General features: G+C 42.3%; 3 protein-coding genes and 1 long non-coding RNA gene across 20 annotated transcripts; 2 read left to right on the top strand and 2 right to left on the bottom strand.

Annotated features, from left to right (window-relative positions):
- Positions 1–18,596: 18,596 nt before the first annotated feature.
- GPRIN3 (GPRIN family member 3) lies at positions 18,597–49,499 on the top strand. Of its 5 annotated transcripts, none has more exons than XM_071555852.1 (2): positions 18,597–18,703; positions 45,796–49,499. In XM_071555852.1, the coding sequence occupies exon 2, from the start codon at positions 45,888–45,890 to the stop codon at positions 48,249–48,251; it is 2,364 nt and encodes a 787-aa protein (XP_071411953.1). In that variant the 5' UTR covers positions 18,597–18,703; positions 45,796–45,887; the 3' UTR covers positions 48,252–49,499. The 5 variants fall into 5 exon arrangements, 4 of the variants coding, with proteins under 4 accessions (XP_071411953.1, XP_071411952.1, XP_071411951.1 ...); XM_071555851.1 differs by having other exon boundaries at positions 18,597–18,728; XM_071555850.1 differs by lacking the exon at positions 18,597–18,703 and adding an exon at positions 18,785–18,939.
- A 20,498-nt stretch (positions 49,500–69,997) lies between these two features.
- Positions 69,998–216,854, top strand: FAM13A (family with sequence similarity 13 member A). Of its 9 annotated transcripts, none has more exons than XM_071555835.1 (23): positions 69,998–70,014; positions 90,541–90,730; positions 92,432–92,641; positions 102,560–102,740; positions 113,526–113,685; positions 141,147–141,319; positions 167,269–167,310; positions 177,244–177,288; positions 178,869–179,048; positions 181,889–182,075; positions 184,959–185,035; positions 185,737–185,779; positions 190,775–190,925; positions 198,491–198,704; positions 199,072–199,210; positions 200,285–200,366; positions 200,506–200,726; positions 202,063–202,146; positions 206,245–206,340; positions 207,889–207,972; positions 211,167–211,363; positions 212,065–212,166; positions 213,185–216,854. In XM_071555835.1, the coding sequence occupies exons 2-23, from the start codon at positions 90,574–90,576 to the stop codon at positions 213,309–213,311; spliced, it is 2,952 nt and encodes a 983-aa protein (XP_071411936.1). In that variant the 5' UTR covers positions 69,998–70,014; positions 90,541–90,573; the 3' UTR covers positions 213,312–216,854. The 9 variants fall into 9 exon arrangements, with proteins under 9 accessions (XP_071411936.1, XP_071411934.1, XP_071411937.1 ...); XM_071555833.1 differs by lacking the exon at positions 69,998–70,014 and adding an exon at positions 88,096–88,182; XM_071555834.1 differs by lacking the exon at positions 69,998–70,014 and adding an exon at positions 88,577–88,871.
- LOC139672190 (uncharacterized) lies at positions 86,665–88,063 on the bottom strand. 2 transcript variants are annotated; one of them, XR_011697876.1, is made up of 3 exons: positions 87,638–88,063; positions 87,151–87,219; positions 86,665–87,010 (listed from the first exon to the last, which is right to left on the bottom strand). It is a non-coding gene; the product is annotated as an uncharacterized lncRNA (long non-coding RNA). The 2 variants fall into 2 exon arrangements; XR_011697877.1 differs by lacking the exon at positions 87,151–87,219.
- Positions 216,855–219,119: 2,265 nt separating the features above from the next.
- HERC3 (HECT and RLD domain containing E3 ubiquitin protein ligase 3) lies at positions 219,120–267,560 on the bottom strand. Of its 4 annotated transcripts, none has more exons than XM_071555831.1 (25): positions 267,458–267,560; positions 262,704–262,961; positions 248,353–248,512; positions 246,846–246,922; positions 246,024–246,245; positions 243,628–243,719; positions 242,509–242,639; positions 241,737–241,897; positions 241,173–241,249; positions 240,298–240,422; positions 239,693–239,752; positions 237,321–237,432; positions 236,604–236,793; positions 234,779–234,942; positions 234,151–234,264; positions 232,866–232,889; positions 232,690–232,779; positions 230,764–230,934; positions 230,005–230,148; positions 228,556–228,722; positions 228,079–228,145; positions 226,243–226,325; positions 222,896–223,079; positions 222,031–222,133; positions 219,120–220,908 (listed from the first exon to the last, which is right to left on the bottom strand). In XM_071555831.1, the coding sequence occupies exons 2-25, from the start codon at positions 262,927–262,929 to the stop codon at positions 220,700–220,702; spliced, it is 3,153 nt and encodes a 1,050-aa protein (XP_071411932.1). In that variant the 5' UTR covers positions 262,930–262,961; positions 267,458–267,560; the 3' UTR covers positions 219,120–220,699. The 4 variants fall into 4 exon arrangements, with proteins under 4 accessions (XP_071411932.1, XP_071411930.1, XP_071411931.1 ...); XM_071555829.1 differs by lacking the exon at positions 267,458–267,560 and adding an exon at positions 267,383–267,452; XM_071555830.1 differs by lacking the exon at positions 267,458–267,560 and adding an exon at positions 267,099–267,171.
- Between the last annotated feature and the right edge of the window lie 2,189 nt (positions 267,561–269,749).

The following is a 269,749-nucleotide window of genomic DNA, read 5'->3' as shown; positions in this document are numbered from 1 at the left end:
CTGTTCAGCTGCTCTGTGACACGTTGTCATATTACCCATGCAGCAACAGAGAAAGGTTTCATTGGTAAAGCCTTGTGCAAATACGGAATGGAGAATGTTGTATGCTGAATGAGTTTACAATATCCATCACAAGTTATTCTCTCCAGAACTGTTTTCTATGTCCCCTCTTTTTTGTAAGTTTCATGCTTCATTAGTGACCACTGTGTGGTGAGATTCATGAAAATATTTCTTTAATCTTTTGAACCTTGAAAAAGGCATTCTTCCTTTTGCATTAAATCTTGGAGGATAAATGTCTTATTCCAAGAAGGGCAGGATTTATTCATAGAAACTGAAAGGCCCGCTTCTCGTTTCTGAAGCAGAACAGAGAAGCAATTGCTTTTCATATCAGCATTGAGAAGTGGTAGAGGAGTGCTGGGACCTTATCCATGGCTTAAGTACAGTTCTGTGACAGCTTAGGCCAGATTATGATCTGTAGGTTTCCTCATCCCACCCTTCCCTTGAGGTAGCAAAAGATCCCTATATGCTTGTTTGAAGAGCTGGTATAGATAAAATTAATCATTTGGAGAGTGGTATTTTTTGCCTGCATTAGCTCTCTGTTCCAGCTCTGGTGGAAGCAAGGGGTGTTCGTGCTGGTCTGGGGAAAGGCAGGAGGGTGCAGCTGTGGGGAGGAGGCAGGCACGACTGTGGCCACTGGAAACTACCCTGAAACTACACTCCTGCACATCCTTCTGGCAGTCCTCAAGCAAATATTGTATCTGTGGCCCCTCTGCTGAAGGATGAAGCCAAATGTCATGGAGCAAACTCCATCATAAATGGAGTAAATAACAACAGGATGACTGCATCCAAAGTGCTGTTGGAATGGACCTGGAACATCCTACCTGTCAGCCAGCCAAGTCTAGGAATTACTTGGCAGAGAGCTAGCTGTCAGTGGTAAAATAATGAAATACATGAAGGCACAATGCTCCAGTCTAGCAGGTTACATCAGCGTAGCCCCTGGACCCTCCAAGAGCTTGAGCTTTGCTACATCAGCATTAGTTCTCCAGAAAAAAATGTCGTTCAGCTGCATGCCCTCTATTGTATGAACCCTTTGGGTTGCATGACAATCAGAAAATCCATATAAAGGAAGAAAACCATCTTAGGTGGTTGCCTTTTTTCCCCTGTTGAATTCCCCTCTACACCTTTATTTCATGTGTCCAAAATGCCTGTCCTTGCTCCTGAATCACACAGGCAGGGAAAAGTCCTGGAGGATACAGGGCTAAGTCAAGCTAAGTCTGAGCCCAGTGGCTATAGATAGCAAGCTCATTGTTATCCTCTGTGGAAGTACAATTAAAATGAGTCAGTAAACAGCACATGCAGTATGAGAGAAAAATCCACACACTGCTGACTTACATGGAAAAGCAACATGTTGGTTACTCTACAAACACACTACATCTTTTTTGTATGAGAGACTTGAAATTAACTCCTTTGTCTCTATTCACTACATAATTTTCTTTAGCTTCTAAAGAGTTGGGAACTGAAAGCTGGCAGATCAAGCGCCAACATGTTAGAGGCTATGCTGTATTTTCTGGAAGTTTAAACATTTGAAAAACATATGGACTTGAATGTTGTTGAGAGACATTTCTAATGGCTAGGTTTTTCCAGAGGTTGGGGTACTGTTTTTGTTAGGAACTCGGTTGCGCTCTTTCTGGAATATTACAAAATTCCCAGTGAGTTTCAGAGAAGGAGCCGACTTAGTCTTATCTACCCTACCACAGGGTGCATTTGCATCTTTTTTTCCTTTAGTCATTCTTCCTTTAAACAAAGTTAGCCTGTGCCAAGCAGTTAAAGAACTTTGAAAAAAATTGAGCTTCAACTTTGGCCAGTGTTTCACAGGGCAGTATATCTAGCCTAATTCTATAAAGACTCATTGATCTTATAGGAGCATCCCCAATGTCAGGGATGTCTTTTTCTGTAGTGTTAAAGGTGCCAAGTCCTTTGCGAATTTTATGTCATGTATGCCATTTTCTTTGAAAACCAAAGTATAATGTTACTAAAGGCACTGCTTGAAATGTGTAGTTCCAAGACCTGTTCTCTGTCTTCCCTCAGTAGAAAACCAGTACAAGTGTAATAAACCAGAGAGGAGCAGAAGTACATCCTCAGAATTGATGTCTAGGAATTAAAATGGGAGCAAGGCATGATGGCTGAGTCACTCTGGAGGGCAGAGCTTGGCAAGCCCTTCCTGGTATCCTGCAACAGAGGGACATTTTCACACCCATGCACCAAATGCAGATATGCACCCAAGCCTGGAGGGGCAGAAATGGCAGGACCACCAAAAACACATCTGCAGCCTGTGAGAGGGGTGACCAACAGGGAGAAGGCATGTGGGGTCCTGGTTTTGGAGAGCAAGAATGCTGTTTGTCATGGCTATGTGCAGCCTGAGGGAAAGGCCTCCCCAACTGAGTGAGAAACCAAGTCTTTTAGAGAGAGGTTGGCCTTGCTGAGGAAGTCCAGCTGGAGGGTACTGGCTTGGCCCAGTTGTACATACCCAAGGGTAAAGGGTATGTATGTCAAGACCCTTGTCACCTAACCTAAGTCCTGTGGTGCTTCTTAACAGAGGTCATGCAACAGCATGAGGCAAACAGGCAAGGACAGAGCGCAAATTTGCCTGTGCCCTGCCACTCCAATGGCTCATATCTGTGACGATGAAGGGACTGTCCCTGGAGATAGCATGGCTAATTTCTGCGGTTCTGCAATACAACTGAACGCAGGAGGGAATATTGCTTTCATTTCTCTGGCCTCTTCTCATCAATCTTGGTAAATAAATAGTTTTTTCTCTTCAGCTCACTTTTAACGTACGTAAATGAGACTAAGAAGAATCTGCCTCTGACTGTGCTGAGTTCCTTCTCAGCAATGCCACTGAGATCAGAGAAGCATTACCAACCATTAGGCTAGAGTGAGAGCACAATGGGATCCAACTTTGATTACAGTTTTTAACAAAAAGTCTAAACTCTTTGATGGATTCTTTAATGCTTTTGGGATATTATTTTTTCTTCTTCTTCCCTATCCCTATTTCAAGAGAGTCATTGAGTGCATTGGTGATATCCAATTTATTCTTCTATTCGTGAGTAATATCCTCTGTTAGCAGTATAAATTGTACCCGTTGCCCTTGGCAGAATTCTCAACAATTCTCCTGCTGCCTATTGAAGCAGTTTCATAAATAGACACACTTCATTAATATACACGTTTTAGAAGACCAATTGAATTTTTCCAATATATCCCTTAGCAGCCATTGAATTATTTAGCTGCCGGTGGATGTGTGCAAGCTCATGGGCAGTGATGCTGAAGAATCACCAGTGGCTAAGAGAAAGTACAGGATGTGCTTTGCTTATGTGTTAGTTGAGATGCTTCTGAAGGCCACACTCCTGAGAAAACAGGCAAAATAGAAGTTCTTGTCAGCATCATCTTGCTGTGACAGTGACGCTTGTTTGTGGGCCAAAAAACTTGTCAAAATCATCTGATGAGAATACACTGGGACAGCAAAAGGTAACCCTAGGCAGAGAAAGAAAGCAATGGCCGAAGATCTTCTGCAAAGGATATAGATTGCACTATGACTTTTGATAGAAACCTTAGCAACCCAAGACTTCCTTGGAAGAATTCTGCAATGATGATACATACATTCAGTACTCATTTCACATGCAGGTAATTGGCATAACTAGAAGAAAATGCAGAGAATTGATAGAAGAGGGAAAAAGGTAACCAGTAAAGGGGAACAGTAAGAAAAATCCCAGCACTCAAGACAGGGACCTAGTTCAAAGATGAGCAAGTTAATCACTATTCCTACATTAACACTAGCATAGATGAATGCATGTCTGAGTCTGACAGGGATGAATTAAGAAGTTCATGACACAGACTTATCACTAACAGAAAAGAGCCACTTTAACAACTAAGAGCTCTTTAACTACTAAGCAGAAGGGCTCTTAGCATGATCCCATGTGGAGTCCCAACAAGTGTTTTAAAGGAACTAATAAATGGACTTATGACTTTTTCTGTTGCAAGTAAAGCAGGAATTAACTTCTTTTTTTTTCACCTCTTCATCTGCCTATTCCACTCCTTTACTACACCTTACTGTGTGTAGAATGAAGTTAATACAGAGAAACGTTTCCTCGATTGTCTGAGGCTTCAAAGATTTTCATTAACATCACAATGAGGACGGCTGTAAGAATCACATCTCTCAGACCTGAGAATGGCAATTCCTGTCGGGAAGAATGGGTCACAGGAAGAAGTAGCTTTCAGTCTCTCAATGAGGATTTTCAGGGCTCATTTAAAAAATCTCCTAGCAGCCTGCCATTTATTCTAGTGAGAAGGCTTTGGCTCGTTAAAAAAAAAAAAAAAAGATCGTTTGAGTCAGATGAACAGAATCAGAAGTGAGTTTTATTCACATGTGACTAGTTCATACTGCTCTTCAGCTAAGATCAATAATTTTTAGCATTTTTTCCTCTGGACAGTATGAATTCTTTGTATGCATATGCATAATAAACAATTGTTAATGTGTACAGGAAGATAACCCTATGGCCGTTAGTATCAATAGCAAATGCGCTCATCTTAGTGGAAATGATAAAAAGACTTACCAATGCTGACTGTCTTCATTAAATTACTAAAGTTATTGTTTATTTTTGTTTCTGTTAATGTTTGATGCTGTGCTGAACTCAAAACAAGTTACACGGGGGCAGTTTCTTCCAAAGGGCTTGCAAAGGATGAGGCCTTATTACTGACTGTATTGTCAAAATGGCTGTCCCCTACTTGTTACAGGCTGCTGCCTTTGAGTCCACTAGTACAAGGCATTTAAAGACTAGTCACAACCAAATGTTCTGTGCTGAAGAGCTGCTCTGCCAATGGTCAATATGACCCTTTCCAGAGAGGAGCAGAAAAATGTGATGTAACTGCACACTCTTACAAAACTGGGGACATTCCAGTGGAAAACAAATTCTGTGGTGACTCCTGAAACATGATATTGGTGTCTCCTGGGAGCAGGGTACTTCTGCATATACATGCAACTTAAAAGAAATTAGAGCTAATCTGCAAGGACTACAGCTGAAAATAACATTTACCACACACAAATCAATTTTTCAACTACACTGAAGATATTAGAAAATAATTCACTGCCTTAAATATTCTGTTTTGAATAGTAAGCCATTCTCTAGTAAATTTTAATGGCCACAAGCCTCTCAAACATCACAATATTCTGTGGAGTATATGGCTTGTATGGTAGTTATGTCAAAGACAAGTGAAAAACAGCAATCTGGCAGTTAATATACTATAGATTTATGAAGATTATTATAGTTTAACTTACATCTCTCAAACACATAAGGTTGTGTCACAGCTGAGTTTTTCTTTATGAGTCCCTTAACTACAAGAATGTTTTACAGAGAGCAACACAGTAAATCTTTTATTTTGGAAATGGATAGGTGATAAGAATGTCAATTCATATTTATGCTTTTTTCTCCTTGTAAAAAGGAAATGTGTTTTATACTTAGGCAAAGATTTGATCTAAAAAGACTCCTGTAAATTTAAATATTTTGTTATTTCGATGATATAAAAACATCATATTTTGCTGAAAGTGAGAAACATGCATTCTTTCAGTATTGCAGAGGTATAAAAAGGTAGCATTGAGTGTAAATTAATTAATAATTGTTTTTGAAAACTCAGGAATCTTTTCTGACTGATTTACATGTGTCTTCCCAAGATCCAGCCTGGCTCATTTCACTATCTTGTTCCCTGCTCGTTACAGCTTTTGATACCCAGCAAAAGGAGGGCAGTTTCACAACTACTTTGTGGCAGCCACCAGCTTCACAGGGCATCAACATCTGGCAATGTCACCCTGTGAGTCCTCAGGATGCTCCCTTAACTCAGAGCTTTCAGCTTCAGGCCATTATGACAGCTTTATGACTGCTGAGGATTGCTGTGTCTTGCCATACATTTTGGATCAGCTTTAAGGATTTCCCTTTTGCTAAAGGCAGATCTTGCCCACTATAAATTGCCAGAGATTCATTGATTTCAGTTTACTGATAGTGACTGTTTCTTAAAATATTAATCCCAGTTGGCCTCACTTTGATGAAGATGCTGGCTCAGAGCACTCTGGCAGGATAAACAGGTACAATTCACTCATTTAAATCCAATATGATTATAGCTCGGGGACTAAGCAACAAAAAAATGGGGAGGTCCAACTCTTTTGAAGCAACCAGTCACACAGCATGAAGATGTAGGTGTGGAAAACCTTAGCCTAGGTTATCTATTTCTCTGTGTGTGTCTGTGTGTTCATGTATATAACCACAGAAAGCATTGGCCTTTAACAGCTGAGAACTTTGCATGTTTTTTCATCTACTATATGGAAGCAATAGAGGAAAGAGAATTTTTATTTGTCGTACACTCTCACTACTTTTGCATCTTGTCCAGTGACCACATCCAGGATCTCACATCAGCAAAATCTGATGATGAGCCGGAAGGCAGGACTAGTCCCAGGCCTCTGATTTTGGAGTGATCCCAACAGGATGCCATAAAGAATAGCAACTGATTCATAAATGCTTGGCACAAATAGGAAAATATGGGAGGGTGAAAGGTGCCATCACATGAGGGTTGAGGTCATTCCCAATGGGAGCATAGGGAACTGTGATACAGTGGAGACCTGTCTTTGTGTTTAATAGTGCTGTCAATTTAAAGAGAGGATTTTGTGGCCATTCTAGAAGTAGGAGGCTGGCGGAATTGGCAACTGGATTTGGGTAAAGTCACTAGACTGTCCAGAGAGTTTTGTCAGGTGGAAAACAGTTCTGTGCTGCTATTTGACAACGGAACATGGTGACAATATGTATCCCATAATACTCAGCAGCTGCTTCATCAGAGCACAGCAGGACAGATTTTGACATGCTTGTTCTGCTGTCTTAGCAAATGGGTGACTTCCCTTTGTAAAACCCCAGGGCACAAGGCTGCTAGCAGAGCCACAGTAAGAAATCTGAAGATTTTCTCAATGTAAAACCCATGCCACTCGTAGTGCATTGCTTTTAACATTTCTATTTCCTGGGAGACAGTAGACATTAGCACCTTAGCATTCACAGGTAAGATCAGTCAACCTTTCACAGGAAGAATGAGGAAAACAAGCTGCTCTAGCGAGACAGAGATGCATGAGATCCTCGGCTTGAGCTGTCTGGCTTCTTCCATGTGTGCCTTGTGGGAAGCCCTAGAGAATCTGTCAAATGCTCCTATCCATTTAATGTCATTTTCTATATGATACAAGTTTCAAGTAGTTTGTATTTGCAAATATCAAACCTGCAGGTTTTGTAAAAAGTTGACTGACGACATGGCTACCGCTGATTTTTGTGCCTCTGGCTGTTTCACACAACACTAGCTCTGAAAAAGCAAACCTAGACTGAGTCTTCTGTCAGCTCTGGTGATCACAGTACTCAGGCATGTCCTACTACACTGCAAGCTTGGCAAAGAAGAAAAAAATTGCTGAAAACCTAACAGTCCTGTTTTACAGAGAGCTATCTCCTTTGCTCCACATAGCTCCCAATTCTGTTATACTTGACCAACTGTCCTGTTGTTGTAGTTTGGGATTATTATGTAAATTCTCTCCCCTGCCACTTAACTGCCCAGGCCAGCGGTTAACAAAAGAAGCAGTTAACTGTTGATGGCTCGGGTGGGGGCAGGTTTGTCTCTTTTGGTTGTTTTTTTTTTTGGATATTCTTCCCAGTCTTGGCTCAGCGGAACGCGGGAGTGGGGGCTCCAAGGAGGCAGGCTGCCCTGCTGGTTACTGCTGGGGTTTTCCTGGCTGTCTCGCCGCTGCCTACTCCGGACTACTTTTCGTGCCACGCTGCTGCTGCTGCCTGCCTTGGATTTGCTGCTGGTTGCTCGTACCTTTCTGCTTCTTGGACGGGGAACACAGGGGGAAGAGACTGAGTCCATCTGAAAGCCCACTGCTCCTCTGTCTCGCTGGAGAGGGACTGAAACTCACTCTGCAGCCAGCCGGGCTGTGACAAGGACACTTAAGTATAACCTTTTCTCCCGGAGGAAAACCTGCTGGGTTTTGTTGTTGTTTTTTTTTTTCTTTCTCTTGTGGTGTTGGGGAAGTGGGTTGCACTAATCTGTTTACATATATATATATATATATATATATATATATATCAGTTATCCTTCTTGTATTAAAATTCCTTTTCTTAAATTTGATAAAGAGTGGTGTGATTATCGTGGAGGAGGCCCCTCCCCTGCTTGTGGGTAAAACATTTTGGTTTTTTTTCCCCTCAAACCAAGACACCTGTAGAGAGAACCAAGACCCTAAGTGTTTGACTAACATCATGAGGGAGACCTATGATCACGCTCAACTGGATATAAAATAATGTCAGAATCCAGTGCCCTAACCACTGAACCACTTATGTCTTTGTCATATATATATATAAAAAAATCTTTCCCAAAGCACTTGAGCCAGCCTTAGTCATTTGTTAGCCTAGAACAGATTTATACTCAAAAGCACAATGAGACATTTGGAGTCCTGCAGCTCCAAAACACTCACATTTCCGTGCCAATTGAGAATATTCTGGTGACTAATCTCTAGACTGCAGTGAGGCCCACAAGTGCATCTTTAACCATTTTTTTTCTAAAACATGCAGCCTCTCAAATACTCATGTAAGTAATTTCTTTCTACTTTACAGGTTTGGTTGGTGGGGTTGCTTTTAATGCGCTGGTGGTTTAGTGTGAGCAAATGCCTTTCAATGTCTTTGGCTACACTACACATACAGCGTTTTAACGGTCTTTAGTTACACAGAGTAGCATTATATCTTCAGCTAAGAAAAATGGCAAATAACAGTAGTGAGGAAATAAATGAAAGACAGAGCCAAGCTTGTGTGTTCTAGACAGTGTATTTTCTAAAATATCACATCCTTCTGGAATCTGGAGGGTTTCACCACTATTAGTACCTCTACAATGTTTCCTGAGGCCAATATAACAAGATTTACATGTGGTGAGGTTTTGGTTTTGGAATAGTTTTTTTTATTGACAGGTATAACCTAGGAATTAACATTTTTTGCTTTTCTGTTACACCATGGCCAAAAAAGTGAAGTTGTCTGGTGAGCTATAATGTCTGACTTTATTTCACAAAGCCAACAGTGAAATGCTTTTTCTTCTGGTGCTGAAATATGCCTGAAATGCTTAACTTAACTTTCACAAAAAATAGTCTTACCTCTGCTATCTGCAGTAGAGAGATGTTATGATTCTTACTCCATCTGGTAAGCTACACTGTAAAGTGCATTTGTATTCATGGCCAGGTGAGAAGATTAACATCTGTTGACAAAAGCTTTGATACTGTCTTCAAAAGAAGAGGTCAGAGATACCTCATTCTACCAGTTCCAGAGGGAAAGGACAGAGGAACTGACTGGACTTGGGCACCTAAATGACATGTTGGGACAGAACTGGAAGAGGAGAGGTTATTTAAGCTTGGCCTGTGGAACTGGGAAGTTCTGTAATTTAGCCCTGATGTGTGATAAAAGGAAGATGGTACTCTGAGCATCTCATTTTGAGTTGCCTTGAATGTGATGACAGGCCTTACATATTGGAGAGAAGTGGCTTGCTTTTTCTTTTTCCATTGTTCCTCCAATCTTGAAACAGCAGTTTTTAAACTGAACTTTCACAGAAAGGAAAAACCCCACAGCACACACCAAACATCAGAGCTAACTTTTCACCTAGTAAATGGGTAGTTGGAGTACCAGGAAGTACAGGAAGGTTCACTGCTGGACTGCAACTAAGCTTCACAAATTGGCCCCAACATTCATTCATTCTTTCATTCAGACTGCCCAGGGCAGTGGTAGAGTCACCATCCCTGGAGGTATTTAAAAGACACGTAGATGTGGCACTTTGGGATACAGTTTAGTGGTGGGCTTGGCAGTGCTGGGTTAATGGTAGGACTTCATGATCTTAAATGTCTTGTCCAACTTAAATGATTCTATGATTCTTAGAAGAAATAGCAAGTCTTAGTGGTTTTTAAATTACTCACCTTCTAGAGCCAAGCTAAACTCACAGACCATCAGTTTCTTAATTCAGAATGCTCCTAATTAATCAAAGTTTCTGTCAAAAAGCAATGTGACATTAAATTCCCATCAGCTATAGATGGTAAAATACTTTTTTTCCATGCTGAAAATCATTCAGATATCAGTAGGCAAGATAATACAAAATGATTAGAATCAGTTTCAGCTACTTCTCCCTGCCCTTTTCCCTCGTTAACAGGATGCTGAAGATTTTTTAGCTCAAAGACAAGGTCAAGTTCTCCTGAAATTACATTCTGGGATGTTGACCTTAAAGGGGTAGTAAAACATTTGTTCATCTGCCATCTGTGACTTACTGCGTGATTTTTGCCTTGTCCACTGAAATCAGTAATCACCTAGAGACTTCAGTGTCAGTTGTGTTGAGCTCAAAGACAATTTTTGACAACATGTTCCTTTAGCGATTAGAAAAATACTTTCTTGCTCTGCAGCTGTGAGACAGGAATCTTCCAAATCTCCCCATAAATACTTGAACCAAAGATATGGTTTCTATGTATTCAGATAAATAGAGCAGCTATTGCCTGTTTCTGACACTAGTAATGTTACTAGAACTATGGCTGGGCAAGTGATCTAATAGATGTGTGAAAAGGCAACAATCTGTAAAGATTTGACTTCCTTATTTTAGATAAAACAACATAATAGGTAGATGACTGAGAGATAAATTAGGATGATAGATACAATGACACAAAGAATGCCCAAGAGGAAGTAAATCAGATACTTTTATACAGAACTCAGGACTAATGTATGCACAGGCAAATTCAAACATGATAACCACGGATGTTGTTTCAAAAAGCACAGTTGCATCACAGAGAGTTGGGACCATACATCAGCTGAATTCTGGTGAAAATCAGTGAATACATGCAGGAAACAGAAGCACCTGATTTTTATTTGATCAGCCATCTGGAATTACTGTAAGGCTTTCTCTTCCAATACGGTACTTACATGTTTAGAGATCACATTAACAAGTGGTTTCAATCCAGACTTTCTTTTGTTTTGGGGCATATGGTTCTGTACTGACCTATGGTATATATAGTTTTTCTTGGGGGTATTTTATATTCTTTAAATTTAAACAAGAGCCTTTGCGCTCATCCTCAGTTCTTTTTATCTCTACTCTCTATTGTTCATGGTACTTATGCTTCATGCTTACCTTTCCATAATTTATCTATTCACCTTGCAGTACCTATTACATTTGCTATTTATTTCATCTGCTGTATGAATCAGCATAAAAATCCAAGTAGTAGGGAAGGCAGCTGTGAGCCATAAACAGCTTTCTTTGGTAGTGGTCTGGGGAATGGTTCTTTTGATTACATGAGGAAAATTTTCTGTCTTGTGCAATGAAATGTGAAGGTATGAAAGCAGCTGTAGTAGCCCTGCCAAAGGATGTTCCCCTTTGGAATAACACTTTGCACGGCCAAGGAAGTAAGCCGAACTAGACTCATAATCAGAACAGTTTCTTGAACTCAGTGAAGCTGTACAAACTGTGAGACTGCCCCATATCACAGAACTGCATTGGAAGAGTCTTTCATTTACCTTCAGCATACATAACCACTCCTGAAAAAATACCTGACTGATTTTCCTTTTTTCTAAAATTCTAAAAACGTCAAAGGCTTTTGATATATACATAATTTAAGTAGAGACGGAGCTCTGAATCCAAAGACCCCATGTGTCTGACACTGCATTAGCTTAATTTATTGTTCACACTAGGCAGTGGTTGTCTGAGCAGACAGATTTTCCAGTCGTATTGTTTGACATCATTACAGTTGAATATGCACCAGAATACCATGTGGTGACTACGTAATAAATCAGCTCATTATGTCTATAATCATTATGATTATGTGCTGTTCCAGGTCTCAGTTTTGTTGACATAAAAGGAGGTAAACAGTATAAATTACTGACTCATCAAATCGTTTGTTTTAATTTGTTGAGAAGGGAGAAGGTTATTTTTCTGTGTGGCCTGTTCCACATGTAGAAACACAGTAATGAATACATAGAATATGCATTAAATGGGAACAGCAGCATGTGAAATTGATCATACCCATTTGTACTACATAGAGTCTAAGAGTGAAAACATGTCATAGCACATTGACCAAAGGTTCCCATCACAGCAAAGTAATCACAGAATAACACACTACTTAGAGGTTAGAAGGGATCTCAGAAGGTCATCTGGTCCAATCGCCCTGTTCAAGCAGGGCTACCTGGATCAAGTTGCCTGGGACTACATCCAAATGGCTTTGGAATACCTCCAAGAATGCAGACTCCACAGCCTCTCTGGGCACATGTGTCAGCACTTGGTCACCATCACAGCAAAGCTGCCTTCCAGATGGGCAGTCCCAGCATGTACCAATGCCTGGGGTCATCCCTCCCTGCACTTCCCCTTGCTAAAATACTTCAGCTTCCTGTGAACCCATATCTCCAGACCATTGAGGTCCCTCTGGGTGGCAGCACAACCCTCTGGTGTATCAGCCACTCTAGTTGATCTATGCCACCAGCAAAGATGCTGAGGGTGCACTCTGTGCCACCATCCAGATCAGGAACAAGGATGTTTAATAGTGCTCATCAGTGCTCATCCCTGTGATATACCACTAGAGACTGACCTACAATTAGACTTCTCACCACTGATCACCACCCTCTGGGCACATCTGTTCAGCCACTATTTAATCCAGCTCAATTTATCCAGCCCATATTTCATGTTCGCTATGAGGATCTTAGAGGAGTCAGTGTCAAAATCCTTCCTGAAATGTAGGTAGATGATAATCACGGTTCTCTCCTCATCTACCAAGCCAGACATTTCACCATAGAAGTTTATCAAGTTGGTCAAACACATCTTCCCCTCAGTGAAACCATGTTGGCTCTCCTGGCAACTGTCTGATCCATCATGTGAGGCCTCACCAGGGCTGAGCAGAGGTGCAGGATCACCTCTCATGATCTGCTGGCAATGCTCTTCCTAATGCAGCCCAGGGTACCCACCTGGGCACACAGCTGGCTCGTGGACAGCTTGCTGTCCAGCAGGACCCCCACCTCCTTCTCTGCAGAGCTGCTTTCCAGTAGGTCAGTCCCCAGCCTGGGCTGGTGCATGGGGTTATTCTTCCCCAGGTGCAAGACCCTGCAATTGCCTTTGTTGAACTTCAGACAATTCTTCTCCTCCCATCTCTCCCACCTGCCAAGGTCCTTCTGAAGGGCTGTACTGTCAGTCTAGGGTATCAGACACTCCTCCAAGCTTTGTGTCATCAGTGAATGTACTGAGGAGGCATCCCTCCCTTCATCCAAGTTATTGATGAACAACTTAAGACTGGACACACTATCAACCCTTAGGGAACACTGCCGGTTACAGGCCTCTGGCTAGACTCTGTGCCACCAATCACTACCTACTTGTCCTTGTTGCCATGATCATTCAAGGATAATTGAGAGTAACCTTGCAATGACATCAGCCAGGTCCCCTAGAAGCTGTGGGTGCATCCCATCAGGGCTTCTAGGCTTGTGTATGTCCAGTCCGCCTGTCTAACCTGAGCCTTGTCCACAATGCTATGTCTTACCTGCTACAAAGACCCCTAGTCTCAGGAATCTGAGATTTCTGAAGCCTGGTCTTGCTAATAAAGACTGAGGTGAGGAAGACATTTTTACCACCTTTTCAATGTCCTGTGTAAAGAGGTCCCTCATCTCATTCTGCAATGCGTCCACATTTTCCCGAGTCTTCCTTTTGTTACCTATGTATCCATAAGAGCCCTTCTTGTTGTCTTGGACAGATTAAATTCCAGTTGGGCTTTATCTTTCTTAACTTCATCCCTGGATGCTCTGACGATGTTACTCATCCTTGCTTCATCTCTCTGTATGCTTCCTTTTTGTCTGTAAGATTGTCCAGGAGCATCTTGTTCATTCATGCAGAAATTTTGCCTGACTTCCTCCTCATTGGGATAGACTGCTCCTGAGCTTGGAGGAGGTGATGCTTGACTATTAACCAGCTTTCTTGGGCCCCTCTTCCCTCCAGAGCTTTATTCTACGAGACTCTAGCAACCCGACCTTTGACAAGGCCAAAGTCTGGTCTCCTGACATCCAGGGTTGTGAGCTTGCTTTTTACCCTCCTGCTTCCCTTCAGGATCCCAAACTCCCCAACTCCACCATCTCATTGTCACTGCTGCCTTTGACTTTCACATCCTCATTGAGCCTCTCCTTGTTAGCAAGTATGAGTTCTACTGAGCATCTCTCCTCTTTGGCTTCTCTGTCACTTGAGTGAAGAAGTTGATGCACTCCAAGTGTCTTCAGGATTGCCTATGCCCTACAGTGCTGTTCCTCCTGTATATATTGGGGTGATTGAAGTTCCCCATGGGGACCTTCACAGCAGCCAGGAGCAAATGCTGTCAAGAGGTGCATGGCAAGGGTCAAAGACATTTTCACAATGCTGTAAAAATTCACTTCCTTACATATTTTTAACTGAAATTTGACATAGATGCTCTAGGTACAGCACCTAGCTTATGAATTCACAGGGTTTCAGAACCACCATGAAACAGAAAAACACCCCAAATATTGAATTCACTCACAATGGCATAGTATTTGTTCCATGCAGTTTTCTTTATATCCCTTTTATTAGTATTTTTATAAAGACCATAATGCTTAAAGGAAACATTCTTAAAGGAAATGTGACCAAGAAAACCTATTATTTCTAGCCATAAACTGTGTTATCAGTCCCAGTCTAATGATCCAGGAGGGTTATTACTGTGGTTAAACAGCGCATCCATTTGTGAGATGCCCAGTACAGCCCATTAGGTATGTGAGAGGTTAAGAGAGAGAGATGCTGTGTAACATGTGGAATGAATATTTACTCTGCTCTGCTGGTTATACGGAAAGAGCACAATCACAAAACACACACTTCAGGTCACCTTGTCTATAGTATAGTTTTCTTCCTTGATATATTTTCTCTAATGACACAGCTGTCAACTCTCATACCGGAGGACTTGCACCTTTTTTGCCTCAGCTCCTAGTCCCAAATAAACGTTCATCCAGTCATTCACTTGTTTTTCACATTAATGGGAGGTAAAGTTGTGTCTTCACAAAAGTATACATGCTAAATGACTGTATTCACAAATTTGCTCTTCATTACCCTTTTCCTCTCAATCTTAAACTTAACTGGGAAAAGTTATGCTTTATTTACTTTTTGAAGTATTCTTAACACCTTTTCCTAATGAAGACATGAAAGATGCTGCATTAAATAAAAAACTAAAACAAAATAAAGACAAAAAACCAACAATCAAAACAAACAAACAAAAAAATCTTCTACACAATTTAAATTTGGTACTACTGTCATCAAAACTCAAAATACCAAAATACGTTGAGATATATTGTGGAAGCAGTGCCATAACAACAGGCCTAATCCACACCAACTTAAATTTGCCTATTGCTACTGAAGTAAATAAAACTACACTAGTTCAGGCCAACCGCACATCTTCTCACTGTTATACCACTATTCATTTGAATAAGTCATCACCTCTATATTTTTCAGCCACAGCATTTACATTTATTTAGCCAGATAGTGATATTGTTTGAAGATGAGATTTTAAACTACTCTACAAGAAACATCAAAGACACTGCAGAAGTGTGGTTGTCATTCTGATAGTTAATTGTACTCTGGCAGCTCCTAGAAAATCCAGGCTCCTATTGCCCTGAGCTCTGGTCTAACACATATTGAAAGATGAACACTCTGCACTTAAATTTATGCTTTCACCTCAGTCAATACTAGCAAGTTAAAAAGGCTGAATTCTTTATTATTGTCAGTATTAAGACCTATGCACACAATTAATTTTAAGCATGTTTTGTAGACTTTATTTAAAGAGATATGTAAAGTACTTAAAGGTAAGCAACCATCTATGAGCTGCTCTCTGTATGAATGCTTTGTGCATTAAGATCTACAAAAAGTTAGCATAAATCAAATGCATATATTTGGAGATTGAAGCAGAAAAAAGGATGGGAAAACAGTAAACTGGTCATGACTCACAGGTGATTAAGTGAGTTAAAAACTCAAGAGAAATAATTCAGAGTAATCAAAATATCTGGTTTGCACTGATATGGTGACACATTGATGTGTTGAGATGTGATGACTTGTTTAGACTATCAAGATAGGAAAATTCAGAGCTCGTAACAGGGTTTAGAAAACCATTTAGAGGTCTTTAAAACCAATATTTCATGACATAGCAAATGAACTGTTTCATGCTAGATTGTTGCTCAGGGAAGATTGAAGGATGTCAGCAAAAAAACAGGTATGTGAGAACAGTTCATAAAAAAGTGGCCATGCCCTGAGTACACCACCTTAACTGATTTCTGCAATAATGAGTCCCTTTTAATATCTCCTCTCGGCTGGGCGTGGGAAAAAGGTTATTAGTTGAGCTGTATTTCAGTCATATTAGTGTCTTCTTTCCTCTTGGATTTCCCTGTTCATCAGATGATAACAAGTAGACCCAGTGCTGAGACATGACTGCTGAGGGGAGCATGGATTCTCAGTAATGCTGTATAGAGAGAAGAAAATTTTATCTGAACTCAGCAGGAAAACAGTTGGGCACAAGTTTTAAGGTGCATGGGCACGGAATGGCTTGGAGCAATTCCCATTTTTTTTGCCTCAGAAGGACAGTTGCTCCTTTCCCACAAGTTCTGGGACTGAGTCCTCCACAGGCTCTGAAAGTGCTTCACAGCCCTAAAATAATAACCCTAAACCAGCCCACAGAAAAGCTTCCCAGTCTTTCCAGCTGAATGTACATGATTCTTATTGATGTGAATTTCAAGGCTGGATTGTCAACTACCTCTCTTACAAGCACTTGAAAATCCTACCACGTTTTCATTTCAATTAATCTCAAAGTTGGTTTCCAAAGAAGAGGAAAGTATTATCTGTAAATACTTAAGTACCTGAAATTAGCAAATGGTTTCAGAGCTAAATAAGGTCTGCCTGGAAACAAGCCTGAATCTCACCTTTCTCTGGCAAGTTATTTCTTCCTGGGCAGGTAAAGGAATAGCTTTAACATTTTTCAGTGACAGACATCGGTGAAAAGATGCAGAAAGGAAAAGATGGCTGTAGGGTTTTAAAGCTACATTAAAGTACACCAGAAGCTTGGCTAGCTTGCAGAATTAATTGAGCTAACTGAATGCCAAGACTGATTTTATATCTTAGGCAAAGAGGGGTATTATTAACAAAAAGGGTCTCTCTTAACAATACAGATAAGGAATCTCATGTTTAGGAAAGTTTATGAAAACAACACTAACTGTTAATTGTTCCCTGCTGAGCAGCCCCTGAGGTCCCACAAAGTCCTTGTAGCAGCGAGGTCTGTAAGTAGTGATGGCAACCTCTTCATAAAAGTACAATTGGTGTGACAAAAGGAAATTACATCATCCAGCCTTTCTCCTTCTTTATCAAAAAAGGGGAAGTTACACTGTAGTCATGTCAATGGTAGCAGGATTAATTCTAGGAAGTTTGGCAATGTTGCTTTAAAAAATAGGTCATTTAGTAGAGTAATGAAAAGGAGTTGAACGCTGACTCTGCCAGCTTGACCTTGTATTCCTGATTCAGACATGAGCAGGATAAGGACCAGGCTCTATTTAGCCTTCCAGAGCAACAGAAAAAAACAGCAAGATTGTGAAGAGAACAACATAAAGAAGAGCTGGTGGGAAGCCTAGTACTGTAAATCTTCTCCTGATAGAGTCTCACACTCTCTTCACTCTGATTTCCTTCCAGTGAGGTTCCCTCACGCTTGAGGTGTTCAGGCTCTTAATAGTACTGCTGATTTGGTTTCGGGACATGTGAAAAAGTGGTTATTGTTGGTGAATATTGAAACTATCTCTTACATTTTCCATGGTTAAATAATTGTTCGAAAGCCATGCTCAGAAATGCTGTTACATAAGTATGTGCTGATCTTAGTGGCAACTGTTGGGCAAAAAATTACATATGCTGTGGTGAGATGTTTTTCATGATCACTTAACCTGTGAGTTGAAGAGATTTAGGATCAATAACTGAGTTAGAGGGTGTTTGGCAAATCAGTGAATAAAATCCAAGTCCATGCATATGGATCAAGGGAGTATGACCTATTGATATCTACGATGAGCAGAGATAAAAATGATTTCATTAGGTCCCTTAGTCAACTGTTCGTTTTTCCCTTCAACCTTTTCCATATTGCAACAGAATCCTCCTCAAAGCCTGTTCTATAGCTTTTTAAAATACTACTCTTATTTATGCCTAAAGGATGGCAGAAGAGTTAAAATCTTGCCAGTTGAAAACCTGTACTTGTCTTGACCCTCCAGGCACTGCAGAACCATTTCCTGTGATTGCAGCAAAGAGAGATAAAATTCCACTGTGGTGGGAATAAACCGAAATTAGATCAAAGATTTTCAGATAATTAGGATTTCCAAGCCAAAATATCTTTCACTGCTTGCATCTACATTTTTTTTCCCAGGCAAACAGGGGAGTGCTTCACACAGGAAGCCAAATTTGCCTATCAAAAACAACAATCCAAACTGGAAGCGTGACAAGAGCCGATGCGCGGCTGCACACGCTGCAATTCCCCATGCAAAGCTAGACCACCCGGCGGGCAGGGGGCTCGGGAGGTGCCTCGCTGGCGGCTGCGGACACGGACACACTTCCACCGCGGACACATGCCAGAGTGGCACAGGTGCACGGAATTGCTGGTTTGGGATGTGAGTGTCTAGCTCTTCTGCCGTGAAGCTGCTCAAGCTCGTAGTTTTGGTTTGGAAGCTGACGCGGCTGGTGGAGGTGGCACTGCCGAGCGCTGCCGGGGGCTGCCCAAGCCCCTGGTGCAGGGTAGGAGCCGGCAGCTCCCGCGCTATAAAAGCCAGGCGAGGCCGGGGGTGGGGCTGGCGTCAGCGGGAAATGTCTCCCCGGAGCCAGGTACGTGCCCGCGCCCTCCGCGTCTGACAGGGCTGGGGCGGGGTGCGGGTCCGAGCGCAGCCCGGGGGGCGCCGAGGTGCCGTCCCCGCAGCCGGGAGCGGGGCTGGCGGCGGGGGAATTGGGGCGCTCCCGCCTCCCCGGGCCGGGCTGAGCCGCAGCTGCCGCCCGCTCCCCGGGAGGCGGCGGCGGAGCCTGGCCGGGGCCGGGCTGCCTGAGCCTCTCGTCGTAGTGGGCACGAATCGCCTCCCTCCTGCGGAGCCCTCCTCCCTCCCTCCCGCCCTCCTGCCGCCGCCACACACCCCGAGGAAGGGCTTGTTTTCCTGCTCGGATGATGGATTTCTCCGCAAGGTCGTCCCTGCCCGCGGCGGCGGTGTGCCCGCGGCTCTCCGGGCGCCGCCATGGAGGTAAGGGGTGGGGGGACCGTGAGCACCTCCACACACACACGCACCAGCAAATGTGTGCGGCGCCGGAGAGGAGCGGGTGGGTGCGCGGGCAGGTGCCCGGGGCCAGGCGGGGGCTGCCCCGCCCCTCCCTGCCCTGCTCGGCGCCGGGTGCCGGGCGGACCGAGACGTGCCCGGGAAGGGCACTCCGAGGGGTCGGGTCGAGCCGTGCCCGGGGAGGGCACCCCGGGGGGCCGGGCGGTGCCCCGCTGCGCGGCGGGAGGGGCTGCGGCCGCCCCGCCGAGCGGGCACCGGCGGGTTGGGGGCGGCCGGGCCGGGCCAGCCCCGAGGGCGCCTCTCTTCTCTGCGGCGCTTGGAAATGGCTTTGGCTCCCGCGTGCTCTGAGAGCGCGGAAAACTTGAGGACAAAAAAAAAAAGAAACGATGAGGTGCCCTGCTCGGCCGGGACGTGGGGATGCGCGGCGTGGTCGCCACGGCAACGTGCCCGCCTTGTCGCAGCACGGAAGGTGCCCCGGAGGCCGCTGGGCAGCCCCGGCCCCCCGCCTTCCTCCTCCCCGTGCGGGGACACGGCGAGGGGATGTCCCCGAGGCCTTTCCCGGGGCGAGGTGCGGGGACACAGCGGCGCGGGGGTGATGGTGTGACCCCGGAGGGTGTCTGCGGAGCCCAGGGCTGCCCCAAGCGCGCTGTGCGGGTTTCGGGCCGAGAACGGCAGGACGGCCAGCTCGGGTGGCGAGCGGGGATGTGGCGGGGCAGGAGCATCGCGCCGTGAGCGCTGTCCGGGTGATGCCCCCGCGAGAGCCGCGCCAGGAGGGGCGGGGCGGCCGGGAACGACTCCCTCCCTTACGGACCTCTTTCTTAGCCCGCTGAAGGTGGTGACAAAACTGCTGATGATCTTGCCAGCTTTTGGTCTGTGGCTTGTGTTGTCCTCATTCAGCCTGTGTTTTGTGCCCCATACAGGCCTTGGCTTTGTTAAGGCTTCATTCCGTCATCCTTCTTTTTTCCGAAGGAAGATGACAGTGCTGGTGGTGGAGTTACTAGAGTCATAAGGAATTAATATGATCCCATAGTCTTAACTTCTTCCATAATATAAAGCACAGGCTATTCCCCAGTGATTCCAAGGTCTGGCCCACCAGCCTCTTTAAACACTCTTGATTTAATGACTTCCAACGATGGAAATTGACTACATTCCTGGATAATTGGCTCCAATGGTGAATCTCTTCGTTAAACATTTGCATGTCTTTTTTACTTTGAACTTCTCTGGCTTCATTTTCTAGCTAGTGGATCTTGTCTTGTCTGTCAGATTAAATAGCTATCTAGTTTCAGATCATCTCTCTGCTCAAGTGTTTAAGGGCAGTAATTAAATAGCTACTTAACGTTGTCTCTGATGAGATAAATAGACCTGACTCCTTTGGTCTCTCCCTGGAATGCAGATGCTCCCCAGGAGAAACATCTGGGCTGCTCTTCTCTGAGTCCCTGCCACTGTCCTCGCTGGCCACCGGCACTACACAGCGTGTTTCAGAGAGGCTCTTGTTAATGTCACGTGTGGAGATAATAACCTCGTGCTCAGTATTCCCTTGTCTATTCACCCAACGGTACAAACTTTTCTTTCCCACGACTACACGGTGGGAACTTTTGTTCTGTTAGTTACAGGCAGTGATCCCTGCATTTCTTTGCGACACAGGGTTTTCTCAGAAGCTGGTTGCCTGCCCTGTAAGGGGCACTTAAATTAAATCTTCTTGTATGTATAATTTTGGATCTGCCTGTATTAAAAGAGATTTTTACCTCTTCCTATCACTTCAAGCCCACGGAGGCTGCAGCTTGGGAATCAGAGGAGACCTCTGGTGTCTTCTAGAAGTCAAAAGAGTTCCTTTTCCTGGGAAAGTCTGTCTTGGTAGCATGTGCTCCAGATGACCTTAAAGTTATTTAAAGTTTACTGGAGAAGTTATACCTAGTAATATACAAACTGCAAACTGAGAGTGCCCACTACAGTGAATTCCTTTTGTAACTGCTTTTGTTTGGTTGTGCCTCCAAGTATTGGTGAGAGAGAAAGAGAACTGTAAATACCTCTACTAGGCATAATGTCTAGGCTGACACATACAGTTTAATTATGTTAAAGAGTTTTACTTGGTCTGAAATATGTTTAACCTTGGATTTATAGCTTCCTCTAGAAAGCACAGTGTCTGAAATATGGGCCAGGGGTTGGTGGGTTTGATAGGATAATGTCAGTTGTTCCAGTAGCTGAGATCTCAAATCTCAATGAAAGGTTGAGGCTGAATAGTCTGAAGGCACCTGCTGTGCGAGATAGTACAAAATAGAGTTCTTTGAAATGGTCTCTTTTGGTTTAGAGTTTTTTGTTTGTGGTGGGTGTGTTCATAACCTCCTTGACTTAGCCTGTCTTCAAGCTTAATGCACAGTGAGGGAGAGTGATGTAAGAAAGGTTCAAAAATTACAGAACTGTACATGCAGACCATCCCATAAAGCAAGGAGGATATGATGATTTGTGTGAGTATGGTCTGTTTACATGAATTAAGATAGCAGGTCTCAGCCCTTTAGAACAATCAAATTGTCTTCAAAATGCTAAAATTAAGAAAAGTACATTCTGATTGTGTAATGACTTAAATGTCAGGACAATGAGCATTCTTGAAATTTTATGAGGAGTTTTTTATTGCAAGTCCCTGGCAACATCTCTTCAGAAGATTTCAGTAAGTAGTGATGGACCTTTAAAAGGTTTGAAAAGTTATTAAAGAGCTCAGACACCACATCTGATTGAATAAGGTGACACTGAGGTTTAGAATTAGAATTATTAAGAATTTTCTACAGGCTGGTGTCAGCATTTTAAGAATTGTTTATCAATTGTTTATACAAATGTATAAATTTGTATATTTCAGTGTGAAATTTTGAAATGTTATTACTTGAGAAGTGTCTTTCCCTCACTCATTCAAACTCTGTTTCTATCCCCCAAACTGGGCTAATAATGTCTTGGGTTTTTTTTGACAGAGGCTTTCCCTTCTCAAGGTCGTGCCTTCTCTTCAGTTCCTTTTGCAATCAGAAGAGCAGTTTCTGAGTTATGATGACTGTCCAGGATCGGCCCAGCATTAAGAACAGTGGTTATTAATTAATCCTATAGGGCCAAGACAGACAGACAAAGGATAGTATATTTGAGTCTCAGACTTGCTGAAGACTGTCCAGAAAGTGCTAGGTTAGTTAGACAGATTTCTTTAGCAAAATATGTTGGCAGTAGTAAAATTTTTCAGATTTGGGTCCTCAGCTGTTACTGCCACCTTTATTTTTAGCAACATAAACCCCCTCTGTCAGATGCAGCCACAGCTAAGGAGAACAACATCCTGCCTCCAATTTGTGAAATCGTCATTGATGTAGGAGTACCAGCAAGCTGCTTCCAGTCTCACAGCTACAGAGCAACATTTCCTGACTTATGATTGTGCTTCTAGCAGCGCATCACTTCTTAATTTATAACTCCCACATTAAAGGCAGAGTTGGGATAGACGCTAAATCTGTTGCTTTTGCGGACTTAAGAGCAGTCTTGGATTAAAAGCTGACATTATCTAAGGATATGTAGCAACTTCATAGCTGATAAAACTTTCATAACTGCCATACAGTGTTAATGAACTGGTTCTGTTAGTGCAAAATTCCTTAAAATAATTGTATTGTTGGTGGCAGTATTTTCATATCATTGTGGCAGATTAGAAATGTAACAAAAGTCACGCAGGGTTGTTTCTGTATTAACCTTGGATATAAATTGGGTACCCTCATTGTAAGCCACAGTCCTGTGTGACAAGATACCCAAACTGATTGTGTATTTGGTCTTACACGTTGGATTATTTAGGTAAACATAACCTTTTTGAGAGAACAGAAGAAGAAAGATTAGTAATGTTGCTGGGGGAAACAAAGTTCTGGACATTCCGAATGAAATTAAATGACTGTCCAGTAGGAAAAGCTTTTAAGATTATAACTGCGTACAGTTTACTTTTGCAAATAGTAAGAATAGAAAAGGTCTAAGTATATCTGTTTTATTGCATACATGGACTTTGAACTCTGTAACAGTTCTATAGAAACAAAGACTGGTGCCGATTAAAAATCTATTTGCATTTGATCAGTTACTTATTAAGGCTGAGCAAGTTGTCTCTTGGGAGTGCACAGCTAAGAGTTCACATTTGCAAATGGGCAGCAGATCCTAAAGGGTAGAGGTGTCAGCATGTGCTGAGTAAGTAGGGAAAAAACACAATGCCAACACTTGCAACTCCATGCAGGATGTGGGGGAGACGGGAGAAGGGAAGGGTGGGCACCAAGGGACTGGAAACCAGCATAATACCATTTTGTCCCTATTTGTCCTCTGTCAACAGGGGACACATGTACCTGAGGGAAATAATTAAGTCAAGGGAAGAATGCCAACCATCACAAATATTACAATGAGTTGTGGTTGAAGGGTGCTACAGGTGTGTCCTCAGAGGACAGATTGAATTCTTTCCCCTGCCCCCCCATCTCTTAACTCCATGATCCTGTGTAACAAAACTTGGTGGCAGGTGTGGAAGTTATTGCCACAGCCAATACCAACCAGACATCCAGACAGATATGGTTAGATACTGAATGATCCAGAGAAAAGAGTCTATTATATCAGTGACCCATTACTTCTGTTGTTTATTGTATATATTATTCATTAGTAAAATGTGGTGCTAACAGTTGAGTTTGCTTGTTTCCTTGACTGTTTTCCTTGCCCACTCTGACAGCAGCTCTCTTAGAAGAAGAGGGAATTAATCATGGGGGAAACGAACAGACAACCTAGTGCTTTGTTAAACTGTTAGTATCTGTGCTCTCAGCATCTCTACATACTGTTAGTTTCAGTATCTAACATAGGGGAGACCAGCTCTGAGTCGAGACCAAAAGCTTGTATCACTTGGCAAATCATAACAATTCATTTTCCAAGCTGTTATATCACTATCCTCTAGCTTTGGAGAAGAAATACTCTGCTGAGGGAGTGGAGAAAAGGTTTTTTAGAAGAGTATCATAGGAAGAATGTATTCTGAGATATTTATCATCTCCCTCTCCATGCAACCCTCACAGTCACTACTAAGGAAGCAAACTCAACAAGGACAAAATAGATATAAAGCACATTGCACAGGAATCTTCACTGCAGTCTGGTGATGTTCTGATCTAGGAAGCAGCAGCATTGGTAAGTTTAAAATCAATCATACTGCCTATGGATTGATCATAGTTACATGGTAATAACACACACTGTCATTCGTGTGCCTATACATTAATGCACGTGCACAAATTGAGGGAAGAGCAGTTTCCTCAAGCATTGGCAGTCTGGTAAATTCTGGCAAGAGCTAATAAAGCCATGTCAGTGCTTCAGTTAGCTAAGCTGCAACTATATATTTGTTCAAGTAAAGCATTGATTAGGGCTGAAGTAACTAGTGTAGGAGAGGTTGCTTGAAGACCCTGCATCTAGAAGTATTCTTGTTGTCTGCAAAAAACATGTACCAAGCATAAGGTAGTGGCCTAGCTTTAAAAAGGTAGATCTTATCATTGTCCTTTTTTCTGACCTTTTTTTTCCTGCTAAATGGACAAGGTGTTTCTAAGAATTCTGACAAGTAATCCTTGTTTGTTTGAATTCTCTGTGACATCTGTATCTTGAGATTTTGCTGTAGCTCAGTGATGGTAATTAATATTGTCAGCTCTTCAAAATCATCATGCAATTACCACCAGTTGGCACTTCATCTTGAAAAAAAGGATGGCTTGCTATATGCACATGTGGCTTTCTTCTTATGGAGAAAGTTGAACAAATACTGACTGTTGTGATTAGAATCCCAGATTCTAGTAATGAAAGTATCTTTCCCAGTGATGCTAATGTGCAAACAAACAAAACCCTCAGTTTTTAAAAGTGAATTCAAAAAAGGAAAAAAAAGGTAAAATGAAAGAAGGAGCTGTGCAATTATTTTTACTACTCTTCATGCAAAAACCCCAACAAACTCAGATAGAGGGTGTGAACACTATACTACATTATGACTAATCTTAAAAAGATACTATAAAAAGCAGTGGCTTATCTCACATGATGACAGTGAAGAATTAATTTGGAAATTTTCCAGTGGCCCCAGGACCCCTTACATGCAAGACTATGCCTGCTGTTCCGTGCAATAATCACTAAAAAGCTGAGAAAATTAGTCAGGATGTTATTGTGGAAACAGTGGTAATTTCCAACACAGGATAACAAAGGATCTATGTTTACCTTAAATTTGACAAACAGAAGTCAATTCATTAACATTTATTTGGGGGAAAAAAATAACAATGTGGTGAGGCATAAGTTTTGGATGGATGTTTGGTTTTTTTTTCCTGGGTGAAACAGAGGAGGAAAAGAAGAGTAAACTGGTTACTAATCTGACTTCTATGGGTTTGGGAAGAGATGAGTGTGTGTTGGTAGCAAATAGAGCTGGCGTGTGGCTTCTCTGATCAGGGAAACGTGGTATCTGGCAGCTTTGGAGAGAGCCAGAGTCGTTTGACTGAAAGCCAACCTGACTGAAAGTGAGTTTTCTACTCACTAGCAGTCATTTGTCTTGGTAAAGAAACTATGAAACATTTTGAGGTCCTGGACTGGTGAAGGACTGGTGTTTTACCTCTGGTGTGCTGCCAGTGAGTTACTAGGTCAAAAAGTAGCATGTCTGCTGAGTGCTCAGTGAACAGTCCCTCCCCTTCCATAGGTCCCAGGACTGACTGCAGAGTTTTGCCAAAAACAGGGTCAAACAACAGAGTAAATCTGGAAAGTTGGTATAATCGACTAGATAAGACATCTTCTAGCAAACAGGATGATGTGGGCAAGGCACTTGCATTTTATCAAGCCCCTGTTTCCTTAGACCACTGGAGCTACAATTCAGAGCAGCTTTTAGGATGGCTTTTGTGCATAGAGAAATGGATTTGGTATCACCTGGTCCCCTTCAGAAAGTAGAGAGATGTACAAATCCTATAAATCTTCCCAGCTCGGCTCTCCTAGAAGCAGGCTGGCTGTTGGAGTTAGCTAGTCCTTTGTCTAGAAAACGTTGAAGGAGAATCACCCGTGAGTATTTAACCAACAAGGGTCACTTTCATTCATGCTACTCTCCTTCCTCTGAGTTTTGTCTTGAAGAACTTCACACATCTCAAAGATTAAGCTTCAGATGAATCATTGGGAAAATTAAGAAATATAATAAGCTTGCTGGGGAGTGTAGTAAGAGGTAGAAGTAATGTGATAAAATAATTGTCAGAAAGATGATAGTCTTGAGAAGAGCTGTATGGAAACAAGATGACAGAACTATTCTGCTCTGAAAGGCTGGTATTTCACAACTGTTTATAATACTGAAGCACACCACAGCATCTCCATATTTATTAAAAGAAATCTGGCCCTTGAGGTTAATATTTTGGGAATGTCTGTTAAAAACTGGTAAAGAGGTTATGAAGGTTCGCATGACTTTGAGAACCCAGATTTCCCCTCAGGTTAAACAGGAGCCTTACAAGATCTGCTGTTTCAGTCCTCTGTAGAAATAACATACCAGTTTCCATTCAGTCCATAGGGATAGGTATCCCAATTACAAATTCAGCTATGGTAGCATTTGACTATTCTTAGTTGCAGAACCAAAAGCATTTTTACAGAAAAGGTAAGTAGTATTTCAAAGAGTCATCTCAAGCCCATGACATAGCAGAATAAAGTGACCAGGCTTTTGGGTCCCTGCCTACTGTCCAGTTCTTCACATAAACCTGTTCAGGCCATAAGCACAAGCTTTAAGTAACTGCAAATATGCTTTCACCTACCTAGCCAAGATCTGATTAGACTTAGAAGGCCATACCTGCATGTGATGACTTCAGGTCAGGACTGTGCTGTTATGTCATGCCTGAGAACGTGGGGTTCATCAGCTAAATTCAGCCTGAAGTTTTGGCCATGTGCTGAAAATGCGTGAGGATGCACTGCAGACCAAGACTGAGGAATAAAAGCCGTTCATTCGTTTTGGAGCTTTCAAGTCAAACTTGCTCCATCAGGAGATGCAGAGAAAAGTTCTAACAAATGGGTATTACAAAAGGATTAGCTTCATTAATTTAGCTACTTGTGCTTCTGGCACTCAGGAATTAATCCAGCTTTTATTGATTGTTTGAGTCTCAATTAGCTTGATGGAAGGGGAAGGGACAAGCAGTTTCCTCCTGCATATAGCAGGCATAGAAACTAACAAGAGATGGTCTTCCCTCTGGTGATAAAAGGGGTCTTCATCTGTTCTCTGGGTTCAGTATACACATCAACTTAAAGGGAATGATTCAGACTTCAAGTCATGGGGCCACAGTGCAATAAAAGCTGATAATATTCTGTAAGACCTAGGAGCCTTCCCTCAGAAATGCTTTTCTATGAAATGGTCTACTTGAGAATTACTTCCAGCTGGACTGTGCTTGGCCATTATCACAGGAACATGTGCAGATGATACTGGGAAATAAGAGAACAGTATTTATCCAGTTCAAAGGATGCTCTTAATATGAGGGGCCTTGGGGGAATATTGCTTGAAAAACATATTACCATAATAAAATGACCTATTTAGAACTGCAGTTTTCCATGCTGGAGGGGACAGGAAGGTGGGAAGAGGCTTACCAAAGAGATGGACAAGCATACTCACACTTGCTCCCAATGAGAAGATACTGAATGTATTAAGATAGCACCCTATTTTGCTTTGGGGTTTTTTGGGGGGGTTGTGGTTTATTGGGTTATTTTTAGCTAGATCACTGCATGCAGGCCATTTGGACGTCTGCTGTATCCAGATTGACATGCCTGCAGAAATGTGAGCAGACCTTCCTGCCAGCAGCTAACTCAGACCTGTAGGTGACAGGGAGAGAGCCCACACAGCATCTGAGCCACTGCTCTCAAAAAGCCTTAGAAGAAAAATAACGTAAAAGGATGACAAACCTAGTAATAGTTTTGTTAAGTATCTACCAAGAAAACAATCTTCAATTACATTATGTTTCCAATACTGTGATCCCTAGTAGTGAGCTCTGTAAGACTCGTTATTTGCTGTTAGTCATCACTTCCATCTGTGTGGATGCTCCAAGACAAGCCATGTGGTTTTGTTCCTCCATGATCACAGCTGGCCTTCTGGTGACTAATGAATCCCACCTACTCAGCCTCAGTTTGTCTCATATTTGTCTGTTGAACCTTTCTTTTTTTTCAGTGTGATTTATAATCTCAATTTCAGCAATCAAATTAGTCTTTAATGACCACAAGTACAACTAGTTGGCAGTGAAAGCCACACCTGTTATTGTAAAAATCACATCAGACTCAGTAGCTAGCATGCTGCTCAGAAAAAGAAACTTAATTAGGTGGATGAAATTTGACCTTGAAGTTAAAGGCTGTAATTCCTTTGATGCAAACCCAATTAAGGGGCCTGCTCTAGTTTATATGAGGTATAAATTTGGCCTTTTACCAGAGATACCTAACTAGAGATATTAAATTAATGTGAAATTGTTCCAAACACCATAGTTGCCATTCTGACAGGAAGCCAAACATCATCCTTTCAGTCATCCTGTGTTAGCTGATTCATAGTGAATATAGGGCAGATGAGGTAGAGATGAATGGACAGAATACTCAGCTGTGGTTCTTCAGCCAGCCAGTAGCATGCACTTTGAAATCCTTGTCCTCTACAGGCTTTAGTGATGGTCCTGAAATACTACTTGAACAGAGCAGTGGTGCCACTCTAAACAGTGGATAATGAACTCTAGAGTTAAAATTTTGATTGTACCAGGACTTCTGAAAATCTGGAACGTGTCTCCAGTGTGCTTGATGCAGTGCTGTGCAGAAGTTTCCAAGCCCAAAGTGTTGGATGCAATGGTTTGTTGGAATAGCTTCCCATCATTGAATTTAAGAAAGACCAGAGTGGTAGAAAATTTGCAGAGAAAAAGACACTGAGTAGGTCTTGTCATGGCCTTTTTGGTTCTGTGTCTGGTTGCAGAAAGGAGTTTTCTCTTTGCTTCCTGCAGTCTTCCTGATGCTTCTTTGAACTTTTTTCTGACTGGGTTAATGGTTCAACATCTCATATCTTGAATGGAAACATGAGTGTAAAATAGTGCCTGTATTCTATCAGACCATATGATGGCTCTCACTTAGCTTTTGCACTGTGGAGTTAAAGGCATGGTTAAAGGTGGTTTGGGTTAGTCCCATTAGCTTAGTTTTGGAAAGTACTTTGAAGGAGAAATGTGAAAACATATTATCCCTTAAATTAATGCAGTATTTTTCCATCTCTCCCAGCTTGAAGGCTGCCTTTGTGTGTTGGCATGTGAAATTTCATCTGTGGGCTCCTGAGCTGACCTCTGTGACCAGAATTTAGCTGGGGGGATAAATCTCTTGTAGTTGCCTGGTCTTGATTTTAGCTGCTTCACTCTTGATGGTTGAAATGGTTAATTGGTTGTATACACTTCCTGACCAATTTGGCCTTTCTGGAGAGGGTTTCCAGTTTGTGACTGAAAAGAGAGCTGAAAATGGACTTTTCTCTTCATGCACACACACATTCGTTTTAGTTAGGTCTGTTTAGTCTATTTGTTTGCGTTTGTTTTTTTTTCCTTATTTTCCAATACACACAAAAATCTTTCTATATGATCTCAGAGCAGGTTTCTGAATAGTGTTTAGTCAACCATTAAAAGAAAGAGACGTAATAGATTACACACACAAAAAAAGAGGAAATGGGAGAAAAAGTATCCATCGGGGCTTAGAAAGACAGAACAATGCTTACAGTGTTTGAGTTGAGCATGTAGCAAGAGGTAGGAATATCATCAACACCACAAATATTTAAGCAGTGTTAAACCTGTCTTTCGAAAATTATGCTATACCATGGTGCAAAAGATTATTTTAAAACATCCATTTATGAAGAGTTTTCTGGCCTTGAGTTATATAAAGCTGTGAAATGGTCTGGCAAGGAGCACACAGTAAGAGACAGATGGGGAGTCAGTGCTGGAGGAGCATTCAAGCCTAGGTCCAGGAGGCAGAGGACCAGTAAATTTCTCTGTCACAGGAACCAACTAACCTACTTTGCCTTGCACATCCTCATTTTGTTTCCACAAAGAACAGGTCTCCCCTTCACCTCCCATATCTTCTCCTGCCTTAACTGGACAGAATTCACTCAGCCATTGTAGGGATCTCTCAGCCTCATAAATGGAATCAAGTCACTGAGTTCACATGGGGAAAGGTTGATGTTCCCAAGGTCAGCATTAACACTCTGGTTTTGTGGGAGAAACTGAGGCATGCTAACCTTGAAATCCAGCAGCTGAGCCATTTCACCTAGTTGCTGTCCAGGGGGCTAAAGAATTCCGTAGCCCAGCGAGCTAACATTGCAGTTTTTCCCTTAAAATAAAGGGCAAAGCCCCCCACACATGAGGGGGAAAAAGATGTGTTTCCTGTCCTCCTGTGCAAGAAAAAGGGTGAGAGATATGAAGTAATAGGGGAGTTTCCAGTCCATCTGCAGTGCTAACCAGACATCTGTCTCTCTCGAACCACCTCCCGTGGCAGTCTGTATTTGTACAGATGTTTTTATCCTGTTGACTTGGAGTACAACAAATGCAACAGTTTTCCTGTGGCTGCCCACACCTGTGGTTTAGGGTTGTTAATAAATAGATTAGGGAGCAGAGTGAAGAGAGCTGAGATTATGAAAAATCAAGCTATAGTAATTACCCGGACTGTGCTGACCAGCCGCTGAACAGGGATGAAGGTGCAGGCTTCTCACTTGGTGACAGACAAGTTTCTTGTAGTGTGGCCTGAGCATTTGATCATATGGTTATACAATGAATACCTGATAAATTGCTCTTAGTTTCCTGGCTCAGTAGCTTGGACTTAGTTGATCCTTTTAAATAATCTGCCTCTGTCCACATAGTTTTTGCTTTTGTTTTTGTCTGCCTCTGAGTCCCTTTGCTCAAGCATATGGGCTGCAGGTTTATAAGAAAGGTCTTTCACAACAAATTGCCAACCTTGCTCTCTGCAAGAGAAGCAGCTCACCTGTAAGAACAAGAAAAGACAATTAAGTAGAGTCACTGGCTCAGTATCTCATTGACTGCTGCCCTGTTCTGACTGGATGTCCTCTTCTCTCTTGACCTGTGTTCATACCCCATCTGGTCCTATGCCCAGGGCCTGAGTTTTCTGAAAAGCAAGAGCATTAACAGAGCCCTTCCAAAAGTGCTTGTTTCCTTGTATGGATACTTGCAGATCTGCAGTGGTTGCAAGTACTTTTCTTGGGTGGACAGCCTTCCTAGGTCTGTAACATCCTTCGCTTACTCAGCTTTAAGGTGGTGGTTTTGTGGGGTTTGGGTGTTTTCTTTGCAAATGCTAGCAGCAGCATATTCTGTACACTTGTTTGGTTTTCTGGTTTTTGCTTTAACAGAGGTACCAATCTGCTTTCTCTCTTTATAGATTAAGTACTTGCTTTATGGCTGTAATCTAGCAGGGGGAGACTCCCACTTGGGTATTTTTTTTGGCAGTGTTAGAGAGGTGGATGACTGATGCCAGATTGCTGTGTTAAGGATTACACAGCTTTTAGTAGTAGATGATGAGAGGTAGGTGTTCTGTAGTTAAATTTCTGGCATTAGACACTGTTGCATAGTTTTCTCTGTGATCTTCACCTATGTTAACTTCTAAGGAAGAGGCAGAAAATGTACCGGTTCCTACCTCTGTATCTTGCCTGCTTAAACGATGAATGTTTAGTATCTCTGCTCACATGTAGCATCCAGCAAAATGGCAGAGTATGTTAGAGCCTTCTGGCATTTCTTGGATAAGAACAGGAATAAAAGAAATTGTATTTTTAAAAGTATTGAGCAACTTTTGAATCCTGCTGGCTTTACTGGTATTTCTGATTATTCAGCACTTTAGAGCATCAAACTTCTTTGATTTCAGTGCCTAGTTTTAATTACCCAGATTAGGCTAGATGACTATCTTTATGTTAGCATATATCAAATTTTATATGTATGTGTATGTCTGCCTGCAATCACGTAAGTATGCATACTTTGTGGTAATATAGATTGTATCCATGAACAGGATGTCAATAAAAATAAATCAGGGTAAGAAGCCCACTATGCATTCACAGCTGTCAGATGACTGGTTGAAGTATCTAGTACTTATCTTCAAGAAGGTCCTACATGGAATTAAACCATCTTGTCTGGATTTTCATACTGGCTCGATGGTTGCCATGTGTTTTCTTGCTCTTTCAAGTACGTCTCTGTGCATGAGGCATTGATGTTCAGTGCGAATCCAGTAATTAAACCCTAAGCTGTGAATGATCCTTTTTCACGCCCTGCCAGTTTCCACTCCAGCTGACTTAGAAACAAGGACAAAGCTATCGCACAGCCCTGCTTGCTCACAGCTGTGCTCTATCAAGGTACAGCCTGACCTCAGCTTACTTCTAAGATTTGCAGGTTAAATATGCTGGCAGCTTGAGCAAAGGAGCTAAAACTGCTCCAAAGAGGAGCAAAGAGTGTAGCCTGATGAGAAGTGCTGAGCATTTTGTGATAAACTCAGTAATTCCTTGGGACTGCCAAATCTCTTTTTGAGTGCTTGGGAGCGTGTTTTGTTTGCTGTGTGTAGCTTGAGAAGCTGAAGGTGACCTGAAGGTATAGGTGCCACTGTGAGTGCCAGTCAAGCTGCCCATGGGGATGTCTGGTTTGGGCTTGGTCAGGTGGTCAAGGCAGCCAGCTTCAGTAATGCTGAGACTGTTAAACTCAGAAGTGATATATCTGATTTGAGCTGTCATTTTAATTAATGTTAATTATACTCATTAACTAATTTGGCAATCATCCTGAGGGACAGTGATTCAAGTCAAAGTTAATGTTTTTTACCAGTGCCTCCATCACAGTGTGAATTGCTTTGGTCACCTGATAAATGTGATAGTTGTATGGCCAGACTTAGCGAACAAAGATTTGGGAAGGGCTTTCCCCACGTGAGTGTGCCCTTCCAGCCTGCACAGTGGATTTTTTAGGTGAGGCACAGCGTGCGCAGAACTGGCCCCACCGTTTTAAGTCCTGAGTGTCCATTTGCCATGGCTGAGCGAGCTTGGGCAGTGACAGGGAAGTCCTCGGGACTGTCACAGCAACCGGTACTAACCGGAGCTGACCGTGCTGAGCATCTGAGATCTGACGGGATGGGATGGCAGGGAGGCATTGAACTGCCAGGGGACGGTCCCACTGAGACTCAAACTCAGGTCCTTGGGATTCAGAGTCCAGAGTGCTGTCCTTTACACCACCGGACTGCCCACGATAAATGTGAATATGCTTGTCTTAAATGCAGAAGAAATGAGGAGAAAGGTATGCCAAGCAATAGGCTCAGTGTAAACCTTGAACTCCAGCTCCCCTTGACAAGGGTGAGGATGTCACATTAGCCTGGTATAAGCCATCATGGGCTTGCAGAGTTCCAGGGTACAAACTAGAATGTACATTGGTATGGATAAGGCAGAGGTCCAGAGTATGGATACAGCTGTGCCATACTGGAACAGGCAGAGACTGGGATTACAACTCCAATAATTGACTCCCAGTACTATTACTGGCTTTGAAAGGGTTTACAGAACAAGACGTGCTGTGACTGTTTCCAGCATGTTTTATTGAACTAGTCTCCAGATTTTGCATTTATATCTCTTAAATATTGTGTGTCTTTGGAAAGTGTTTTTGGGTTTAGTTTGGTTCTGACACAGATGGGATTTCCCAGGCCTCCAACACTAAATAAGGATTTGTTTTAAGAGCACTGAGATTTTTACGAATTCAGATGGAGAGAATATAATTATTCTTAAGCCTGTGAAAATCGTATTTAAGACATAATGTAAAATGCTGCAGACAGCTGGGTACCTTGCCCCCCGTGCTGGGGCTGGAAGGATAGAAGCACAGTGAATCTATGGATAAAAATGCATGTTTTGAATAAGCCATTGTTAAGAAACAATTCTAACAGAGCGAGGATGGTTCCTGCAATTGTTAGTATGAGTGATTTTTATACCCCTGGGCTGCCTGCAAGGTCAACTCTGAAAAGCTATTGCCATCAGACACCTGTGGGATAGACTGCAAATAATGAGTTGTTCCTAAAATAAGCCATCATACAGCACAGCTGTTGGTGAGGTTTTTTTAACTTGGTGACTGAGTTGGTTTCTTCACCCGGAGGAAGCACTGCAGTCTCTCTGTTCAAGCACATCGAAGTGGTGGATGGAGAAGACTTAAGAACCTCTTGTCGTGAAGAACTCTGCCTATATATTGAATTTCAGGACTCTTAAGTTAGTCATGTAAAGTTTGAGTGATTGGTTTTTAGCACTACTGAGTTGGTGTCAGTGGCAGCACCTCCTTTTACTCAAGGCAAGAGCCAGAGCAGTAAGTTTCTCTCAATTTTACTTGATCAGATTACCCCAGGGGCAGTCGCTGTCATTTAGAAGGTTTTTCAGATGTGTCTTTCAACACCTTCTGTTACCTCTGGGTGGAAAACAAAAAAGACATGATTTATATGTTTATAGGTGTAGTATTTTACCACCATGTTCATATCTAGCATTGATCTTGATTAGAGTCAGGTGACTGAATGGAAGCACTCAAATGCCTGCAGTGCCTTGTACACCATTAGGCTATTTCATCATTTCTGGATATAAAGAACACTGGTGTCTGCAGTACATTACAAGTGTCGGTTTTCGTGGGTTTGTGAGGTGCCATTTAGGATGTGTCATCCTGTCCCTGCTCAATTAGCACATCCTGCTTTCCCCATGTCTCCGATGCAGTACTTCATCAGTTAAAAAATTAAGAAATGAGACACTGGTCTCTGGTTTCATCCAACTCCACGAGGGTCAACGTTCGACAAAATAAAGTGTATAGCCTGAAGTAAAAAAAAGGTGAGTCTGAGATGGCAACTTTCCATGTAATGGTCTCACTGAAGTCATATGGAAAGCTTAAGTGACTGAGGTGAGCAGGTTAGAGTCCTTAGCTGATCATATAGGTTTGAGTTATTGCCCTCAAAAGTGCATTTACCAGCATTGTAAAGATACCGCAGAATTGCTCCGATTTTATCCCTGAACACTGAATGCCTCCAACCTGCCGCCATTTGGTTTCCCTGCAGAGCCTCAATACATCAGACAAAATGTGGCCCAGCACTTGGTGCTTCCTCTCGTGTTTTTTTGAGAAGGTGTTTAGCAGAAGGCGTTTTACTAAGATTATTTTGTTCTTTTTGCTGCTCTTATTGTCAATGACAGCAGCAGAGCAAAGTGACAATGTGAAAAAACAGGAAGCAACTGCTGAGGTGGCAGCAGGAAGAAGGCAAGATATTTTTAACTGTTGGGTTTTTTGTTGTTTTTTTTTTTTTTTAAAGCCACAGTGGTAGCTGTTTCAGCTACCAGCCTTTATTCACATTAGTTATGTTTTCTGATAGCCAGGAGACAAGAGCAGACATGGTGAGATCATCATCACGCCTTTCTTAGGTTAATCACACGGTATGGCAAATTTCTGTTACAGTAATGACTGGTTAGGCACTGCATCCTTCTTCTCTAATTACATGCCATTTGGAGTAGTTCTTTTCTGTTAGGATAACGCCTGTAAATGACAATGGATATGTCCTTTTGCCAGGTGTCTGTTATGTAAAGATCTCCTTCCTTCCCTAGCACTGAGCCCAGCATCTTCATTAAAATAAAATTATATGTGAGGAGAACTTTAATATTTTTCAGACCGTGCCTGAGAGTTAAACATTAAGTTTTACTTTATGCAAAAGACATTGATCCTACTATCACCTCTTCCTAGGCAAAAATTCCTTACTTGCAAGGTTGGTTTTAAAACAAGAAGTGCTGCTACAGTACATTTCTTTGGGCACTGATAATATGGTTATTCAGCAGAAAATTAGGCCTAATTGTCTAGGGCGGCAGCACCTCTACTGGGGATGCTTCAGCTGTGAGATGAATGTGTGTTTTCAGTGCACTGGGAGAATGCTCTTAAGGAGGTCATAATGAAATTCAGGAAACTTCCTTCTGAGGACTTGAAAGCATGTTAGAAGTATATAACATCCTTTGTCCCTAGAGCCACCCTTTCCAAGACACACCTACTCAGCAGCATTATGTTTTCTTGACCACAGAAATGCAATTTTGGTCTTGGGCTAGCTTCCAATATATGGATATCCACGTGAATCTCATTGTCCTGGTTGTTGTTAGTTGGGGGTCATAGCAGAGAAAGAAAGAATTAGATGGGCACTAAGCCAGCATGATGCTTTCATCCCTAAAAACCATCACTCTGCTTTGTAATGAAGTCATGTTGGCATTGCTGTTCAGGAAAAAGGTATTTATTGTTGGCTACTGCTAAACTGCTCTCATGAAAAACAGGGCTTTTGTTTGTCAGCCATCAACATTCAAAAGCATTCAGCTGCATGATATCCATTAATGAAGGGCTAGATTTCACCATAGTTTTATCAGACAGAATGAAATAGCAGGACAGATGAGTGAAATTCCTGCTTGGTCAGTTACAAATCCTATTGCTGTCAACATCAAACATGAAAGTGGTGTTTGAAAGATCCATACGAGCCTCTTGTTTGCATCCCTCAAACACCACTTCTTGTTTTCACTCAATAGGAAGCTGAAGAAAAATAGTGTGGCAGTGAGCCATGTAAAATGGAGTCACCTGATGTGGACAGCAGGCTGCTGGTTTCCTCTGGTGTGCATGTGTCAGGAGTATGCATGCAGGCATTCTCCTGAAACATGGCTCACCCTTGAAGTCAGGCTGCGTTCCTTAAAAATGACTTCCAGTGTCAGATATTGAAATAAAAAAACCCTGTTGATAGATAGTGAGGCTAAACATAATATGCAATTTTTTTTTTTTAAAAGAGTAAAATAGATATCCCTGTGGGTTTTGCCCACACATCACGTCCCCTTTAGGATGGCTGAGGATATGGGGAAGGAATGTTGCTGTAGCTTATGCAGCTGTTAGAGCTGGTGGTTGGTTGGGTGTACTTGTTTGATTTTAGCTGTTTTCATAAAGCCGTTTATCCTTCTGTTTCACCTTGGAGGAGAAAGACTGACAGGCTCTTGGTGGTGTGCAGCAAGCCCAGTGTTCAGCAGGGACTTCTGCATATTTCCACACCTCACTGAAGAAAGCCTTTTTATCAGGTGCTGTAGCCCTGGGAGGAGGTGTGCAGAGAGAGTCTGTCTTTGCAGCTCCTGCTGCTGCCCGAGGCCCCTGTCTGCCAGCAGGGAGCGTGAGCTGAGTGGGGAAGTGAAGGGGCAGGATGGGGCAGGGAGTCAGAGGAGAGGATTGTATGGGGAGAAGAATGTGGAGATGATGCACATTCAGGCTGTCATCAAGGCCTCCTGTCCCATGCCTCCCCCTTCTGACCATGTGTGGGGCTCTTTTGAGAGATTCTGGAGACTGTGATTATATGAGTATCTGAGCTTCTCCTGAAAAAGGCTTTTAATCTGTGAGAAATAAGTGAACTTTGAAGGCTCAAAACTTCAGTGGCAACAGATGATGCCACAGTTCTTAATTTAAACCAGTATTTTCAATCTCCTTTCTAAATGTTGAATTCCAGCAATCTTCTCGATACTGTATTTTCTTCCACATCTAAATACTGTTTTTTTCATGCTTTAAAGTGTTGGAGCACAAGGCAACTCCATTTTCCTTCTGGAAACTTGAAAAAGATTTGCAAAACCAAGATGCACCCATAAATTTGTAATCACTTGGTCCTTACTCCCACACAAACAAGATGCTCTTGCAGCATGTGCCAGCCTTCTGCCTTGGGCTGTGGCCACAGCACAGTGACAGCCTCAGCAGAGCCAGCTCAGCTTTTGTGCTGGGGAGCCTTTGAGTGAAAGCCCCTGGTAGGACTGCAGTAGCTGTATGCATCAGGGTACAGAAAAGGGTAATGGGATCCCTTCCAGTACAGTGACTTGCTGACAGAGGTTAAAAGCAAACTGCATCCAGGAGTGATGTTTACGTGCATGCTGAAGAGTTATATCATGGTGTTGGTAACAATGCACAGGGTCCCACCAGGGCTCTGTGAACAGGGGCTGGAGCTGGATGTGGGGGTTGCTGCTTGTCTCCTGGCCAGGGTGAGATGGGTGCTGCCTACAGGGAACAGATGGGGACACAGGCTAGAACATCCAGTCTCGGAGCAGAGCTGTACTTCCTTTCTAGATGGACATCTTTCTAATTGTAGGGTAACTGCTAACAGGACAGTAGAACTGAATCATGCTTGATCACCACACAGTTTTTGTTCTGTGTGACTGCCTACTAAAAGCCAGTTGCAGATATTCTCACACATTTGTCCCTGAGTAAATGCTGAGGTACACACATGTCCTTGGGCCATTTTGAAGTGTCAGGGCAAGGTTCTACTCATCCCCCATGCTCAGTCTCTCAGCACCAACCTGCAGTCACACAGTCATGGGACTTGGACTGGTTTGCACCCTTTGGCCTGAAGCTGAAGCAGAGGTGTACCCCACATCTGGCTCAGCCCTGCTTGGGTGCATTCTTTGTATACCAGTCTAAAGCTGTTTAGGCCAGCACTGACTTCTGGCAATCCTGAGGTTATGCTAGGGATGGAGTGGCTGATCCTTGTTTCCAAACTGGAATAAGCACTGCAGTATCAAAATTATAGCTAGACAATCCCTTGTGCTTATTGCTGAGTGCCTGAGAGCACTTAAGAGAGATCCGGTTTTGGAGAGGTTCTTCTACAGCCTGCTGGACACTGCACTTTCTGGACTCTCAGGAATTAGGCAAGACTCTAGGGAGCACAGAAGGCATATATTTAAAGAGAACATGTAAGAGCTACCTGCAGAAACAAAGTTTACCAATACTTACCTGTATGCTGAAGTGAGAAAATACTGTAAATACTGGATTTTAAAATTTATTTAATATTAATCAGAAATACTTTTGCATCTAGTTGAGTAGACTGTGTCATTTAGAGTAAGGTTACTGTGGCCTCTTGACAGGGTGTACTTAATTTGCCAAAAGCTGAGAGAAATGAAGGAACGTGCAAAGCAGTTTGCTTTGAATTAGTCCCAGAGGCCACTGTACCATTTGGTAAGACTAGCTTTACCTATTTTTTCATCTGCTGGTTGTGGGCAGCAGGTGAAACTGAGCTTTGTGCTTCTAAAGAACATGGAGTTCCCATGCTCTGCACTCTGCAGAGTTAAAGCCTATAGCTGTCATAGAGATGCAAGGTTAGAGAAGTCAACAGCCAGAAAACCACTTTTCTTCAGCATGTACAAAATATTGCTAGGAAAATCTTCAGTAGCTGTCAGGCTGATTGGCAGCCCTATCTTTGTGGTAGAAAATGGCAGTGCATTTTGCCCTTGATTTTTCACATGATTTTCCTTGGTTTATTACCATTACAAAGCAAGGACAAGCATTTTCCCCTATTTTTCTTTTTGGTCTTACTTCCCATTTTTCCTTACAGCATTTCCATTTTTCATTGTGCCTTGACACCTTGTGAACAGACCTGCTGGGCAGTGTGGGTGGAGTGTCAGCATCCTGGAGGACGAGCTGTGAGGTCCAGCGAGGAGCCAGACTGCACCCTGGGAACCCTGGCTGGAGCTGGGTTTTCCTCAGGGCTGTGCATGTGGCTCAGCTGGTAGTTCCAGCTGATTTAGCATTGCGATGTCACACTTGATTCAAAAGTGCTTCTACTGCAGGTGCTGGGAAGGGTTTAGGAAGGGCTGTGGGGCTTTTTTGCTGGTATTTGCTTTAACATTCAAGTGAGTGGCCTAGACCTCCAGTGAGCAGGCTAGTATGAATGAAGGTCCCTTTCTCACAGGGCAGTGCATATGTGCATTGCACAGCATTTTGTATAGGCCACATACACTAAGGGGGTTGATAGATAGATGTGCATTTGTTTCCAAAGGTGACTAAAATGCGTCCATCCATTCAGAAAATCCTTAAACTCCTGATGGCCAGCAGCAGGAAGGCCATACGGAGGATCCCTGTCTGTGTGTGCTAGGGCTTCAGGCTGGGCAGAGCCTTCAAGTGGATATGATGTTTTTCTAAAGGAAGCTTTCCTACCCTGGAAAAGTAACTAGAAAAACTGAAGATTTTCAAATAACCCCACATACACTTAGAGTTAAAAAACTCAGAAATGAGGAATGTAATTTTTAATCTAGGGAAAAATAAAAATAAGCAGATAAGGGTTGCAGTGGCTCCTGAGCTGCATGAGATTGCCTGGGTCCTCTCCAGTCCTTGTGAAATTCTTCCTGTCACCCTTGGTGCCTGTCTGGATGCTCCTCACAGAGACTGCAGATCCCAGTTCCTTCTTGGCTTCCTCTCCAGCATTTGTGCCATGGCCCGCTGAGCTGAACTGTCTTCCCTTTTCCTTCTGGAGAGGTATGACTAACCTCACCAGCCATTTAAGGGAACGTAATTGTGAATGCACAAATAAGACACACAGTACATCACATCTTTCCCTGTTTTTGTCCTTGGGGCAGTTGTGATAGAGCCAAACAAGGGTTGGGGTGTGGTCAAACTGTTGAACAAGCCTGTAAGTCAAGCAAGTCTTGCTCCCAGATGCTGCAACAAATGTGTTCGATACCAGATGATGGACTCAGCTGATGAGCCCAGTAAGGTGTATTGTAGTTTAAGGCAGCAAAAAGGCACCCAGAAGCAATAGGAAAATGTAAATAGCAAAAAAGGGCAGATAACACCTTAGTGCACTAAAAGCAGTCTACCAATAGGCTGCTGTGCATCTGGGCTGAGTAAAGTCCTATGAATTCACTGGATAGGGAAGGAGTAAATAGGTATTTTGCACTATGTGCTGTGGTGTTACAGAAGTTCTGCTGAATTCTTCTGAGTCAGCTGAGGCCAGTCAAAAGCAAACCACTAAATACAATCATCCACTTTGCTTAGTGTCTGCACAGAGGGTGCTGCAGCCCTGAGGTGTTGAACTTGTTGCTTCTGCTGCTCACCTTCCTGTCTGCCTCTGGCACCGCTTTCTGCCATGTGTGCAGGTCTGACCTGCAATAACATGCAATAACAGGTGTAGAAGGGGCAGTGGGACTTTGGACACCTTCTTGAAATGCCAGCCATGTCTCTGGTGGGAACTGCATGTATGCAAGGTAGCTGTTGGCATCCCCTGTTGCCTTTTGCTTCCCTGTGATTGTAGTGTAATAATCTGTCTCCTGTAAGCATCCCAAAGCACACTGAAAGATGGAAGCTGTATGTCTTGTATCTTACCTCTTCAGGCAACTTCTTTCGTATTTTAATGAATATGTCCTTGGTTTTTGCTGCCCTTCATTTATATTGTCAGTCTTCGATCCCACAGAAAATTGTGAGACAATAATCCATGAAGCAAATTTTTCACAAATAAACAGAGTAACAAACACCCTTTGACACTAAAAAGAGAAAGTAATAGCATTTACAGAGAACAATAACTTAATGATGGGGGGAAAACCCCACTGGGCACAGAATTAGAAGGTTACACGTGCATTTGTATGTTTAAAATTTAAAGTAGTGCGCTTTGCATTCTGTATATGCAGTGGTCTAATACAAGTTTGGGTAAGCAATAGTCTTTTTCCTCAGATATCAAGAAACGAGAATGGAGACTGAATTCTCACTTCAGCAAATCTTTATTTCTGTCCTTTGCCCATGCGGTTCTGTAATGATTTTTGTGATGTTGAGAGATCGTAAAAGATTAGAACTGGTAAGAGCAAAAGTTCAGCTTTTCTGTTTGCAGAGACAAGGGTGAAGAGAGGGCTCCAGAAGAGGGGGGACAGGGGGAAGCTCAAGAAATGGGAAGCTGATGAGAATCCAGAGCTGGGGAAGGGATGCTTGACTAATTTGGGAGCTTCTTTGTAGTTGTTTTTATTTTTACAGTTGAGAGTAAGTGAAGATCTTGGCAGTCTGTGCTTTTTGCACATTTTCAGATTTTTTTGAGAGGGAAAGGGAGGCAGAATCTTATGTATGAAATTCCTGAAAATGTATTGGTTTGTATTATTAAACATGCAGACTTTCTCATAAGCAGCAAGAGGAAAAATTGTAGTGTTTAATTGGGGATTGGGTGTTACTGAAATAATTAGGAGTTTCTTCACATTGTCAGCATTGAGTCACCTGGAAACTCACTGAAGTTTGGAGGTTTGTGGGGGTTTTTACAGCACATAAAGACCTCCTCAGTCACAAGAGTCCATGAAGGTCTGCTGGCTGTGTGGGGACTCTGCTAGACCAGATAAGCCAAACGTCTTTGTCAGAGGTAGAAACCTTTTGTTGCAAAAGGTGCAGAATAATTCTTGGTTGAGATGAGAGTGACACAGGCAGGCTGATTTGGTCTGCAAGAATAAGGGGAAGGAGAACTGTGCTGGTGTAGCAAATTTGTTCTTATTACTAAAAATTGATTTTGACCTTTGAGGAGATACTGATTTCACCTCCTGATAAGAGAATATTTTGGATGATTGCTCCAGGTCTGGCATACAAAACTTGAAAAATTCATCAGTGATCTTGATTTGTTTTGACATGTTTTTTGGCCTGCTGTTGAGTTTTGTATTTCTGTTTCTCCTAGGTATTTGCTTGCAGGCAATGTTGCTTGTTTGAATCCTCACTGCCTTGGCAGTTGAACAGTGTTGCCCAAAGGTCCCAGCATTGTTCTTCATTCCTCTATAACGAGACTCAAATACTAAAACCAAGACAATAATCCTAAATGAGATTCTGATAATAAAAATCCCTTTCCAATTTTGTGATCTGTTGGGTTTACTTGTTGTTCTCTTTCATAAGTCTTACCTTTCTTTCTGATTTTTATTAATTCTTAAATAAGAATATTATCAAAAACAATGTGTTTATTTAAATAGACTTCTGCAGTGCCTTTGTCTCCTGTTATTAGGATGGCTTAGTGAAGAATCTAGAAAATAACTCCCATGACTTTGACAACAAAGTCTTTATGAAAACCTTATTCTCATAAACTAACGCCTTTTAAAGTCATTTCAGGCAGTAGAATCACCCATGTCCCCAACCCATCAAGGAAAATGTCTGGTCAGTGCTCTGTTGTCCTGCATCAGAGAATAGGTCCAGGTGGATTTTCTGGGGCAGAATTTCCTCTGTTGACATTATATGTTGAGGGCTCTCTAGCAGAATCTCTTTTAATTAGCACATGAGGCAGACATTTAAATGTGTGTTTCAGGTGATGCTGGGGAAGAGCCACTAAACAGATGGGGAGAATTCATGCAGGAGTTCAGACCAGAACTAATTAATTTAATTGAAAAATTAGGAATCATTCCCCTGTTGAGAGGGTATGGATTAAAGATAGTGCTGCAGTCTGCAGATTGCCTTGCACAGGTTTTGTATAGTGAAGAACCAAATAGATTTTCTCTGAAATCTTTATTTCTTCTGAAACTGCTGAGTAGTACATCTCATCCTAAAATATGGATTGGTTTTGTTCCATTATTTGTTTAATTGTTCTTAAATAAACTCTGGATCGAAAAAATAAAAGAAGCAAAAAAGATAATGTGACCTGCCCACTTATTTGGTTTGCACCAATATTTGGAAGAGGAAAGAAGAGGAAATTTAGACAAAAGGATGCCTGCCCAAAGCCATCTGCTTTTCTCCTTGCAGCCACTAGATGATTATAGTACAGCAACATAGAAGGGCTCTCCTTTCCTTCAGGACTATGTTGGCTATCTTTAAAGTTAGCAAAAAATAAGTAGAAGATGCCGTGTAGGCAGCCACAGACTTCCACTGGTTTGCAGTCTGATTTACATACATTCAGCACTTCTCAAAAAGTTTAGCCATCGTTAGCCTTCCTGAAAAGCCTTTGTGGGATGATGCAGGGCTGCTATGACATTGTAGCTAAGGAACTCATGATCCTTCGGGGGCAGTTTCTCAGGACTGGCTTAACTCAGCATGCTGTGTATATCTGTGGCTGGACAGAATCCAAAGAGACAGTATAAAAATAATAAATTATTAATATCTGGAAGGTGGAAGGTGTAATGAATAAGTAATAAGTTGGAGCACTTTTCTTAGAAAAATAGACTGGCTATATTTTTTAAATTTTCCTTTCACTGAGCATTTTTCTCCTGTTGCTCTTTCTAAGTATCCTAAGGTGCTGAAACTTACAATTAATTTTACATAAACTAAGGAAGTTACACTGCTGCCATTCAGGCTGAGAAAGACAAAGAGAGTAGAGGTGTTTTCTGGAAAGAGCTTTTGTTGATTTTGCTAGTGGGGAGGGAGGGTCTGGAACACCTCAGTGATTGCACAGCTGCTTCCAGGAGCATCTCCCTAATGATGTAGCAAAGGAGATGCTACTGTGCGGCTGCAGAGACGGGGACACGCAAACAGGTACAGTGATTTCCTGGTGTCATTCTTCTGGTTAACAAAACTAAATGTTCAGGATGTCTCCTAAGTCTCGCACTTGTGTTTTGCTGGCAGCAGTAGACAGTGAAAACTTTCTAGAAAAGCATGTGTAGTCTGCAGTTTAAAAGAAGATTGGGGTGAGATTTTATCACTGACCACCAGCACTCTGCTGACACTTGATAGGGATCCAGTCCTTGACCTCTAGCAGAGTCCAAGCTGGGCTAAAAGCCCTGTGGAAAGCCCAGCCAACAGGCACATTTAGAGTTTGCCTCCTGTTTTGAAGCGATGGTTTCGCTGCAGTCCTGGCAGGATTTCAGCCTGGATAACTCTGCTCCACTTGCTTAAAATCCCTCCCCCATGTGTCCCTGGGTATGGCATGGGTCCTTCCTGTTCTGCAGTGCTGCAGTGTTCCCCTTCCAGTTTCATACCACCTATTTGTAAATTGATTTCTAGATCACTTGTACCCCCATCTATTAATCAAGCTGGCTTCCTTGTAATTATTTCAAAGGATCTAAATGTGAAAGTGGTAGGTATGTGCACAGCCCTGGTGTTATTCTGTGCAGTAGCTTCTCTCGTTGTGTATCTGCATTACCTAGCAGGTTGTGATCCATCCATATTCCTTTTACCACTGAGGTTTGGATTCATTCATGTTAGTTTGAATTGCCCTCTTGCCACCTCTGACCCCGTCCTTGTTGGTACTGGAGCTAGGAGGGCTATTCTTGAGCAGAAGGGGGAACTGATGCTTATTGAAGGTGTGGGATCCACTCAGGTCTAGGGGTGGGAATCAGATCTGTTTTTTACATAAGCCCACCAGACAAGGTAGGACTTTTCTTTCCACAGGTGGCTTGCAAGAGAATATTATCACAGTGAGTTTATTTTGTGACCTTAAACTTCCACACAATGTCTGCACCTCTTCTTTCTCTTCAAATTTCTTTTCCTCTCTCCTGGCATGTCATTGTTTTTATTAATGTATGAACAGCAGAGCAGCTATTGTTGCATTGTCCCTAATATTTTTTTCTCCATCCAGACCTCAGAACTGGGAGATCCTTGAAATCTGAGTCTTTTTCGTGGCTTTAGACAGAATCGAGTCCTGCACTTTCCCCTTTGCCTGCAAGTATTTCTCTTCATACTGTAAAATCAATTTCTTCTGGGTACTTTTTCATAAATCTGACTGCTGCTAACACTGTGTTTGTTTTCATTAACAGATTAGCTTCACAGGAAGCCCATCACCGACAGCCTGCCCAGTGAGAAAACTCCAAGAAGAAGCTGAACACAAACAGCATCTCGGAGACAGTCCATGGGGACTGTACCAGATCCTCTGAGATCTGCCAAGCTGTCCTTGGTCTCAGCTTCTGCAGAGGAAGAGCACCTGGGAGACCTGCAGTCTGCTAAGCACCAGCCCCTACTACCCAGTGACCAGAGGACCAGCAATGGCTTCCAATGCACACCGTCCGGCTCAGCTGGAGTTTGCTTGTTCGACCTGAAGTGCACGGGTGCTGCCAGCACACAGAGGTGTGAGCAGTACCACAAGGACGATGAGAGCCGGCAGGAAGCCTTTCTTCCAGAGATAACCAGCACAGCTGCAGAGGGGCATCCTGCAGCCATAAAGCCTTCTGGTTGCTCTCAGGCAGAGGGCAGCTGTGCCCCAGCAGCGCCAGCCCTTGCTGCAGCAGGAGCCCTCTTGGCGGGGCGAGGGCCAGAGATGATGCCAGCCCCACAGAGCTCCCGGCAGTTCATGCAAGGTGGCCAGGCAAAAACGAGCTCCCTGACGCAGATAGATGACTCTGCCTTGAAACCTCAGGGGACTGATAATCAGCCAGCACTTGAGGTGTTGAGTTATTCTTCCCCGGTTGATCCTGTCGGAGATAATGAATCCTGTCACGTTTCTCAGGCAAACCTTCTGCAAAGTGGGGAAAAAGACAAGGGAGCAGAAAAAAATGGTTCCACAGCGTGTCAGGCAGCCTTGCCAGCAAGGCAAACCGAAGCTGACCTGGGAAGAGACCTACAGAGCAGTGTGGAGACAGAAAGCAGGCCTGATGACATGGCACAGTTGCATCCCACAGACAAAACTGAAGCAGTGCAGAGCAATGAGGCACCAGCCCAGTTTAGCCACAGGAGTCCAAGTCCTGTGCACAACAAGGACCTTAAGCCAGGAAGTACAGGATCCACCCAGCACTCCAAATTCAGAGAAACAGGTACAATGACGCTTCAGTCAGAGAGCAGCTCTTTGACTGAGGAAACTGTAAGTAGGACATGGCAAGATGCTGAGGTTCAGGCCGTGGCTGCGGTGGAGAGCAAATCAGCCTCCACCAGTCCCAGCATTCTTGTTGCCTTCTTAAAAGGGAATCCTCCTTCAGAGGAGAAGGAAGAACTGCACATAATTTACCAAGGAGATATGGGGCTAAGCCAGGCTGCACTTGCTGACAGTTTATCCCCACAACTGAAGTCCCCATGTTCTCCTGGTATCACATTAAAACCGACTGTTACGGCTGTGGCTGCTTCAGCCCAAACCCCACCTGTCAAACTGCCTGGGGTCCCATCTGACATGGTGTCTCCAGTGTCAGCAGATAACGCAAAAACTGTTGTCCCCTTCTCCCCTGCAGCCACTATTTCCCAAGGGACATCTGTGGGGAATGCTGAAAGGACCTGTGCAGCCCGTGATGGCAAGGATGCTGCTCAGCTGCCAGTGGATGCTCCAGTAACACCAAAGCCCATCCCAGGTGATTCTAGTAATCAAACTCCACCACAGTCTGGGACTGGCAGTGATGAACCAAACAACATTTTCCCTGATGCTGTCCCAGGAACCAAGAATAACACACAAGATCTCGTCCACGATGCAGGAAGCACCCCAGTACCTTTACTGTGTAGCACAGACAGTGAAGTCAAGCAGAAGGAGGTCCCGGGAAGCTCTGAGCAGAAGCCTGTGCAAAATAAGGATGCAAATCAAGGGGAAGCCCTTCCTTACCCATCTGCAGTAAAACCAAATGAAGAAAACTCGATGGTGCTTGATCCTAAAGGAAGGATGAATGTTAGCAGCCAGCCTGCCACTGTCCGTGTAAAGCTGTGCTTGGAGGATGTAGGTGAGGAGAGCAGAAGCCAGGGACACGTCAGCCAGTCTCAGACAGCCAGCAGCCCGAACTTGGAGGCAAGACTGACACCGGAGTTGAGCGGGAGTTCTCCAGTTCTTGCCAGTCCTGTGGCAGCATCGGCAGCTCACCAACAGCAAAGACCCCGGGCCAGGGAGTCCAGACAGGAGCTTCACACAGCAGCGATTTCTGCTTCAGCTCAGGCCTTGCCGAATCTGGGGGAAAACAAAAAGCAGCCCACACCAGCCATGGAGGCGAAAGTGCAGGTGAAGCAGTCCAAACACGTCAGGGATGTTGTTTGGGATGAGCAGGGAATGACATGGGAAGTTTACGGTGCTTCCCTCGATCCAGAATCCTTGGGAATTGCCATCCAGAATCACTTACAGAGACAAATACGGGAACACGAAAAACTGATTCAGGCCCAGAACAGTCAGACAAGGAAATCCATTTCCTCGGATACATCCTCAAATAAAAAACTGAAAGGGAGGCAGCACAATGTGTTCCAGTCCATGATGCAGAATTTTAGGCGTCCAAACTGCTGTGTCCGACCTGCTCCCTCTTCTGTGTTAGACTGATGTGGTTTGCAGGGTGCCTAGATACCTGTGGTGGTAGAGAGAATCCCTCTCCTCAAGTCTCCAGTCCTGCTGTTGGGTTGTGTTACTGGGGTTGTGATGCAGCAACAGTGGAAAATTATTCCCCTTTGTTTTCTGACTAGCCACATGCACCATCCTGCCATTTTTACTGTCACAGCTGGTGTATTTCCACATTATGCCCCCATCCCAACTGCTGTCAGATGAAGAGCTAGGCACTTAGCAAAAGCACAAATTTCAATTACCACCTTGCTGCAGGGAGAGCAGAACCTTCTGATAAAGCAGGAAGCAGAGAGATCATCAGAATTATTACAGGAAGTTTCTTGTGTGCATCAGGAGGTCTTACACAAAGGAGTGGACTGGGGGAAATGGAGGGAGGTTTAACTAAGGTTTAACAGCTATAAAGACCTAACACAAGACAGCTTTCCTGGTGTGTAAGTTACGTATGCTGAGGCAAGTCCATGAACGGGCTGTGGACATGGCTCGCTGAGCAGTCTCACTTCTGTAGATACTGTTTTCAGGTGAGCCCCAGGGAGGTCTTCCCCTCCTGTTGAAATGGAAAACCAGGCAAAGAGTGAGGATCAAGATTGAAGGACTATCTCTTTGGGAGAAGTTAAATCAATGGAATTGCGATGGCCAGAAGGGGAGGGGGAGAGGGGCTTTTTGTCCCCCACATCGGCCATGCTTAAGGTATAACCAGGTGAGGCACGGGAGAGCACGTTAGTATCTGTACCTGCATGCAGGAGGATGGTGCCCACCATCACGCTGTGATGCTCCTGCCAAGTCTTTCAAAAGCAGTGAGCCATTCTAGCTCCTCAGCTGGGGTGGGTGGCCTCTGCTCCCAGCCTCCCATGGCACTGAGAATCTCTCCTCTATATCACTCTTTAAAATGATACAGATCTTTCTTCTCTCTCCAGAGATGTTTTCTTGTACGAGCAGGCAGTCCTGTGCATTTGGGTCCATGTCTAGTGTGGGGTTTTTTCCTGTTAAGTCCTTAGCCAACTCTACTGTTTTTTTCAGTATTTTGGTGCTTTTCTTGCTGCCTTTCATAAAACAAATACCATTTATTTAGCCTATGTGTATTTTGTTTTACCTAACACTCTCTATATTATAAACCCTTATGCTGTTAACTTGAATTGCTTTACAGCAGTGCTGAAATCTTGAGACAATCTTTGCTGTATTTCTGAAGTTAGAAAAGTTATAGCAACTGCTAATAAAAAGTAGCTTAGCGACTGTTTCTCCAGAAGTGTGATATACAATACTGTCTCAAATGTATGTTGGTCATATTTCTCAACATAATATTTTTCAGCCCGGAAAATACATTTCCCACTAGTAGTTTTATTCTGTCCACTAGAGTTCATAATGGGAGGCTGGGGAACTCCTGCAGTTTGTAGAAAATTTAGTTATCAATCCTGCAAAGCACTGAGGACTTGGATACTGTAATCCTGCAGAGTACTGCAGTTAAATAGAAGTTTCTTTTATTCCATTAAAGATTTTTCATGAATCACAATGATAATTTTTTTTCAGTGTCTAGTACCACACACCTGGCTTACAACTTACTCTAAATCTTTCAGGTTTACACAGTGTAAATGAGTATTAATATTGTTTTTCTTTTTTTTTTCTGTGAAGTGAACCTGAGGTAGTCCCTTTTTATTTAGGAGGCCACATTTTTTAGTATATCAACTGACAAGCCTTCAAAGTGGCTGTTCTGGGGCAATTTTTCCCCAGCAGAAAAGTAAAATACTGTAATATACCATATTTTAACCCAATTCAATGAAAGGTGTTGCCCCTAGGCACAGTAATGAATTAACTTCTAGTTTTCCTCTGGTGTTTACCTGGGGGCTTTATGTCACATCTGTGTTTAATTTCTGTACGTTATTTCAAGTCCTGTCCCACTTGCGATGCTGAATTGCTAATTCTGAAACACCACATTAGAGAGTGTCTTCCCACCTCTGCCTGCCAGAGTACTGCTGTTTTTTCCATCCCCTTCCTTGCAGTGTCTGAGATGTGAGTTTCATGTGAAATTTTGTATGGGTAATATTGGCAGTATCATTAGGTCAGGTTAGTTGACAAGTTTAGTGTCTCTTCCCACATTGTCTGTGTCAGTACTGACAGGGTTCCCCAAGTTGTCTGTGGCTTTTGCTGTGTCCTGTCCAGGTCCAAGGCTTTGTGGTGCTCTTTTTGCCTCCCGTCTGCCCCTTCCCTCACTAGCTGTTGCCCAGCCTGTCCTGTTGTGAAACCGTGTCCCTTGGCTCAGCTCATGTCCCTCTCTGCTGTCCCCCTTCCTGTAGTGTTGTGAGCCAGCTTACTCTGAACTGTCCCTTTACAAATATCCTCAGTCTGAATATACAAATGGATTGTCATATTTTTTTCCGGAGGAGAATAAATGGCTATTGCATATTCCTCGATTTCCATGAACTTTATCCTTTAGCTTAAGCTTTGCGAAATATTTCTAGCATATGAGTGGCTTTGTTGAGACCAAACTGGGCTTAGCAATGAAGGAGCAGGCTGCTGGACCAGCACTGGAATTAACTCCTCTTTGTGAGGAATGGGAGATCTCCCCTGAGTCTCTGTGGCTTCTTTCAGCTGTGCGTCTTCACTAGCCAGTCCATCCACACCTCCCTTCCCCATGCCAAATGACCTTCTAGGAAAATTTCACCAATGCATATGTACCACAAAGCGCTGATGGACAAGTTACTAAGAGGATGCATCTGAACAACTGCATGGGCGTAACTGAAAAAAGGGTAGTGCTCAACATATATTCTGGGAAAATCTGAGTGCAAAGATGCACATTGTCTGTGACACTGTCTGGTGAATGCAGAAGTCCTGTAGATGTGTGTTTGAAGTCAAGCAATAAAGTGCCAAAAGCCAACAGACAAAAATGAGTCAATAATCACCAGCACATCTCATGGTAAATATTTTGGGTTTTACCTTTGCCTTGCTAGGGCAAACTGTAGGCAAGCTGCTGGTTTAACACTGGTGATTTATGCTTACTCCTCCATACAATGTCTAGATGAAAATGTGAATCCTCATATGGATGACACATCTTTCACCAGCAGCAGAACAGAACCGTGTTTTGGGTAGCAATTAGCAAATATTATGCTTGTGAGTGGGCTTGTAGCAGCCAAGAAAGACTGTTCTTGGTGTCATGTGTTTTCATTTGTCAAAAATGAAAGTGTGCCTGGAGTAGTGATATTGCAAAGAGTAGGGGGAGATATGTGTGTGCCACTATGCCATTCCTTTTCTCTACCTAGTGACTCAGAATTACATCACTGATGGTTAAAAACCAAGGAAATCCATTTGGGCTAATAAAAAGAGGGTTCAAAGTGCAAGATACTCTGTCATTCCCAAGAGTAAATCTATATGAAGAAAACAGGAGAAAAAGACCTGCCAGCTAAAATAACTTTTAAATTCATTTTTTTGCAAGATGAGAAATTTTGGGAAACAAGCTTATTGTCAGGAAACTTCCCTATTGGTTATATCTTCTGGGAACATTGACATGGCCAGAATCATTAATAAAAGCAGTGAATGAGAATGGAAGATGCACTGCTAGTTTCACAGCAGAAGTTTTCCACTAGGCAAGGATGAGAATAAGCACATTTCAGTGTTGCCAATATAAAACCTGAGTTGAAGGAGTATCTCATTGTAGGCAATTTGCAATATAGTCCTGGATTCCATGTGAGGCTGTGGCATCTCTGTGCACTTGGTTGGTGTCTGCCTGCTTTGTGTTGCTTTAGGCACAAGTGCTGAAGTTATTTCTAGTTTCTGCTGACTTGGTTTGGGGGAAAAAAGAGTGGGGAAACAGCTGAAGGGACAAGAAGGGGAATATCTGTTTTATCCATTTCAAGGGAAGAAAACCTTCTTTTGAATATACAAGAAGGAATTGCTGAGAAACATGAGGGAGGGCCTGAAAGAGAAGTAAAATAAAGTAGGTGTAGGTTCTTCACAAGGAATTCCCATTCCTATGTGTGTAAAGCCAATGTTTTGCTTAACTTCTGCCCATTTTCATTCTGACCTCACACATTTTTCATATTGTTGGTATCTCATGGCTCTTAGGAAAAGGGACATTTACAAAGGCTGTATATTTTGCTAGTATTTATAGGTATATCCAAATACAATTCAACAAAACCTCTAGGCAGGCAACCTCAGTTTATTACTGCTATTTCAATTGTAAAACGCAGTTTGGAGAAGTATGTTCAAGGGATTCAGAAAACATGAATGTATGCTCTAAAGTTAACACTGGCTTTTCTCTTGAATTTCATTACTATGGTGAAGTTTTAAAGTTAGAAGTGGAAATCCAAATGAAGATCAGTGTTGAAGGAAAATTCAAATTGGCTGTCACTGGGTTTCAGTTTGGAAAGTTAATGGAATGTAACATTCCAATGTTTTATTACTTAGCTCAGCACATGCAAGGTTTGTATGAAGGTACAAATTTTATTAGCTTACTAGCTCCATTGTCTCATTCTGTGCCTATCCTTCTACACCTTTTAAAAATAAATGCAAAATGTTACTAACACACAGCAAGTCTTTCACACACAGCTTATGGGAATGGCTGCTCCAAAAGAGACAACTGATTGTCAGACTCCATGGGTTTAGAAAGTTCCTGACTCCAGTTTTAGTAGCCAGCCTCTGGTGGTTTATTTTTTGGTGTCTCTGTGATGCCTCTGTATATGCCCATAAATCCTTATTCAAGTACTGCATGCTACCAAATACCTCTGAGATCACTGGATGCTGCAGTGGTTCATGGACCTGAAGGTCAGCTTCTGTACCTTGAACCGGCTGCAATGTTCTTTGAAGGGCCTAAATTGTCCTACTTGAGTCAGTGTAGATGTTTAAAAGAAGGAAGTATTACAGCTGAATTGAGCCAAACTGAAATTACTATCATCTGGGTTTTTTAAACTCTGAGATTTACTGTGTGTTCTGCTTGGTGCTTTTTTGAGCAGCCCTTCCTTCCTAGAGTTAATAATGTGGATTTTACATCAAATCCTGACAAGATTTTGCAGTTAAACATATTTTCATCATGCAGGCTTCTTTAAAGCAAAACTGATGTTACTACTGAGCCAAATCACATGGAGAGGAAATATTTTTTCCTCTAGTAAAAACATTTGCTCTAGGTAAGCTTATGAGCACATGTGCCCCTGTTTAAAAGGGGAGAATATGTGTGCAGGTCTCATGCATCACTCATGCTCTAATATTTTTTCCCCTTGCCCTTCTGATTGAATCCTGGAGACTTGGCATTTTCTACAACCTTGAGGCAAGTTTAAGTCATTCTGCGAAACAGAAAAAAGGATTTTCTCCTTATCTGGTTTCTCAAAAACAGGCTATGGGTGACATCAAGCATCTGAGTTCACTAGGAATAGAATCACATTAACTGATGCCCATTTGAAATAACAGACCTTAAATTCTTGTTAGTTTTCTGCTTAGACTGACACTGTTTGGAGTAGAAATAAATTACATATCTGCCAACAAAGTCTCCAGAAGTTGTCTGCTGCAGAATATGAGTCAGATGCTTCTCAGCAGCTCTGGTACAACAGGTGACCCTTCTGCTGCAGTGTTCTCCTGACAACACTTCCCTTAGGCCCAGTTGACAATTTCAAGTACATCAAAAGCAAGTTTAGACACTGCCCTGAGGAATTTCCATAAAATGGAAGAGAAAGATCCCTGTTTTTGTGGCACATAAAATCATATCTGAGTTGTGAATTAAAGGTCTCAGTGGCACAGTGAAAAGTACTGGTAGTTTCTACTCAGAGTTAAGGGAGGGAGCATAGCTGAACTTTTAATTCCAAAAAACTGGCCACGAATCAGTCAGCAGCAGAAGAAAACCAACCTGGGGGCTTCTAACAACAAAGAGTATTATTGTTGCTTTATTGATTTTATAGTTACACTGATGGAGCGTGATGTACTGTACAAATTAAAGCTAGTATTAGGCTTCCAGGTGTACCATGGCGTTCATTTGAGACATACCAACAGAAGTTTGCATGTGAAGAAGTCTTAGAGTGATACTAAAGCAATGTTACCTGACTGAGTCCCTTAGAAATTTAATGTTTTGCTGTTTTACATCTGGTTTCCATGCTGAGTACAATAAAATGAGCACTGTCTTAATTATTCTGGGTCTCTGTTTGTAGGCTGACATGGGAAAAGAAAGGACGTTTAAAGGGTGGACATTCTAGCTAAATCTATGAATGTCTTAAGAACAGCTACAAAGGGCTTTCTGAATTCAGGCTGAGACCTGGCACCTTGGAAAGCTCAGCATGGTGGAAGCTTCCACGCACTGTCCCAGCTGGAGGAAAGATCTGTCTGCCTCCTTCTGTGTAAGTGCAGTTGCCTTTGCACAGCTGTTCATGAGCACAAGCTTTTCGGCATCAGCTGTTCCTCTACCCTTTTGCATGAATTCACTCAGCCTTCCAGCAACCCATTGCCACACAACAGCACATTGCTCATCTAGCTCAGCAGTCCAGGAGCTGAGGTGGACGAGTCAGTGTTTTAACCCTGAGGTGTCACTGCTGTAGCAAACTGTCACCACCAGCCACCACACCTACACACCACACACAAAGCCGAGAGCATCAGCATCACAGTAACCATTTTCCTCCCTCAAAAAAAGGTTTTATCTCAGAGTGCAAAAGTGCATAACTGTGGCAGGGAAGTATTTTGATCCAGCAGTGCCATAGGTATGGTATTCCCATGTACCTGTCATAGACAGCATGAGGATCCCACCTCGACACTCCCTGTGGTGAGGGGAGAGGTACAGAACAGACTCAGATAATGTGGTTGCATGGTGCCTCTGCAACCAGTGATGTTCTGTCTGCTCCAAGCTGGAGTCTCTTCCCAAAGGACACTTGTTTGCTTCTCTGTGTTTCTGTACTTGCATCTTGTAGTTGGCTGTGAGGGGTCAGGGTGCTTCAACTAACTGCCCAGTCCTTTGTGCAATTGCAGAGGTTATTTTATTAATGAGCTTTGCTGTATTCCTTGTCATATGGTTCAGGTTCCCATATGCTAGTGGCTGCCAAACATACCTCCTGAGCCCAGGCTGCCAGGAGCAGGGTGCTTCCCCACGGTACCTGGGTGCATTCAGCTGCGTGCTGCAATTGGGAAGGTCTCTGTAGGCCCGAAAGCTGAGGTTGCCTTTCTGTACTTCATCCTTTTAGTCTTGCTGCAGTAAGGAAAAAACCTAAAGATCCCTCACCTCTAAGGGCCTGGCCCAGCAGAAAAAGGACCAGTGCAGAAAATACACTGTGATCCTATCAAACCAGTAGTCACCAGTGCACATTTTCCATCTCATGCAGATTTTGTATCGTATAGTGTGGCAGTTTCAGGGAGATTGTGCCTTCATAGATAAAGAATTTAAGTCTGGCTTCCTGTTCATACATCAACTGATTTACTGAGGATATGAGCTTCCCAGCTAGCAAGACAACATCCCAGGGTATCTGCTTGCTTCTTTAACCTGCTAAAGAAACCACCTTGCCTTCAGGGATTCAAATGCCATCAAAATTACTCTGGTAGGTGAGTGTTTCCACTTGAAACAGGCAGCACTGTAAGTAGAAAACTTAAAATTTCCTCATCAAATTTCAAATTACTCACTCCCAAACTTTGAGAACCATAAATGACTAGTTTGGTTAGCCAGTGTTTTTAAAGCATAGGCAGTTACAGCTGCAACTATTTAGGCAAATATGACCTCATTGTGAGAAGTGTAGGGTGTTATCTCCTGTTGAGGTCAGGTCAGGGAGACCTGTTGATGCTTGGCATCTCCGCAAAGCTTGATCCAAACATCCTCAGATGCTTGACATCTCCACTATTAATGGGACACCTGTACCCAGTGTGATAGTAGGTAACTCATTGTAGGCAACTCTGAGTAGTAATGACAATGTACACAACCTCCAGAAAGTTGACAGTGCAAAGTAGGAAATGTTTTTTGTATGGTGGTTGTATGGATAGTTATCGGGACTGGGAAGTGATCATCCATCCCCCTGTATTCAGCTTTGGTGAGGCTGCACCTCACCAGAACTGTGTTCAGTTCTGGGCCCCTCACTTGAAAAAGAACACTGAGATGCTGGAATGTGTCCAGTAAAGGGCACAAGGCTTGTGAAAGGTCTAGAAAATGTGTCCTTCAAAGAACAGCTGAGGGAACTGGGTTTAGTCTGGAGAAGAGAAGGCTTAGAGAGGACCTCATTGCTCTCTACAACTACCTGAAAGGAGGTTGTAGCCAGGTGAAGGCCAGTCTCTTCTGTCCTGCCTGCAGTGAGAGGACCAGAGGAAATGGCCTTAAGCTGAGACAGAGAAGATTCAGATTGGATATTAGACAATTTTTTTCCCCTGTTAGGGTGGTCAGGCATTGGGATAGGTTGCCAGAGAGGTGCTGGAGTTACAATCCCTGGAGGTGTTTAAGTAGCATCTGGATCTGGCTGTGGGTGAAATAGTTTAGTTCTTTAGGGATTACAGTGGTAGTGCTGGGTGGACAGTTGGACTTGATCTTAAAGGTCTCCTCCAATCCTGATGATTCTGTGATTCTATGGTTATGCCCCTTTGCTACTCATATTTCAGCAGCATTTGCAGGAGTGCTTGCATTGCAGAGCACACCTCTTCTAAAGCATCCTTTGCACTTAGCATAGACAAATTAAGTGGGATCAGCAGCTTGGGAGAGTGGGTGCCAGCCTACAAAAGAATTTGCCTTTGCTGTGCCATCTTAGGGATGAATTAATTTTTTTTTTAGAAAGTTTTCTAATAGCCTGCTGTGGACTGCGGCACAAGGAAGGGATTTGGGTCATTCATGCTGAGGTTCTGCCTTAATTCCATAATTCTTTTTATTTCTTTTCCTAATTAGAAACCTGTTCATGGCAGTGCTTTTTCTCTAAATCCACTTATATAACATCAGTGAGCTGAGCAGTTAAGGACATTTTTCTCATGGGCTGGTGAAAATCACCCCGGCAGCTGGAGCAGAACCACTCGGCACCTGATAGAAAATGGCTGGTGAGCAAGAATGTCTGCTGGGTTCTGCAAAGCCCCCACATCTGCACTGAGCCAGGAACTGCTAAACTCTGTCACCCTGGCCTCGAGAAGGAGAGACAAGATCTGCCTGGGAACCAGCAGAGGTGAGGCCTTCCATGAAGCTGCTCCTCCTGGGATTTGGGAGTTCCTCATGTTTCTTCCCTCACATTTCTATCTCTTCACTTTTCAAGGATCGTTACTGAGCTACCAATTAATGAGAGAAATTACTTAGGTTTGATAAGCCAGGGAAAAGTCTTCAGGGAGATAGTGTCTCTATGCATTGCATTACTCGCCCTTCTGAAATGCCAGAGCTCCCCTTAAGTTTTGGACTCTTTGAGCACCTGCTTTGTAGGCAGAGCTGGTGGACTGGCTTCCCTGTTTTTTCCTGGCTGTAGGATAGAAGAAATAGGGCTGACACTTGCTCAGGTCATACCCAGATATTTCCCTGAACTCAGTGTGACTTCAGCTATTTAAAGGAGAAATACCAGCTAAGAGAGCTGAGAGCAGTATAGCAGCTTAGGTAAGACCCTGTAATGAGTCCTACAAACTATATTATATGAGGCAAATGCAAAATATGCTCCAATTTTGGTTCATTATATGAAATATCCTTCATTACAGGTTTATCTCTTTGCCTTCACTGGCATGGCTCTGCATGCATATGTATGTCTCTGCTGGGAAAGTTTTCGTGGTATTTGCCCTAACTTCCCTGTTGTACAGCTTATGCCACAACCAACTATACCTCCTTCATGCACCCATCTTCTTTCAGAGAAGAATAATGCACTTACTGTAACTGAAGCTCTCTGGAAAGCACTGTCCTCTGCTTTGTCATCTTGGGCTTTATTATCCTGAGGAGCTGACAGCACTCTCTTTCCTTCCAAACTCACCCACCTTTCCAGCTTGGCTCAGCTAATAATGATGAGTAGCCTCTTCCCCATCTGTCACTTATTTCTCTGCCCTTGCAAAGCCAAAGACAGGCTCTCTGGCCTGTTCTCTTGTGGTAGCACAGGTGCAGCAGAAAGCAGTCATATTTTCTCCACGGGATACTTCTCTGAGATGGCACACTTTCCAGAGCTGCAGTAACCATCTCATAATGTCCACTGCTTGCAGGGAGAAAATCTGTGCCATTTCTTTCATGCATTTTCTTTCTATTCTGGCTCACATACAGGCTGGAATAGCTACTGTAAACTAATTGATGGCACTGTAGAGAGCACCTACATAATTGAAGGCAGTCCCTAAATGGTCTAATTTGTGCCAAACAGAAGCTGAAACCTTTTAGAACCTGCCTCTGAAAAAAAGGTGAACTATGTGCTATAGCTTACACCATTTTTGATAGCTGTGCATATGGAAATTGTGTCCAGCTTCAGCACAGCTGGTCCTTTCTGTCTCCAGTGCAGGCAGAAAAAGAAGAAAAAACTACACTGAAGCCTCCCTGTACCAGAGTACGCTCCTCCCTTCTGTTTGTCCAAGCACATAGAGTGGCACAATGTACACATTGCTCTTTCCTGGCAGTCTGCTCTGATCACACACTTTTCTACCATTGTGAGGCATGCCACACCAACTCCAGAAGAGCTTTCATACCTCTTTGTTTGGCAAGTTTTGCTTGAATAGATTACTCAAGTCTTGCAGTGCTGTGGCTTATTTCCTTAAAAGGTCATATGCCCAACCCAAACAAACAAAAATCCTAAGTTTTCAGATGCTAAGAGGAAAAAGGAAGTTCTGTTTCAGTGTCCCTGTCTGAGATGCAGCATGTGAAACAAACACGTGTGTATGGAAAGAACACCACAGTGCAGAGCTCTGCTTTCATTGCAAAGAGAAAAGCCTGTAGAGGAAGGGATAGTCTGGTTTGAATGTTCCTTTTTCTGGGATGCTCCACACCTTTCCAGTTGAATGAACGATATTTTGCAAAGGCATTTCAGCACTGTTAGATGAGTTCAGTTTAGCTTTCAAAAGTCACTGACATGTTTTCCAAAGTGCTGAGATGTGGATGAAAAAGAGCAATAGCTCATTAAAAGTACCCGTTTAGATGAAAAGTCTCTGAGTAGCTTTCCTGTAGGACTGGTTTCTAACCAGTGGTGTTGGCAGGTTGGACCTTGCAGGGAGGATAGTGAGAAAGGGGGTTCCCATCTCTCCCCACCTTTGCAAACACCAGGTGTATTGGTGATGTTCATTAAGCTCAGGAGGCAGTAAAGAGGCTCCAGCAGGTGGGAAGAGGGCAGGGGCACAAGTGATCTTAGCTTAAACTCGGTGAGCAGCAGGAGATGGGAACCAATAGCCTAAAGGCATTTGATGAAGATGAAGTGAGTTGTAGCAGAGACCTAGGTATAATAGTGGGGAAGGGTCCCTCTCAGGAGAGATGGGAAAGCCCTCAGTGATGGCTTGAGAAGACTGTTTATTCTGCAGAACAGCTGAGACAATTAGGGAAGCTGCAAGTAAGATGCAACATGGAGTTCTTTCTTACTGTGATTGACGCCTTTCTTCAAGGTTGGTCCAAAGGGTTGTAAAACTTGAATCTGTCAAGTGAAGGGGAGGGAGGTCTAGGTCTGGATTGAGAGGAGGGACTCAGATATGGGGTATTGTGCTATGCAGAGTGTGTGGTATTATTAACGCATAGCAATAAGGTGGTTTGGGATGCTTGGCTGAACCTTTCTTGCTTTGCAAATCAAGAGTAAGAACTGACAGAGTTAGACCCAAAGAAAAGGACAAAAGAGCTAAGACTGCAGCAGGTGTGGCTGGGCTTCTGCCAGCCAGGGCAGCCCAGGGAGTGCACAACTGTGTGGACTTACCAGAGAAGCACACGAAACTCTGTATGGCTAGGCTTTCCAATAGAAGATTTAGTGTTTCCCTATCTTTCTGGTGTTTTGTTTTGTGGGGGTGGGGGTGGATTTGTGTCTTTTTGGGTTTTTTGGTTGTTGTTTTTTTTGTTGTTGTTGTTGGTTTGGTTTGTTGGGTTTTTTTGCCATGAAACACACAGCTTCAAAAAGAAATAAGAAGGCCCTGGTAGATTTTTTTAGTGGAAGAAAAGTGGGTTGACTGAGGCAGATGCAGATTGATTGCATAACCGCCCAGAGTACTAGAGAAACATGTCACTAAAGCCTTTTCATGTATGACAAAGTATTGTCAGCACTTTTTTTGGCCTTAAAACTCCCATAGATGAAGGAAAATGCACTCTGGTATTTTGGATGTTCTTGGGAAGTTATGTGGGATTACCACGTGTTTCAAATGAGGTCTCTTTTAAATTGAGGTAAGTCATTGACTCCTCTGTTGTGTAGCTCTCATCATAGCTCTGCCTGTGTTGTTTACCAGGGACCAAGCATTGCCTGCAGGTATACACAGCACACATTGATTTTAATGTCACACTACATATTGCACACAAACACCATGATGGCCTCTGGGAGCAGACCAGCCATGGTACCACAAGGATATTTAACTCTTTCTCACCCTATGCCTTTGGCATGCATGGCCTGAAGTGGATCTGACCTTGTAGAGTTTCTGTTTCTATTTTGTAGGAAAAAGACAAAAATCTGAGGTTTAGCTCTCCAAGCTGCAAAGATTATCTTGAAATTGTGCCTTCAGCATAATCGATGCAGCTGTATGCCTTAAACCTGCAGGTAGCTCTAAACCATTTCTTGCAGTGCAAATTAATATCTGACTGAAGAATCAATTTTAAAGCCCTAAAAGACTGTTGGCAATAACTGTGCACAGAACTGGGTCCTCCCCTGCTGCTAGCTATGGTGTAGCATAGGAAAGCTGTGGAAGTGAAGGTCACTTTTTCTGCATTGTTTGAGCAAAAAGGTAAGGCTCTATGCTTTGCTTCTAAGTGAAGCAAATAAAGCCTTTTTTCCTCCTAACATTTAATGAGCTGTTAAAGCTTGACGGAAATCTAAAGGAAGCAGCCGATCTTGGCAGGATTCTTGCACTGCAAAGCTAATTGTCCCCTCTGGATAGAGTGACCCTCTCTATATATACAGCTGTCCAACACCTTAAGACCAAGTTTATACCCTCCCTGATAAACTGTTTCAGCTAACTATAGACTAAACTGTATTTTAAACCCAGGGGAACCAGAAGTGTTACATAAACAATGTGGTAAGTGGGTTTTTTTAAGCAAAGGAAATACCTTTACCCTTTATAGTCCCTGCTGCCATGTGTTGGGTCTGGCACACTCAATGTCTCAGTTCTCCCTCCTCCTGAGGTGACCTTTTTGAAGCATTTTGTAAACAGATGACCTTGTATTAAGGAAACCAAAGGGAAGCATCTACCCAGCATGACTTCTTAGGTTGTGGTGATAAAGTTATTGTATACAGCCTCTTCCTCACAAGAGCAGCAAATCTGCAATAAAGAGGGCAACTGTGTTGGGACAAGGATTAGCTCTCACATCTTGTTCCAGTGTGTAGTGCTCTCTCTGCTCACTGAACCAGCAAGGGAGGAGTTAGTCTCATGACTGTGTCACTTGGTATAAATTGCCATCCAAATGTCCAACCTATCAGTTGTGGAGGCAACTTTAACTCTTACTTACATAGATGCTACTTTTATTGTAGGCTATGCCAAAGCCATTGGGCAACAGGGAATCTTGGGCACTGCTGTGTAGGTAGGTTTCAGCTGGTGATCTAGGCACCTTAGCACTGGTCTTGTAAGCCTTGGCCTTAATGTCTGGGACAGGGAGGCTTCTTAATCTAATTACCTGCCATATTTAGAGAAAGTCTTTCCTTCCATGTCACTTGTAACAGAGGGTTCAAGCATTTGTTCCACTAGTCTAAGAGAACACTTCTGCATGATGTTCTGATAGCAGGAGAACCAGAAAATGCTGCAGTCACACTGCAGGTTGTTTTATAGCTTCTGTACTGAGCCCAAGAATTTAAACCCTATTCCTTTCAATATATAAAGTGCTCAGGTTTGGATTTTTCAAAGCTACCCAGATGTTCATCAGCTCATGGTCTGGAGAGGGTGCAATGTATGGAGGCCCTAGTGAGACAGTGCTGGCTGGCAAGTATCAAATAGTGTCAGTGGCACAGTCTAGTAATGTTCTCCACCTAAATCACTTGGGAGTGTTCGACGCAAGACCAATAGGCTTCAGCTCAGTCAGCTGGGTGCAGAAATTAGTTAACATGTTTCTCTGGCATATATTAGACAATCTCAAGGTGACTTGCTTATCATTGGGATTTTCGATGTCAAAAGACATAGTCTTGCAGAAGAATAATGCTTGTAGAATCTGAGCTTGCTCACCTCCCACAGGGCTCAACAGGAAGCAAAGACCTCCAGGCTGCTCTCCAGTAAGTGGAGGCTGACAGCCTTTGCATCCCTTTGCTGGGCAGACAAAACGAGTGGAGAACCTCTGCCAATGAAATGCATTAAATAATGCTGCTTCCTGGAATAATTTCTAAATCAGTGCTTGTCTGTCCATGTGCCCAAGCACCTTCTATACAAAGTTGCCAGTAGCATCACCAACAGACCCTCTTGGTGCTGCCCATGGCACCTCTCCATCTCTGATGTTACGCAGCGACACCTCACAGCATCCCCTCTGCAGAAGGGTGAGTAAGGCACAGCATCCACACTGCTCTCTGCAGCCCAGGCTGCCCTTGGGCAGTACATGCTTTGGTTACTCTTCAAGGCTACCTACACAGTCCTATGATTAGTACTTATAGTCTTACCTGGATCAAAGGAAAGGAGGCAGCCAAGGCTTTTCTTGATGGAGAGCAAAGTTGTGGGAAGCCCACTGGAGCAAATGTCCTGTTGCCTTCATGTCAGGCTTTGAGCTAAACTGTCCCTGTGCAAGATGGACACAGCCTGGCAGCTGGCCAAGCAGCAAGCTCTGCCTGTGACCTCCATCTTTTCCTAGAGGCCACAGCTTATGTTAATACTGTCCTCTTCCTAGGATCACATGCAGGGGTTGTAGAGAATGGATTTCCTTTTGACTTAATCCCACCTCTACCTTTTCAGTAAGAATTCCCTCTGGAAGTTTTATCATTCTTTCCACTCCTTAACCTTAAGCACTGATCAGACTAAAGAAATTCCTGAACTATGAGGACTCCAGGAGACTCTTGAGCACCAGAGCACAGCAGCATTGCTCAGCATGGAGAGTCTCACCAGGAAACAAAATGAAGAGCTTTAATTTCCTTCTGAAAGGCAGAGTGAATGTGCATTTACCTATTCCTTCAGCATTCTGTTTGGCTTTTAGTTCTGCCAGCCCTTGGACTGCAATCACCAGCACTCTGGGCATTGCCATCGACTCGGACGACTGCCCTGGAATGTAATGAGACTGCAGTATATTGAGAATAATAATGCACATCATACCCCTCAACTGCAATGTGTTTTTCTTTTATATAAAAGGGCAGGGACTCTGGTTTATGTACCTTTCTCTAAAGAGACATATTGGGTCTGACTGATGTGAGATTTGAAAACAATGAAAAACATAGCTGTGAAACATATGTGAAAAAATCACCTCTTCCTGTTCTAATCCATGGGCTGTCCACAAATGCATCGCAGCTTCTCATGTTAGTGTTTAGTTGATTAAAGATTTGTATCTGAATCAAACCCCAAGGGCCAGATTATCAGCTGGAGTTAATGAACATTGTGCTATTGGCTGCAACAAAGCCATCAGTCATTTAATAGCTGCTGATGAATTAACTTTGAATCTGAATAATTCCACACTCCTAAGATCTGAATCTGAATTCCACAACCACTGTCCTGTAGATAATAAAACTGAACTTTGCACATTTGGGGGAGGTTAGACAGACTGCACTGATTGATACTGAGGTTTAACTTAACTGAGCCTTTGTCAGAAATTCAGAGTTGACAGAGCCCAGTTTACTGATTATTTTTTCACCTCCCAGTCCCAAATAATTTTGTTTTGGTATCCTGTTTTGTTCCAGTCCTGTCTGCAGACTCAGAGAGGTAGGGAAACTACCCCAAGCTGTACCATGCCTGGTGTAAAGGGGCTTTTGCCTCCTGAATTATCTTTTCATTTTTACCTGAACACAGAATCACTGAACACTTGTGAGAAACTGACAGGGCTGCTAGTGCTACCTGTAGGGGCATTCATCTGCTCCACTGAAGTGCCCTTGATTTAGTTAGTAATTTGCTTGTCATGGTATTTGTGTTCAGGAGTGACTAGGGGGGAGGGAATGTTCTTGTTTGATGTAGCTGTTTTCACATCTGGGTATGATCTTCCCAACCCCAAGTGGCAGAAGGAGAGCCTGGTCTCTGAGCTTGCTCTAATCCCTGAAGCCTCATGGGGGTTTCCTTCCTCACCACATGCAGGGCCCGAGAACACTGCTGTGGCCCCATGTCTGTGCCACAGGGTCCGTTGCTTCCCCTCTTGCTTTGGGAGTGGCTGCAGTCCTACCTGCAGCCTGATGGCAGCTTTGTGCCCGGTTAACATGTGCAATTCTCTGTGTAAACCCAGTGCAACAATGTGGTTTCTACCAGGAAGGCACAGGAAGCATCTCACAGCTGCTACATATATCTGGAGTTGCTAACAACACTAAACAGAAGGTTTAGGGTGTTGCTAATCACCACCAAGTGACCTTTTAATCCCGTTCCCATGAATGTGTATTAGGTTAATTTTTCAGCTGGCAGTGTGTGGCTGTGGGGGAGCACATCGCATCTCCAGCAGTGCTTTGAGGACAGCTCCTTCCGTTCGCAAGGTGTCATCAGGGGGTTAATGCAACACTGCTGTAGTGAAAGTCTTTGGTAATGGGCATTTGACATTCCAGACTTCGTGGGTCTGTTCAGCAGAGGTGGTTTGGGATGCAAAGAGCATCTGCAAATTCAAGCTTCTCTGTGAAGATGTGTCTGAGAGATAACGATGATCAATAGCATAATAGCTAATAAGAGCTTGAGGCATCTGGGCTGATAAGAAACAGCCCGGCTGTGGGGGCGGAGCTGGCATAGCCTGTATAGAACAGATGGGGGAGTGGGGCAAATACTCAGTTTACATCAGTGTGGCTTTTGTGTCTGCTAAAGCTATAATCTTGTCTCCCGCGTATTTTTTACACCCGGCTTGAGATAGAGGGAATAACAGGCTCTAGTGACAGCTCTAAGCCCTGAGGGGATGAGTGCTCAAGGTCTGGATGTTTAAGCAATCGGAGGATTGTGCATGGAAGCAAGAGAACTCCTCATCAGGCAAAGTCACCCTTGTCTCAAGGGCAAATATTTCTTCAGTGATTCTTTTCAGTATCTCCTGGTTTCTGTCTTCTGATTTCTAAAGCTTTCTGTCTTTTGCTGAGAGTCTTCGGCTTGTTGCAGAGAAAGTGGCTGTGGTCAGTGATGGGTTTTGTGGCTGAACTCTATTGCCACTCTGCAGCAAATCTTGATCAGTACTTGATCATCAATGTCAGTTTTTTGTTTCAATGAAAAGGAAAAAGTGCACTGCTGCCTTAGCTATGAGCAACATAATCAATTCTCCTCGAATTTACTGTTAACTGCAGCTTATGCTACATGTAGAAATAATTAGATGAGTGAACATACACTGGTTTAAGGCATTAATAGTGTATCTTTAACTCCTTAGATGTATCCATATTCAGGGATATATGAAGAGAACAGAAGTTCAGTGAGTCCTGACAGGTTGTTTTGCATTAGTTTGGTTTTTTTTTTAAACAGAGAAGCTGAGACTGTTCAATACTGGTTTTAAAGCATAAGCCATGAGGGTCTTCTCCACACCATTCCCTGTAGTGAATTAATGAAGTTGTCCCAGTGCTTTAATACCTAGTTAGTCTCATTTACCAATTTTTTTTAAAATAAGTGTCTTGCAGTGAAACTGTACAACTAAAGCAGTGATTTTAACTGGGGCAAAAGCAACAGCAAGCCTATCATTTTCACCAGGCAGCATTTCACTATGCTGAAACTGAGGTCTCAGACAACTGCTTTTAGATTAATTTGTAATATTATTTCTGGTAGATGGGGCCTGGAAAGACCAGAAATGGATATAAGAGGGGTGACCCAACCATTTTGTTCAGTCTTCATGTTTATACCCTTAGACCACTGCAAAATCCTGGCCTTTTTGAAGTCACTGGCAAGACTTCCACTGATACTGAAAGTTTTTCTTCCTTGGGAAACATGTTGTCTTTCCCTCGAAATTCCCAGCAGAAAAAAAAAATTCAGAAACTGTGCCAATTTGAAGCCCAGCTATAAACCAGGATACCTTGTAAGTGGCATCCTATAGGAACAGTCTTCAGGTGTCTGTCCTGCTGTGTTTGCAGAATGAGCTGGTGGGCAGTGAAACACTGTCTGGGTAACATTCCTCCAGCAGCAGGCTTCCCTGTAGGAAGCCTCTGGCATGAGTTAAGAACATTGGAGGTCCAGAGCAAAAAGCCATCACTCTGGTCCTTGAAAACCCCTTGGACAGCTCCATGTCCAGGATGAAGCTGAGAGTGGGGCAACAACCCTGACTGAGAAATACATGGTTATTCTTGTGACTGGGCATGTTGTTAAGCATTTATCTTTAGATGTGTCATGTACACATCCCCTTTTGCCGCTGGGATGCTGGGGACACTGTTGACTCAGGAAGGCTATCTGCTGTTCATTCCATCCTCTTTCTTCACTGCAGTCTCCTGGATAGCACCTGGCAGGTCCCCAGTGGATTTTCCCTCTCAGTGTTAATTTCTGAAAACATGTTTACAAAACTTTAGGTATGTAGGTGCTACTTTTCATGTATTGTTTCTGGCAAAGTGAATGCATGGTCCCAGCTGAAAACTGCAAGGCTGAGCTAACTGGGACCAATACTCATGGATTAGCCCCAACTTCAGCTTTGCCCCCTGTGCCTTCCCCCACAGACATGCCTGTATACATCATTTCAAGGGGAAGAGCATCCTTCAGACTACACTGGCCACCTTCCTGTTTGGATAAAGCTTCTACAGAACAGTAAAAGAAGCTGTGTCAAGGGGATATAAATAGACAACCTTTTGAAATGAAAATTTGTCAGTCATCTTTAAAACAACAGCAGTGAAAAACAGTCCAGGGATATGTGTGACAGATGCCCTGTAACAGATAGCACAGGAGCCATCTATCAGCACTGCCCGTTCACTATTGTATCTGCAGTGCCTTTGAAACTAGACAAAATGTTTTAGTCTGATAGAAGAACCCAGGGCAAAATTAAAAATCTCTAATGATTTGAACTCAATATATTTTCATTACAAATAGAGCTCATACCTTATCTCATTATCACCAAATCAGACTCTTCACTCCTTCTTGACAGTTTAGGTTGTTTTACTATTGACATGATTTTCGTAAATCTTTCCATTGGTTTCCAAATCTCACCCAAGAAGCATTTTAAGACATATTTAGTTCTAATGCCAAGGTGTGGAGGGAGGATTTAGAAGTCCTGTTACTTCTATTTGAACTAGACCATATATGTTAGCAATAGAATCTCTTACACAAACCAAGAAGACAGAAGTTCCTTTGTTTTTTACTGGAAGAACTATGTTTGGCTACAGAATGCAAACACTGCCAAACCAATGAGTCCAAGAAAATACTGAATAGCTAGTAGGTGTTTAGTGTTACTTTGTGGTGCTTCAATTTTCCCTCCCCCCGTGGAAACAAGAGCTCTGCAATTCCAGCAACATTTTGAGGCACCATTTTAACTTCATTAAATACTGTCATTTTTACATGCACATTCCAAGCACTTGTATACTGAGCTTCGTCCTACTTACCCTGCCACAGAGACACGGGCTGCAGTGCACTGGGAGTGCAAACACCTTCACTGTTAATTTTAAACATCTAGCATTTAAAATTGTGAAGTGGTTGATGCTAAAGCTCCCCGAGGTTATAGAGGTTCTGCTTGCTCCCCACTTGTTGCCTGTTTTTTTCACATAACATCAAGACCTGAGAGCAGCTGTGGCAGGTCAGTGTCATCCAAACCTGGTACTTTGCACTTGGTTTGGCTGTCAAAGAAGCAAAAATTACTGTGATTTAATGTTTGGTGCATGTGGTCTTGCAGGCAAAAATGATAATAAATCAGAAGAAGAGATACAACTTTATAGTTCAGTGAAAGGTGTGTCCAAAGGGATATAAAGTAATAATCTGAACTATTCCTATATTGTTTTCCATTTTTTGTCAGTACTGTCTGTCCCCAATATTTAAAAGATGATCAGAAATGCCATCATCTTCATGACAGCACATGTAAACTAACTCTATTTCCTAATTTTTATGCCTCTAGGATTTTTGCCCATAGCTAAATGATTTAGAAACTTGTAATTAGGAGGTGGTAAAATACTGCATATTGTAACTGCACAATGTAACAGCATAGCCACTTTGAACACTTCAAATACGGTCAAATAATGGTTTGTGTTCTGTGAAAGGGCAATACGTGTGTTCTGTAACACTTCTCTAAATTCTTCTTCATCCAGTGTAGCAAACTGTGGTCCTACTCTTCTTTCTGTAGAAATGACCAGCTGAAAATCAGGTAAAAACTTCTAGGACAAATTAACAAGGGGGAAAAATCCACTGAGGGTATTTTTGTACTGAGACAGAAATTTTGCTGGTTTCCTATCATGAGCCTCAGTAGTGCTCTCATTTAGTGCTTGGCAGGTTGCTCCATTCAGAGTGTTAACTCATGACATGCACAGTTAGAAAACAGGTTTTATGTTGCTGAACTGACTCCACAGAAGTCTGCTACAGCAAACCCAGGCTCTTTAGCCCTGCTCAGCTGTGATTCAGCTCCTGCTCTGTATTGTCAGCAGAGTCAGGCTGCAATGCATTTGTTTAATGAGCATGTTTGTGTGCCAGTTGCAAGCATTGCTATTCAAGCTGAGCTCACACTGGCCCTTCCTTTTCTTCTGGTTTGTTTCCATTGCTGGGAATGCAGAAGGAAAAAAAGAAAAAAAAACACAAAAAACTTGGCAGAAATTTTCCCAGATTTTCACCTCTTTTGAACTAAGTGGAAAATGAGGACAATGCTCAGCAGTATTCCTAACTATAAATATCTTCTAAAATGAAAGGTAGCTTAAAACTGCAACTCAGGTTTTGGCCTGAAAACTCCAAGGCCTGAGAAGAGTGCTTGAGGTTCCAAACAAGAAACCAAATAAAATCTCCTTGGAGGATGGTCATCTAGATAGTGTATGAGTGAGAGTTGTTGTTGGTAGCATCTAGTTACTGTGGCTATGCTATAGCAAAATCTTGAGCAACTCTGCAATAAGTAGTGGTGGACCATCCCTGCGCTAGCTCCTAATGGGGAAAATGGGGCTATTCACATGGTTCCCTTGTGACTGGCTTTTCTGTACACCTGTTAGCAACACCTTTTATTTTTCCTTTGCCTGTGACGTTTTCTGCGTTTGATTCTTGGACAAGTAAATATTGATTCAGGTAATTTGTTGCTAATGCAGGGCTTGCCTGGATGCTAGTTTGATGCTTCTGCTTTGGGAAGGTTTGCTGCAAATTTTAGCACTCACAATAACAGTGTATGCATGCACTTAGTATACTATAGATCATGGAGTCATTTAAATTAGAAAGGACCCTTAAGATCACAGAGTCCAACCATAAACCTAGTATCTCAAAGTCCATCCCTAAACCATGAAAATGTTAGAATTAAGTAGGAATAAGTATGACTGGCATATGGCTGAGATGAGTTTGAGGGTAGTCATTAAAGTCTGTCAAATACTAATATTTGATTCTATGCCATGGCAACCTTCCTTGTTTTCTCTCCTGCAATTCTAGGCAGCTTCATCAGCTTAATGCTTCTCATGGATGGTGAAGGAGGCCAGAGAATTTCCCAGGTCTGCAGAAAGCTGACAATTAGTCAGAACTGGAGAACTCAGTCTTTGATTTACCAACAGAGGTAATATTTCTAAGAGCATTTCAGGCTTCCTGGCATCTTGGTGTTAATACTCAGGTACTCGGCCTGCACTAGAGAAACCATAAGTATTCCAGGAGTTTCACTGGCATTTTCTGCAAGTTTAAAATGTATTTGCTGTTTTTGTGACAAAAGCGGAAACTACAGAGCAACCCCTATCACAGCTGGCAACAGAAAGGACTTTTGCAGGAGAGCAGCTGTGTTTTCTAAAGAGTTCCTGTAACTTTGCAGGCAGAATATAAAAAGAGAAAGCAAACTGGATGTAACTCTGTTGTGCTAGGCTGTATTTTTTCTTTAGGCATTTTAAACTTTAATAAATACTGCCCATTTAGGTTGTAATGTAAACACAGTAGCATTGGCAGCTTTGGAAAAGTAATAATAAAATATAGCTAAAAGGTTAGCTCTGCAAAAACCACCACTTGTAGAATAATGGGCTGTTAGTGCCTTCAACTTGAGTACATTGCAATGACCATTATTTCAGGGATGAGCTAAATAAGGCAGCTATATTGCTATACTTTAAAAGTTGTATTTTACCCACCAGGAAAAGTAAGATGAAAAATCTGAAGGTAAATCTGAATTTAGCACAGCATCTGCAGCAGCTGCTGCTCTGAGAACAAATGGTTCTAAGCATATTTGGTCAAAACAAGGATGTAGCACAAGGCAGATGTTCAAAGCCAGTTTGCAATCCATAGATTTATCTTTGGTATATATTTAACCATACTAAAGGCAATAAACAATACAAAATAGGAATTACAGAATTGTTTGGGGTTTTTTTAACATGATGAAGCATAAGCTTTAGAATATTAGAAACTGATGAAATTAGGCAGTTACTTCTTTCACTTGAGTAAACCTGCCCCTCACTTATAAATTGCTCAGTCAATCCCAAATAAATATTTTTTCCAAATTTTGTTAAAGAGCTTATTATTCATACTTTGAGGGTTTTTTTCTTCTCTCTAGATGCAGTTCACATAGCTATTTACTAGTTGGGTGTGAAGTGTGACTCGAGTTCATCTAGACCAACGCCCAAAGTCAGAGCAGAGTCACCTAGAGCTGGTTTTTCAAGGCCATGTCCAGTTGGGTTTTGAATATCTCCAATGGTGGAGACATCACAACCTCTCTGGGGAACCTGTACCAGTATTTGACCACCCTCACAGGAAGGAAAAAAAATTAAAAGTATTTTTAATTTTACATTTGAATGGGATTTTGTGTGCTTCCATTTATGCCCATTGCCTCTTGTCCTGTCTCTGGATAGCATTGAGAAGGGCTGGGCTCAATCCTCTGTCTCTCTTCTCCCCATATCTGATATTTTGCACATTGATGCGATCTTCCCTCAGCTGTCTCTTTATGAGGCTGTACTGTCCTAGCTCTGTTTCTCCTTGTATGACAGATGGTCCTATCACTTAATCATCTTCTGTCCCGTTCTCTGGTTTCACTCCAGTAAATCCATATCTTCCTTCTTTGGGGAGCCCAGGACTGGACTCAGCACTCTGTATGTGTCTCACCAGTGCTAGAGAAAGTATCACTTCCTGCTGGCAATGCTCCTCCTAATGCCCTCCCCTCTCCTCTCCCCTTCCCCCCCCCCGCCAAGAAGCTGGTGGTCTTCCATGTCACATGGGCACATTGATAGCTTATGGTCAACTTGATGTCCACCAGGACGCCCATGTCCTTTGCTGTAAAGCTGCTTTACAAACACTTGGCCCCCACCAGCCACTGAGGTGTAGGGTTGTTGCTCCCCAGATGCAGGAGTCTGCACTTTGCCTTATTGAACTACAGGAGGTTTTGGTCAGCCCATTTCTCCTGCCTATTGAGGTCCCCCTGGATAGCAGCACAACCGTCATGAGTATCAGCCACTCCTCTAAGTTTTGTGTCATCAGCACACTTGCTGAGGGTAGACTCCACCCTGTTATTATAATAATTAATGAAGATGTCTAACAGTACTGACATCAGCATCCTCTCCTCGGATATACTGCTAGTGAATAGCCTCCAGCTAGATTCATGCCACAACTGGATTTTGTGATCATGACTCTGGCAGTTCAGACAGTTTTCAATTGACTGTCCATTTATTTAACTTGTACTTCATCAGCTTGTCTAAGAGGATGTTATGGGAAACAGAATTGAAAGCCTACCACAGTCCACTGAACAAACAAACAACATCCTTTTTTCTCCCCTCTCCAGTCATCCCATTATTATCAGGTTGGTCAGGCATGCTTGTCCCTTCAGAAATCCTACTGACTACTCTATGATCTTGTCCTTTGTGTGTTCAGAAATTACTTCCTCTATCACCTTCCCAGGCAGCCAAGTGAGGGATACCAGCTTGTACTTCTCCAGATCCTCTTTCTTGTCCTTCTTTAAGACAGAAGTGTCCTTTCTTTCCATCCTCAGGAACCTCCCCTGAGCAACAAGATCAGCAAGAGGGGCCCCACTATCATGCTACCTGCTAGCTCATTCAGCACGTGTGGGTTAATCCCATCAGAACCCCTGAAATTAATGTATGTCCAATTTGTTCAAATATCCCGTGACCTGATCCTTTTCCACCAAAGCTAAGTCTTCCTTGCTCCAATTTTGCAGGTCTCAGGGGCCTTGGATTACTTGAGTGTTGTCTTACGTCTAAAGACTGAGACAAGAGACTCTGTATACCTCAGGCTCTTGTGTGTCCTTTGTCACCAGGTCCTCTTCCCCTTTCTAAATTATGTTGCCAAGTGATATCCATCCTGTAGGCTTATTTTAAAGAAAACATGTAGAGTAATACCATGAATATCACTTGAGCAATTTGTATTGTCATTCAGCTGTTGTGCAGCAGTACAGCAAAGCATGTGAATTACCTCTTTGCTGTCAATATCATTGCTCATGTGCCCAAAGTTAAGCACATATGTAAAAGCTTTGGGAAATGGGCCTTTAATTTCTATCAATGTGAAATGCTTGAAACACAATCTGTTGCTATTTAAATCTTGTCTGAGACATCTACAGAGTACAAAATTGTACACATTCAAAGATCAATTTAAAGAATTGCTGCTAGCAAAGGAAAATTATAGAAAATAGTGGTGATTTTAAGGTGGACCAGGAGCTGGACCAGACTGCCGTTCTCATGCTTGGCATATGTTTTGCAGAGCTGGAAGTGTGTGTTTGAATGCATTTGGAAAAGGCTGTATATAGCCTGAAACTCTGTTCTCAAAAAACAGAAGACTTGATATGCAGGAAAAACTCAAACTCTTCTCGGCTCTGAGCCTCTTTTCTACAGATAAGGAGTTGCCCTTCCTATGATACTTTCAACTATAGAAATTTGAGTCTTGGTTTTATGGGACCTCAAAGGTTTTCCACACAGCTTGGTAACACAAAACACACTGCTGAGTGTCTTGCTGAGTTGGCCAGTTCAACATACTTGGGGAGACTTTGCTGTGTATATTTGCCCATTGCTTTGTTAGCATCTCTGCTAGGATGCATGGATCTTGATTGTAATGACAACTTTGTAGAGGGAACAAAAGGAGTTTAGCTCGTTCCTGTAAATATGACTGATCTGGAGTCAGAAATCAGTGTTTTCAAGTTTGTGATACTGATGATATGATTTAATTTCTTCAGGTGGAGGAGTTGCCTTTCTAAATTGTTTCTGGCAAGAGCTGTGTCTTTGCACTGCCTCTGCCCCACTGGGAACCATGGCTTTTGCCTAATCTGCTACTTGGAGACTAATAACAGTCAATTATTGTAATGGGACCAAGATCCCAAGTCGCTTTTCTGAAAAGCAGCAGAGCAGCTACCTTGTGCCAACAGGGTAATCAGTGCTGGCTTTTGAGAACAGCTCTCCCTGAGAGATTATTGAGATGACAGCCTGACCTCAAATTGTTAAGGTCTCTCATGTAAAACTGAGAGATTAGTTTGATTTATATTAGCTCTGCCAGATTCCAACCTGGATGTTTGCATCCTTCTTCCTGAAATTATCTTTCAAGTCTCAGTGAGACTTAGTGTAATAAGACTCTTTGCCACTTACTATCATTCTGCTATCTTCTTCTATCTTCTCTCTAGAGCCGGGCTGTGTGGACACACAGAGTGGCTACACTGAGGTTGAACAAAAACTGACATAAATATGCAGGTTTTTAATTTTTGCAAGTGCTTTGAGATGAAGAATATGAGGAAATGAGAAGCATTTCACATTGTTCATCTAGGGATACTTTTACTTGATTAACATAGCATTAATAGTACTATCAATAGCACCATCTACTGCATTCAGGATAGCAGGACACAAGATCTGCAATATAATAGCAGAGATGAGTAGCAGAATGGGAAGAGGGCACCTAAAGAGCTTTTCTCCTCACCTCCTGGCAGCAGTGATGCTGGAGAGCTGCTGCATTCACCTGTATTCTCACTGCAGGCATCTGCTGGGAGGCTGTAAGGCAAATCTCTTGTCAGTGCTCTGCAGATCTATTTCAAAGCTGTTGGGGCCCTCTTTTCAGAGGCATGTCACCAAAGCATCCCATATGAGTTGGTAACAAATACCAGAAATATTCTTTCTTCCAGTGCTTTGCCTAGTCTTCTCCACTTGCCTTTGTTACTCTTTAAGCCAATCTGGGGGTCAGTATCACCTTCTCTTTGCTGCCAACCCACTGTATCTGCCTCTGCAAAACCATCACAACATGATTTCTTTCTCCCCCTCCCCACCAAGATACAAGCAGTTGATCTTCTGAACCTGGGCTGAAGTCAGGCAAGGCAATAGAGATGAAGAGACATAGATCTCTTCAAGCCTGTAACCTCTCATCGGCTGACCCAAACTATAATCATGTGCTGATACAAGCCATTGTGTATTTTGTTAACCATATAATTTACATGTTTAAATAGGAGACTATAACACTCCACAGTTTGAAGAGCTGTCTGAACATCAGGAGATAACAAGGTGCCTGTCCTTTGCACAGGTTGGATTAATAGCAGTCTGCATATTATGCAATCTGTAACTTCTTTTCCCCTCCCAGAATACTGTAAGACTTGGACCTCTTGGCTCTACAGAGTCATAATCTATTATCTAGTTCACAAAAAGGAAATTTTACCCTGAACTGAGTGTTATGAAGGTCCCTGGATCCTCTAGCCTCACCCCTGATTTTGGAAAGCAACCACCGTATTATTCTCTTTAGCTTTACCCTCATGTTATAAGGAACAAACTTTTCTTACTCCTCTCTTTGGCCTTTTTTGTGTTGTTCCAGGACAGGATGTCTCACTCAGAAATCTAATTTTTTTAAAGAGGAATTAAATTTCTCACGCTGCTGCTAGTTGCTCTCCAGCATTCACAGAGACAGTGCTCTGCCCCAGGGAACTGAAAGATTAAAAAAAATGCATAGGCAAGGAAACAGAATAATCACAAATGGCCAGCATCAACATGGGAATGAGTACCAGGAAAAAAAGCAGTTGTTTCCAGTTCTGGATAGCCAAGGATGCCTGGCATATGGATATGGATTTTAAGGGGAGAAACACTGGTGTCTGCAAAGGGGTGAGCCTTACAGGCCTACCAACCCTGCAGGAGGGCATGAAAATTACCTCTTTCCCCTTCCTTAGCCGACCACAGGAATGCAATGTCTCTGAGCCTCGCTAGACTGGCAGAAACAAATGACTGAGTTCAGCAGTGACTGTAGTTAGGGAATGATCCTGGATGGGATGAACAGAGGGATTGTTGCCTTCTACTTCTCTGACTGAATCTTCTGCAGGAAATATGCCAGCCTGATTTTCCAGCACAAGGCTCAGAGTGAGACACTCAGTAACAGAAATGAAATAAATTGCCATGTGATCATGTGATAAATTGCCATGTGGTCCTCTGAAGAAAAATTCTGTGTGATTGTGTCATTAAGGGCTGTATAATGATGTGTCTGCCTTTGGGGTCAAGTGAAAGCTGTAGAGACAGCCCTCATTATATCTCTTCCTCAGTTCTGAGTGATGCAGATTAAACAGTGTTCTTTTGCTGCAGAATTTGGGAGTGTTGTTTAAATTTATGCCACAAGGAAGTCAGTAAATGACAGCAGTTTAAAGATCTGCTCAACAGAAAAGTAAAAAAGAAAAAGCAAATCTAAGCAAAACCACCAAACAGCTGAAGAACATACCAGTTCTCTCTGGATTTAGACAGCTTCATAGCTAGTATCAAACAGGAGCAAAAAAAATCAGGTGCTTACAAGACACTGAGGACCATGTCTGAATATTAATTATGAAGCTGACTTAAAAAGTGAGGAGCTTCCATTAGGTATTACTGACTGTAGTAAACAGTCTGATGGGGCAGTGACTGTGAATAAGCACCTTAGTCCTTGGGAAGGTCATGTGTCCTACTTGTACTGGTCAGTTAATTAGTTAACCTATGATTCAACATATCTAAACCACTGACAAGTGCTTGCGAAGTATTTCAGCATTGCTAAGCACTGCTGAAGCACTTGGGCAGTCACTGCAGGCAACAGAAGGAAATTTTGCCACTGAGTAGCTCCTGGGCTTGGCAAGACCCCACCTCCCCTGCTTCCCTATGCTGCACCTTCCTTTCCTCCCTGTCAGCATACAGTGTATTTTTCAGCTCAGTACCTTTCTCCAGTGCTGTTACGTACCCCTGTATGCTATGTTGGCTTTTTAATATTGATTTAGTATTCACAGTGCTAGAACTGTTGTGTTACATGCATCTACTGGGTACTTCTAGGAGCAGAATTCTTTGGAGAGTCTAAATTCCTTTGCTATCCCAGCACTGTCTTTGAAAATTTGACCAGCAATGAGTACCCCTGAGAGTGCTGAGTCAAAGTGTCAGAAGGGCATTTGTGGTCCTGTCTCTGACTGCCCAGGGTTTTGTGGTGTGCTGGATTATAAGCATCCCTTGGGGGGCCAGAAACCATGGGTGGCCATTGTTTTCAGTGTTCACAGGGTGTGCTCTTCCCCTACTATTTTCCCTCCAATTTGCAAATGAAGCATAGGGAGGCCTTGCTAGAAGGGCACTTCAAGATCCGTCTATTCCCTCCCTGTGAAATGGTGATTGTGCTCCTTTCCTGTCATGGTGAATACAACTATTCAAGAAAACTGGGCTTTATGATTGTTTCATCTACATTTAACCTATGTTGTTTTCTCTGACCTTGTCTGGTGCCTTAAAACCGCTATGGGCTGTGAAACATAAACACAATAACCTGTGCATGGAGACTTTCCTGTTTCCACTCAGACACAGCAAGTGGCAGTGATCGCCACTGCTTTATGTTCCCTTTTACAGGCAAGGGTGCTGTGTGGGAGAGATACAGTAAAAATGACCTTACAGCCTCTGAGCCAGCAAAGACACTAAATCAGTTGTCAGCTACAGCAGGAAAAGAAGGTTGTGGGAAAAATAAACAAAACAAACCCAAGAGTAAATCAGAGCAATCAGTCATGTCTGAGTGAGATCTGTGCATGTCCTTTTTTATTCAGCCAGGCTCTGATAAGCCGGAAGAGAGCTGCTGTCTCTACATCTTCCCCACAGAAACTGCCAGGCATGGACAATCCTCTTTCTTCCTGCAGCAGGAAGCACACTGTGCAGGTGGATATGCATGTGGGTATAGGGTTTTTTAACTAGCTGACATGGCAAAGAAGCTGGTTACAAACCCAAATTATGCATTGTACTTGGAACTCCTGAGCTGGGGGCAGTGTGAGATCATTAAATGAATGTGGCTGAGCACTCCCTGTGCACCTTGCTGATAATCAAGCTTTTGAAAAGCTTTTAAAAAGCTAAGCTGAATTCTGCGATAACTCAAGCTTGTTGAATGGCATTTCCCGAGACACTTGTAGGTGGCAAAAATGTGGAAGACCTGACAAAGGATTAATCTTCTCCAGGAAGAAAATTTGTTATTCCAGATGTATAAGATACACAGAACTCTGTGTGACTCACAGGATGAATGAGCAGGCAAGTAGGAGAGAAGGCTTCTACTGCAGTGGATAAAAGTTGATTTCTTCTTAAATAGAACAATTTTGTAATGGAATCATTGAAAACAAATCCAAGGTTTTCTCCTCGTGGAATGGAGTTATTTTTCAAATAATTGCATGTTTTTTACTGTGGCCTGGTTTCCAGAGATACCTCCTGTTTCATTTGACACAACCCCTGGCTGATTTTTTGAAAACAATAATCTATTGTTATTTATTATTTTACCCTTTTGTTCAGCATTATTTCATTAAGAGCTTGTGCACTGCAAAATTGTGTTTGAGTTTTCTATGGCCAGACTCATCATATGGTTTACATCTTTGCAGCACTTGCTGCTCCAGCCCAACCACTGTCTTGAGTGTGTCAGGGTCACTCACTGCCCTCTCCTCTCACAGACAGCCCATGGAAAGGCGAGATGGCAGAAGCTGCACGGACTCTCTACTTCCTTTGCCTGGTCATGCTTTATTTGTATGTCTTGCCAAGGGTCTTTGACACTGAAGAAACAAGGAGAGGAGGTCATTGCCCAAGGGATTTGCATCCAAGCAGATGTTAGAGCTGGGGCTTCTTGAAAATTTCCAGATGAAAAACTTCCCAGTGGAAAACAGCTTATTGATTAAACGAGCTCATTTGTGGAATGTGTCTGTTTCCCATGAATAAGTCCTCTTTTGCTGAAAAAGGGGAAGTCCCAAACTCAAATATATTTCAATTTGGAAACTCGGTTCCTGTAAAACAATGTGACCCATAATTGCCATGTTATGTGTCGTTCCCTTTCAAGCCTGCCCTTGGACCACAGACAGGGAAAAAAAATTACTGGGTCCCCAGAACTGCTTTGTACTGCAACAACATTTCCATCATGTAATCCACCCTTGCTCCTCCATACAAAAGGCTACTCCAGAACTTGGCTAAGGTTTTAAATATTATTTCCACCCTAAAATTACTCAGTTTGACTTTTTGCCAGTGTTGTTCCATACGTTATAGTTTGACTTTTTGCCAATGTTGTTCCATACATTACAACACTCTCCTGTCCATGGTGTTTATTATTTTGTAGCAGTAAGCAATCATATTTGTTTCCAGTCCTCATTTTCCAACATCAAACTGATTTTTCTCCTCTCTATTTGATCCTGCTAGTTCTTTCTGCACTTGCCTTCATTTAAATTAACCTTTTATGAAGCAAGACTGAACATGGTACTGCAGGTGAGCTTATGCCCATACCTCAAACAGAAGAACTGACATTTCTTTGGTTCAGCTGGAAACACACATCACAGAGCGTAGGATTTCCATCAGGGTTCATTATAACATTGCAGCCAAACCAGATCTTGGACTTTCAGCTAAAGAAAGGGATAGGAGCAGGGATCATCTGGCCAGAATGTCAATGAGCTGTGGTGGGACAATTTCAGACTTCAAATAATAGATTTGCAGCCCAAATGGTGTGTGCTAACATTTTACAAGGGAAAAAAATAATTTTCTTCTTAAGAAAACTTTTTTTTTCTTTTTTTCTGCTGAGACCCAGCTAGGCTCTAGATCTTTCCTTGGTACTAGCTGTTAGGGCAGTGAACAAGCCCAGTAAAGAAGTTGTAAATCCTGGACAAAGCCACCTTTACAAAATCTGGTATGACTGAGTTTTGCTTGGCTCCAGGATGCACAATTTCCAACCAGAACAGGTAATCAGTGGTGTTGTTACAGGTTGCCATTTGAGCTGGCTTCAGCTGGGATGCTGACTTTTACAGTAAATCAACTTGTTAAATGCCATTCTCTCTCAAAGTGATTATTTTACACACTTGGTAAATGCCTGATAAATTAAGACTGTAACTAAAACCAACTTACAGGGCAATGACAGCCAGCACAAGATCTTCCTTCTTATATTCTGTGAAACAGCTGGGTGGTGGCAATATGGCCTTAGAGATTTAAGACAAAGTATGACTTTTGCTCTCCTTGTGGGTGATGACAAACTACTCCTAGACCAGAGACTCCTAAAGCAGGGTCAGATTTAATGCAAGTGTTATGTGTTTGCACCATGGAGCGTAAGGGCAAGTTCCCTCATAAATGGTTTATCTCCTGTGTCCAAATCCTGTCGTGAGAGCTCATAAGAATTAATGGGCAGGATCCTTTCCCAGTATCAGTTGTGGATCTCTCCAGTCTGATACTCAGCGCCTTTAATTGTTATTTACACAGACTGTTATTGTCAAGGCAACAAAACACCAAATGTAGACAAGTTTTATTTCAGCCCAGCCTGTGCATTTCTCTCCTATTGTTTGCACTTCATTTTACCCTTCAATAAGGGACGTGGGATTTCTGTTACCTGCAAGCTTAAGCTCACACACATAAAAAATTAAATTTCCAGGAGTTAAAAGAAAAAGAAATTAACCCGGGCTGCTGCATGTAGCTGGTCATTGAAAGATGAATATTTTTGATACACAATATTGAAAATATTTCCTTTACCAAAATGGGATAGCAAAAAAAGAAAAAAACACCAACCAAACCAAAACATTTATTGTACTCTATTTTTTTTTATTCTCTTTCCTGTTTTTCTCTCTAGGGAATCCTGGAAACTCTTCCCTGCATTTTGACAATTGCTGGGAGTGACTGGAGCTCTTGAAATAGCACCATCCCAAACATACTGGGCTGTGTTGCAACCTTTCCACACAGTCCAGCCCAGATTCAAGAGTTTGGATTCCCTTTTCAGTTGACTTTAGCCTAAAACTTCACTTCTAGGTCAGGCTGCTTCATTACCATGTGTTAGCTGAGCTCACAAAATGTTGCCCAGTTCACAGCCACATTCTGCAGGGGTTTCAGTTCATCTAAATCAGTTCCTGGACTGCACTGGGCACAGAGATGTAGCCAGACACAGAGGCTGGATTGTGCTAGTTTTCTAGGCCAGGAAACACAGACTGAATTTTTTTAGGGTTTTTGAATAGGATAGATATGCCATTGGTATCCTTAGAAGTGTGTCTGAACATCTTTGGAATAGTGTAAACATCCCATCAATATCCTCAGAAGTGTGTCTGAACAGCAGCACAGACTCCCACACTCTTGTCCCATGGGGATTCCACATATCTTTAGGCATGCTGCAGCCTTGGCAGCTGCTGCCTCGATCTGCCTGGTTTTAAAAATGTGTGCAGGTTTCACGAAGCATAAGTTTTAGGACCATGTAGCTCACTGTAGGATATGGTAGAAATGCTATTCTCTTTTCTTTTATAGCTGTTTAACGGTTTTATAACAGTTTAATTGCTAAGGCTGACTCACAACCTGAGGTGGTGGCTGCGATGGGGATGGAAAGAGGGAATAAACATTTCTTATCTGCACGTAAAGCTTGTCACTGTTCTCACAGTTACATTTTTTGGTACTCCAATCTTCCCATGTCTCCATATTTCAACTGTTTTCTGTGTTTCTGAGTCCTTTATAAAATGTCTCGGCAGCTCATGTTAGTAAAAAACACAACTATAATTTTTGGAACACAACATTCTGCTCTTCCCTGCTCTGAGTTGGTGGACCACATCCATCACCCAACTTAAGTACTAACCACACAGAAATGTCTGTCTCGGAAGTGAAACAATCCATGCAGTGGGTGTATTAAAAGGTGTGCCCAAAGTCAGACACCCGCAACCAATGAGCACATTGAGACTGCCAGGGCAGCGCTGTGCCAACTGCTCTTCTGGTAGTGCTTGGCTGGTTTTCTTCCTTGTGTATTACTCACAGATCTGATCCAAAATTTACCAGCAGCCCATGAATTTAATGGAATTAAGTTTAGGTTTCCCCTGCTAAAATGGGATTGAGTGGAGGATGTTGTTCCTAAAGTATGACAAGTAAATTTCTTTAACTAGTTGGAACATTGCTGGGATGGGGACACTTTCTACACCAAGCCAAAGTCTTTGGAATACACTTTTGCTGAGATTTTAGAAACAAATACTTTTTTTTCCCTCTAAGACAGGATTTACCTTGAGTCTCTCTTATTGACGAGGTAGGGGATCTGGAGTGAGATTAGAAACTGCCTGGCAGCAGGAGAGGACACGCTTTATGCATCCCTGCTGCTCGGATCCTTGTGACACCGCGGGTTACCCTCGGCCACCAAGTGTCACTTCCTTTCGCTGCCTTGCACCCATCCCCTTTTGCCACAAGATGGAGATGTAAGCCCGAGTTTAGGCCAGGTATGGAAATACTTCTTTCGCCTCCAGGAATGAATATGATCCCTTGCCCACTCAGGGACCTACTCTTATTGCTATCATTGGAGCCTGCACACTGGCAAGACACATTAATTCTTAAGTAATTTGCTGTTATTGAGGGATGTTTGGGTCTGAAAAAGACCTGTTTCTTATCTTTGTTAAAATTAAAACATCATTGTAATGTAGTTGGCCTTAAACCATTTGAGTTCCTTGCAACTCCATGTCAAATTTTAAATAATTTCAGCAACAGTAACAGGAAAACCTCTTTCTAAAAACACCTGTGTTGCTAAGTATTAGAGATTAGTGAGCTAATGTTTAGTCAGATAATAGCCAACTATTGATTTAGTCAGTTAAATCAACTCTAAACTTACACAAGCTGCTTTATTTTCTGTTTTCACCTTTCAGAGTCATCAAATACCCACAAATGTTATGTCCCAAGTGACCAAGGGAAGAAATCCAGGCTAAAATGTGGCCTGGGCAGGCCCTTGCCCTGCAGATCTGATGTTTAGCTGGCAGTGGTGGCAGCTTGACTAAAATGATTATCAGGCTCCATTTCATAACATAGCAACAGGCAGCCCCTGAGAGGTTTTGGTAGAAAGTATTATGTCACATGCAAATTTATTTTCTGTATGTTGCTGTAATGAAGCATCTCATTCCCTCAAGCTAAAGGCAAGTGTTTAGCATACTCAGCCCTTCATTTAGCCAGCATTTATTTAGGCCTTGAACACATGTAGAGGGGATGAAAGGGGCCTGAGCACACAAAATCCCATCTTTCATCATCCACATTATAATACATCCTTTCATGATGAGCTTGGGACCGCTGCAATCTTTGTGAATAGCTGTAATGACTCTCACTGGTCAGCTCCAGGATGTGGGAGCTCTAGAGGGACCAAACACTGTAGCACTCAGACGAAATTTGTGTTAGTTACCTGGAGGGCGGTAGAAGGCAAAAAGGTGAGATGAGGAGACGAAGAAAATGAAAGTTCAAGTACCAGAAGCCATAAACCTTTAAAAAAAATCTCTCCCTGCCCCAGAACTACTATATCAAAATGTAGGTACTGGACACTTTCCATTGCTGACCTACAATAAAAAATAATTTATTTATAAATCTTTTTCCTATTCATCACCCCTGATTATGTCTGTGCTTTCTTTTGCAGTACTGTTTATATGATGAAGTACTTGTCATTCGGAGTATTCTGTGTTCAGAGAAGTCACATGTAGTAACGAGTGCCTACAAGTACTGACTTTTTCTAAAGGAAATTTTGTATAAATAAAGTTGGTTGTCAAAAATAATGTTGAGCAGCAGAACATTATTCAAGGCTTGGTAAAATGGAAATACATGTTTCAAGAAAAATAATTTTTTTTTTTACTTTAGAATCATAACTTTCATGTAAGATTTCTCCTTTTCCTACATCCTCCCCTGCCTTGAAGGACAAGGGTGCTGTGAAAACACTTAAAATTCAACCTGCCATTTCTGTAAGGTTTACACTGGAATAGTGTCACACAACAAATCCCTGCCTCATCTTTCAGTGAAAGAGCTCTCAGAAATGCTGGTTTATTGAATTTTCCATGTGGTGCCTGGTGGATTTTGGTGTTTCTTCATTTGGACAACACAGTAAAGGGAAAACCAGACAGTTTCCAGTCCCCTTTGCTTTCTGGTTTTCATGCAGAAGTGCAAGGTATCCATGTATTTGATCACGAAAGCAACAACTCTCCCCCCCAACATCAATATTAATTTTAGATATTTAAGACATTTACTCCATTTACAAGAACAACACCCTGGGGAAAGTCATCCTTATTTTGACTCCAAAACCCAGTGTATTTTGGTCTAGTGTTACTGAAGGGCAGGCATTATCATGAACAAGCAAAGGTTCACAGAAAAACTGATCGAATTGGAGCTTCCAGGTGAGAAGGCACATTTTGCCTGGTAAAGTTAGTTTGTTTATTTCTGTATTTGTTGATATTTTAGTTTGTGTTCTTCAGCACTGGTTCCTGAGGGTAGCAGGATGCAGCCTGCTGCTAGCCCCAGCTGCTGGCAGGCTGAGCCTAAGTGCTGGTGTTTTGCACCCTTCTTTCTTTGTAATGAAGGCGTAGGCTGCATTACAGAGGAGTAAAATCCTCAGGAGCAATCTGGCTGTCAGACAGCTTGCACTGCATTTAGGCAGAAATTATGTAACATGCTTTATGCTTCTACTCTCCCACATAAGTTTAACAACATGGTGATTTTTAGTATAACTTCATGCAAACATAGTACTTTTCCTGGGCAAAATTCCTATGTTTTGATTTGGGGAGGTGAGAGATTTTTCTGTTGTGCTACAAGTCAGAAACTGGGGTGCCAGGAGCAGCCCCCACTCTTGGTACTCTATTGTTGTTTTAAAAATCCAGTTTTCCCTGGATCATAACCTAAATTATCATATAGTCCTACAATAGTACTGTTTCTCTACACAGAAAAATTGCTTAGATCACTGAGTCTTCAAATATCAGTTTACATAGAAATGTTTAAAACTGCAAATAGGTAAGCCTGAAGAAGCTTGGTATTATTTGAAATAATGTTGTAATTACTATGACTGTCTCCATCTCATTGATTCAGTAGGCTGGTAACCCTGCTGCTTAAGTATACATTAACTTTGTACTCAGGTTTTTGATAGCTATTTATTTTTCCTTGGTTCCTTATCCTCACAGTTGCATTTTACTTACTCTGAGAAGTTCAGTAATACTTTAATACTTCACATAGATGTCTTGACTGAAGTAAATCACATGCTTTTATTGTATGCCTTTTTATTTTCTTTAAGAAAAAAAATTGCTTTTTGGATGAGAAGTTCTGGTTAGTTACTTGATGGCAGACAAACCTGTCAGCCAGACCACAGAATCACGGAATAGTTCAGGTTGGAAAGGACCTCAGAGGAGATCACCCAGTTTTAACCCCCTGCCATGGGCAGGGGCATGTTCCACTGGACCAGGCTGCTCAGAGCCCCATCCAACCTGGCCTTTTACACTTCCAGGAATGAGGCATCCACAACTTCTCTGGGCAACCTATTCCAGTGCCTCACCACCCTCACAGTAAAGAATTTCCTCCTAATAGCTAATCTAAACCTACTCTCATGTGTTGGTGTGGCAATTTCCAGCTGCTCTTGCATGTTTCTTGATTTGTCTCTTTCTGTCACCTGCAGCTGCCAGTTCTTACACCACATAGGTCACTGGAGTGTGCCCCATGTTTGTTTGGGCTGGCCTTCTCATGAGTAGCCTGGAAGGTCACAGCAAGTATCCTGCAGCTGGCTACTTGAGCTAACCAGGAGGAAGCAGTAATGTTCCAGGATGCCAGAGCTGGCAGCAGACACTTCTTTCACAGCAGCTGCTTTTTATGTGGGCTGTTACAAAATGAGTGCTGAATTCTGATGTCGCAATGGAAATGATGAATAATAGTCAGGTTAAAGCAACATATGGCATCACAGAGACAATAGCATTGGTCACAGAAATGGTGTGAGGCAGTTGCTTTGAACTTCCAACACTACCCCAGCTGTTCTTCCCCTCTGGGAATGTTGTTTCAACATCTGAGGTTAAATGCCTTATTTGTAAACAAGTGGAAGGGAAAAATTCTATTGATTCATTGCATGATTTTATTAGACTCTCCTTTTCAATGTTTTTACAATCGCTCTTAGCAGTTACATGGAACTAGAGAGTAAATGATGGAGGTGTGTATCTCAGCTAGAGAATATATTCTGTTGGCTCCCCTGAAAACACAGGCATGTTAGAAAGCCATCGAGCTGTTCTTGCACACAGATGGTAACAATGTAGTTAAGAACCATAGGAAACAACTGTGACCCAAGGAAAGTAGACATGATATGTCATAAAAGCTACTGAAATACAACTTGTCGTTCTTGTAGACTTCATCAGTCTTTCACAATGCTGTGATTTAAGCTCTCATAGTTCTAGACATAAGTTTATGACAAGTTGCATAAATATTCATACTGCAGTTGTTCTGTCTAGGCAGTATAAAATTCTTCAGAAATAGAAAAGGGAAGAGACAGTTGTTTGATGCAACACATTAGCCAGAAAACATGGAATAGCATGATGGAGGTCTTATCCAGAGGTATGTTTTTTTGGTTTGGGTTTTTGGGAGTTTTCATAGGTATGGCTGCTTCTGATCTTTTGTTTTCTAAGCATTTGCTGAATTGCTCACAGGAAAACAGTGAAGGTTTCCTGAGTAGAGTGCAACCTACAATCAAATACCACAGCAGGTCTTGGCTGAATTCTGTGGTACCAGAAGTAAATACTGCTGTTCCTCATTCATCTCCCCTTTCTTTTGAAGTCATCCTGAAGGGAGGTGATTCAGTAAAGAGAGGAGAAGAGTATCAGGATATATAGCAACATGTCCCTGTGGGAAGGGTGGAAGGTGTGGGAAGGAATGTATTTACTTCTGGGCTGGGGTTAGGAAAAGTTCAGGTGAAGCTTACTCTGCCCTGCACAGGGGTCATTGGCCCTGTGGGGTGCTGATGAGGGAAAGCTGGGAGGGGACAAAGGCACTGAGGAAGTTTCAGTCTGGTTTTGATTCTTCTGCCATACAGGAGACAAATATATTGGTCTTCAGCTCTCTCAAGTTTAAACAAGTACAGAAGTGTCTTTATTAACCCATATAGATGTGTGTTAACCCAGAGAAAAACTACCAGCATCTCATAGCCCCAAGTGCTCCAGTTATTTAGCAGAAGTGTGACTTTCTGGGCTCTGATTAACAGGTGTCTTCTGGTCTTGCTTTTTATAGAATAAGAATGTACCTCCCACCTCTCAACATGGATTTATGAAAACCTTAATGCCATAGCTTCTGTTTACTGCAGGTTCATGTCTGAACTCTTCACCCCCAATGAAGTCTTCAGGGAGTTGCAGTTTCTCATTCCCTCTCTGGATTACAGCTTGAAGCATGCCATTAGTTTTCATGGTGAAACTGCAATTAGGACGAAGAAGAAAAGAGCAGTGTGTGTTTTCTGTGAAAAGTACATTAGAGGCTTACAGTAAAGAGGGAGATGAAGGAGGGTGTTACATTTTGAAAGTCCTAAAGTGAAATTAAAACAAATTAAAACATACCCATGCTAACTAAGTCTTTCTCTTGTCAGCTTGCCAAGTGGGAAAATAGTAATTTTGGGTTAGACTGGCCTAGAGAGGAAAACAAAAAACTGAGCACCAAGGAGGAAGGAGATTGTGATTACAGTAAAAAAGAAACTGTGTGAAAGCTCAGATCTGCAGGTATCATTTTCCTCAACTGGAGGGCTCAATAAAATTTTCTTCTTCCTCCTGTTTTCTCTACTTGGACAGGCTTCCTTTTGTCCCTGTAGCAGAGACAGGAACTTCTGAGAGACTTTCCAAACACCTTTGCTCCTATCCTGATGCTAAGGCCTGGCTGAGCAGTGCTTGCATCTGAACTGATATAAACATGTGGGTGCTCTTCCATTAAAGTCAAACATTTCAAACACTACAACTCTACAGCTGTTTTGAAATGCACTTTAACTTTTCTAGGGCAAACACTGATTCCAGGCTGCGGTGCCCGGGAAAAAGGCGCTGGGGGAATGAATACCTCTTCCCACCAGCACCATGCCGTGCCTGCTGGCAGTCGCTGGCTGTGTAGGGCGTCCTCCCCTCCACTTTCTGCTCTAACCTTTCTCTTCTTTCACCAATATCGCTGGGCGGACAATCCTGGGGCGTTGCGCTCGCCCTGCTCCACACCGAGCAACCCTGGGCGGAGGGAGCGCTGCTCCGCGGGCGCGGCCGTGCATGGCGGGTCTGTGTGCCCTGCCCGGTCCCCGCTGTGTTACTGGACCAAACGCGGGGTCGCGGGGGCCCTTCCAGCGCCGGCCCGGGCTCGCAGGCGGAGCGTCTCCTCTCCCCACCCGGCTCCGAGCGGCGGCGATACCCGGGCGCCCCGTGCCCCGAGCGGGCTCCGGGAGGCACCGCCGAGCCCTCCCGGCCGCTCGGGCGGGGGCCGAGCGCGCTCCCCCCGCGGGCCGCGGGGCGGGCCGGGGCGGCACTCGGGGCCGGCTCTGCGGCCGGAGGGGCCCGCCGGGAGCGGCGCTGGCGGGCGGAGCGGGAGCCGGGATGGGGGCCGGGGCGCTGGCCGTACGCGTGAGTAGGGGCGGCGGCGGGGCGGGCGCGGGGCCGGGCGGCGCTGCCGGAGCGGGGATGGCGGCCGGGGAGCCTCCTCCGTCCCGCCCGCCCGCGCCGGGTCCCAGCGGGGCCGGGGGAGCCAGGCCGGGCCCGGCGCCTTCCCCGGCTCTCCCTCTTCTTCCCTTTGGCAGCTCTGTGGTTTGGGAGAGATGATGATTAATAAAGGCGATTCCAGTCGGATTTATTTTTATTATTTTTCCCCATTATTTAAGCCAGAGAGAAACTGCGCTGTCGTTTCCCTGCGTTGAAGTGTTTGGATGAGGTGTAAAAGTGCGTCCCTGTGGTGTATAAATAGGTTTTCTCCATGTGTCTGGGCGGCACTTTTTGGCGGCATCGTGCAGGGATAATTAAGTCGCTTTCCCAGTCTTGTGATCAGTCACAGTGGCATTAATGTGTGGACACGTTTTCACTGTGTACAATCGGATATTCCACCTATAAGGCAACTTAACACTGAACTCTTTGTTTCAGAGCTATTTTGAGGGGATGATTTTATTTTAATTTTGGTTACATGTGTATTCTGGATAACCGTGTAATTTTTTGTACCTAGTTATTGCAGCCTCGCCAGCTCCTGAAACAAGCTCAAAAATTTCCTCTGTTGTTTCTGCAAACATGGGAAACGTCTAGTGGTTCTCATGCAGATTTAAATAGTGAGTTTCCCTAAGTAATTCCAGCTCCGTTGTTGAGGTTTTCGAATGCTGAAACAGGCTGGAAACCTGTAACTGAGCAAGATTGTGAGACTAATTGAAGGCCTTAATTGGAAAAGCTCTCTGAGCATCACAGCTGCTCAGAGGATTTTTTCTGTCTTCTGAATTTAACTTAAGCTACATGATTTTTCCCTTGACATGTGTCTGCCTGGAATAAAAACTGTTTATTATTCATTTAATCCTGAACGGGAACATGTCTCTTTGAAAGAGATGTGGTATTTTAATGTCAGTCTCAGATTTTAGTGTAAACACTGGTGTGTGTACTGTTTATTGTAAATATTTATAAAAAGGGGGTCACAATGATGTTTATATAAGCAACATCTTTCGTAAATTTCAAGTAAGCATTCTGTAGGAGCTGGGACTGTAGAACTCACATGTGCTTCAAATAGCTGTGTTTAATAGAAAAAGCACAGCAAAGTGGGTGAACTGCCAGATCTTTTTTTCTATTGAAAGGACAGTCATGCTTAATAACTAGCAGCACCAATGCAGATGCTCATGTTGCTTGCAGATTACAGTCAAAATATTGACTAACAAATGAAGTGATTTTAAAGGTTTGTTTAAAATAAAATATGTATGCTATGCTAAAATCTGTCAATACAATAAAATGCCAAGACTTGGGCAAGAGTGAGCACTTCTTGTGTTATCATACAGTATTATCTATGTTTCTACTACCAGTTTGTTAATGAAACAGAATAAGAATAAGTTAATTTTTAAGTGTCATGCCTGTGGTGAACAAAGAGATGGAACTCTCTGGCAGCAGGGGCCCCCAGTTCCTGCAGTGTGATAACAACTGGTGGGTGATGCTGCTGCTCTGCCTTGAACTGCCCTTCCAAATGTGCAGTTCTGTAGGCTGATTTAGATTTCTGCCTATTATCAATCCTATAAATTAATCATTATTTTATTCCTCCTGGTTTTGTTGACTATCCCGTGTTTTCTCTGTCACCACAACTCAAAACTTACGAGAATGTTTGCCTCCAGAAGGACGTATGGGATTAAGGGCTTATTGTGGAGTGGTTTTTCCATCCCCCCCTGCCGTTATTATGTGTTATTAGATTGCATTGTCTGTTTCTAACCTTGAAACCTCAGTAATTAAATTTCAGACTTCACAGATGCTTAACATATTGTAAAATCTTTCATAAGGTTCCGTCTCCCCTGACAGTGACCAAAATGAATCCCTAGTGAACAGCATTTGGAAGAAGGATGTAGTAAACCTTCCCCAGGGTACTCTCCCTGACAGGCATCCTGGAGTTAAGCTTAACTAATGGTGGTGTGTTGGGATTGTCTGGTTGTTTTTGTAACCTGTGTGAAGTTCATGAGCTACAGCAGCAGTCTCCTGCAAGTCCCAGTTACTTGTTATTCTAGTAACAAGCTTGCCTACAAAAGTCCTTCTCCCTTAATTACAAACTACCTACACTCTTTTCTTGTTCCTTTTCTAGTTTGTTCATTTTTTTTTCTACTTCACAGAGATTTTTTGTGTGGATTAGAAGAAAGTAAGACCCAAACCTCATTCTAGAGCGTAAAAGCCAGTTTTGATGGATGTGCTTATGCTGTGACCATGCAGCCTTCTGTAGCAAGTGTAACTAATCCATGTTTTTTTCCTCTGTTCTTTAAGCAAAGCAAAACGGCTGTGAGATTGAAGGAGGACATGAAAAAGATAGCTGTGCTTCCACTGAACAAGCAGAGGGACACGACCTGCCCAAAAGTGTTTGGTGTGAGTCTTCTGGAGCTCCAGCAGCAAGGACTAAGCAAAAATGGTATCCCAATAATTGTATGGAATATAGTTGAGTACCTCACCCAGCATGGTAAGCTTAGTGGAGTAACATTTGCTTAGTAACACTTTTTGTGTAAGACTTTTCAAAGGGAAGAATCTGTCTTTTTTGTGGCACTAACTACACACAAAGCATGTTACTGTATGTAGTTTGCTTATTTTTTTCTTCTGCTTTGATGCTGAACTTAATTTTTAATATGTTTATAAAGATAAACTACAGTGTTAAGGAGCAACACACTCTCATAAAGGTTTGTTTTGTGAATTAATGGCAAAGTTAACTGTGAAGGCATTTTTAACAGAGGTCCAGAGACCCAGGCTGAGCTGACTGTTGGTCAGGCACATCCTTGAACTAAGTTTGCATTAAGCTGCCTATTTCCAGTTTTATAGATGAAGCCAAATTTCCCTTTACTGTATTTAGTAGTATCTGATTGCTGTTACCAGGATGTTCTAGCCTCTCTTTATTTTCATAAATGACTGAGGAAGAGGGAAGGAAGTTTGATCTGTAAGGGAACTGTATCCTTTGCTCACTTAGTGCTGCCAAAATAAAAATCTTGATTGAGATGAGGTGTTTTCTGTCCTCAAGATGGCAGCACAGCATGCCACAAAAGAATGGATTTCGTTGTGAGTACAGGAATAGAATATCTGTCAGCAGCATATTAGTCAAGTAAACTATTTGAGTGCTTCTCCATTTTTATCCCTTACTAGAGCCACTTGTCTTCTGGTCCAATAGAAGAGATTATTTTTCTCCGCAAACTCTGCTCTGTCAGAATTGATCTTCTGGACTGGAAGCATAACTGATCTTCTGGAATGGAAGCATTCTGAGATTGCTGTCTAGTCTGAACTGATGAAAACGATATATATTTCGATCTTTTTTATGTTTCTTAAGAAGAACAGGCAGGAATATACACACAATATTAGAAAAGCCAGAGTATTTGTGGTGAAAGTGTTCTAGAGAAAAATTAATTTACTGAGTTCAGTTTTAGGCTCTTCACAGACGGTTTTGAATCTTAACAAATGCATAGAAAGTGATGTTAGATATAGTGTGATTTGTCTGGCTTATTCTGCTGAAGCCTCCTTCTTTCTACATCTCCTTCACTGGGTGTGGGTTATCTGATCTGTAGGGATTGATACCGTTTCTTTTTCATTGTGAAATACTCTGGTCTTTGTGCTGTCCAAAATACATATTTGCTCACTGAGATTTCCTACTATCATAAAGTTGCAGTACTCATTATGGAGTTACTGCTGCAATCAGCACATAATCAGATGATTTTACTTCATGATGGTCACGGGTAAGAGCCTGGTACCCTGAAACCTGAAGCTGGAAGTAGTCACATGTGTGAGTTTGGCAGAGTCCTGCTCAAGGTAATGGGCTACTTGCAAAAATGAAACAACAGAACTGTTTTGTAGAGCCCTTTGTATTAAATCTGCCAATTCAAAATGTGGCTGTCAGAATTTGTTTCTCCGTGGTGTGAGGTTACAGCAGTGTCACTGAGTTTTGTGGGTTCTCAAAAGAGTATCCCAGGCCTCAAGTCGCTGGTATTTGTTATTTATCATAATCCAACTGCTTGACTAGAGGGGGCTTCTGGGGGCAAAGTGGCATTTTTTTAAAACTGTGTTGTATGGATTGCTTTCATTTATATTAATACATGTATATTGTTCACACTAAATATCTGTTTCATCCCATCACTGCGATGCCTTAGTTCAGATCAACCTTACATGCAGTATATAATTACAGGTATGACGCAGGAAGGCATCTTCAGGGTAAATGGCAGCATGAAAATGGTGGAACAGTTGCGTCTGCAATATGAGCGTGGAGAGGAGGTGGAACTTGTTAAAGATGGTGATGTGTACTCAGCAGCCAGTCTGTTGAAATTATTTTTGAGAGAGTTGCCAGATGGGATTATCACGTCTGCCTTACATCCCAGGTTCATTCAGCTTTATCAGGGTAAGTGAGAGGATAAATATCTATCCTTCAATGCACTTTCTGGATAATTGGTTTCTTGGTTTACCTACCTTGTTCCTCATTTCCTTTGACTTTAGCTCTTACCTACTCCCAGATGTGCAGTTCTGTTACAAGAGGCAGAAAAATGCTATTTATGGGTTTGTAAAGTCTGAACTATTTATGATTTTTTAATCCAGTTATATCTTCTGAATAAAAATTGAAATAATCAGCTTTTTTCTTTGAGCAATCTTGTAGACAATAACTACAGACTCTTTAGGACACAGATTTGCTTCTGTTTGCTAGGGTAGTTTCTGGCAGTTTCATTGTAATGGACTCTCTAAAGTTACAACTTCATCTGCTAATAAAATTGGGCCAAAAGCATATGTGGTTGAAGTTTCTACTTCTCATTAATGTCCCATCAAAAAGAAGCCAGTTCGCAGTTAACAGTAGACTCCGTCTCTTATTCCCTGTCATAGCACACGACCTGGAAGACTTCCTTTCTTTCTTTTCACGCCCCTCACCCACCTTCAGGTGGTGGATCAGCCATAGGAAAGGCCACCACCTTTTCTGTGGAAAGTTGAGAAATCATTTTACAGAGAGTTGTGCAAGTTTAATTCCTCTGTCTGTAATCTAATTCATCTGTGGTGGTGTTATGTGGAATAAGTGGTGGTTGGTCCTGTTCTTGGCTGTGTGGGTCAGTGGCAGTTGTTCTCTCTTGTTGTAACAAGTTGAAACTTCTTCTTTATGTTTTCCTAAGAAGCTGCAAAGTAAGTGGGGCTAGAGTTTTGTTTGCTTTACTGTAAAGAGCACAGGTGATGCATGATGCAGAGCACGAACATGTGCTCTGAAATGCATCCCTAGTGGAAGATGGTGCAAAGTTCTCACACTTTTGTCTTGAGGTCTTCCTTCCACTTTTCTTGCCTTCAGGGGAGAGGAAGTTCAGCCATTTTTCTGGAGGAGGGAGACTACCATGTGTTTTCTTCCTTCTGTTTTTTGGTCTGTACAGAATGTTGATGGTGCACTGGAGAAGAACTCTGTGCTTTACCTTGAGTGCAGATATTTCAGCTGTAATAAGTGTATATGTGAGCTGTGTAAAATGCCTTCCTTATTTAGTAAATTTATCTGCGGTCCTAGGATAGGGTTCAGGAAGTGTTGGGTAGGAAGGTGCTGTTGTTTTAGAAAGTCCTTTTTTTCCTGGTCATTGCTGTGCTTCCTTTGGAGTCTTTTAGATTCACCAGGTCTGACTCGTAAGCTGTATTTAATTATGTTCTTTCTCATAAATGACAGTTTAGGTGTAAATTTAGTGTAAGTCACACCTCTGCTGTTCTCCATCCCCACAAAGGTCATACTGGTGTATTGCACCAGGAACTAGACATACTTCATGAACAGCACTGTTTGTGGTGTTTGTGGAAAGTTCAATTTGTTCCTGCTTCCAACAAGAAATCCAAAATCTCCCCAGTACTTTCTAGAGAAATGAAATGGATATTCTTACTTAGCAGATTTGCCCACCAAACTTTATTATTTTCAAATAAAGTTACTGGTGTAACCTATGAACCCAGTTCTGCAAAAGTCTGTCCAACTGTGATGTGTCTTCATAGCTAAGTTTGCCTGTGTTGCACAACAAGCTCCAGTTTAGTCCCATTATGATTTTTTATTAGGAGAAAAATATGTCAGTTATCTATTATGGCAAGGGAAAGTCTTATGTAAAGTTTGACCAAAGCTAAGGCATTTTTAATCCCTAGAAAATACAGCACAGATGAGTAGCTATGAAAGGCACTGATGACTTTCATCATGTTCGGATTAGTTTAGTGGTAGGTGGGCATTTGCTTACAGTTAAATGATCAACCAGCTATGCAGGATTGGAGTAGTTATCTATTCACTTATCAAAGTATGTGCAAGGGTATTTGTTGCAAAATGGTACCAAGAGAGTGCATGCCTGGTCGTTCTTTCTGTAAACTAGGAGGAGAGTAGGTCAAACTGTTTCTGAGCCAATACGTTATTAAACAGTAACTGAATCTGGAGCCACTTCACTGCATGTCTACAGTGAAGGCACATACAAACTTTGTTACAACCTCTGAATTCCCTCCTGTTGAAGCTTTGCATGGGATAACCTTTTCTAGGATTATGTCAGAGTTAGTTTGGAATATTTTCAGGGATTGATATCAGCATGTTTTAAGCCAGATGAGATCTTGGCCTGAGAATAACATATAGTTAGATTACTTACTATAAAAATTGTTAGAGAGTGATTTCTCTCGTTAAAACAGCTGGACTGAAAATTACAAATTTTACCTGTAGCTGCAACCCTGTTCAATTCCAGGTATAGCCTTTGTTACCAAACCAAAGAGCAAATAATCTGCCCTTTCATGACAAAGAGAACCTGCCCCATTGGTGGTTCAGGAGATCCACACAGCTGGACTAGCATTGCTGTCTGTGCAGTGTCATGTGAAACAGAGCTCTGCATGCTGCCCCCAAATCCTAAAGCATTGCTGTTTATATAAATATTCAGCATAATGCTAAGACTGTGCATTTCCAGAAAACATCACATGTGTAGCCTAAAGGCCATTTGTTGTGTCCCAACATTCTCTCTCTGCCCTTGGAAAAGGACAGTGGCAGTGGGAGCTGAGAAGGGCCTCCCTCTGGAAAGGATGGTAATCAGAGATGTGTGTAGCAAGTGCAGGCCAGGGATACACTGATAGTGATCTTGATGTTGGCTGGTCTCCTCCTCACCTGACAAATACGAAGGCTACTCCTTGCACGGAATCCTGAGCTAAAAATTATCCATCACAATCTCTTTTGTGACTGAGGCTTCACTGCCGAGCAGAGCTGCGCCTGCCCATGTAGAATGGGCTGTGCTTACAGAAACCTCAGAGGAAATCAGCAGCTCTCATACAGCAATCTCTGCCTGAGCTTCTTTATTCCTTCTGGCTTTTCGTTCCTTATCTTCTATATCACTGTCAGTGACTCCTAAGACATTTGTACATACTAAGAACTGTATGTACAGCTCTGACTCCTTTCACAGGTCACTTGCTTTCATCAAGACAGGTTACTAGTGTAATTTTCCTTTTTCCATACCGAAAGCGTTTCCCTCATGTGAATTTCTTTTTTGTTGTTGTTCTTGCAGTGGTACAGTGAAATGTGGACTCCTGTCTTCCTTTGGTACTCTCTTGAATTAAGTTGATGCTGCTTCATCACTTTGGCTTCTTGACATTGCTCCATCCTAGAGAATTTGTGTTTTTTCATGTGGCAGCAGCTAGATGTGACTTTTATTTCACATACCTCCTGCTCACAACCTGCCAAGGTTTTGTCTGGTCCCTGGGAACAGCACTGCTGGTTTCAGGCAGAGGGATTGGGAGGTGATGGAAGGGAAAGAGCAGCTCCCTTCCGGATCACCAGGTCAGTTTACGGAACGCTTAGTAGCCAGCAGCTGTTTGAGTTACATGAACAAGCAACCAAAAATACAGCTGGTGTTGGGGGATTTTAGAGGTCAAATTTCAATCTGAACGGTGATTCTGAAAATTAATGGGTGAGAGCTGACTTTTTAACCATGGTGACCAGCAGTCACCTAATCAGATTTATTAGATACCTGTGGTTCTCCAGGCTCTCGTGACATGATTTTAAGCTTTTCCTTTGGCTTTTATTGTCATTCTAGTGTTACAAAGGCTAGAGAAATAGCCTTTGTTTTCCACATGCAGGTGATGTTTGTTAGACAGTAAAAACTCTTGGAATTGAATTTTTTTATGCAGATGATGACATTCAGCAGAGCCGCAAAAAGAAGTGAGAGTGCTCTTCTCCCAGTATGTTGGAATGGGGCATAAATACAGCGCTGCAAAGTGCCATAGAGAGCAAGGGGTCTCAAGCTGTATTGTGATGACAGCCGCCTTATAATGAGGACTTAACAACATCTCTGCTGCTGATGGCAACAAGGCATGATTTCTTTTCCCTCTGGAGTGGGATTGTGTCTGAAATAGATTGTTTCTAGGCAGAGAGAAACTGGAGTCCCACTTCCCATAGATTGTGGAGGTGGAAAGAAATGCCTTGAGTGCTCCGGCAGTCCAATGGGTGCCACAGTACTGCAGTGTACAACCTGCTGCCTCTCTGCCAAAGAGGAACTTCCTCCAGCACATTGATAGCTGCTAACAGGTGCAAGCTTTTCTGTCTGCCCTCTGATCTGGGAGTATGCAAGGCAGCTGAAAGCTGTGCAGATGTAGTAGCATGACATTGAGCAGTAGCTTCTCTTCCTCAACTCACAGTTTCAGTGACATTTTATTTTGGTGGAAAGTAGAAATGAATATTTCCAAACATTAAGGCATACTGTTTTGGTATAAAGGGAAAGCAACGCTGATTTGCTTTTGTTAGCATTTAAACCCAAGATTTTGGTGGAAATTGAACACTTTTTTGAAAGTGTGTTTTTGGGGTAGAGGAGGGGACCAAAGAATTTTGCATGTGAGTTCAATTCCAGCAGCAGAACACAGTTAAGCAGAAGCTGTGTGGGAGGCCAGGCTTGTGTTCACCACCTGTGTTTGTAAAACACAGCATCTACAAAGTTCATGCAATTTTTGCTTTGAAACAGAAAAGCAACAAAAAACCTGCATGAAAGAAAATTGACCTTAGTCATACTTGAACAGTTCAGCATGGGAAACGTTTATTCATACCTACATTCTAGGCTAGGGCATGGCACCCTGATGATACGATTGCAGCGCCTCCAGACTGGAGTTGTTTGGGGTCAGATGATTTGAGACATGAGTAAAACAGTTACACACACCTGTTACAGGCATCCCCACCTTTAGTGGTGTTGAGGCAGCACGTTGTGCAGGGAGGAGGAGTAACATGAAGAGAGATGAATTGCGGAATTAGACTGTCTGTAGTATGTCAAAGCAACTCAGTATGTTCAGAAATAGCTTGAACTATTGGAAAATATGTCCCTCTTGTCATGATCTGTGGGTGTATAATGAAATTAAATGAGACTTGAAAACACCCCTGTGAATGTCTCTGTGCCTTGTACTACAATGTTGAGACTCCTGTTTCTAGTTAATTAACATTTTTAAAGAGGCTGCCTGTCCTTTTCGCTTGTCTCCTTGACTTGTTCCTCAGTAGCAAGTCCCTACTTCAGCTTTGAGGTGCCACACTGCCCTTGCTGTCTTCCTCAGTCCTCTGCCTGTGTCACACTGTGTTCTGTATCCTCCAGTTGCTGAGCCATGAACTGAGACTACTGGTTTTGTTCCTTCCTTGGCCTGCTCAGTATTTCATCCTTGGCTTTAAGCATTTCCTGGCTGCACACCTAGCCAGGCTTCTCATGCAGACCCCTGCTGAAATGTCATCTATTGCACATAATTTTTGGAAGGCTCCCAAAATAAAGAAGGTACCTGGAGAGCACCGACCTCTTAGCCTTCATTCTTTTACTCCTTTTGTTTCCTCTGTGCTGTACTGGGCAAATTTTTCAAAAGAGCTTGATTTGCTTTGCTTGAAAAGTATGAGTGTGTTGATCTCCGGACATATGTGGAAACGTGGCTTGGACACAGGTTTCTGAATTGCCTTTGAAAATCTGGCACTCTGCCATTTCCATTATTGACAAGCTCATTTGTCTCCTCTCAAGATGCTGCAGAGACTGAAGTGTAGACTTAGCTCCATGCCACTCTCCTTGACTGAAGAAAAAAGACTGCACTTGGTAGTCTTGACTTCCATGAGACACCTTGTACCTCATAAAATGAGGCACATACATAAGCTTGGGACTTTAGTACCCTTGATGCTTGTTTGCCTGGTTGCATAAACAGATCTGGTCCTCCAATGGTTTTCTGATGGTCAGTGCCAGCTGAGTAAACCTTAGTGAATGACTTTGAAACAAACTGAAAACTTGTCTAGCAGGTGGTCAAAGGAGGAGGATTTCTCCAAGGAATTGGTCATTGTTATGATTCAGGACTATTTTTGCTCTCTAATGAGTTGAAAAGCTGTTTTGTGTGAAGAAAGGATTATGGTGAGCAGAGGTAGACTTGTCCTGGAAAATATACAAAGTGCATAGAATACTGCTTATGATGTCATTGCTTAAATTCACTGCAAATTGTAATAGGATTTTTTTTAAAATTATGTTGAAATCCATGAAATGTCAGCAGCCAAAGAATTAACAAGCTGGTTTTGGGTTTTGGATTGTATTGGAAGAAAAACTTGAGTTCCTTCCCTTGCTTTTTCACTGGAGAAGGAGGAGAGAGAGGAAAGCCGCATTTTCTTTCTCCCGTTTCACACGGACAAGGAATATCATGCCTCAGGAAATGGGATTTGCTGCCTCATGTTGTTCAGTGACTCTGTGTCCTTCAATTAGGGTAATTTCTCAAGATCTTAGATCTGATTTCTGTCTCTGTTCTCGAAAGTGCAGAAATGAACAAAGGTTGGCTGTGCCCAGTGATAAGCATCTCCAGTGTCGATTCACACCCCATAATACACCATGGTTACTGAAAAGGGACATCCTGCCCACCGAATACAACTGAGGCCAAGCCCAGTAGCTTTAGTTGTTGTCAGAGTGCAAACATGTGTTCAGAGTCTTTTGTGGCAGTTACTACTATCTTTCTAGTTTGGAAGGGATGGAAAATCCTTCAGTAACTGGAAAAGTACCTGTCAGTCTAAAGCCCCAGTGGAAGACTCAGGCAATTAGTTCTCGAGGGCATTTCCTAATTAGATGGTGGGGTGATGGTGGTGGAAGAGGTGCATTTTTCCTCAGAGATGGGTTTGGCTTTCCTTAGCATAACTGCAGCAATTTGTAGTAGAAAACCCACTCCTAGTTGCTTTGTTACCTGAAGAGAAGTATGTTAGGAGGTGAATTTTAATATTCTGTCTCTGTGGAAATTAGTTGGTTTTGTTTTTCTTTAAGCATCATAAAAAGATAATTGCTAATCGAGTTGGTGATTGTACAGTCCACTTTGATCAGTGCAAATACAAATGCACTGAAATTCCATATTGTTATTACATGTAATACAGCCTTCAGAAGTATCCTGAAATTTTACTGCAGAAATAAAACAATAAATTAGAGTTCTTAATGTTATCAAACTGATTGATAGTAATGAAGTCATGACTGTCTTTTATTCTCGATAGCTCCAAAAATTTTTTGAAAGAAATGCTTGAGATGAACAAGTAAATGAGATTTTTTCTCATCTTCTTCATTCATATTTTATATTGGACTTTTCTGAAGGAGCTAATTTTTTAGTTGTACAAGGAAATGATGTAATTAATCAGTTAATTGAAATGCTTGGTCCTGTAATTTGACTGGCACTTTAAACCTCTGTCTACTGTCATGAAAAAATTGGTCTTAAGTCTGTGGTACCAAAACAGGTACACAAAAATGAATTCACCATGCATATAAAACTGAAAAAGGCTTCTCTTACCATGTATAGTATTATGCATGTCATATAAAGCAGGAACTCTAATCATGGAAGCAGATTTGAGATCCATCAAGTTCAATTGTATAAAGTGGCAAGTATGTGTATAGAATCACAGAATCATAGAATCGATTGGGTTGGAAAAGACCTCCGAGATCATCAAGTCCAACCCTTGGTCCACTCCAGTCCATTTACCAGATCATGGCACTCAGTGCCACGGCCAATCTGAGTTTAAAAACCTCCAGGGATGGTGAATCCACCACCTCTCTGGGCAGCCCATTCCAATGCCTGATTACTCTCTCTGTAAAGAATTTTTTTCTGATATCCAACTTCAATTTCCCCTGGCAGAGCTTGAGCCCGTGCCCCCTTGTCCTATTGCTGAGTGCCTGGGAGAAGAGACCAGCCCCCACCTGTCTATAAATTCCCTTCAGGTAGTTATAGACAGTGATGGGGTCACCTCTAAGCCTCCTCTTCTCCAGGCTAAACTCTCATTTGTTTCTCAAATTATATGCAGTATAAATCCTGTTTATTAGCCACCAAAACTATCTGATTTTAAAACAGAAATAACAACTTAATCATTAAGTTCTCAGGAGTTACTTTCAGATATTTTTATACAGTCTACTAATTGTCACAGTTAAGCACTCTTCACAAGCACTCTATTCCTGGAATACAGTTCAATCCAGCCCCGGAATTGTTTTGGGAAATGAAAAGTAAAAGCAAAGATGAAACTTGCAAAGTGTTTATGCTTACTTTAACCTGTGTTCAAAGATTTTTGTTTTCCCCTTGGAAAATGTTGGGGAATGTAAATTGATGTTCTTTCCTGCAACAAAAAAGGTCCTGGATGGTTTTCTGCCAGTCTCCTTTGTGTGCTGGTAGCAGGACATACAGCAGAGACATAACTCTTTGCTCAACTGCTTCAGGTGCAGCCTGTTCTATTACATCTTCTTGACTGAAAAAGTCCTGAAGACAGAGCAAGGTTTGGTTGTGATTGAATGCTGGGTGAATCTCCTTGCTAAGGATCATACCATCCTCTGAGTGAAAAAATGCCTTGTTACCCTGAGCATGGGGAGGGTGTCTGTATTCCGATGGTAAGCCAGTGGCTGCTCTGGGACAAGGCAGTCATTTACAGAGAACATGGAAGGTCAGCACTTAGCAGGAGCAATCTTTGGCTTTGGGAAATAAAAACATCCTCCCCACCACTCGAACTGCTTTTGAACCACCCAGTACATCTCTCAGGAAGAAGCAATTATGCCACAAGTCTTACAGCATTAACACGAGCAACTCACAAAGCTGATAAATAAAGGAAGAAGTGCTAGTAATGCACAGATGGCCTCATGTTAATGGACGCTGCTTATAATTAGATTACTGAGGAAAACCTTTACGGCCTGAGGTCTTCTGTCTGAAAATGCTGTTGCAAAGTCCTTGGGGTTTTTGTGCATACATGACAGTTTCAGTGACATTCTATTTTGGTGGAAAGTAGAAATTAGTATTTCCAAACATTAAGGCATACTGTTTTGGTATAAAGGGAAAGCAACGCTGAATTGTTTTCAAAATTTTGCTTTTGTTAGCATGTAAACCCAAGATTTTGGTGGAAATTGGACACTTTTTTGAAAGTGTGTTTTTGGGGTAGAGGAGGGGACCAAAGAATTTTGCACGTGAGTTCAATTCCAGCAACAGAACACAGTTAAGTAGAAGCTGTGCGTGAGGCCAGGCTTGTGTTCACCACCTGTGTTTGTAAAACACAGCATCTACAAAGTTCATGCAATTTTTGCTTTGAAACAGAAAAGCAACAAAAGACCTGCATGAAAGAAAATTGATGTTAGTCATACATGAACAGTGCTCAGTTCAGCATGGGAAACTTTTATTCATACCTAAATTCTAGAAGGTTGTACAGTATAACAAGGCTGCTCTCTGACATTAGGCCAAGTTTTGGCTTGCTTTGGGGTGTAACATGCCATGAGCAGCCCTTTCTCCATAAGCAAGGCTCCTTGCCAAAGATTTAGTTAAATATCCTTCTGACAAAAGATACAAAATTGAGTTTTTCATAAAAGGTACCCCCAGAAAGTACTGTAGTATTGCTACTCTAACACTGTCTGCATGTCAGGAAACTCCTTGGTTTACTGTTCTCGCTTTCTTATTTCTTAAGGCTTTCATCGGAAGGGAAATTAACGGTATGAGAGGGGTCTGGGAATTAGGGATGACATCCAGAAGAAGCATGGAATCAGGAGATTCAGTAGAACTGGAGATAAAGCAGGTTTAGCTGTGTACCAGGTGGGAAAAAACATGCTCTAAAGCTGTTAGCTGACTAACTGCTGAATCTGCTCAGGAAAAAGATGACATGGTAAAGGTAAGCATGAAATGATGCCAGTGATGGGCAGGGTGAGCCTCAGGAGAAAGGTGCACGTTCTCTGAGGAAAATTGAGGGGTTTGGAGGATTCTGTGTCTCTGACCAGAAGCAAGACTGAATTTTAGCTCCCACTGCTTACCCATGTAAGTAAATTGGTGGCAGTGTAGAAAACTGTATAGATACATTTTTTTCTTCTCTTGTTTTTCCTAGACACCAGAAGCGACATACAGAAGGAAAGTTACTTGAAAGAACTCCTTAAAGAACTGCCTGAGGCTCATTACTGCCTTCTGAAGTATCTGTGCCAGTTCCTGATAAAGGTTGCTGATCATCATGTAGAGAACAAAATGAACCTTTGCAATCTTGCCACGGTATTTGGACCAAACTGCTTTCAGTAAGTTGGGGTTTTTACTTTTCCCCGTATGCTGACAGAGAGTCTAGTGGGGCAGATGGTCAGAAATGCAGCTCAGAACTCTGATTTTGTCAGGGTGATCAGATGGAGGCAATGACCAGGGTTCTGTGTTAACACTGCTAAAGCTATTGTTTGAGCAGAATGGGTGTTGAGTTGTTTTCCCATTTCCTCTCGCTGTTTTGCTAAACTGTTGGTCAGTTTTGTGTTGCTGCATTGGTAGCAGAGCAGGAGTATAACAGTGAAAGACCTTCAGACTGTTTAAGTGCAAGGAGACCTGTGCTCATACAGATTACTCCCTTTGCCATCAGCTAATACAAATTATTCTCTGCAGAAGGCTTTGACAAAGGATACCTGGGGGAAAAGGAGTCCTGTGGCACCCAGAGGCTATGTAGTCTCTAGAGATGGGTACTGGATCCTGTCTGCAAGTGTGGCCTTGTGATCTGCTGTCTGTCCTCAGATGCTGATGATTCTGAGTTCTTTGTCCTGGTGTATTCAGAAACTGCTCTGGAGCTTATGGGGATCCAGTGGTCTCTTCAGGCTCCTTACTGGACTCACTAGTTCTACTGGGTTCTTTCACTGGGCGCAGTTCCTGGGGGCTTGTGCTGAAGGTGTGTTTCACATCCTAGTGCAGCGTGGCAGCAGTAGCCAGAGCAGTTACTTCCAGGTGCACGAACACACTGAGTGAAAAGGTTTCATTTAGTGAGTCAGGTCTGTGATGCAGCATTAGCACCTTCACCCCAGTCTTGTCTGCAGTGAACCCACTGCCTGGCATTCAAGATCTAAGACATGGGAGGCATGTAGGCAGTTTAGTTTATTCATCAGTCTTGAAAGATGTGTGATCTCACCAAGAGACAAGTGTCTCAATGTTGGATTTGTATTGATCTTTGTAAAATTTCTCTCTGGAATAACACTGGGTTGCCTAGTAAGACTTAGATTAGATAATTTCCTAATGAGACTGTCTCTCCAGTCTTCCTCTGCAAGCAGTGGAAAGAAGTAGATTTCTTTTAAGACAAGTAAGTGAAACTGAGTTCCTTGTAATATATTGAGCCTAGGCTAGATGCTGCCTGCTGGCTTTTTAAGGAGCGTACCTTTTCCATTGACTAGGAAGAGAACATGAAGAAATGAGACATTTAAACTGAAGTTTGCCCTAGAGACTACACTGCTGCCCTATCTTAAGATGTTGCTGGTGGATGATGAAGGTGAATTTCAGGATTAAAGCATTTGCTGTGGTAGTATAAAAAGATAAAGTATATTTTGAAAATAATTGTTTTCCTCTCCAAAAGAAAGAATACTCAAAAGACAATAGTGTATGTGGGAATACATGGATATCAGAGTTACCAGAAGCACAGTATTGCAAATTTCTGACAAGGAAAAGCAAAACAATCTCTTTAAAATTGTATTTTTATGGACAGTTTGGGGATTTCTGTCTAAATGTATCAGTAGAGTTTATAACAAACAAAATAAATTGGAAGAATTTGAGTTCAGTGGCTGAATCTCTCTGACTCAAGCTCCCAAGTGGCTATTAGAATAATTTTTAGTTTACTCATTGCTTCTTTCAAGAAAGTTTGCAAATTAGCTCCACATAGTTTTTGGTGCAGAATGCAGAGAGTTGCAGTTTGGAATTGCAATATTAAACCAAAGCATACATCTTAAAGCTGTATAGTTGTTGCCACAACTATCTCTGCTCCTAAGATGGCATAGAAGAAATATAACAGTTTTTGTAGGGCACAGGGATTGTACCATAGAAAGGTAAGGAGGTGGAATCACGTTGTTCTGTTGCAGAAGACTGAGAAAAACAGAGTTTGCTGGAGGTGAAAACCCAGGGACTCTTGTAGCTGTGTATGAGTGTAACCAGCCCAGCAGGTGTGACACATGTGGAAGTGCTCATGTGGGAAAAGAGGCAGTGAAAGCAAGGCTTGACACAACAAATAGCTAGTGCATTTTCTAAAGACCCTAATTGGTCAGAATTATGGATGTAGATGTTTATTTAAACTGGTAATTCAGCTTTGTGTTTCATCAGATATTGGTCTTTTTAAGGCAGTTCAGGGTTGTCCCAACACAACAATTGTGCGCAACAGTTCAAATACCCTTTTCTCCTGTGTTAATGTATGAAGTCTGAAATTGCTGGAACTGTGACCATCTGTACCAACAAAGATTTGATAGGGGGAGGAAAGAACTTGCAGCACTAAACTTTGGACATTGGGCTTCGCCAGCTGGTTGGCCAATCTTCCAGAGAGGTACTTAGAATGCAGTTCAGAGCTCTGGAGTAAGGCAGGCTGCCTGAAGCCTGCTGGGCAAGGGCTGCCTCACCACTGGCTGCAGGCAACCCCAGGAGAGAGGAGCTGCAGAAATCAAGTATCAGCAGGTGGCTGAGGCGAGCACTCCTCTTACTTTGTGTTGTTTGTTCCGAACGGTATATAGAGTGTTCTTCCACAACAAGGAAAGAAAGTTTAGCATCCATCTTGTCAGCAATTACACTGCTTAAGCAGGAAGAGCTGAGATTTTTCTGTCAGAAATTCACACTTATGTCTAAAATTAATGTTGAAGTCTATGCAGTTAAGGCAGGCACAGTGTCAGAGAAGATAAAGCCCATCTGCTGAGAGTGAAGGGTTACCTCTTGTGAGGTATTTTTAGTGACATTTTAGTTATTTAAGGATATTATCTCCTACTCCATAAGTGAAACTGTTTAACAATTGAATAAATCATGCGGTATGTTGAATAAATCATGCAAAATTAAATCTTGCTGTTTGGCCACTTTCCAGACATGTAGACTTCATTTTAATTATCTGAATTTCATTCTGTTTCTCTACATCGTGTAGAAAAACATATAATGTAATGTCTCTCATCTCCTAAACTTTCAACCCTTACTGCTTTTATCTTATCCGCTACTTCCCCTGCTTCCTTACTGGCTCTTTGACAGATTGCACTGGTGCTTTTCTAATGAGAGGTTATCTTCTGCTTTCTATAGTTCTAATGAACAGAAGAAGGGAAAAAATGTCTGTTTGCATTCCCTGTAATGAAGTGTGATGTAAGATACAGGAAAACGTAAAGGGCAAGGTCAAACAACTCCACAAAAGATTTGAGATTTAATTCGCTGTTTTCTTCCAACTTAGATTGTTCAGATTTATTGTGATGGAAAGCAAAGGTCAAGTATATTGAGAAATACAGCCCTTGAGGAACAATGAGCATGAAGGTACATAAATAGTTGTCTGTTCTGTCACTGGGCTAATCTGTGTAGAGTATTAACACTTGCAGTGTGGTTACTTCTGGAGGAAGTTATTGTCCATGACCTCAATTTCAGCTCCTGTAGAGACACAGCCTTGGTTAGGGCTGGCTGAATGGTCCCTACTCAGCTCTCACAGCTTATGCTGGAGAGAACCAAATGGGTTTTTTCTCCTCCTCTCTCTTCTCTTGGAGCTGGGTGTCATAGACGTTGCTGCACTCATCCTGTCCTTTGGTTGGGATTGTAAGACATGAGGTCTACCGGTAAGAGTAAGCAGAGGATCCATTTGCACCCATTTTTTGCTGCTCTCTCTCAAAGAATGGTCTGTATGTGTGGCCTCCATCATTCAAGCCCTCACTAACTTGATTGTGCTTCATTCCAACAGAGATTAAGTGTGTTGTGAGAGACTGATTGCTCCATCCCCTCAGAAGTGGCTGGCAAGTGGAGGTATCCAGTTAAAGACAGAGTTAGGTGCATTATGTATGTATGTTACAGAAGTTACCTGAAGAGTTGTACAAGAAAGGATTAGGTATGGAGGAAAGGTATATCATCTTTAGAGACAGAGAAAATGGGAGATATCTGTAGGTATTTCAGGGATGCTGACCTTGTAAGAATTAAAATCTAATTGGAAGTTACACGTGAATGTCTTGCCTTGGTTTTTTGCAGCTTTGGAACCTACACAGGTTGGGTGCAGGAAGCTGAAATGAAAGCAGGGGTGGTGAACTAGAATGCCTCAGAGAGTAATATTGGCCTGTGAAATATTATGTGAATGGACTTTGTTTTCAGGCAGTGCAGTCCCAATCCTAGATCAGTCTTAAAAACAAATGTACATCCCAGGGTCAAGGTCAAACTGAGTACTGAAAATTGTTATTTAAACATTCATTATTGCAAATTGGAGCATGCAGTCATAACCTTTCTTACAGGTTTATATAGATTTTAAATACTGTATTTTCCACAAGGGTAAAGGAGTTGTTTTCCTTAAGAATTCAGTATGCTACACCCTATGATGCCAGTTTAAAGCATAAAACATAATATAGGAAGACCATAAATGTTCTCATACATAATCATATACTACTGAATGCTTACCTCCTCTTTGGGAATTGCATAAAGGACTATATTGCCAAGGTTTTCTGAGATATATTTTTGTGTTTTCTTCTGGTTTTTTTCTGTTGTATTTAGGTTTGTCATTTAGAGTCCACTGAATGGTCTATATGTAAAATGAACAGAATGAAAATGATTGCTAAAGATACTTTCCTCTCTTTGTAAATGGAGAGGTGTTCTGGACAAATTCCATCACTGTTTCATAGTGAATGCCCACTCCTTAAAGTTTCTCTTTTATAATCTGCCCTGTGTCAGGTGTTATGATATTTGCTATTTCATCTCTTGAATGAAATAGGGATTATTTCAGTAGGCAATGCTGTGTTGTTTTGGTTTTGTGTTGGGATTTGGTTGGTTCGTTGGTTTGTTTGTTTTTTGACTAAAAAAATAAGTTACTGCTGTGCATTGAAAATGTTCTTCTAATCTTGCCTGAGGATGTGCAATAAAGCATATACACAGAATGTAAGTGGAAGACCAGTTTCACGGAAAGAACTACAATCACCGAATATCCTGAGTTGGAAGAGTTCCATGAGGATCATTAGTTCAACTCCTGCCTCCACACAGGGCAAACTAAAAGTTACACTGCATCCTGAGTACTGGCAGCCCTTGGGAGTATTACCACTTCCCTGGGGGCCTTGTTTTGGTGCTCAGCCATCCTCTTAGTGAACAACGTTTTCCTAATAGTCACAAAACAAAATGGTGTTTGAGCTCAGTAATGCAGCTCAAATACAATTCCAAGGGGTGTTTTTGAAGAGCCACTGCTAGAGATGTTTGGAGATGAGAGCCATGTACTTTGAGAGTGGACATTTGGCTGTGGACTGCCCTTTGTCCCACTTTGGGGAGATTGCACTCCCTAAGGTGCCTACTGTCACTGTAATTTTGTGTTAAAAATGAAGCTTTGCTGAAGTTAAAGATTTTGCATGTAAATGAAGCCAGTCCACTCTAACTGCTCTGTGTTACCTGAAGTTTGTGTTATGCATCTGCTGCAAAGAATGGAGATAGAATGGAGGTACTAAGTTGGTTTAGGCTCCTAAATCTGATGATGCAGAAAATAATCAGAACACATTTTAACAGGCAGACAGGTAGATGCCTCAGAATTGACTCTCCGGTACCTCAGAAGCTAAAATACTGCTGTAAAATCTCAGTAGTGACATCTGTCATTGCATTTTATTCAGACCAGTGAGACATAAGCCTGTAAATGATGCAGAGCATGTAAATGAATCATACAGATGGAGATGAACACCTGTCTCAAGTTAGTGTTGCTGTATCTTTAGGTACCTGTTAGGGCTTGATCTTGCAGCAATCTGTAGACATGAATATGGGCCTGTTTTCAGCTGCACCAGTTTGTGGTAGGACAAATCACCTTCATCAGTTGAAGTGTGAGGATGAATTGTGAGCAGGAGGTCACATCTGTTACAGTCATAATATCTGTCTAGAGGGTAAGAATAGATTATCTGAAATTGTAACTTCCAAAGGTTACAGCAGTTCTGCTCTCAGAACCTTCAGCTGGGCTTGTTGAGGAACTCAGGGCATCTGAGGTACTAACAAAAACCTTTTGTGAGGGCTGGAGAAGCAAAAAACCCATGAAGTATTCCCTCTCCTTTGAGTCTCTTCATTGCTGACAGTATTCCCTAGAGGAATGGTAAGGTGACTTTGTGGAGCTCCTCTACAAATGGTACTGTACAAACAGAAGTCGGAGTCAGAGCATATATAGCCCGCAGGGGCTGGAGAGTAGGATTGCGGTGCTGTCATTCCATGCAAGCTACTTCTGCAAAGCCACTTAGGGAAATTGCAATGTGCATCCTTCATGTCAGGGCGGGGTCAAACATGCTAGGAATTCCTAATGAGATGGACCGTTTCACATGGAAATCGCTGGTTCTTAGTTGTGACAGGGAGCTGTCAGCGGTTTTGCCTGGGGAAATCAGTTCAGAGATCTCAAATCAGCTCATTAGAGACAGATGACTACATCCCACGTCCTTCTGGCCCCTGTTTCTGCTAGAAGCAAGTTTCCAGGTGTGGTGGATGGTGACAGAGCCTGGTAGTCATTCCTGTCTCGTGCAGAAATGTTTCTATGTGTTACTGCACCACTCTCAGTAGAGTCTGGAGATTCGCTATCCCATAAGTCCACCCTGCATTTAGCCTGTTACAGCTTATTTACAGAGACTCTGAGATAAATTCCTTCAACTAATGCGTGAAGTGCAAGTAATTCTTTCACAGTGAGTTAATCTGACCCCAGGTCACTTTAGTTCTGAGTAAAATTTGTGACATAAAGCCTTGATGTGGCTGAACCCATTTGAAACTGGCTTTCCTGAGCATCACTGTGGATGAGACTTGCATTTGGTCTGGGAGAACACAAAGAACATGTGCGCATGGGTCTGCATGGGCAGGAGCTGCATGGAGCTGCAGTGGGTGGGCCAGGGCCAGGCATGCTTTTAGGGCATTGTGCAGAAATGTGAAATGCTATTGGGTATCACATTTTGAAATGAAGAGCTAACAACTTGATCCTATTCCCAAGATACGTTTTAAAAATTACTGCTTTTTCAGCTTTGAAGCAGCTTCACCAATAATTTCAGTCTTTAATATCCAGTAAAACTTAGGGTACTAATGCACCTTTGTCCTTGGCCCTTCTTAACTGAATCAGACAGTGTTAATGCTGGTGCCTCGTTTAGACAAAGTGTGTTTTTGCCAAATCCTTAATATGTGTTGAACCACTGTGCTTTGCACACAGATCATTGAGAGCATCTGTCTGGGAAGGGCAAGGTGTCCAAGAAATTGGCAGGGGTCACCAGAGAATTTGCTTTACCTTTACCTATGCTATTTATCTGTCCATGACTTTGCAAGCTACTGTGATAGCTCAGTGGGAGTTTTCCAGCTCAAATCTCTAAGATGGACCTGAACTTACCAATGGCTTTTCTTTTAGAAATAACCACAGAAATTGCCTGTTTATGCCTCCTTTCTAGAAAATGTGTTTCTGGTAGTAAAGCTTATGTTTCTGGTGCTAGTACTGAAGTAGTTCCTACGAATGTGGCTATAAGGGGATCAAGTCCTGCTGTTGAGGATTTTGTGTCTGGAGTAAATTGCGTGCCTAACTCTTAAAGCAACACAATTGTAATGTCTAATTAACGTGAAAATAGACATACAAAATCCATGACTATGAACACAGTTTTGCTGAGATGTTTTAATAGGATCCTCACAAAAGAACATGAGGAATTTGCAAGGAGTAGGGTGTACATCAGGAAAGTGATAGTGTGAGAGAATACTTGCTCATAGGACTGGGTTTTTCTAGTCAGTTGAAGTGACATTTATGTGTGTCATGGCTTTTCAGAATAAGAAGAGCTAAAGTAAGATACTGATATTTTACATACTTTTTCAGAAAAGTCTAGCCAGACTGGTGGATCATGCAGTGTGGCAACAGATGGAGTTTATAGTCAGGGTGGTGCATGCTTATAATAAAAACTTCTTATCTGCAGCTCAGCATATATTTATTGCAAGGAAAATGTCACCATGGAGAACTCAAAGAGTATAATAGTCCTTCCCGTGATGGAGGTCTAATAACAGCAATTAAAGGAAAAATAAATGAGAAACTTTGTAAATTATGCCTGTTTAAGTGGTAGAGAGATGGCAGGAAGTAAAATGTATTGCATTGGCATTAAAAGAAATTAATTCATGCAGTTTTGCTTAGTTACAGAGAGAGGTGGTAAAAAAGACTAAAGCCATGAGCTTTAGCCTTGTGTTCTGTTTATGTATCTTTCCATACACATACAGAATTGTTGAGAATAAGATGTTGGACTTTTCACAGATTTGATTTAATAAAGTTTAACTGACAAGGTCATGTGGGGAAGGGAGGGCAGGAAAGCCATGGGATTGTCCAGAAATGAAATACTGTTTGTGTCCTTTCAGGAAACCATATAGACTGGCCTACTTTTCAGCCAGGTGGAGTTTTTTGGTGTTAGCTCTTCTGAGTAGGGAGGTGTTGGCTCTAGTTCCCGGCAGATGCAGTTTAGGGAAAGGTTCTGCTAGCTGGAGTCTTTGACTTGTGCATGCTCTAGTGCATTTTCAGTCCTTTTCGTGGGAATGAGGTTCATAGGGATGCCAGGCTCATTTAAGTTGTGCCTTTTTTTAGAGAAATAAATGAGGAAGGTAGGTCAGGATTTGCCAGAGCCAGCAAGCAAACAAGCTTTGCACCATACCAGCTCTGGAGCACATAATTGGCATTGGAAGAGGGTTTCCTTAAATCAAGAAAGTTGCATGGGCCTATTGCTTACATATAGTTACTTCAGGTCAGTTACTGAATTTAAGTGAGTATATGACATTCTCTGAAGTGAATTGACCTGAGCATACATGCACATCCATCAATAGAAGTTGTCCTATTTGTTCTTTATTTAGTCTGAGGCCACGTTCCACCACAGTGAAATCAATCGGCTGAGACTGACACATTTTACAGTTGCCAATGTTCTGCAGTTCAAAATAGTTTGATCTTTTAAAATTCATTCCTGCTACTATGGTGTGTATTAAATGTTGAAGTGATAGCAATAACAATCCTCTTCTGGAGATCCGCTGCAGTGGGATCCTCTCCCTGTTGACATGTAGATGTACTGCAGAGAATAAAATACTGAGAAGGATCAGTAGCATGCAGACCATACAGAAAAGCACTTTTTGATGGTAAATTTCTGGGAGCATCTGTTTTCATAATCTTCTTGTTGAAATGCACATCTGGCACCAATAAAGTACAACTACAGTTTTGCAGTAGGTAATTATTTGTAACTTTTGATTCACCGGTTTTAGTAAACAATGGTTTTCTTTCAAGTCACATCCCTGTAAAATAGCTCAGATGAAATTTGTATAACTTTTGGGGGTTTGGGTTGTTTTCCTCTTATATAACCACTAGTTGTCCTCAGCCAAAAGATACTTGAAACATTTTTTTTTCTGGTGTTCTCTGATTCTTTCCTTTAAATATTTTCTGTGTTTCTTTACTCCTGATCTGCAGTCTGCCACTTTATAAGGTCCTCAGAAAATTTGTATCCATGCAGCCACTCTGTGACTTATTGAAAGGAGAGTGTGTCTGCTGGAAGTACTATACAATAAGAAACACTGGATGATTGGAGAAGTACTTTAAATGCTGAAGAAGATTCTTCATAGCTCTTTATTTGCATTAAAACAGAATTTAGGTCAGTTTTGGGCAGCAAAGTCCAATAAAAAGTACAGGAAGTCTATATTCCACCAGATGATCACTAGATGCTTCAATAAGTTGTATGCTCTGTTGTGTTTGTTTTATTACATGAGAGAATTGTGTGAAACACATAAGAAAGGCAAAGGAGCAAAGACTGGAATACAGCACTTCTTCCAAATTGGTATCTTGCTTTTTTTCATTTCTGTGTGCCTTTAAGGTCTGTGGCAAGCAATTCCTGGCTGCAAAGGGGCCTATTTCAAGAGACCAAAAATCTGCTTCTTCAACTGCCAAGTAGTTGGTTATTCTCCCAGAAAGTGGAAGTGAGGAACCATTTTTTGTATGAATCTCTCAAGCTGTTCTGCAGAAGGCAGCCTCCATCTCCATGTTTTAAAAAGTCCTTTGAGTTATGAGCCTCCTTTCAAAAGAAATGCCAACTCGAAAATTAGATTTAAAAATCTGGTGTACAGCATTGGGTCATTTGAATGCAAAGATTTTCCTTAGCTTTTAGTGTTTTGCTTAGAATGTGGATTTTCTTAATTTTTTCACTCATGCTGTGATAACCTTTGAGTTTATCACAAACCAGAGCACCTGAATGCCTCATGCTGTCTGTGTTGCACTCATGAAACCCAACTTACAGCAGGGTTGGTGGTGCCCCATTTCGTGGTTGTCTCAGTTAGGTCTCTACCTAGATTCTGTGGAGTGGGTAGTTTGGCCAGCAGGTATGATATTTAATATCGGCAATTGTTACCAACAAGGGCGGTCCTATGGTGTAGTGGAGAGCACTCCGGACTCCAAATCCCAAGGACCTGAGTTTGAGTCTCAGTGGGGACCGTCCCCTGACAGTTCAATGCCTCCCTGCCATCCCATCCCGTCAGATCTCGGATGCTCAACAGAGTCAGCCCCAGTTAGTACCGGGTGCTGTGACAGTCCCGAGGACTTCACTGCCCCTGTCCAAGCTCGGTCGGCCGTGGCAGATGGACCTCAGGACTTAAATGGTGGGGCCAGTTCTGCACACGCTGAGCTTCACCTAAAAAATCCACTGTGCAGGCTGGAAGGGCACACCCACGTGGGGAGAGCCCTGCCCAAGTCTTCGTTCGCGAAGTCTGGCCATACATACAAGTTACCAACATAGACACTGTCTTCCTTTCCAAGACAGAATTTCCTGTGCCTGCTAGCCAGCCTGTACCCACAACTGAAATGTTACACAGACTCTGTGCTGGAACTTCTGTATGTTGAGTCCCTATAACACTGTGCTTTATCTTCTGTCCAATTTTAGCGTACGCTCTGGATTTGAAGGTATAAAAGAACAGGAGATCTGCAACAAGATAATGACAAAAATGCTGGAAAATTACAGTACCTTGTTTGAACTGGAAGCCTTGAAGAAGGATGAAGAGAAGCCTGTATGTGAAGAGCTAGCAAGAATAATTTTGGTAAAAGTGAGTATCTCTAGTATTTCATTTTTTTACAGCAAATTGATAATTCGTGCCTTCCCTAGGTAGGGTTTTACCCACTGATAAAATGACGTTAGCTTTTGCTGGCTGAAATGGAAGTTGTCAGAAAATAAGTTATAAAAATACAGTGTCTTTGACCTTGACAAACCAAGAACTTTGGTGTGAGCCCAGGTACTGCCATTCAGATGAAATCAGCTGAAAACATATCTGCTTTTGCAGTGTATCACAGGAGGATCTGCTGAGTCTGTACAGCTCAGACCCAGCTGCCTTTAGTAGGGTTGCTGGTTTTCTTAGGTGGTGAATCAATGAGGAATTATTAAGATGTGTTTAGTTGTCTTTTAGCTGTTACTAACATTCACCTAAAATGCTTCTGTGGAAGGAGGTTGAATGACTTGGTAGCCTTCTAGTGTCCTCCCTAATTTAGGTTACTGAAGTCACAGAAACTTCTGGGTAATGGAAATGGTCTGCCTGGCAGATGAAATTGATGTTTTGGAGCTGATGGTCACTTCAACAACAAAAACAGGTAAAGAACTTATCTCTAAAAAAAGAGCCCAGAAGAAGGGCTTCAGATACACCTTCTCCTTCCATCCTCACCCAGTTGCAAAAGTCAAGATGGTCTTTCACTTACGAGTAATTTGAAATGCACGAAAGTGGAAATCTGAGAGATCTCCCACAGCTGTTCAGAGATAGGAGCTATCAAAGTAAGTGGTGACAACCAGAATTACTCCAACAAAGTATTCTAAAAGATACACTCACATGAGATGGAAAGTGTTGCCCATCTCTTTGCCTCAGGAGACAGGTGTTTGCTTGAGAGGAAAGAGCTGTGCCTGAAACACAAGGCCTTGCACTCTGTTTGCATCCCTGGGTCTTGATTATTTTCCAAATTCAATTGGCAGTCAACTGCAAAAATTTGAGCTTGTTCCTTGCCCATCTAACTTGGGAGGGGAGTTTTCTATTTAAATCAAGGCCAATACTCAAACACAAGAAATACAATCATCCAACTTTATGATACTAAGAAGTTCTCACTGAAATTTAAGAGGTGGCTCTATGATAGGATGCTTTATACCATTCTCCAAGGTTACATGTTTTGTATTCTGGCAGATACCCCCTGTCCTTGCCAATTTGTATAATAAAATACAGATGGTGCACTTGAAGAGAAATCCAGGTGGTAATAAATAAGATTCAGTAGACAAAAAAATGATTGCCGGTTTAATGCATGAGCCATTATGTATAATAGAAGCCACGTGATGACAGTGGTTTAAAAAAAAAAGGAAAAGACATCAAAAATTACATTGAACAGTGCACTTCTCTCCTTGCTCTAGTATGCCTTTCTAGCTTGCTGCATTACAAAATTAGCCCTGCTTTTTCTTCTCTCTTTGTCATGTCTTCAGACCTTTGGTGCTGAAATCTCAACTGCAAAAACAGGAATGTACATGTAGTTAGTGTCTGAAGATACTGTAAGGATATTATTTCTCCCTGCAGTCTTGGGCTATTCTTGAGCTGGTTTAGGTCCCTGTCACTTCACATCATCCATTCTTAATAATCTTTGACGTTGATATCAACCTTAAGTCATTAATTTAGAGCAAATACCCCAAAAGGGGGTAGTAGTGGCTCATGCTATCCCATCCCAAGATGGGAATGTCATGTCTCAGTCGTGTTTACCATCTTCCCAAACTTTAATGACTCCTGACACTTAGGATTTTTCCACACTTTGGTCATAAAGTCAGTGGATTTTTAAAAGCAGGAAATATGGCTCTTTTAAAAGGAAAACAAGAATGTGAATAAGTAAATAAATTCATGAAAGCATCAAGCTTTGATTTGAGCACTGTATTGGAAGGGAAAAACAGCTCCAGTGGAGCAAGTTGCATCTTGTCTGCTGTGTTGATTGTAGCCAGGGAAATCCGTGATGCTACAGACTTCCAGAAGGAGCAAGAGCATTTCAATCAGGTACAGACTGCAGCAGCTTAAAGAAAATGTTTTATGGAAGCCAGAAGCCAATAAATGTTAAAGATGGGGAAAAAGAGGTGTTACTCTCTAGGGCTGCCTGTAGTTGAACTACCATTCTTGCTGTATAAGAGGAGGCAAAGAAACACCTTCATCCCCATTATATTTCTTCTTTCAGAGGCTGCTCAGTCATTGGAAAAGACAAGTTGTGCTGGGTAAAAGGATTTCTTAGCTTGCTTGCTCAGTGGATCCTGTTTCAGAAAGTAAAGGAGATTGAAATCTCTGCAAGTTGTTTTCCAGTTCCTGCTTTGTTCCCAAGGCTGTTAAGCCTCCTCTTGTTCATTGCTCAGGCATATGGTAGTATTAGAAATGATGGAGAATGTTTCTTTGGAAATATCTACATTAAAACAAGTGCAATTTTAGCAAAATAGAAAATTTATCTTAGAAGATTTTCTATTTCAATGAGAAATAGAACTGTCAGGTTCCTGATGCCCTGCCTGGAAGGATTTCATTAGTTTCTCATTCCACCTAATAGAAAGAGGTACATATGATAATCCAGGTTGGTGTCCAGCAGGTGGAAGTATAACATGAACTTTGTTCAGAAATGTATATATATTTGGAAATGCCTTATCGTAAAAGAATTAAAGGGGTTGGTTGTTGTTTTTTTTTAAATTCCTAAGAAATTTGGAGTTTGCTGGGGTTTACAGGTCTCATTTACAGATGGCTATTGCTACAGTTCTTAAGACTTTGATCCAAGCTTCACTTTAATTTCCTCACCCAGTGCAGAGTCTGTAAGAGTCCCAGTCTGTTGATCAATAAGCTCTGCTAGTTAGAAAGAAATGGATGAAGGAATTGAATATTCTGATTACGCGTTTGCTCTATATTAATATTTTCAGGATCATAAATAGCTGTTTTTTATTGGGCAGTGTTGTGTGTGAACAGTTAGTTTTCTGACAGTCTATATACAGTGGTGTGCATTTTCACATTATAAGTGTCAGGGTATTGTAATAAAACATAGTTTATGTTTTGCTTTGGAATAGAATTTCTGCTGTGTGTCAGTATGGTCCTGATAGATTTTTGTGGCTCTGAACTGAGTGATATGTAATGGAAAATTAGTCAGTCATGAGCTGCAGTATTTCCAATTTTCTGACATTCTTGAATAAATAGGTGTACAAAACCTACAGTAACAACAGAAATAATAATTTTGAATGAGGACTTTTCATTTACAAAGATCTTAAATTGCTCCTTAAACTGCAGCTACATACAGTCCTATATATTGTATAGCTAGCCAGTGGTGTATTGTTACAACTGGAATTAAGTGGGACCTTGGAATAAGTGTGATTAGGCTTCTCTAATGATCAAACATAGGCAGTGAAGAAAATTTTTATTTAGTTCAAGTGGCAAGGGAAATCTGGGCAGGCAAACTATTGTGAGACTCACTCTTGGGAGATTTCTGGAATTACCCCTTCCACTGGTTTCAAGTGAAACATGTCATCTTCAATAGCATGTTTTTTAGTTTTTTAGTAATGTCTTCCAATAAGGCATACAACTTGTTAACTAGTCATGCAGGCTTACAAGATTTTTTTTCTATTGTTTTTTCACCTTTTCACTCTGATGCCATCTTGATAGAGCACTTCTAGTTCTAAGAACCAGTCAGCTTACAGCATATAAGTGTTTGCACTGGAACACAAGCACTGGCATGAAGAGGATGAAATGCTGTTCCTGGTTTGATTACATATTTGGGACAGGAATGCAAAAGGCTTTTCTCATTCTTTCCCTGCTATGTGTTAGAATACATAGCCATAGCCCTGTCACCTAATGCAGAACGGAAGGCAAGTACATGTAGAAAATTAATATTATAACATTAAAATTGAACTAAAATTGAATTTATAGAGTCAACTAAAATTATAAATGCACAGTTTTATCATTGTGAGTATATTGTAGCTACATTCTGATGACCTCTGAACAGGGAGATTTCAATCCCTAAAGAGCTGCAGAAATTGGTCTCTTGGTGGTTTTTGCAAAAACTAATAGTTTTGAAACAACCCTTTTATTTTAGATACAACCAACTTCTTGCATTTTTTTCCTATTTATTCCCAGTCTTCTAACAAAAGCTTCCACTTCAGTTGGGAGGATTAGTTGGTAGAGTAAGTTCTTTGTACTTAAAATGGCAGCAAAAGGACATGCACTGTGTTCTGCAACCTGCTGTTAGATTTCTATCAGGCAGGCAATCCACTGCATGTGGCTGCACCTGCTGGTGCTGGGGGGTGCAGAGTGGGTGGTGCCCAACCCAGCCAGACATTTTTTTATGTCAAGGAGAGTGCTCCAGCTGACTTGGGCAGTACTGTCTTAAAGTGGAGTGCTTGTCTGCTCCTTCCGGTTGGACACTCAGAGCAGATCATTCAGTTCATGGTGGGATTTGAACCTTTCATTCCTGAGGAGAGGTGGGAAAGGTAAGATAAGTCAAAGAGTTCTCCACATGGGCTTGGTTGTGCTTCCTTTGCAGTCAGTTGTAAAGCTCCCCCTCCACGGAAAGCACACAGCATTTCAGCTTATTTTCCGAGATAAGTAAAACAAGATCTTCACTCCTCAGTGTTTCTTTTCCTTCCTCAGCTGTTTCCACCTTAGCATGAGGATCTAACCCCTTGACAAAATCGGGGAGAAACTCCTGAGAACTCAGCAACTCAGTGACTGAGTGGGCTCCTTCTAAATAAGTCCCCCTTTCCTGTCACCTCAGAGCAGACACAAGAGCAGTCCCTCATTTACGTCAGGAAAAAAGGCATCCGTTTCTAATCCATGTTACACTGCCCTGGCTAAGCCTGCAGGGTCTAGATAGTTTCCTTTGTTCTTCTTTCATGTCTGGGACTATTTTAGCATTGTGTTAATGGTCAGCTTTCAGTACTGGATTAATTCTTTCCCATCTGGAAACAGCAGGAACCAATCTCCTTTGGAGATCCTTTTTGAAGACCTCAATGAACATTTCTGTTTTGTGCAGTATCCCCTTTTTTGGGCAAATCATGCCCATTTGCTCCTGTCTGGGCTAGGGAGCCCCCAAGGGTGGGAGTGGGTCCACATGGGGAATGTGGAGATGGATGGGAAGTGCATGAGAGGGAGCACCTGTGGAAGTCTGTCTGCAGTTTTCTGATTAGTATTTATTCAGCTAGAATTCACTTTGCAGTTGTCCACCAGTGAGCAGATGGGCATGTTTATAATAAGGGTATATAGTGATTCAACCAGAATGACATTTGAAGATGTGAGCTAATAGGAAATGAGCAATACGAGCTTTGTAGGTGAAAGTTTATAAAAGCCTCCAAACCCTTCACCTCTACCAGATTCAGTCTGGAGTGAGGAGAATGGTTATGTTTAGGTTGTGATTCATAAAGGCAGCTGAAAATAAAACCCTGAACAATTCCTTGTATAATTTTGGAAGAGCTTTCCAAACAGCTCTGCTGTTTTTGACAACTCTGTATATGTATTATGAAAACAAAATGTTTCTGCTCTTGAAATTCATTAAAGCATTCACAAGATCATAAATCTTTCACTTGTGGTATTACTAAGTGCAATCCTTAATATTTACACAAATATGTTAATGCTGTACTCTATAAAATAATAAATTATTATGATGATACTTCTTTAGCTAGAATTTCACTGGTAATATTTTCATTTTAACACATTATGAGAGTAAATTTGCCAAGATTTAGGAGATATAAAGGAAACACAGCACATAACAAATGTCTCCCTCCTGCTGTGTATGTTTCTAGTGTACTATAAATTTTTTGAATACAACTGACAAATTTTGCAGTTGAGATGCTCAGGAAGTTTGTTTTCGCTCTCTCACAGCTTATTCTTGAAATAAATGCTCATTGATACTGTCATTGTCCCTTGATAATACCACACAGCTGAAATACAGAGAAAATAAGAGCCATATGTGTATGTGTGGCCTGGTCTGTACTTGCACATATTTTATTTGATATGTTTTTCATTCATTTTCTATTCCTGTTCTGGGCTTATTTGAGGGAGTTCTGTTTGGGTTTTTTTGTTATGGGGTTTTGTGGAGTTTTTTGTTTTGGGGGTCTTTTTGGGGGGGATGTGGCGCATTGTGATTTTGCGCTTGGGATCAATCCAACTCACTCAGTACATCATCTTTCAAAAGGGAAGCATCAATGTCAGCACCAAGAAACAAGGTAACAAGGTACAGTGAAATAAACGTGAGCTTTTGCACTAACCAGCTGTTTTGAGCATCCTTGCAATACCCATGGGGAAAAAAGAAGGTTAGCAAGAGGATGAGAATTTTTCTACTAAGACAAATCTCTCAGTTCTTCTTGTTTAGATTCCCCAATGTTTATTCTTCTTCTCATTAATTAGTCATTCCGTTAATCAGGTTACACAAAATGATTGGCATTATTCCCTCTGTTTAAATCAGGAATCAGTGCTGTCCTTGTAACAAGGACACATTGCAGGCAGTCAAAACTGATCCAAAGTGAAGAATTGTAAGGTGTTTTTCAGCCTGTGGCATTTAATTCCTGCTGACCTCTGCCATTAGCTTCATCTCTAGTACTTTCAAGGTGGGAGGTTCAAAAGGAGTCAGCACTAAATTCCTTTTCCCCATATTAAGAGCAGTGAAATGCTCATTGACTTCAGTATAAGTCCAGTGCAATTTTGAAAAGCCCTCCTGTGAGTGCTGTGAAGATCACAGTTTGTCCAGGAGAAGGTGGTCGCTACACCCTGGTGAGTCTGTAACATTTCTGACATCCCAAAACTTATTTGTCCCAAACTGGGCTCGGGGCAGTCTAGTAGCAACAGGAGCACGTGATGCAAGGGACACAGGGGGCCAGGTGTTCTTAACGTGTCTAAATACGTATGCTCTTGAAACACTGGCATATCCAGTAGATCCCGGCAGCATTTGCCAGCAATGAACATCTCAGTTTCACTGCTAAGAAAGGGATCTGTTCTCCGTATGCTGGGAATCTTACACTACTAGGTCACTTAGGACTCCCTAATTTAGTGCAAATCAGATATTCCTTTTAAAAGTAATGTTGCTGAATTCCATGTGGGAAAATCTTTTTTTGTTGTGAATATTTTCATTTTTAGATCTGAAATGCAATTTAGCTTTCCAAAACTGAGTTTAAGCAACTGTAATGTGAGATGCAAGTCTGGAGAGCATGGATTTCTCCCATTGCTAGGTCATATTTTTCTTTTGGTTCATACTTTTTCTATTTATGAATAACATTACAGTAAATAGAGGAATCAGACTCCAGTTTTCCAAACTGCAAGGTAGAATAAAATGTTCCCTTGGAACTGCTCTGAGCCCTGTTGTTACTGAACACACGCACACACAGAGTCAGTAAACCCAGCAAGAGAGCAGTCTTGTGTCACTTTGTAAATGTTTGATTTGCTTTTTTGATCTTAAATTCTGCTGCAGGCTCCTTACTTGTACCTCAGCCAGGAGAAGCTGAGGTGTGTTCTTTAAGCCATTGCATGAGACCTTAACCCTGCCAGCTAATACACAATGATGTGCTCGTTTTGGCTGGTGTTAATTTTCTTCATAGTAGCTGGTATGGGGCTGTTTTGGATTTGTGCCGGTAACAGTGCCGATAATTCAGGGATGTTTTAGTTGCAGAATGTGGGGATGGGCATGGAAGGTGAATATTTCCCCTCAGTGAAGTCTGTGTAACCTTTTACAAATTCTAGAATTCTGTTTGATCCCGGCATTACCAGTTTAACTTTTTGCAGCATTCAGTAACTAGTCCTTCTTGGTGGCTGGGGACACGTTTTTCTCTTCCTCCTGGAAAATACCATGATATTCCACAGATGGATTTGGCAGCAGTGGAGTGTACCATGGGATTATTACCATGTTTGTCATTTCCTTTTCTATATTGCATCCTCACTAATGGATTTCCACATCTCTGTCTTGCTTACGTATAACAATTTGTGACCTTTGTGTGTGTTTTATGGCAGTAAGTGCAGTAGGTTAAGGTAGTACTGATGCAGAACAGAGTAACCTTTAGCTATTTATTAAGAGCTATTGTCTCAGGTAAAAGGTCATACATATAAATAGTCTTGGGAGAACAAAAGGAAATGAAAGGTGAACTGAATAGTGTGTTAGTTTTATATTGAAAAGCAGTGTAGTGTTTTTTTGCAAACTGTGAGATTCTGCTTTTTGTCACTTCTGTCTGAAACAGCTTTGCTGAATTCTGGTTATTAAAGTGTAGTATAAATGATGGCAAGGTAGAACAGCAGATAGAAAGAAGTTGACCTGGTATCTACATGCTAATAACAGCCAAGGCAAAAATCCCATCTATAAATACTAGCTGTTTCAATCTTTGTTACATGGTTTGTATGTCACCTTTACTGACTTTGTTCCCTTTTCTAACAAGGATGTTTTCAGCACTTTCTGGGTACAAAATGGAAAAATTCATAAAAATACCTGTGACCATAAGAATTAGAAAATGCCTTTGAAGATCCCTATGCCATTGGCTACACAATTTTGTCTTAGAAATAATATAGTATTTGATACCTTGCATGTCTTTCAGAGTCTTAATCAGCCATGAGCTATTTTGCGTGATCACAGAGGGGAGAGATTCCATATTGTTTTCATCTTGTGTGTACACAGCTCTGTAGCTGCTGCAGGACCCTTTTGGTTCTCCATTGGCACCTTTGACAGTACTGCTTCCTGTCACATCTGCCCTGCTGTGCTCCAGGGAGCTTAGTACAGGGGATGGCATATTCGCCACTCCAACATCAAATGAAGGGAGAGCCAGGAACTCTTAAATTCACTGTTTCTTTTGCACTGCTCCATGCACAACCTTGTTGTGCACTTTTGTTGTAGCCTTGGGGAAATTCACGGGTGTGACCCTGGTGACACCCACGTGAAGCAGAGGCTGCACTGCGCTGTTTCATGGAATGCTGCTGAGGGAAATGGAATATTCCCTCCTCTGTGGTGTGCAGCTGCTGACCCAGTAAAGAGTTGGATGTTGCAGAATGTCCCAGTGCAATCAGCTAATGCATCATTTCTGCAGTCATTTGCAGCACGGAATCCGCTGAATAAACCTCTTAATGGCTTCTCATCATATATGAGTGTCTGTACTGGCTCAGACTTGGGATCCCTCTAGTGCAGTGTCCTGCCTCCCACACTGCCCATAAGCAGATGTCCAGGGAGGAGTGAGGATAGAGCAACAAGGTGTTTCCTTCATTTTTTCTACCAATTTGTGACTATTGTTGGAGGTTTTTCCTGCTCTTGAAATGGTTTGTGCATTTAGTGATGTATAAAGTAATTGTCTTGTGTCTCTCTTGCACGTGTGTAAGATTTTTGCCTCCAAAATGTCATCTGGAAAAGTGTACCACAAATTGCTTCCTCTCATGTGAAGAGCTGACTCCTTTTGGTTGTTAAAAACATGTTTTTTACTAGTGTCATTTGAAGGTCACCCTTTTTTGACTTTTTTTTCTTTTTAGCTCAAGGAGGTGGTGAACAATCCATCTTCCCTCCACCACCCATGACCCCTACAAGCCACTTTGGTGGTGGTTTTTTTCTGATGAAAAATCAGTATTGGTATTTGCAGCGTAATCACTACACTGACAACAACTGGGTTTGCTGTCAAAGCCCTGGCATAAAGTCAGTGAGCAATCACGTGTAATAGCTTTTCTCTTTTGGGGCACAAGGCCAAATACCTTAATATAGTACATTGGATGACATTTTGATGATGTCCGAGCAGCACTTTCTTTATTCCAGAAGGGAAATCTGATGCCTTGTTTCTGTAAAAAACCTAATTTGGGCTTTAGTTAAGAAAAAGCTTCACACTCATCAAGTTTCTTTTAATTAAGGTGGTCTACGTTTTAACAGCTAAAAAATAGGTCTGATGCTTTCTAGCAGCATTTAAAACTTGAACTAAGACCCCCCTGGCTAGTTTTCTCTGATTATGCAGTTTGTGAGATCAGAAAGAGATTAATTACTGAATCAAGTGGAAGGAGAGGATGAGTGCAGCATTAATAATGAGATTGTTCTAAAGATATCTTGGAACATGGAATTATCAACTAATAAGTTTATTGTTCTCATTAAAATAAAGCACAGTGTATAGCCATTTTTTGTGGTAACGATTTTTTTTCTAATTCCTTTCATAAGCAATCAGATGCATTTGAAGCCTTGTGTTACAGTGTGATAGCATGCTACAAATACAAAAGACTATAAATTGACTGTGCAGTTCTGTATTTCTGGGACAACAGTTGGCTGTCTGAAACTTAAACATTTTTATGCCCATACAACAATTTGCTGAAAAGGAAAAAAGAAAGTTTTGAACTTGGATCCAAGACAGACAACAATGTAAGATGCAAGTATGCTATATGAATCCCACTTACTTAACAATGGCAATGGATAAAGGAACCAGTGCAGTTTATTCTGTTTGAAGAAAAAGTATAATGAATGACTGGACTACTCTAGCAAATATTTCCTCATTCCACTAACATTTGCAAAAAAAATTGCCAAGGTTCTCATACAGAGTCAGTAGTGCCAACAACTGTTCAGGATGTGGAAGGCTATGTCTTTTAGTGCTAGGTTCTATCTGAGTCTTTTCTGCTGATGTTAGTCATCTCCCTAAAATTAATTCAAGTACGCAATTGAAAACAAATATGTCATTGAATACTCTCACCCTTTCACAAATAATCCTACTTGGTCTGTCTGTCTGAAGAGATGAACATAAAGAGAAGGAAGTGCAGGAAGGGTAACTGAGTAAGAGAAATTGCTAAGTGTCTTATATCTTGCCTGTAATTTAGTCTCTCCTTTAAGGATATCTTTGACCAGTGGTGTTTCTTCATTCATGCAGGATGCAGCGAGTTGCTCTGGAGTACTCAACCACCTGTCTTTATTAGGGTTAACACTTTTTCATGTGAAAGGACTATTCTCTTGGAGAATAAACAGGTCAAAGAGTATTCTAGGAATGTTCTAATGGTCCCTAATCACTGAGGTCTTCATAGTTGATTGATTTAAAGCTTTCATTGAGGTGAAGTCTCATGCATTGTAAAATCTGCATTTTGTGTGACTTGCAAAGCATCTGCCAGAGACAGATTTCTTTACCAACACAACAGCCTTCTGAAGGAAGAGGACCTGTTTGTTGGGCCAGTATAATTCACCCAATCTAGGTGTAAGAATGCTGGGCTGGGATTTGAATGAAATGAGTTCTTTTAGGTTTTGGGGGTGATGGACAATTCAGCTGTGCTTTGTAGTGGTTTCTGCTAATTCCTAGCATTTGTAGCAAAGTCTTAGCTCAGAATCTTATTTTAGGGTCAGGAAGTACTACTATGTTTAAGCCAGAGATAAAAAATTGTCTCAGGCATGCCTGAGGGAGCTTAAAGTCTTCTTGAGTTGTTTGAGTGATATAAAGAGTCGAGAAGTTTTGATATTATGGTAATATATCTCATGGAAAATGAGTCCAATATTTAGAGTGGGCCAATGAAAGTTGTTGCTGTTACTATTACAGTGTAAGTTTAGGAAGATCTGCAAGTCTCTAAATTTGCCACATTTTCAGATGTAGGAAATAACTAGAAGTTTTGCTTTATGCTGATAGACTTCTGACTGGGCTATTTGCCAATAAGTATTCCTTGTCAAAGTTAGGAAATTAAATGTTCTTTGGCTTTCTCTGGGATCTTATCAATTCTTGCATGAAAATCATTAAAGAAACTTAGTTCAAAATCTGGGATTTGGCAGTGTCCTGTACAGATGATGACTATTTACTCTGGCCCAAGTGCTCTAGATGATAGAAAATTCCCCATAGTAGCTTACTGCACCTTGATGATGGGACTTGATGACATCATGAGCAGGTACTTTAGTTTAGGCAGGTTTTGGGAAGTATGAGATGGAGAGGTGGTTGCTGGCAGCTATTGGCAGCAAGTTGGGCTTGGGTAATTTTTCATATATAAACTGTAATACTGTTGTTGAACACACACAGTTGAGCAAAAATGAGCTTGTTTGCTTTGTATCCAATATGATGTACTGCAGAGGTTTTTTTCTTCACATGAGTATGGAAAATATGCAACTGCTAATAAGCCTTATTCCCTAGAATGGAGATCTGTAATGGGTAGAAGAGTGATGCTCAGGTAGTACTTCTGCATGGGATATATGCTAGTCATGTTGTGGCTTTAAGTTCATTTATCCCAATTGTATAGTAGCTGTGTCATTGGTTTTAAAGGAAACCAGGCACTAAAGCACAACAGATTTCATCCCATGGTTTCACAAATTTCAGAAGCAATGCTGAAAGTCTCAAAGAATTCTCAAGCTTCAGTAATTCAGATGCATAGAAATGCATATAGGTAATTATTTAATAATACTATTTTTATGCAAGTGCAAAGGTTGGTGTAATCGCATAATCTTCCTTAACAGAAACACAGATAAGTGCTCTTTAAGTCTTTGCAAATGTAACTTGTCTACATTTTGTAATTTTTAGTACTCTGTGTGGAGTACAAGTGCCTGACTAAATATTTGCATTTGAAAACTATGACTTAGGTTTATTGTTTGAATCCTAAAATCAGAGAGTGTTCTGAGAGCAAGAGAGTCAAATTTCTGAAGATGTACAGCTATTTAATCTATGTTAGTGGAATTAGGATTCAATATAACTGTAGTCAAAAACATCTTAATTGTCTTTTTTTTTAGTCTGCAAGTTCACAGCATGTTTAGAAAAACAAAATATATTCCAAAACATACTTAGTTACTGCAGTATGACATATTATTGGAAATGAGCACATGTTCTTTCTACTTCATGGATTTTAAAGAGTAACATCAAACAGATTGCCAGTCCTTGAGGAGCTAATATGCAAGAACAAAACATTGACAACAGTGGATTCTCAGCTTGAACTGTGTTTGAGATTCTGGCTTTGCTTTGTCTGTGGTAAGTTTTCCAAGTAGCCTAGGAACTTAAGCAGCCTGAAAATATGACTGTTAGGCCTGCCTGACTTTTGTCTTTCCACTAGTGTCTTTTGTTTTAATAGTGGTGAGTTCTTACTTAACCATAAATATACGCTTTATAGTTCAAAGTAAAAGAAAACAGCCAGTTTCTAGGAGAAATGGTATAATGCTGTAGCAAGGAATGTTCACCTTGTGAAGATCATCATGAACTGAAGGATGATAGGGAAGGGACAGGAGATTTGCAAGTGTTAGAATAAACTGTAAAAAGATACTTTCTTAGAGAACCAGAAAAATACACTCTGTCCGGTGTAAATAAGACCTCTTGCCAGAGCATGTATTGAGCAGACTTCTGGAGGTTAATGTTTCATAGGTCCTTAGTTAGTGCTGCTTGCTGTGTTCTCAGCAGGTGGATCTCCTGCGTCCTTGGAAGCATATTGTGTGCAAACTGAATAAATGTCTAGACTGAAGCACATCAAACCACGTGTGCTGTTACAGAATGTATGATGGAGCAGTTAATAGTATGCTGTCAGAGGGTTTTCTGCTTTTAGTTCATGCACTTCTGTTCTCATTTTTCATCTCTATTCAACATAATAAAAGCAATTATTGTACTGCATGATTCCTGCAATCCCTGACTGCTGCATGCTTATCTTAATAGCATGCAGTCAGTGGCAAGCCTGGTCTTACATTAACTACAGGAATTTTGATTTCTAACTTTTGCTAGCAAATGGCAGAAGAATCTGATCTAACACACCTACGTGACTCACTTGAGTCATTTGTCTACGATGATTTGTGCTTACAATTGGAGGTATAGTTGTAATAAAGGAACAATGCCATGAAAATGGGAGGTAGAAAACACCTATGAGATCACCTTGAATATTCTGTTAGAGTACAGTATGTATTTTTAACTCCTTTTTCTAGTTTGCTTTGTCTTTTTTTCTGGATTGTTCTGTGATCTAGTGGCATTTCTAGTGGAGTCTGAGCTTATCTCTATTACTCTGTGTTGACTCAGAGTGCAATAAAAATGTGTTAGTTGAGTTTGGGCACGTTTAGTGCCAGGTTATTGGTATGCCTGATAGTGCTGCTCCTCCTCTGTTCAAAATTCCTAAGGCCTGAACCTGCCTTTTTTACAGTTTGTAAACAGCATTCTTTATTGCTGAGAAGGAAAAGGGATTGAAGGGTGGGTAGCTGGAGTAGCCTTTACAGTCATCATCTCAGTTGTGCAGGTTCCCTCGGTAATGAGTGGGCCATGTGGTATTGCTGAGCAGAAGAAATACAGAGGTAAAACTAATCTATTTTCCTTGAAAGATCTGCCTGCAGTTCATGGGATATAGCTCAGTTCAGGCCAGTGCCAATTTGTCTTTTAGGCGGCAAATTCTTTCATTACTGTGTAATTCATTGTCATACTGTGAACAGGAGAAGTACCATACATGGAGAAAGACAGGTTTCTCAGCAGCTTGTTTGAAACTTTCCAAGCTACTTACATGGACTTCAGTGGAACAGCTCTGAATTTTGGCACGGCTTCACATTTTTCTAAGAAAGAAATCCTTTGGCAAACACTTACTTGTTTACACCTCAAACAATTAGCCAACAGGAGGGATGGAGGAATGTGATGGGCGCTGTACTGGCTTACCTCTGTTCTCTTGCTTTTGATGGGTCTCATTAACATTTGTCCTTAAACAGCATGGCAAATAGTTACAGAGCATTTGCTGTAAGATTCCTTCACCAGAGGTGACACTTATTTTAAGAATATATTGAAACATCAAACCATGCCCATTGAAACTATGGTAACCTACCATAGTTTTTATTGCTCTCAGTATTGTTCTGACTGGGCAGAAAGTCTGCACTGTAGGAAACTGAAAACAGGAATCATCACCGTAGTCGGTCTTCTAAGTTCATTCCTACATCTCTCCTTTGATTGTGATCATCTGGCCATATTTGTGCTTCTTACTCTTGATACATCTTTTGTTCAAGTTATAAGAGTCCAAAGAAACCAAGAGAATGAAAGGCAGAAATTATTCCCAGAGGAGGAGCATCCCAGCAGTGTAGTGGGATGAGAATTTTGGGATTTGGATACAAATAACTTCTGATATCCGTATGGGGACGCTCTGACTGGACATTCAGGACAGTGACTGAAGCTGGGGTTTTGTTGGTACTGATGCTCTGACCATGGGCTAGATAGGTCCACACAAGGACTTGGTACAGACCAGCTGTTCAGTCGCAATTCCTTGACCCCACCTAAGGATGCCCAACAGAGGTTTACAGTGGTTCTTGATGTTCAGTGTCCAGTTGCCTTTGTTGGAGCCTGTGACAGAATTCCTGGTTGGTGCGATGTATCTGTTTATGAAACCAACCTTGGGACTTGTTGCCAGAGCTTCGCGTGGTAATTTGAGATAGTACAATGCCTAATATCTCACCTCTATGCTTGATACTGTCTGAAAGTGCTGAAGCTGAAGGAGAGCTACCAGTATGGAGCAAAGGCCATGAGAAGTACTCAGTCTGTTGCCGTGGCCAAGCAATGGTAGGTAGATCCATCTTTCCAGTCACCATCTGTGAAACAGAAATGCAGGGAAAAGAAAGGTAAATATCATTTACAGTCCACTAGCAGGTTTTACTTACAAGGCTGTTTTGCCCTTGCTTTATACTGGATGGTGTTGTTGATACAGGCATAAGACAGCATACATCCATTCTGGTGTGTTAGTGCCTTGCCTGAGAGTACAGACACAGAAACTGGAGTGGGAGTTTGAGATCCTTGGAGCTCAAAAAAACGAATTTGTGAGTGACTTTGCAAGAGTATGTGGCAACAGGAGTATACAAGGAGCAGATTTAGGTTGCCAGCAGTTTGTATGATGAAGTGATTACATAAATATAAAAGAGGAAATTTAAAAAAAACCACCAAATCCAAAGGTCATAGTCTTTCTCAGTGCAGTGACACAAAGACAGTACACACCAAAATATAAGCTGATGAAAATCTCTAGGAAGGAATACAAGAGAGGATTATTTCATATTGTCCTGAAAAACATATGCATAAGGAATGTGGTATTATCTCAAAAAGGAGGAGTTATTTTTGTTATTATGCAATTTTCCCTGTGTATTACTTTGAAACTATGTGTTGTATCTCTCCAGTGTGAACACACAGATGGTTTTGCTTTTGAATTTTTATTTAGTCCATCAAGGAGTCCTCAGTGAGTGTTTTGCTGAGATACCTCATTGATGGGTGCAGTTGCCAAATCAGACTTAAAGCATTCCATTCCAATTTGCAGTGAAATGGCTGTGCACTCAGCTGCAGGATGGTATTCTGTGCTGTGGGATGCTATTCTCTGCTGCACTGCAGACTCCAGACTTGCAAAGTGTATGTCAATCCCACGTTTTCCTCTCCACTTGGAGAAAGGTCTCTTCACCCCAATTCAGGACACTGCCTGCACTAGGCTTCCTTTGGCAAACAGATGCCACCCAGGAGTCGGCAATTGCTGGGAGCTGGTTGTATCTTCTGGCTTGAGGCCCATACATTTTGTCACTTTTGGCCTACATCCCATGCACGCTGCATCCCTGCAGCATTTTGGCAAAGCTGCCTGTAGAGCTGCATGGGGCAGGAGGCTGAAGGGGTTCTCTTAGGCAAATGTGCCTGGCTTCCTGCAGAAAAAGGGCCTGCTGGTTCACTCCAGCAACCTCCTATTGTGTGTGTACCATGGAAAGTCAGAGATTTGAAGATAATCTTACACTGAATTGATTTCTTGAATTTGAATGTTTTTCGGGCAGGATAGTTTTGGGTTCAAATTACATCTTTCTGGAGTGTACAATTTTTATGTTTATCCTTCAGGGAAAATTCAGAACTTGTTCACTGAATCTGCTTTGACTGACTTGTGGGAGGCATGATTTTAACCTTGGGAAAGTTTACTGTAACAAAATTATGGAATTCACAGCCAGCGACAAGTAAAACTACCTCTGGAGCTAGAAATGCATTATCTGCATAGCTGTGCTTGAATTTCATAGACTTTCTGAGAGCATTTGCTAGCTCCTTACCTCTGGAATCATGCAGTGTTTGTAAAGCTTTTAGGCGTATATTTACTTTCAAGCATTTAAACAGTTGTGTTTGTGGTGGCTTCTGCCAAATACAGAGGCTGTGGTGATGTTTCTTGAACTCTCTCAGGCTTAGTGCTGTGACCATTTTCCTGAGGAGCCTTTTCAGTGCCCAGCCACCCTCTGGATGAAGAACCTTTTCCCAATATCCAACCCAAACTTCCCCTGACAGAGCTTCATGCCATTCCATCAGGTTCTCTCACTGTTCACCACAGAGAGCAGATCAATTTGTGCCACTCCAATTTCTCTCACAAGGCAGGTGAAGACTGCAATGAGGTCTTTCCTCAGTCTCCTCTTCTCCAGGCTGAACAGACCAAGTACCCTCAGCTGCTCCTCATACGGCTTCCCCTCAAGGCCCTTCACCATTTTCATTGCCCTCCTTTGGGCACTCTCTAAGACCTTAGGATCTTTCTTATATTGTGGTGCCCAAAATGGCACACAACATTCAAAGTGAGGCTGCCCCAGTGGGGAGCAGAGCGGGAAAGTCCCCTCCCTCACCTGGCTGGCGATGCTGTGCCTGATGCTGCCCAGGATATAGTTGCCCTCCTGGCTACCAGGGCACTGCTGACTCAGATTCAACTTGCCATCAACCAGGACCTCCAGGCCCCTTTCCATGGCACTGCTTTCCAACATCTCATTCCCCAGTCTGTACATACATCCAGGGTTGCCCCATCCCAGGTGCAGAATCCAGCACTTTCCCTTGTTGAATTTCCTAGGGTTGGTGATTGCCCAGTCCTTTAATTTCTCGAGGTCTCTCTACCCTTGAATGAGTCAGCAGCTCTTCACAATTTAGTGTCTTTGGCATACTTAGTATCCCTTCCAGTCCTGCATCTAAGTTGTTCATGAAGATGTTGAAGAGCACAGGGCCCAAGATGGAGCCCTGTGGGACCCCACTAGTGACAGGTCACCATTCACTGGTACCCTCTGTGCTCAACCTGTGAGCCAGTTACTTACTCACTACACGATGTGTTCATCCAGCTATGTGATGGACATTTTGTCCAGGAGGATGCTGTGAGAAATGGTATCAAAAGTTTTACTGAAAAGGATTACATCATCTGGCTTCCCTTGATCAACTAGGTGGGTTACCTTTGTCATAAAAGGAAATGAGGTTTGACGAGCAGGACTAGGATGTGGTTTAAAGGACGATAATGGTAAGCTCTTGGAATCCAAAGAGTCTTGTCCTCATTAAGACACCTAAACTTGCATAAAACATCAGAACTTCATTGAACTTTAAAGCTTCATACACTTTTGGATTGCATCAGATTTATAACTTTGATATCCGAGTAGGGCAGAGTATGGAGGAGGTGTTTTAATGATCCCAGTGCCTAAAAATACAAGTAGAGTAAGAGAACCCCAAATTTGGCAGTGGCAGCTGCACATATTGTAAGGATGACCACATTTATCATGACTTTATGATTTCAGTGTAGCAGTTAATCAGGGAAGGATTTCAGGCTTGGTTCTGAGTATGGAAGAGAGCTGGTAACTGAATTGCTTTTCAAGTATGTGTTGACTCTCTGCTAAACCTGGTAAGGATTACAGAGTTACTGATCTTTGTCTCCCAGTGGCAGTAATTTAAGACCATGAGGCATCTTTAATTTGAGAACTTCACAACTGTAATACATCTATGGCATTTTAAAATTAATATTGTAGGTGGTAAATGAAGTGATGAAACAAGGGTTTTTTTAATTATCTTTTTCATGTAATTACTTTCTGAATGGAATCTATGTTTTGGCAAATATTTGAACACAAGCCCATTTTAGTAAGACAGCAGCCTTGCTGAAAGCAACTGTTCCCTTGGTTTAAGCTTAGTCCAGGCTTAAGGTCTTAGAATCATAGAATGTTTGGGGTTGGAAGGACCTTTGAAGGTCTTTTAGTCCAACCTCCCTGCAATAAGTAGCGACATCTTCAACTAGACCAAGTTGCTCAGAGCCCAGTCCAACCTGACCTTGAATGTTTTCAGGGATGGGGCATCCTCCACCACTCTAGGCAACCTGTTTCTGTGTTTTACCACTATCATTGTAAAAAATTTCTTATTTATATCTAATCTGAATATACCTTCTTTGTCACAATCTGCCCTTGTAAAAAGTCCCTCTCTGGCTTTCCTATAAGCTCCCTTTTAGATACTGGAAAGCTGGCATAAGGTCTTCCCGAAATTGTCTCTTCTTCAGGCTGAACAACCACAACTCTCTCAGCCTTTCCTCATAAGAGAAGTGGTATATTCCTCTGATCAATTTTGTGGCTCTTCTCTGCACCAGCTCAAACAGATCCATGTCTTTCTTTTACTGAGGACCCCAGAGCTGGATGTAGTACTCCAGGTGAGGTCTCACCAGAGCAGGAGAGAGGCAGAATCACCTCTTTCAACCTGCCAGTCATGTTTCTTTTGGTGCAGCCCAGGATACAATTGACTTTCTGGGCTGCAAGTGCACATTTCAGGATCATGTCCAGCCTCTCATCCATCATCCACCCCAAGTCCTTCTCAGCAGAGCTACTCTCCATCTGTTCATCCCCCAGCCTGTATTGATACTGGGGCTTGCCCTGACCCAGGTGCAGCACCTTTCACTTGGCCTTGTTAAACCTCATAAGATTCCTTTGGGCGCACTTCTCATCCTTGTCCAGGTCTCTCTGGATGGCATCCTATTCTCCAGGTGTGTCAACAGCACCACCCAGCTTGGTGTCATCTGCAAATTTGTTGAGGGTGCGTTTAATCCAATTGACTATATCATTGATGAAGACGTTAAACAATACTGGTCCTAATACCACTGAGTGACACCATTTGTCACCAGGCTCGACTGGGACACTGAGCCATTGACCACTGCTCTATGGATGCAACCCTCCAGTGAGTTTGTCATCCTCCAATCAGTCCATCCATCAAGTCAATCTCTGCAATTTAGAGAGAAGGATATAGGGGGGGACCATGTCAGAAGTCCAGACAGATGACATCCGTAGTTCTTCCCTTGCCTTAATCTCTACTGTTACATAAAAAATTGCAAGCATGGTTCAGCTATGTTTAGATTATGTCATTCCACAGCCACTCTGACATCTTTGTCCCTACTATTGTAGTCCACAAAGCACTCAAACCATGACTTTGGCACTTGCTTCTGCATACACAGAAATTACATGCCATGACCAGTAATGTAATCAGGCCCTCCTTTGGAGCATAGGAATAGAAAGTGAGAGAATAATACAAGAAATGGCAAATGAATGTAACTGAAAAATCCATTGCAGAGTTATCCCTGCCTTTGAAACCCCTTTGGGCCTGAAAGATATCTGGTACTCACAGCTACAGAAAATTCATCCCATCCACAGTCATCTGAGAGGTCCCTGACTGCAGTAAAATGGTGATGAAGCTGGTGTTGTGTGAGGACTGGCTGCACTATGAAGTGTTGGACAACAGCATAAGTACAGCATAAATACCTGTTGTATTCACTGTATGACTTGAAGGGCATTGCTGTCACAGAAGGAATTTCCACCCGGGTCTCTGGGGTAGTTCTGGATGACCTAAACCCTCTGGCAAAAGTCTGCATCTCTTAACAAGACCTGGTGTAATTCACTGTCAGTGTTGTTACCATTAAGTAACTTTGGTAGAGGGTTTACAGCTCTGTGTATGTGTGATCAGAAATCTCATTGAAGTAGTTGGTGTTTTTAAATGGAGTGAACAGAATATATTTGTTTGAAGAGGTATCAGTGGCCAAATACCAAGCTTGGTTAACTTTGGCAGATGTCTCATTCCCTGGTTATTTTACAGGGTGGAACTGATTGAATCAGGTTGGTTAGCTGTCAGGCAGGAGGTGCAGCTGGCTAATGGTCTCTCTTTCTCAGTCAGTCATGAAACAGGGGTAATGCTGATCGTGGACATATTGACAGGTAAGCTTTGTGCTGATAGCTAGATTGAAACTAGAATCAGAAAGAAACCAGCCTTGCATATTTCCCCGCAATGCTCGGCTATACCTAGGCTTTTGAAATAAAATGTGCCTTTTTCTGTTCTGTGGTATATCTGTATTAAAGAGCCCTAAAGTGACAAAATATGAAGCCCTTCAAAAAGTAATACAGGGCTCTTTGTTTTGGTGGACAACTCTAAGAGTTCCGGTTGTGTATTAACCAAATTTTTTAGTGAGATTTGTCTCTTGTCTGAAAAAGTAGTATGCTTATGCATCATTGAAACATATACAGCACATTCTTTTATTTAAGTACCTCATTTTTTTTTTTGAGGATAACCTTTTAGAAATATCTTTATTATCCTTTCAATTATGACATTTAAATACAAACTCACAGCTAGTTTCTTCCAAAAGTTCTGCATTTACACTTCATTATTACTTACTCAAACAGCTACGAATTGTTCAATAATTTACATGTTCATGCATAGCTTGGGGTATGTTTTTCCTCCTGGAGAACATGAGTGAGGTACTCAGAAAAGCAGGATGACCTATGCCAAGGATCTGTGTCTTCACACCATGTTGATTCATACGCACAGGGCTCTCCAGACTCATCTTGGTGTGGAGCAGTCCCTTTTCTTAAAGAACAGAGACAGATTAGTCACCACACCACGTCAGATCTTTAGAATACATGGCGTATTTATCTTTAATCTTTGAACCCAGGAACTCCTGACACCTCATAGGGAGATGAAACATCTCTGTGATGCACCCAGTCACTTAGGAAGAATCTTGGTATTGGCAGTGATGCCACCTTGACTGGTCAGATTCTGCTTTTATGGGAAAGGTTTTCTTGCACTTTCTTCAACAATCATTATGACATATGTTTATAGTGGTCATAAAACTGTCTAGTCTCTACTAAGACTGCAGACACAGTTCCTTGCATCTGAACTTTGAGACAACAAAACTTGAAAGCCAAATGCAGGATATATGGTGTAATTCTGCTTTGCAGTTTTTCTGCTCTTTGGTGTTTTGAGTATCCTTTACTATGCTGGTCCCTTTGATTGTCAGTAGCACCTGATACTATTTTACTTCTATTTAGATAGAATGAAGGTGTATTTGAAATTACAAAGTAGGGTTTTTCAGCAGAGCCCATGCTTTCAGCAGCCACAGCCTGTAGCTATAATGGAACAGCCCACAACATGTCTCATTTGGGCTGAGTCTGATCTTTGTCAAATGCAGTTTGGGGTTAAGCTTCACCAGAGAAAAAACTTTCAGGGAAAAAAGTCAAATTACTTGTTCTTCAACAAAAATATTTCTCTTCTCTAGGGTTGTCCTTGGATTTATCTGTGTCATCTTCCAAGTGAAGCTTCTTATGTATTTACAAAGATGTATAGATTTGTTTGGCAGACCATAGTACTTATACTGTGCCTGGGACAAGGCGCTGCTTTGACAGATGCCACACTACCTTAAGCATCTCAGTATGCAGCAATTCTTATGTTTGGTTCATTTGCTGAATAGAGGAGATTGTCAAAGGGGAAATTAAAAAATCTCTGGAATGGATGAGGTTGATGAGAACTGTCATGGTGATGTTGTCCAAACCTCATGCTCAAGCTCATCTACAGCAAGTTACAGAGGGCCATGTCCAGTGTTCTGTCACCCTCATAGTGAAAAAATGTTTCCTGACATTCAGAAGGAACCTCCTGTGTTTCAAAACTTGTGCCAGTTGGCTCTTGCCACTGGGCACCACTGTAAAGACTCTGACTCCAGTCTATTTATTACACACTTCCTTCTCTTTTCTGTCATTTTAACAGCTAAATGTGGTTGTCTTCTCAGAATCACCTTGGAAATCCATAACCTATAGCATTTCTGTTTTGCAAGATGTTGTCCTCACTTTGTAAGGTAATGTTCTCAAACTAAGTGACTGAAACTTAGGTATGTGCACGAACAAAGAAATCTGCCAAAAATCCTCTCTTGAGAGCTCCAGCACTCAGGAAAGCATTTAAGCTGCTTCTGACTGTAGTTCTTTAATCTGCTTTGTGAGGAATTCAAATTACAGAACTCTCTGTCTACCCACGAACACATCTTCATCTCTCTGGCACCCCCGTGAAGTGCTGCTGTTACGGTAGTTGTGCAGGTGGCTTTTTCACAGGGTCAGTAAAACTGTAGAAGTCAATAGCAAACATTGTACCTTCCTACTGTCGATAAGGATTAAGGACACAATACTTATATGAAAAAGTTCATTTAAATTTTAATGCATATGAGTTCAAGGAGTACTTTTTTCTACAAGGAATTGTAAAAGATCTCTTGTTGGAAGGGACCCATAAATGTCATGGAGTCCAACTCCCCGCTCTTCAGTGTATTTTTGTAATGATGCAGCTGAAAGCAGTTTTATACAGAAAGAATGTCAATGTAAGTTCAATTCAGATGTAAGTTGCTATTACTTGCAGACTGTATTGCTAAAGAAATAACTACAGTGCTATGATGTTGTTTTCCAGAGCTGTCAAAATACTAGCTTATAGGTCATCTGGAACAGAAAATGGACAACACTGGTTCCTTCCACTTCTTAATTATTTTGAAGTGCCCTAAAAAATGCAGTGGTAATCCTAAATGTGAATGTGATCTTTCAAACAGAATTTTCCTGCAGAATTTGTACATGTTTAGCATGCCTTTTGTTGGAAGTGCCTGCATCCAAGTGATCTGTCACTGCCAGAAAATGAGAAGAATTGAAGACTGAACCAATTTTTTTTTCTTTTAGAGCACTAGAATAATAAATAGATTTTTTATGGAATTCTCTAATACGAGGAGCATCTGTAAATGAGTGTAAATTTCATTAACAATTTGCACAGGAGGGTTCTGATACATGCTGTTCAGCAGACGTTGCCTGTTCCCTAGTGCTTCTTGTTGGATAAGACAGATCCTACAATACCTGGTAGTAAAATTATTTGGCTTTGTTAATTGCATTCTTGAAATCAGGATGCACACGGTAGGGCAGGGGTGGAAAGGCTGGTGTCCTGCTGTTTTCCAGGTGTCACTGACTGTTGGCATATGTAGTACATCATGGAAGTTGGCTGCTTTGCTTACAGCCACATGGTGCTTCTATAAATTAGTAACAGAACAGTGTGTAGGATCTGTTCTAGTTTATAGAGGCTTGTGCTTATGTATAGTCACTATTTTTGTTACTCTGGTGAAGAGCTTTTGAGATGTGCATGACAGTCAGAGCTCTGGTGGGTGATGGTGAAGTAGCATCAAAAGGCTACAGTAAGAGGTGACCTGCTGGAGAATTAGGAAGGCTATACAGAGGAATCTGGGTAGGTGGGCCAAGACCGCTCAGCAGGTGCAGTGCCAGATCCTGCACTGTGGCCACAACAGCCCCATGCAGTGCTACAGGGAAGAGGGGAAGAGCAGCTGGAAAGCTGCCTGGGAGAAAAGCACCTGAGGGTGCTGGTCAACAACTGGCTGAACATGAGCCACAGTGTGCCCAGGTGGCCAAGAAGGCCAATGACATCCTGGCCTGTACCAGCAATAGTGTGGCCAGCAGGACCAGGGCAGTCATTGTCCCTCTGTACTCAGCGCTGGTGAGGCCACATCTTGAGTGCTGTGTCCTGTTCTGAGCCCCTCTCTACAAGAAAGACATTGAGGTGCTGAAACGTGTCCAGAGAAGGGCAACAGAGCTGGTGAAGGGTCTGGAGCACAACTCTTATGAGGAGTGCTTGAGGGAACTGGAATTGTTTAGACTGGGGAAGAGAAGGCTGAGGGGAGATCTTTACTACTACCTGAATGGAAGTTGTAGTGAGGTGGGGATCGGCCTCTTCTGCCCAGTAACAAGCAAGAGGATAAGAGAAAATGGCCTTGAGTTGTTCCAGTGGAGGTTTACATTGGATATTAGGAAAAATTTCTTCACTGAAAGGGTTATCAAGCATTGGAACAGGCTGCCCTGGGAAGTGGTTGAGTCACCATCCCTGGAGGTATTTAAAAGATGTGTAGATGTGGCATTTAGAGAAATGTTTCAGTGGTGGACTTGGCAGTGTTAGATTAATGGTTGGACTGATGATCTTAGAGGTCTTTCCCAACCTAAACAATTCTATGATTCTTTGTCCTTATGCAAGCATGACAGACAGCAGTCATCTCCAGCTGTAGAAAATATAAATGTCTGACCAAGTTTTCAGTGGGAAAAAAAGGTTTAACAGCCATTCCATCAGAATTCAGTGAATTAGTGCCTCCAGACTGCAGTCCCTGCTCTCCTGTAATGCTGCCGATGTGGAGCTCCCTGTCTCCCCTCCTGCCCACAGACATGGTCTTTTAAATCACATCAACACTGCCGTTTTGTAGCAGCTGAGAGGCACAGCCTGGTGTCCACATGCTGTGTGCCCAGTTCCCACGGTGCCAGCAGCCGGAGACTGCTGCAGGTGATGGGCTAACAGAGTATTGCTGTACTGCTGGAAGCCAGCAGTGGCACAAAGGTGAGATGTTGACTTCGGGCAAAATGCCCATTGACGTCAGTGAAGGCAGGATCTCACCAAGAGCATGCAGTCCAGATGCTGAAACTGGGAAGCTCTCTCAGCATATCTCTCTGGTTTCCCTTTGCCACTGATCCACATTTTATTTTTCATTTTATTCTCTTCAGAGCTCAGTAAAGAAGCAGCTTTCTGTCCTGTGAAACTTTTCAACATACACAAAGCATTTGAAAGCAACCATGAGTGGAACAAAGCACTAGAAACAAGTAAAGAATTTTACAAAAAATCTTAGGGTAAGCCAGGTACAAAAAGGGTTCAGGAAATTCTGATGTATTGTCTAACAAATTTGTAACAACTACAACAGGCAGCAGAACTGATAAACAAATGGATAATTAAAGTCATTAGGAGACAGCAGCATTGTTTCCTTAGAGAAAAAATTGTTGCAGAGGAGCTTGTGAACATATGGATAGGTATAGTCAGTGTAGTGCACTTGAATTTTCAAAAGGTTTTAATGGGATTATTGAAGATTTGTAAAGACTAAGAGATGTCTTGTGATTAGAAGGAAAGCCTTTTTATGGATTAATAATTAGAACACAGTAAAAAGATATGATTGGTTTATCAGTGGAGAGGGGTTTTCTGTGAAGTCCCTCAAGGATCTTTGTTGGAATCTGTGCTATTCAATTGCTTCAATAATGACCCAGAAAAAGACTGAATGTGCTGATAATAGAAAATTATTCAAGGTAGAAACAACTGAAAACTGGCTACAAAGACTTTCAGAAGGCTTCTCATTTAACTCCGTATTGGGTGAAAAACTTTGTTGAATTCCCATTACTATATGCTAACTTAGTGTCCACTGATGAGCTCCATATTAGCTATTGATTTCCGGAGAGTTCTTGATACTACAGAAACCTCACAAAGCTTTCAGCTCAGAAAGCAATTAAATAGCAAATAAAAAACTAGATTTTTATGAGAAGCCACCACTAAATCTGCCTACATATGCAGTTCTGACTGCATTTTGAAAAGGACTTAGTAGAAGGTAAAAAGGCATAGAGAAAAGCAGCAAAAGGGATCAAACACATGAGCATGACATGCAAAATGAGACACTATATAAGCTTGAAGTTTTCTGTCTGATTAGAGATCACTACTGGAGTAGTATAAAGTCAAGAATGGTATGGGCAAGGTGGGTAAGGAGGAGTTACTGACAAATTTTCATAATTCAAAAACAAGAGAAAGATTTTCTGTCACCATATCTAAAATAAAGTATTTTTTTTCTATTTTAATCAATGTGTAACAACGTTGTGAAATTCCCAGCCATAGGGTCTCACAAAGGCTAAAAACAGAAGTGAACACAAGAAAAAAGTGAGTCTAATCACAAAGGTCAGGTTCAATGTTTGCTGTTAAAACATAGTGAACAAGGTGCAACAGCCAAGTCAGAAAAAGGTCTTGCACCACAGAATTCCAAAAGCTGGGGCAGTGCATGAAGGGCAGACCTCTGAGCTTGCTCCTCTTCTCCCCTGGGCATTCTTAATCTGCCACTGATACTGGACAGCTGTTCTGATGCAGGACTGTCTCCTATGGTCTGTATGCTCTTAGGCTCTGTATGCTGTCTCATGCTCTGTACGCTTCCCTGAAGGGGCAGAGCAAGAACTCTGGCTTTCTGTAGGTGGATTCAGTGGTGCTTGGAAACTGTGCTTGGATTTAGTGAGGTCAGCTTCCAGCTGTGTGGCCTGGCTGCCTCGGCAAAGAGCAGCAATCCAGAATGTTCACAGCCTTCTCGAGAAATTTCTTTCCAGGGCAGGTGTTGCTATCCATTGTCATTAAAAAGGGTGGGAAAGGGGCTGAGAAGAGGTATAAAATTGCTTTTACCCTCTGTTTCTGCATTCATGTCAAGAAGCAAATTCAGTGCAAACTTTTTTAGTCTGTCTCCTTTGATGCAGAAAATAAGTGTTTATTTTACTTACCTTTCTTTTCTTAGTTTCACTCTTGCTCCTGCTCTTTCAATAGGCACACCTTTATTTTTCTTTAAATAGCCTTTATCAAGCAGAATGTTTGATTTATATGTATATTATAATACTGTTTTGCACCTTGTCTTATTCTTTGCTGTTTGTACACTGGCACAGAATGTCTTTCTGTTACAGGTTATCTGAAAAGGCTGCTCTGGCCTTTCTTCCTGTCACGTTTCAATCTTCTCTCTCCTTGCTTCTGTAGGTGACCAAGTCCACAGTGGAACGATCCAACCAAATGTGCCTAGTGCCACAGCCAGGCCGGTCAGACAGAATACCTCGGGTCAGCCTCCGACTGACGGACAGTGGCTCATGTGGGAAGGAGATGGACTTAAGAGATGAAGTCTCTTTCACTGACAGTGATGTGTTTTTCTCCAGGTTAGTGTTGTTTTTTTATCTTTGTCTCCTTGTTTCTTTTGTTCCTGCACCTCCAGCTCTGGGCTTTTTGAACACTTACGAAATATGCTGGGGTGTAAGGCAAATTAATGTGCCAATTCCTGTTCAATCTACACACACCAAAGCCAGCTGTGTGCTTTGGTTTGCCTCTCCAGCATAAAATTTCAAGCATATGAAGGCAGCCTGCATGGTAAAGGGGTGCAGTTGGACAGGACTGATCTGCAATCAGGCTCCAGAAATTCCACCAAGCACAAGATGTAACCAAAATGTCAGGTGTCTCCTCTGAGTAATCAAGCATATTTGATCTGCCCAGTTTAACAGATGGCTGACTGTTCTCACTCTTAGTCAAAAAAGCAAGGGACTTTAGGGGTTTTTCTCTACCTAGCAAGAACAATGCTAGTACTACTATTGTTGAGACAAGACAGAATGAAAAAGTATATATAAAGTATTTATAAGAGTATCTGTCTGAATTTATCTGTGAGAGTCTATCACTTGAAAGCATCTGTGAAAGTATCTATCTAAAAGAGTATTTTGAGTTTTGATTGCTGGCATATTGTTGATTAGGTGAACAGGTGATGCAGAGTTTGCTTTCTTGTAAAGTCTTTTCCCTGACCATCAGGCTGAACCAGAATCTTTTTGTTGTTCTCAGGATATTGAACTGAGTCTGTCATTCTCTCTTCTGTTGTGTCTAGTGCAACACATGAAGGATTCAGGTTACTGTGGGAAATTGCAGTATGCTACTGAAATATGGAGTTGGCCTAATGTGGGAAATGGTGCTATTTACATGTCATGAAACACAACACCACAGTGTCTCAGCACACCAACAAGGAACACAAAGCAGAGGCAGTGCTGCCAGACACGTAACTGGGTGACTTCACTGTGTAAGCAGGAGATGTGTGCTATTCTCAGCACTAGCGCAGGCAGACAGCACTCAATTTACACGACAAGTGAGGAAATCATGCAGTGCCACCAGGTTTTGATTCGTAGTAATGGTGGTGAAGTACAGATGTCAAATTTGGTTTCTAGCCCTTGCAGGCACTCATGCTCTTTAAGTTCTGCTGCATTAGCCATGTCTTCTACTCTCCCCAAACTTCCCCCAAAGCTCCTGCAGCCAGAACACATCAAGTTTGTTTACATGGCTTCATTAATCCAGCTCCTTTTGACTGGGATGAGTTAGGAAACAATTACCGGAGCAGGTCAGCTGGCAAAACTGAGAAGGCAATACAGATCTACCAGGCGGGCAGGGCCAAGAAGGTGTGGCTGGGTCAGAAGTTGCAGCCTCTTGTGTTGGAATGCTGGAGCTTGGCAGAGAGTGTGCCCCTGCCTGTGCTCTGCTATGTGTTGCAAGGTGTGAGGGAAATGAAGTGCTCAAGGGTTGAAACAAAGAACTGCTGAGTCTTGTGTCTGGGCAGGTATGTGTGACTGATGTACTTCATGAGGTACCACAAAAACTGCCATGCTTTTAAGAAAACATTCCCCAAAAGACATAATTATTTGCTGTGGGAATTCATACTTTCCTGTCAATGTGTGTGATTGCTTAGAAGAGTACAAGTATGGAACAGTTGGGCCAATAACAGAACAGGACATTAAGCACCAAATGAGATGTGTTTGTAATTAGGCAGAAGCCTAATCTTTGTGCTCGGCCTTGGGGTGAAAGATATCTCCATCTCTAATTTTATCTTGGAAATTAATCAACTGTAGAAATTAATTCTCTCGTAATTCCACATTGTTCAAGAATGCCCTAGTTTTCTGTCCTCTATCACACTTCTGTAGGTATTTACCTAATTGGGTTGAATATCTACACTGCTCTTTGCTTCTGGTACTTTTGTGTCAATGATCTGCTGCTGCTGAAGGAAGAGCAGGTAGTGTTTGCTGTTTTCTGTCCAGCAGGTTGTTGGGCAGGATAGGATGGAGAGAGGGCTCTGGACCACCCCTAAGACGGAGAAGAGAGGTCTCTGGCAGACATAACACACTTGAGGGACAGGTGTCTGTGCAGAAACCCCTATTCCCTGGCATAAATATAGTGCTCTGATGTATCTGGAGTGGTTTTAAGCATGCTTTTGGCAGGCTTGTGTCAGTCCTATGTAAGTTAAGCCCACAATGAGGTAGTACCTGGTATTATTTCAGTGCAAGGCTATTATTAGGAGTTTTCACCTTTTTCAGGCTCTGGCATCTGACCTAGATTATAAAATGCTTTGCAAACACACTGCTATTTTTGTTGGGGGAGGTTGTGTCACAAGGTACTAATAGTTCTTAAATAAATGCTATGTTAATTATATGTAATTATCAGATACGTTTTAGTGAAATTACTGTATCTGTTCAGCTATGATATGATCTTTGTTAGAAAAGAATAAAGGTAGTTCTTGGCAGCATTTATCATTTGCTGCTTCATGAAAAAAACTGTGGTTTGTTCCCTTTCCCTGCTCAGATACCATGATATGGGTGAATTAGAAGAGAATGAAGGGCTACACACAACAATAGATGCAGAATTCTACCTTTAGCAACTGTACAAGTGTCACTGAAGAAATAACCACACACACCTGTAAGGCCCCCTCCAGCAAGGACTGCAATCTTTAATAAATTTTCAATCAGTTTCATTTGACCCTAGGGCAGAGGCCTTCAGGGAGAAAATGAGAGACTTCTGGTTGATTAGTAATTTTTAATACCATTTAAAATATCTCCTAGTATATGTATTCATACAGTTGTCCTTAAAATTAGGATCTGTGTAGTAAGTAGCAACTACTGTTGTGACTATGTCTTCTAGATTGACTTACTATTTTTTAAAATATTGTGAGTTATGTTATCCCTCCTTGCAGGTATGATATTCCTCATTGCAGGATTTTTTGGAAGATGCTGTTGTCATTTGAAATATGCAATGTATCAATTGCAGTCAAAACATTGCAGAGCATAGACTCTGTGTCACCTTCTGTTCACAACAGTTATCCTAAGAAAATGTTATTTGCTAAGTTGATACATTCTTTTATTCTGACCAATATAGGGGTATTAACTCTATGTACCTAAAATCCCCACTAGCACATAATGTATGTGTTCATTGGAAAATTGCCTCATTATTTTAATTGTGTGCAAGGACAAACTTCTAATTATGCAGTAGCAGAAAAGCACACCTGTAAACACAGCCCTCGAGTAAATCCATAAACAGTGGAGAACAAAAAATAGGAAGGGGCAGAAGAGGAGGGATTGGTCCTCTGAAAGAAGGTTGAAAGTCTTTGGGCAATATGCAGCCTGTTACATACTTCTGTGAGTCTCATCTTATTCTGGCAAGAGCTCCCGTGCAGAGCTTCAGAGCAGGGCAGCCAAATCTCTGGACGCTGGTAACCACACATGTACTTTTTCTTTACCTGGTTGAGAGCCACAAGACTCACACTGCAGACCTAGGAGCTGGGAGGGGTAGCAGCTTTGGGGATAGGGTATGGCCTGGAGGGAATGGGCGCCCTGGGGCCTTACCAGACCTTTAGTGAAAGGATACTAGGTTGGGTTTGCAGCTCTGTGAACCTCAGAGTCCCTGTTCGGATCCCTCTTTCTTTGTACTATCTAGAAAAAATTCTGCTCAAAATTCTGGTTCAGAAGGAACATACATAATTGCAGTAGGAACTGGTGTGATTTTGAATGTTTAGAGGTGCTAAAACTTCAAATAACTGCTTCAAATAACAGATGCAAATGAATTTTACTTCAGGGGTAGGATATATTATGATTTAAGTGAATACAAAGCTAGAAGGGCCTCTTGCAAGCAACGCTGTCAGCCTTTTGTACTAAACTTCATATATGAGCGAAGAAAAGAGACAGTCCTCAGGAAGGATGCAAGGTGCTTCTTGCAGTCAAAATGTGAGGCAGGGAATTGATGGTGAGCAGAAATGTCTTTCCTGATGTTGCTCAGAGGTGCATGCTGTCTGCAGACTTTGGTTGACACCATCTTGGAACTTTTGCCTAGTAAAGGGTGCTGAAATTTGCTTTGCTGTTGTATATGTCTGTTCTAGCACTTGCTGGAGCTGCATCTCTTTGCAGTCCTGGTAGTGTTTTGAGGGAGGAATCCTCAGTGGGAGAGCATCTGGCTATTTGCTGTGCTGTTGGGCTCTGTGCATGGAAATACTGACCCAAGAGGAGGGCAGCTGGGTACCCTTCCTTGCTAGCAGGGGTTGTGTGCTGGGGAATCAGTGTGTGTCCAGCAGCCAGACTGTGAAAAACATTCAGAGGTTCCTGAGAGCTGAAGCTTTGAGCAACCACAACAGTTGTTCAGTAAACCAGCCATCGCCTTCCGTATTTTGTATCCATGTCTTTGTGTGTCAAAGATCATAAATTCCTGTTTGTGACTGCCATCACAGCTGCAATGAGATTTGTGCTGGCTTTCTAACATATATGTGTTTTCAAAGAGAAGATTTGTTGACATCAAACTTTGTTCACAAAGATCCTTTTATCTGGCCTGTGTCCTGAAAATAAAGGCATCACATGCCTAGTAGGCTCCCTAAAATAAAGAGTAGGTTAATGTACCTTGCTGTGCCCTTTTCTTAATGACACTGCATATTTCTGCTGTTAGTTGTTGAGGTATGAAAACACATATATTTGTACACTGAGAAGTTTGTGCTTACTATAAACACTTTCCCTATTTGTTGGCTTTCCTTTTAGCAGCTGTGGTTTAAAACTTAACATTATTATCTGGCATGTGGTAAGAACTTGGGTGCCTGTTGCCAGAACAAATCAAACAGGGGGGCTAGTGTTGTTTGCTTAGCTGACTATTTTTGTTTAGGTTAGGGGTTTTTTTGTTTTTGAAGTCTGCCATGCCAGTACATTCAGTCCCTATCCAAAGTAATAATTTGCTTTACCACTCAGGAGCCTTGCTGCCAGGTTTACATAAGGGATTGCAGCCAGGCAGCTGGCAGGGCTGCCCTCCAACAGCCGTGGATTGTTCAAGAAAATGTTTCAGGAAAGGGGTAGAGGTGTGGAACAAGGCTGGTGGGGAGGTGGTGAGTGTGGTTGCCTTCTGCATCATTCAGCGTGCAGCAGTCTCGCAGGCCCTGCTCTGAGCCCTCAGAGAGGGTTTCTTATGTAAGGTATTGCGATTTGTCCCTTTGTCTCTTTAGGTTGTGTTGAGTTAGTTTTTCCAAGCTGACTCATTTAACTTTGAGAGTACATTTGTCTCCACCCTTCTATGCAATCAATTCCCTTCTTTCTTGAATTGTGGGATGCTGGCAGCAGGAACTGCCTTACATAATGAGTTGTTAAGGAAAGCATTCAGTTTTCTAAAAACACAGACACAAAAACATGTGATTTATGTGTCTCTCCAAAGCAGGTGACTGTGAATGGCAAATCAGGGTGTGGTCTGAGCTCTTTCTGGTTTATTCTCCCTTCTATAGCCAAGATATAATGATAGTCACAGAAACATGTAATCATGTAGATTTTTCTCATGCAAGTCACCTGGGTGGATTTCAGTGTACTTTTCCAAGCATTTGTCCTCTCTTTTCCACTCTGCACAGGTTAATCCTTTAAATTTGGCTATTGTAACCTTCCTATATACCTCTAGCCATCTTATATTTGCCTCTCCTCACAAGATTTTACATTGTGACAAATTATGGCTTGTGGGATGGAGAACATTTTGAATGCTGCCCTGATCTGTGCCACAAAGTGGAGGTTCATCTTGGAAGGAACAACAGTCATGTATGAAACAAAGATCTGGTGACTATTAGAGGTAGAAGGCACATATGCACTTTATTGTCATACTGTGCATATGGAAAGAGAAGTTCTTCTTTCAGTCCATGAGCCAAGTATATTAGCTTTTTCTGTTTCCTGGGACAGCATCAGCAGCCTGAGAAATCAGAAAAGGACTACAGTAAGTTCACTGTAATTGAGTAACAAAGCTGAAAAAAAACTTACTTCCTTTTTGTACCTCAAGCATTGCCCTCTCAGCTAGAAAGATTCTTTAGTTTGTCATCTTGTTCATTTCTTTTTTTGGATCTGCTTTTGCTGTGAGGAGAAAGTCCCCACCTCTCATGGGACCAGTGGCTTTCTCATACCAACTGGGCCAGATAATAGTTTTTGCTGAGGAAATAAACTACAAACATCTGTACAATTTTGAAGTAATTCTTAAACAAAGAGATCGGTGACCTCTTATGGGAAAACACACAGGAAAGAATTTAAGGCAGCCTTGGAAGTCTTTGTGCTTTTAATATTCATGTTTACAAAAACCAAGACACCCATATTAACCTGTCTTACTAGCAACTAGGTAGGAGGCAGAGCCTCTGCACTGTAATTTGACTTATTTTTACTGCAGTAAGTGAGTAGTTCCCTCTCCTGTAACTTCCTTAGCCTGTCTCCTGAAGTGCCTGGTGCATTGTTCAGATGAGGAGGCTCAGCATAGCTGTGCCTTATTTCCGGTAGCTTTGCAGAGCAAGCAGTTTTCTACCACCTGAAGCTGTGAGGTCCTCCTTCCTCTGTGCTTCCCAGAGGGGACCTGGGCCTGTGTCCTGCAGGAAGATCAGCAGGCAGAGGTCACTGGGTTCTCAGTCAGACTTGTTTGCTGCTGCAATTTCCCAGCTCAGCTGAAAGAGCTGTGCATTTGGACACTGTGTTCAGCACGTTTCAGTGTAGGCTGATGGAGTTCAGCTGTGACTTCCCATGACACACATGTATATTTTTAATCAAAGTAGTCAGCTGGCTATCTAATAAGAAAAGGCTGAGTGGCAGGGTAGGGTTGTCAGTCACTGCTCTTGCTTGCATCTGTTTGTCTCTGAGCTCTCATTTTATCTGTTGTGATCCGAAGCTGACTGCTTATCTACAAATTGGACTTTCTCACACTGGCTCAGTGCTTTCTTCCTGGCCTGAGAGGACTGCAGTTAGGAAGTGTGAAGATAGTTCTGTTTCTGTACCAAAACTTTTCTTTCCATTCTGCACCTGCTGCAATAGGTGTATTTGTGCTAGGGATGCCTGCAAAGAAAGGCCAATAGGTAGGCTGTAAAATCTTGTTGTAGCTTTTGCTGGATTTATGCCCCTTGAGTAGAAAAACTTCAGTTTTTCTTGAGACTGTGTAGGTGGGTTGGGAAGTTGCAGACTTAGAGACCTTACTCTTGTTGTTCTGAATGTTCCTGATAATTAACTGTAGGCTTATGCTGAACTTTTGTTTTCCTTCAGTATTCAGTTGTGCCGCTCCTAACATGAGTGGCCTGCAGCAGGACAGGAGTGTGTTTGCACAGCCTGGACACGCACAGAGCAGTCAGACTCAAAGCTCATGCTTCAAATGAGAGGCGTAGCAGTGAGCTCTGCTGATTGAGCCCAGCATTGCTGTATCTGGCTGTGCATAAACAATAATTTGTTGTTTCTAGATGTATGCACAGATGGGAGCAGGAAGAAGCCCTAGGACTGACCTGAGAGGGCTGTGTTCTGCTCAAATGCAGTCAGATTTTAATAGATCTGGTCAGAGCTCCCTTTTAGCCAGGATCTCCCTTGCCTCTCTGACAGATGCATCTTCCAGCTCTGGGCAGAGAGACGGAGTAAATTCTCACCCAGCTCACTCTTCTTTTAGTGCCTCCCTGCCAGTCAGTCTCTCCCATCGAGTGATGTTTTCCCACCAGCTCTACCGGGAGCCAGGCCAGCCACTGCGGCACTTGTGCAGAGGGAGAACTCCTTTCAGTCACGTCATTATCTGAAGAAGAGGAGCTATTTCTAGAGGGTTTTTTCCAGAGAATAACTCTGCCAGACTGCCTCTGTTGCCAATACACAGGGCAGTTTATCTTTCAGTGGCACAGAAAGCCGTGTGCAGCAAGCATGAATGGTGTGGCCTGTTCCTCCACTTTCCTCAGCCCCTTCTGACATCCTTGTTTTCTGTAAGGCTATGGGTAAACTACACTTGAAGATGCTTTAGGAAACAGGGAACATGAAGGGTTCAGAGGCACAGCATTCAAAGAATAGTAGTTTTGTAAAGCATTGGAAGGATGTTTTTTGGAAGATGGGAAAGTGTGAAAACAGTGACATTTTTGGTAGGTAATATAAATAATGCAGGAAGTACCAGGGGCCAATTCTATTTTTTTCAATTTTTTTTTGCTAACAAATAAATGCTTTTTCTTCTTTGTTTTCTATGGCAGATGTTTTCACTGGTCTGAAACAGCTGGATTTTTAGAGGGTCTTTGTGCAGGCTGTTTTATATAAGTAACAATTCAGAGGAATAGGAGAAATTCATTGGTCATTATCATTTAGAAATTTCATTAGATTAGCAGAGCTTTAGAGAAAGCTTGCGTTGGAAATAACTTGCATCTGACTGGAGTCCTGCTTGTTTTGTTGCTGTCCCATGTTCTGCCACCTGAACTAACTGGTGTAAATTAAGAACCTAGAGACCTTGTCACTCAGCATGTTTTACCCTGTTCCTACAGCGGATTAGCTGGCACAACCATTCATCACTTGCTTCTTTCCCAGGAAACCCTTTAGGAACCTACTCCCAGTCCTCCCCCTGCTCCAGGATGGAGGCCAAGAAATAATTTCTGGGCTATCCCATGGGACGAGCGCGAGTCCTTTGGAACCAGTTAAAGCTGCTGACAAGCGGGTGTGGCAGTGCTTGCAAAGGACACTGCTGCTTAAGGAAGAGCAGCCACGGCAGCTAATCCAGGTCTCCAGGGAGTCTGGGGTGTCCCCTGCAATGAGAAATTAACTTTAGTGCTTGTCTGTTGGCTGAGATCAGGAGTGCTGAGAACCTGAAGCTCTGAGAAACTTTCATCTTGGTCCTTACTTTTCCCTTGTCCCAGCAAGTTTAAGACACAATTCTGGAATATGTTTCCTTCTTAAGAGATTTTAACTACCTTTGTTTAAAAGGTAATTTGGCCTCTAAGTTACAGGAAGTGCAAAACCCCAGTATATTCTTCAAGGATATGCCAACAAGGCTTGCGTTTCTATGCCAGTGCAAAAAATAAATGGGTAAAATGAAGTCAGCTGAGAGCAACCTGCTTCCCTCTGGGGCAAGAGGAATGTCAGTTAAGAAAATGAGTAGGAAAATTCTGCAAATTCTATCTGGGCAGGTTACCTAAGGCGTGGTGTTCTTAAACATAGGCAACTGTTAAGTTGTAAGAACATTAAAAATTCACCATCATCTTTGATAAATTACATCAGTAGTTAATTATTCTCACCATTTAAAAGTGTCTCATTTCTAGGCATAATATGCCCATCTTTGACTCCCAGCTGTTGGGTCTTGGTCAGTTTGTGAGCACTAGGTCAAATCCTAATGTTTTCTGCATGCATAGGTGATTTTATTTGAAAAGCACTAAACATCTGGGTTTAGTTTTTGTGTTCCCTTCATGGGTTGTCTCTGAACACTCTTCAGTTTCTCAGAACTTGCTTCAGGAATTGCTGAACTGATCCATCTTCTATTATAACCACCCCAGTAGGAAATACAGACATAATACACCTTTTCCGTGCAATATCCCTTTTGATACCTCCGAGGACGATGATAATTTCTGTGGCCACACAGTCACTCAGGGCTTGTATAGAAGTGATGGTCTGGCATCATCGATGTTGCATCTCCCAGTAGGACCCATCATCTTGCACATAGTTCCCAGATTTTACTCTTACATGGCTGTACTGAAACTTCTAATCTTGGCTTGCATACAAGATACACAAAGAACTACCAGCTGAATTTTACATTTCCTTTCATTGATAAAATTGCTAAGTGAAATAGGGCTGAGTACCAGTTTTGGAAAGTCACCATTATTACTTTTACCCCCTTTCTGAGGATTACCCTTTCACTAAACTATATTTTTTATATGTTAGTTCATCTTTCTTCCTGTTTGTACCCTTTTGGAGAGGGCCTATTGTCTGTCTGCTTTGTTTGGACATGAAGGGCTACAGTTTCCAAATATGGTTTCTATTTACATGTAACTTGTTTATTTCATGTGTGCACACAAGTCTTCTGGCCCCTGGGAGATTTTCCAGGGTGTTTATCGTGTGTGATTGAAGATGTTCATGTGCAAGGCACTATAAAGAGGCAAATGCATGTATCAATGCCTGTATGTGTACATAAATAATGGCATTTTAAATTTTGTATTGCTGGCTTTTTGAAAAGTACATTCTTTTAATGTTCAGTCCAGTAAGATCTTTGCTTTTCATTTCATTTTTCTGCCAGAGGGAAAATATTGCATGACTTAGTAAATACTGTGGGAATAAATTGAGCAGCATTATAAAAACCCTCAGATTTTGTCAGACCAGGCAAGATTTCTTTTTTTAAAAAAATAGCATCTAATTTGTGTATGAATGTGCAGTGAAGCAAGGGATAACTGCTTTTCAGGAGGCTGACACAACCACATCCTCATAAAATCCATTATCTGTATCACTTGTATCCTCTGGTGCTGCTCACATACCCTCTTCTTTTGTTGCCTTATATGCTGAGAAAATTGCTTGGTGTGCCGCTACGTATGAAAGAGAAAGACAGAGAAGAAAGCACTTCTGTAATGATGATTGACAGGAGACTTCCATTCCAAACATGCAGTTATTCTTTAAACTTTGATGGAGAAAAGTGATTATTCATATTCTGTTCCAGACAGTGGGGTTATTTTTCCTTTGTTGAATCTCAGTAAGAAATTTGCAAATCAAATAGTTTGAACCCAGATATTGCCTTGGAGTAGGTGCTGAAGTGTGGCAGTGTGTGTTGGTATTTCAAGGGGCTTTATCATTTTTATTGTTATTTGCTGTCTAGTTTCCTGAAGTATTTGCAATACACTGAGGAACATAGAGTCAGTGGAGAGGATGCTGTGCATGTCCTGAGAGAGGATTTTTCCTCATCCTCTGTGTGTTTGGTGGTACCATAAAGGGTCTCTGTGATGCATTGTTGCTACCAACAGGTGAGTTTGGCCTTTCTGAGTAATAGGAATACAGGAACCCTGTGAAACTTGCAAAAGAGGTTTTGTTTTCCATCTTTAGCATGGGAGAACAAATTCAACATATAAAAATAAATCCAAACCAAAATGTTATATAATGATAGGTTTTACATGTGATAGCTCATCTTAAATTAAGCAAGTTAAAAATATGTAAAAGGACAGGGGGGAGGGTGGGAATTCCTGCCTCTGTCAAGTAGCAAGTTGGCTTTAAGGTAAACATCTGTGTGAAGTGGAACTGTTTGGAGATAAGACTTGGGCAGTTCTCTGGCAGCTTTTGTCTGCTTCCTTTGTGCCACAAATAAATCACTTGTGGTCCATACTCCAGAACAGATGAGGTGAACAATTAATGAGTTGTGTGCTCATTTAGCAGATGAGAGATTCAAAAGGCCCGTTGAGATGATGTGAACTGAATTAAGGTGATGTGCATTGTGGGGCAATTTCCTGCTATTTGAATACTCCTGCTCTTACTGATGGTTGGCCACTGTGCCCCACAGTACTTTTTAAAATTTCACTCTCTTTGACATTTCTCCATGTTAAAATCTTTTGTTGCAGTATCTACAGCTGCTCCAGAACTAATTGAAACCTTGAAAAACCATTAGTACTAGCAACCACCAACTAGCATTTTTTCAATTTTGGTCACCTTTGTTTCAGCAGGTGTTGAAGTTGCATGCCAGTGGTGCAGGGAAACATGAGCTAGGGTACCTCTTCTGTCATGATGATTTTGGCAAGGTTAAAGAGGCAGCTGAGGAAGGAGAGAAGAAAACTGATACCCCATTGAGGGGACTCCAAAAGAAGAGAACAGAAACAGAAGGTGGATCTGAAGGTGTTGGTGGCGCAGGGAGCCCTGCAACTTTACTGTTTTCCCAAGGTACCTGGTTTTAACATGAACTGACCTTCTTTACTACTGCTAATTCATATATTAATCTTTCTGGTTATTACGGCATCTCTTTGTGTTAGTGAATTCTTTGTCAAGGAGCTTAGCACTTCTAAGCTTATTTATATGAGCAAGTCCCATGGAAGTTATGACAAAACAGCTAGTGTATAAATTCAGAGTACAGCAGCTATTTGAATTATTTCACTTCTGTTTATTCAGCAAACTGCTCTGGAGAACCCTGACTCCCTCCCCATGTAGATAAGTCCTTAGTTAAATGTGGAAAATTAATTTTTTTTAATGGCATCCTGATGGTAACACTCAGTTTATGGAAGTGTAATAAACTATGATTAAGTGTGTGTGTATAAAGGAAGGCTGGCCAGGGAAAGGCAATTTGATTTATTGTCAAATTGTGAAACAGTACAAGGTGCTTTTGTTTTATACTGAAGTAATTTTATGTATCAGAGTAAAATCTTTCTCTCATGGTTTTACTTGCTTAAGAGCATGTATGGCACATTTAATTTAACAGGAAGTCATCAAGATACTCATTTAATTTCCACAGATAAGAGCAGTCCCGATCCATGATGGCAGAGTGTTTTATCAGCACTGCTGACTTTCCTAAAAAGGGGCCCTGTACTGTGCCTGGCGTGGCTGTGTCACAGCAAAACAGGCTTGTGCTGAGGCAATGGGCAGAAGCATTCCTGATGCACCTCTTCCAGTCAGCCAGCTGACAGGAGCAAATATTAAACAGTTCAGCGTACTGAAGCGAAGCCACTTCTCAGTTGACCTCTGTGCCTCTATGCCATGACACTGCTTTCTGAGGCTGCAACTGCCTGCTGCTCCTGTTTTTGACAGAAGACTCCCCTGCCTCCTGCTGAGAAAGGTCAGGATCTGTTAGACACCCTGTGAAATGTCTGATACTCTATGCTAACCTGAGTGTGGGCTGCTTCTCCAGAAAGCTGATGTGGCTCATGTTTAATTTACATGTCCTACATCTGTATGGGAGTCTTAAGCATTCAGGTACTAAGCTCCTGCCACAGCTTTCTCCCAAACCAGTGTCATACCTTACTGAGATTTAAGATAACGGTGCTTTTAATATTGACTTGAATTTTTGAAGATTGACATGTGCTATTATGCTTTTACCACCCAAACCATCAAAATTTCCATCCTCTGCCCCTTTATCAGTTTGGCATCATCCCTTCCCCATGCATAAAATAAGCAATATGGTAACATTGTTCACAGGCAGGTCAGGAGCAGAGCTGTGTCTGTCCAGTGTTGGGGGAAATTGAAGTCAATTCCTTACTCCTTCTGGGCAGAGGAAGTGCAAAGGTGTACCATAAAACCTTGGGTATGGTCCTTCAGTAGCATTGAAAGTTTCAGTATGAGACCCTCTTGGTGATTTTGTACTGTTCATTTTCCAAAGCTTATCCTTTGTGTGGGCCACTCATTGTATGGGGTTCTTTTGATACTGCTTTTCCCAGCCCAAATTTGTACCAAATAAAATGGCATAATTTGTTGCTTCAGAGCAGTATTTGAGCAGGTGCCACAGATTTAGAAGCAGGAGTGTCTGAGGGTGGCCCACTGAGAACATCAGGAAAAAGAAGTTCGGTTTCTGCAACTTTTCAGTTCAAATGTTAAGGGAAGGATTTTCGTATGCTCCTCTTTGTGTTGGGTCTAAATTTGGTTGCCCAGCTACAGCACAAACTTTGGAACCCCAGCAGTAGCTACTATAACACAAAGAGATCAAGTTCAGAGGCCCAGCCATGCCAGCCCCGACAGGCACCGCTCCGTAGTGAAGGTGCGTGTGGGCAGTGGTGGCTCCTGCAGAGCCCAGCCATGGTGTCCTGGGGCTCTGGGGCTCCTGCTGAGCCCAGCCATGGTGCCCTGGGGCTCTGGGGCTCTTGCAGAGTCTGGCCATGGTGCCCTGGGGCTCTGGGACTCCTGCAGAGCCTGGCCATAGTGCCCTGGGGCTCCTGCAGAGCCCGGCCATGGTGCCCTGGGGCTCCGGGGCTCCTGCCGAGCCCGGCCATGGTGCTCCGGGGCTCCTGCCGAGCCCGGCCATGGTGCTCCGGGGCTCCTGCCGAGCCCGGCCATGGTGCTCTGGGGCTCCTGCAGAGCCCGGCCATGGTGCCCTAGGCTCCGGGCGCTCTGGGTGCATGGCCAGCGCCGCAGGGCGGATGGGAGGCAGCTCGTGGATACCTATATGACACCCTGGGTGACGCTTAGGAAGAAGGCGGTGGGTTATAGTTGCTCAAAGCGAAACAGAAGACCTCCTGGGGTCTGTCTGTTAAAAGGTGCCCCGTAGCCATTAGGCCGCAGCTTGTGGTACCTCTTGCAGGCCTAGGACCAACTGGGCACCATAACCCGGTTTTGGTTAACCTGCGCCCGCAGGGAGCGGGACCGGGGCCAGGGCCGGGCGGGGGCCGGGCCGGGCCTTCGTCAGCCGCCAACCCGGGGCCGGCAGCCGCCTCGCCCCTCCCCGGGGCCGGGCCGCTCCCTGCGACTGGGCGCTGGCGGCGCTGCGGGCAAGGCGAGAGGCGCGGCGGGCGGGCGGCAGCGGCTCCATGGCCAGCATGGCGTGCGAAGTGATGCCCCTGCAAAGGTACGTGTCCCACCGGGGTCTGGCCTCGCCTGGAAGCGGGGATGCCGCCCGGCACCCGGGCAGCGCAACAGGTCGGGTTCGGAGCGGGTCTGGGGGGTGTCTTTGCATTCCTCCTGCGGGGATGGGGACTCGATGTAGCTCCGCGAAATCCACACAGCCCTGCACTGTGGGGAGCCTGCCGCGGGGTGGGAGCTGCTGAGATGATTGTAGGGGTTTAGGGGCCATGCCCTCCGTGCCGGTCTCTGCGCCCGGGCTGTGCGCTGCCTCCTGCAGCGCGGGCAGTGCTGCGGTACCGGGGCGGGCCGGGCTCGGCCCTGCGCACACACACACACAGTTGTCAGCCCGCACCTGCCCAGCACCATGGGCGACAGGCTTGCTTTGCGGAGGAAAAGAGTTGTTTTGTTTCCCGGGTGCCGACACACACCTTCCCTCCAGCACCCTACCTGTGCTGGCATGTGCTCCCGGCATAGCATGGCAGGGACAGCTGCAGTCGGGCTTCTGAAATGGCAAGGCAGAGAGTCACTGTGGGGAGGGGTGTACACAGCCCTTTCACTGGCTCATTACATTTTGATTCTTTATTACTATTTCAGTTCTCAAAATTGAGTGGTCTTTACCTCCCCTAGCCATGTTCTAATGGGCTGTATATCAACCTTTCTGTAATCTACAAAACAGTAAATAAGAAATTTACGGTGCGATTTCAGCACTGTGGTGGTGCTGTTACGGCAGAAGCTGTGGAGCTGCTGCTTACTTGAACACAATAAAATAGTAAATGAAATTGCTGCTCAAACTGTTACTGTCCTGGTAAAGTGCAGGGTCCTCTGCAGATGTGGAGGAATTCTCTTTTGCAGTAATGCAGTCGTGGGGTTCCATGTTGATGACTGCAGAGAAACAGAAGTGTGGTTTGGATGTCTCCAAGGAGCAGTCATAGTGCATCGTTTATATTTGAAGGGCCAGTCTCACATAATATTTTTAGCCTTTTTGTGTTCCTGAGGATCTTTCTGCCCTAGCAGTGGTTGGAACAAGTGGTTGTTATTGTGCTCTTGATCTTCACCCCAAGGGAAGATAGATTAGACAGACTGGCTCTAATTAGACCCTTTGTTTTTGTTGTTGCAAGGACAAACTCTCTATCAGTTAGGGAATGCAGGCTGCACTTTAAAAATGAAGAATTTTTTCAAACTCCATCAAGCCTTGAGCATGGTACAGAATTGTTTGAGTTTTGCAGTTTAAAATTATTCATAAAATTCTGGTTCCTTTTCCATCTCCCTGATCTATTTTTAGGCTGTGTATACTGTACTTTAAGCACCTAATTATCTTCAGACCTAGTGGCAAAGTGGCAAACAAGCACTGATTGCTCGATCCCTTTACAGTGGTGTTCTCCAGGTTGCACCTTTAATTTCCTATTCTTCCCCCTCTAATGTTGTCTCCTCCCTTCTTAGTGCAGAGTTTTGCTGCAGAAGAGGGTCTTGATGGCTTTGAGCATTTTTTGTCAGCTTCAGGAAAAGTGGTGCCTCACAGTGGTTAGTTCCATCATGGGTAGCACTATGCTTGTTGTGGTTCCTGTGAGGTGGACTGGCTGATGTTGCTGTTCCAGCTGAGGGATGGACAAATTGCAGTGCACAGCTCCTGCTGTTGGGTTTAAATGAGATTAGTGCCACCCTTCAGGTGCTGTGACTTAGGGCACTTCCCAAACTAAAAGACTTCATCTTTTCCTCTCAAGAAAGGCAATGGGCTGCCAGCAATAATCACACTTGGTTCCCTTCCTGGGTAAGTGAACTCCCACCTGCCTTCTTCTGCAGGTGCCCTCCCTGCTCTGCACACTCCTTTCACCACAAGCTGGCCATGCTGTGCCTGCCATGGGAACCCTCCTGTGCTGGAGCTCTGCAGATGTGTCACTGGTGTGTAAAACCTGGGAGAGGGAGAACAGCTCTAAGAAGTTGTGATATGTAAATAGCATTTGTCAGTACAGTGGCAAACTATTGTATCTACCAAGGTATCTGTAAGCTGGGAGTCTGTCTCCCTGAAAATCATACAGTGTGCTTGCATAGAGCCATACATGCTATACAGTATCATTTTATTCTATATATAGATATCTGTGGAATGGCACCTGGTGGGTTACCGTGGCTGTAGTGAGGGAATGACAATGGGGATGTCAGGGTTATGTTTCATTGCATAGGAAGAGGTAGAGGGCCAAGTGTGTTGAACCTCCACTGCAATAGGGAGTACACTGCCCAAGCACTGTAGAAGGCATCAGTGCATGTCACAGTGGTTGAATTACTGATTTTCCAACAACATATCCACTAGTAATTGTCTCTTCTACTGGTGATAGTCTAACATCTTTTCTGAATAGCATTAGCTTACTTTAATATCTTGGATTTCTAGTTAAGAGCGTTACTAATGCTGATAGGACATGTTTTAATTCATCTATTCTAGCACAGATTTAACAACAGATTCAACAACAGCTGTGCAGAACTGAAGCCTGTGATCTGGCAACTGTATCTGCCAGTTTCTGTAGGAGATAAGAAAGGCAGGTACACACTCGGGCTTTGTGTGTGGTCAGTGGCCTCGTTGCTTTGTGCTTTGCTGAAACAAGTCAAGGTAGTGGAAGAGTGAAGCCATCACAAATATTTTTAGAAAGTGCATCTGATAGCAGTAGGGAATGTGCCTGATCAGTTTCTAACTTCTACAGCAGCACTTGTCAGCATGGGCTGTCTTGCAGTCATCATCAAGGTTGTTTGATTTACCTTACTGGTTGGTTTCCTAGACATCTTTCACAAATACCCAATGTTTTAGCCCAAGAACACCATTTGTATTTCGCCACGCTTTATTTTTCTTTCTTTTGAATGGTTGCTGTATTCTCTTTAACACATTAGTGAGCAGCTGTGTGTGTAAAGTTGTACTGTAAATAATAATGATCCTTTGGACTTTATAACTTTCTATCCAAGTTACTGAGGGTGCTTGACAAGCCCTAATGAAGTATGTTCTGGAATATGTATGTGAAGTATGCTCTCTGAGGGTGGGGAGAACTTGTATCTAATTTTTTCTTTGTTTACTCTGGGTTTGAATGTTTTTTCTTCTGATGGAAGACTGTAGAGAAATTCAAACCTGTGGTTCTCATCTTCCTCAAGTCTTAGCTTATTACAAAATTTTCCGTGAATTTTATGTGATTCTTTTGCCTTCGGAGCTCAGATTAGACCCACAGCTGGGTACCTTTTGTTACAGCTGTGACGTGGTGAGTGTAGGAGCCTGTGGAAACTCTTCCTGAGTACAACTGGAGGATAGGGGACTGTGACTAAAAGAGAAAATTGACATGGACATTTTCTGTGGTGTTTGCCTCTGGGGCATCCACTTGGTTAGGCAAGAAAATATGAATATGTGCCTAAAAACTGGGCTCTGAAATACCTTTGTTTGAAGTGTCCAAGCTTTTAACAAACAAACCTGAAACTGAAATCACTGGTTACCAAGTAACAGTTCTTCACCATTATAATGCAACAGGTAAGTTTGTGTTATGCAACTTTATACTGTTAAATTCTGAGAAGAGGTGAGACTTTGGCTGGTACATTCATTCCGCCTCTTTCTGACCCATTTTCTAGTTTTATCCTAGTGATGACTATTGCCAAACCACATGTAGAAGCGAAGACACTGCCCTGTCTTTCATAATAAGACCTAAGTAGTTTAAGAAGTAGAACAACAAAAGCAAGCTGTTTAACATTGACGTAATTTTATAAAAGATAAACATATTTGCAATCTAGGAGGATAGTAGGCAGAAAATAATTATACAAAATTATGCTGTCAGGAGTTCCAGGATGTTCAGATATGTTAATATAAATGGAAAATCAGCCTCTTGCTCACAATGGCATTTAATTAGCAACAAGTTCCACTTACTTCAGCTTACTGTGGGATAGTCTGTGCTCCCTGGTCCCTGATGTTGCTTTGAAGTGGGAGGAGGTGTGGAAAAAGGCTTCAGAGTATTATTTTTTCCTGTTCAGGTGATGTGTCTGAATCTAAGTGCCCCCTCACACACAGCCTGTGGATAATGCACTATTCTCATTATGTTTGGCTGTGCTCTATGTTAGTATTTCCTAGAATTAAAATCCTCCTACTCTAGGCTTGGGTTCTTGTGCCTTAATCTTGACTATGGCCAATAGGACAAGAAATAGTAAGTGCTCCTCAAATGTGACAGAGTGATTGTTGATACTCACCTCAGCTTCTCTCTGTGGAGTGATAATACAGGTATTTTGGGTGCCAGATAAAACAGGAAACAGAAGCTCCTGCATTTGGAAGGCTAGTGGGGAACTCTCCCTCCCTCCAAAGGTCTGTTTCTACAACCCTGCAGTTATGTTGCTGCACACTGTGATCTCACAGCCTTAAGATGTAATTTAGGTGAGAGATCTTCAGGAAAAACACTGCTGAAGAAAAAAGCTTTGGGGAAGATAGTGGGTTCCTTTGGAGACAAATATTTAAACCAATACCAGTCCACTCCCACCCAAGTTATTGGAGATATTTTGCAGAGTATGTGAGCTCAGAATAAAGAATCTGGGTTATCAGGCTCATATTTAGACATGTGGCTCATTTGCTGAGTAGCTTATTTAAGTTTCAGTGGTGTGCATGGTTAGGTATAAGCATAACTATTGTGAAGACTGAAGATAAATACCTGAAACAACATTATGGTTTTGTTTTATAGAAGTTACTCCTTTAGGGAAGATGGAAATGTTGCATGGAAATAACTCACAGAGGAATAGCTGTTAAGCATTTGTTTCTTAAGCAGTGCATATGGGGGGTTGCTCCCTGCCCTGCAGTTTAGGTGTATAGAGGAAGGGTGGTATTGCTCAACAATTGACTTGAATGTTGACCATTGTATCATCACTGTGTTGTGTTAGGTTAAATTTAGTTACTCTTGCATCAAGGATGGTATTATTCTTTTGCAAATTTGCAGATGAAAATACCAGGCAACATAAGCAGTTCCTTCAAATAAATCCTTCAAAGCAAACTTACTGGTATTTCTCATTTTCAAAAACATTGCCTTTTACCCACTGCTGCAAAGCACAAGCTATGACTATATTGCTCTACTGAGAAAATAAGTATGCAATAAATCTTCATGAACAGTTTCAGTCTTGCATTTTTTGCAAGATTGAAATAACTTTTATAGGGAAATGACTTAGGGGGGTGAAGAAGTGCTGAAAAATTTGTGAATAAGACGAGACATTCAGCCAAAATCACTACTGTGGCCTGAAAATCGAGTTTTCCTTTAAGCTGTTTTTAGTGTTGTTAGTGTTGAATGTCAGAATAAGTAAATAAACAATATTGTTAAAATCCCCTGTAAATGCAAAAATTGAGTGTCTGTTAATCCAAGAAGGCACAGTGGTTCTAAATGACGAGATGAAAACCAGAGGAAGACTCAAGCTGAGGCTTCCTTCTCCTCCCCTCACAAACTTTTGATATCATTAGTAATTTGATGCCACTGAATTTTCAATGCCTTTTTCTTTGATTGATTAAAATTAAGCCACCATCCCCTTGCCTGGAAAAAGTATTCTCACCAAAAAAACAATTAATTTCTTTTGAAGTCCAGAATATCTGTGGTGGAATAGAAAGCCATTTGCTTATCTAACTTTGGAGGTCGGAACAAATAGAGCCCATGGCAAGGCATTAGGAAAACATGACCTTGGCTGAGCAGCAGGACCCTGACAGTCTCTAGACCCTTCATTCCTGGTGCAAAATGTTGACACTTCAGTCAAAGTGCATTTCATAATTGTGGAAAAAATCAAACTAACAAAAAAAAAACCCAAAACAACCTCCCTCCAAAAATGTCCCATTTATCTTTTGAAAAAAGATATGAAGTCGGAAAGCAGCAGATGTGGAGTAGGAAAGCAGTAGATTTGCAGTGGAGGCTCCAGTGCCAGAAAGCCAAGACATAACTTCTGATAATTAACTGCAAATAAAACAAGGAGGAAGGACCCTGAGCCACCCTCTGACTTGAGGTGAGAGCTCTGTCCAGTGAGGAGAGGGCTGAGACAGGGGTGCCCCCTATGTGTGTAAATAAATCAGGAACTTTTTGTCTAAATGGGTGTTCTACAATAGGCTCAGCAGCTCCCTTATTCTTCCTGAAGGGCAAGATGTTTTAATGATTGGACTTGATGATCTCAGGGGTCTTTTTCACCCTCAGCAATTCTGTGGTTCTATGACACCATCAGAAAAAAAACCCCCATCATTGCGTAGTAAAGAACATGAGGGGTGAACAGTTGCCTGTAACATTCCTGCAGCAAAAGGGGGAGGCAATAAAAAGGTAACTGCCCTCCTGTGATGGAAATTTATCATTTAACATTTAGACTTCACCCAGACTTTCCTATTTCCTTTTTCAGAGGCAGAAAGGATGAGTTGTGTAAATTCTATAAAATACACGTGCCTGAAAATCCCAAGATGTCCTAAACTAATTAGCGACCTTCCAGTGTGACAAACTTTTTTGTTAGCACAGTGGAGGTCACAAACATTACCATATTACTTCTTTAGCTGTGAAATAAACAGAACTTTTTGTTTTGGTTTGGCTGGTATTTGTTTTGGTTTTTAGCAAGAAGTCATCAGTTAGGTAATCTCCCCAAGTAGTTCATTGAAGCAGTAATTTCTGCTTAATCCTTTATTTTAGGGGAGCTATTTATGTGACTAAAAAACAGCGACTGGTGTATTTTGTACTCTCCTGCTTGACCAGTTAATCAGTGATAGTTAAATAAATAATGGTTCTTTTAAAGTTATTTCATCCTTTCAGTGCCTTCTCATCATAAAACATGTGTAAAGCTGGACAAAACTTTGAGGATATATAAAACAAAACCCCCCAAAACTTAATTTACTGCTAAACCTGTTTGTCAAATGGATAAATTCTTTGCTGGGCAAGGTAGAAATTTAAACTAAGAACTACTCATTGAATGACTTTCCCCCTCCACACTGCAGGCATCTGACTTGGTTTGCCAGGTCAGTGTGCCAGGTGTTAAGCTTTTCTTTTTCTGGAAGAGTTATATATCGGTTTAACCAAAGAGGAATCGTGCAGCCCCAGTACAGTGCAGTTAAATGTTAAACATACCTGAGTGACTTCTAGCATTTCCTTCTGAAAGGATACATGGTAGAAAGGGCTTCCGAGCAATACCAATAAGCTCTTCAGTACAACCTGCTTTAAAAACAAGTAAGCAGTTGTTTTTCAGTCAGCATAGTGTGGGTTAAAGTTATGGAGTGTCCTGTGTGGAAGGTTTTTAACAAATTTCTAGCCTATTTATTGTGTAAGATCAACTGATGATCTTTTGTGATTCTCATCTTGTACATATTTGTGTGCTTGCTTGTCACTTCTCTGTCGGAAGCCGTGTGGTTAGTTACACACAGGTTTAAAACCTCTTGCACACAGTTTCCATTCCTTTCACTTGTTGTAGTTTGGGATTATTATGTAAATTCTCTCCCCTGCCACTTAACTGCCCAGGCCAGCGGTTAACAAAAGAAGCAGTTAACTGTGATCGCTGGGGTGGGGGCAGGTTTGTCTCTTTTGGTTTTTTTTTGGATATTCTCCTCAGTCTTGGCTCGGCGGAACGGGGGAGTGGGGGCTCCAAGGAGGCAGGCTGCCCTGCTGGTTACTGCTGGGGTTTTCCCTGGCTGTCTTGCCGCTGCCTACTTCGGACGGCTGTTTTCCTGCCGTGCTGCTGCCTGCCTTGGATTTGCTGCTGGTTGCTCGTACCTTTCTGCTTCTTGGACGGGGAACACAGGGGGAAGAGACTGAGTCCATCTGAAAGCCCACTGCTCGTCTGTTTCGCTGGAGAGGGACTGAAACTCACTCTGCAGCCAGCCGGGTTGTGACAAGGACACTTAAGTATAACCTTTTCTCCCGGAGGAAAACCTGCTGGGTTTTGTTGTTGTTTTTTTTTTCTCTCTTATGGTGTTGGGGAAGTGGGTTGCACTAGTCTGTTTACATATATATATATATATATATAGCAGTTATCCTTCTTGTATTAAAATTCCTTTTCTTAAATTTGATAAAGAGTGGTGTGATTATTGTGGAGGAGGCCCCTCCCCTGCTTGTGGGTAAAACATTTTGGTTTTTCCCCTCAAACCGAGACATCACTAAACCAATCTGTGTTTCTGTGTATAATATAGGCATATTAGTGTATTACCTTCCAATGGGATAATTTGTTATTTCATGAAGTATTCTATTCAAAACAGAATCTTTGTGTGCTAAGTAATTGAAGTACAGTTTGGTAGTCTCACATCTGATTTGAGGAATTATGAATTGTGTGGAATAGTTGATTTAAATCTCTTTGCACTTTAGACAGCTCATGTCTTCCAGCTTGCACAGATGAGTTGGCTAAGGTGCATGAAGTTAGGGAAAGATGTTTGGGATGTGTTATCTGTAGTGGTTTAGGAGGGAAATGGCTTTACTCAGATGCAAGAGATTTTTTTAAAGTCAGAAGTTGTTTATGGTTTTCTCAAAAGTCTGGATTTCATACTAGTTAGGTTGGAGGTCTATCCCAGATTCCGCTCCTGATCAGTGCTCCATGTGTAAAATTACAAACCACCACTGAGTAAGAGAAGTTATGTGCAACTACAGTTGTTACCAACTGTATGAAATCTTGAGACATGATGATCTAAATGAAACTGATATTTGGGTTCTGACTTCTGTAAGAGCTGCTTTGTCAGCCATTCCCTGCTAATGTTTTTTAATTATTTTTCTCCTCAGTTACTTTATATGGATGAATATTGGAGTTTTTTTCTTTTTTTGTAAGGATATAAAACTTGTTTGAATTTACAGAGCAGCAGTTGTACTTGCTGTGGAAGAAAAGGAAGGAAATGCAGGAAGTTTCAAAGTTCCTGCTCATTACTGCATTTCCATCTGATCTATCAAAGCAAATATTGGGAGCATGAATGTAAAAAAGTTATTTAGACTCTTTCAGTATCATTGTTCTTCAGTGACTTGGAAAGTAAGTACAAACTCTGAGATAAGGAAGAGGTTTGCTAATGGAAGAGAAATCATGTTTGGTTTGGCTTCGATGACTGACACTTGTACAATAAAGCACCATTTGGTGCTGTCATTTGAAGCTGCATTTATGCACAGGAATCTTGATGATGCTGTGAACTTTCCTCTATGTGAGAAAACATTTTTCATGTTTTCTGGGACTTGTTTGCATTGAGATTGTAAGTACAGCTACTAATGCAATGAACTGAACATAGCAAAAAACTTCACCAGCAGCTTTGTGAATTTAACATAGCTTCTTTACACTTACAAAAAGCTTGATAAGGTGAAAGCATGCATGCAGGCTGGGAGACTGCTTGCCATGAGGGGAGGGAGCCTGTACTTGCAGAGGTTCTTACCTGTGCCTTTGTTGTAGGTAGTCTTCTGGGAAGGGCAATAATAGGTACTTTCACGGTTCCATCAACATTTTCTAGGCAGTCCTAAAGCCATAGCAGTTTCTCACAAAGACTCTTCAGGTGATGTTCCCCTCAGTTCACAGGTGGGCACTGTGAACCTGCTCTGCACTGCTCTGTGTGCTGGCCAGCTCTGGGAGCAGCAGCAGCATTCGGTGCTCCTGCAGCAGCAGCGGAGTGCTGCTTGCTCAGATACTGAAGACAGACTTACTGAAGTGGCTGCAAAGTTTCCAGTAGCAGCTGTACTCCCAAACTTCCTGGGGAGCTGCTGAAAACTGTCCAGTCACTGTTGTGTTACAGAGGTGATGAAGCTTTGGCAGATGACGTTGTTTTGGGAAGCAGTTTCTTTTCCTCCTGGTCCGTGGTATCTGGTGTTGTCCTTCCATCAGTATTTCAGATTTCCTGTGTGCCATGCTGGAAGGCCTTTTCTGTAGATGTCTATGAATCTCTCAATATTCTAGTGAGGGGGGGTGAAATGATGCAGTGTTAAACCCCTGTGATATTTTTTTTTGAAACACTGACTTGCTTATCTATCTGTCTGTCGGCCTTGCTGGTCTTTCTGATTCCCTTACATCCTGCCTTCTCCCTCATGCTCTTGCCCCCTTCTCCCCTCTCCAGATGTATTTGGCATTCATATTTGTGGATGGGTTATAACGTTAGCTGGGTTGGAAATAAGCCACAGTGAAATGTGCCTCTGGCTCTCTGCAGCATGAGGGCAGGGTGCTTACCTGGCTGCAGGCCAAGTCTCAGCTCATCTTGCTGAGGGAGCTTCATGCTGGTTCCACTGGAAGCTGCAAAAGCTACCTGTGAGTACTTGATCTCCTAGCTGGAAATCCCACAGAGATGTTCCCTTCCCCTATATCCAGTGCTTAGACCAGCTTTTATAAACCAATAAAGATAATCCTTCAAAATTCAAGAGATAAGGGGCTCGGGCTACTTTTTCAAAAATTGTTCAAACTTGATCTACTGCAGCTCCCTATTGAAGTTGATCATGGTGATGGGGCAATCAGAGCCCTCAGGTGACTTGAGTTTGAAGCTGAGCTCATCTCACCTAGAGCATTCTCCTGTCTTCTCTCTCGTTTTCCAGACAAGCTCAACCGCAGTGGATGTCCCCACAATGTGGCAGTACCCCAGGCAGTACCCCTGTGCCTAAGGAAGGACCTGTGCATATTGCTGAGTGCTGGCACAGTCCCAGGCTGCTGGAAGAGCAGGAAGGCAGTAGGGAAGTGCTTTCCAGCACCTGTGGGATTTTATACTTTCTGCTTTTGTTTAAAGTAATTTATGCAGCTTCTCATCTTTTCTGCCTGTGCCAAACTTGCTGTGCTCTTCTCTGAACCCAGTGGCATTTCCTGAATGCTTGGAGGAAGGCAGGTGTCCTGCTCTGTAGAGTTAGAAGTCTTGAATACCCTGCAAAGCTGACCATTTCTCTGTTTGGAATGACCAGGGGAAATTTGTTTGACCCCCCTTCTTACAGTGGCATGTTGTTAAATTGGTTTAAGCCATCAGTCTACCACACCTTTAAGCCACAGTGTCCCAGCAGCTCCTTCTTAGGCTTGTGCCAGCACAGGCAGGGTGAGCTGGATCAGGGCTGGTCAGCCACATGCCGGATTGTTAGTTATGTTTGGGCTAGGCCAGCTGACAACTAAAACACCATTTTGTCAGGGTTGCTCTACGGCAGCCAATGGCAGCTTCTAATCACAAGCCTGCAGAAATTTTGGCATAGTCAAATAAGCTTTCCACAGGAGTGATAAAACTGGGAAATTTGTAGCCCCGTGCATACACCCATGGCCATTTCTACAGTAACTCAAGATGTTTTTTTCTAAAATTTGGCTTTAATAGTCAGATTGTTTAATTCTGGAACAGCAGACATCGAAGGGCTCTCTGGGTTTTACTGTCAAAAAATGCTTTTTTGTTGCTATGGGAATAGTCCTTGTAGTGTTGCAGAGTCAGAATGACTCTTGGCTGTCTAGCGGGAGGTCTGGTAGACCACATTTGTGGACACTGAGAAATGAGTTGGATTGTCAGGATTTAAGGACTGTAACTTAAATTTTTCTTCCATGCATAAAACCAGAAGACAAAGTAGACATAAGTGTTACCTCTGTAACAGGTTTCACTTTTGTTATCTCTGCTCATTAAGAGTATCTTGAACTGCAGTACAAGATAGAACTGCATGCTAACCTTAAAAATTATGTTTTCTTTTTAGCTCCCAAGAGGATGAGCGGCCTATGTCACCCTTCTATGTGAGGTATTTACTCATTTGTTTTAATTTATTTTTTCCATGTGGGGTTGACTTGTTACTGGAATTAAATGTGGGGAGAGGTGCCAGGATTGCTGAACAGATTGTAATCAAAGTGAAGATTGATGTTACAGTTCTAATTATTGGTCATTAGTGAGATAAGTCTTTGGAGATACAAGCTCTGTTGCAATTCTCTTGTATTTACAGAAGAATTCCAGAGTTTAAACTCTTAATTAGAGGATGGGCTTGGGTTTCCTCTTTATTTTGGTTTGTTATGTAGCTTAGATACCTGTCCTGAGTAGTTTGTAATCTGCAAGCACAGGAGAGATTTTTGCCACAAGCCTTGAGGAACTGGCAGCATGTAGTGCTCAGAAAGAAGCCAGGAACCAGGGGGTGAGTCAGCAGCCCATACAGCAACTGCTGCTCTGCTGCAGCCCAGAAAAGCAGCAGAGTGCCTGGGTCCCCAGCAAGCCTCGCGGGAGGGAATGGTGCTCACGCTGCATTTGAACAAATTGCATTTCTTGTTTTGCCAACTGAAGGGCAAAGTCCCTGCTTTTAAAAATGGTCTTAATTCTGTTGACATCAGTGAAAGTTTGCTCTGCTTGCTTCAGTAGCAGGCTCAGTTCCAGTGCCTTCATTTATACTTAGTGGTAGAACAGGAGCCAGGGCAATTAACAGTGAAGAGCTGCAGAGGAGGAAGGGACGGATATTATAATTGGATTCTTTGATCTCTGCAGAGTTTAAACAAATATAAAGAAATCCCAGTGGTGCTTTTTGTGAGAGTGGTGATAATTAGAATTCTTACAGTGATCTTTGAAATTTGTTAATTCTCTTGTATGTATTCGTGTTTGTAGTTTGGGTTTTTTCTTAGAGAATTTTTCTGACATAAACTACAGAAAGAGTGCATTTAACACATGCTGTGCAGAAATGTAGGTTAGAGAACTGCTCATGGACTAGCCTGGTTACATGGTCTTGTCTGCCTTCCTGTGGATACACTATCATTCCCTGCAGTGCATTTGTGCAGATGTTGCCCATTCTGTGCCTCAGAAACTCCAGGCTGTCCAAGAAGGTTCTGCCTTTTTCATTGCGAGATCATTTTGTAGCTGCACACATATATTTCTCTGTCTTGGGTTTTCCCCGGTTTAACTCATCCTGTGTTTCCATTGAAAATGGTCCCCCTCTTTCTTTCTGGCTAAATGTGACCTTCAAATGATTTTAGGCTTTCATTGCATTTCCATCTGTCTTACTGTTTAAAACTGTCCTTCCTTTTTCCTGGTTTATGGAAAAATTATGCATGAAAGGGATTCTCTTCAGCTGACCTTGTCAAGATTGCGAAGGAGATGGGGAGCAAGGAGTGGACCTGAGGAAACTGGTATCAAAGCAGGACACTGATGGGAGAGAGATATCAAGCTTGAGCATTTTAAATAGAAGTGTGGGCATCAGGCAAAGTATTACCAGCTGGTTGAGGGAGGGGATTGTCCCACTCTGCTCTGTGCTCTTGTGGCCGCACCCTGAACATTGCCTGCAGTTTTGGACACTGAAATATAGGAAAGAGATTAAGCAATTAGAGTGTCCAAAGGAGGGCAGTGATAATGGTGAAGGGCCTTGAGGGGAAGCTGTGTGAGGTGCAGCTGAGGGCACTTGGTCTGTTCAGCCTGGAGAAGAGGAGACTGAGGAGAGACCTCACTGCAGTTACAACTTCCTCATGAGGGAAAGAGGAGGGGCAGGCACTGATCTCTTCGCTGTGACCAGTGACAGGACCCAAGGGAATGGCCTGAAGTTGTGTCGGGGGAGATTTAGGTTGGATGTTGGAAAAAGATTCTTCACCCAGAGGGTGGTTGGGCACTGGAACAGGTTCCCCAGGGAAGGGTCACAGCACCAAGCCTGACAGAGTTCAAGAAGCATTTGGATGATACTTGGGCACATGGTGTGACTCTTGGGAATGGGTGCAGGGCTAAGGGTTGGACTCAGATCCTTGTGGATCTCTTCCAACTTGGCATACTCTGTGAATCTGTGATATTAGGATGGGGAACAAAGAATGAGTGTGTCCACTGGAATGAAGTGATGGCTTTCCATGGGATCCTATCTTGCAAATAGAAAGGAAATAGTCAGGAATAAGAACATTGTTGGGAAGTAAAGGAATGCTAGTAGGAGCAGAGTGGGAGCAGCATACCTTGAGACATAAAGGCTTCATGCCAAGCTTGTGTCTTTTGTAACATTGCTGGGATACAGTTACTTGTAAATAAAGGGAACAGCTTGTAAGTGTTGGTTCTATTTATCACACATCAGAAATGTGTCCTCCTGCGGTCAGTTGCCACGTGCAGTTAATTTCGCAGGACAGCTGGTGCTGGCTGGACAATTCATACATAACAACTGAGAACTTGAGTGGGTGGCCACTTTTTTCTGTCCAACCTTGAATGTTCTAATTGCTGCTCCAGAGCTGTGCATGACATATGTAGGAATTGTGTTTCACACCATGGGTGAGGAAGGGGAGACTGTGTGCTTTAGCTGCCTGGTGGTCAAATCTATTTTTGTTGCTATCAGCCACATTTACATAGTTTGAAATACTGTTCAAGTAATCCTTGAAGTGAATCACAAATGTTTAGGTACAGAGTGGCCACTGCTGTGTTTATGCTGTAGATCCTTATAGATAATTACACAAGTTAAATAAGAACAAGAGCTCTTTAGCTTCCAAATACTGCACAATACTTGGCTTTAGCTAGACTGAAGGAGCATTGTGTCCCTGTGTCGTGGTTTAACCCTAGCCAGCAACCAGCCGCTTGCTCACTTTGCTACCAGAGGGATTGGGAAGAGAATTGGAATGGTAAAAGCTAGAAAATTTGTGGGTTGAGCCAAAGTTTAATAGGAAAAAGCCACGCACACAAGCAAAGCAAAACAAGGAATTCACAGCTTCCATGAGCAGGCAGGTGTTCAGCCATCCCTATGAGAGCAGGGCTCCATCACATGTAAGGGTTACTTGGGAAGACAAATGCCACCACTCCAAATGTCTCATCTTCCCCATCTTCCCCCACTGTATGTACACTGAGCATGATGTTGTAGAGTATGGAGCATCTCTTTGGTCAGTTTGGATCACCTGTCCTGGCTGTGTCTCCTGCCAGCCTCTCATGCACCCACCCCCAACTTGCCCTCCAGTGTGACAGCACAAACAGCAGAAAAGGCCTTGACTCTGTGTAAGCCCTGCTCACAATAGCAGAACCCATCTCTGTATTATCAACCCGGTGTTCAGCACAAATCCAAAACACCACCTCGTGTCAGACATGGTGAAGAAAATTAACTCTGCCCCAGCCAAAACCATCACAGTTTTGGTAGAATCAGCTGGCAATGATGTATCTCTGGTTGTTAGTTTTGACATTAAGGCAAATGCTGAAGGGCTTAACTTTTAAGTTGGATTTTTTTCTTTATGCATTGGGAAACTGAAGACCAAGTATAGAGTTTATACCACTACTGCTTGGTAAGGGAATAATCATTAATTAATAGTACAAGAGTAAGCAGTAAATGAGGCAAAATGTTACATAGATTTGTAAAGAGTGGGGACACCAGTACAGCAAAATTATTTTTTATAAGACTTTACAGAGAAAAGAAGAAAAGTAGTATACCTAATCTGTCTGATGTCAGCAAAATGTTTTATATCATGCCATTGGTATGGAAAATACAGACATTAGTACTAGAACTTAAAGATGGATAGGGAGGGGGTGAGCCCTCTAGAGGAAGGAGGTTGCTGTTGGAGCTCCTTAAATGTAATCGACTTTTTTCTTTATTAGCCTCTGGCATAATAGAATCAATCAGGTTTGTGAATTGACCTTTAGCAGAAATTTAGAACTGAATGGGTTGGGAGTGTCTTCTGAGAGAAAATATATCACAGATAGTGTGATTGATATATATGTATGTATAAACATAAGCATCAAATATAAGATATAGTATAAAAAATAATAAGGCCATTTAACTCAGAACTAGTAATGGAAATCTTTAACGTGAAAGGGTAGTGCCTCACATTTGGAAGTGCCAAGGAAGAAAAGGACTTGGACATACTTGTTCATGAAGGTATAGAAGGGAGTCATGGGATAAAAATATTCAAGTTGAAGTAATTGCATGACCATGGATATATAAAGGAGATATTCTCAGTATACTTTGAAGAAATACTGATACCCTTTTGCAAGAAACAGGTGAGACCTTACACAGTTTCCATAACTTGTGTTCCACTGCAGGCAGACCCTGTTATAAGATGGAGAAAAGATTGTGAAGGTCTCAGCTTAAGAAGTGAACCAAATACACATATTCCCACTGAGTTTCAGACAGAGGAGAGGATTGTTTGTGTTAAATAACAATACTGATGCATGAGGAAATCTGAACAAATAGTCTATAAATAAATTTTGGCAGAAAATACTAATTTTGTAGGTGTAGTTCTCTTTCGCTGTGCATTATAAGGATGAGGTTGGCTTGACTAATTTGAGAGATCTCATGTTTTAATCCATTCACTTACTGCTGATCAGGGATATCCTCTCCCTGTCATTAGTCCTTGGTTGGGTAATTTGTTGGTTCAATTGTGCTCAGTACCAGGCAAGGAGATTTTTACACTGTTGAAAGGAGAACCTTGCTGGGCAATTGATTGTTCCAGGGAGTCCTGCCTGAAGAGCGTTTACATTCCAGAATCTTTGTAACAAAACCTTGTGGTAAATGGAGTTAGGATTGTTAAAAAGTGCAAAGCACTGTTCGTTGTGTAATTCTGTGATGAGACCGTGAATGCCAGCTCTACTGAGTAATCAGTACAGAGGAACAGTCTGCAGTTTCAGGTAATGAAGCAGCACCTGGCAACAGCAATTCTCTGTAAGCACAATTCTCTGTGAGCACATATTCAATGAGTTTTTAGAAGACAGAGAATGCACAGACATGATTTGCGCTGGTGTCATATGCTTCACATTTGACGTTAGTCACGTAGGTGGTTTCAGAGGAGTTCCTGATGAGCACATCGTGAGATAAGCCACAGCGATATTACAGGGGAAAAAAACCCAAAGCTTTGTAGTGTGAAGCTTCCTTGTTAACTGAAATTGAGGTGAGAGCTGACATGACAAGCAATGCCAAAAATTAAATCAAATACCCATGAGTGCAGGGCAAGGCGTTGGACAGTTTTGCCTGGTTTACTGCTTCTTTTCCTACAAGTACTAGTATCCATCCTGTTGGCGTATTCAGTACAGCTGTTTCTCCTTTTAACAGTTGTTATTTGACACAACTCTTTATATAATGCGAGTCACGTGTTCTTAGCCTGTAAATTATTGGGTAAGATGTTTGTTATCAGGTCAGTTTCCTGAAGGAACTGAAAAAGTTTCTTCTAGATTTCACATCTGCTCAGAAATTTGTTTGGCCACATTCCAGCTGGGCATGTCTTCCTCCCTGGGACATGCTATGAGGTCCTAAGGCCCTCAGGAGTGCTGGGTCCCGTTACAAGTCTTGATCACATTGTGTGATACATGTTTGTGTCCTGCCTCAAGTCAGCACTGGGTGCCCCTGCTTGGGTGCAGCTGCCGTGCAGGTCTGAGGCTCCCTGAGGAGTATTTCCCTTCTCTGTAAGGGAATCTGCAGAGGCACAGCCATCCAAATTCATCATGTGGCCTGTATGAATCCCCTTCAGGGTTGTCTCTGCTCCATGCAGTAGGTGTCAGTGTGCATCCACAAAGGATGATCTCAGTGCAAGTGAAAAACATTAGGAATCCCAAACAGAGTTACTTTTAGTGGGGCTAGTTTTCTGCATGGTGAGATGGTCATGTCAAAAATAACCTACCACATTTAAAGGAAGGATAATTTGATCTGAGCTTGTGGAAGTGTGAAGGTGCTGAGAAAATTCTGAAAGTATGTTCTCAGTGTGATGAGACAACGCAAAAACTAAGCACATCACTTTTATTTTTAATCTCATTATTTTCACATTTTATTTGAAAGTGAAGTAGTTGCCTTAAAATGGATCCCTCCTGAGTCTGCAGTATTGCAGGTCACAGTGTGGAGAGTAGAGAGTGTTTGGGCTATTTAAGTACATATGAAAAAGAATTTCTTAGGTCATGGGTTGAAATAATATATTCGTGAGGACTAAAGAAATTTCCCATCTGAAATGTCAAAGCTATTTAAAACTTCTCAACTTTGCTGGAATGGCAAAATGGTAAAACGTTTTTGCATTTATTGAGACTTTCTTACTGTTGTGCTCAGCTTTCAGAAAAGCAAAACAGGAAAAAAACCCCACCTTTTTTCCTGAATAAACAGTTGGATTGTAAATAAATCTCAGCCATGAATGACCTTAGTACCAGCTTGTAAGTATAGCTTATGATTTAGGCCATTAAGTATTGTCAGGAAATTATTAATTGATTTCATAAGTGAAAACGCAATCTGGGAAAATACTGTTCCAGTAAGTCAGTTTGCTCTATTTGATGTTTTTCTCTTTGCTCTTGTTACCTGGAAGCTAAGACATCAATAATGACCTGAATGAAAGAAATCAGGAGAGGGGACTTTGATATCCAGATTGGTTATTTGTCTGCTGTCAAAAGTTGCCCAGTGCAGACCAAACAAGGTGCAGGCATGGAATGAGATAATTCTCGCTCCAGTGCGCGTCTTTTAAACCTAGAGAGTACTTGTTGGAGGGGCAGCTGAGCTTTAATGTGCTTAGAGGTGATAGAAGGTACCACCTTCCCATACCTGAGGTTGAAACAGAATGGGAGAAGAGGCCATGCAGTGAGAGGTTACCTTATGTGTGAAGCAAGATGTTACGCAGAGCCAACAGAGAACCTCTGAAAGTGAGCAAAAGACTTGAGTAAGCAAGTTAGACAAGAGTAGGAAGTGCCAGAGGTCAGACTTCCTAAAAGGAAAAGCATGAGAGTCATAAGAAACCAGTTCATAAGTTTATAGCACTTTAAACAGCTGTGTGCATTGATGCAGGTTTTTGTTTGGCTTTCTGGAATTAAAAGTCCCCGGCACAGGGAAACTGTCCTGCTGCCTTCTGTCACTGGAGAAGAAACTAATTTCTATCAAAAGTCAGTGTTTCTCAGCATGCTCTACAGCAGCTGCATAATTAAATAAAGATAATCTAGCTGTGGAGCTGTGACCATACGTATCAGTGAAATGGAGCAGATGTGAGGAGAAAATAATTAACTGCAGCAGAACATGAGTTCTCATTGTCTGGATGATTTACTGAGCAAGGCAGCCCTTCCAAGGCAGCTGCCTGCACAGGAGGGCGTGCCAAGAGGGCTCTTCTAGGCAGAACTCGCATCGCTGGCTCCGTGAAGCATAAATCCAACAGCAGAGCAACTTTTGCCACCCAAGAAGTTTGGAAAACGCCGCAGGATACACCCATACACCCCGCCTGCCGGGTTGATCTTCTGGGCTGTGAAATCCTTACAGGGCAGTGTCTTTCCCTGAGTTTGCTAACGTGCTCACACACCTGATCTGTCCAGCAGCAGGCTCAAATTCTAAAAAACTCTATGTAACTCTGCCCTCCACCATTTGTTTTGGATGAGAACTTCCTTGGTGTAAGAAAGGTTGGTGGAGGGTAAGTAAAGCAATTTAGCAATGCATTTAAATTAAGCTTCAGAATGAAATAACCAGAAAAGTTACCAATTGTGGCATTGAAAGTGGTGTATCTAGCAAAACTCTGATTTAAAAACCTCTGTCTTATTTGGGGGGGGTGGGGGGTAATGGAAGAGCATTAAAATATCACAGAATTAGAATAAACTTGGATTCCAGTGTACAAGGACGAAGTATTGAGAAGGGAAATATAGTAAAATCAGAATGTCAGAGCTTCATTTTGTAGTCATCCGCTCAGCTGACATGGAACTCTGTGCATACCTCCTGGTTATTTGTCAGTAGCTTGAAAAATCACCATATTACTGTCTTTCCTGTAAAATCTGTGTTGTCTGAGTAGGGCTTTTCTAGAAAGCACAAAGTAATTGTTACACAGATATGCCTCATTGTAAATTTGTCAGGTTAAAGTACTTAAAGTTGAATTAGTGGTAGTAAAGCATACAGGTAACTGTGAATTAGACAACTACAGAATGTATTGGAGTGTTACAAAAATTTTTATAGTTAGATAAACCTATATCCTAGGGGTGTTAAAAAAAACAAACAACAGAATCCAAACAATCCTTTCTGCCTTTTCCTCATACCACTTTCTTGATATGAAAACAGAGAAAAAAGGTGTGATGAGACTCCCACTCATTTTGGATGACAATAAATAATATTATATTATGTAAATATTATAGAAAATTAATCCAATGTTAGCCTACTCCCACACATGTATGAGCAGAAGTCAGCACATGAACTTTACCTTACAATGTGGTTTATCTGACCGCACTAGCACCTTACTTGCTAATTCATCTCCCGTGGGAGGCCAGGTCTTAAAAATAGTTTTGGGCTGGGAACAGGCCAAATAGTTTCTGTAAGTGAATAGGAAAGCAAGTAGAGAAACGTGCTCTTCAGATTGCCAAGCCATTCAATAGTTAATAGTTAAGATGTTAGATGTGGGAACAGAGGTATCTTGCCAATTTTTTGTTTCCTATATGCAGATTGCATGTCTATAATAATACCTACAGTAATACTTGTTTGTCTTCTATGCATGAAATCACTTGAATGGCACAGCTGCTTGAGTGCTCTACAGGTCATGTGGGGTATACTGGCAAGTCTGTGACTGCTTTCCTGGTGTGCCACCACTGCAGAGACCTGTGCCTGCCCTGGAGAGGTGCACTGAGGGAAGCTGGGACTGGAAGTGTATGGTTAGGGCACACTGCTTAACCCTCACGCAGGTGAACACGCTGGCTAAGCCTAAGGAAGCTGAAACAGATTGCAAGTCTAATTTGCAGCTGAGTGTTGTGGGGTTTGTAATTCACTGCAGGAGTCGGGCTGTTTTGTTGATAGTTGTAGTGACTCCTTATTTAGCCTCCTCATCATCTGTTGCCGGCCACAGGATGGTTATCTGAGAGCGCTGCAGCTTCTGGGATAGCTGTAGCCCCATACAGTGAAGTGCAGAGTGAGGGAAGCAGAGAGGAAACCTTTGGGTAGCCAAGGGAAGTCAGCTGTTGATGGTTCTGCACTGGAAAGGATTGAGAGGAAGTGGTAAAGACTGAAAGCAATGAATGGCTATTTTGGCAGGAAGTACATTTTGTATCTTTCATGGCTCATACCCTGACTATGGTGTCGTTTTATTGAGATATATCAGTCAGTTGTACTGCTAATTCCCCTGCTGATACGGTATAATTTGAAATGAAACCCCTAGGCCTGTAGCTTATTTGACTTAACAGACGTCACGGAAGGGATGAATAGGCAAAAAGTCACCTTATCTGAAAAAATGAGTCAGCATGGGGGGGGGAAAGGGGTGGGATGGGACTCAGCTTGGCAGAAGGGGGAAAGCAATAACAGCTGTGCCAGGTGACAGGTCAGCTTGTTCAGAAGGACTTTAAGCAGCAAGCAGTGACTCCATTTGACTACATTTGTGTTGGTCAGGCTCAGAAGCAGCCTTAGGTTAAAGGGAAAGAAGAGAGCATAGATTTTATTTTTTAAAATGTGAAACAAAGAACATGAAACCAGAGAGAAGTATTAAGTCTATACATTTTCAAGTCAGTGTCAAAAGGCAAGGATTTTTGTGATGCAGCTAAAACAATTGGCAGCAACAGAAAGCTCAGAAGAAAGCAAAAAAATCTGCAATTTGTTGAGGTTGAAATACTTTGTTAGACCTTGACCTACTACATAAGAATGACAGGAAAGTAATTCTTGAGAATATTGACATTGTCAAAATGTGTCATGTCACAATGGAATGAAAATTCCTTAAGGGCAAAACTTGTGGCAGGCAATTGTTGAGACAGCTCAGATCTTTAAATCTTAGGCTACAAAGAACAAGAATTTTAAGACCTTACAGTGATGATGGGATCTAACTTTCTTCTCTTTTTTCTTCAGTGCCCATGTATCACAAGTCAATAGCAACATTCCAGCTGCAGGAGAGTAAGTGTCTCTTTAAAATTTTGTGGCTACCTTTCTTGCCTATTGGTGCTTTTTAAAGTATTGCTGGTTATTCTTTCATTTCTCTTCAAGGGTTGTTCTTATATAAACAAAAAAAGAGCTAGTGTTTCCCAAAGCGAATCATCTGCAATGATAATAAATCACTTCCTTCTGGAAAATTCCCAGGCCCTTGGTTCTTTGCTTGCACTGTGCCTACGATGTTTTGGTTAGGCAGAACTTGTATATTTAGAGAAGCTATTTGCATTGTGTTATGTTCTTGCTCTTGTTTGCTCTCAGTTGCATCTCAACAGAGGATGTGACTTGACCCCACTACCTACCATAAGTGGGAGCAGCAGAGCTAACAAATTGGCTCCTTTGCCAGATCTGGAAATTCCCAGTGGCTGATGGGTTTGCAGAACTGATTTGTGTCAATAGTGAGATACAGGCATACTTGCCTAGTTAAACCATGTGGGGGTTTGCAGTTGCTAAGGTTTTTTGACTTATTTTGGGAGCTGCGGTCTCAGCAGACTTTCAAGTATAGCAACTGAACACAACTTTCGTAAAGGAGAAGTCAGCCCCATACTGTATCTACCCAGCTAAAAATTAACCAGCAAATCCTGAAATAACATTCTAATTGTGAAAAAAAACCACTCGAAGCTTTACATGGACTTTGGACATGCATGTTTGAAAAACCGATTCTTCAGCAGATTACTTAGGCATTGCAACAAACAAAGATGGGACGGGAATATACAAAAATGGGGTTTTATACGATCTCTTTGCAAAAAAAAAAATTCAGATTTTGCCCATAAAAGCTTCCTCTGATGAAGGAAGGGAATATTTGTCAGTACCAAAATGAAGGGGATTTAGTTGTGTTGAAAGTTCAAGTAGTCCCACATCTTTTAACTGATGCAGCTGCAGAGGCTCCCTTGCTGTGGCTTGTGTGGAAGCCCTTTTACTGCCTGTGGGTGTGACTGATCTCACACCAGAGTACATCAGGATGGCTGTGGGTACAGTCATGGCACAAGAATGTGTGGAAACAGAACAAACTCAGAACAAAATCCATGCTTGGTCACAGAGTTAAGCATTTCAAGAGTTTGTTGTGCACTGCTGTTTGCATATTCTCATCCCTGTGTGAGACAACAGTGAATCATCATCTTGCAGGTGATCCATTGCCTTGCTGAGCTTGTATTGCATGACAGGCTTGACGAGTGTCAGGGTGGCTGGATATCAAATACGGTGTTGTCAGGGCAAGGACTCCTAAAATGGAGAGTGGAAGTTAGGCACCGATGTCTGTAGTGGCAGTAAGTAAAATCAGCTGTTCTGCTGAAGGTTCAAACATCCCTAGAAATAAAAAAGGGCAAGATTGATTGGGATGGCTCAGCTCTTCTAGGAGACTTCAACTGCAGGGTATCTGAAGATTTTGGCTTTGCTTTTTGCGTATGTTGTAGCCCTAGGACATTTTGTGCTGCTTTGCCATCATAATAAAAACATAGCCTGCAGATACCCTTGCTTTATTTATTGTTGCAAAGAGGGAGCTCCAGAAAGTCTTTGAGCTCAATTGACCTTATTTTTCGGCTTGACAGGTATTTAGAGAAGACAATCCGCTCAGCCGTGGAGCAGCATCTCTTTGATGTTCATGGCTCAGGCGGCCAGAGTTCAGAGGACTCTGAATCGGGAACATCTTCAGCCTCTTCTAATGTGTCTGCCAGGCAGAGGAGGCGGCACCACAAAGAGCAGGAGGAAGCCCGGAGAAACAGAGACATGTATGAGCCTGATTTCTTTGTTTTGAAAGTATATTTGATTGTCTACCGTAGTTATGTCCTCTTACCAAGGCAATGCTACATTCTGTTATGAAATGCACTGACCTTTGCCCCGAGTTGAAAGGGCAGAGCAGTCTGCATGCCTGTGCAGAGCTCCATTGCATCAGTTAGAGCTGGGAAATACAGAGTTTATTAGAGATCATGGAGTGGGGCAAAGTGTGATAAGAATCTAGGGGGGGTTACGCAGTAAAGTTTTTAATTACAGTATTTGGAATTGGTTACTTTACTGTATTTGATGCATTAGTGGAAATTCCCAAGCAGTTGGCTCTATTGCCAGTAACTTTTTTTTTAGATAAAAACATGGGCTTAGCTGCTTTTTTGAATTCAGAATGGTTTCAAAAATGAGATTAAGTTCTTCTTTTGAGTGTAGAGCCACAGCTTGTATTTGGGTTTAGTGAGGAAATTTGAGAGTTTGTTTGAAATTATAAAAACCTTCCTTTTGATTAATTGGAATTTAAGATTTTTTTTTTCATCCACCCTATTATACAAGCTTTAAACATGATTTAGTGGTGAGTTTCATTAAATGTCTGTCAAAGAGTAAAGGTAATATGTATTTTTCCTTTCATACTCCTCTAGTTGTGGCATATGTTGTGAGGTACAAATACATAACCACCACAGCTTTCACAAACATTTGCCCAAGGCGTAGCTGTATTTGGGGAACTGTAACTACAGACTTTCCAAGGCCATGTTCTGATCCGTGCTTATCCATATGTTTAGCTTTAACACAGCATGGCACCAGTTCTTGTAAGGAATGTGTGTGCTTCACTGCAGTATTAGATTGCTAGAATTTCAAGTTAGATTCCAAAATAAACATCTAGTCTCCTACTTTTTCCTGGGTGTTGAATCCAAATCCTATTCAGTCTGCACCATTCTATATGAAGCCACTTGAATACAGGTGCATAGCCATCAATACCTCGTGTTAATATTGCAGCAATGGCGTTTCCCAAAATGTGTCTATGCTGCTGTTGTATGAAAATCAGTAGTTACCCCCACCCAAAAAAAGCCATTTCCATAGAGCATGAAAATGTGCTGTGAAGATGGACTGGGAAATTAGCACTCACAAGTCACCAAAGTATCTGGCAGCAGCTCTAAAGTAGTTTTTCTTGTTTAGTTGCCCTGCTGACAGGCTTCTCAGGTAAGTAGGTCACAGACTGGCTAGTGTACGTGTTTGGAAGCATATAGTACTGCAGGGCTTTTTTTCAACATTGCGTTACAGAGCTGCCTTTAGATACGATTGACACAGTTATTCAGGTTCAGTCCATAAAGCTGGAGCCAAGGATTTAAAGCACATTGCAAGTTTTGAATGCTGGCCAGGGTTCAAATTGTTTTCCCTGGTTTCCTCAGGTCACATTGCTGGGACTCCTTTGGGTAATTTATCAAAATTGGGAATTCCTATCAAAACTTCTTTGTTGTTGTTTTGATTGTCCAGTGAGTTCAACTGTTTGCCTTGTGATGGATCACAAGAGGATTTGTAATATCACAAAATGGGGCTACAGGCAGGAAAAGTGTTTATCACAAAAACATGTAGGTGAACTCCCAGGCTTTGAAGATTACATGATCCACAGACTGTATATGTAATTGGTCTGCTCAGGTGTTTGTAAAAACTTCCACAAAGGCAAATGTATTATCTTAGAAGTTTAATCATAGATTTATAATACCTCTTTGTATCTCTTTCCAACCAACAAAACCTAGAGATTCGTGATCTAGAAAGTCTTTCTGGGTTTGTTCTTGTTCTGAATACTTGTCATGCTGGCACTATCCAGATACTACAGAGTAACTGGTTTCTTGTGTTTCTTCAGCAGTGCAAGTCTAGATAAATTCTGCTGTTGATGGAAGCAGGCTTTGGAGTTGCACAGCACTGTGTAAGGCAGCCACACATACAACAGTTAGTAAATTTTCCAGTTTCAGTGTCAAGTGTAAGCAGGCTGACTTTATCCTCTGGGAACACAGTGATGAATGAGGCACACTGTGTTTCTCCTGTTCCCATAATGTAGTGATGTGTTATGTATGTGCATCTTCACTGTTGGACAAAGTAGAGCAAGACCACTAAACAGGTTGTGAATGGAAAGCTGCACGCCAAAGGAGCCAACAGGTTAATTATGCAGGGCAAAATAAGCCCAGAGAGTCCCAGCTAGTGCGTCACACAGTGACTTAAGGTTAGCTGTCCCATTTACTTCTGACTTCCCAGAGCAGAACAGTCCTCAGTCCTCACAATTATATTGCCATTGCAAAGATACATTCCCTTTTATGTTTTGTGCAATTCCCAAATAAAATTGAAGCATTTGACTAAAGCACTACAGTCCTGCTCTTGCATTTCAGAGTATGAGTAAGATGGACAATTATGTGGTGTCATGCAGTAAAGGAGATCCTTGAATGGCAGCTGTGAATCACTGTTCTGAAGTAAAAGCATGTGTCTCAAGGGAAAATACGCTGCATATTCTCTATAAAACTACCACAGACAGCCAGGGGATAGTTCACCTTCCATGTGAAGTCAGTGGGATTCTCTGTGTTGGGTTTAGTGGGAAATGAATCAAATCCCAAACGTTGATCCTTACAGCTTTTCTCACTTGAGATGTATACACTTGGCTTTCACTCCTCAGTGGGATTTAGCATTGTGTCTTTCTTGCTGCATTGAGAAGAACCAGAGATACTGGTTTCATAGGGCATTGAAGATGTTGCTGGAACTTAACCAGTCAGCATGATTCAGTTCCCCATCGGTACCGCAAATGTAGCAGAAGAGTGTTTTAAGCAAGCTCCTGTTGTAATGTTGCCTTTCTTTTTAGGGAAGTGGTCAACAAAGAAAACATTCCCTCTGGATTCAGCAGTCTTGAAGACTGTATTCTAGCTGCTCAAGAAGCAGAAAAATTACAAGACACCAGCTCTGGATATCTTAGTGAAAGGAATAAATCAAAGCGGCAGAAATCCAGCACCAAGCTTTCAGAGCTCAATGACAACCAGGACAGTCCTGTGGTAAGCCAGCATGCTGTACTATTTGACACCTGGTCCTGGGGCGGGGAGGGGGGAGTAGGTTTTCTTTCATTGCATAACTGGTTCCCTTAGGAACCATTTTTCGCCTGCAGTACAGTCGTAAGTGGGTATTTTGAACTATGGGAAACACTGGATCCTACACTTGTAACCTTTGTGATGAGGTAACTGAAAAGCTGTATTTCTGCTATGGCCCTCTTACTCCACCTGTAGTAATTTTCTCTTTCCACAGCTTTTTGCTTTTTTCCTTTTGAAGTCAGAGAAGCATTTTGGAAAGCAGAAAAAGAAAGAATTCTTTTTCCCAGTCTTTCAGAAGTCTTGCAAGAAGGTTGGAACTTTAGATGTAGGTTCCCATGTTCAGGTCAAGTTTGTTTTTATGTTCCTTCTAAGTTCGGAAACTAGATTTCAAGTGACTACTTGATAATGAGATGACAAAGGTGTTGTATACCTTTTCCTTACAGACTGTGTGTTACTGTGGTGGTTGCAATTTGCAAGTCACTTTGGAGTGTGTTGGTCCAAAAGGTGATCCCTCTAGTTACCTTTTATTGAGGATGTGAGTGACTTTGCAGTAACATTGTAAAAATCTGGAATATCACAGAATTGTCCCAGCATAGTCTTGTGTAACCTTCATAGTAGAAGACTGTTTGCCAAGTTTTACAAGCTGTAGAATAAAACTGATGCCCCTTCCTTCCCTCTTAACCAAACCAGATACTGATTAGAGTGTCAGCAGGTGAGAAACCATCCTGTGCTTCAGTGCAGAGTCTACATACAGTGGCAGAGGTGCTGTACATCCCAGTGCCTGGCACTGAGCATGCATTGCATGCTTACTTGTAGCAGAAGAGCTGTGTGACAAGACTGTCTTGAGCTATAGGTAATTTCCTTCAATTGTGTTTGATTAAATTCAGAGCCTGCTACAAGCAAGTGAGTTCTTAATGTGACATTGTGTTTGGACTAATTTTGTTTAGGTCATAAAATTGCAATGATCTGATGCTCTTATCCTGTGCAGGGATTCTAGAGAGAGGCAGATTTTGCTTATCTTTGTGATAAAAAGAAGGCAAGATGCCAAAAATTGTACACTGCTCAATTTAGTAACTTAGATTTACTGCTCAGCAGCCTTCTCATGTGATACTTCATGAAAGCCGAGTGAGATAGACACATTCACACTTGTGTCTTTGCTTGTAGTGTGGGACTTTAATAGGCAGAGGTCTAGTGCTTGTGCTCTTTTCGGCACCTCTTCCCTGTGCCTGTGGAGTATAAAGCAGTTTAAATGTAAATAAGACTTTCTCAGGATTTAGGAAAAGAAAGACTCACAGAATTGTCCATTTCTGCTGTCGATCTGTAAAACATTCATGAAGTCTTGAAACCTGTGCAGAAGAAATAGCCTCAAACTTACCTGTGTCCACTAGACTTTGCCCTGCCCCTCTGTTGTGGATCTCTTGAGGGGCAAGGTCTGAAAGGAATGTAAAATGAACTAACCTTGTACCAAAACCACTTTGACCATGATGACCATCAATGTGGTTGTGCTTGCTCTGCTAGAGGAAGTGTCACGGTGGGATTGTCAGCTGGGAGTATCGTTATGAAATAGCTTGCAAAGAGCATGGTACTACTCTTCTAGAAGAGCAAAAGCTGCTTTTTAAGAATGTGCTTATTACATACTTGCATTTTAGTGACTGACAGAAGGATATGTGGTGGTTTAGCTTTCTTTGGCTGCACCTTTGCACTTCAAATAATAACCCAAATTGGACTGCCCACTTGAAGTATCAAAGGGCATAACCTGCACCATAGCGTTTACTAATAGGCCTTCGTCATGTAAACAAGTTTGTGTTGTTGTATCTCCTTAACCACCTTTTCTGAGGCTTCCTTCTTTTCAAAGCCTGAAAGAGTATGTAGGACAGTGTGTGGAAGCTTTCCTCTTAGCTGTCTGATTTCATCTGACTCAGAAGCGTAAGTCAGCAGTGGAAGAGCTGTCAGTTCCAGTTACTCTCCCAAGCAAACCAACCACAAAGCATTAAAAGCCTCTCACTGCATTTCAGAGACATGGTAGCCAGGTAGCAGTAGAATCTCATTAGGCAAGGCTGGAATGACTGACCTGTGTCACCTTATGGGACTGGACATGTAGCAGGTAAGAGGGCTGTGACTGTCCCAGAAAGTCTGTGCACATAGTTTCCAGGGCAAGAACCACACCCTGCCGCTGACTGACATCCTTGTATTTAAGTGGGACTTTCCCAAAACCCTGAGTAGAAAACCTCCTGGACATTGCCCAAAGTGGCAATGTGGCTTGGAGGACAACAGCTTTAATGTTCCTAATGGTAGCCAAGACAAACTGCAGAACAAGTTGTCATAACCAGTTTGATTTCTTGCCCTGCATTCATGTTAGTACAACATTGCTGTCTATGCACATGGCAGTCTCTTTGCATTCTTCTGCCTGTTCAAGAAGAAACTAGGGAAGGTTTTGACTGAGAAGTGGAGTAATTTCTAAGATGAACATAAGGAGTCCTGCTGAGAGCCTGCTGTGGATTTTGGTACCTGCTATTACAGAAGTTGTACAGACCAAAGAACTGCTCTGAGGCTCAGGCTGTCTGTCAGTCTGTAACATGGGAACTGGTGGGGCACCATGCAGCATTATTCTGCTTTGATGTTTTAAGGTCATTTGATGAAAGAGTCGAAGCAATGAGCAGTTGGTTTTTTGCAGGTTATGGCAATAAAGCATGGTTACTTTGTTATAAATGTGCAGCAGGCAGCAGTCTAAGTGTTGTCTTGTTCCTGGAAGTCCTCTTTAATATTTTTATATTTGATGTGTTTAATGGCCTGCAGCTTGAATCTGTTTCTCGTATGTATCTTACAGCTTTAACATTTACTGTATTGCAGAGTATGGAAAGCTTTAGCTCATCCAAGCCTATAGACAGAACAGGACCTGATGACATGGAAATTTTATCAGAAGAAAGGTGATTTTTTAAAAATATATTTATGTTTTCCTTTCCCTGTGGTTGTAGTACAGTCTGAGAGGTCTTCTACCACAGACTGTGAGGGTGACATTTAGATATGCTGCAGAACAGCAATACCCACCATGGTAACTTCAAAGAAGAACTTCATGGAGGCACTACATATGCTGTGTGGGCTTTGCCCTGCGGCATATGCCACCAAGGCTCTTTTCACAGCCTGTTAGGAATGTTCACTGAAGGTGCTGATGGTGCAGACTTGAAGTCAGCTGTGAAGCACCTGAACCAGCGTGCTCCACACAGAGGACTGCAGGATCTGGCTTACATGGCCTCTGGGTTGGGAATCCAGCCCTTTTCTTTGTACTTCACTCTTCTGCAAAAGCTGTACAGCCCCAGTCCGCTCACCTGAGGTGACATTTTCTCTCGACAGCTGTTTGTTGAGAAAGTTGTATTGGTTTGGATTAAGGGCGCTGGAATTAAATTGCATTATTTTTCAGAAATAGCTCCCGAGAGGAAGTAAAAATACATAGTTTAGCAACTTGACATGCTGCCCCCCAGTGTCCCTTCATTTACTGTGTGAATTAGTGAGGCTGCAGGAATAGCAAGAACATAAGAACCTGTGTGTGCAAGAGTCCTGCTTGTTTTTGTTATAAGACGGTCTGGTTTTGTATTTGTAATATGTTGGTTTGTTTTTGTTTTTTTTATAGCAAAGAAAGTGAAAACGATGAGGTTTTTGTCAGGCATTCTCAGGTTGGTATTTTTTTTTTGCTTTTGTTTCAGTTTCCTGGTCTCTAAGCTTTTTATTGAGTAGAAACAAGTAGTTATGTGTATGGTTCTCTGAAATTTTTTCATGGAAAAATGAAGTTAGCATGTACTTTTTCCTTCCCTTACCTGTGCATTTTATTTATGTAATTTAGGGAGCCTCTCAGCCTTTGAGGAGTATGAAAGCATCTGCCTCAGTCCGTTTGATCCCTCCGTGCCAAAAAGGGAAGGATCACTGAAGTCAGCACTCTGGTTTAAGTGGCGTGAGGTTCCCTTATTAATCATGGCAAGCAGGGCATCTGACTGCTTAACTCCTGGGGTAGTAAGATCAGCTTCTCTCTCTTGATTTCTTTAGAATAATTTTTTCTTTTATTTATGATTTCCCAGTGCAGCCTTTTGGTTTTGAACGTAGGTGTCTGCGATCCATTTGTCTTAGAAAACTGGATCATCTCCAAGACTTGGTTGTTGGGATGGATGTCAGGAGGGGAGATGTGACATTGATGGCAACAGTTTTTCCCCGAGCTTTCCATTTCTCTTCAACACGTACCTCCTCCATTTGCTTTATGGTGTATTTTATCTGACTGTTCAGCAAATCAGAGATCAGGGTTGGGTTGCCTGAACACCCTTGCAGTCATGTGTTCATTTGGGTTTGTTTGAAACACTTGTAGGCAGCCAAGCATTTAAAATTCTGGGGAGAGTTATCTGAGGCATCTCTGCCTCAATTGTACACCCCTTTTAGATGAGCACCATAAAAGTGCTGTAGCCAATGTCTGGTTTCTCTGGATGTCTAGAGTTAATCTGAGGGCTGGTAATATTTTTAAACTAGACTCCTCTTGTGTGTTTTTTTATTCACATACACGCCACTATGCCTTTATTGCCTTTGAAAGGCTTTATTTCTGGTAGGATTTATTTTCATCTAGCAGGAAAGGCAAGAGATTGCTAATAACTGAGCTCTGACCATCTGTGTTGTAACTGGAGAAGTTTGTGGGACTCTGAAATGGGACCTCTGCAAAGGGTGTTCATTGCTGTCTTTGTTTACTGCTCTGACTGGGCTTAGATGGATCTCCTACTTTGCTCCCAGAGGGTCTGTAATCCCCAGTGACCCTGCACTTGATTGTGAGCTGTTGCATTTTCCAGAACGTAGATTTTGCAACATGTTGTTCCTCACATACCCACTTGGATGTGGAGAAAGTGCTGTTACTGCCATGCCACACAATACTCCTATTAAGCTTTTAAATTAGCCTGGTGGAGATGCATTTGAATATGAAATCATAATCTTAAAATAAGCTTCTCTTTAGGAAAAGGTTTAAAATTTAGAATTTTAACTACAGGAGAGGATGTAGCCTTAACCCAGAGTCTGTATTATATAGGAATTACAAGGTCAAGTAAATGTGACATTCCTGCACAGTTGTTTTGCATTCCTCACCCCTTATAAGCCTTTTGCTTAGGGAAGCTTTAAAGACATATGTTTCATAAAAAACAACTCATCAGTATGAGGAAGGGACAGGGACTGCCTTACTCTTTTCACTTTCTCACCCTGTCTCCAGTCTGAAGATATTAGGAAAGATCTTTGGAATTTGCCATAGATAACGGTTGTGCCACCTCAGGTGTTCGTGAGGCTCTAAAAATACCTGGAAACACAAGTCCCAAATAAATTTCCAGTGCTTTTGTAACTTCCATAATCTGCCCTTGGAAGTAGCTAAATTCCAGGATAAAACCCACAGGTTTCTAGTATCCAGGTTTTGGTAAAGGAAGAGTATTTAAGATTCACACCAGCATGGCAACAGGTGTAGAGGGGGATTGGCGTGACTCAGGAGTAAGGCAGCAGAATGGCCACATTCTTGCATCAGGTTGTATTACTGAGATGTGCTTAAGGATGCTTCCTGCTTGTGGTTGTACGGGGTGATCAGATGTAGGGGAAGAAAGCCTTTTATGTAAAGTTGATTTGTGAATACATGATCAGAATACGCCTTCCTGAGCAGAACTTAAAAATCTTTCTGTTGACATTTATTTCTAGCTGCTTGAGCTACTCTGTGCTGAATCTCCAGTGGAGCAGGGAGAATGAAAGCAGCTGACTTATCCTCAGGTTACTTAGATCTGTAATTACTGGTGTCTGCAGAGCATAACTGCAGAAGCAGTTTCTAAAAAGCAGAATTCAAGTACCTACTTTGAAGATTTTTTTCATGGTCATTTATGTAATATCCGCAGTGCACTGAGGCTGCCAACTGTTACCAAGATCATCACTTGCTGTGACCATTGGTTTGTAAGAAATTGTGGCACATCCATACCTAAGGCAAAGTAGCTCTTCCTTTCTTGACTTGTTTTCTTCGAGGTTGGCAGCTGGTGACATCAAGTAATCAAAAAGGAAAAGAAGTGGTGGGAATACTGAATTATCAACCACTCTATGGGTTTAGAGCATTAATGCAAAGGAAGTTGAACATCTGCTTTCTTGAGTCTCCTGGGTTTGTACCAGCATTGTTCTTCAGAACACCTAATGATTTATTCATTGTATTAGAGGCTACATCAGTGAGCAAGGAAAGGAGAGTAACTGGTGGCAGACAGCTGTTTTTAAACAGCTCTTAAATATTTCCAACAACTGAAGTGACTGTAGAAGAAAGAAAACACTGATATTATCATTCTAATATATCTATAATGGAAATGTTTAACCATCTGGGAAGTGCTCTTATGTCTGCTACAGATATGTTTTAAGAGTCTTAAGTCAGGAGGTTGCACACTCTTCATAGAAAGATGTTTAACTCTGTAATTCCTATCAGTAGTGATGATGAGATGGTATTTTCAGGGTGCTGTCATTGAAATTGTTAATCTAGATAAGTTTGTCTCTTCACACTTCTTTATGTTATTAAAAATAGCACCTATTTTGAAACTTACTGCTTGATTTCTGTCAGCCTTTAAAATGCTGTGCTGGCAATATATATGCAGTTTATCAACTGGTACACTTTGTTCTTTAGTAAATGTAGGGGACTGCCTGTTTCTGGCCACTGACCAGTTTTTCTGTTTGTAATGTACACTGACTGTTTAGATCCTAGCAGGAAATTCATTACTGAACCTTAAAGAAATACTTAAGTCCTCCCAACCTGGAAGCAGCTTAAAAGATATTGAATGCTGAATTAGCGTTTTTCCATGTACAGCTCTCACAATAAACACATTTGTAATCAGATTTAGCATCAAGCTGTACAAGTTATTAGTGTTTGGCAAGCTGTCATTTAGTGTTTCATTGTGTTAGAATGTTTCAAAAAGGTGATTTATTGAAATTAATAGAAAATACACACCTTATACAAATACAGTGCCGAAAAACTCTTCAGAAACACCAGGGTAGGGTATTCATCACCCAGACTTTTAGAACCGTAGGACAGCCAGGTTGGAAGGGACCTCAGAAGATCACCTGATCCAACCTTTTGTGGGAAAGGAAGCCAGATGAAATTATTTAGCACCTTGTTCAATTTCAGGGATTGATGAAATTGAATCCAGATAAGATTAAAACATTTATTCATATGATTTGTCTACTGGGCAAGTTTTTTTCCCTTTTCATCAAACTTACTTGTTTTTCTCTACTCAAAAGGGAAAAAAAATCCCAAACACATCATCAGCTTTATGCAGATGAAACAAAATAAATGTGCCTTAGTGATGTGTACTAGGGATATTGAAGCATTTGGCCATGCTTCTGGATTCACAAGGAAAATACATCCAAATATACCAGTTTATTTTCTTTAGACCCATTTTCTTCACATGTCAGCATGTGCAAATTGCTGACTAGTTTATCAAAATACCTGCAGGGAGAAGATTTTCCTGTTGTCTACCTGGTAGACTGTATTTGAGAGAATTATGCCTAAGCTGATCTTACCAAATTCCAGGTTTTTGGTGGATTTATACCTATCACTCTGTATGTTTATATACTTGCTTCACCCTTTCTTTTCCCTGCTGCCCTCTTTGAGGCTTTACAGCTGATTTGTTTTAGAGTCACAAAACTGCTCGTCTCATCAGGCCCTATTGCAGACACACACACTGAGTATCTGGATTGAGGGAATGGCAGTGGTTTCTGCATAAATGCACATGACGTGTGGTATGTGCAGGGGTGAATAGTGGTGAGACAAACAGCAGTTGCTTCTAGGTAGTGCTAACTGATGAATCATTTACTTGACAGCATTCAGCTTTTTTTTTTTATATTCCTAAGTCATTGGATGCTTGTGTGAATTTTTTGGCTTTTCCCCAGAGTCCGCACTGCTTCCAGCTGAGATGCCAAACCTTACTGCCGCTTGGATTTGCGCAACGCTGCTTTAATACCCCGAGCTCCTCCATAAATAGTTCTGCTCTCCCCACGCCCAGCTAGAAAACAACCACAGGAAATCAGGGAATGTGCAGCCAGCACAGCTTAGCTGGCACTAATTGATCTGAGCCAGCAGAGCCTGCATGAGAGCATTCATGTACGTAGCCTGCACTGCTTACTGTCTGCGGCTGCCACCTCAGGGGCTCTGTGCCTGCTCTTTAGACGGCACCATATTGCTACAGCCTCACAACAGCAGCAGCGTTTTTGTTGCTGCTAGAAGGAGTTGTTGCACTCCTGTAGGAAGTGTACGCAGCCATCCCCCTCCCTCCCCCTTTTCCCTGCCTCCCTCCCTCCCTCCCTCCCTCCCTTTTCATCCCAGTCCATTACTGGAGGCTTTTTCAGCTGCATGCAGTTGTCAGGGCAGGGAGTCTCGGGAACTTGCAGTGGCTTTCTAAAGAAGGAAAAATTCAAGGAAGGCAGAAGGACAGATGTTTTAGTTGGTGTGAGTGAGCAATTAGTACATAGGAGTCACCGAGCAGGGGATTTGGAGCTGGAAACATCAGGACCTGTTTGTTTGGATCTTTTTAGCTAAAGGCATGAGCTTACTGCTGCTGTGACTGCAGGGCTTTTTTCCTCCTCTACGTCCTGAAACATTTTTTTTCTTTCTCTCTCATTTCTTTGGGTGTATGGGAACATAGCTGACTTCAAGTATGAAGATTCAAGAGCATCCAAACATGCCTGAAAACAAGCTACAAAGAAATCAAGATGCTGAAGATCAGGAAAACAGTTTTGTATCTGAAGTGCCTCGGCTGGATTTAACATCACTGTGTGATGACAACAATTGGGAAGGTAGGATTATGTGATGGCTGGTCATATGAGTGAAATGAGAGAGAGAGGGGGAAAGCTGAATGGGCTGGGTATATCTTTATGTGATCATGTTATTATGCTAAAAACAATAGGAAAGCAGTTTTGTCCAGAATGTAGAACTAAAAGTTTAGAGAAACTGGAAGCAAATACTGAATGGTACTAAGTCTAATTGTCACTTAGAGGGAGAAAATTGTTTTATTCTTGAAGTTACTTTCATGTTCCGTTTAGTACTGTTAAATCACTGTTTTAGTATATCTTATTTCTTGGTGACTGATCACTGGAGAATTAAGCTACACTGCTCTACACGTCAAAGTTACTGGGTCTTCTTCCTCTTCAATCACTATTTGAAAGTAATGATTTGGATCTGAAAAGCACAGCTGGAAAAAAAGGCTGTCTTACTTTGCCATACAAACAACATGTTTTTAATGTATTCTGTGAAGGAATTCCGTTCACCAGCTCAAATGGCAGTGTTAAATTGATTGTATGTAATTTAAATCACTTTAATACTTTTTCTTAGGTCCCATCTACAGAGTCTATACTTGTTTACTTATTTAAAAATGAGTGGAAAATCTGAGTGAACTATTTGGATATCATGAGCCTCAATTTCATTTGAAACTGATATGAAATAAGGATGTCCAGCATTTTTTGGATCAAACCCTTTTCCAGTTACAGACTATGTCTTTATGTACAAGCAAGAATTGGTTTTGACAGGGAATAACAGGAAAACGCAAGTGTGGTGTTCTAATAGCACAAGAGAGAGAAAATGTGCAACTAATTCATTGCTCTAAAAAAGTAATCTCTGAAGAACACTGTCAAGTGGGGTTCTCTGTTCCTGCCTCCACAGCATACGTGATTTAGTATATCTTGTCTTTCCCTCTAGGAGGGGAGTAGTTATGACACTTTAGGCATGAGTAAAGAAAACCCACAGCCATGGCTGCCTTTGATTCAGCCAGGCAACTAGTCACCATGGACAGGAGGGAATTCTTCCATTTGTTTACTAGGCAGGGATTCCCTGGGTGGAATCATCACATGTGCAGTGTGGCTGATCAAAGAGCTACGGAAGGGCTCCCAGGCGGCCTTGGGCACTGTATGTTTACTGAGATGCTAATTAGCAGAGCCCTGCAGGGTCTCAAGCCAGGGTGAGCACGTCTGTGTTCTCAGAGGTGATGTGTGACTTCAACCTTTGGAAATAATGATGCTTTTTTTTCCCTCCTGCATTACTAATAGGAGTCATATGAATGCATGAAGGAGAGAACACAGCTCCTTTCTGTGTGCCCGTGGCTTTCCCATTGTATGAAATAAGTTGTATCTTTGGTACAGCTCCCTCGTAGCAGGCATGCTCTTATGTTTGGATTCTAGCTTTCTTGCCCTGCAAATATGAAACAGGATTATGGGCATGTGTGACTGCACTTTGAAGAGTGCTTCTCTCAGATTCTTCTTTCCCCTGTTCTGTTCATGTGTATTTCACAAGAGGAGGAGGTGGGCAATTGCAAAAGAATCAGCTGTCAGGGGTGAGGGAGATGTGTCATGTTCTGAAATACGTGCCTTCCAGAATCACCATTTTGTTGGCGTGGATGCAACAGCAGCAAAATGGTGCCTTCTGTATCTTAGCACGGAAAGACCAAGTCCTTCCCAGCTGTGGATGTGAAATCAGGCTTGCTACAGCCAGGAAGGGGAAGATCTCAACATCAACTCTCAGATGGCTTCCGTAGCTAATGGTAGAGTCTGTTACTGAGACTGGCCTTGCAAGGCAGGGTTGTACCACCCATGCACAGCTCTAGCAGCCAGAACATCTTCCTTTCCCCTGCCAGCCAACCTGTGTCACTCAAGCCTTCACACATCTCTTCAGGATCCGTGCCACAGCTCTGATTGCATCCCCAATGGAAAGGAGAAAGGAGCATGTCTTCAGATGGGGCAACACTGAGCTGTTTATTGCTTTGCTCTAGGAAATTTGGTAGGTCCATCTCTCAGGAAATTACCCATTCTTTCAGGTTGTAGTTGAGCTGACTTTTGTGGGCAATGTCCTCTGTATCATGCTGCAGGAGATACAGAGCATCTAGTGATGAGGGCAACTGCTAGGACTTCCACAAGTGACTTGTGAGAACAATTACAGGTTTAGGAGTTGCCTTTGTCTGTGGCTGTCACTGCCTCCAGTCAAATGTTAGGCAAAAGCCTTGAAGAGTGGGGACAAAATTACATGAGACAACCTTGTCCATTGACTAGTTTTTATTTGTTGCTCAGGGAGGCTCTCCATCTTGTTAAGACCAGAGCTGCCATAAAAACCCCTCAAAACTCTGATAGCTGCTACCAGGTGATCTTGCAGGGTCCCGTGCCTTTTATGTTACACTACAAGTAATTTTTACCAGATTTTTCTTTCCTGTAAGGCTTACCACATAGTCAGGTCTGTACACAAGAGGAGACATTTGCTGTACTTTTCCAGATTCTGTTCCTAATACCTAACTGAGCAGAGACAGGATAGAGAGGTTTGCTTCCTGCTTCCTGCAATGCATAGGCTCACACTCCACCCCATGCCTGCCTCCTGCATCCCCTTTGCCTTAAGTGTGTGCCTTATGTATGTGTAGTAATCACCAGGCTATTGCTGTGGTACGCAGGACGTGAGCAGTGCCCCAGCCAAGTTCAAGCACTGAACTCTGAGGAACTCTGAGCCTAGGTGGGTTTCCCATGGTCCAGGAAAAGTATTTTCCTGCTGTGCGTCAGGCAGGTGCAAATCGGGTAGTTTTGTTCTCACGCTGAGTGTGAACAGAGATGTGTCTGTGAACTGGGATGTCTGATTGCAAGGCTTGACTGCTGAGCTGGTCAGCCAGTGCCAGCTGAGGTGGCTTTGTGAGAGGCATTATCAGAGCTGCTTCCATAGCAAAGGTTTCTAGTTGTGGATTACGTTTGTATCGAGTGCAATGACTGAGGACAGAGTGTTCTTTCACAGTACAGAGCTGTTGTGCAGATTTCTTACCAAATGTTTCTAATTCAAGCCCAGAACTTGCTATCCTGTCCTCAAGGAAAATCTGGAAGTATGTTGCTCTCCATAACAGCGGCTGGCCCTGTCAGCAGATTGGACTGAGCAGGCAGTTCAGTGAATCAGTACGATGTGTGTGATCGCTGCTGTCACCCGGTTACTGATGCTTTAAAAAAGTTGTGTAGCTGAGATTTCAGACAGAGTTTGGAGTAACAAGCACTTATGAAATAATCAGCAGACATTTTTCTGCAAACTGTGATGCTTAAACAAAAAAAAAGCAGAATTTGAGTTCTCAACGTTGAGTACTCAGGTATTGCAGCATTGAGACCCTGAGGGTGAAGCTCATCTATGAATAGTTTCGACATTGACTTGATACTTTCCCATGGAAAAAAAAATCAAAGTAATGCAAACAAATCCAAATAGTATAGCAAAAGGGAAGCTACATTTACGTTTCTTTATTTTCAATGCTGTGGACTTAGATTGTTGAGTGTATTTGTGTGTAACACTCTTTAGCATAAGAAATGAATACGTGATGAAGCACATTCCATTTTTATTACTAAGTGTAGAAACAATAATTGTTTACTGAATTTATTTTGTAGCATCAATATATTAAAAATGTATTTTTGATTGTTTTGACATTGTGCTATAAACAAAATACGAAGTTTGCTTGCTAGCTGAGACATGTCATCTCACTAACTGAAAAGGCATGGTGGCACTGTATTTGGGCCATTCTTTTGATCTACATAGGAAGAATACCTCCTGATGTATTAGACAGGGATATTTTCATGCAGTCATTTATAAGATGAAGGAAATAGGTCATTACTGAGCTAGTGAATGCTTTGGATGGGGTTTTAAATTGCTTTATTCATTTCATTGTAAGAGGTCTTTCTAGACTCTTTTAAGTGGCATTTGATTGTAGGACCTCAGGTGTTGTGATTTTAGACTTTTTAATCGCTCTGGACCTACTTCAGTTTACAGCAGCTAAGATTTGACCTCCTTTGTTTGACAGCTGGGTGCATGTAAAAGCAGTGTTAGCAGCAGGCATCATCTGTGTGGCTGCAGAGAGGGAAACAGATGCCTGTGGCATTTTTCTGGCTGCACCTCAGGTGGTGTCTGTGTGTGGACAACCCTCCCTGTGTTGGCCCTGCAGCCTCAAGTAACCCTGTGGCAAATATGCAATGTAATGATAAAAAAAAAGGACAGGGTTTTGCCAGTGAAAGGCCTTGGAGCTCACCAAGAATACACCAATTTGATACAATAGATCTTTCATCCTTCTTGCATTTTACAGGTTTATTAATATCTCCAGCCCTCTGTGCAGCAGGTTGACAGAGAGGTTGTATTACCATAGGCATATATGTGCCTACAGAGTTCTGCAGACCCACACCTGGCAGATAGCTGACAGCTTTGTTGAGAGATTAGCTGGTTGTGGGATTTTGAGAGGGAGTGCTTTGCTTCTGAAGAACTGCAGGCTCAATGCCAGCATTCTGTGCCAGATAAGAAAAGCCATACCTGAAACAAATGCCTTGAGAATCTGACCAGGAAATAGAGATTTTTTTCCAGCCTTTCTCTGCACTGGTACAGCCACAGTGAATAGATACTTCTGATTTTTTTTTCATGGAGAGTTGTCATTATGAAAAATGGGGAAAAAGTAGTACATGGAAAGAATGTGGACATAAGTAGAAAACTAAGTTTTCCCTGAGCAAGAGAGATCTGTTCAGGACAGAAGATGAATTGAGGGTAACTGCTCTATCAAGTCAGTGGCAAAGAAAAGGTGAAACATTTGCCTTCTTTACTGTCTATTCTTCAATTAGCAGAAAGGGGAATGGGTGACAACATTAATCATGATGGCAGATACTTCGAACCTGAACTTCACAGCAGATGCTCTAAACCTCAACCATTAAATCCAGGAATTTAACAGCCTTCAGAAAAGGCTCAATGCTTTGACAGCTATCCTGAATAAATGAATAGCAAAATATATTACATATCCTGTTAAACAGGAGTTGATTGATTGTGCACAGTCAGAAAAAGTGACAGCTTACTGATAGTGGGTTCCTGTATGTTTGTGTGATCCAGCAATTCCAGTGCTTCCAGCTGAAGGGCCTGACACCTGGCCAGTAAGAGAGAGAAGGCAGATGGACTGCAGCTCTGGTTTATTTTGTGATCTGATATAAATAAAATCCATAATTCTACCATACCTAAGTATGTTCCTTGATTAATTGTAGTGTTACCCTCCAGGGGTCCAGCCATTTTGTGTGTAGATGAATTTTTTCTTCTAAATATATGTGGTCAGCAAGGGTGATAAAATTACCCATAGAGTCAGGCCTTCCAGGAGCAGCAAGGGTTAAAACCAGCTGATTTTCTACATCAGCCAGTTCTTCTGTCAAGTCTCAAGTTTGAATTTTCCTTTTAGGACTTTTTTTTTCTCCTTTTAACACTTTCTCCTTTGGAATGTGAGTTTCTATTTTGGGGGAGTATTTTGACATCAGCAGAATAAAAAAATACATATACCTTGGTCTTGTGAAGTGCTTTACTGTCTTTTGGGGTTTGATCAGAGACTCTTTGAGCCTTTGCAATTCCCTGGTTCATAAATCCACCTTGGACAAAGTCACATGCATCATGCATGATTAATAATGGCTTTGTTAGCTAGTGTGATAGGAACTTAATTTGGTTACTGCTAAATATGCTGCTGTTTATTCCATCTACGTAAATCCCATGGAGGTGTTATTTAACAATTTCCAAGAGCAAATTCTGTTTAGGGGTGAGAGGGTATTCAAAGAACTAAAAGGGAGAGATGTCTGAAAGAATCCCATGCGTCATTTAACTCTCACTCCTGCTAACCAAATGTATCAATGTTTTTCCTTTTGTATTACTACCCTTTATTTTACTACAAGAGATCTGTGAGATCCTTCCTGAAGTCATAAAAGATTCAGGGAAGTGGGGACAAAATGTTTCAGATATTAGATGCTGCCAAGGTTGAACAGAGCTTAGAAAAACTCTTCTTCCAGAAATTACCTGAGGGAAGTGCAGGCTGCATAAGCTTTTCAATCCATGGCAAAACAGCCTACGTACCCTTGGGACTTGCACACCTCATGGAAGTAGCTTCTGTGAGTCAGGGTTGTATGTGCTTCTCTTACCATAACACCTTTAAGAGGCTGTTGTACAAAAACCTCCTGCCGTGCCTTCCAGGGGAACCATCGGTGTGCGTGCAGCACCAGCTCCTAAGCAGAGGCATGCCATTTATATTCATATGCTGAGGAAGAAGGGAAAAGGAGGAGAGCATCGTTTGAAGATGTGTACAGGCAAAACACAAGAGCCTGTCATTACTGCAGTGGGGATGGTCTCGCACTGCCCAAATTGTACGGAGAGGGAATATTAAACAGAAGTTCTGCAGGGGAGTCATCGTGCAATCCACTCTGAGCTATGAAAATGTTAACATTGTTCAGCAAAAGGAAATAACTGCTTTTTATTCATAAACTGATAGCTTCAAAAGCCCCGTCTCTTTGTGAATGGAGAATAGACACACTAGGCACAGGAAACAATTAGTCCACAGCTCTGCGACTGGTCTGGGAGATTTCTGTAGGGTTTTTGTTTTGTTACTTGACTCTAGAACTGTGTATTAGATTTATAAGTTCAAAGCCTGGCTCTTAGCACCACAGGATTAGACAGTTTAAGTAGGAGCATGCAAATCAGCTTAGTAAACTATCTGAACACAAAATGTTAGACTCCTTATGGTATCTGGAGGGAGTGATCACAAGATTGAGGCGATTGCTTTCTGTGGGCTCTATTATGCTAATCAGCAGTGCTAAATTGGGTTTTCCCTTTCTCTCCCACTTCACCATCTCCCTGTACAACACTGCTTTTACTTACAGCTGGTTTGGTTATCCAGGGGACTGAACATTTCCTCACGTTTCTACCATGCTGTTAAGTGGCAGAATTGCATGTGAAAGAGAAAAGGGGAAACTTGGGCCACATTACCGTAATTGTTAATTTATGGGCTAGGTGCCCTGTGGAACAGGTAGTAATGCCAAACACCTTTTGCTTGCAGACTAGCAAAAACAATGCTTACTCCTAGGCTTTGAATTTCCAATAGCAGGCAAAAGAGTTGCATTGGAGTCTTGGGGGCTACAGGAAGACCATTAATACGCTACTCATTTACAGTATTTGTACATCCTGAAACTGAAAAAAAATATTTTGTAATCCATTTGTCTCTTTTGTGCTACCATGTGCCAATAATTCTCTCTGTCCAGCATAACTTTTTAGTCCAAGGTGTTAGCTGGTGATAGCCTCATTTGGAGTCAGTCCATGGTAACTCCTGGTCAGCTTTTGGGTACAGTTTCCTGTTGCGCCTGGGAGATTACTTATGTTGGTACAGAGTACCAGACAGTGCGTGGTCAGGCAGTGCTTTGTATTGCTTTGCATGCAGGGGCAGATGTGAATAATGACCAGAGAATGCCTGGTGACAGAGTCATGGTCCAGGACAAATGGCTGAAGGTTCATTAGAAAAGTTACCTGGAGTCTTGTCTTATATGTAAAACAAGAACAATAAAACCAGCCTTTGTCTTACTGTTCCCAGAGCCCATCCCTGCTCTTTCCTCATGGCAGCGAGACGGCTTAGACTCAGATGAGGCTCGCCTTTCCCCGCAGGCCGGTCGCTTAATTCGCCAGCTGCTGGATGAGGACAGTGATCCTATGCTGTCCCCTCGCTTCTATGCCTATGGACAGAGCCAACAGTACCTGGATGATACAGAAGTGCCTCCTTCTCCTCCCAATTCTCATTCCTTCATGAGGTGGGTTGTGATTTGCCTGTGCTGACCGTCGCTCCCAGCTGCATCAAGCAACATCTCTTTGGATCATATACCTCAGATAGCTATGCTGCGTTGGATTTCTCTTCCTACTTCCAGGAAACTCTTATTTTTATGAAAGTTCTTGGTAGTTAATAATTCCTGAGTTTGTGAATTTATATCTAGGAACATGCTGTTGCTGAAAGAGCCCATTGAGAGCATCTTTTCCTATCTGTCATTACAGAGTGGCAACATAGCATTCTCACTTTTGTGGTATTTGCCTTTATTTACTCAAAGTTTAAATGACCTTCTCTGCATCAGATGTACTGTGGCTGTTTGGATAAGCTCTTCCTGCAATCTCTGCTCTTGGTAGGAGGCGGAGTTCGTCTTTAGGATCTTATGAAGATGACAGAGAAGACCTTACCCCTGCACAGCTCACCCGGAGGATTCAGGGACTGAAGAAAAAGATCAGGAGATTTGAGGACAAATTTGAAGAAGAGAGGAAATACAGAGTGAGTCTTTAGGAGTTAAGCATTTATGTGGGGGTATATGAATTAATAACAAGGGGAAGGAACACCAGAAAAGTGTGTCAAACATACAGAGGTCTTGAAAGCTTTTATAAGGCCGAAAAAAAGAAGAAATTAAAAAAGCTCTTCCCCCTAAAAAAAAAAGGTGCATCGATACCAAGCAAATTCACTTTCCCGGCATTATGTACTATCAGTGCAGCACAATAGAAAGAGTCTAATAAACTTACAGGATTCTGATCTCTGCTTAAGACAGTGCATAGGAATAGCTTTGTGAAACTTCTGTTTGTGTATATATTTAAGTTCAGCTTATGAGAAGCACATTTGCACATCTTATTTGCATTATGGTAATCACAGGATATCTGTGCATTGCAGAGGAGAGAGAACAGCTGCCTTCACTCCTGAGCAAGGAACCACAGTTAAGTGCTGCTGAGCAGTAGTGGTGTGCTGTACTCTAATTGTTCCTGACATGCCCTTCCGATGCACAGAAAGCTTTTTAAGGAACCAAAGCTTTGCATGTGTGCATCTTTGTTGACGATTGAATTACAAAGAATTGTACTGAAAGGATCTTGCCTACAGTAAAAAAGGCTGGAGGAAATGCTCAGAGCTTGCTGTAGCCCAGCATTTTGGTTCCTTTGAATGCCAGGCAGTCTTTGGTGTGGATACATGTATCCTAACACTTCTCAAACTGTTCATGTTAGGTTTCCTCTATTTTGGAGATGCCCTCTTGTTAGGAAACAACAAGCATAAGGATTCCAATGTGCATCTGGCCCTCTGAGCCACTTCCAATGATTTAATTCTGGCCATCAAATGTTTTGTATTTTCTAAAAAGAAAATCAGTCTCGTGATGCTGCTAAGACACAGTGTTGTGACATGTAGGAGCAATTAAATCAAGTTCTGAAACGTGCTGGTCAGAGGTGTGCAGGTGCCAGTCAGAAACCAGTGCCTGTGCTCTGTGCTGGATCCGAATTCTGTTGGTACCTCTTTGTGCCACATGCTTGTTTCAGCGAATCTCTCCTGTTGGTTTAACACAGATTCAGCATGACTCTTCTTTCCTCCCAGCCTTCCCACAGCGACAAAGCAGCCAACCCTGAAGTGCTCAAATGGACAAACGATTTGGCCAAATTCCGAAAGCAACTTAAAGGTGAGCAACCACCACTGGTACACCTTTGGGGTGCAGCTCAACTCTGACTCATTTAGATGTGATGTGGGGCAGTGATCCTGTCACTGTCACATTTTAAAAATGAGAAATTACTCGTCTTCTTCCAAATGTCCCTGTTTAGAGTCGAAACTGAAAATATCAGAGGAAGACCTTGGCCCTGTTGTGCGTCAGCGAAGCAACACGCTCCCCAAGAGCTTCGGCTCTCAGCTGGAAAAGGATGATGACAAGAAGCAAGACCTGTCTGATAAATCTGCCAAGCCTGCCGTGGAAGTAACCCTTGACTCTATCCAGAAGAAGCTTCAAGAAAAACGAACAGAGACAAACCGACCTGAAGATATTAAGGTACAACATAGACAGATCAGGTTTAGGCCTTTAAGCGCAAGTGGGTTACTTGTGGCTGCCCAGTCACTTGTGAAAGCACTGTGGTCTTCTACATTTTGTTAAGAAGTCTACAATCTTTACTCCAGGCTCATTTGCCTTATTTTCTTCCCTCTGCTTTTGGTATCTTGATTTTTTTTTTCCAGAATTCAGTTTCTATTGCATGTCACTGTATGTTCTTTGTCTGTTGTATGTTCCAAGTAACATTGCTGAGTTATTGCAGTATTTCTTGCCCTGTATTTGGCTATTTCTGTTGTTACATTCAAAGGCTTTTGGCAAATTCTGAGTGTTCCACTCATTCTGGAGATTGTGTCATCTGTTTGTTTGTTTATATTTGTTCCAAAGCTGAATGCTATCTCTCAGGGTATTTTATCACTACCCTTCAGAGTTTGAGCTCTGTTAGCTGCTGTAACCTCTGAGGGTTATCAGCACAGAGGTCTTCGTGTCTGATGTTGTGAGCTCCTGAGGTCTGGACAGCCTTGTAAGTGAAGTCCTTGAGTCTGCTGACATGTAATTTGTGCAGTGGTTTATACAAGTGAGGCAGACAGCATTATCTTTGTTTATTAGATCTGAAGAGAAAGAACTTGCACACAGTGTGTGTTTGGCTATTTTCTGACTATAGCAAGAATCCACAGCCTGGATATTGATAGAAAGACTGTTGGTAGTATTTGGTGCTGTGACAAGGAGAGAAGGCTTGGAGTCAGGCAAGTTCAATGCGGGAATTCTGGCCAACTTAGAGAAGTCTGTCTGCTCTTTAGATTTTTGACTTTGTCCCCTCAGCCAGTCTGCCACAGCTCTTCACTGCGTGGCAGAATTGTCAGAAGGAGATGGTCTGACTACAGTTCTTGTTAAAGTGTGTTGTGACACCCAAAACAAAGGTGTTAAGCTTTGCAGGAGGTACTGGAGCTCATCTCAGGTTTGGAGAAAAACAAAGGATATGTGTTCTGGTGTAGAATTTACACTTCAGATCTTAACTGAAAAAGACCATCATTAAAAGTTGCATACCATTGTTTTTTTCAAAGCACACTGATAATAAATCCCCCTTATGTACACAAAGTATCTTCTTATGCACAGTTTATATGTTTTTAATCTGCCTGCCTTGTGTGTAGGGTTCTACTCACATTAACAGTCTGTTTGGCAATATAGCTGGGAAAAAAGAACTGGAACGCAGAGATGAATCTTCAAAACACTAATGACAATATGACATGACTTTGGTTATATTGCAGATCAGTATTATTTGAGTCCAGCAGTCTGACTTTTTTTTCTTTTTTCTCTTCTTTCTCTGTGCCAAATTTCTTAGGACATGACAAGAGATCAGATAGCAGCTGAAAAAGTGGCTCTTCAAAAAGCTTTGCTTTACTATGAAGGCATTCATGGCAGACCGGTATGTACTGTGGTATTTTTTTTCAAAGTACATCTTTCTATGTCTTTGATTGTGGTAAATGATGCCCTTAATGCTCCTTTGATGTCACAGTTATTGGGACTTTTCTTTTCAAGCCACACGTGCATCCTCTAATCCACCTTCCTGATTCTTGACTTCTGCTGCCACTGAGGAGTCTGTTCTAAGAAAGATAATGCTGCACACAGCACTGACTTTGACAGACACCTGTAGGGCAGAGTCTGCAGGCCCAGGGAGGCCAAGTGTGCATGATTTTGGCATCACACGTTCCATAGACATCCAGTTTGTGGCCCAGCAGACTCCCTGGCTTTGTTTGGGAATACAGTCTGCATGGGAATAGTTGTGTGTGAACCCCCAGCCAGCCAGGAAGTTTGCAATTTTCTGGTATTAATGGCTAACTGGGAAGGCACATGTATATACTGCACCTTCTTAGAGAAGCTGCAGCATGTTTCACCTGACACCTTGGTGTTTGCACACCCTCTTGTGCTAAAAGGTTCCTGATGAAGTCTGTCTCCTGAGCATCACAGCTTAAGCTGACAGGATTTTTGAGTCTACTCCTGAGAAATAGATGGGTTTTATCCATGTACCAGAGGAAGAGAGTGGCATGAGGGTTTTTGTACATTTGATCTTAACAAAGGCAAATTATTTGTGAAGACAGAGACTTAAGTATTGTGTCATCTTGATCTGTGGCAGAAACACAGTGGCTTCCAGACCACCAAGTTGGCTTTCTGTGAGTCCCTCCTTCTCTTTCAGTGATGACGTTCTAAATCTTTGCTACAGCTGTATAGGTAAAGTAACTTAATTTCAGAGTGGTGCTAATCCTTTGACCAGTGGCTTGGGAGCAGCAAATTACTGCTTATAAGGAGTACTTGATTAGTGCAGCTGACAAATCTGTCATTCTGCTGCTGCACAGGATTCCTGATCTTTTCCTTCCTTTTGCTTCTGAATTATTTTCTTCTTTATCCATTGTTTTAGAAAAGTCTCACTAATTTATTTTAATGCCTTCATGAAGGTCTAATATTGTACAGGCACATATACTAGCAACTGAAAATGGCATAGTTATATGAGAGGATATGCAGATTTATCCTTGTGTAAAATAGCAGGAGGGAAGCACAAGGGAATTCATTTAACCCTTCTTGTCTTCTCCATGAGACCAACTCCACTTTTGCTGTTTTTATGATGGGTTATCAAGAGATCACCCATCAACAGATGGCATCCTTCTAAAGTGAACTCACTTAAATCTATTTTAAAAGAAAACAAGCCCAGAGCCTAGCTTGTCAGCACACCTTTTCTTCCCCCTTCCCTTTCCCTTGCTTCATTTATACTACTGCTTTTTACTTTGTTGGGTTTTAAGTAAGCAGTCTATACCTAGCAACACTGAACTGCATGGCAAGGAAGACTGTAGCTGATCAGCTTTTGCTGTTCCCAGCTCCTGGCAGTGCAGCAGTGGAAAAGTACTGAGAGTTTGAGGAGAATGGGGGTAGTGCAGCCAACTTTTTTTTTTCTTAAAGATATTTGACTAAACAAGAAAAACAATGGAGCTCAGATTTATTGTGCAACTGGGTCTTTCTGCACCAGTGATACGTGAACCTGTAGAGGTGGAACTGAACTGTTTTAGTTAAGCCAAAAGTCTGTCTCTGCAGAAATTCTTGAGCTGCTCTAACAATGGAAGGAATGATCTGTTCCTCAGCTGCTGCTCTTTTGCCATGTGGAGTGTGCCCCAGAGCTGTATCAAAGGCGCCGTTATTCCAACAGTCTGTGCATTTTGATGTTCTCCCAAAATATACTCAGGCATTGCTGGTCTTACTTATGTTTACCTAATGGAACAGTTTGCCCATGTGCTAAATGTTTCCTTTCAGAATCTGCTTTCTGTTAAGTTTGCTGGTGTAAGTCTCAGACTTCATACACTTCGAATGCCTGAATTAATTCTCTGTGTTGTTCCTCCATACCGATATTCAGACAATTAAGCATGTTGCTTATCTTTTCCATTTGTCAATACACCTAAGGATTTTTGTTCATTCCAAGGCTTATGTTTTATTTTTCTGTAAGGAACAGTACTGTTTATCAACTTTGAGATGTTATTAACTGAAGGCTTGGTTCTGAGCCTCAACATGAGCCTTAGCACAGTCTTAGTGTTGGGGTTTTTTTAAGTAACAGTGGCTATCTGAGTGAACAGTAGTGCTGCACCTTCTGTTCTACTAACTCCTAATCTAGTAAAGCTAGGAGTAATACTATATATATATATATATTTAGGCCACCCACTTTCTCCAGTTGTATTCTTGATTTGTTACAGAGAAGTGTCCAAAAATGGAGGCAACTCACTAGCTAGTGCAATTGAGCACAGACACATCAATGCAAAACCCAGTACAAAGAAGGCCAAGTGAATTGTTTGATGCTGCTCACATCCCTGTAATCCATGTGGGCTGCTTACTCAAGGAACAGGCAGCTTGAGGCTGTCAGGTATTGGAGCCCTGCTGTGCTTTGGAGGTGTGGGTCATTCAGACCCTAGAGCTCAGACTGCCCATCTGGGTGCCCCTTATCAGGCTTGGGCATGTTTGTGTTGAACAAAGAAAGCAATAAAAAGATCTTCCTTCTTTTTTCTCCCTATTTGTCTGCCCCCAGCACAGAAAGCAGGCTTGGTTATCAGGAGGAAGATGCTACCTCCAGATTCTGAGTTCATCCCTGCCATCACACTCCTGGCAATACTTACAGCCCTTCTGCCCCTTGCAAACCAACACGCTCTCCTGCTCTGGAGGGAGGATGTGAAAGCTTTAGAAGGCTTACTCCAGTGAAAAGTCAACTGCAGGCAAAATAAAAGGCAGTTCACTTTAAAATGTCCTCCTCATCTCAAACTGTATATTCTTTCCTCCTATTTCTGTTGTAGAAAGAGAGACTGCACAAAGCTCCCCAGGGGTTACTTTGTCAATGGTGATTTTTACGTGGCAGTTGTTCAGGTGCTCTGGTGATTAGCAGCAGTAGAAAGCCTTGAGGAAGATAGACATGACATCAGTTAAAGCTTCCCCATAAGAGCTTTATAATCTAAAGTTAGACATTAGATCTAAAAGATCTAATGGAAGGACACTCATCATTGGATGTGGGTCAGACAGTCCTGAATGATGATCAAGTCCTGCTGAGGGTTTTGTTCATTTGTTTTCTAACCCTGCTGTAACACAGCTCTGAAGAAGTAAAACCCAGCTTCTTCACAAATAGTGCATAGTTGGACAGACCTTTGCTTTCCCACACTAGCTACTGTCTGTTAGGTCTTCCCTTCTACACTGTCAATACTACTGGCATTTTTTTGCTTAGCTTAAACCTGAAAGAAAAACAGAAATGAATACACTGTTTGTAATTCTCTCAAACTGAGGAGGTAGCACAACAGGCAGATAGGAATGGAGGAACACCTGAAGTGGGATTACAGCACTGTTCTGTCTTCTTTATCCCACACAGCCCTGGCGTCTTCATCCCTTCTCAGCTCTGTGATAACTTCTCTTTAGCAAGGTGGCTGGAAGGAGATGTGGAGGGCAAGGCTGGGGGGTTAAAAAGGTGAAAAACTGCTGGCTAGGACAGGAAATTAGAAGGAATATCAAAGCCAGGAAGTCAGCTTTTATGAAATCTGTAGTTTAACCTGCTTGGAGAAAGTCTCCTTACATTGCAATTTCCAATCACTGCAGCTCCTTTCTCTTTTCCTGCGTCATAAACACAGTCTCTGAGGGCCCAGCCACAGGAATAAGGATGGGAAACCTCATCTTGTGCTTCCAGTGGTACAAGTGATTGAAAACACAGCCTGTTGCCTCTGTGGGTCATTGTGTGGACATGTGATCCCCAGTTGATCATTTAAACCTCCTGTCCATACAGCCACCTTTACAAGACACTGCACCACAGCTTCAGCTGGCACTGAGCACAGGAGATGCAATGAGTACACGAGCACTCACATTACTGGTTTCAGGGCTAATGCTGCTCTCCTGTTGCCTCCATACAGTTCCCTTCAAGCCCCCTCATACTAATGGTGATCACAGGCGTGTGAGTTACAGAGTGGAGTATCTGCTGCAGGGTTCATGGATCTCTCTTGTTTTCCCCTTTCAGGTTACCAAAAATGAACGGCAAGTAATGAAACCATTGTATGACAGGTATCGCTTGGTCAAACAGATCCTCTCCAGAGCCAACACCATCCCTATCATTGTGAGTAGAGCATTCTTCTGGGGGCTGTTTCTTTGGTTTCAGGCTGAGGAAGCAGGAACCACCACACTTTTGCATACAACACAGTCACTGAGATGAAGTCCTAACCTCCCTCGTTACTCAGAGATCAAGCAAATGAATGAATCAATGACACACCTTATACTGAAGTAGGGCAAAGCTGATCAAGGGTCTCTAAGTGCCCACCTATGAGCCATGGGAGACATGTCACTTTTTGTTGTTTCTTCTCTTTCCATTGGGCTGCTGCTGTTACTTCATCATCTTCTGTTTAGCTACAGCCTCACTTGCCCTTCCATGCCAACCCACGCTGAGCTGTAGGTCTTTCGTGCTGCTTGGTTGCGCAGGGTTGTATGTCAGGAACACAGACCTGGGTAGATCCCACAGGAGATACCAGTGTCCTTGGCTGAAAGAAAGACCCAGCACTCTTCTAATGCTTAATTTGTATTAAAGAGATCCTGCAAGGGGTAGATATTGCCTCCTTCAAGGTGGTGCTTTGGCAAGGAGACAGAGCCACCAGCAAGGAATCCAACATACCCTCTAGGGAGACAATTCACTGTCATTTTAGACAACTTGTGTAGGCTACTTTTTCAAAAAAAATTGATCTAAAAAACCCACACAGAATACTTTGAGCCTTTCTATGGAAAGAGAATTCTTTTATCATGGTTCCTGTTTACTCTGTCATGTATGAACCTTTACTTTTTTTGCTGTTCCCAAGCAGTGCTTATGTCCTGCCCACTTTGCATAGACTGCCAGTGAAGTGAACAGACTGGCAGCATTACTCAGTGCAGTCACACTGAGAAGTAAGGCTTTTTTCTGCAAATAGTTGGAAGTGGTCCTGGTCCTTCATTTAAAACAAAATAAAAATATGCAAAATAGTCCTCAAAATGTGTGCTGTGAAGATAGTGCTGGCAATCAAGAAGAAAGATGCCATGTGGGTGTGCCATGGGCAGTTTGACACAAAGCTCTCAAAAGAGCTCACGTGCTGTTTTGACACAAAACAAATTCCACTGTGGCTATTAGAGGATTGATGAGACTGGCTTTCCCCAGCCCCCTTGAGTGAGATCAGTGAGCGGCTCATACTGAGTCAAGATGGATTTGAAAATCAATCTTTACATAATTAGGCACTTTAGTGGAAAATCAGGCTCCTGGAAAGCAAGTCTGAAGAGTCTCTCTGAGCTTACCCTGTAGCTCTGGAGAGCCAGCCAAATGCTCTGTGTGTGTGTATGGGCTTTGGGCTGGGGATTGTTTTCTTGCAGCCTTCGCTTTGTACTTACTGCCCAACTAGTATTGTAGCATCCAAACTTCTTTATTAAAGGAGACTGGAGAGATGTCCTTTGCTAAGCAACATCCTGAGAGAAAACAGCCTAAGGTTCAGGGGGTTTGCCAGGAATGTGTTTTTAATTTGAGAAATAGATTTCTCCTGGTGGTCCAGCAATGAACTGAGAGTGAATGTGTGGGTGAGAATGAGCTGAGAGCAGGTGGTGGAGGAGAAAGGGGTTCACAATGTAACATACTTGTTAACACCTGTCGCAGGGTTCCCCCTCCAGCAAGCGGAGAAGCCCTTTGCTGCAGCCAATTATCGAGGGCGAAACAGCTTCCTTCTTCAAGGAAATAAAGGTGAAGACATCCAGCTGCTAACTAATTGCTCAGTTTGCATCAATTTTCCCCTTAAACCAATGAAAGAGAATGATTTTTTTTAAATCAGTGTTGATTTTTTTGCAGTGTCCTCCTGAAAAATCAGTAGCTGCTTTAAGCCTTGCCAATTCTGATCAGATTATACCCTTGTTGTAGATAAGACTGCAGTGTTTCCTTGGCTTTGCATTCTTTCCTGTCCTTTTCCTTTCCCCCTTCCATCTGCACATAATAGATTTTATTTTGCTTTGAAAAAATAAAATTCACAATTACCCTTGTACCTTGCTTTTTTCCTTGCTTTCCTCCTTTCTTTTTAATGACACTAACTTGTTTTGCAGTAGTTTCTCTCACTCCAAAGCTCTTTGGCTTGCATACAGCACCGTGGCAGGAATGAGCTCTCACAAAACTAACACTGGCACGTGGAGCCAACCAGGGCACTTACAGGATCCTTACCTACTCCCATTCACATGCTTATTTTGTCTAGGCTCTGTGTCACCACCTTGTGAAGGGTATTTCTAGCTAACTCATGTGAGGATGGAAGTAAGAACACCTTGATTCTGCTAGTTAATCTTGGTCCTTTGGATGGCAGGATTGTTGTGTTTCTTCTCGTGCTGCTGTGGCGTAATAATTCCAGATGATGAAGATTGCTATGATATTGGGCCTTCCCCTGAGGAGTGAAGTCCAACAACTGGCCAGGACACAGAGCATAGGGCTGTGCCTTGGATTACTTTTGTTACCCTTGCAGTGTAATAGGGGAAAAAAGTGCTTCAGCACATTTGGATCATTTATCTGTTATCCAGCCAGAGGCTGGCTAATAGTGTAGGTCCTGCACACTTAGACATCCAAGGTGATTTGATTACTAGGCAGTTACAGTAGATTGTATATTAATGTATACTCAAGGCACATATTCATTGATACCAGATTTCAGACTAAAGATGTTGAGCTGCTGTTCAGAGTCTGGTTAATAATCACTTAACCTCTTAGTATTTTCTAGATAACCATTGGATCAGATCTCTGGTGGGGAATATTTTTGTTTACTTCTGTTTCATCTTTTAGTGTGTCCTTTGTTTTTCGCCTATTCCTGCACCCACAGTCTAAACTTCAGCTGTCAGTTACGGTGATCTCTGATGGCCAACATAGCTAGTGCTGTGCTAGGGAAGCATCAAACCAGCTCAGCAGCGTCCTGCAAGGGATACAAACCCAGAGAGGTTTCTGACTGAAGATCAGGGTTGACAGCCTTAAGCTTGTTAGCAGTTACGTGCCAACTAACACTTAAATGGGGCCCTGTGAAGCCATACCTGGCAGCTTTTTACTGAATTATACTCATAAGTAAAGAGAGGAATTTGGCAAAAGGCCCCAAAACAGCCCCTGCATGGGTCCACTATGGGTTGAACACTATTTGACATGCCTCTGACAGTGTCGGATTGTTGGGGGTTTTTGTTGGCTGGTTGGGGTTTTTTGAAGCATTTCGGAGAGTTGGCTAAATGTTTTGAGGTGAAGCCTTACCAAACATTTTTGTACAATATCTTGAGTGCTCTGTTGAAAAAAATCTTTGGGATTCTTGCTTTCTATGAGTTCCAATGATAGAGTAACTCTGTGGATTTTTTGTATTTGTAATGCTGGAATGCCTCATGATTACCTAAAGATCCAAGCCAGGTGCACACTAAGTGGATCTAGTCAATGGAGATCATTCTGGTTCAAGGTGTAAATGCTGGTGCAGGTTTAAAATAATGTGAGACTTGTTCAAAGGGAAGGCCTTAGATGGCCATTTTTGTTCAAGTTCTTGCTCAGAATCCTTTTAATTCACTCTTATTTTTAACAGCAAAACGTGACAGCCAGATGCAGTGTTTTGGCTTTGAGGTCTAAACAAATGAAATTTCTACAGTTTCTCTTCCTCCCATGGGCTCCTGAGCTTGCTGGTGTGGGCGGCATGCTGGTGTCCTGGAGTGAGACAAGACAGGCTCATGAGCATCTATGGGCAAGAGACCTTGCATCTGTCCTCAGAAGCAATTTGTCACACTGCTTATGAAAATTGTCCCTTTACTTTCTTTCCAGAAGCTCTCCCAGGAAAGGGCATGGGAATTCCTCCTTTGGTGCCAGAGAAATTCTCCTAAAACAAAGTGTACTGTTTTTGCTGCTTAGATTGACTTAGCAAATCCTCCTCCCTACCACAGCAAGACTGGTGTTCTCCTGCTGCAGCCCTGGTTGTCCTTACCTGTCCTGACAGGACAGCATGTTTGGGGACTGGTAAATGGACGGTCTCCCCTCCCCAGTTCAGCCTGGAGTTGTTTGCAGGGTTTAAGGACAGTACGTGACTGCGGTTTGTGCTTTCTGTGTAGACTATACAATTTGTGTCTGGAGAAATGGGTCTTATCTAACCATGTGCTAGATGCTGCTTTAACTTTCATAAGTTCCCTGCAGATTTTCCAAAGATGCATTCAAACTTCTCTATATCTTTTATTATTGCTACTACTCAAAACTTCTCCCCATCTAATGTTTATTTCACCCTCAAGCCTCAGTCTTGGTTTTAATTCTCAGTTTACGGCTTTGAAATGCATTATCATGGCCTAGAGCTTTAAATTAAAAAGAAAACTCTGGGCAAACTATGATTTAATTTAAATGTATGCATTTATAAAGCATTGACTTTGAAGATTTAATGGGGACTAAGCCAGGTCCTACTGTTTGCATTTGAGGTCTTGGATTCAGCCATTAGAGAGAGCTGTTGAGCTGCAAGTATTGAGAGAATATTCCATATTTTAACCTGAAAATCTTTATGCTGCCAGGCGTGTTTGTGGGGAAATGCAGAGGATGGCCGGTGTGGTTTAGACAGTATGCGTAATTACTGTAAGTGGGTTGATTTACATCAGAATACACAAATTAAACAAAGCAACAGGTTGCTAAGAACCCCAGATATTTTTTTTTACTCAGTTGTGTTGCCCTGGCTCTCCTTAACCAGTCTGAGTTGGTGGTTGCAGTTTCTCTGTTGTGCTTTGGGTACAGGCTGCCTTACTGATGGTCTCCTGATGTCCTGTGTATTGCTTGGCAATCAAAGTGTTTGCTCTGCCTATCCACTTCTTTTCATATGTGTTCCCCAGTGCATGTGGTGAAAGGTGGATCCTGTTTCTGAGAAGGGAAGCAATAACCTGTTCTGTTTGGGGGTGCTCTGTCCCTGTGTGTAGGAGGAAGAGGAGGGGTCCGAGGAGGACAGTAATGTGAAGCCGGATTTCACAATCACCATGAAAACAGATTTCAGCGTGCGTAGCTTCTTAGATCAATTGGAAGATGATGCTGACGGCTTTGTTTCCCCGGTGGATGATAAGATGCCATCTAGGAGCAATCAGGATATGGGGCTTTCAAATCTCCATGAAGCATCCATGTATGTTAAATTCACAGGCAAATTCAAAAAGCTATTTCTTGCTAAGATAGCATTTTATTTGTCTGAAAAGTGTCTAGACTTTTTTTCCATTTATGATCTGAATCAGAATGTTTTGTGCTTTATTTTTAAATGCAGTAGACTCTCATAGGAAAGAGTTTGGGAAGAGCTACCTTGTCCTGATACTGATACTTGGCTTCAGCATCTTTGGTTCACAGCACTAAATAATAGCTCCACCTGACCAGTGGCAAGCCTTTATCATGAAAACCCTGTACTCTGCAATGTTTTTCAGGTTTTGGAGAGGTGAAGTGGAACTAGCTGTGCTAGTTTCAAGTAGCTAAATCTGATGCAAACACACGTAGATGCAAACACATGTAGGTGGTAGCCTTCAGTTCATGACCATTGAATCTTGATTCTATAAAAGTCACCAAAGCCCAACTCACTTTTAGCACTTACGTTTCATAGAAGTTAATGGTGCATTGTGAAATGTACACTTGACCTCCTTAGGGGTTTCAGCTTAAGTGTATGATCATTTTGCTAAACTACATGTGGAGAGCTTTTTATTTCAAGATCAGGTTGCCAGAGCTCGCAGGAGCAGCTCCGTTCCTTGGCATGTATACAACTATACATTTGTAGGTTTACTGTATGTTTCCTGTTATAATTGTGTACATATGTATAATATTATTTATCTTTCAACCCAACAGGCCTGAACTGTTAGAGCAGCTCCAAGAAGTCAGGGAAGAGAAAAAGCGGATCAGAAAAAAATTGAGAGACTTCGAAGATAATTTTTTCCGACAAAATGGAAGGTAATCATTTCTCAGCTGTTTCCCTGTTCTTCAGCTACTTTTTAGTCTGTTTCACATCTACAAAGAGCTTCAAATATGGAAAGTTACCTGAATTCACTGTTACGTATTTCTTCTTCACAATATTTGTCATTGCTTTACCCACATTCATTCTAGTGTTGCCCATTAAAATTAAGTACTTCCCTCTGCACACAGACACACCCACAGAGGCCACAGAACTTCAGGGGCCTTGGCCTCTTGGAAAACTTTGTCTTAGGACAAGCAGAGGGAAGCAAAAGTACGGATTGTGAAAAATCCAGCTGCCTCTAGCACAGCTGACAGGAATGGTGGAAGAGTTATTTGCTGATAAAATAGTTTTTTTTCCGAATGATACATTTTTAGATTTCTGTCCTATTCTTGCTTGTTTGTGGGGTATTCAGATACTAATTTAACAAATATTTTTGTGTAGCTAGTTTTATTATTTTCAGAAAATGTCCCTCATTAATGAGCTGATAGAATGTTTTCATATATTTATACTCTTAAATTATCTTATTTCTTGCTACCAGGACATCACCCTTAGAAGTTTTTGTAAAATCACTGAAAACGTTAAGTTTTCGTGTAAGCTAAGAGCAGTCTGATCAGATACCATCAATCCTTTTCAGAAGTATGCCTGTTCTGCAATGCTGTGGTGCCAAGCCAGGGGAGGCTGTATTTTATATTGCCGTGCTAGCTGGCTGACACTCAGATGGCTCCTGAAATGTTTTTCAGCTGTTGTGTAGAGGCTGGTGATTTCAGATACGGTTTTGCATTTGAAACTGCGGAATTATGTTCAGCTTCAATACACAAATGTCCCACACTAGGTTGGAGCAGCTTGCCTCTTGTTTTGGTTTCTTCTTATAAAAGGATTAAAGTTATGGTCTTGTTCCCTGATGATTGGAGGAGAGGAGCTGCTTTGTAGGTCTTCTTCGGGGACAGAGGGAGGCTGCTGAGGGAGGACATTCCTGTTACAGAAATTTTCATTATCTGCTTTCACTCCCACTAGGAATGTGCAGAAAGAAGACCGCGCTCCCATGGCTGAAGAATACAATGAATACAAGCAGATTAAGGCCAAGCTGAGGCTGCTGGAAGTCTTGATCAGTAAAAGAGATATTAGCTCCAAGATCATGTAAAGGAGGAGGTTGCTTTTGCCAATAAACAAAGAGGAGAGAGCACCAAATGGACAAATGCATGAAGTGGATGCAGCGGAAGCCTGACTGGGGAGAGCTGAGAAGCTCCCTGGGAACTGAAAGGCCATTCTCGGAGGTGGGAGAGAGAGGAAAGGTGGTTTTCCATCACTCTCTACACTCACTGTTGCCCACTCTTTCTCCAAGCCTGATGCCCACAATGGAGTTGGCCAGTGTAGGAGACATGACACTGCACTCAGTGACTGCACTGAAAGGATCCTTCTGTATTGATTTCCTTACAGATCCTGTTGTATTTAGAATATCAAAGCCAGCCATGCAATTCTGTTTTTCCCAGGCTATTATAGCAAGAGGCAAAGTAGGATGAATAGTAATGAAATCATCAAACAGCTTCTACCTTAGTTTACAGGCAAGTGCCCTGACTGATCGCTCATGTGAAGGTCAGGTAGCACCAAGACTGTTCTCTTGTAGCTGCAGTGAAGATTTGCTCAGACTTTTGACCTGTTTCTAGTCCAGCATCTTCTGTTGCTCTGGAGAAATGCTATCAGAATCTCCTGATCATCACCCAGAGCTGGTGTGCGTTGTAGTTTTGCCCAAGCTTGAGTTGGGTTTTCTTTCCACTGTTTTGGTGGCCAATTCAACTGAAGTAGAAGAAGTACCTACATCTGTTTGGGATAGAAAAGAAAATGAGCCATGCAGGAAGGTTCTTGCCTGCTTGTTTCACTTGGAAGGTGATACTGGGACATTATGACCATGATTGGGCAACAGGGAAGAGAAGAGGTTTTAAAAGCTTTAAGTCAGAATCCCTTGGGGTTTTGGTAGTTGGTTAAATACCTGTGGTAAAGTATCTGGAAGACTCACCCCATTAGTACATGTGCTTCATCATCTGATACAAACACCTGAGTCTAAACTGAGCAGTCCAGGTGGGTGTCCCACATACTCATTAGCCTGAATATTGTTCTTTTATGTACATCACCACTGTGTGGGCTGCAGCAGCGATACGGTGATGGGGGCACCAGAGGATGGTCTCTTCTTCCCTGTGTGTAGGAGGTACGGCAGTGCAGAGGATACTGCAGGAACTGAGAGCCCAGAGCCATGTTCTGTCTCTGGAAGGGGCCTGTGTCTTGGGTGCGAGTTTTGACAGTTCAGTGTTTTCAAATTTGCTTATGACTTTCAGAAAAGAAAGTCCTGGGACACCTGGTTCAGGTGCTCATGTCAAACATACTTCTTGAAGGAAAGACAGAGTTGGTGAGGGCTCACAGTTCTGCAGTCCTGAGCCACCTGGGCTCCCTCTCCCCATCCAGAGGCTTGAGTGCTCCCTTGGTCTGCCCCAAGCCAGGGCTTAGCCCTGATGTCCCAGGGAGAGAACTTCCATAGTGGTCTCTTTAGCTCCCCAGGGGATCCTTGACAGTGCACAGAAGCCAAATGGCCGAGATGAAATCCAGTGCCAGTCATAGCCAGGCCTCCTGCACGTCACACCAGAGGAGCCAAGAGGACTCCCAGAACAGTTCCTCCTGCTTCCCTCTTTATTATGGGCATGTGGGCTCACAAATAGTTGTATTTGAGTTGCCATATGTGATGTGTTAATTCTTGCCAAAAGTGCTGCTGTTTTGGTCTCTGCAGGATGCCATGAACACTTCAAAAGGCAGCCATCTCCCACTGCTAGTCCTGATGGGTAGGGCAGTGACGTGTGTTAGTGAAAGCACTTAGGATGGTTTGATTTTTTTACTGATTGCAGAATTGCCTGTTCTATATAAAACCAGCAAAGACTGAATTTTGTATTTCCAAACAGTCCAGAGGAGTTGTGTGCTGACCTGGAACTTGGCTTTTCAGAGGTGCTGAGTTTCCATCTCTTGAGAGATGTGGGGTTCTGTCTCTGCAAAACTGATCCTTTGTGGGTGTGAACTGGGCTGACAGATTGGATCAAAGAGTGCTTTTGAACGTATTTGACTGGAAGGGAAGCCTGACCAAGGTAAACCCTTGTCTCAACACAGGATAGTCCAGGAAACCAGAGGTGTGCCTTTGTCCTTCAGCCTGTTGGTGCAGGCTCTTCCTCTCAGAGTCTGTTCTTCCTAGTTATTTTAGGTAAAGCAGCTGAGCCAAACTGGTTGCAGTGTAACTTTGCTAGTACAAGTGTGACATGAGAAAGGATATTGAGTTACCCGAAGGTCCTTAGCAGTGGCTCATTTTTGTATTGTTCAAGCCCAGTTCAACAAAGCAAAAACCTGGATGGTGAGCATGTGCCTCAAGCTGGTCTGTCTTTGGAATTTTGCTGAATGACAGTGGACTAAAGCTTGGAGTGCTTTGCTGAGTCTGAGCCTGGACACCTTTAAATGGATGAGAGAAGAAATTTCTGCCCTTTTTCATAATCATGCATTTTTTTCAGTGGGCCAAGGCTTCCCAGGAATGTTTTCTCTGCTTATTTTTAAAAGCCTGTTTGCACTGTGTACTGATAAATTATCTGTTTTGCTGGGTTTTGCCCCTGACAAATCTTGATAAATGGTATGTAGGGAACAGTCCATTTTATTTTTAAGCTGATGAGATTGTAGCATTTTCTGATGCTTAGTTACTGCTGTTTACATGGTATATTGCTAGAATTTCAGATAGTTTCTATGAAATGTAAGTACAGTTATGCACTTTAGAGAGTTTATATTTTTGAACTTTGAAAACTAAGAGTCACAAAGCCTGTTAACTAAGATTGTACATCAAAAGAAAAAAAACCCACACCTCACCAACTTCTCTTTTTAAACTGTTCTTTCCCCATGGCAAAAAGAAAGCAAAATTTCATCTGCCTAGTTGTGACGGGAACTGCTAGAAAAGACTGTTGGAGAGAAGTGAATTTTAAAATTCCAGTCCTGGAAAGATGTGTACAAATGCTGAACTTTGTCCTGGGTTTGCAGATGCTGTGACTCCCCTCTCCCAAGCCTGCCCAGGAGAAGGGCTCCTGAGCACTAAAGCGTTGTCTTTGTATCTCCCACGGGTGATTTGACTTCCCACTAACCACAAATAGCCAGGAATTACATTTGCCCTACCACACTAAATCAATCCAAGCAACAACTGTGTGTTTTGTTTGATGATCTTTTTGTGCCAACATCATGACTATTGACCGGAGAACATTAAATACAAGACTGTGCTTTTTAAAAGGTGTGAAGTACTGTATAAAAATGTTCTTTATGTGATATAAGTAAGCTGTTTAGTATAAGACAACCTGTTTCCATGTTTCTAGAACAAATTGTCTGCTCTAGGATGGCAGTGAGGTCTGTTGGGCTTCCCATCCACTGGGGCCGTTTCAGTCACGTGTGTCTGTGTGTTACCACGCTGTGGTACAATAAATCATTGTGGCTTATCTAAATGAGGGCCATGAACGGGTTGTGGACAAAGTAAGATTGCAGGAGTTAAAGATTAGAGGGAAAACTTGTAATTCTTACAAGTTGCATTTGTTTTTATTCTGTTTACTCCTGAGTAAACAGTTGATTATTGGATGTTTATGGTAAAGGCAGTGAAATTAAAGCATCTTATCTTTTAATCATTCTGCTGACACATGGGTTGTTATTCCTGGTGCGTGCAAGTTACAGAGGGACACTTTGCTGCCAGACATCCTCTAGCCTGAGGAGTCCTCTCTGGAGATACTTGGAAATCAGTGATTCACTGCTGCCAAGCTGAGAGCTATGCTGGATTCTGTGACAATGCCTGTATGCAAAGGTCTCCCTGTTTGCAGAGCTGTGCCAGCCACTGGCCCAGTGCTGGGGTTGCACTGGTGGCCATCAAACAGCAGGGCCATCCTCAGGCTGCTCTGTTCCCCTTGCTGGCTGGGGCAGCTGTGCAGAGGCTCAGCCACCAGAGGCTGGGCACAAGGCTTGGGCCAGGTGGTGCCAGGTGTCTACAGGGAGTGTGGAGTTGTATTTCAGCTTGTTTTATATCTTACTTTGGGTTCACTATTTCTGTTTCCCATCTCTTGGGGAAGGGATCCCACATTTTCTGGCTGTTGGAATTTGGATGCAGACTGGTTTTGCTCAACCCTAATTTTCTAATGGTTGTAGCTTGCAATAGCTACATCAGGAGAGGGAGGCGGACAAGCAGCACCAATGCAAAATGAGAGCAAGCCATGCTGATAGCTGAGCAGGAGTTCCTGAGCTCCTCCTTCAGGGCATCACCAAGGTTTTGTTGCTTTTGACCATCATGGCATGTGGTACTAAAGGCCCTTTGCTTGGGATACAAGATGGGTAAATGGGCTCCAAGGGTCAAATGTGACCAGCTCACCTCCACCTAGTGCATGTCTTGTTGCTCCACATGTAGAAGGTTCATGGAAAACTTGCAAAAATCTCTTGTCCTTGGAGATGGGAGTGGATTGACATCTACAGTTGTACATCTACAGCTATAACTTGGTGTACAGCAAATATTTAGGTTGGCTGCAGTGCACAAACCAGTACCAGAGTGGGGTGTGGGTGCCTGACTGAAAAAAATGGTTAATAATTACTTTTTTGCAAGTAGAGAACACTCGCATGCAGCCAAGTGCATTCCCCAGCTAATGACACCTTAGCAGCTCTGGGCTTGATTTATGTAAGTGAGTTTAAATTGAGTTTTTCAAGTCTTTTTAACATAAATGAATTGAAAACCATTATGTGTACATTTTGTATTTTCCATAAAATACAAAAATATAACTATTTTGACTGCAGGTGTTCGGTGACAGTTTTTGTTCCATGTATGATGTTGCCAAGGGTGCCTCAGCTCAATACACAAGTGGCTCGCATAACAGCCCTGGCCCCTGCTGCCTTCTCCTCCTCCTCAGCTGAACATGGCTGACACCTGCTACTGGAAAAGAAATGTGTGTGTGATGTATAAATATGTATATACACATATTTTGCACATATATATATATATAATATAAAATGTATACACACTTACCTCTCTATTGTGTGTAATAGAAGTTCTCTCCAATAATGCAAGACATGCAGTACACTATACAAAATATAGGCTCTGTATACACTTACACACCAGCATCTAGACCTTACACAATACAGATCACACAGTAATGTCCACACATTGTATTGTTTAGAATATACCAGGTTACGTGCTGAGCACTCCCTCATGGGGCCCTTTTTGGGGTGAGGTGGTGGGGATTCCCTGAGCAACCAGAACAGGCCCTCGTGCCCAGGGGAGTCTCTCAGCCACCAAACTGCATCCTACCCCCACAGACACCCACATGCTCCCCCTTGGCAAGTGTCTGGTAGCACAGCTCCTCTGGTGTTGCTGCCACAGCTCCTGCACACACAGAGCAACATGGGGACATTGTGCCAACGGGTCTGCAGGACCAGGCAGGAGAGGCCACAGGCTGGAAAAGTGGAAGCCTTCACTGTCATGAGGAAAGGCACAACTGCACACCCTCCTGCCTGCAAGGCGGGAGGAAAGGAGGAGAAACAGAGGGATGGAATGGATCTGCTCTCAATTCCCAGATCTTCCACAGAGGACTTGCCTGACTTAGACTCTGAGACAGGACAGGCCGATAAAACCCTCCTGCTCTGTTTGTGGAGACAGCGAAGTGCCTTGGGGCTGGCGCTGCCTCCTGCCTTGCTTCTCACTTGGCAATCAGCACCCAAGCCAAATCCAGGTGAGGATGGGAGGGGCAGCATCTGAGAGCAGGAATCAATAAAGGGAGAGACCTGGGTGCTCTGTAGCAGCAGGTCCAAGGCAGAGGAAAGTAGTACCCTTCTTCCACCTCCTCAGAGGTTCAGCAAGGCAAGGTGATGGTACCTGGAGCAGCCTCTCCCTTACTTCCCAACATGAGAAGGCAGCCACTGTCAGAATGAAACATCAAATTTATTGCATAATACTGTACTATGTACACACACGTCGAAAATAAACATTTGATATAATTGTATATTTATCTTCAATGCTGCATTAGAAAGAGGCTGGAGGGCTCTCCATGAAGCCCACAGCTTGTCTTAAAAAAAAACAACAAAAACCCAGAAGCCTCAAACCTTTTGTTACGAGGTGCAAAGTTCAATACTGTCTATTGAACATGGTGCATAAATACTATGTCCTAATACCAAGTCAATGTCAAAACCACCCTAGGCTTAAAATGAGATTTACATCAAGACCTGAAAAATCAGGGTGGGGAGGGGAAAGAATCATTCAAACTTCCTTTAATTGGGGTGGCAAGACTGGGGGAAAAGATAAAGGCTCTCCAATCATACAGGACAGATTTAGGTAGTGATTTTTCTACATTTTCAATCTAACTCAAACAGATTGTCCTTCAGGTCCCCCCAGCAAAACAGCTATCAAGTGAAGGGGATGCTCTCAAACAGCAAAATAATGTAACCTTAACTGCCAAAATAAAACCAGTCTCTGAGCGGAGGGCTCAGACATGTCACTCAGACATGGATCTCATGCTCCTTTCTTTGACCTGAACATTGGACACCTCATACATTCACACACCCCTGCACACGCTCAGACACACACATGTGACTCCTCTGGAGAAAGGTGGCAGTGGCAGAAGCAGCCACCTCACCTTGTACTGGAGTAACAGGCCTGTTTGAATGGAAAAACAGGGCTCAGAAAAGCCCACCCATGTAGTTTGTAGACTTGCCAAGACAGAAATATAACACAAGAGAGGCAATTTGAGAAACCTGTTATTATAGGTAGGGTTTGTCCTTCCACAAGCCTGAACACAAACCCTGCTCCAGAGGACCCTCAGGCTTCTTTAAGAAGTCATTGCTTGGAAACAAAATTCAAGACAAGCAAGGAAAAACAAGCCAACCCTGCTAAACCACCACACTTTCCATGAGACATCCTGGTGCAAAAAGACAGAGCATCACTAATGCACTGCTCTGGGGGTCACAAATGATGTCCCAGCCCAGTACCATCCACCAAGGATCAAGGGGAAAAGGGGTATTTCCATTCCAAGCAAGCAAGAACCAGCTTGCATTTAAAAAGGGAGGAAAAAAGGGTGCGGAGAAATCACAGCTTTTCGAGGAGATCACTCATCCTCAGTTTTCACCATAACCTAAATGCAAGGAACATCAAAATATTTAAACTGGATTAAAAGGAGAGGTAACTGTATGTGTGTACAGGGGCAATAAAAGCAAACTACAAGGAATTGCCAGGAAGGCAGTGATGTCCAGTTGGAGGGAGAGCAACAGAAACACCCACTGAACTGGTTTTGTTCAGTAGATGAGGAAATTCAAAGCAATAGCCTCTCCCTGCTGAAGCCCCACAAAATACTGGCAGCATCAGGCTGAGACTGCATCATCTCTATTATTATTACTATTTATATTTTCCCCAAGAAAATGTTCAGATCCATTCCCTTACAAAAATAAAGTCAAAGCCCATCGTTTTCTTCCTTCCATACCCAAGTGTCTGTGCCTCTTATGCACTGGTCAGGCCAGGCTGAAGCCCTCATAGTGATCAATGGCTTGCACCAGCCGGGCACGGAGGATCTCCTTGCTGCTGTACTTGGGCAGGTCCAGGAGGTTGTAGCAGGTGTGTGCCACGGGCAGGTACTGCTCTCCGCTGGTGGTGGACTGGATGATGATGCGCAGGCTGGACATGCCGTAGATGGGAATGCGGTCACTGCCTGTCAGAAACACTAGGGAGAAGCAGAGAGGAGAGGTTGGACAGCTCAGGCAGGTGACCTCCCACCAATGGCTGCATCTGAAGGCAAACTTCATCCCCACCTGCGCCGTGGGACCCTGCCTCAAGGGGCCAAATCCCCAACTGAACTCCATGCAGGGTTCACAGAGGAGCTGCAGGAGAGCAGGGTGGGTGATAGGTACAGAAAAGAGTAAATCAAGCAACCACAGCACACCCTTCCCTTAAAATCTCTCCCTTATGCTTGGGCAGGTGAAAAGGAGCAATGCCAAGGTTTCTGATGCCCACAGCAGGGGCACATCCCTGTGGAGAGGGAGCCCAGCCCACTCTCCCACCTACCACCCTTCCCAGGCACAGCACCTTGGATGCCAGGAGCCCTCCTTGCTGCTCTCCATCACAGTCCCTCTGCCCCTGAGGCCCCCCTTTGTGGACTGTCCCCCGTATACAGTGGTTTGGGGAAAGGACAGCAGGGAGTTACCCACCCACCAAAGCCTCTGCTGTGTACCAGGACTCCTGAGACACTCTCTCCAGCTGCTGACTTCAGCATGCACATTTTGGCTGAGCCACTTTTCCAACTCAAACATGCAGGACAACTGGCTGACTGTTTCTTTGGAAAAAAAGAAGCCTCACACAAAAACACTGGCCTTTATCTTTCCAACAACCAAAGAATCACCGAGTAGCCAAGCTTGAAGGGACCTCTGGGTCAACCCCCTCTACTCAGGCAGGCCACCTAGAGCCAGCTGCCCAGGACTGTGTCCAGCTTTTGAGTACTTCTAAGTATGGAGACGCCATAACATCTCTGGGTAACTCTGCCAGTGCTCTGCACCCCCACAGGGAAGAGGTGTTTTTCCGATGTTAGGTGGAACTTGCCAGTACCTTGTAGGAGACTGCACTGGATCCTGCCCTGCAGGTATCACCCACTGATTCTGAGGGTAAAATGAACAAAAAAGAAGGAAAAAACCCAACCCCACAACAGAGGGGAAAAACCAGATCTGACTAGCAGATAACTCAGGAGATAGTGGTTCATGCTGTATCACCCTCTAGCACTTAATGCAATGAAGCTCTGCAAACATTCCCACCTGAGTCTTCAATTCAGGAGACACCACTGCAAGATACTTACAGAGAAATTTCTTCTTCTTTTCCAATGGAAATGCGTGAAAGGTCTCCCAAAACATTCTCACAGTGGGGTGTGTGGCAGTGTAGTCTCCCTTATAGACAGCACTCTATTAAAAACGAAAACATCACATCATTTCATCTGGCACCAGAAAGCAAAGACTAAGCAGAACCCAGACCTGATCTAACAGCTGACATAATCCGACCTCAGATTGATGCCTGACAGTTTCGAAACAGAACCCAGGATGGGTGATGGGCAATAGCACAGCTCAAAGACCCCACAAGGGTTCTCCCAGTAATGCAAGGAAGGCAGACATTAAGCTTCTGCTGTTCAGCTAAATACAGGTGTCATGAGGAATCCAGGAGTGCCTGTTCACAGGCTGAATTCACGAACAGGATCACGAGTTCTGCAATGCACAGCCACTTTTATTGCTGAAGCTGAGACAGAGTGAGTAACTTGCTCATCTATGCATTTAGAGAGGATACAACCCTTACTAGGAGTCCAGACTCCCCTTTGGGCCCTTGGCTGTGCACTTTTTGACCCTGTGCAATGGAGTTTCACTGTAGGTAAAGACTGACTTTGTGTCTTCCCTTCAGTCTCAGGTTTCATCCCTACAACCAGCAGATGAAGTCCTCCTCCCCATCCTTCCTCATCTGGAATTTCCTCCCTGAGCTTTATCAGTAGCAGGACAGCCCAGTAAGCAATGTTTTATATGAATGACAGCAAGGTGTACAAGGAACATAAAGGAAAAAAGAAAAGACATCTGTGGCTTATCACATCTCATGACATAGCCTAGTGCCCACCACATACAATTGCATAATCCTGGTACTTGAGGAAAAGAAAAAAAAAAAAAACAAGAGGGAAGCTTTACCTCCTCCAGTTCCTCCCAGTTGTAGTTACTGTTTCCAACTATCATGGCCCTGAGCTCTGTGGGCTGGAAGAGTTCCAGGACTTTCCCACCACACACTTTGAGAAAGCCAGTAGAAAAGGCCGTGTACCACTCATGAATGGAGAGGTTGAAGATGTAATTTACGTAGGCTTCAACAAATTCTTCCCTATTGTATTGAGAGAAAGCAGGCAAAGGAAAGCATTTTTAATTGTTTGCCAAAGCAGCAGCACTACTAAGTTTGCCTATTTCTGCCTGTAATATGTTTTGCAAACCCAAATCTCCAACAGGTCAACCCACTGCCCTCTCATGGAGTCGCTGCAATGTGGACAAAATATTCAGCAGCAAGTACCACCATATGTCTGCTTATTCCCCAGCAGCTCAGGTTCTGTACTACCAATAAACCCACCCAATGGCTTTGTATCCAGCTGCCCACAGAATGAGTGACAGCAAACACTGGGGAGCTGTCAGGGAACAGAACCCTCTTCCTTATGGGACCCATGACCTGCAGAGACTTGTGTAAAACAAACAGCAGGATGCAGTCACCAAATGAACATATTCACACCCAGTCCCAGCTCCTGCAACACTGTTTAAGAAGTACAGGAAATAACCTATGGCCCTCCTCAGTCTGCAGGTGCCCAAGACTACTCAGCACAGGGGTCTGTGCCCACCCACCGTGATCTCAGACTGTCAGGCTGCTGTAAGCAAAGCTCTGCTGGGGAGAGGGAACAGGCAGTGCCCATCAGACTATCACCTTCAAAACCAGGAGCCTCACAGAGCCCTCATTCGGTGAATTTTCAGAGGCAGAATTTCAGGATTTTCCTGCTGACTCAGTTCCCAGTGAGTCTCACCAGCGGTTCCGTACTTTCAAAGCCAAAGCTGTACCCCAGACAGACTGAGGAAATCCTGCTCTGAAGTCCACATCTAAAACTGCATGACCCTTCCTCGGGCCCCAAAGTGTCACCAAAAGAAATCACCACCCCTCATTACAGGGCAAGAAAACAGCCTAAGAAAGCACAGAAACCTTCTCTTCAGCCTTTGCGTTCTGGTTAAATAAACACATGACTTGTGCATTTGGAGTACGTGGCAAAGAGAATGACTCCTGTCAGAATGACAACCCTGTTTTCCTTCAAGTGTTCCCAAGAACAGCATTAGAGTAGAAACAACATTCTGCAGTCACTACCAAGAAACTTGTGGCAGTCTCTGGATTTTGTTGGGAGGTGAAACAGCTTAATTCTATTCTCTTCTTCCTATGCTTGAAGCACAGTGATCCGACTGCAACACAAGAATTTCATTTGTGCAATGACTTACAGTATTTCCCAACATTTACTTTTTTTAAACACCTGAATAGGGCAGCAGTCAATGTGGCAAACTGGGACACGAAACCTCTCTGTGTGGAGGCATCATTTTTGCCTGATGTTTAAGAGCTGCCTCCACCTGCACTCAAAGGATAAGCATATCAGAGAACAGCATAGAATCCAATACCTCAATCTCTAGCTGAGGAGGTCACAACTGAAAGAGGCATTTTGGCCTTTTAGTGGAGGAATTCTCAACACGCAGTATGCAAGAGCAGCAAGGGATGGGTGAGAAAGTAAAAAATATCTAAGGAAGCAGACTAACAAAAATGAAAACTTGGAATAAGAAATCATTTAGAAAAGGAGGAGTTATTTTCCAGTGCATTTGTTTTATTGTAATTTTCCCAATAGTCACCTGAGCATTAGGGAAATCCAAGCTGATTAAGCACTTAACTATTGCTTAATACCTCTCCGGCTGTTACGGTCACGAACTCTTTGCCAAGAACATTTTATGAACTCCAAAGCAGAGAGGGAAAATGCTGGTATTTCCTACTTGGCATTTTTCAGTGAAAACAAATCCTGTGCATTCTTCAGTTCCCAATGAACTTTCCTCACATGGGAAGGGCAATGCCCAGAGATGTGCACATAGCAAATTATTCAGGCCATCAGGGCACCAAATTGGTCCCTAGCCTCTAAATGTAAAGGTGGAGGAAGTCATTAAGCACTGTAAGGTAAATTGACAGCCATGTCTAGACTTGGATTTAGAGGTTAGCTTGAGTTCAAAACTCCAGTCAAGACGAAGCAATTGAATTTTGGAATGTTAAGCCGGTGGAGCTACACACTAGCCTTTCTCCTTAAGGACTTCTTCTCATGTTTTCTATCCTGACTTAATGAAGAGCTGCAGGAGCTAACCTGGGTGCTCTTCCCAAACATTTGCTCAGCTAAAATCGTTGTTCCTTTGTACTGTATGGCATACAGTAGAAAAATGTCCGTTTTCCTCTTGAGTGTATGTGCCCAGCTTAAACACCTAAAGGGTACTATCACTGCCATTTTCATTTTCCCTTCACTGTTGCAAGGGTAGATTAAACTCTCCACTATTTACCCGAAGTCCATCTTCACTTTGCAGGGAGACAAAATTACACTGCTCCATCTCCCCGCAGGTTTTCCATGGAGGCAGCTATTTAGCTGTGTCATTGTACCATGTTGGGCAGTAGTAAGGTAGGTAAGGAGGTAACACAAACAAAGCTTTTGTTACAGTAATGGCTTTGGACGGAATCAGAACCCTTTTAAATAATCAGATTAATAGGAAATGACTTCACCTCCAGTGTTGCCAGCAAGGTTTTCAGCAATCCTTGCACAAGCCCCTAACCATGCTGCTGAGTGGTCACTGGATCACAATGTTTTGCCAGCAGAGAAAGAATTTGAACACCACTTCAAGTAATAATGGCATTTGTAGAAATCCCATTACAGGATTATGAGAAGAAAATAGTTCAGCAGCTGGAAAAAAAAGGGGGGGAAATGGTAGCTGTGCTAGTAATAACTCAGGGGTGTTCAGTCAAATGGAAAGGAATCCAAGTACAGTAGGTCCTTATGGCTCTAATCAGGGATGGTGGTCAGGGCGTACTCAAGGGAAAGTGTTTCCGGCTCCAGAATTAAGAGTATAAACAAGTTTGCCAGACTCGGGTTGTTGGTCATGTATAGTTCCTGTCTGAGCCATCAGGGATATTAACGAAAATCACACTGCAGGCTCTACTTAAAATGAGAAAACTGCCAAGGGTCTATATGAAGGCCTTTTATATGGAAGATGTTCACCCAAAAGTGTGGGGGGAAATTTTCTAAACATTGGTGGAAAGATGATGAAAAGTTGCATTTCGTTCAAGTGCCACTAGTGCCCAGTAACTTTTGAACAACTAGTCTTAGAATTTACTTGCAGTGACTTCTAATTCTCTCCTACATTTCACCTCAGGTAAGTTTTCTGTGGCATTGCACCTGACTTCTTCACAAGTTTGAGCCCACCACCACATATGCCCCACTTACCTATTGTCATTCTGCACCAGAATTTTATCTCCGTCTTCAATCAGGTTCTTCTGCTCTGTCACACCATAGCTTTCCCTGCAGATCTGTACAAAACCAGGAAATAATTTTACCAGAAGTACTTTCCAGGGCACATGCCTACAGAAAGATACGGAGTTCCCTTTCACAGCTGATGACTGGCATACAAAGGGTGGGCCAGAGAAAACTGTATATGCAGAAACTTCTTTTCTCCGCTCTGTGTAGCACACCTACCTTCTATGACCTATACTTGCTGTAAGACTGCTATTAAGTCTAAATGTGAACTAAAAAAGGAAGTAAACATTATTCTCCTAGGTAAATATCCTGTGAAAAACCTCAAGAGACTGATAACTAAAAACCTGTTTTTAACTAAGTCCACATGTTCTGGCAATAAAAAGGAGCCCTTTTTTATAACTGAAGCTCAGTAGCTTAATTCATCTGCTCTCACTGGAAAATGACATGACAGCAGACATCTTCCTGCTTTTGTCTGGCCTAGGATAGCACCAGTACAAAGCTGTATTTTGCACATTAACTGGTTACTGGAAAAAAATCAAAAAGGATCAAATTCAAGTTGCCATTTACAAAAGAGGCTCTGATTTCGACATGCAAGATGAGTTATTAATGTCAAGGTTTGGGATATCAGTTATTTAATCATGCCAAAGTTTTCACAGATAAATCTGTATGCCTTTATATATTATGCAGTGTACAATGCAAGAAAAAGAGTAAGAATGCCCTTTTGTGTGAAAAAGAGAAAATGGAGACAAGTCTCTTGTGTTACTTCAAAGGTATCCTTTTTCACACAGTCTGCATTATCATCACTATGGCTTCATTACCTTATCCCAAATTACAGCTCTGTATTGCAGAAGACACAGTCAAATGTAAGTCTGAGAAAGTTCATGTGCTCTCATTTATGAAACAAGGAAATGGACACCACGCTCCTAGCTCAGCAAGGTTCTTCACATTGAGGAGCAGTTTCATGTACCTTCTTTTTACCCCAGGGCAGGGCCTGGAGAGGGGCAAAAACCCTGATCAAGCTTAAGATGAACTCATCACTCAAAACCTGTTAGAGCATAAGGACTTTCACGTAAAGACATTGAAACATGGAAGGCTTTTCTTTGCCAGAATCAGAGGAAAACACAGATGGAGAACAACAATGCTGTTTCTCTTTGTGAGGTTCTAAATCTTTGCACATGTTGAAGGCCATATCTGTACAAGTTTATCAATATTGAACTCTTAACTTCAGGGAATCTCCACTGTGTAACAGAAACTATTGCATCTAGGTTATTGGCTATAAAAAACTATAAACTCTTTCACTGCTGCAGTAGCACAGGAAAGCTGACTACCTCAGCATGTCTCCTAGCAAAAGCCTCCAGCATTTTGTTCCTAAGGAAGTCTGACCAACAACACACTAAACTTTCAAGTTAAAAATATATTAATATTAGGACAGCAAAGGAGATTCTAATTGTGTTAGCATTTCAAGAATTGACCTAGTGATGTGCAAATCTAACTTCTATTTTCAAGGAGGATTTAGGAATCCACCTGTCACTATCTAGCATGAGAAGTTAACCAGTGGCATTTAAGACACATGCCACAGTGTCAACAAGGCTATTTTCAAAACCACTCTGCTTAATCTACTTACTAGGTCAGTTTTCAGGACCACATACAAAAGAGCAAAAGAGGCTGACAGCAATAAACATTTTGATATTAAGATGGGGTATGTGCTATAAGGCATAGTTTGGAATAAATCATAGTGTACATGAGTAAATAGACAGGCTTCAACTGTACCATAATCACAGAACTGATACGTTAAATTTGTCTTACTGTAAAATTCAAACAGAATGTCTCTTCTACATCTTCCCCTGGGTAATCTAGAAGTTGCTGAAGACTCCTATATAAGAGGTTAGGAAAGAAATGAGGAAAAAACAGGTATTTAAAAAGCCATACATCTAACAGGGAAAACAGATTCAGCAGAAGTAAATAGCATCATACATCTGGTGGACAGGATTCCAAGAGAGAGAATCTGAGTCACCCAAAGGGGATAAGAAAGAAATATACCTCAAATAAAGAGATGTTTTGTTAGAAGCAGGATAAATCCCGATCCACAGAAATTATCAATACAATCTTACATGGCATTCACCACCAACTCATATATTTTGCTATGATCACAGTCCCCCAAATCAGTCAGTCATTCAAAAGGACCAAGAGTTTAATTGATCAGCTTTTACGTAGTTTGACATTTCTAGTTTCACTTGAATAAGTCTCCCTTCCCAGAGAAGCTGTCAATTTTGTTTTTCATACCTTCCTTCCGTAGGGGATAGCTCCTTCAAATCCTCTAGGCAGGGCTTCACGTTCAAGAGTTTTTTGTAGAGAGCCAAGGGAAAGTGAAGGTCTACCACTGTGAAATTGTATATTGCAAGACCACATATGATGCCAATCAAGTGAAACCAGTTGTGTTCTACAAAACACTGCAAAACCACACAGAGAAATGCTGATGAGACACACTGTCACTAATGCAATGCACAGTACCCCTTTCCTCCAAGCACTAAGAAGGCAGACCCTGCTTTTCCAACTGGGACAAAAATCAGAGTGCTCCCATTAGGTCCCTGTTTGGTTGTGAACTCCTTGCTGGCACAGAAAGAAAGCTTCAGAAACCACATTCTAATACTTTGTAAGCCATGGTTAGCTGTGGAAACAGCAACAGCAGCTTTCCACGTTATCTGCCTTTCATTTCCTTTTTTATATACCTCTGCATTTAGACACTAACAACGTTTCAATTCTCTCCCTGTCACCCATCCTATTTTCAAATAAAAGCTTTTGCATAACCACAGTGCCATCCAGGCAAATATACCAGCAGAGGTGTTGGCATACTGGCTTTCATTCCTTCACATATTTACTCTCACACTGGTATGTAAGTCACAGACTGGCTGCCTATGCTTGTTGAATGTTCTAAATATGTGACTCACTTTCAGTGCTTTCACTGTCACTATTCTTAGTGTCAAAAGATTTGTTTTATAGTAATAACATGAGGAGTGGTGGCTGTATAATACTGTTTATAAATTACAAAAGATACCAAGTAATTTCCTTCCCTGTAAAATACAATTAATAAATAAAAAGAGAAGCCCATCAGGGCAGCTACAACTTAGGGGAAGACTGACAACATCATTTCCCACCTTGCTACCTAGGAAGGTGAAAAAAGGACGTAAACCATCATCTCCAGCATAATGCTATCTGACACATACAGATCTTACACTCCCAACACCAGCCACCTTCCACTACAAACCATGTTTCTTGCTCATTAAGAGCTTCCTTGCATAAAGCATTAACAAGTTTAGATCCTGAAGGCGATAGTGATGCATGACTAAGTGGATTGGTTGTAATTATGTGAACAGCAAGGGAGGCACAGAATTCTAATGCCATTACCACCGAAACCTCTCATTCTGTACAACAGCACATGACAGTCACATTCATGATAACAAGAGTTTTATTAACTGTCATCTGACCCTTAATACAAGTTTTATTATGGGATAAGAATAAAAAGAAAGAGCCAACTCCTTAACAGGCACAACCATCACCATTCTACTAAAGTTAATGGACCTCTCTACAGTAACTGAAAATAGAGTTCACATTGTATTGTGGGTGGAAAAAGACAGGAAGATAATTTTTTTTCCCATAGTTTGACACTAACTCCCTAGCCATTTAAATGCAGCATATTATTTCAACCTGCATGTACAGAGGGCAAGGGCTTACCGTATCTGAAAACCACAGGAGGTTTGACTCTGGGTAGTAAGTGAACATGCCATAGATAGGGTTGAGGAGTTCTTTTAACAGCAGGAGGAAAAATTCCTTTGTCACTCCTCCAGCATCAACAGCTTCCTCACCATCAAAGATGACCTGTAGACAAGAAGGTCAACAACAGGGATGCAAGAGCTGAAACTGAGTGAATCAGACATCTTTCTAATTGGAAACTATGCAAAGCAATTTGTTCAAAGTACCCAAACCCACTACAACTTATGAGCTCATTTCGGTGCTCTGGTTGCAGGGACAGAAAGGGAACAGGGGGTGGCAAATCAGATAATTTGAAAATGTTTAACTCCTTATGCAAATCATACATAACCACCTGTTATCCCAATAACCTAAGTAGTAACATGATAGCAGCTACTGAATGCTGTAGCAATCACTCAGAGAAAAAACATGTCCTATTGTAAATAGCCTGTTCCTGCAGAAAGGCAAACCAGAGACTCCATATCATAGAAATGTTTTCTCCCCTGCCCCTTGTACACTAGACACACTGTGAAAAGAGAATAAACCCCCTGCTCACCTTCTCGTAAGCTGCTCACTGCCAAAACACAAGTTTCAGAAAAGAGAAAGACTCAACCTTTGCCTTGATTAGACCAAGTGTTCCTGTGTTCCTACAGACAAACTACTGCACACTGGTGAGGTGGTAGTGTGAATGTCTGAAAGGCTGCAGAAATGTTTGCTGGGTGCTAAGACATGTGGAAAACTTACTTTAAGAGGCTTTTTCAAATCAATGTCTGAATGGATGCTCAGCTCCCTTAGAGCATCACCAACTAAGTTACTCCTGCGAACGTGAAGTACCAGGAAAGGGCTTCTGGCGAGCAGAGGCTCCAGGGTGAGAAGCATAAAGACATTCTGCAAATTTGCACCATTTATTGCAACCTGTAAACAAAAGAGAGGTGAAAACCAGTCACTGCTCAACTTCTTTCTTCCTATGAAAGGAAAGCAGTTAACATCTGCCTGGTGTTCCTTATGTGTTACACTTTTATTTTGGTTTCCCCAGGGTTCAAGAATCACATGCTCACTCTGCACAAGTATGTGTTACTCTATGCCTACCTGCCTACCTGTTCCCCCAACATTTCCCACATCTACACTATTTCAGTCGACTGATCAATTCACCAAATTCGAGCGACAGAGAGATCAAATTTCTGGACACTTTTTTTACATTAGGCAGGTGGGTGGTAAGAAGAGGCTTTACTTATGCTCTGACCGAGTCAAGAAACTCAGTGTGAACATACCCTGAGGAGAGTCAGAGTCCAGGAGGGAAAGCAGTGCTACAAATACACCAAGCAAGGAGTCAGCTGACAACTGCATCTGGCAAGGCACCAAGGAACCCATCCCATACAATTCAAGCCCCTCCATTCACATGGATTTTCTGGAGTTGGGCACAAAGTCTAGTCAAAGCTTTGGCCACACATATTTCTTTTCATGCATTGTCCATAGTAAATGGCAAATTCATATTTGAAAATTCAGTTTCAAAGTCAGTTAAACCTGACACAGAAATCCACTGAAAACCAGGCTTCCTCCATTCCAGCACTCATAAAACTACTGGTTTCTTTGACCTCTAAGTGGTTGTCTTCCCAAAGTTCCTATCTCTTGGGGCAGCTGTTCTGCCAAGATAAGGCTGATATCCTCCTCTCAGCAGTGCACTGCTCACACACATATGCAAGAGGGTGACAATGTGAAAGCAGAAGGTGACTGCAGCATCTGAGCATAGGCTGAGCCTCTTCTGCCTTGCTGCAGGCAATGTACCCAAACAGCCATAGAAGGCCTAAGATACAGGTACTGCTTGGAACCAGCACCATGGCCACAAGTAACTCTGATGAGTTTTCCACCCTGAAGGAACCTGACAACCAAAGGCTTTAGCAAACTCATTTCACAAAGGATGAGACTAGTAACAGACCCAGCTGCACTGGATGAGGTGTCAGTGGCCAAAGCTTTGCCTCCCTCATAGGGCCCCTGTGTGAGCAGTGCCTGGCGCTGGGACATTTACACTGGCACAGAGGCCAGCTGTCCTTGTCACAGCCTGGCTGTGAGCTGGCTTGGCTGCCACCTACAGGGTAAGGGTGCTGCAGCTCCACACTTCCTGCCAACACACTCCTGGAGGGCCTCAGGTCTGTGCCCCTCACTGCAATCAGGCAGGTGGGCTGCTGACAACAGCTCCTGCTTGCAACCACAAACATTGTCAGGAACTGGTCCTCAACAATCACTTGTTTGTTAGAAGTAACAACCAGTCCTGCACCAGGCAGAAACTTGATAAAAGCATCTACTTACCTGAAAGTTTGCCTGCTTCTCCAGTCTTAAAGTTAGTTCCTCTAATAAAGACCTCATTTTATTTCTTATCCTTGGACTATCATAAATATGTAATTACTCCTTCCCTCTACAGTTTGTATTTTCACCACATGCACATCTGGCAGTTCTGACGTTGCCAAACAAACATTTTGAACTGAACGACACCAAGCACTGTCTCTGCAACATCCAGGGCAAAGTGTTTCTCCAGCTACTCTGCTCTGCTGTATCATGGAAACAGTAATGTGCAGCACACAGCAGCTCCTGTCAACACCCTTCCTATGCAAGCACCATTGCAAATGGCAGAGAAAGAAATGTGGCAGGAAAATTGGGAGAGAGAATGATCACCTGCATCTGTAGTTCTGCATCTGTCTGTAACATCTTGGTCTTAGCCTGAGCATCAAAGATGAAGGGATAAGAGCAGAGTGTCACAGCATCCTGCAAGAAAGGCAGGCAGATTGGCTCCTATCTACAGCTTTCAGAACACTTCTTTAAATAAGAGCAATGAAAAACAACTTTCTTACCTGCATGATAGATGGCCTTACTTTCTGTAAAAAAAAAAAAAAAGAGAAGTATGAGAATCTTTTACTCTTCTGATTTTTGTGTCTTTTGTTTATTTTGTGTATTTTGAATATTTGTGGGGGCTTTTTGACAGATTAGTTCAAAGGTGACCAAAAATAAATTTTTCTCCTCTGGGACCAACAACCCATTTTTTTTTCTCTTAAAGAAAAGCATGAGAACTTGGTCTCAGGAAAATGCACAAGTGTAATGCAAAACATGAACCTCAAATGTTACCAGGAGGACTAACTGGCATCGGAGCCTATGTTAGCCTGCCATAGGTGAAACTTACTCTTAGGAAGAACACCAAAAAAACTACCCTCAAGGCAGAAACCATATGAAACAACAGGAGAGACCATAAGGCCACAACATGGCAATACAAGAACACCCTGCAATGCAAATTACTCATCATTAGCCACATCAACACATTTTTAACTAATTTTAACTATTGCTTACATAAATTTGAGTCAGTGTTTTATTGTTGTGCTCACTAAAACTAAGCACACACAACACTTAGAAAGTCCATAAAAACACACACAAAAATTATCACTACAGTCAGGTGTTACTCTTGCAGCATCCCTTGGCAGATGTTTTTCCACACTTGGGATTCCTTTCCTTGCTATAATCAAATAATCTCACTGGGTTCCCACACAGCATATTCAAACGTCAGTTTAGTTATCTCCTTTCTTAAAGATGGGAAAGTGAGACATAAAAGAGGTGAAGGGTCTTACCCAAGATCACCCAGCAGGTTACTGGAAGAGCCAGGAATAGAACCCACATCTCTTGAGGCTTGGTTCAGTCCCCTAGCCAGAACGCCACACTGCCTCCTCTTACAGAGCAACATTTTAAGATCATTGGCTACATTATTCACAATACCTGCCTAAACAGCAGAAGTAAAGGGTAAAAATTATAATTTTAGAATACAGGACTTGGCTCCTGAGGTCTCGATTACATTAAAAGGATCCAGTGACTGAATTAATCCCCCTGTGCAAGGATTGAATGAAATTCACATGAATAATCACAGAGATTGTTGCAAGCATTAGTTAAATATTGTTAGCTCCAGCTCTTCTGACAACCTTATTTTAGGTCAATTTTGTCAAGCCACCAAGTACTCAGACTCGAGAGACTTAATGTATAGATGGTCCTATACTGAATACATTACACTGTCATTAAGGATATTGAAAATACAGGTCTACAACAAGAGACACAAACATGGACAGATACTTCATGACTACACATAAAACTTCTTACCATTCCAGCCTGATGCAAGAACCACATGAGATAATCCTCCTGAATGTCCACTAAGCTAGAAATCTCAGGGATATAAAACTTATCATATTCCACATGTTTAACCTTCTGATTTACCTAGTGAAGAGAATGGATGGTTTTTAACACAAGGATATATTCAGCATTTTTCTTAGACTATGCAGATTTGCTTTCATAAAATCAATTATAGCAGTTTGAAATGAAGTTCTACAAAACCACATAGTCCCTTATATTTTAGCACAAACCAAGAAGAATTAAGATAAACTTCTTTCTGACTTATTTTAGCTCCTCTCCTCCTCACCCAGACTACCCAGCAACAACACAGTGGCAGCAGATCATCAAGGGACAGGTATTTGTGATGCCATAGTGCACATGGTCTGGTGGCTCAGCAGCAGCATTCTTTAGTTTATTTCTAGTGTTAGAGACAGGCCTAAGCAATCTTCAAGCACCTTGGACTCAGGAAAACCACTGACATCTTTCCCAAGTGGTATCTTGGTGGACAGTGACATGGTTCACAAGCCAAAGCCCAGGACCACTCTGCCCCTGACAACAGGCAAAGGGCAGACAAGACAGAATCATCTTGAGCCAACACATGCCCAGATTTTCCTCTTACCTTGTGGAGTTTCTCCAGAAGTCTGAGAGCAGCTGTAATGTAGCTGCTGAACAGGACTGGGATCAACAGTGTCTTCCTTCCACTGAGGAGGTAAACAACTGCACCTTTATACAGGTCCACTAGCCTGAGGAAATATCTTGGGCACACTTGAGACCACCAGTTATCTGGAAAGCAGAGCACATCAATATAAACCTGATTTAAAGGCCAGAGTAAGCTCTAAATAAGGGGTTACAGCTGAAAAGAGGGGAGGACATCTGAAGAGTCTTTGAAGAAGACTTGCCTATTTCTGCCCTAGCTGTAGCAGCAGGAAAGTGAGACAGTCATTTAAATACCAGAAACTGAAAAGCTCTTCCCTTTCCACTCTCAGACAACCACCCTTGTCATCACCAAGCCCAATCCCTGATCAGCGCAAAGTCCGAATTTGAGGGTTTTCAACCTTCAGTTCAAGACACTGTTTCATGTATCTGGTATTCAAGATACTGTGATCTTGTGGACAGTTGTCTTAGGAATGGTAGGAGTGGCCTGGGCAATTCTCTGTACTACCACGTACTTTTCTAGAAGGTATCAGAGTATGTCTCCAAGCACATCTTCACTAAAGATCTAACTCACCCTCTCTAGAGAGGCTGATTTCTTTCTTTCCAAGGACAGCTAACCCTTAACTCTCCTCTGAAGGGACCCTGACTATTAGCTTCTTTGCTAGAACCAATCCACCTGCAAAGTAGGAGCTGGAGCCCAGGAAACCATCATTCCAACTGTTAGAAACAAACACCAACTTATCCTCTCAAGTGTTGAAAAAACAACAGATTCTGATAGGCAGAAGTATGAGAATCCTCTACATTTCTGTATGCTAAAAATCACAGAGGACTACTCTGACTAGAGGAGGAAACCTGGATCCAAAGCCTTTTTGCAATATAAAAAAGAAAAATATCAGTAAACCTCAAAATAAATTTACTGGAGTGATGCTTCTGGAGGTCTGAATGTATCACACAGTACTTTACCTGATAATATTTAATACAAGACAGCCTTAAGAAACAGAGTAAGGTAAGAAGAACAGTAATAGCTTAACAAACAACAAGTAAGCACTATATGTTCTGTTTAGCTCAAAATAAGCTCACAGGAAAAAATATTAGAAATTAAAAGACTGAGCATTGGGAGAAGAGTTTAAGTGTTCAGCTTGGTCACAGACCATCCAAGTCTATAAGGTTTTTCCACATCTTATAAAGGACAAAATAACTTGATGTTATAACTAGCATATTCTTTTATTCACCTTATACAGAAAGGATATTCTAAAGTGAACAGCATCTGATTAAATTTAAGAGAGTAAGATCATTTAATCTTCATAACATACAAATATCAATGTTCCCACAGAGGCATGCCAACTCATCTGGAACTGAGCTTCTGAATGTAGGTGAACTAGATCAGGTACATTAGATCAGCCTCCCTAGAAAGCGTTCTTCTAAACAGTATTTTACTTCTAAATTAAAACAATTCTAAACCTGAATTTTCTTTTTCATTTATCATCTACATTACCATACATTTTACATGTTTTACATTATTGTAATTAACTTCTCATATCTTAATCTCATGGCACATTCTTAATTTCCTCAGAGTTCACATTTACATGGGAACAGAGATTTTTTGGGGGAGGACTCCTTGAGTGGTTTCTTTCCCAGCTGCTTTTTTAGGAGACTGCTTTGTAACAACACTTACAACAAATTATACCCAACTGCAGCATGAACATGTGACTGAAAAAACCTAAAGGTGATACTTTGTGTCCCAGTGGGATGCTGAGAGCAACCTACATCCCAAAACAAGAGGCTCTTACCAAGAACTTTGCTGGGGTTGGTATCTAAACGCAGGATAGCCATTGCTAGAGGAAGCGTTAAAGAGATATAATACTTGGAGTCTTGGAAGGGCGGGAATTCAGGGAGAATCAGATAGATCCTCATTGCCTCGACATCTGGTGGCGAGCTGGACAGCTGAGGAATCAAAAAGCTTTCAAAGCTCTTCAGTATCTAGAGGAATACAAAACAAAAAAGACAACTTACTTAAGGTGATAGAGATGTACAATGTAGATGATGTTTAAGAACTGATAAAATGGTAAAATCCTCTTTTAAAAATCAATCCCAGGGTAAAAAAATCCAAAGCTATAAATATTATAGTTAAAAGTGGCAAGTGGAACACAGATGCTTTTATGCCACAGCTCTGCAGTTATGAACAAAATTGTCTGAGTTAGAATAAATTATACAACCATAAACTAGTCAACTCCTGATAGACACATAGTCAGTATTTACAACTATAACATACACAGAATCAATTTCAGCAGACATTCAAGTATTAAGTGCCACTTAAAAACAAGTCTTAGAGACATATTCTGAGGTCAAAATAAGTCCAGATCAATGGAGAAGTATCCATTGAGACCATGAAGTGTCTGGCCTTTAGATTTGCAATAAAACCCTTCCCTAAAAATCCTGCTGGTGCTTCCATGTTAGAGAGGTACAAAATCTTGATTTGAATACCCAAACCCTCAGAAATGCATTACCTGGTCTAGGAGAATGGAGTGCTGAGAGTTCATCAGTTTCTCAAACAGCACTCTGGTGGAGTTCAGATCAATCCCTGGGATCTTTGGACTGGTTTTAAAATGTTCATCAATTCTTTAAGAAAGAAATCACAGACAGATGGAAATAAGTTTAAGGAAGAGACACCATTACCTGTGTATTGAGATGGCCTGACAGCATGCAATGGACAAATGACCTCTAAGGAATTCGTGAGACTAGAAACAAGGTAGAAGTTGGAGTCTTCTTGCTAAACATAACTCTACCTTTCTGAATTCCTCTGGGCCTTGGTTAGAGTTGGGATTCTTGCAGAGAAACACTTTATCAAGGTCTTTGGTTTCCCCAGGACTCTTTCACTGACTTAAGAGCCTGCCTATACAGGCTAGACTGCTTAGAAACCTGTACAATATGTACAAGGGTCCTCTGTGTTGTCTTCATAAACAATTCTACAGCAACAAAATCTGTTCCACCCTATCCAGTAAGAAAAGCAAGAAGACATCACAAGAGGGTTTTCAGAAGAAAACAGGAACATATCCAGAGTAGTAGCTTTTTGGCAATTCCACACTCAAACTTTCTAAAACTAAACAACCATAGCTGAGAACAGGCTTTGCATGGTCTTCAGTTGTAGAAAACATGCTGTCCTTCCTGCTCTGCTTGAGAAGCTACAATTTGCTCAGGCTATTGTGTAAGATATAATGAAGGCAAGCCTGCAGAGGACAGCAGTCCAACACCCAGACCCAGCAGTCTTACATCCAGCCCTGGCAATGCTGAATGTCCATTCCAGCAGGTGAGTTATCCCGCTCACCATCAAGAGCATGATCAGCAGCTACTGCAGAGGCTCTCACCACTGCTGTCTGCAGTACAGCTGCACATAAATCCTTGCTAGTGTAAAAAGATCATTGCTACAATTCCACTGACCCCAAGGATTTCCCAAGTCTGTCACTACTCATCCAAGACAACACTATTAGACATTCTGAAGGAAAAGGTAGCTATTAAAGACAGGATGCATTTGTCAGTTTATTGGTGTGACTATAAGAACACGAGAAGCTAAACATAGCCTGCTGTAGTAGAATGGCTATTTCCATAACAGCACAGGCACCAGGCTGGAAATAGCTACCCAGAGACATGCTGTAGTACAGAGTGCTCCAGGCTGAGCTGGGCACAAGTAATACTGGTGCAGGATCAGTCACACAGCCACAGAGAAGCTGCTCTTCCATCTGTGCACCACAATGCTGTATTGCAAACAGGCCTATATGGCCTTAGGATACTGCAGGGACATACTGGGATATTTCTATCAAGTGTACCGTGAGATAAGACTTCATGTATAAAGGAATACAGTTAAATACACCTCACTTCAGTGTATGGAGGCTTCAGGATTTATCATTCATCTGATCAAAGATTTTCTGTAAAAGTTAAGTCCTGCATTAGCCAGGACATTCCTAAAGTGGAAGAACAACCACACTAGGGTGATCAAATCAAACTCCACTCATTTCCACATTCAAAGGAGACCTGAGACTATTTAAAGTGACTCAACAATGTGGATACCTCAAAAAGTGTTTTAAACCAACATGACACAACTCTTGTGATGCATCAAAATGCTGCCTTGTCACAACACTAAAGAAACCATTGAGCAAGCAGAAAAACAGAGGAACAATGAGTAAATTGTTTTGTTTTTCAAGTTGTTCTTGGAACATATTATGCAAAGATTACTCAGAGTACCTAAGCTTTTCTTCACCTAGTTACAGGTCATTTATTCATCACATCACCATAAAAATTTCTCCTCCTCCTCATCTTATGCTGTTACCACTCCAAGAGTTACAGACACAGCCAACACAAGCCTTCCCAGCACACGGCCTTTGACTCAGCTAGGTATACTACATCCTTGTCACTGCCTTTTGTTGGTGACACCCATTTGAAATTCCTCCTTTTGTAAGAAGGGTGTCACCTAGAAGGAAAGTGCTTCCATGCTGCCTCAGATGCATTTTCAAGGGCAGCCTGTGCTAGAGTATACCTCCACATGCACCAGCTCCCACCAGCTAACTCAGATATCTGGCACTACTCATCTCCTTTAATGTCATATTCCTATCCCTCTGTTTTAAAGATTTTGATACTAATTTCTTAAGGAAAAATAACAGTTATGTAAACACTAAGAAATCTGTGCCTTATAGTACACTCACCAGGCACTTTCTTGTATCATTTGCCTTCCTTAACCAGGGCTGACCACTCATCTCTAGGGGACACTCAGTGACCCCATTTCCTGCCTGATCAGAAAAATCAAATCCCACTGCTGCAGTGAGTGAGTAAAGGGATTTCAGTCTGCCTCTAAGGCAAGGCACACTTCTGGAAGTTTGTCACTTACTTCTTCTCCAAGAAGCTTCCATTCCAGCAGGCTGCTGAAGACAGTATCTGAACAACATTACTGTTTGCAGGAGGAAGACAAAAGAAAACAGAGATACAGTTTATGAATAGAGGTCCCAGCAAATCTCTTCAGCTCTTCCCTTCCTTCTATGGGAAACAATGTCAGGGTCATCCCTTCTGAGGCACAGAGGGCAAGAAGCTTATTCATGATCATGTAATGCCCCTCTTTGAAAGGAATGTTAGCAGTGCCTCTTTTCCACCTATGCTGGCCTTCTCAAGGCGGGCACACTGGGGAAAGAACTTTAATCAGTCTGCTCACAAGTTCTCACTGCTTTTCATGAACTCTAAGCACACAGTGAAAGGCAACTTTAAAATCCATTTCCCACCCACCATTTGCAATGTTGAGGTAGCTTCAGGTTCCTCTGGTTTTGCTCAGAAGCTCTCACCTGGCAGCCTTGTGACTGGTAACTGTCCTCCCCTTGGAAACGATCAAGAACCACACTTGAAAATGTTGCTAAATTTCAAGTCAAAGCATGGCACGGAAGCCAACAAAATTACTTAAAAAGAACTTTCAACAAAAGGCTTGTCCGGTGCCACAATACCTACTTGACAGAATTAGAACTGTTCTTTTCTAAAAGCTTTTGCCTCCAGACATCTATAGTTTCATCATTTATTAAACAGGTGTAACGTGTTTCATTTATGGTCCGGAAATCATCAGCAGGCAAGGAATTCTGTGAGAAGATACAGATTTCAGCAAAGACAATGCTTGTAAAACAATTCCTCCCTATCCATAATGTCTGTTTTAGTATATAACTGATAGCTTCCTTAGTGTGGTCTCTGAAAATGTTTGGTTAGGAAGTTGTGGCATTACTAAGAAGTCCAAAAGGGAAGGCACAAAATGGTATGGGAAAAAACATCAAAAAATACATTTTAAAAAGAGGAAAATAAAAAAAATCAAAAAATCATTCCCTAACGTACCAAAGCCCTCTTAAATACTACCCTATATAAATACAGGCTTAGTACATTTATTCTAGATCTATTGCCATGCCACAAAAGTGTACGTCAAACACTTCTTGAAGGAAAAAAGTGGACAGAGGCAGAAAAACCAATTCGGCATTGAGCCCTCTATCCCACACAACTTGACAAAATTCCAGTGTATGTGGTTCATGGCCCTACATACTAATCACCCAGACCCCAGTGCCACAGATGGAAATCCTTACTTCCAATCAGCAAAGATTGGACTCCCATTCCAGCTGATCAAACTGAAATCAGGGTCACTCCAATGGCTTTGATGCACCTCTAAAGGAAGGAAACTTTCAGTCCCTCCTCCCTGTAACAACTGCCACAGCTGGTAGGGTTTGTAAGGCAGAATGGACTCCAAAGCAACACTTCAATTTCAAAAGATTCTAGCAAAAACAAAAGATGCCTTGTGAAGACTGGGACAGAGGAGCAGACTTGCAAAGGTATTTCATTTGTTTTACCTCATATTCGGAGCAAAGCACAAATGTTTGGTCTCCTCCAGAGAAGATGTGTTTAACAATGTGGTATTTACAGGCATCTGTTGAAGAAAAACACAGTTGTGTTACAGGCTGATGAATGCAAGTCCCTACTGCACTTCCTCACCCACATTTGCACTGCCTGTACAACTACAGGAGCACGTGGGTCCTTTGAAGGCCAGGTTGAAATCAGCTGAACTCAAGCACCATAGCACTTTCTTGAGAAGTATACAGGGTCTGGCAGGAGGGAAAAATTGTCATTTTTAAACTGCAGTAGGGGGCTTTAGAAAGACAACAAAGTCTTCAGAACTCACTATTAGTACAATGTCACAAAGTCTCAGGATTCCCAAATGCTGGGCTCTGCCATATAAAGAGAAAGGGAGATCATAGACATTAACAGAGCAAGCAAAAGATCACCCAGTAATTTCCATAGTCTGTTTGGGGATTCTTTTGCTATTTCCAGAAATTTCACAGAACAATGATAAGATGTCTTTAGACAGCCATAGGTGAAATGAAATTATTTAAGTTCAAACTGCGTATAGTACATACCAGGTTTCCCTGAGAGTTGCCCATTATGAGCTGCCCAGTGACCCTTGACAGGAGAGGGACACTTGACATTGCGAGTGTGCCCCGTTCCCAGTTGGCCTCTTGTTCCACAGCCAAATGCATAGATCATTCCTGAAGAAGGCACAAAGGCTAAAGTATGATGTCTGTAAGAGATGGGTCCAAATTTAGGCCTTGTTTAATAATAAAAAGCCACACAAAAAGAAAAAACAAACAACAACAAACCAAATCATCAAAACAAAGACAGCTTAAAACTTATTCTCAGTTCCCCTAGGCCAGAAGCTGGTGCCAAGCAGTATTTTTAAAGGAGCACCAATGCTCAGTTTTTGCTATCTGATGGCACCAGTTTATAGGATGGAGCTCTTTAGCTGAAAGGGGCAAGGAGTAGTTTATGCCAGCACTGGGTTGGTATCAGGGTCACAGTATTAGCTTAGTTCTTTGCTAAGCCTGTATATATCAAAAGGCAACAACATAGCAGGCTGGAAAGCTGTGACCAAAGGGGCTGCTACTCTGAAGTCTTACTGAATTATTAAGCTGAAAAGATATCTTTTACAGGTTATAGCATAGAGTGCAACCCCAATTAAAAACCAATCTTCTTTAGAGGGCCTTAAAATTCTCATGGAAAGTAAAATTTAATTTCACTTCATTAAGTTTTGACACAGAGAATGCAGAAGCAAGACTATTCCCTCTATCTACATGACTCAGTATCAGCATTAATCTCCACCAGAGAAAATTTCTGACTGTCTACAGGACTCACCTGCCACAAGCAATCTGAGATACTTCACTGCCCATTAGCTCAAGAACTCTTCGGGGGTTCACTTCATCATTCATGGAGTCATGTCCCAGTTGCCCGCAGGAACCTGCACCGAACGTGAACACCCCTCCACTCTGTTAGCAAATCAAACAGCACAGTCTCCATTTAGGGACCCATAACCCAACAGCATCTCCCTGACTCCAGTTTCAGTACAAGCCTAAGCTTAGGCAGAGATTGCTGGGGATTTCCAAAGGATTTAGAAAAGAAACTTGGGTTCTGCTAATGCATGTTCCAAACAAGCAGCCTTGCCACCCATCGGAAACTAACAGAATTATCTTTAGGTATGCCTGCATTAGACAAGCTTCCCTCCACTGTCACCAGGTAAGTCTGAAATCCCAGCAGGGTTTAAACATGGCTGAGTAGCCAATACTTTACACACAATCTTTGTCAAAAACAGCGAACTTTTCCTTTGAACATGAGCTTCTACAGAACTAATCTTCTACAACAGTGTTTTTCCCACAGGAATCCCAAAGTCAGCTATTTGATTCATTTCACAGTGGAAAACACTGAGGCACCAAATCAGGAAGCAACACCTACAAAGTGGCACAGGCAAGGCAAGAACTGAGCAGTTATCTTCCAAATCCTACCTCCCTCCTGTGTCCACTAAACTATAATCACTTGGAAGTAGCAGGTTTGAAACTGAAAACCTCTTGTATATACTGTGAGTGACTATTAATGTTTCATTCAAACACTTATTCGTTTTGGCTTCCAGTTTACCCTGAAGCATAGCATCACTCTATTTTCCAACAAAACACTATTTTCATCCCTTTGGATGTGCATGTTAACTTTTTTTTTCCTCAAAGCTAATTTCTTTAAGTGACTCATCTGAGTTTTGCTAATCATTGCTGTGGATTATTAACATCTTCATCTTCAAAACCAGCAAAGAATCAATGTTGGCAATAAATCTCAAAATAAATAATTAGGCTATACTTTCCATTTAGTTTCTTTTACTGAGGTCAGAAGGAATATAGTAAGTCAACCTGTTCTCTTCTACCATTACCCAGGCAAAAAACCATCAGGCAGGCAAGACAGTAGCCAGGGTTCCCAGGTTAGCACCTTTACCTTGGTTAGGACTGCTGTGTGTTCCTCTCCACAGCTGATGTAAACAACCTTCTGAGACCGCAACAGCTTCACGTGGCAAGGGGATTCCCGGTCTGCATTGAAGACAAAGAAAATAAGCTGTTTCCTAAACACAAATCTACACATCTGAAAAAACCACTGGAAGTCTGACTTTCAGACTGTGGTCTACGAGCACAAGGGAAACTGTAACAACCACAGTGAAAAAACCCATGTCCTTGAGTACTTCACTGCCACTCTTCCTCTTCAATTCTTAAAAAAACTTGACTGACTCAAACAAAATTGTCCAGAGCAAGAACACAAATGTTGGGAATCTTCTACAAACTCAACATGCACAGCTTTTTGGAGATATAATGAGTGCAGCCTAGCTGCACCCACCTTCAGCTTCATGCTCCATTTCAGACTCCTCAGTGATGACTGCAAACATTTGTTTCCAAAACCTTACTTAGACCTTTTCCATACAAACAACCCTGACATGTGGAAGACACCTGTGCAATACACATGACAAGCTGAATCCCAATGTGTATTTAAATACCTAGCTTTCCTTCTGTTGTCATCCTCTAAGCAGAAGATCCTCCTACTTGCACACGCTAATCACTGCCAACCATTAAGGGATGCTTTTCTCTTTCACTCTGACATTTCTGATCATTAGAAGTGTGTCTCCCGGGGAAGAACACAGTAAGCAAGATTTTACTGATGCAAAAATAAAAGCTAAGCATTTCAAGGAGCAATAGTCACCCCAAAACAGTTAGGTATTAAGGAGCAGCTGTTTATTTCATACCAACAAAAAGCCAGGTTCCTACCTATAGAAGTTGTCCACTTTTTAAGATTCATACCTAAGGAGTTGTAAGGTGCTTTTTTTCTGGGTAGTGAAAGGAAAATGGTCAGACTTTCATGGATTTAGAATTGAGAGCAGTTTTTTTCATTTACTTTGTTCTGTGTTTTAGCACTCTGATCTTTCGACAGCATAATTGCTGAAGTAACAAGTGCTGCAGAATCCCCACGTTTGCAGACTTCACTGTTCACATTCACCAAGTATAATTCACACCGTGTTACCATGATTCACTTACCATAAATATCATGTATTTACTACACTGCCATGCACTAGGGGTAAGCAGAGTATGATCCCTGGCCAGCACTGCCCCATGAACAGATGCCTATTCTGTCCATTTAAGATTAGCCCCATGCCAAAGCAAGCCTCTCACACGTAAACTGCAGCTTTGTTGAAATTAGAAGCATTTATCTGCCAAGCTACATGGAAAGAACATTGCTGGTCTAATAGTAGATCAGCTCTAGTTTACATACAGTACAAGAGAACAAACCTGTAGCATTTTGAGAGATCACAAGATACCTTACAAGTTTTACAAGTGTTTTATACCTCTAAAAGCGTGAAGCAAGACAAAATTAGACTCCTTTGCTAAACTACAGGCTGTTTTTTGAGTAATTGCTTTAAACATGTCTCAGTAAGATGGGTTGTCGAAATGCATTGTTCCATTACAGGTACACAAAATGTGAGGTAACCCTTTTCCCTTGTACCACACAGTGTTTACATGCTACTGCATTATGCAACATAACATTTAAAAATATGCACATCTCCTGTACTCACTCACGCAAAGTAAGTTATCTGTGCATGCCAGGTACCCCATCTACACTCAGTAACACTCAAGTATTTTAAAGCTATTCAGCAATTACACAGAAAATTATATAGAAGTTGATTTGAAGCTTCAAAGAAAACCCTCCATTCATTTATTTTATTGGAAAAAGTTAAGTCTGGCAGTAATGTCATATCTGCTCTTCAGGCTCATTTATAAATGTAACTTCAAGTCTGCTGGTGGCTGGGCTCCAGTGAACATGGGCACTTGAAAACACTACCATTGTAGGATGCGTCTGGCAAATTATGCAACAAATAAACTAGACAGCATTGTAAAATGCGATATTCTGTTTTGCCATAATTTTGCAGCATACAGATGCTCACCAGTCAAAAACATGTTGGCAAACAGCGGGATGGGTTCAGCCTGCTGTTCTTCAAGGAAAGCCTTTGCTCTCCACCAACTTCAAACAAAATACAGACAAAGCATTTTTGAGAGAAGGGAGAAAGAATACGAGCCCTTCTTTTGATGATTGCATGTTGACACACACTTGAAACACCTTTCTTTTTGATTTTCCTTCACTTCCCCACAAGGGAAAAAACCCCATGTTTCTGTTCCTACTAAAGTATGAAAAGCCTGTTGAGACAGAGACTGTTTCTCTGCAGTCTCATCCCAAGAGTTGTTGCTGAGCATTACATATCCATTCAGTAAAAATACACTGTCAATGCAAAAAGAGACACTAGGCCAAAGTAGTCTATCCTTTCTTTTCACCTAGGAGCATAATTTTCATACCTTGTTCGTCACTTAGTCCCAGCTGTCCTGAGCTGTTTTTCCCCCAGCCAAACACAGCTCCTGAGAGAGAAAGGGCAAAGCTGTGGGCTCCGCCTGCAGCAACCTGAGCCAAAGGAATCCCATCAAGAGACTTGACACGTTGTGGACTGGCCTGGGAGGGACATTCTTTGCCCAAACCCAGCTGACCATAGTTGTTCTGCCCCCATGTAAAGAACTGGCCATCTGAAACAAGGAAAGAAATAGAACAGTAGAAGTCAGTCAACAGAAAAGCAAGTTTGTCAAAATGAACAAGAAACAGTGCTGGAAGCTTTGCTCCCACCCAAGCCTCATGATTAAAAAAAAATAAATGAAATCAAGCAGGATATTCTTTGCTAAAATAAAAGCACAGCCTGAAGCCACCAAGAAAATAAACAGACAAGCAACTAAGTGCAAAACACAACATACAATTGCTGTAACTTAAACGGTGCAACAAAGAACAGTCCACATATTGCACACAGAAGAGTAATAGCCAAGGATAATTTCCATACCAAGAAATTAATTACACACACTTTTCTACATCAAGATGGAAAGATTTTAAGTGTTCCTGCCATCATTCCTCAGTGAGACAGTGGGTGGTCTGTGTGTAATGTTTTCCTTCTTGACAGTATTGGCAAAGCTCTCCCTCCATATTCATGGTACCTGACCTATTTTATAGTATCCCATTGGCCTCAAAGCAGTCAGAGTATGGGATGTCCTTGATTTATTATGCAGAAACATGCAGTCTTGGACACTGTGCAAAATAGCAGCACAAATTTTAGTAATTAATAGTGAATGTTACAGTACCTGCTGCCAGAGCCAGGCAATGCCAATTCCCACAGGAAACCTGCAATATCGTCTGTTGGTTCAATTTCTTTATCAACCTGAAGATGACAAAACTATTTTAGAATAAATGTCCACAAAAACAGTATCACCTTAGATAAAAATTGTGATTTCCACACAGATATTTGTTTTACATATACACACAACCTACAGTTTTGAGACTAAGGAACACAGACTTGAAGGTGATACAGATCCATACATAACAGAAGCAAATCTGTGGAGACCTTCAGACACTTGACTACTAACTCAGCTCCATTTCCTGCTATAACACTGAATCCAACCATCTGGAAATGGTGAAAATAGCTGGTTCTTGGTGTCTCTCTCCCTATTCTTTTTCAGGCAGTGACATTTGTCATGCTGTCAGAGGCCTAGCAGTTCCTATGAATTATAGCACCAAAACCTCTTCAGTTCTTTGTACAGAGAATAAGCATGTCAAAGGTTCAAGTTATTTCACAAAAATGTTATTTTTAAAATGGCACTATCACACTGACATGTGAGCCTGTCTCTCTCTAGTTATATTGGAACCACATGCAAGTTAAGGACTGTCTTCCCATAGAACGCTTCAGTTCAATCATTAATCTTTTGTAATTCAAACTCTTCCTTTAAATACTGTTTCAACAATGCCAGCCATCCCAGAGAGATGTCCCAAACTTTTGCTCTGCACTGCATCTGCAGTGGCAGACCAAATGACAGACTACATTTGCTGTTAACATAGCATGATAAAACACCATGAAACAAAAAGGGACCAGTTACCTTAACTATGTTGGTAACCTGAGACCTATCGCCTGTGAACTGCTTTGGATGAAGGAATCTTGCTGGCTGCCACTGGCCTCTCTCCCTACCACCATCTTTATACACCCCTGCACTTAAGCCTGTTAGTTCTCTGACACAGGTAAGAGACATTAAATAAGTAAATTAATAAAACTGGGCACTATCCCAAAGTTTCTGAGCAACATTCACTACTCAGAATTCCAGTAGGATGGTGTAGTAGCTTTGCAGCTAAGAGGTAATACTGCAAAAGAGTTTCAGAGCTGAAGTGCCATTTCATTCAGCCATATATTTTTTTACCTTGTTCTTGAAATGTCTCTCCTATGGTCACAGGAATTGGAACAGAGATGGGTCTCACACACAGTGTTTCTAGTTTTGAATCCTCGCTTTGCACAAATCAGGGGCATTTTTCATTGAGGAATTCAGCTATGCTTGAATCCATGCCTCAACCATCCATGTGCAGAAGGTCTGTTCTGCCCAAATCTCCTGAGGACTCTTCTGAGTCCTGAGGGGCTCAGGGAACACTAGCACAGTACGGAAAAGGAGATGGAATCACCCTTATAACCCCATACGAGAAGTGCATTGTAACTTCCCCACTGAGAGAGTGACCCTCCCACCAACATCAGACTGAAAGGTGAGCAACCTTTGATGTACCACCTCCAAGGAGCTTACTTAAGGAAACCAGAACCTGTTAAACATTTACCTTGGTACTGTCACTACATCTTCTATAGTGGTGAGGCCCAGCTGTCCATCGCTGCCAGCACCCCAGGAGAAGAGCTGGCCCTGGTCGCTGAGTGCCACACTGTGAGACTCCCCACAGGCCACGTGCACAATGTGCTGCCCAGCCAGTGCTCCAATTTGCTCTGAGGGAAACAAAAAAATCTCTGTGGTCACAGGATTCATCTCTCAGACATCTCAGAGTGACACACAGACATCAGGTCTGCACAAATCTGTACGCAGACCCATTCAGATGAGTGCATTTATGCCCAATTTATTTTGAAAATACTTTCTACAGGAGAAAAAGCACCAAATTTACTGAAAACATGTCACTGCTGAGCTCTTCTGAAAGCCTAGGCAGGCAAGGTACATGACCCTAAGCACAACGACAGACTACATAGTCAGTCTTAGACACAGGGAAACTATCTATGAAGTTATTTAAGAACAAACAGACTTCAGAGATTTGAGGTTTTCTCACTTGGCTTTGATTCAGGAATCAGCAAGACTAAGACATCAGCAGACCCTCTCAAACATATTTGACTTTCCACAGCTCTCATGTCCAATGAAGATGAGTCATCCACAAAGCTGGAGGCCATCCCACAACCCATACACCACACCTTGCTTTACTGCTTGATGTGTATGTGTTATAACATCCCATATGCTGGTCTTGGAACAGATTTGAACCTGTCAACCTATTACTACCACTGTCAAACACCTTTAAAAAGAGTCCCATAAAAAGGAAGCAAAGCAAGAATGAGGTATAAAAGATAAAAAAAAATCATCATCACTCAGTCCTCTGGAAGATACCCACAACTGACTTCTCTTCATTACTTCACATTAGGCAACTGAGGCAGGTTTTACAACTACTCTTACAACATCTATAATCAGATCTTCGTCATTACACAGAGTTTTTACAAATGGAAATATTACACAACTGATGGAAAACTCTCTGCATGCTAGACAGAAACAAAGTTGCTTTTCATTATTCTTCCCTAAATAAATAGAAATATTCCAGCTGGATGAGGAAAGATTTCATCATGTAAGCTACAAGGCAGTGATGAGTTTTACTGAAGTCCCACTTACCTGCGACATGAGAGGAAAGGATAGTTACAGACCATTCTGTGAAAATGATATCCCACACCAAGGGCATCCAGAAATCATTAACACACTTAGCACCAAAACCAGCACACCAATCAATCTACACGTCCTAAATGAATATAGGAGGAAGGCACCCTTAGAGGGGCTTGCCTTCTAAGTCTGGGAGTCAGAAAACGAGCAGGAGAAAAATCTTTAATGGGTGTTATTTAAATATGTATTCTAGCAGAGGAAAATGCCACCTCAACATGTGCTTCATTTAGCTCAAAATAATTAATGGCAATGGAGGTACAGTTTACAAGTAATAAGCACATAAACAACTAGGAGGGCTCGAGGACTCCCTGCTATCCAAACCCCCTTTTAGCCCTACCATCTAATAACAGCTCTTGTCCTGCAGCTCTTTCCAGCAGGACTAATTTCACGGAGTCCCACTGCCAATCCCATGCAAAGACACAGCCAGGTTTGGGGGACAGTAACTCAATTTAAACACACACAGACTACACAGCTGGGTCCTTAGCGGTCCAACTATGGCACTGATTGGCAGCCTGGTTTATGTTTGTTTGCATATATTGATTAGGGAGCCTATTTTTATCTGTGAGCTCTAAACAATCAGCAGTTGTAAGGGCTGGACAAGGTCAATAACAAACAGCAGAAAAGCTTTGTCAACAGCACACGTGGCTATGGTCTCTTCCTCTCAGTCATCCAGCAAGGCAAACAATACCTGCTGCAATGTGCCCAATACCCCATCTAAGTTTAGAGAGGTGTGTTTCTGTACTAGGACCCAAAGGCCCAAAACTAAAGCTGCTGGTGGAGAGCATTACACCACTAAAAGGGAGAAGGATGAAGCCATCCACTTCTTCAAGGAAAACCCTTTGACTCATGAACCCACATTTCACTATAATCTTACTGACAGGGTACACTGAGACAGGGCTGTTATCCAGGGCACTTGAGGCTCTTAAAAGTGGTCATAAACTCACCAGCCTGCCCTTCTTCCAAAGCTGGTCCCTGCACACCGGACAACACTCCAGAAGGCATCACAGGTCTGACAAAACAGCAAATGTGGACAATATAGAATGCTGGGGCATCTGTAACAGAGACTGTTTTGCTGCCTGCAGGCATGAAGGAGCTAATTTCTTCCCTGGGAAAGCAGTATTTTCCACAATAGATATACATGTCTTATTTGCAGTGAAAGAACTACCACGAGCTGAACCTGAAACACTGGAGTCACTTGAGAAGGCGACAGAATATTCCAGTGACCAAAGATCAGCTTCAGGAGTTGGAGAAGGCAGGACTCTGACCACAGCAGTACTGCAAACAGAGAAAATGCCTGAGGTACGAGGCTGCAGCAAGGACTTCCACACAATGGGATACTGAGAGGACATCCAACAGGCTTAGAAATCCAGACTTGTTTCAGTCCCCACTGGCTCACCTCAAGTTTAATTTGGCAACATAAATGTGACCGTGCTCTATGTGCCATCCCATGGGACTAATAAATATCAACTTGTTTTGAAAGGCTGTCCTGTGTCACTGAAAGCGTTCAGTGACTGCACTGCTCATCCATGAAAACAAGTACAGTCTCACCTAGACTCACTGGGTAACCACAGAAAAAAACATGCCTATCTTGGAGCTGAAGATCTTTGACTTTAGAGACGTGCATACATGGCCCATCCCACCACAGTACATTCCTAAGACCCTGTCAATAGCAGCTTGCTTGTAAATGCCAAACAGTATAATTTTAAACACCCACACACATTTCTTCCCAGAGATGTAAAAAAGCCAGCCTACCCCAGGGGACACAGGCTTCCCAGGCAGTCCAACAAGAGGCTTGCCAAGTCACCTTCTCTCAGCTAACATTAGTTAGTAGCATTATCAAATACATCTGACAATTACTACTTTGTTGACCTCCCTCCCCTTCCTCTCGTCAAAATATGAGATGTTTTAGTGGTTTGTATACATTTGTTTTCATTTCCAAAGCATCAGAACACCATTATTCATTCCTTAGAAAAGATGGATCACTGCACTGAGATGAATGGTGCAAATGGTGACGTTTATTCTTAGTATTATGTCTGCAGTAACTGATGAACAAAACCAGTCAAGTGGAGCTTAGTAGGCACAATTATACACAAAAATAAGCAGAACAAAATCCTGAATGCAACAGTGAAGGGCTGAAGTGAGGCCTTAAGATTCTCAAGGAATGCAGTATATAGATTTTTAATACAGTTGTATAGTTTCTAACACTTTAAAAGAGCAGTTAGCAGTTACTATACCCCTTCTTTCTCACACTTTGTGCCAAATCCTCAAAATTCTTCAAATTTTGTTTAATATTCTTTTCAAGGAGAAAGATTTTAGCAAGTACATCTTGTCTAGGACATGTACCTAGAAGGACATAATCAGGTATCAACCTAGAAGGCCCCTTCCAAAGAAGGCATATCATGCTGAAGATGATGATAGTGAAGAAGAAAGGAGTCTTGAGACCTTTGACTCAACTCCAGGGAGGCATGCCAAGGGGCAGACCTGAGGGAGGTTCTGAGGATGGACAATTTTCGGATTGGATGTATTCATTAGATACAATAACTAATTAGTGATATAAAATTCTAGGAGTCTTATGCTCTATCATGCCCTTATGTATTTGGTGTACCTTAAAGTGCTTTAATTAAAGACCTCCTCTATATTTTATCTATACTAATATTGTCTCGAAAGTTCCTTATTTCCTTTTTCAGCATCAAAACAAGTTATGTAATACAGTGTTTCAATACTTCATAAACCTGTGAAAATACAAACAAAACCCCACAAGTTCCAAGAAGCACACACTGACAAGAATCTTTTCTTTCTGAAGCTATCAGCTGTCTCAAAACAGCATCAATGCTCATAAGTAACTTATCAGTTCTTCACATCCAGTGGAGTTCCAACTTTCATTTCTCTCTTCTGTCCACTTTAACCCATAGACTCACAAATAGACATATTAAGGTTTGGGGTTTTTTGGACATATTAAAGTTTGATATTTTTTGGTCTTAACCTTGTCAGATCGTTTCATCAAATACCCACTGGAGCAAAGAATGAGGTAAAATGCCTCCAAGAGAGCCCTGAATGGTGACGGGACTGCTTCCCAGCACTGCTCTAGTGTTTTCTGTTTGCAAGGACGCTCCAGTAAAAGTTGAGGATCAGTGGTATATGTTTCTATAACTCAACTTTCTGACAATAGGTGCATTTAGCTTGAACATTTGAAAATGGCAGTATATCTGGGCCAAGAATTAAAGCTCCTGAGAAGCCCACCTTCAGTCCACTGCTTCACTGTTTATAAAACAAGGCCTATGCTTTGCCCCTCCAGCGTCGAAAAGCTATACAAGATTTTCAGTGCCTGCAACTACTAGAAGCACCAAAGCACTAATTACAATTCACAGGCAATGAATGATTAATTAGCTGTCCTACTAGTAATTTTATCAGAGAGTTGGTACACCCTTTCTATGTATAGCTTCCAGCTGTTCACAAGACAGTCTTTTGCTAGAGGATGTGGCAAAATCCTTCAGTCGTGTGTACTGGGATGTGCATGAACAGCATTGGATGGCTTCTATTGCCTGAGAAACTACCAGCCCTGAGGTTACACCTTCAGAGGCAAAATCTGGATTTCTTTGTGAGAAGAAGTTGTGCCTTGGAAGAGTTCCAAGTGATTTCAGTCTGCAAGGACACTTGGCCAAAACTTCTCATTGCCTTCCCAGCTTGACAATAAGAAACTCAAAAGGTTTTGCTCATCTTGGTTGTTGCTGTTTGCAAGGAAAATGCTCACGGATTCTCCAAAATAGGCATCTTACTAGCTTGCCCAGATAAGAGATGGTGGTAGAAACACAGGGAAGGGAAGGTAAGAAATTCCTCTGGGTTAAATGCTAACAAACCATCAAGTCTGAGGATAGATGAGCCAATTGCTTTGCATTGCCATGCTTGTTAACACAGTTCACCTCCATGCTGAGGATGAGCGAGCATTGTGCAATTGAGATGTAAAAATCAGAACTGTGAGATACAATGTTTTAATGCACAAGGCAGATGAATATTTAATCAGACACCAACAGTGAGGTAAATTTCACCCATATGATCTTTCTGTTCTTCAAGTACTGAAAAGCCTTAATTCTCATAGGAAAAGAGCCAAGATCTCTCCTTTTGGAGATGAATTACACCAACACATTAAACCATCTAACAAGGTGACACTAACAGCATTAGCACTTATGGAAGCCTGATTCAACAGCCAAAAACTCCATGAAAATCTGCTACTACCTTCAACGAGCACCACAAGGAAATGAGAAAAATACTATGGCCCAAACTTATCAGTCATCAGCATTTCATTAAGCTACTGTACAAAAAGCATGTAAACAACGCTGGATGTAGCAAAGGCCATGACAAGATTTTTATACATTAAGTAGTAAACTCCAGCTGACTGCTGATTCCCCAGTCTTCAACAGCACATCCTGGAGATGTTTCTGCATATATCCTCGTGGCTGTATTTCTAGGCCGTGATGAGCTTCATGATTTCAGTTGAAATAAAGTCAGCTGAGCATTAAAACATGTTGGGGTATTTTAATGAAACTGAAAAGAGGAAAAGAGAACAAAGTGCAGCAACCAAATGCTTGCAATCCAAAGTGCATTAAGAAAGAAGTATGTCCAAGATTTCTCCCTCACCTTATGAAGGTTTCTCCTTTTTTTGTCAGTGTAACTTCAATGTTATAGCTAGTCAATGTTTTTATCAGTAATATCAGTAAAATACCAGTACTTTTTTCCAGGAAACATCATCCCCAGTGCAAGTGTGTTTCTGCCACTTGGCAAATAGTAATTAAGGACGGGGAAATCGTGTTATTTGTCCAGGCCTTTTTGCCTCTTCCTCTCTCCCTTAAAGGTCCCAAGAATGACCCTCTGATTTCCCTCTTCACACTTTCAACTCTCACCATCTAGGCATCTCACACTCACAGCTGTCATAGGCAATATCTGGAGACTAGAACTGAGATGAAGAAACCAGACACTACAAACCATTTAAACAAAATACAGACTTCTCAAAGCTGTCATGTGCTTTCTGAAAACATAATCTAACACAGTCAGCTAAAACTGCTCCTGTGGTTTCACTCACACCACCTCTGCAGGCTGTGGTTTGTCAGCAGTAATACCATAGGGAGGCTCACAGGGAGGAGGCAAGGGCTGTTGGACAGTTTCAAGAACACACCTTGGTGACTCTACACAGTCTGCATGACCAGGCGGATGAGACACACAACACGTAGCTGCTGGAACAGCCCTGCCCAACACCAGCTCCACAATTTCACTGACCTGTGTTCTTCCTTCTTGCTGAGCCACTCTGCAAAGGCACTACATGCTTGTTGCATCTTGTGTTCAGACTACATGACACTATTGCACACAAGGGTGTGGGAAACACCATGCTCGGCACCTGCACAGCACAAGACTACATGAGGGGAACCACATCTCCAGTGTATGACAGCTACCCTCACTTTCTGCCTGCTGCTCCCACCGATGTATGGCAGCCCACCTTATGCTCAAACTTCTCTTAGTATGGGGCAAAAGCTTTGAAGAATGGAGCAAGCAAATGTTTAACATGTAATCTCCTCAACGTTCAACATTTGAAGTTTACTATACCCTTCAAGGAGGCTGAGTTTTACAAGTTCAGTTTGCAAATCTTGAGGTCCTTCCTTTCCTCAGCTGGTGCTACACTTGCAGCAGAAAGCAGAGCAGTATCAAGAGAAGCTTAATCAAAGAACAGCAGTGTTAATAAGACTGATAAATTGGTTACATGGGAGGAAACGTAAACAGAGAGTAGACTCAACAAAAAATCAATGGGGGAGGACAGTAAAGGACAGAGGGCAGACCAAAGCAGAGGTCACTCCCCAGGAACACTTGATCACAGAGCTGCGAACACAGGCCATAGGTAACAGTTGAGAAGTTCCAAGTAACAAAGGATTCCACAGTCTCCTTTCATCCAAAGACATAACATCACTTATTGAAACTACAGTTTCCTTGCACAACTATATGATACAAATTTATTTGGCGTAGATACTTAACAGTCCTGAATCTGAGAGAGATTGGTTTAGCTATTAACACTACTGTCACTTTATAAAGCTGCTTGTGGTCATGTAAGAGCAAGAAGTGAGAGGTCACCACGACACCTCAGGTCATGTCACTTCACCTACGCTTTGCCAGCTGCTCCCCCTCATAGCTGTGAACCCGTACACCTACCCTGAGAAAGCAAAGCCCTTCCTCAGACAGACATACCAAGCCTTTTGCTTCCCTGCATCACTGCCTTTTGTCTAGGAGACACAGCCTCTTTGAGGGGCCACAGGTAGACTGGCATGGGCACAGCCAGCTGGAGAAGGGCTGGTCAGGCAGAGGAGGCTTCAGTCTGACAAGCTGGCAGAAGGAAGAATCCAGCTTCAGATAGTGTAGGTAAAAAATTAAGGGTAGCTCTTTCAAAGAGGGATGGCACCAGGACTTGCTAAAGAAACACAGGAAAACATGTATGTTCAGAAAATCTGTTTTCCTCTTCAGGCTATTGTGGAGAGCTGTTAATGGGGTCACTGGCCCAGGCTTGCTGGCCACTGGCAGCACAGAAACTGTGGCTGGGCCATGACTACTGAGAAATCCCCAAAGTCCACCATGTACACCCCCAAAAGTACAGTAGCTCCAAGGCAGCAAATTCAGTGTGAGGAGGATGTGCTAGACCTTGGAGTTACATGCTGAGGATGGATGGCAGGTGTAAGGGGGAATTAAGGAGATGCTGGATTTGATGTGCTGGTACTACACATTGCAAAGCCACGACGCTTGACAGAGTCTTACTTGTGGCAGCCCTAGGTTTTTATTAGGTAGCATATGATTTTCAAAATCACTTGGTGTGCTCCTCACTCTGTTTCCATTTATTTCAATCCTGCAGTGGTTTGCATGGGAGCAGGACAAAGACACATATTCCTGAAAAGCCACACCTGCACAGTGCAGACAGTATAGCACCTTGCCCTTGTTTTCAAGGACATTCCCATCGGGTTCACAAATACTGATGGAAAATACGCTACTGCAAAGAAGCACAGCAACTGGGAAAAGGGAAATAACAAATCCAGTGCTAGTAAATATTTTTTTCATTATTTATTAATTTTACCTACTGGGCATTCTGAGAAAAGGAAATATGAGTATCTGTACATTCCTTTTCAGTGAGTTTATATAGGCAACTGTTTAAAAGGCAGGTCAGGTGTTGAAGAGAACAAGCATTTCTTCACAGCTGTTTTCAGCTAGCAAAAATATTTGACTTCTGAGAAGAAAAAGACACACAGGTCTTTGAGATAAAAGTCTTAATTCCAATACAGCATAAGGAGGAATATCAGGCTGTTCAATGATAATTGAGTCAAAATCATCACAGACATAGTTACGCATCTTATGGAAGATTTGATGTCTACAGACAACAGAGCAAGCAAAAAGTATACACTATGAGCCAGAATCAAACTCAGTCTTCCCACATAATAGGACACACTGAAAAACAAGCCAGCCACTTTTCCATCAGGGAAGGGGGTATTCATCTTGAAGATCCTACACGTTTGTGAGACTTGAAGAGCAAATCATATAGAATGCTGTACATTCACCTTTAGCAAACTAAGACTTTGTTATCTCAAAACCCATGCCCTGCATATCTTCATGCAAAGGAAACAGAATATTAAGGCAAGGGAAAAAACATCCTTACTGAGGGAAAACACCGGCGCTGGTTTATTGGGAGAATATAATTTTTGGAGTTGGTGGGGAGAGATTTCTTATTTCAGACATCCCACATATATAAAGCTGCCCAATAGCTGCCTATGATAATCTGTGGTTGTGACACATAATACATCCTAAAGGCAAGAAAAACCGATTTCCAGGATCAACAGCCACCAATTACAGCTCTCATAGAAGCTGTGACTCTCAGCCCTACCCTTTCAGTTTAATGAAGTTATCATTTTTGTTCAGCACAGACAAGTATTCTGATTAAAAAAAGCTCGGGGCTTTCAGAAAGCATGTATCCAGCTTTTCCTTCCCACCATCCTCCTTCACCTCACCACACAGTTACCCACCCATTTTATCCTAAATGCATCTTTCAGCTTCAGCATGGTTGGAGGAAAGAGGACAGTCATTAGTAGTCAGCGCTACTGTTTCTAAATGAAGGCAGTTTTAAATTCCTTCTTCTAATTTTAAAATTATTCTGAAGCCCAAAGCATCAATTCAGGCAAAATGGACACACTGTTAAAGGAAATTCATGCTGCTGCAGTCACTAGGGAAGGCATAATAACCTCATATAGCTTGGTCAGATCCTGTGAGTGATCAAAGGAGCAAAAGGGATGAGTACAAAAGAACATACACAGCTCTGCAAGGGGTGGCAAGTTCAATAATCTGACTCTTTTTACAAGTAACTTACAATGGGTGCTGAAACATAAATTGTGTCATAATCCTTTATTATTTTTCCAGTTTAATGTCAGCAGTTGCAGGCCAGCACTGACTCTGCATGGGCCTCTCCTTCCCGCGGATCCCTCAGCACATTCATTTCCAGGCACATCCTCCCAGCCTTTATCAGGACTGATGCCTTGAAGCAGAGCTGCCATGCCTCTGTTACATCTTTTACAGCATGCAGCTCTGCTTTGGGGGTGCAGAGAAAATGGGATAAATGTAAAGCAGGCCTCTCCTAGACCACAGCACTTGGGAAGTGTTGCAGTAGCTGCGTGCTGAGCCTCAGCTCCATGCCCAAACAGAAGGAAAAAAACCATCCCAGATCCCTTGAGAAAAGCCTACTCAGTGGAACTTCCTGGAGCTGCTGGTGTTTAAACTCTTGTTTTGCATTGTTTCACTCATGCAAGGAGGGGGAGGGCAGGGGGAACTAAGCATTCTCCTGTCACTGTCATCACACCAGTAAGTGGCTCTCAACCCTCCGCAGTCAATGCAGCAGCCACTGCTCAGCCTGCTCAACACAAATACCAGCCCTGCCACCTCTCCCCCAGAGCACCCAGGGCCTCCTGCCTGACTCCTCACGGACCAGTAAGAGGCTAAAAGAGGAAGATCCACACAGACTGTCCTTCCAAACAGGTCGCACATCTGAATTCTCAGCTGTCACAGTGTTTATGATTAAGAGGCATTCGCAGCAAGCACTGAGGTCTCCGGTCGCTGTAACCCGGAAGCTCAGGACGAGGGGACTTTGAAAAGAAAGGTCAAAAAAATCCAGAGGATTTGTGTAGGAGTTTTTTGTTTGTTTGTTTTGGTGGTGTTTTTCCCTGCTTCTTGAAAGAGAATGAACTTTGTGATATTTCTACCCTGCAGGTATGAGCAGACTCCACAAGGCACACACGAGCCCTGCTCCCTTGCACATCAGCATCCAGACAGGAAATTTGGTGAAAGAAGCATAGGTTTGCCCACTGTATGTTACCAGATGAAACGTTCGAGGCAAATTTGGCATGAGATACTTTTCTGTCACTCTCTAGAAACACTAATTCCCAAAGTCCAGGTTTACTCACTAGAAGTCAATAAAGTCCAAGTGACTTGAAGAGAAAAAACCTCTAGATCTGAAAACAAGTTCCCCATCTCTGACTCAAGTACATTTTTAAAGCTTTATGCTAACAACCTGCTATTTGTTTTACACTCCTCTATAATTCAGCCCATGGTCATGGTGAGAGAACACTGGGACAGCATCTACCCCTCTGCATTCCTGCCAAGTGATTGCAGAGACACAAACTACAGACTATTTTGGGGGAAAAAGGGGATGGGAGGAGAAAGAGGCCAGGAAAAACGACCATTTAAATATTAACAAAACCAGATATCCATCCAAAACGAGGGATGGACTCCTCAAGCAGGTTGCTAATCATCACAATTGGAAGAAACTAGGAATTAGTAAATGGTGTGACAATTTGGGAAGATGGTAGAGTCTTGGTAGAGTCCACAGGAGTGGCACACCTGGTATTACCCTGGTATCACCAAAAGTAGGGAGTCAAGCAATCGCAGACTGTTAGCTTTCAGTCAAAAGGAACATTCTTTTAGCTAGGATAAACTTCTTAGATCTTAGAGCTGAAATAGTAATTTTACCACCACAATGTAAAATCTAAGGAAAGGGCACTTCCAGGAAATAAACATCTACTGACTTACACTCTTCAGTGGCACACACTCCCCCAGTTATTTCTGTTCCCTGTACTGGAGAGGTGTAAGAATCACTTTGCCAGCTGCTATGCCCTGTCTTAGCATTACATTCATAAGGTCAGCCAACATGACAGTAAACACAGCTTTTTAATTAACAAGTTTTCTTTCCTTTCAAAATGTGCCTCCTGAAGAGGTCCTCCAAGAGGAATTGCTGAAACAATTGTGTGCCACTGTTTGACGTTTCTGTGACTAGCATGAATAAAATGCAAAATTGAATCCTATTACAGGTAAGTGCAAATGGACAGTAGAACAAGAGGAAAAAAATCTGAATAGATAGTAAGGGAAGAAAGAGATGCAAAGTCTTAAAAAGCACTCACTGCAAATGTAACTACTCTTCTCCAACTAGAAGTCACTAGTAAAACCTGCAGGCTGTGGAAGAACAGGATTGGATCTACGCTGAATGCTTTGTAAAGTCCCAGAATTCCGTTCACAAGCCAACATCATGCTGGGAAATAACCACCTCTAAACAATACAATCATATATTCTGAAAATACTAATTGAAGCTTTTAGCATGCTGGCAGCATAAGCGTTATGTACACACACAGAAGGTGTGAGAAATAAAAGGCAGCACAGACCCACACAGCAGGAAGGAGATCACTCCACTCCTAAGAAGTCTTCTTATAGGCTTCAAAAGGTTCAAGACCCCTGCATATTTTCATATCTTGGTGTTACTCTCAAGCACAACCAAGGCACTCTTTAGGCCACAGTAAGCATTTCTGAAGTCCAGAGGGGGCTCTCCAGGGGCTGCCTGAAGGGACAATCAGTACTGTGTCACAGATTCCCGCATCAGGAGATCTGGTTCACTTCCAGAGCTGGACAGAGGTCAGCCACTTCTAGCTGCCCTCATGGGCTTGGCAGAATCAAGCCACAGAGCAGTAAAAACAAAAGACCACAGCCCACACTACCCTGTCCAACAGAGGCTGGAGAGATGCAGCTGCAAGACTCCCAATTCCAGCCCTTCTCTACTTCAGTCTTCTCTATAATTTCCAACAGCTAGGATTCCATCTTCCACATGTACATCTTCACTATTAGCCACAGCTTCATTCAGAGGTCCACAACGAAAGTTTCCAATGGAAAAAAGAAAATACAGTCTTTGACAAGCCTTTCACACAGAAGGTGTAAGGTTGTCTTTATCCCATGCAGGGGAAGTGGGGGTGAAAGAAGGCTTGATTTCTGTTGCTCTAATTTGGTAAAGAAAACTAAGAAATTCAGTTCCCAATGCTGCAAGACAAAGCAGACCACACAAAGCAGTATGTGGGATGGGACTCTCCCCCAGTTTACTGTTACCATAAAGATTGCTATGACAGTTCACCATTCTCTAAAGAGAAACTGTTCCCAGCTTTAGAGCACATCCCTCCCAACTGCCCTGACCATCAGAAATCCCATTGCAAGCACAGTCAATAGTGGTGCACTGGTAGAGAAACACAATTTCTCAAGAATGGCCACAGGCTCCTCAGAGAGTAGCACAGCAGAACCCTTATCAGAATAAATGAACCCTCCAGGATAACTGGGAGTTGGTGTCACATCTTGGGGACAGACCCTTCATTTAAGGGGTAGAAGAATGGTATGTGGGATCAAACACAGAGAACTTTGTTCTATTTCAAAATCTCAGGCTGTCCCTCTTCTACAGTCCTAGTGGAAGGCAGGATTACCTAGCTGACAGAGGTCTACACTTCATCATTCCAGATTCATGATATCCATTTCCAGCTCTGATCTTATACTTGCTGTGAATCTTCCATTTTCATCATCATCTTACACTTGCTTTATCTTATGAGTAAAACATCAAGCTAGTTAGATGATCTGCAGGATGAAGCATCCTCACCAGTTTGAGTTGAATATTCACTAGGTTTGTCTTCCTTTCACTAAGCACCTCATTTGTTCCAGGGCCTAAATTTACAAATCCTCATAAGATGAATAGTGTGATGTTCACAGACAGGACATAAGTGGTCCTGATAATCTCAACCTCTTTCAATAATTGTCCAGAAACCATTCCGTGGAAAAGCAAGAGAGGCCAGATTCACAGCCACCTCTTCTAATCCAGCACCCTGGTCATGCAGCATCCAACACCTACCATCCATTTTGAGAGAAAGAGACAAAAGACAAAGGAGCGATGGAACCAGCCATGTCAGCTTTGCACATACTACATGGAGAACTGGCTATTTTGAACATATCTTATCTCTCTATCATGCAATAACAGGTTACGCTACAGAAGCCCCAAGCCATACAGAGGGCTGCCTGCAATTTGAGGAATTTTTACTCTAATTACCCACAGCAGGATTTTTTTATATTATGGAAACAGAAATACCAGTACCTTTACCACATGCCAAAACCAAGAACTTAATGGTAGGTAAACTGAAAGACCAACATTCAAAAGAGTCCACAAGAAAGGCTTCGGTTACTTCAAATAATAATTCACAATTACATCACTCCTGCACCCTGGGAAGGAGTAGCAGTATCTGCCTGTGGTTCTGCCCTCATGGATTCTGCCTACTTGAACATGACAAAAAATGCAAAGTGAGTCTGGGGAACACAATGCTACCATGACCTTCTTCGAGGTTAAGAAACCATGAAGGAGTGAAGGCACAAGTTGACAAGAGATTCCAAGACAGGAAAACAAGATTTACAAACCCTTCAGGCCAAACTAAGTTTGTTCTCCACAGCTATACTCAGATCCACTTGTATTCTTTGACATGAGTGAGAAACTTCCCAGCAACAACTGAACAATGCAGTGCAATAGGAAAGACAAAGTAGAAGAGCTTGGTACTCATGGCCCTCTCCATTTTACAAAAGGGAAACATAATGCCAAATAACAAAATCTGCCCTTGCCTCTGTTTTGGTGCATTTCCAAGACAAAGTGAGCAGACCTGTCTCCTCATCCATGCTGCTCAGCTTTAGCTTTCCAGAGTCAGCTGGTATTATTCAGTATCATTACTGCATTACGTGACATGATTATCAGCTCTGAGCTGGTCTGGCTCTAGAGCAAAAAGTACAAAGCAGCTTCCATAATCTTCTCAGCACACCAGCCTCGAGACAGTTTGAAGCTTATACAAAAAGCAGACTTACCTGGCTTGCTTCCTTCACAGTCATGTCCCAGTTGACCTTTGGTGTTCAATCCACAGGTATACACCTCTCCATCTTCCAAAAGGAACACAGAGTGGTTTCCTCCACATGCCACCTCCTTGACATTTCTGTCATGAATGAATCCATATACCTGTGGTTCAGGAATGATGACCTGGAGGTTGCTACCTATTCCAGGTTGTCCAAAAGACGAGTAACCCCAGCATAGCATTTTCTCTCTTTTCAGCAAGTCATGTATCCTTCCTGGGCAAGAGAAATAGGGGAATGAGTGTGAATGAAGCAAGTACTCCACAAGTGATCCAACACAGATCCTGCTGCTCAGAGCAGGAGGTGGAAAAAACAGAAAAGACATTGCTGGCATGACTGTCAGGTTTGGGAACTGCCAGTAAACCATTACATAAAGAGGGACCACAACAGCTCAGCTCTGATACTGAATCAGCACCTTCATGCCTTGGCTATCTCCATCTTCAAGGTTGTTAGAAGTGTTCTGAAACCCAGTAGATTGAGCTTTTACTTTAGAAAAATCACTCCGCTTCAAACATGAAATGTCAAACAACTCCCCAAACCAACTGTAGCACTTTTAGACTAACAGGTCCAAACCTCAACTTTTAGAATTATAGCATCATATTTGAGATCACTTCTAAAGAAATCTTTAAAAACTATCTCAAAGGTTGTCAGACCAGTCCTGAACACACCGATACAGTATTTGTCGTGTACTGGCCAATGCAGAACTGAGTTATCTATGATAAAACCAGACTAAGAAATACTTTGCTCCAGTGAACACATTCTTATAACCCAAATTTCTGCACGTACACACACACCCCTAAACTGCAGCAATAATTTCCCAAGAAGCAGCACACTGACAGCTTGGCCCTGACAGCAATGGAGAGGTAATGTTGATGCAACTTGCCAGCAGTCAGGTGTTATCTTTTGTGCTGTGCTCAGTGAAAGTCAGGGATTTGAGAATGGAGTAATATGGGAAGGGAAAAATCACAGCAACAGAAAAGGTCCAAAGAACTACTCGGCATGAACTTCATAATGACAACAGGATGCTAATGGATAAAAGCCAGGGGAAGGGAAACAGCATTCCAGAAGAAGCATGTGAAAGATTTTAGTAACACTCCCTTGTCACTCCTAATCTCAATAGTTTTGGGTTTATTTGTTAAGCATGCTATACAAGACATTGAGAACTCCTCTGACTGAGCCAGAAACTAATTAAAACTTCTTTTTGCAAAGCGAAGAAAAAAGAAGATTAGAAAATGAAATATCTGAGACATCAAGTTTTACAACAGACTATGCCAAGTTTTAAGCTAAGGCAATTTACAGCAGCATTTCCTATCTTACCACAAGACAGAAAACCAAAAGGTAACCCTTGAAACACTAAAGATTAGTTCTCCCCCTCGGAGCAGACAGGAAACACATGTATTCCGTTTGTTTCCAGAACCTGGTGCTAATTCCAGCTCTAGGCATTACAATAAAGCCTTTCCTAATCTAAGCAGTAAGTGACGGGTGTTCATCTCTCTGTCAGCAGTGGTCACTTCCTCTGAGGTAGGACAAGCTAGAGGGGGGAGGGAGAGGATTGGATTTTCCAGTTAGTATTTCATCAGTGGTGCAATTTCCTACCACAAACCGTTTACTAGGATCTCTTATTATGTGCTTTAAATCATGCTGTGAACCCCATTTATGTCTACCAGACCTTGCTCCTCTGTAGCACAATTCAATTCATTCACACCCACATGTGCTCCAAAGCACCCAGAGGAAAAAGCAGAAGCTTACAAGGCTCTGCCTAGTTCAATCAGTCATGGGGTACGCTGCATTTGGTCGCCCTCAGCACAAAAGCCTGAAAGATACCCACTGCACTGGCTATGCTAAGAATAGGAATGCCGTGGGACACAAGAAAATTGAAGTGTGTCCATGTGCTTTAAATGGCACAACTGCTACACTTATAGTGAACTTCATGTTCTATCACAACAAAATGAAACAAAAAACCCAAACCATAAATGCATGAGCAACACCCTGAAAGTGGTAGGGAATCACTTCAAAACAGAATCCTGAAACGGCAGAAATCTGGGACTGTAATGTCTCTCAGCCTGGCGAATTGCCTTGTTATGAAGATACAAGAAAGATATAAGCAACACAACAGCAACAATACTGAAGATCCAAAGATCCCATTCCCTGCTAAGATAAATGGATACTGACTCTGAGCTGAAAAGATTTCACCAGGTACAACTTGAACTATGATGACATTGTAATGTCATCATATGATGAGCTAAATATTAATTTGGGATACCTTCTAAAAGGGTTCCTCAACAGTCTGCTCCCTATAGACTTTGTCTTCCCCAGTGCTAGATTCATTTAAAAATGCTAAAAATACTTTAATTGCTTTCCTTGTGTTCATATTACACACAAGAATTTGCTGCTAATGGGCGGGGGATGTGATGGGATAGGTAAGAGATGTTTTTACCTCCAGCTAAGACACTTTTCAAAACACCAAGAGTTCAAACTCCCAGTAATCCATATAAATGCTGGGGCGATATTTCAGAGTTCAACCCTCATGCATGCTAGTGGCCACATTTTCTGAAGCCCCTCAAGTTTAACAATCCCAATGGCAGACAAGGAAAATCCAGTCTTCACTGGATTTTTTTTTTTTGTTAGTTCTTTTCAAACCATCTTGCCCATCCTCAAAACATTTTACCAATAAATCCCTGTGCAGTTCAGTTTCATGGGGAGTCCTTTCCACTGGAGAGCAGCACTTTCCTTTCCAGAGAGAAAACCAACATAACCACTTTCAATTTGTTAGTACAGGCACAGCTAAATATTTCCAGTGGCCTGGTGAATTTACTTATGTTGAAGACAGCACATTTTTAAAACCACAACTTTAAGACAGCTTATTTTCTTCCCCCAAGAAAAGCTGCTGCAAGTCTAAATACATCATGGGTTCAAGTAGGAGCTGTGTCCTTTAAATGACAATTTCACATTCAGTCTCCAATCTGGTTAAGGCAGTTACTCTTCCTTGACAGTAGCAGAGGAAGTAAAAATCCATATTATAGTGCAGACCACCTCTACAAGTTGCATACCTTTCCTATGTTAAAACAATTACATAAAAAGTTTCTGGTATAGGTAAGCACTAGCAGACAATGTATGCCTGCATATACGTGCATATATATATGTATATATATAGAAATATACATAAGATTTATATTCACTTATCTGAAATTTTTAAGTGATTAATATTCCTAGCGCCCAATGCAATACACCTTATAAAACATGAATATTTATCTTTGGGGGACAAACCCCTAGGGGAGATGTTTTTCTTAAATGCATCAGTTAGGTCATTAAAGTTCCCAGTTCCTTTTAAAAATTGGATTGCAAGAAGCACAAGAACTGCAGTACCCAACCACAGCATCTACTCCTGTTCTTCACAAATCACAACACAGCCAGCTTGGTATTCAGGTTTCAGAGATAAGAGCAGATGCAATGCAGTAAAGACAGTCATTTGCAGAGACTCTCTACATATAACAAACATTAAAAAAAGAAGGGGGTAAAGGTATAATGCCACATCGTCAAAGCCTGACATTCCAGGAATAATTCACCATCAAAACAGTGAAGGATGTACACAGCACAGCTAGAACTAGGAAAACCTCACACTGTAAGGAATATTTTCAGGAAACCTATTGTGGGTGGAAGACCCACCCTCTGCTATAATAAGGCTCAGCTGACATACTAAGTATATATCCTTTGGTGAAAAAAGAACCCTGTTGAATTGGTAAAAAAATAATGCTACATGTACAACCCTGACAGGACATGTTTTATTTTGTGTTTATTTTTCCTCTCTGTATTTTTAATACCTCTCATGCCATACACAGTCCTTCACACAAACATATTCTAAAGCCACTTCTACTCTGTGCCCTTTCTGGGAAAGTCAGCTAAGTAAATACCGTGATTGCAACAAGCAACACTCAATGCTGAATGCTCTCTAAACAAAGAGATCTGCCAGCTGGCAGAGCATGAATAAACAAGTTTTTCCTTCCCTCTTGTTTGTGAGATTTCAGCTAGCAAATGTATTCCTTCTACCAGTATTGTTCAACAATCACAGAATTTATTGCTTCTTTCTGCCACTGAGCCTTCAAGCGCAGTTTCTTCTTCTGCCTCCGTTTTAGTCCAACTCAATATCCAATCAAGGGTACAGAACAGGAGAATACAAGGTGTATCAGCAAATGAGTTAAAGAAGGAATAGAGCATTTCCACTGCACAACCACACGCCCTCAGCTGGACGTGCCCCACCAAAACCATTTAAAAATAGATACCTAAAATCAAACAAGACACCCTCCCAATCACCTCCATTTTGCAATCCCAGTAAAAACACCTCCCTGCATTCACCCCGAGCAGGGGCTTCTTGGCTTCCGTACTGCTGTTGCTTCCCACGCCCAGACTGCTTCCCGCGGACACACACGGATCCCGGCCCGTCAGCAGCGGCCTCGGGCACCCCCGGACAGCCCTCGGGGGCAGCCGCTCTCCGCCCTGAAGCCAGTGCTGCAGCCCCAGCAGCGCCGCCCGGCTCCTGCCGCATCCCCGCGGCCGCCCCCGGCGCCCGCACCGCCTGGGGAGGCGCTGCCCGGGGACGCTCCGCCAAGCCCCAGCCCCGGCTCCGGCTCCCCCCGCACCGTGTCGGCTCCGGGACCGACCGCAGCCTCCCCGCGGATAGGTCCGGGCTCTCGCTCTCCCTGCCTGGCACTCACCACCGACCCCGCCGCAGCCGCCGCGGCGACGAGGAAGTCCAGCCCCGCCACCCCGGGAGTGACGCGCGGCGCGGCCAATGCGCGGGGCGGGCCGGGAATCTCCCTGCCCTGGGGCCGGGACGCTGCCTGCCTGCGGTCAGAGCCCCGTGCGCTCGCCCGGCCTGCCTGCCGGTGCTGAAATACCGAGGGAATGCGGCGGCTGCTGGCACGGGCGGCTCTCGCAAGCCTGAGCCTCTTCGGGCGGGCAGGGCAGCCTCGGGACAACAGAAACCAACGGGCAAAGTTAAGCACATTCTAGAATTTAAGCTGCTCTAAGTTAAGGTCGCCGGGGAAGACCAGCTTTCCGCTTTTGGAAAACGTGTTAAGCATGAAATACCACTTATTGATGACAATAGTCAGTTCCTTTCCCCGAGTCTGGTCTTTCATCTTGCATTTTATGTGGTCTCCAGGCACCTGCCAGCCTTATTTGTTTAGGAAGGCGTACATTTTATACAAAGTTTCAACCTCAGGAAAAGGTCTGTTGTCAGAGCATAAATCTGTTGGGGGGGGGGGGGGGGGGGGAGGGGGAAGGCCAATGAGCAAGCAATTATGTAACTCCTGAGTCCTCATTTTCTGGTTTTAATGCCAGCCATTAGGAAAAGGCTGCGCCCTACAAGAGTAATGCACAAGCTGGATCCCGTTCAGACCACCAAAATGACTGTCAGTATTTGAGTAAACCTCAGAGAGATGTTTGCAAGGGCTCAGGATGCAGGAAGAGGTCCCTAAAGCAAGTCCAATGCCCACAGTATTCATCACCCTTGTACTACATCTCTGGCCGTTCTCAGTGTTTGTGCACTTAGCATGCAATGTGTCACTTATCAGGTGAAAAATGAGCAGTATTTGAATGGATCATGCGTGTTTAGCATAAAAAGAGCTACTCTAGTGTAAAATTACACCTGTGATGTAACAGCTTTGACTCGACCAGTGTTACAAGCAGCTTCTAGAACAACTAAAAGCACAGATAGAGGAAAATATATTTCCTGTGTTTGCTTTTGTTTCTGTTTTGTTTATTTCATCGTATGGAGACCTTTGCAAAATAGTCGGTCTTTACATTCAGTTTCCTCTGTTCCTGATTGAGCTATGAAAGAGGGGAAGGTACACACAGAAAAAAAAAGTTAAAAGAAGTAGATGATGTAGCAAAGCCTGCAGTTTTTACGAGGGAGTCTTGTTGAAACCATTTTAGCTTTGTGGAGAACTTTCAAGGCTGCTCATTCATAAATGGATACAATTTTATATAAAGACATCAAAATAGCCCCTCTCTGGCAGTGTCCCTACACTCTGCTGTGCACACTTCCCACTGGAGCCTGCTGCTGCCACTGCGGATTTCTTCCTAAGAGCCCAGGTTGTCGCACCATGGATCTTCCTCACCTGGACTCAGTCAGGCTGGATCAGGCTGGAGTCATGGTCTCCCTGCTGGCTAAGGGCTGCCGCAGGCATGGTGAGGCTGAACCTTTGCCAGAAGAACATGTAGCTCATCATTTCCTTGATGGGTTAGGTCATCCAGAGACCAGGTCTGAAGGTATTCAGAGATGACAAAATCTGCTGTTCATCCTGATTTCCAAAGCACCTCTCTTTTCCCCCAAGCAGCTGAATAACAGTTCAGTATCCAGAGGCACATGGGCAAGCATTTGGTGAGATCTCTTGAATTCTGCAGTAATACAGGTTCATAAAATTATCTCCACAAAGGAAGATGAGGTGGCACCTTCCACCTGTCCTGCAAACTCTGTTCCAGTAGGTGTTTTCCCCCAGAACCCTTCACTAGGTGCTGTTTGTAGTTCTCTGGTCCCGTGGGCCATGGCACACACCTTCTAAGAGGGCTGGGCAAAGGCAGTGATGCTTTATGCCTGGTCAGCCCTGCCTGTTGTCAGGCCTGAGAAGAGCAGGAAAGCTCAAGGCAGAGCAGAGCACACCTCCACAGGGGTCACAAGTCTATGCCCCAGGGACCTGGGCGAGAAAGCTTTTGTGAGTAGTAAAAGTCCTTATTCGTGCCCATAAATGCCTCTGTGTTGATGTGAAAGCAATGAACTCTTCTGCACTCTTTTCTTTTTTGGCCCTTCCCATGTTAGGGAAATGCTCTTCAGAGGGGCTCAGCTGGGGTGGTGGTAAGGCAATGTCCCACCACCTCCCATGGAAGCAGTATTTCTATGTGGTGTCCTTCCTGAAGTTCACCCCTCACTCACTTCACCAGGATACCTCCCTAATTTCTCATGGCTTACAAGTTGCCACGGTGTCCTGGTCGTCCCAGATCCACCC

The sequence above is a fragment of the Pithys albifrons genome, chromosome 5 (assembly GCF_047495875.1).
Source record: "Pithys albifrons albifrons isolate INPA30051 chromosome 5, PitAlb_v1, whole genome shotgun sequence".
In the NCBI taxonomy this organism is placed as follows: domain Eukaryota; kingdom Metazoa; phylum Chordata; class Aves; order Passeriformes; family Thamnophilidae; genus Pithys; species Pithys albifrons.
Note: the sequence above shows the minus strand (reverse complement) of the source record. Positions and strands in the feature narration are given on the sequence as shown.

Coding starts and splice junctions, on each gene's coding strand:
- HERC3 (XM_071555831.1), bottom strand. CDS start 262,929: ATGCTATGCTGGGGTTACTCGTCTTTTGGACAACCTGGAATAGGTAGC. Junction 243,720..246,023: donor GGGACTAAGTGACGAACAAG/GTATGAAAATTA, acceptor TCTTCAATGCAG/ACCGGGAATCCCCTTGCCAC. Junction 232,890..234,150: donor TCTTGCATCAGGCTGGAATG/GTAAGAAGTTTT, acceptor TTTTTTTTACAG/AAAGTAAGGCCATCTATCAT.
- FAM13A (XM_071555833.1), top strand. CDS start 88,156: ATGGGGGCCGGGGCGCTGGCCGTACGC. Junction 179,049..181,888: donor GCCCGGAGAAACAGAGACAT/GTATGAGCCTGA, acceptor CTTTCTTTTTAG/GGAAGTGGTCAACAAAGAAA. Junction 199,211..200,284: donor AAGAAGAGAGGAAATACAGA/GTGAGTCTTTAG, acceptor CTTTCCTCCCAG/CCTTCCCACAGCGACAAAGC.
- GPRIN3 (XM_071555852.1), top strand. CDS start 45,888: ATGGGGACTGTACCAGATCCTCTGAGATCTGCCAAGCTGTCCTTGGTC.